This window comes from Dendrobates tinctorius, unplaced genomic scaffold, assembly GCF_039654945.1.
Source record: "Dendrobates tinctorius isolate UK_male_01 unplaced genomic scaffold, ASM3965494v1 ptg000022l, whole genome shotgun sequence".
NCBI lineage: Eukaryota > Metazoa > Chordata > Amphibia > Anura > Dendrobatidae > Dendrobates > Dendrobates tinctorius.
Window position 1 is genome coordinate 87,250,084 of NW_027361690.1, and position 288,358 is coordinate 87,538,441.

The 288,358-nt window shown below is 45.2% G+C and overlaps 1 protein-coding gene across 1 annotated transcript; it reads right to left on the reverse strand.

Annotated features, from left to right (window-relative positions):
* Positions 1–67,820: 67,820 nt before the first annotated feature.
* Positions 67,821–175,183, reverse strand: LOC141084265 (gonadotropin-releasing hormone II receptor-like). The gene is made up of 5 exons (XM_073568862.1): positions 175,072–175,183; positions 118,499–118,576; positions 114,055–114,567; positions 78,053–78,254; positions 67,821–72,628 (listed from the first exon to the last, which is right to left on the reverse strand). The coding sequence occupies exons 2-5, from the start codon at positions 118,499–118,501 to the stop codon at positions 72,225–72,227; spliced, it is 1,122 nt and encodes a 373-aa protein (XP_073424963.1). The 5' UTR covers positions 118,502–118,576; positions 175,072–175,183; the 3' UTR covers positions 67,821–72,224.
* Between the last annotated feature and the right edge of the window lie 113,175 nt (positions 175,184–288,358).

A 288,358-nucleotide genomic window follows, 5' to 3' on the forward strand; every position in this document is an offset into this window, starting at 1 on the left:
CCACAGCTTTGTCAGGCAGTAGACAAAATATGGAAAAGACGGTCCAGCTCAAAAGGGTAAAATCCAAAATATTTTATTTAGATATCCATAAAATAGGTATACAAAATATAAAAAATGTATATACCCGACCGGAAAACCGGAGGGAAGGTTGAGGAGACACTGTACGCGTTTCGAACGAAAAGTTCTTAAACTCAGTATAGCTCCAAGAGAAGGGGTGTGAGAATATAACTAGTACACACAGGTGGCACCAATTAACATGTGATGCACATTTAAAACCACCAAATAAAACAAACGCAATCAATAATGCAACATGAGTTCTTTCCGTAAATTCAATCCAGTGGGAACACATGCATCTAGAAGGAGAATCCATAAGGCTTCTTTATCCCGTAGTTGTTTTTCTCTATTTCCTCCACGAATGCGTCTCTTTACCTGTTCAATAGCAAAAACATTGAAAAACGACAAATCTCTATTGTGTGACATAATAAAGTGTTTGGAAGCATTAGATATGCTGCGCACCGTAGGGTTAATAATATCATAGATGTGTTCTCGGACACGTTCCTTTAATTTTCTGATGGTGGAACCTACATATTTTAGATTGCATTGTTTGCATTCTATAACATACACTACATGATCTGTGTTACAATTCAAATAATCATTAATACAAAAAACTTTATTAGTTAAACAGTTAGAAAAAGACAGCGTTTTAGTCGAGTGTTAACAGGTTTTACATGAAAAAAAAACGCATTTGAAAAAACCCTTGGCTGTCAGCCAATTTGTTTTAGTGCGCTTATTGGATCTGAGGAGACTAGGTGACAGAGAATTACCGAGTGTAGGAGCCCTTCTGGAAACAATTTGAATCCCATTTGCTAAAATTTTGTCCATAGTGTCATCACTTCTGAGTAAATTTAGATTGCGAGATACTATATCTGAAATGGACTTAAAAAAAAGTGCTGTAGGTAAGCACTAGAGTGGGGCTATTATTCTTAGACCTAAGGCCCCTTTACATTTAGCGATGCACCAGGGATCCCAACAAGCGATATGACCCGGTCAGGATCGCCGGTGCATCGCTAAATGATCGCTAGTGAGCTGCCACACAGGCAGACCTCACAGCGATGCAGCAGCGACGCAGCGCACGATACTCACCTTTCACACACAGCGATCCTGACGTCCTCCCGCCCGCCTCCACGCGTCGCTCGTCGTCACAGCAGGAAGCCCAGCAGGAAGCTGATGACGAGAAATGGAGCCGGACATTCTCGCGCGATCAGCGATGGACAGCGGGGGAGCCGGTCGGAGGTAAGTATCACACATAGTGATATCGATGGCGATATCGCTATAACGTCACAAAATCGGTGACGTTATAGCGATATCGCTAGCGATACCGCTATGTGTAAAACCCCCTCTAGAGTTAGATCCAGAGTCAGATCTGTTTCCTTCATTAGACAAAGATGCATCATGTGAACTTGGTTCAACAATTAAAAGGGAATCACGCGTTTTTTTTCCCACAATTTTATGCGCTCTATGAAGAGACCATTTGGGATAGTTGCGATTCCTCAGTCGTGAATGCAGACACTTTCCTGTTCATAGGAGAGAGAGTTACTGCAATTGCGTTTTGCTCGAATGAGCTCACCAACAGGGATTGATTTAATAGTGTGAACAGGGTGGAAACTGCATGCATGCAGAATGGTGTTTCCTGCAGTTTTTTATCGATAAGTAGAACTGGCAATAGTAAAAGAAGGTATTCCTACTAAACATAGATCCAAAAAATACATAGTTTTGCTGTCAGACGAAAGCGTAAATTTTAAATTGAAGGGATTAGAATTTAAATAATCCATGAAAAAATATATGTGATTCACGTCTCCCTTCCAGATTAACAGAAGATCATCTATTTGCAACAGAAGGGGAGAATTTCGCCCCCATGGAAACACCTGAATTCTGTAAAAAAAAATTTGTTGTTGAAAGAAAAATAATTGTGAGTAAGAAGAAAACTCAAAACCTGCAAAATAAAATCAGAAAAATCACTGATAAAATGACCATATTTCTGTAAGTGAAATTTAACAGCTGTTAAAGCCACATAATGAGGTATACTAGAATACAATGCAGTTACATCACACAGCAAAACTATGTGTTTTTTGGATCTATGTCACCTAGCCTCCTCAGATCCAAATTAAAGGAACGTGTCCGAGAACACATCTATGATGTTATTAACCCTACGGGTGCGCAGCATATCTAATGCTTCCAAACACTTTATTATGTCACACAATAGAGATTTGCCGTTTTTCAATGTTTTTGCTATTGAACAGGTAAAGAGACACATTCGTGGAGGAAATAGAGAAAAACAACTACGGGATAAAGAAGCCTTATGGATTCTTCTTCTAGATGCATGTGTTCCCACTGGATTGAATTTACGGAAAGAACTCATGTTGCATTATTGATTGTGTTTGTTTTATTTGGTGGTTTTAAATGTGCATCACATGTTAATTGGTGCCACCTGTGTGTACTAGTTATATTCCCACACCCCTTCCCTTGGAGCTATACTGAGTTTAAGAACTTTTCGTTCGAAATGCGTACAGTGTCTCCTCAACTTTCCCTCCGGTTTTCTGGTCGGGTATATAAATTTTTTGTATTTTGTATACCTATTTTATGGATATCTAAATAAAATATTTTGGATTTTACCCTTTTGAGCTGGACCGTCTTTTCCATAATTAGTTTATGGTGACAAGTAGGGAAAATAAATTCATTGTGGTACAATAAAGGATATTATTACTACTGTAATATAATTTACTTTTTAGGAAACTGTTTCCCATGGAGGGAACAAAAGGGAGGTCCTGTTACTGTGCAGGGCGGTACTATGTCGCTTTTTTTCTTCATCTGATGTAGTGTAGAAGTTGGGGAAAAAGTGGGAAATGTGCTATGGAAGCGATCAGCTATTGATGACTGTGTGTTATTTTTCGCAGAGACGAGTCCTGGCTGGAATAAGCGATGACGGTATGTGCTGGATGAAGAAGAAAAGTAAAGATGAAGGACTTCAACTACAGACATCACTGGTGAGTCAATGTATTACATGTACACACACACTATACACTATATACTTTGTACAGAGCTCCTGTGTATAATGTCACTGGTGATCACTGTAATACTGTGCACTATACATTATATACAGAGCTCCTATGTATAATGTTATTGGTGATCCCTGTATTACGTGATCTGTTCATGGTGTGGCGTGTTTGTTCCTTGTATGTGGTATTATTGGGTTACTATGTGGCCTGGTCATGGTGTGGTGGTATTTCTTCCATGTACAGTATGTGATATTATTGGTCTTGGTATAGGGGATTGTGTTGTGTATGGTGGTCATTTGTTCTCTCTGATATTAATTAGGAGAATATTCTTTATTTTCACTAGAGATTAAATACTAGGAATATAGCGGCAGAGATGCACTTACAAGGGTTCTTCTGTGAAGAAAAGTAATCACCACTCCACAGGATAAGTGATGACGTATTGATTGGTGGGGGTCTGTCTGCTTGGACCCTGTTGGCAGAATGTAGAACTTTTATCACCATGAGGGCTCATGCTCACTTTCGAGATACTCGCACGATTCTCATGCAAGTCTTTTTCATGAAAATCTGGCACAGCAGCCGGCCCTGGGACCAGAGCATGCAGCTACATGTATTTCTATGCAGCCGCACTCTCCAGTCCCAGTGCTGACGGCAGTGCCGGGTGTTCATGCGAGAGACTCGCACGAGAAACGTGCGAGTCTCTTGCAAGCGAGTATAAAAGAGATAAAAGTTCTACATTCTGCCAACTGGGTCCAAGCAGACAGACCCCCACCAATCAATACGTCATCACTTATCCTGTGGCAAGGTGATTACTTTTCTTGCAAGTGGTCTCTTAATTTTTGCCAGAGCTGTATTTGAATTTCATTGTTCATGTGAGCTACACATTACTGTCTGTTTCATTAGTCTGATAAGATTTGTTTTCTCTTTTCATAGTAACCAAAATGTGCATGGTGTTCAGTATAAGTATGTACAGTTAGGTCCATATATGTTTGGACAGAGACAACATTTTTCTAATTTTGGTTCTAGACATTACCACAATGAATTTTAAACAAAACAATTCAGATGCAGTTGAAGTTCAGACTTTCAGCTTTCATTTGAGGGTATCCACATTAAAATTGGATGAAGGGTTTAGGAGTTTCAGCTTCTTAACATGTGACACCCTGTTTTTAAAGGGACCAAAAGTAATGGGACAATTGACTCCAAGGCTATTTCATAGACAGGTGTGGGCAATCCCTTCGTTATATCATTCTCAATTAAGCAGATAAAAGGCCTGGAGTTGAATTGAGGTGTGGTGCTTGCATTTGGAAGGTTTTGCTGTGAAGGAATTATGCGGTCAAAGGAGCTCTCCATGCAGGTGAAACAAGCCATCTCCATTTCATCATCAGTGGAGAGCTATTACACCTCTGCTGCATCACACCATCTGCTGGTCCCCTTCTGACCAGAAACCACAGGTGGCGTCACAAACTTATCCAAACATAAACTTTATTCAGCATCAATCCACCTATTGTACATGGACACCCAGGGCCACGGACCGGGTCACGGCCACCGTGATACATCCCCTTTTAGACACCGGCCCGGTACCGAGTAAGAACCCCACCTGCCCTGGGGGTGATTTATTTTGGCGTCACAAACAGGATTGCGAAGCCCGGTGCCACTGGGTCCTGTGTGCCGAAGATTTGATTGATTTGTGGAATGAGAAACCTAAAATGTGCAAAGGAACAAGTTTATTGAATTGTGAATTGGACTGTGATTCTAACTGTAAAAATGGCCGCCATGGTGGTGAAGTGAGGTGTGCCATCGTGGGCAGCACCAAAGAAAGAGCGTGAAACGACATGAACCTCCCATGCCTGTACTTAGGTATGGCCGCAAAGGAAATAGACACCGCCCCCAGGGGGTGGACAGAAGCTCCGTGGCGGGAAAGGGAGCAAAGAAGAAGACACAGTACCAGGAGGCCATGATGGAGAGCAGCAGGAAGCCTGGGGAGCGAGGTGGAGAGATGTCAGCTTCTTCTGGCTCCATGGAATCAGGCTCCAGCCCCTCAGCATACCTCAACCTGCCACAGCTGGAGAAGGAAGTGGAAGAGCTGCACAGGAGATTACAGCAGAAGCAGGCTCTGCTAGAGTGAAAAAGACAGGCTGCCCAGGAGGAGTCTGCCATCTTGGTACCCTTACCATCAGTACCTCCAGCCAGTCCTCAGGTACCTTCACCGCCAGTACCACCCTGCATATCCCTGGTACCATTATCACCGGTAACCCTGCTCCACCAGTCTCCCCGTCACCGGAGGCTGAAGATAAGGATCACTGCAGCCCTGGAGGAGCAGGTATGTCCGCCGCCACTGGGACATGGGAGGCCCTGCTAAGCCCCATCGGAATGCCACCGACCCCGAAATCCGGTCAGGTCATCCTAGATGTAGCCTGAGACTGGAAGATGGTGCCCAGGGGGGTATCCTGGAACCTGCTCCCTTACCAAAGCCACCTACCACCGCGTGCAGCAGGCCAATGTTTCTCAGGGAAGAAGTGGATGGAGCTTATGTCAGAGGGTTCCCTTTGTCCACGGAGATCTGCCGCAGGCAGGTACTCCAGTTTGAACAGGAGTAGAGTGATCACCAAAGGCAGAAGCAGGCCCTGGCGGAGAGGGACCTCTTTCACAAAAAGCAAGTCTGGAGGGAGCAATTAAACAACCACGATCCAATGGGATTGGGCCAGGTCCTCTGTTTCAACATCGACCAGGGGTTTGGCTTCATTCAGGACTCCAGGAGGGGTCCTGATCTTTTTGCCAATCGGCGGAATGTCGAATCCCACTTAATCTATGGGCATTCAGAGCGTGACCTATTTGATGGTGCGTATGTCTCCTTCACCCGCCATCTTGGAGACAGGGGATGGTATGCCCTTCATGTCCATCAGATTCCTGCCAAATTGTTAGCCCAACTAGAACACCAAGGGGCGGAAGAACCAATACCAAAGCCAAGAATCTCATCTGCCCACCAGGGAGCACCAAAATCAGAAATCTCATCTGCCCACCAGGGAGCAACAACATCCACCCCAACAGAAGCTGCACTCATCAACCCAGCAATGGGAAAGGCACTTGAGCCAACAACAGCAGCAATGTCACCGGCTGCAATCCCACAAAAGGCTGCTACTGCAATACCAAAATCAGCAGCTTTTACAACAGCACAATTGAGTGAAGCCCTACAGCAAACAATCCTGGAAAATGCAAGTCTCCTGTACCCAATCAAGAAAACTACCCAAGTTCTACCCTGGAGGCGACCAAAGCCAGATGCTTCCAATCCTTAGGAAATTACATTAACCCCTTCATGACCCAGCCTATTTAGACCTGAATGACCTGGCCATTTTTTGCAATTCTGACCAGTGACCCTTTATGAGGTAATAACTCAGGAACGCTTCAACGGATCCTAGCGATTCTGAGACTGTTTTTTCATGACATATTGGGCTTCATGTTAGTGGTAAATTTAGGTCGATAATTTTTGCGTTTATTTGTGAAAAAATATGAAATTTGGTAAAAATTTAGAAAATTTCGCAATTTTCAAATTTTGAATTTTTATTCTGTTAAACCAGAGAGTTATGTGACACAAAGTGGTAACTAAATAACATTTCCCACAGACTACCCAGGAGAATCAGGTGTTTGAAGAGGGTAGTGTAGATGATGAAGTCCTTGACCCATCATGGCGTGAGGAACAGGAAGGTGGTGGGAGCAGCTCTGAGGAAGAGATTCCCCGAACGGCCAAAACAGGAGGGAGAGGGAGGAGGCAGACTCGGTTGCCTGTAGCCTCCACTTCGGCACCCATTAGGAGCATTCCTCTTCCAAAAGCCAAAACGGGCGCTCCCAGGACTTGCAGTGCGTGGTCCTTTTTTGACACAGTTGCAGATGACATTTGCTTTATCAAATGCAAGCTGTGTAATCAGAAAGTCAAAAGAGGGAAAAGTGTCAGCAACCTCAATACCACAAATATGTGGAAACATGTGCGGACCAAGCACGTGGTGGAGTTACAAAGACACAATGAAGACGTAGGCTAACCTACAGCATCACCTACCACCTCTTCAGCTCATGTTTTAGCCTCTTCCTCCAGCTCACACACAGCTGGTTCGGCTTCCTCACAGGATCTCCATGGAAGAACTTCTGGCACTGTTGTGCAGAGAACCAGTGTAATTCCACCCACAGCACCACGTTCCCTGTCATACTCTCACTCTCAGGCCACTCTACAGCCATCGGTAGCACAGGCATGGGAGAAAAGGCGGTCATACTCGGCAAACCATCCCCGAGCACAGGCTCTGAATGCTGGCATTGCAAAACTACTGTCCCTTGAAATGCTCTAATTCCGTAACTTCATGGCATTGGCAGTCCCACAATACAACGTGCCCAGCCACTTTTATTTCAGCAGGCAAGCCGTCCCTGCCCTGCAAAGCATGTGGAGGGAAAAATTAAACATGCGCTACTAAACGCCGTCAGTAGCAAGGTCCACCTGACCAACGATGCCTGGACCAGAAACCATGGACAGGGATGATACCTTTCCCTCACTGCCCATTGGGTCAATGTTGTGGAGCCAGGTACAGATCTTGAGAGTGGCGCTGTACGTGTTCTGCCAACTCCAAGGATTGCAGGAATCCAGTCTGTACACATTGACTCCTCCTCATATACCAGTTCCTCTGAATCAGCGCTGCAGGAGCCATCACGGTCTACCTCCACATGGACCCGTGAACGCTTACCTGTTACGACCGATATGAGCACAGCCATGCCCAAACGTCCACAGGCCATACTGAAATTAATTATTTGGGGAATCGAAGCCACACAGCGCAGGAGCTACACTATGTTTGTAGTATTAACCCTGGGCTCCTACACCACCAGTTGCTGCTCAGAAGTGACGTCTGCACAGTCAACATATTCTCCAGTGTTATTGGGGTTCAGTAATGTCAGCTGATCCCCAGCTGTGTGTCCGGCAATTTCTCCTGCTCTGTCCACACTCACACAACTACAGATTTTAAACTTGCTCCAATTAGGCCTCTGTCTCCACTCTGTTTGTAGTATTTACCCTGGCTTCCAGCACCGCCAGCTGGTTCCTGGCAGTGTCTTTGGCACGGGTACTCCCTCCTGCCCAGCCTGGTTCCAGCATGCCAGCTGTTTCCGGGTAGTGTCAACGTCACTTTGCCTCCAAAACTTTGTCCTGTCGTGTTGTGGTCGGGTTAGCCGACTCTATGGTGCCTGCAGTTTAGGTGCTTCCTATGTGGGCTGCAGGATCTGGCAATAAAGGCTGGTTCCGTAGTGCCAATAGGACAAGCACCCCCTGTATGACTGTGGGTTTCGGTAGCTGCGGCCGGCTTGCGGCCTTGCAACTTTGTTTTTCATGGGTAACTTCTGTACCCATCCAGGTTCCGGTACCATCAGCTGGTTCTCGGCAGTGCCTTTGGCTTAGGTGCCTCCTTCTCGGTATCCAAGTTCCAGCAATGTCTGCTGGCCCTTGGTAGTGCATTCTGGCACAGGTACCTCCTGCTTAGTTACCGGATTCCAGTACCATCAGCTGGTCCTCGGTAGTGCCATTGGCTCTTATTCCTTCTGCTGCCCCTCCAGGTTCCAGCACCGTCAGCTGGTCCACGGTAGTTCCATTGGCTCTTGTAGCTTCTGCTACCCATCCGGGTTCCAGTACCGTCAGCTGGTTCTTGGCAGTTCCTCAGCCTTCTTGTACCTTCTGCTACATTTCCAAGTTCAAGCTTTTTGAAATGGTTTTTGGTAACCACTCTGGATCTCCCTGACGACGACCCTGAAGACGACGACCCTGAAGACCACCCCGAAGAAGACAACCCTGAAGACGATGACCCTGAAGACGACTCTGAAGACCACCCCGAAGAAGATGACAACCCCAAAGACGACGACCCTGAAGACGACGACCCTGAAGACCACCCCAAAGAAGATCAAAAAGATGACCCTGAAGAAGATGACCAAGAGGACAAAGAACATGAAGACAACCACCAAGATACAGAATAACAAGAGACAGAAGACCAAGAAGCAGAAGACCAATAAGCAGGAGAGCAAAAAGCAGAAGAAAGCAAAGCAGAAGAACATTAAGCATAAGACTAAAAATCAGAGCAAAAGGTATTATCTAAATTATAAGCAGAAGAAGACTAAGCAGTGTATGGGGGTGAGTCTGTTCCTCCTCGTAGTGCCCCTGCTGCAGCAGGCCAAACTGAACGCAGACAAATCCTGTTGTAAATCTTTTGTGACAGACAGAAAGGAAGGTGTAATCTTCAAACTTTTATAGATAACAACTACAGGAATGCCTGTCACAAATAAGAATATGATGAGGAAGAATAGGAAGAAGATGAAGAAGTAGAATATGAAGAAGAATAATAGTTGAATAAGAAGAATATGAAGAATGTAAAAAAAAGAATAATAGGAAGAAGGTGAAGAAGAAGAAGATGAATAAGGTGAATAAGAAGTTGATGAAAAAGATGCTGCTCCTGCTGAGGATCATGAAGGAGGAAGTGTGGGAGAAGTAAAAAAGGTGAAGAGCATGGAAGTAGTGAAACATACATATCTGACAAAATATAAAAAAGGTTAACATAGTCAATATCTTTGTAACTCCGAACGTCTTAAAAAAAAAAATTAATTCCTGATATTACCTTTGATTGGGCTAAACCTCTATGCCTTTAATGTCTCCTCCACCTCCCCCAATACATTCTACATTATTCTTAGTTGTTTTCCTTCAGGTAGAATTAACCTACAAGGAAAGAAAGGGTTTATTTTAATTCCGATATTTCTGTCCCATTGAGTTGCATTGGTTTCTGGTATCGGAATCGGCGATATTTGATACTTTTTGGGTATTGGTCCGATCCAATCCGATCCGATATTTCCCGATATCGGAAAGTATCGCTCAACACTACCCGTGGAATGATGAAAGGATTGAATAAGTTGTTTATGTAGATAGAAGATTGAACACATTATACAGAAATAAACAAAAAGGATTATTTTGTGTTTTTTCATTCTTGTATGTAACATGAATATATGCAAGTTATAACAGACACTTTGTGCATGTATTGATAAATGCATAAAAAAAAAATTATCCAAGGAAAAATATGTAAAAATAAAAAATAATAAAAATGAAAATAAACATGAGAAAATGAATATAAATATAAAGGGATTAACCCACCGTGCCAATGAATGACACGGTAAAGTATGTGTGGGCAGAAATGCACGTGCACATGCACACACACATGCACAAAAAGCGTGTGCGTATGCAGGTACACACGCATATGCAACAATGAGCCCACCTGAAAGGAGGCCGAAATGTGAGATATGTGTGCAAAAATGCACGTGCGTGTGTGCACATGCACCCGCACATATATGATATACGCACACATCAACCCACACACATAAAAATAAGCCGAAAAGATTTTTGATATATAAACAAAAAGCAAAAATATAAAGTGCTGAAACTGCTCTGTTAAGCGATGCCTGGTCATACAAATGTCGGATGACCTAGATGAAAAATTTGAGAAGGGGTACAAAGAATCCCCCCCACACAGAGACATTGTGTGATGTAAGGTTCTCTGGCAAAAATATCATGCATCCAGAGATGCACAGGCCCAAAATAAAAATGTCCAAAGTATCCGAAAGAAACTGTAGATCCAATCTTCTATACGTTAGATAAAAACGAGGAGTCAAAGGAATTTTTTCTTCCAACCTTGAAAAAAGTCACATATTCCTATTGAGTAAGGACACATGAATCCAACAGGAACCTCCAAATAAGGGATAAAAGGATCTGTCCCCAATCCAATATAGAAGCCAATCCACGACACATAGATCCAACCAGAACCTCCAAGGAAGAGGACGAAGCCCATTCTCCATCCACTATAGACATCACTCAGAAGTATAGCGAGTTCAGACCCAGAAAGATTGTGCAATTCAACCTAGAAAGCCTGTGAACAAAAGATCTTCATTAATTCCAGTTGGTGCTGTGGAATGCAGTGAAAAAATCCACCGTGATTCTGCCTGTAATAATTTATTCTCAAGAGGTCCATCACTACCCGAGCAATACATTTGTTCAAGTCCCACAACTAAGGAATTAGAATATCTACCTCTATGGTACTTAAGAAAGTGTGAGGCCACCGAAGTTAGGGTCTTACCTTTCCCGGTGTCAACAGAAGCTGTGTTAATGGTGAAGAAATGTTTTTGAATCCTCCGGCGTAACTCCTGGGAGGTTTGACCAACATAAATCTGTGGACACGGGCAGACAATGGCATAGACAACATTGGTTGTTTTACAGTTAATATATGACTTAAGTTTGTGTTTCGTTTGATCAATGGGATTGCAAAAGGTATCACGCGTGGGATGCATGAATGGACAGATATTGCAATCCCCACACGGGAAAGAGCGCCTCAGAACTATACCCCTATTTAGTCTGGTAGTAGGTCTGGTATAATGACTCCTTGTGAGAATATCTCTTAAGTTAGGAGCTCTTTTTGCAGTGATCAATGGACGTTCACTGACCACCGAAGCCGTTTGCAAATCAGTGGTTAGAATGCCCAGTGTTTCGCCAAGATGTTCCTTACCTGCGACCAATGAGTATTAAAGCTGGTAATGAACTGCACATGATTATCCATAGATCTCTTTGTAGACGTCAGAAATGAAGTTTGAGAATGCAGATAAACTCTCTGATAAACCCGGGAGATACACTTATTGGGATAACTTCTCGTTTTAAATCTCTCAGTGAGATCACGTGCCTCCCTGCGAAAATCTTAATCACTGGTGCAGTTCCTTCTGACCCTTAAGAATTGCCCGATCGGGACCCCTTTCCTAATATGCGATGGATGAAAACTGCGAAATTCAAGCAAACTGTTTGGTGGCTGTGGGCTTGCGGTAAAGACAAGTAGACAGCACACCATTCTGGCACATAATTTTGAGGTCCAAGAAATTAACTGAAACAGATGAATAAGTGTGAGTTAAAAAAGATGTTCAAAAGGTTGTCGTTAAGAGACTTCAAGAAGGACAGGCATTCGTCTGGAGAACCAGACCAGATAAAAAATATGTTGTCTATGAATCTAGACCAATGACGTACCTTGTCCTTAAACCACTTGGAGGTGTAAACTACTGTAGCCTCCCACCATCCCAAAAAGAGATTCGCGAAAGATGGGACACATTTGAAGGTAATATGTCCTGCCAAATAAGAAAAAATTATGCTTAAGAGCAAACTCAAGAAGATCACAGATGAAGGAATCATGCATTCTGGCAGAATTTGACTGTTTGTCCAAAAAGAAAAGCACAGCCTGCATACCGATGTCGTGATTGATGTTCGAATAAAGAGACTCAACGTCACAAGTAACCATGATCTCATTCGAGGACAGAGTGATGCCCTGATGTAACATTATAAAATGTGATGAGTTCCTAATATATGAGGGCAACTGGAGCACCAGAGGCGGCAAAAAGAAATCAATGTGTGTACATGCTTTCTCACACAGGCTACCTATGCTGGAGACAATAGGTCTGCCCGGTGGTTTGACAAGATCTTTATGAACTTTAGGTAGCATGTAGAAGGTAGACATGGTAGGTTGTTCTAACAAAATGAAGTCATGCTCACCTGAATTGATAATGCCCAATTCAAGGGCCTTGTCAATTAGAGATCTCAATTTGGTGGCATACAGCCCAGTCGGGTTTGAAGGGAGCTTACGATAAAGGTTCTGATTGTCCAATTGTCTATGGGCTTCTTCTTGGCACAGATTGTGGGGCCATAAAACTATGTTGCCCCCTTTGTCGGCCTCCCTAATAATAAACTCCTTAGCAGATCTCAAATTGGCCAGGGCACGTTTGTCTGCCGATGGTAAATTGGAGGTAACAGGAATAGTCATTGGTAAAGCTTCAATATCCCGCTTAGTTATTTAAAAAAAAATTCTAACAGCAGGCACAAAAGAGAAAGGAGGTGAGATGCGAGATCTATTGCTCCGTGGAAACCTGGGCCTACCTGTAGTTGTCTCGCCCTCTTGCAGTAAATCCATCAAGTCCTGGAAGACTCTTTGATCCATTTGGTCAAGAAAAGAAGACATATTGGGTTTGTTATGAAGAACTTGAAGGATAATTTTCCTGCAGAATAAAAAAAGATCCTTGACCAGTGTGAACTTGTCCATACGTTGGACAGGTGAATGCGTTAAGCCCTTACTCAACACGGACATCTCAGTGGACATTAGAACATGATCAGATAAATTGATAATTTGGAAAGTTTCTGTTTTATTTGCCTGTAGTGTGAATTATATAAAAAATGCCTATTTTGAGTCCATATTGAAATTACTGTATATTGAAATATAGGAACCTGAAATCTTAGCATTTGAAGGCCTCATGTCTAGTTCTTGAAAACCAGGGTTTATGAGGTCAGACCCACAATGGCTATTGAGATGCAGCCTAAGGCTGGAGTCACACATAGCGACTCACCAGCGATCCTGACAACGATATCAATGTGTCAGGATTGCTGGTGAATTGCTATGTGATCGCTGGTGAGCTGTCAAACAGACAGCTTCACCAGCGATCAGCACAGCGATGCCCAGCGCCCGGCGTCGCTGTGCATGTTAGTAACCAGCGCGCTGATGCAGGAAGCTGGTAACTAACGTACACATCGGGTATCCAAGGGACATGCGTCCCTAGATACCCGATGTGTACGTTAGTTACCAGCTCCCTGCATCAGCGCGCTGGTAACTAACGTGCACATCGGGTATCTAAGGGACGCACGTCCCTTGGATACCCGATGTGTACATTAGTTACCAGCAGATCGCTTGTCCCCCGCCTGTCACACGCAGCGATGCGTGGTGGCCAGCGGGAGACCAGCGACCAAAAAAAAGTCCAGGGCTTTCCTGCAGCGATCAGCGATACCGGCAGGATCGCTGTTGTGTCACAAAAATTGTGACTCAGCAGTAGTGTTGAGCGATACCGTTCGATACCCAAAAATATCGTATCGGATGGTATCGCCCAATACGAAAAAAATATCGGGTATCGCCGTTTCCGATACCGGAAGTCCCATTCAAGTCAATGGGACTTCCGGTATCGGAATTTAAAAAAGCCCTTTATTTCCTTGTTGGCTAATTCTACATAATTGAAAACAAATAAGAATCATGTAGAATGTATTGTGGGAGGTGGAGGAGACATTAAAAGCATAGTGGTTTATTCAAATCACATGGCATAGCATTAATTCCAATTTTTTTTTTCAAGACGTTCGGAGTTAAAAAGATATTGACTATGTTAACCTTTTTTATATTTTGTCAGATATGTATGTTTCACAACTTCCATGCTCTTCACCTTCTTTTGTACTTCTCCCACACTATCTCCTTCATGATCCACAGCAGTAGCATTTTTTTCATCAACTTTTTCTTCACCTTATTCATCTTCTTCTTCTTCATCTTCTTCCCATTAATTTTTTTTTTCATTCTTCATATTCTTCTTATTCAGCTATTATTAATTTTAATATGCTATTTCTTCATCTTCTTCCTATTCTTCTTTGTCTTCATTTTCTTATGGTGACAGGCATTCCTGTAGTACTTATCTATAAAAGTTATAAGATTACACCTTACGTTCTGCCTGTCACTAAAGATTTACAACAGGATTTGTCCGCGTTCAGTTTGGCCTGCAGCAGCAGGCATTTTCCAGGGGCACCACGAGGAGGAACGGACTCACCCCCATTTACTGCTTAGTCTTCTTCTGCTTATAATTTTGATTTCTTCTATGCTGATTTTTAGTCTTATGCTTAATGTTCTTCTGCTTTCTGTTCTTCTGCTTTTGCTTCTTCTGCTTCTTGTTCTTCTGTCTTTTGTTCTGTATCTTGGTGATTGTCTTCATGTTCTTTGTCCTCTTGGTCTTATTATTTAGGGTCATATTTCTGGTCTTCTTTGGTGTGGTCTTCAGGGTCGTTGTCATCAGGGTCGTCGTCATGGAGATCAATAAGGATTACCAAAGACGATTTCAAAAAGCTTGATCTTGGAAATGTAGCAGAAGGTACAAGAAGGCTGAGAAACTGGCGAGAACCAGCAGACAGTGCTGGCACCTGGATGGGTAGCAGAAGGAACAAGAGCCAATGGCACTACCGAGGACCAACTGACGGTGCTGGACCACGGTTACTAAGCAGAAGGTACCTGTGCTAGAAAGCACTACCAAGGACCAGCTGACGGTGCTGGACTTCGGATACCGAGATGGAGGCACCTAGGCCAAAGGCTCTGGCGAGAACCAGCAGACAGTGCTGGAACCCAGGTGGGTAGCAGAAGGTACCCATTCAAAGCAAAGTAGCCAGGCCACAAGCCGGCCGCAGTTACCGAAACCCACAGTCCTACAGGGGGTCCATGTCCCATTGGCACTACGGATCCAGCCTTCAGTGCCAGTTCCCGCAGCCCACATAGGAGTCACCTAAACTGCAGGCACCGTAGAGTCAGCTAACCCGGCCGCAAGACGACAGGACAACGGATTGGTGGCATAGTGACCTTGACACTACCCGGAAACAGCAGGCGTGCTGAAAACAGGCTGGGCAACAGGGAGTACCCGTGCCAAAGACACTGCCGAGAACCAGCTGACGGTGCTGGAACCCAGATGGGTAGCAAAAGCTACAAGAGCCAATGGCACTACCGAGGAACAGCTGACAGTGCTGGACCACAGTTACTAGGCAGGAGGTACCTGTGCTAGAAAGCACTACCAAGGACCAGCTGATGGTGCTGGACTTCGGATACCGAGATGGAGGCACCTAGGCCAAAGGCTCTGGCGAGAACCAGCAGACAGTGCTGGAACCCGGGTGGGTAGCAGAAGGTACCCTTTCAAAGCAAAATAACCAGGCCGCAAGCCGGCTGCAGTTACTGAAACCCACAGTCCTACAGGGGGTCCATGTCCCATTGGCACTACGGATCCAGCCTTCAGTGCCAGTTCCCGCAGCCCACATAGGAGTCACCTAAACTGCAGGCACCGTAGAGTCGGCTAATCCGGCCGCAAGACGACAGGACAACGGATTGTTGGCATAGTGACCTTGACACTACCCGGAAACAGCTGGCGTGCTGGAACCAGGCTGGGCAACAAGGAGTACCCGTGCCAAAGACACTGCCGAGCACCAACTGGCATTGTTGGAGCCCAGGGACAATCAGGGTGCAGGCCGAGGCCTACTTGGTGCCAGTTTTTGATTGTTTGTAGGCTACAACAGACTGTCAACGTGCTCCAATTAGGCATCTGTCTCCACTCTGTTTCCAGGATTTCACGTGACCACCAACACCGCCAGTTTATGCGTACAGCAGCCGTCTACCCAATCCACACGTGTTCCTGGGTTACTGGGGTTCTGTAATGTTGGCAGAGCCCCTGATGTGTGTCTGCCACTGTCTCCTCGCTTGCAGTGGGAAGGTGGACAGCGCAGGAGACAGTGGTGAACACACATTGGGGGATCTGCTGACGTTACAGAACCCCAGGAACACGTGTGGAATGCGTGGACGGCAACTGTGAGCAGGAACTGGCGGTGTTGGAGGTCAGGGGAAATACTAGAGACAGAGTGGAGACTGAGGCCAAATAAGAGAATGTTTAAATCTGAAGTAGTTACAATTTGGAGGCAGCAGCAGTTTGCCCTCCACACAGCAGGGGATCAGCTGACGTTACCGACCCCCACTTTCACATGAACAAGTGTTTTTGTCTGTGTGGACAGCACTTCCGAGCACCAACTAGCATTGTTGGAGCCCAGGGACAATCAGGGTGCAGGCCGAGGCCTACTAGGAGCCAGGTGTAAAGCTGAGGTATTTTGACTTTGGAGAGAGCAGGACACTTTGGCCTCCACACAGCAGCGGATCAGCTGACGTTACTGACCCCCACTTTCACATGAACAAGTGTTTTTTTCTGTGTGGACAGCACTTCCGAGCACCAACTAGCGTTGTTGGAGCCCAGGGACAATCAGGGTGCAGGCCGAGGCCTACTTGGTGGCAGTTTTAGATTGTTTGTAGGCTACAACAGACTGTCAACGTGCTCCAATTAGGCATCTGTCTCCACTCTGTTTCCAGGATTTCACCTGACCACCAGCACCGCCAGTTTATGCGTACAGTAGCCGTCTGCCCAATCCACACGTGTTCCTGTGTTACTGGGGTTCTGTAATGTCAGCAGATCCCCTGATGTGTGTCTGCCACTGTCTCCTGCTCTGTCCACTTTCCCACCGCTTGCAGTGGGAAGGTGGACAGCGCAGGAGACAGTGGCGGACACACATTGGGGGATCTGCTCACGTAACAGAACACCAGGAACACAGGAACACGTGTGGAATGCGTGGACGGCAACTGTGAGCAGGAACTGGCGGTGTTGGAGGTCAGGGGAAATACTAGAGACAGAGTGGAGACAGAGGCCAAATCAGAGAATGTTTAAATCTGAAGTAGTTACAATTTGGAGGCAGCAGCAGTTTGCCCTCCACACAGCAGGGGATCAGCTGACGTTACCGAACCCCACTTACACATGAGCGAGTGTTTTGTCTGTGCGGACAGCACTTCTGAGCACCAACTGGCAGTGTCGGAGCCCAGGGAAAATCAGGTAGTAGGCCGAGGCCTACTTGGTGGCAGTTTGCGATTGTTTCTGGACTACTACTAACTGTCAACGTACTCCAATTAGGCCTCTGTCTTCATTCTGTTTCGAGTATTTCCTCTGGCTTCCAACCACAACAGTTGCTGCTCTGAAATGCGGTCTGCACAACCCACACTTGTTCCTGTGTTACTGGGGTTCTGTAACAGCAGCTTCTCCCTAGAGGTGAGTCAGGCAATGTCTCCTGCTCTGTCCACATTTCCACTACAAGTAGTGGGAATGTAGACAAAGCAGGAGACATTGCCGTGCTCACCTCTGGAGATGAGGAGATGTTACAGGACCCAGGTAACACAGGAACAAGTGTGGATTGTGCAGACGGCACTTGAGAGCAGAAACAGGCGGTGTTGTAGGCCGGAGGAAATACTCAAAACAGAGTGGAGACAGAGGGCAAATCAGAGAACATATTAAATCAGAGGTAGTCAGAAGTTGTAGGCAGCAGGAGAGTTTGCCGTACACACAGCAGGGGATCAGCTAACATTACCGAACCCCACTTACACATGAGCGAGTGTTTTGTCTGTGCGGACAGCACTTCTGAGCACCAACTGGCGGTGTCGGAGCCCAGGGAAAATCTGGTAGTAGGCCGAGGCCTACTTGGAGCCAGGTGTAAATCTGAGGTTGTTTGACTGTGGAGGGAGCAGGACACTTTGCCATACACACAGCAGGGGATCAGCTGACGTTACCGAACCCCACTTACACATGAGCGAGTGTTTTGTCTGTGCGGACAGCACTTCTGAGCACCAACTGGCGGTGTCGGAGCCCAGGGAAAATCTGGTAGTAGGTCGAGGCTTACTTGGAGCCAGGTGTAAATCTGAGGTTGTTTGACTGTGGAGGGAGCAGGACACTTTGCCATACACACAGCAGGGGATCAGCTGACGTTACCGAACCCCACTTACACATGAGCGAGTGTTTTGTCTGTGCGGACAGCACTTCTGAGCAACAACGGGCGTTGCTGTAGCCCAGGAAATAAAGTTCAGGTCATAGAAACATGAACACAACAGGAGACCTGGATCCTGTTGCCAGCCAATTATTTATTCTGGAAGAGGACTGGCAAATTCAGGTGAGATCCAGGCCTTGTTCATTTTCAGAAAAGTAAGCCGGTCAACATTATCGGCCGATAGTCGCGTGCGACAGTCTGTTACCACACCACCTGCAGCACTAAAGACACGTTCCGATAATACACTGGCAGCAGGGCAATCCAGCACCTCCAATGCATACTGGATAAGCTCTGGCCATGTATCCAGCTTAGAGACCCAATACTTCAACGGGGAAGAGCCATCTAGGAGTACACTAACAGGGCAAGACAAGTAGTCTGTCACCATCTGACGGAAACGTTGCCTCCTGCTGACTGGAGCCATCTGTGATGGTGTAGCCGTTTGTGGCGGTCCCACAAAACTTTTCCACATTTGGGCCATACTGGCCTTGCCTTGTCCTGCAGCACTGCCTCTGCTACCTCTTTGTGCAGAGCTTCCTCCACTGCTTCTACCCACATGGCTGCTTTGAAAAGCACTACCAGCAACACTTGCGGGGGGAATGTAGAACATGATGGCCTGCACAAGTGTTTCTTGGTACTCCCGCATTTTTCGCTCCTGGTTCAACTGTGGTATGAGGCTTTGTAAGTTGTCCCGGTAGCGAGGATCTTGGAGGGTGTACACCCAATAATCAGCCGTGTGGAGAATGTTGGCGATGCGGCGGTCATTTAACAAGCACTGCAGCATGAAATCAACCATGTGCTGCAGACTGCCAACTGGACCGGAAACGCTGTCCCCAGCTTGAGGCAGCATCTCTGCCTGCTCAGCATCACCCCACCCTCGCTGTACACACTGACTACTAGAGCCTTGTGTACCTCCCTCCTCTGGAGAGATGTGTTCCTCCTCCTCCATTGACTCGTCGTCATCCTCCTCACTAAGTGTCCCCTGCCTGGGCCTTTGTGTGGAAGCACGTTGCGCAGACTTGCCAGAAGCAGATGGCATTTCTGACTGCTCATCCTCGACCTCTTCAAAAACCTCCTCATTTAGTGCTTGTAAGGTTTTTTGAAGCAGACAGATGAGGGGGACAGTCATGCTGATTAGTGCATCATCTGCACTGGCCATCCGCGTGGAGTCATCAAAGGCACGCAAAACTTGGCAGATGTCCCTCATAGTGGCCCACTTAGTGGTGGTGAAGTGTGTCCGGCGCACAGTGCAACTTGTTTGCGCCTGATGCAGCTGGTACTCCATTGCTGCTGCCTGCTGCTCACACAACCGCTCCAACATATGTAACATTGAATTCCACCTGGTGGGGAGGTCACATATGATGCGATGTTCTGGCAGGCGGAATCGGCGTTGCAGAGATGCAATGCGCGATCTTGCCATGCTGGAACGCCGCAAGAGAGCACACTCTAGGCGAACCTTGTGCAGCAGTGCATCAAGATCTGGATAGTCCCTCAGAAAGCTCTGCACGACCAAATTGAGCACGTGTGCCAGACATGGTATGTGAGTGAGGTTGCCTAGGCCCAGAGCTGCCACTAGATTTCGGCCATTGTCACTCACTTCCAAACCTGGCTGGAGATTCGCTGGCACAAACCACACATCGCTCTCCTGCTTGATGGCATTCCAGAGCTCCTGTGCTGTGTGGCTCTGATTCCCCAAAGAAATTAATTTAAGGACGGTCTGTTGACGTTTGGCCACACCTGTGCTCATATCTGGCCTAACAGGCTCACGCAGGAGGAACTAGAGTAGGAGGAGGACTCAATATGTACAGACTGCATTCCTGCAATCCTTGGAGTTGGCAGAATACATACAGAACCACTCTCCAGATCTGTACCCGGCTCCACAACATTGACCCAATGGGCAGTGAGGGAAAGGTATCGTCCCTGTCCATGGCTACTGGTCCACGCATCGGTGGTCAGGTGGACCTTGCTACTGACGGCGTTTAGTAGCGCATTTTTAATTTTTCCCTCCACATGCTTTTGCAGGGCAGGGACGGCTTGCCTGCTGAAATAAAAGCGGCTGGGCACATTGTATTGTGGAACTGCCAATGACATAAAGTTCCGTAAGGTGTCAGTCTCCACCAGCCTGAATGACAGCATCTCAAGGGCCAGTAGTTTGGCAATGCCGGCATTCAGAGCCAGTGCTCGGGGATGGTTTGCCGAGTATGGCCGCTTTTTTTCCCATGCCTGTGCTACCGATTGCTGGTGAGTGGCCTGGGAGTGTGCTGATGGCTGCGAACGTGGTTCAGTGGGTGGAATTTCACTGGGTCTCTGGACAACAGTGGCAGTGGTTCTTCCATGGCGTTCCAGTGAGGAAGCCGAACCAGCTGTGTGTGAGCTGGAGGAAGAGGCCCCAACACGAGCTGAAGAGGTGGTAGGTGCTGCTGAAGGTTGGCCTACATCTTCAGTGTGTCTGTGTAACTCCACCTCATGCTTGGTACGCACATGTTTCCACATATTTGTGGTAATGAGGTTGCTCACATTTTTCCCTCGTTTCACTTTCTGATGACACAGCTTGCATTTGACAAAGCAAATGTCATCTGCAACTGTGTCAAAAAAGACCACGCACTGCAAGTCCTGGGAGCGCCCGTTTTGTGTTTTGGAAGAGGATTGCTTCTCACGGGTGCCAAAGTGGAGGCTACAGGCAACCAAGTCTGCCCCCGCCCTCTCCCTCCTCTTTTGGCCGTTCGGGGAATCTCTTCCTCGGAGCTGCTCCCACCACCTTCCTGTGGCTGACGCCATGATGGGTCAAGGACCTCATCATCTCCACTCCCCTCTTCAAGCACCGGCTGGTCCTGGGTTGTCTCGCCAGCACCGTACGCACCAGAAATTGGCAACTGAGTCTCATCATCATCAGATGAGCACTGAGGTGTGCTGACAATAGGCACTGGCCCACCCGCCTCTTCAGATTCAGAGGGACAAAGCAGTTGCGCATCACTGCATGCTCCCTCTTCTTCACGCTCTAGAATGCTGCTTGGCTGGCCACCTCTTTCCAAGCCAACAGATTCTGAGAACAGAAGTAAAGATTGAGATGGCTCCTGTCCAGGGCTCTCAGACTGCCTGGGCAATTTGGCAGGTGGTGAAGAGACAGATGGTTGCTCTTCAGTGCTCTGGCCTTGGGAGGATGCGGAAGTCATTGAAGTGGATGCGTTAGCTGCCATCCATCCGACAACGGATTCAATTTGTTCGTCATGCAGCAGTGGAGTACGGCGAGGTCCTACAAAGCTGCGCATGAAGGACTGTTGCCTGGTAAAAGTGGGGGATGCCGGGTCACTGGTGGCCGCAGCAGACACCGAATCCCCACGTCCTCTCCCTGCTGAATCCCCCCGTCCTCTCCCTGCTGAAACTCCATGACCACGTGCCTTACTCCCTGCCTTCTTCATCTTGGTAGACTGATAAAGATAGGCAGAAAAGTAAAAAAGGGGTGGCTTAGTGTTCTTATTCCTGAACACCTGCTAACCAGTATAAGAAACACTAATTTGGCTAAGAGTGTGTGTACTACACTTTAATATGATCTAATGTGGCCTAGACAACTGTAAAGTGGAGTGTTTGGTGAACTTTATTTCCTTTTTTTTTGGGGGGGGGGAAGAAAAGGATGTGACCAAAGTTTGAAAGCTATAGTATCACAAACTTTTTGGAGCGATTACAATGCAGGAAGCTAACCTACAATGCAATTGATGAGGCTCCAAAAAATAGGGTGATACTAGTCTGGCTGGCCCTGAAGGGCACAAGCCAGCAAAAAGGCTCCTCTATCTAATCCTATATAGTGTTTGCAACCAACCAATGACAATGGATGCGGTTGGAAGCACACTAATATAGGAGCAAAAACCTGGCTAAATTAGCTGCAAAAAAAGGACTATGTATGAGGCAGTGATGCACGCTGAGCAGACTACAGCTAGCGGTGGCTGTAGAACACACTGCAACGTGAGCTGCACTCACACACAGAGAGACCTATCAGACAGCCAAAAACAGTGCAGAGAAATGGGCTATAGCACTGAAAGGCTGCTGAAAGGCTCCGCTGTCCACTCCTTTAGTGTTTGCAACCAACGTATATGGATACGTATGGAAGCACACTATACAGGAGAAAAAAAAAGCAGCAATAACAGAAAAATGTGTATGAGGCAGAGACACACTCTGGGCGGCCTACAAGCAGACGTGCCTGCAGGACACACTACACAGCGTGGGTCTGCACTCACACAGCCCTTGCAGACAGCTATTAAAACAGCGCTGCTGGGCTACAAAAATGCTACAGTGGTGGATTATGTAGCCTGGGTAGAGCAATAGATATTTTTGATGATCGCTATTTCTAACTGTCCCTCACAGTCTTCAACAGCAGCCTGTCCCTAACTGAATTCACAGCAGAGTGATCAGAAATGGCGGCTGCAGCGGTTTTTATAGTGCATCATGACATCATTTCAGCAGCCAATCACAGCCATGCCAGTAGTTAACATGCCTACATGCCTAACAGAATGTGCCCACACTTCTGAGGATCCCCATTGGCTGAATCAAATCGAGCGGGCTCCTAGCATTATGGGAACTTCCGATTCCGGTATTCGATATGAAAAAAGTATCGGAACTCAGTATCGGAATTCCGATACAGCAAATATCGGCCGATACCCGATACTTGCGGTATCGGAATCCTCAACACTACTCAGCAGTGATCTCGCTAGCGAGATCGCTATGTGTGACGGGGCCTTTAGTGTTGAGTATACTAAAAGACAATGCTTGTTGAAACAGTATGTTTAATTTTCATTACTGGAAAGAATTAACCTTTGTGTACACTGTTGACTTACTTGAATTTTAAGAGCAGTGACTGGTGTGAGTATATTGACAAGGCATCACCTGATATTTGTGTCTTAAAGCATATGGGGGTTAAAAGTGGACCGGCATATAGACAATTGCACATTATTGTACATAAGGCCATAGAAATATGTTTGGGGAAGCCTAATGTAGAACCAGGAATATAGTTGGCGATCTGAAACCCATTATAGTGTATCCAATCTTAAAGATCTCTTTAACTGTAGTCTGAAATATATATATATATTTTGTGCTAGGGTTCTGATCATAGTATATTGTTGGAAAGAAACTTTGTCCTGGTTTATACCCCGGTGTATGATTTACTCTTATCATGTGTAAATATTAGGACAGGAGTAAATAGTCCGAAGAGGCAAGTCTTGTTTGATGTTATTTATTCATGATAGTTGGCCACTGTCATGTGATTGGAACATCAGACAACTAACTTGTGTATTTTCATGTTTGCACAATATTATATCGTAAACATATCCAAGTGGTGCCTTCTTTAAAGCCGTATCCAAACCTTATTGCTAAACAATTGGCAATACATTGCCACATCATACTCACGGTCACAAGAGGGCAAGGATTGTATCACTTGCGAGACTGCTTGCGTTAGTTGTACCGTGGGGTTCTGTAGCCCCTGTTCCTGGTTATCCAGGTGAATAATCCGGTGCCTCCTGCGTCCTCGCCTTGTCCTGGGTCTGACTCGCTTTCTGCTGAGGATAAAAAAATCACTTGAGGTGTGGCCTTCATTTGCCGGTGTGCCTTTGGTGTCTTTTGACCCTTGTTTATTTGGTCTCCTTCATGAGTTCCCATGATGTGACCAATTATAGACAGTTTTTTGGTCAAAATCTGTTTTGTCCCTAAGGAATTTGGACTTTTTCTTGTTCATAATTTCATTATCATATTTGTCTAGTAAATCCTTTAGTTTGGCTCTAAAGGGTTGAACCTGTGATACTTCATCCAAGTTATTCAGCTTATTCTCCAAACTTTTATTATTAGCTTTGACACTGGTCAAAAGTTCTCTATCATGTGTAATCAACATATTAATTAAGATTTGGGAACAGCGAAGTAAACCGTGTTCCCAGGTGGTGCTGAATGTCGGAGTTGGTTCCCACGCAGGAAAAATGGAAACTCTTAACCCCCTAGGAACCAAATTGAGTTTAAGATACTCTTCTAAACAGCGGATTCTCCATAGAAGCCCAATACCATGCTTCTGTGCTGTAATTAGATCCGTGGTCAGACAAGAAAAATCTGAATCATCAGGGCCTGTATCTAAGGCCTCAAAAAATGCCTGAGAGGCAGAGGCTCTCCAAGCTGCTTCCCGAGTGTCCCAGTCCATGGCCCCTATACACAACTAAACTGTGCACAATGTAATGTACAACAGCACAATTCAAGGTACACCTACAATAGGTGGCATGCTACCAAACAGAAAAGCACCAAAAAAAGGTGCTGGAGAAGACAGCAGAGTAAATGGTATAAATTGGTGCACTGCTAATACCTCAATAAATACAGGGCGGAGGTGCAAACCAGTGGTCTATGACATGAGCACAAAAAAAGAAAAAGCAGGCCACTGATAGGAACACACACTACCAATATATCATAAAAAGAGATGACTTTATTGATAACAACTGATTAAAAACATTAAAAAAACACACAGTGAAAACCGCATAGGTCCTGTGCACACCATAAGCATACCATAAGATGGTAAAAATAACAGCTCCATAGAAAAAAAGCCAAATGAACATCAAATACAATCATATAAATGGCAGTTCATGTAACTATGCAGAAGATTCCAAACAGACATAAATGGTCACTAAATAAAAAGCTGCAAAATAAATCCCCCATGGAAAGAGCGGACCACTATACCACATAAAACAATTAAGGCATGAATAAGCCTGGAAAAAAGGAATGCACACCATAGCATACTGAAATAAATATGCCAATGAAGCTGATATAACGGCCCAATATATCAATCTGTGAGAGTGCAAACGCACATGCAAATGGGCGACAGAAAATGCTAAGATGAAAGCATCCACACATGAAAAGGCACAAGGCCTAGCATGAGGGTGGCGGTCCCTTAGAATTTCAGAAAGAGTCCGTTTATATACAGTACATGCCGTAAATGGATCCAATTGGTGAGCACAGAGCGCAGAGGCGGAGACCCAACGCGTGTCGCCGTTACAAGGACAGCTTCGTCAAGGGAAGTGAGTATTGTTATCCACATAGCCTTTAAATACCTCAAATGTAAGTGGTAAACATCTACATGTGTGCAGGAATCCACTGGACCGGAAGCGGAAGTGACGGCTAATACAAAGTGCTGGCAGATGTCTCTGCCAGTACAAGCCCAGTGCGCACGCGCCGGTACAACCAGCGTGATGCACAGGACAAATGCAGGAAAAAAGGCCTATAGCGCATGCGCAGCTCCTGGGAGCATAAATAAGTATACAGCCATAAGAGCCCAATGTGAATGCACTCTAACAGGTGCGAATAGATGGAATAAAGCCTCAACAACAGGAATGTGGACAGACCAAGTGAGACACCAGAGATAATGCCCCATGGAATGATGAAAATATTAAATAAGTTGTTTACGTAGATAGAAGATTGAACACATTATACACAAATAAACAAAAAGGATTATTTTGTGTTTTTTCATTCTTGCATGTAACATGAACATTTCTAGGTTGAATTGCACCATCTTTCTGGGTCTGAACTCGATATACTTCTGAGTGATGTCTATAGTGGATGGAGAATGGGCTTCGTCCTCTTCCTTGGAGGTTCTGGTTGGATCTAGGTGTCGTAGATTGGCTTCCATAATGGATTGGGGACAGATCCTTTTATCCCTTATTTGGAGGTTCCTGTTGGATTCATGTGTCCTTACTCAATAGGAATATGTGACTTTTTTCAAGGTTGGAAGAAAAAATTCTTTTGACTCCTCGTTTTTATCTAACGTATAGAAGATTGGATCTACAGTTTCTTTCAGATACTTTGGACATTTTTGTTTTGGGCCTGTGCGTCTCTGGATGCATGATATTTTAGCCAGAGAACCTTACATCACACAATATCTCTGTGTGGGGGGGATTCTTTGTACCCCTTCTCAAATTTTTCATCTAGGTCATCCGACATTTGTATGACCAGGCATCTCTTAACAGAGCAGTTTCAGCACTTTATATTTTTGGTTTTTGTTTATATACCAAAGATCTTTTCGGCTTATTTTTATGTGTGTGGGTTGATGTGTGCGTATATCATATATGTGCGGGTGCATGTGCACACACGCACGCGCATTTTTGCACACATATCTCACATTTCGGCCTCCTTTCAGGTGGGCTCATTGTTGCATATGCGTGTGTACATGCATACACACGAGCTTTTCGTGCGTGTGTGTGTGCATGTGCATTTCTGCCCACACATACTTTACCGTGTCATTCATTGGCATGGTGGGTTAATCCCTTTATTTTTATATTCATTTTCTCATGTTTATTTTCATTTTTATTATTTTTTATTTTTACATATTTTTCCTTTGATAATTTTTTTTTTAATGCATTCAATACATGCACAAAGTGTCTGTTATAACTTGCATATATTCATGTTACATACAAGAATGAAAAAACACAAAATAATCCTTTTTGTTTATTTCTGTATAATGTGTTCAATCTTCTATCTACATAAACAACTTATTTAATCTTTTCATCATTCCATGGGGCATCATCTCTGGTGTCTCACTTGGTCTGTCCACATTCCCATTGTTGAGGCTTTATTCAATCCATTTGCACCTGTTAGAGTGCATTCACATTGGGCTCTTATGGCTGTATACATATTTTTGCTCCCGGGAGCTGCGCATGCGCTATAGGCCTTTTTTCCTGCATTTGTTCCCGTGCATCGTGCTGGTTGTACAGGCGCATGTGCACTGGGCTTGTACTGGCAGAGACGTCTGCCAGCAATTTGTATTAGCCGTCACTTCCGCTTCCGGTCCGGTGGATTCCTGCACACATGTAGATGATTACCACTTACATTTGAGGTATTTAATGGCTGTGTGGATAACAATACTCACTTCCCCTAATGAAGCCATACTTGTAACGGCGACACGCGTTGGGTCTCTGCCTCTGCGCCCTGTGCTCACCAATTGATCTCCCATGGTTCCATTTATGGCATGTATATAAACAGACTCTTTCTGAAATTCTAAGCGACCACCACCCTCATGCTAGGCCTTGTGCCTTTTCATGTGTGGATGCTTTCATCTTAGCATTTTCTGTCGGCCATTTGCATGTGCGTTTGCACTCTCACAGATTGATATATTGGGTCGTTATATCAGCTTCATTGGCATATTTATTTCAGTATGCTATGGTGTGCATTCCTTTTTTCCAGGCTGAGTCATGCCTTAATTGTTTTATGTGGTTTAGTGGTCCACTCTTTCCATGGGGGATTTATTATGCAGCTCTTTATTTAGTGACCATTTATGTCTGAAATCTTCTGCATAGTTACATGAATTGCCATTTATATGATTGTATTTGATGTTCACTTGGCTTTTTTTCTATGGAGCTGTTATTTTTACCATCTTTATAATGCTTATGGTGTGCACAGGACCTACGCGGTTTTCACTGTGTGTGTTTTTTTAATGTTTTTAATCATTTGTTATCAATAAAGTCATCTCTGTTTATGATATATTGGTGTTGTGCATTCCTATCAGTGACCTGCTTTTTCTTTTTTTGTGCTAACGGGGGGGTATGTGGCGCCCCTGAGGGTTCAGTCACCACAGAGGTACTGCACCTCCTCCTACTGCTTCCTCTTGCTCTCCAGCACCTTCCAGAGCCAGAGAGACAGGACGGGGGCTCACCTAATCCAGAGAGAGGACGGTACTGAGAGACGTGGGGAAGAAACACAGCACTGCCTGCGGCCACCTCTACCCCGTTCCATACCTCGGCTGTGGCCCTTCTGCTGAGACCTGTGGCCGCCTCTGCCTCACTCCATACCGTGGCTGCGGTCCTTCCACTGAGACCTGCGGCCGCCTCTGCCCCACTCCATACCATGGCTGTGGCCCATCCACTGAGACCCGCGGATGCCTCTTCCCCGCTCCATACCACGGCTATGGCCCATCTGCTGAGACCCGTGACCGAGTCTGCCCCGCTCCATACTGCGGCTGCAGCCCATCCACTGACATCTGCTGCTGCCACTGCCCTGCTGCTGACCGTGGCTGCGGTCTGTACGTCAAGGTCCGCGGCGGTCACTACCTCGCCTCCTAGAGGGGCAGCCCCAACATTGGGGGACTCTCCTGGGGTCTGCTGTGCCCCTCCTCGCCAGCTGGGCCCAGTGGCTGAGACGCCGAACGGACACCTCCCAGACAACAACTCTGCAGGATGTCAGAAAAGGATAAGTGACACTCCGTTGGTTGTTAATTATAGTTCCAGGACTCGTAGTCGGCCATTTAGCGGCCATATAGTTGCCGGCACTTGCCGAGTAGTCTGATATCAGGTTTTTTGTGTATTATTGTCTAGCTTCCCTGCGTGGAAAACTATTGTCAGCTTACTATTTATCCATATAATCCATGTATAAAGGTTGAATTTAAGCTTGCTCCGTCTCTGGCTCGTAACTGCATCCTGCGTACCTGCGAGTACCATACTACCATAGACAATATTGACCTGAAGGTACTGAGTTTTCTGTTGGAAATAACAACATTAAATGGGAGCCAATCGTAGGCCCTCAAAAGGTATTAATGCCTCATTTGCACATCAAACTAGGCTTCATGAAACAGTTTGTCACAGCTTTTGACAAGTCAAAAAATCAATGGCATTCAAGTATCTACAAAATCTCTTCCCAAAGCTTTCAGAAATAAAATTAAAGCTGGCTGTCAAGGTCACGTGTGTCAGGACGCAGATGATACCGCAAGGCGGACCCATAACACACGTGACCCTGGATACACCGCCTCCAGTGGGGCGCATTTAAATAATAAAACGTGCAGGTGGATACGCCGCCTCCACCTGGCGAATTTAGGTATTACACGTTATACAATAATCAAATAATAAAGGGGGAACCTGGGTAACTTTAACTATGGTGGGCCCTGCGATAGGGAATGGGGACATGGAGACCTCCTAAGCTCCCCTGAGCCAGTGTCCCTACACTCCTTACATTCCCTATACAGGCTCCGCACCTGTCGCCGCACGCGTACCTTAACGCCCTTGCTCACCCTGACCCTAAACCCTCACTAGGGAATGGGTCGGTGCGGAGACTAATCCCACCACTGCACTAATAACACACATGAGGAAAGAGACAATACAGGGGAAACACCACTTAGCTTTGCTCTGTTGCGTGCGCTCCTAGCAACAGAGCCCACCACCTGCGTGCGTCTTCTCCTCCACCCGGATCCATCACCATAACAGGATCCTTCACCTTAGTGCAGCCTTGGAGCGGAGTCCACCACCAGTTGCAGCTGCTTAGAACCAGAGTCCCAAGGATGAGTTCAGCTTCTGACCCGAAGTCGAGCATGCTTGAGTCCAGTTCAGCAGCCAAGTCCCACATGGTGAGTGCCACTCTCCATAGTCACCACTCCACCAGCCCATGCAGACACTTCCCGCTGACACCATCACTGCGACTCCACCACGCCATGCCAGCCCTTCGTCCAGACACCATAGCTGAAACACGTCCCCCCTGGCTAAGCTGCGCAGGACTCCTCACCAGCTCCATCCTTCCTCCAGGCTCTCCAACTCAGAGTGAACACAAACTCACAATATCACAGGCAGTGATTGCATCCCCTAGCACACCTTTATAGGGTGTCACACCTGATACATGATTAAGTGCACAAAAACCTAAAGTGCAATATCAAAACCACCACCGGGGACAGTCAAGACACCTTGGAACTTTCCAAAGTAAAAAAAAGTTCACCCAGTGCAATTTAACACTGTCAGATCATAACACTGGCATTTTCATTTACCCTCAAATCAAGAATGTTACAGTGTGTCAAGAGTTTCCCAATCTCCTCAAAGAAAGGAGTTTTTTTAAGTAATTACAGGCTCCCTTGGAAATCATAAAGCTGAAAACTGTGTTGCTTTGGTTGAGACTCTGGTGAAAAACTATAGCAAAAGATGCTGCAAGATGTTTCTAAAAGTACATATCTTTAATGCCCTTCTTGATAGAGCCAAACAGAGCATAGGTGCCTATTCAGAGGGGCAAGTGTAGGGGGTGGACTGACTCATGGACCTGTCTGAGATGGAAAGAACATGTAAAGGATGATGTGCACTATGCTTTATTTATGTGTATGGTTAACAGCTGGGAATTAGTGCAGGACAACGTTGTACCGGGTTTTGGCCACAAGATGGAGACAGAGAGCAGTGAGAAAAGGACTTAACAGCAGGCCTTAGGCTAGGGAAACTGCATAGTCATGGTGGGCGGAGTTATGGGACTGAGAAGGGGAATTCCAGAAAGAGGAGATATAAAGAAGGAAAGTCCCAGGGGGCAGGGCAGAGAGACACCCACGGGGAAGAAAGAAGTGAGAAGAGCACCGGAGAGGATGGAGAGAGGAGAAGCTCAGGAAGGACAGAGGAGAGCCAGAGACGGTTGCTCGGAGAGGGGGGTGGCCCTGAGGAGGCAGCCGCAGGAAAGGATGGCAGTGACTGACGGAAGGTTTGGGTACCGGACGGCTGGGACACCGAAGAGTGAGTAGGTGTACAGTGGGCAGACTTAGCCTGGGTGAAGCGCTGTGGCCGTGGGCCTAATGGCAGCCACGGTGAGAGAACCCGGAGGGTCTTCGCCAATCGAAGCAGAAGGAAGGTGACAGGTACCCAGGCCAGGGAGCAAAAGCTGGTGTGTCTGCTGTGGATGTCAAGAGGACACCGAATAAAGGTTGGACCTGATTGAACGGATTTCTGCCTCTGACTTCAGTCTGTTCCACGGCCGAAAGGGACCACCCCCCAGTTGGTACACGTACTACAATAGGAGAGCGCTTTCATCAAGATATCTTACATTTTGAACGTCGCTACCAGGGAAACTACAGTGGAAACATGATAGGGGACTGCATTTTGGGGATGAAAGTGTGAAAGTGATCTCACAAACCTTGCAAATCTAAACTAATCTAAAAGTAAACATTGCTATGTCCTTTTCATCAATTTCCAGAATGTTGATTAAAATATACTATTGGTTTGAAATTTATTGTATTTTGTTTTTATTATAAACTTAAACCGAAATATTTGCAATTTTCCTTAAAGCAAACCTGTCAGTAGTTTTGGCCGATTTTAAGATATGGCTACTGTCTTTAAGGGCTTATCTACAGCATTCAATATTGCTTTAGATAAGCCCCGATCTGACCTGAAAGATAAGAAAAATAACTTTTATTATACTCACCAAGGGGGGGCAGTCCAGTCTGATGGGTGTCGCAGGTCTGGGTTGGCAGCTCCCATCTTCTTGCAATGCCGCCCTCCTGTTGCTTCATGGCTCCCTGGCAACGCGCTCCTGCGCAGGCATATTTCTCTGCCCTGTTGAGGGCAGAGCAAAGTATTGCAGTGCGCAGGCATCCAGAAAAGCCAGAGAGGCCCAGCGCCTGCACACTGCATGAATTTGCTCTGCCCTCAACAGGGCAGATAAGTACGCCTGCACAGGATCGCGATGCCAGTGAGCATGTGAAGCAAGCAGGAGAGTGGCATTGCAAGAAGATGGGAGGTGCCGAACACGGACCTGGAACACCTATTGGACCGGACCGCCCCTCGGGTGAATCTAATAAAAGTTATATTTCTTCTCTTGCAGGTCAGATTGGGGGCTTATCTACAGCATTATAGAATGCTGTGTATAAGCCCTGAAAGGCAGTGGCCGCATCTTATATCGGCGAAACCTGGTGACAGGTTCTCTTTACAGAAAGTATTCTAATTTCAACTTTTCACTTCGCTATCCTGACCGCAAAATCAAAGTTTTTGCAGGCTAATACACTTTTTCCATGTTTTTAGAATATAATCAGTTAATAAATGACATTTTGTTCCCTGGGAGCAAAAATCATGTTACATAGTGCTATTATTCACAAAGCAAGTGCATAAAAATCATGGTGTGAGGATATATCCAGAACTAAAAGTGGTCGGAAAAGTATTAAGTCATATCATATAATTCCAATGTAACCAGTGCTGTGGGCATAAGTAAGAAAATAATTTGCAAAGAAAGCTTATTTCATACCATTCTTATGATTTACAATAAAAAAATTATATTGAAGTACCATTTTAGCCAGATTCAATTGTGAAAGTCTCCTGCTGAGATAACACTCAAAGCCATGCATGTTTCAGCTTAAGCCTTCATCTGGGGGCATTGAAATGTCAAAGGAGAAGTCCCATTATAAACCCTCAAATTAATAGGTCTATCAGGCATAAGTCACACCTGATTTTTCTGCGATGCAACAGAATTATCAAGGTGCACAGTTCATCCCAGTAATGCCTGATAAACACAAGATGACCATACTTCCTGATCATGTGATGAATCACTCCAACAGTAGTATAGATTCATAACCACACTAGTGCATCATAAGAGACACAAACTGGGATGGATCTACTAGGCAGATTCAGCGCTTGTGCACTGCTGACCAAGGCTGGGCATCATTGAGAGAGAAAACGGAAGAAGAAAAAAGAAAAAAGAAAGGAGAGTGTAAGAATATTGAAAATTGTGAATGTTCAGCCGCTAAAGAATTTTATAAACAAATTGTGGCAAAAATAATGGTAGAGCAGTAGGGTACAGTTTAGTCAATGGTCCTAGCAATCATCTCATCACTCAATATATATGATGTCCAATCATACGTGCTAACTGTTATATCTTCTGAGGAAGAAGAACTTCTGTCAGTTTCGTCGCCACACCATATAAAAAAAAGTTAAACAAACTAAAAGGTAGAAAAAGAATCAGATAAATGTTTATATAAAAATGGGGAAATAGATAGGGAAAGTGAACCTGCTGGAGGCAAAGTGGTCATAAGAAGGGAGCATTTCATTGAGTCTCTAAGGAAACAAAAGTTTCAAGGACCTATATCCACTTACTCTCGTATTATCCTAGTCTGCAGGGGATGTTGCCTTCACAAATTCGTGGATAAATTCAATTGATTCCCTACAATTGTTACAAGGATGGATTGCAAGAATTATTTTGTTTAAAATGTCTAATGATTGATCATAGTTCTGTCCATAACCAGCTCTCTGGTTTCACTACGACCTCCCTTTTAGTTAACCTTATATAAATCTTAATAGAGGAGCTACATGCATAGTAGATAGCTGAGCAAGTGAAGCATGTGAAAGTCTGCTTGGTGTAAATATCATATTGCCTGCAGAATGAGAGAACTACGTGGTTCACCCAATATTCTTGCAAGTCATGTATTTCCCCACACGGAGAGAACAAACCCAATTGGAACCATGTGTTTCATTATGAGCAATCAGCACAGTGATATTTTTCCAAAAGCAGGATCAGCTAGACAAATAGGCCAATACTTACTGAGGCAAACCACTCAATTTAGATTTTTGGGATCGTCTTGCTTCTCAAAGTGCACATCAGTAGAGCATACTCATTCAGAGGACTTGCCCGATTGCATTTGCTTAGGTCTATTGAGGAGGATGAGAGAAGGTTGCATTCAAGAATGAGTTGTAAAGGAGTGGAAAAGCTGTCAACACCCTTCCTGAAGATCTTATAGTAATATAATGTATTGCCATGTTTTATATATTGTTTTGTTTTGTTTGGTGGCCTGCAGCATTTAGCTAACCAGTGGACAGAATTAACTATTTAGGCCAGCCCATGGTGGGAGGAATTACATGGGCAAAAGGAACTCAGGTCCTGCTTGCCAGACAGTTAGTGAAAAGTACTGAACAGAGAAGAACCCATGGTTCAACAGACAAGCATGGAGTAAGGGTGTTGTGTGTGAAGAGAGGAGAACATACTCGGGTAGCAAGTTCTGAAGTGAACAAATGTCAAGTTGCTGAAGGATCATTTATCTCAGGAAATTGGGGGGGCCAAAAGCAAATGTTATCTATACTAGATAAGAAGTTGAGAAACTACAGTAGGTCTGAGCTGAAAAAATAAATTAATGTGTATGCAAAATGTAAATGCATATAAACACATGACTTTTACACAGAGAAAACCAAAAACAAAAAACAAATTTCCTAAAATAGAAAAGTAAAAAATAAATTGCATAAATTGCAAAAATTGTATGAGGGTAGTAATAATAAGGGTATTTAGTAAACGTAATTTTGATCAAAAGGATCAATAATTTTGATCAATAGGCCTGACAGGATGGATTTCCCAACTCAGAATCAGGGCGGTCACACCCCTATATGCACAGAATGCACATTGAACTAAATGAGAAACTAGTTGGGAAATCCATCCTCTCTGGCCTATGCTTTTACTGGTGGTTCAGTCCCTTGGTCCTTGTTCACATTTACGTCACTTGACAAGTGGTAAGCTTTTAAATACAAGAGTTAGGACTATCCCACAAAGGTTGCCTTGATGTGGAGGGATGGCTTGTACATTCTTTTGATCAAAATTATGTTTACTAAATACCCTTATTATTATTATTACTACCTTCATGCAATTTTTGCAATTTATTTTTTTTCTTTTTTATTTTAGGATATTTGTTTTTGGTTTTTGGTTTTCTCTAGATAAGAAGTTGGAATATAGCCAGACCTAAAGGTCATAGTGAAGACTGGCCAGGCTGGGACATATGTTCTCCTTAGAGGAATTGCAGCAAGTGTGAAAAGGTACAAAGATGCAGTGGCACATCAAGGGGAATGTGGCCCACATCAATTGAAAGTTGATAAAAGCGGTGGGGGTTTGTAGTGATATACAGTGGGTACAGAAAGGATTCAGACCCCTTTAAATTTTTCACTCTTTGTTTCATTGCATCCATTTGGTAAATTAAAAAATATTCTTTTTTTCTCACCAATGTACACTCTGCACTCCATATTGACTGAAAAAAAGCAGAAATTTAGACATTTTTGCAAATTTATTAAAAAAGAAAAACCAAAATATCACATGGTTGTAAGTATTCAGACCCTTTGCTCAGTATTGAGTAGAAACACTCTTTTGCGATAGTACAGTGATGAGTCTTCTTGGGAATGATGCAACAAGTTTTTCACACCTGGATTTGGGGATCCTCTGCCATTTTTCCTTGCAGATCCTCTCCAATTCTGTCAGGTTGGATGGTGAACGTTGGTGAATAGCCATTTTCAGGTCTCTCCAGAGATGCTCAATTGGGTTTAGGTCAGGGCTCTGGCTGGGCCAGTCAAGAATGGTCACAGAGTTCTTCCAAAGACACTCCTTTGTTATTTTAGCTGTGTGCTTAGGGTCATTGTCTTGTTGGAACGTGAACCTTCGACCATGTCTGAAATCCAGAGCACTCTGGAAGAGGTTTTCATCGAGGATATCTCTGTACTTAGCCGCATTCATGTTTCCTTCAATGGAAATCAGTTGTCCTGTCCCCACAGCTGAAAAACACCCCCTTAGCATAATGCTGCCACGACCATGTTTCACTGTTGGGATTGTATTGGGCAGGTGATGAGCAGTGCCTGGTTTTCCCCACACATACCGCTTAGAATTATCACCAAAAAAGTTCTATATTCGTCTCATCAGACCAGAGAATCTTATTTCTCATAGTCTGCGAGTCCTTCATGTGTTCTTTAGCAAACTCTATGCGGGCTTTTATATGTCTTGAACTGAGGAGAGGCTTCTGTCGGCTCACTCTGCCATAAAGGCAAGACTGGTGGAGGGCTGCATTGATAGTTCACTTTGTGGAACTTTCTCCCATCTCCCTACTGCATCTGTGGAGCTCAGCCACAGTGATCTTGGGGTTCTTCTTTATTTCTCTCACCAAGACTCTTCTCCCACAGTTGCTAAGCTTGGCTGGACGGCCAGATCTAGGAAGGTTTCTGGTGGTCCCAAAGTTCTTACATTTAAGTATTATGGAGGCCACTGTGCTCTTAGGAAGCTTGAGTACTGCAGAAATTCTTTTGTCACCTTGGTCAGACCTATGCCTTGCCACAATTCTGTCTCTGAGCTCCTTGGCCACTTCCTTTGACCTCATGATTCTCATTTGGTCTGACATGCACTGTGAGCTGTGAGGTCTTATATAGACAGGTGTGTGCCTTTACAAATCAAGCCCTATCACTTTAATTAAACACAGCTGGACTGTGGACTGGGGCATACATAGACAAGTACAATAAACATGAGCAATACAAGGCACACAAGTACAGAAAAAGAAAGGACCCTGCCCGTGAGGGCTCACAATCTACAGGGGATGGGTGAGGATACACTAGGAGAGGGTAGAGGTGGTCGTGCGGCGGTTCAGTAGACTGAGGATCACTACAGGTTGTAGGCTTTTTGGATGAGGTGGGTCTTCAGGTTCCTTTTCAAGGTTTCCGTGGTATGCTAACAAGCACTTTGTTTGATATTATCCCCTTTTTGCAACAGAATTGGTATTATTTCTATATAACTGCAAGGTGGGCCACAAGAATGATTTTTCGCTGGTGGGCACAAGGTACTCCAATCTGATGATGATTAGCCAGATCTGTGCCTTGCCACAATTCTGTCTCTGAGCTCCTTGGCCAGTTGCTTTTACCTCATGATTCTCATTTGGTCTGACACGCACAGTGAGCTGCGAGGTCTTATATAGACAGGTGTGTGCCTTTCCAAATCAAGTCCTATCAGTTTCATTAAACACAGCTGGACTCCAATAAAGGAGTAGAACCTTCTCAAGGAGGATCACAAGGAAATGGACAGCATGTGACTTAAATAATAGTGCCTGTGCTAAGGGTCTGAATACTTATGACCATGCAATATTTCTGTTTTACTTTTATAATAAATTTGCAAAAATTTCTACATTTCTGCTTTCTTCAGTCTATATGGGGTGCAGAGTCTACACTCATGAGAAAAAAATGAACTTTTTTGAATTTACCAAAAGGCTGCAATGAAACAAAGAGTGAAAAATTTAAAGGGGTTTGAATGCTTTCTGTACCCACTGTACCTCGACCTGTGCGGTCTTCACACTTGAAGATGGAAGCTACCATGATGATTTGCTTGTTTAGTGCAACATGTAGAAGAAGAAATGTACCATCACATGACACCATGAAGTTCCTGCTTCTGGATTGTGCAGAAGATGTGTTCTTCAAGTGTCATGGTGTCATAGCTGCTATCGGATGTATATAAGTTTCTTCAGATCTTAGCAAAGAAAAGTTTATTTTGCACTCTGGTGCACTCTGGTCACCCTCATTCAACTCTACTTCATTGAGATTTTGCCTGCCATGTGAAATGGCAGCATGTAGTCTGCAGTGGCATATCGCTAGAGTAATAACACACACCCAGCTCTCATTCCCATTTTTCTATAGTGTCTGGGGACATCAGTCTGCAACATATTGGAAGGATAATGTTTTATTGTGCTTTATTTTACATGCAAAATAAATATTTTTGTTTTCAAATATTTTTATTGTTTTTTTAGAAATAAACAGGGTAGGGAAAGGAAGGTAGGAAGGGAGTGGGGAATAAACAACCTTGTACAGGTAAGGAAAAAAAATTTAAAAACTAGAGAACCCACAAATAGGCATAGAATAACATATATCGAATAACAACATAAAAGAAAAAAAAAATCAACAATCCTTATTATGGGGTAACATTCTTGGAAGGAGATACAGCATCCCAGTACTAAAGTGCCCAGGTTTAAACTTCAAAATATAGTGCCTCTTGTTAAGTCTATTTGATATGAAATTTGTTGTTCCAGGTCTTCCATTTTTTTGAGTATTTGTGAATGTGATTGTTGTTAATCGCAAATCTGCGTTCTAAATCGCTGTGTTGGCCTATCTTGTCAAGTATGTCTGAAAACTTGGGAGCCTCTGCTTTCTTCCACCATTGTGCTAACATGGTCTTGGTCACTAAGAGGATGTGTATGATAATGTGTCTTACTGAATCATCAAATTGTTCCATGTCTAATGAAAGAAGTGCTCTTTCGGGTGTAATTGTGAAGTTCTTAGCAATGAGGTTAATGTGCTGTGTGACTTGAAGCCAGAGGTTTTTGATTTTTGAACAACCCCAGAAAATATGGTAGAGGTTCCCTTGGTGTCCACAATCTCTCCAGCACAAGGAAAATATCTCTGTGTTAAAATGCGATAACCGCGTCGGGGTATAGTACCACCTATTTAACAATTTGAAATAACTCTCATGAAGACCCATTGATATGTTGGAATTGTAAGTGTTTTGATGGCATCGTTCCAGTTCTCGAGACGGATATCAGCACCAAAATCGGACTCCCATCTCTTCATGTATATGTTTTTGTGGCCCGTTAGGTCTTTGACGACAGATCTATGCAAATTACGCAGACTCCAAAGGTTTTTATTTTTAAGGTTGCACAACAGTGAAGTTAGCATTTCATAATTCAAAGTCTTCCCTTTTATGAATTTCCAAATTCTGTCTTTCAACATGGCGTAAAAGACTAGCTCAGATGACGGTAAATTATATTTAACCCTGATCTCACCGAATTTCAGGAACTCCACTCCACTAAAAACATCCCCCACCCTTTTAATTCCAGATTTCCCCCAAACCTCCGGTATCGGGAGATCATCAATCAGTGGCAAAATAAATATTTTTTTAAATCATATTGGTATGTCAGACATATGTTCAGTTAGTTCTGATTTACCTTGCTGATGAAAATCTCCAGTTCACCTGGAGTCTTATGCCAGGTTGTGAAGACGTTTTCAATGCACTGTGTCCACAAAATGACACAGTCCATTGACGTATCCCTGTCTGGCATGGAGATGTCCTTCTCCCATACCCCTAAGAACTATTTAGCAGGTGACAGCCCACGACTGGATTTGTTACCTTGGTTTCACAACCTATTTATACCAACTTTGGATGTAATTCATTGTAGATGAATTTGTTTTGTCTCCTACTGTGATATATACCATCCTTTGTCCTGTTTAAAGCTGTGTTCTCAAATTTAAAAGTGGATAGAAAATAACTTTCCAATTACTGGAAATCTGACTACCATGGTCCCTACCAATCCCGAGAATTGAAACCCTGAAGGGTCCCAACTGAATGAATCGGACATCGATCATACACACTCATTCATTCTTAATGGTAGCGCCACAGATTCTTGGAGGCAGCACTCCACTGATCTTCTATGCTCTTATCATAATAAATGGGGAAGCAATGCACATAATCAACCTTTTCTTTATTTAACCAGGGCCCTTCAGAGCCCAGGTACTCTGGATTGGTGTGGGCCATGAGGATAAAATTCAAACTAGAAAACACCCCTTTAACTCATTTTTATTTTTTTATGTGAATATTGTCAAGAAAGATTTATATTTTTATTTCTACTTTGGTAGTCTTCCCAATTCTTTGTACAATTAATATCACTTAGATCAATGTATAGCTGAGTTTCCAACAGTTGTATGTGAAGAACTGGTTATATGTAAATGTAGCAACCAAGCATAATTTATGAATTAAAGGTACAGGAAAGATATATATCTTTGTACCGTGTCAGCCAGTAGATAGGAAAATATTTATATTTGAGAGACCTCAGTGGTTGATACCTTTTAATGGCTACCTGAAAAGATGGTAATAAATTGCAAGCTTTCGAGACTCGTCAGGTCTCTTCATCAGGCATAGACTAATGCAAAATCTGAAGAATCACATATTTATACACAACACAGCACACAAATAAGGCAATACATAAGACAAATTATGTGAAGCAGAACTATCCTTAGAGGGATAAACAGTGGTGACCCTAAATAATGGAACAGTTCATAGATAAGGAGTGTGAAGGTTTTATTATTCTCTGATTGGGGTCTGGTTCTGTGTTGTGATGCCCCTACAAAATCTGAGGAGTAAATTCCTTAATTGATGTAGAAAGACATAAATCCATTCGACACATTCATTCCTGCACTGAGTGTGTCAAAGGTTGTCATGATTTTATACTCCCAGATCCCTCTCTCTCTCTGAGATTTCAATTTACCTTTTAATACAAGTAATTTCATGTTCATGGTGCTGTGATCACAGCCCTGATAAGCGGCTGGGTCACAGGAGGCAGGAGCTGGCTGCTGCGGCAAAATCTTGTGCCCGCTGCTAAAGAGAAATTGAAAGGAGTGGGCGTGGAAAGGAGTGAATATTCATTTCTCTTTAATAGCGAGCACAGTGTTCACCACAGCAGCCGGCTTCTTGCAGCTGCCCGGCATTTGAGTGTGCCGGCTACTTAAATCAATGAATATTCACTGCATTCCAATCCCATAGGAATGCAATCAATATTCCTTCCCTTTAGTAGATGTACAAGTGTAAGCCCGGCAGCTGCAGGAATCCGGCTGTGCGGCTGACATTGTGTTCACTAAAGACCAATGAATACTCCCTGCGCTCCACGCACACAGTCCCGGCGTGGAGAACAGTGAGTATTTCGGCAGCTGTCCTCTGACGTTAATGCAATCCTCTGTTACAAGCATAAAGCAGCAGCTGACACTAGAGCTGGGCATGCAGAGAAGGTAAGAATGTTTTTTTTTTTCTTCTGGGGCCATGCATACCAGGATGAGAAAGGGGGCCAACCATACCAGGATAAGGATGGGGCTATGCATACCAGGATAAGGATGGGGGCATGCATACCAGGATGGAGCTGGGGTCCCTGCATACCAGAATAGGAATTGGAGCAGTGCACACCAGGGCAGAGATGGAGGCCCTGCATACCAGGATAAGGATGGGTCCCTGCATACCAGGATGGGGCAATCATACCAGGACAGAGATGTGGGTCCTGCATACCAGGATGGGGATGAGGGGGCATGCATACTAGGACAGAGATGGGGACCATGCATACCAGGGCAGAGATGGGGGCCCTGCATACAAAACAGAGAAGGGACCCTGCATACCAGGATGGGGATTGGGGCAATGCACACCAGGTTGGAGATGGAGGCCCTGCATACCAGGATAAGGATGGGTCCCTGCATACCAGGATGGGGATGGGGGCAATCATACCAGGACAGAGATGTGGGTCCTGCATACCAGGAGGGGGATGAGGGGGCATGCATACCAGGACAGAAATGGGGACCATGCATACCAGGACAGAGATGGGGTCCTGCATACCAGAATAGGGGATATGGAGTATAGAATGCACCACATTTTTTGCTTCAGTTTTTTTCTAATTTCCTCCTCTAAACCTGAGGTGCATCTTATGGTCCGGTGCATTTTATAGTCGTTATGTCTTTCTATATCAATTAAGGAATTTGCTCCTCAGACCTTGTGGGAGCATCACAACACAGAACCAGACCCCAATCAAAGGACAATAAAACTTTCACACTCCTTATCTATGAACAGTTCCATTATTTATGGCCACCACTGTTTATCCCTCTCCCATAATGATAGTTCTTCTTCACATCACTTGACTTATCTTTTGCATTATTTCTGTGCGGTGTTGGGTATAAATATGTGATTCTCCAGATTTTGTATTAGTCTATGCCTGATGAAGAGACCTGAGTAGTCTTGAAAGCTGCAATTTGTTACCATCTTTTCAGTTAGCCATTAATTAAAAGGTATCAACCACTGAGGACTCTGAAGTCTAAATATTTTTGAATTAAAGGTAAGGATTTTGCAAAGTTCCGGTGTGTATCTCCTACACCTGAGGAAGACAGACCATTCTGTTGAAACGCGTTGTGGATATGTAATAAAAAGAAGACCTTTAACTACTTTCTCCCTTCTTTGTGCTCCCTTTTGACCGGGTTTGTACTCAGAACTATCAGAATATATGACTTTTTCAGATACGGAAAGGTTTTCATAGCAAGTATACCAGTGGAGAATAATTAGATCATTTTTATATTATGACTATATTTCTGGTAATTTTTAGGTGTCGCCTCAGTTACATCACATGAGAATTTTAAACCTCCAGCCAAAGAGAATGCATTTAATTGAACACAGACAGACATGAATGCTATTTGGGAAAATGTAGTCTCATTTTAGCCTACGGTTGAGAAACTATTTTTGTAAGACAACTTCACAACAGATTATCAGGATAGGTGCTTGAATCCCTTGTGTGAATGTCTCTAATAGAAAGACAAATTCAAACTGAGAGCTAACACCTCCGCATTCATGTCTGTGCACTGTTTTGAAGTGAATTTGACCATGAAAAGAATATCAATTTACTTAAAACAATTTAACTTTGTCTAGCACTTGGAATCACAGAATGTTAGAGCTGGAAGGGGCCTCGATGGTCATTGTGTCCGACCCCCTTCTCAATGCAGCACAAGATTCACCATAACATCTAAGGCAAATGTCTGTCAAGCCTCTTTTTGAAGATTTCCATTGATTGAGAACTCACCACCTCTCCAGGCAGCCTGTTCCACTCATTGATCACCCTCACTGTCAAAACGCTTTTTTCTAATATGTAATCAGTATCTTCTCCCTTTCAGTTTCATTCTATTGCTTCTTGTGTCTCCATGTGCAAATGAGAATAAGGATGATCCATCTACACTGTGAATCCCTTCAGATACTTGCAGACATCTATTAAGTCTCCTCTTTGGCTTCTTTTTTGCAAGCTAAACATTCTAACTAGAGTTGAGCGAAACGGGTCGAACAATTTCAAAAGTCGCCGACTTTTGGCAAAGTCGGGTTTCATGAAACGAAACCCGACCCTAGGATGAGGTCGGCCACGAGGTCGGCGACTTACGCGCCAAAGTCGCGTTTCAAAAGTTTGTTTTGCGCTCTTTTTCAGCCAGTCAGGATCCACGGACACTGTGGGCAACGTGATGACATAGGCAGGGGTCACCACCATCTTTCAGAAGGGCATGCAAGTGATTGGCTTGCTTTGGTGGGCGTCACAGGGGGTATAAAAGGGCGTGCACGCCGACCGCCATCTTACTTCTGCCGATCTCAGTATAGGGAGAGGTTGCTGATTCTGTAGGGAGAGCGTTAGGCAGGGAAGAAGACAAAAAAACTGCTTCTGCTGCTAGCGATTTGGCCTGCACAACACACCAGTCACTGTGTGTGCAGTGCAAGGGGAGGCTATATAGTGGTGTATCAGTGGTGTTGGTTGTTGGGCTGCCTTCTAAGACTTCCTGACATTCCTGCATTGCTGTTTACCCACTGCTCTGCAAACTGCTTTTTTAAAAGCAATCCAATCTCCCTTATCCTCTAGTCACTTTGGTCACAGCTGTGCCATCGAGCCTGTGACATAGCGCTCAGATAACAGTGGGCCTCACACAATCCAAAAGTGTCCAGTGTCCAAAAGTGTGTGCAGAGATTCAAAATCTCCCTTATCCTCTAGTCACTTTGGTCACAACTGTGCCATCGAGCCTGTCACATAGCGCTCAGATATTCATTGGGCCTCACACAATCCAAAAGTGTCCAGTGTCCAAAAGTGTGTGCAGAGATTCAAAATCTCCCTTATCCTCTAGTCACTTTGGTCAAAGCTGTGCCATCGAGCCTGTCACATAGCGCTCAGATATTCATTGGGCCTCACACAATCCAAAAGTATCCAGTGTCCAAAAGTGTGTGCAGAGATTCAAAATCTCCCTTATCCTCTAGTCACTTTCGTCACAGCTGTGCCATCGAGCCTGTGACATAGCGCTCACATATTCATTGGGCCTCACACAATCCAAAAGTGTCCAGTGTCCAAAAGTGTGTGCAGAGATTCAAAATCTCCCTTATCCTCTAGTCACTTTGGTCACAGCTGTGCCATCGAGCCTGTCACATAGCGCTCAGATATTCATTGGGCCTCACACAATCCAAAAGTGTCCAGTGTCCAAAAGTGTGTGCAGAGATTCAAAATCTCCCTTATCCTCTAGTCACTTTGGTCACAGCTGTGCCATCGAGCCTGTCACATAGCGCTCAGATATTCATTGGGCCTCACACAATCCAAAAGTATCCAGTGTCCAAAAGTGTGTGCAGAGATTCAAAATCTCCCTTATCCTCTAGTCACTTTCGTCACAGCTGTGCCATCGAGCCTGTGACATAGCGCTCACATATTCATTGGGCCTCACACAATCCAAAAGTGTCCAGTGTCCAAAAGTGTGTGCAGAGATTCAAAATCTCCCTTATCCTCTAGTCACTTTGGTCACAGCTGTGCCATCGAGCCTGTCACATAGCGCTCAGATATTCATTGGGCCTCACACAATCCAAAAGTGTCCAGTGTCCAAAAGTGTGTGCAGAGATTCAAAATCTCCCTTATCCTCTAGTCACTTTGGTCACAGCTGTGCCATCGAGCCTGTGACATAGCGCTCAGATATCAGTGGGCCTCACACAATCCAAAAGTGTCCAGTGTCCAAAAGTGTGTGCAGAGATTCAAAATCTCCCTTATCCTCTAGTCACTTTGGTCACAGCTGTGCCATCGAGCCTGTCACATAGCGCTCAGATATCAGTGGGCCTCACACAATCCAAAAGTGTCCAGTGTCCAAAAGTGTGTGCAGAGATTCAAAATCTCCCTTATCCTCTAGTCACTTTGGTCACAGCTGTGCCATCGAGCCTGTGACATAGCGCTCAGATATCAGTGGGCCTCACACAATCCAAAAGTGTCCAGTGTCCAAAAGTGTGTGCAGAGATTCAAAATCTCCCTTATCCTCAAGTCACTTTGGTCACAGCTGTGCCATCGAGCCTGTCACATAGCGCTCAGATATCAGTGGGCCTCACACAATCCAAAAGTGTCCAGTGTCCAAAAGTGTGTGCAGAGATTCAAAATCTCCCTTATCCTCTAGTCACTTTGGTCACAGCTGTGCCATCGTGCCTGTCACATAGCGCTCAGATATTCATTGGGCCTCACACAATCCAAAAGTGTCCAGTGTCCAAAAGTGTGTGCAGAGATTCAAAATCTCCCTTATCCTCTAGTCACTTTGGTCACAGCTGTGCCATCGAGCCTGTGACATAGCGCTCAGATATTCATTGGGCCTCACACAATCCAAAAGTGTCCAGTGTCCAAAAGTGTGTGCAGAGATTCAAAATCTCCCTTATCCTCTAGTCACTTTGGTCACAGCTGTGCCATCGAGCCTGTGACATAGCGCTCAGATATTCATTGGGCCTCACACAATCCAAAAGTGTCCAGTGTCCAAAAGTGTGTGCAGAGATTCAAAATCTCCCTTATCCTCTAGTCACTTTGGTCACAGCTGTGCCATCGAGCCTGTGACATAGCGCTCAGATATCAGTGGGCCTCACACTATCCAAAAGTGTCCAGTGTCCAAAAGTGTGTGCAGAGATTCAAAATCTCCCTTATCCTCAAGTCACTTTGGTCACAGCTGTGCCATCGAGCCTGTCACATAGCGCTCAGATATCAGTGGGCCTCACACAATCCAAAAGTGTCCAGTGTCCAAAAGTGTGTGCAGAGATTCAAAATCTCCCTTATCCTCTAGTCACTTTGGTCACAGCTGTGCCATCGAGCCTGTCACATAGCGCTCAGATATTCATTGGGCCTCACACAATCCAAAAGTGTCCAGTGTCCAAAAGTGTGTGCAGAGATTCAAAATCTCCCTTATCCTCTAGTCACTTTGGTCACAGCTGTGCCATCGAGTCTGTCACATAGCGCTCAGATATTCATTGGGCCTCACACAATCCAAAAGTGTCCAGTGTCCAAAAGTGTGTGCAGAGATTCAAAATCTCCCTTATCCTCTAGTCACTTTGGTCACAGCTGTGCCATCGAGCCTGTCACATAGCGCTCAGATATTCATTGGGCCTCACACCATCCAAAAGTGTCCAATGTCCAAAAGTGTGTGCAGAGATTCAAAATCTCCCTTATCCTCTAGTCACTTTGGTCACAGCTGTGCCATCGAGCCTGTGACATAGCGCTCAGATATCAGTGGGCCTCACACAATCCAAAAGTGTCCAGTGTCCAAAAGTGTGTGCAGAGATTCAAAATCTCCCTTATCCTCTAGTCACTTTGGTCACCGCTGTGCCATCGAGCCTGTGACATAGCGCTCAGATATCAGTGGGCCTCACACAATCCAAAAGTGTCCAGTGTCCACAAGTGTGTGCAGAAATTCAAAATCTCCCCTGTCCTATAGACACCTTGTACCTTGTTTTACATTACTATATAGTTTGTTGGATTTTGTCTACATTTCTACCAAAAATGAGGAAGGCTGGTGGAAGAGGCCGTGGAATTGGGCGGGGGTTGGCAGCTGGTAATGATGGTGTTGGTGGTGGATCTGATGGTAGTGGCAAGAGCAAAATAGGACCGAATGCAGGAGGTGTTGAGCCTGCGTCATCGTCTGGCTACATAAGGCCTCGAACGCTTAGTTTTCTAGGAGTTGGCAAACCGCTTTTAAAGCCAGAGCATCAGGAAAAAGTTTTGTCTTACATTGCTGATTCAGCCTCCAGCTCTATCGCCTCCTCTTCTTCAGTTGTAAAAAGTAAAAGCACTGAGTCGTCATTGGAGGCTCATGTTCATGAACCACACCTTTCCTTGTGTCCTTCACCCCAACCAAGATTGAAGGATGACGCAGGCCATACTACTGATTACTCCATGGAGCTGTTTTCACATACCATGCCTGGATTATCAAGTCAAATGGTGAATTACCCAGGCCAAGATGAATCTGACATGGAGTGCACTGATGCACAGCCGCTGATGGATGATTCTGCTGGTACATTCACTCAGAGCACTACATTGTCCTCGCAGTGTACAGAGCCAGATTCTGACCCTGATGAGACTCAGGTGCCCCTTCCCGCACACTATACCACCATACACGGTGACACAGAGGAAGGTGCACATGACATAGAAGAGGAGGTGATGGATGACCCAGTTGTTGACCCAGATTGGCATCCATTGGGGGAAGAGGGTGCTGCTTCCAATAGCTCAGATGAGGAGCATCCACAGCAGACATCGACATCGCAACAGCTGTTAACTGGCAGGCCCGTAGCACTCCAAAGACAGGTTCCAAACATCAAAAGAGTTGCTGGACAGCTTGTCCAGAGGGTCAAAAGATCACAGCGTGCTAGGCCGCAAAATGTCTGCCAAAGTAGGAAGAGTGCAGTGTGGCACTTTTTTGAACAAAATCCTCATGATCAGGCCAAGGTTATCTGTAAGAAGTGCGCAAAGACCTTTAGCCGAGGGAAAAATCTGAAAAATTTGAATACCAGTTGCATGCTTAGACATTTAACCAGCATGCACTTGCAAGCGTGGACACAACACCAAACCTCAAGTGCCACATGTGCAACTGATCACAACGAAGGTAGTCAGCAACGCTACATTGTTTCCCCCACTGTAAGCCCACCGGTTAGCACAGCAGCAAATGTTGAGGTGTCGTTGCAAGGCCACAGCAGTCAGGGAATCCCACTGTTATATCAACGAAAGACTGATTCTAGGCCATCAGAAAGAACACCAACTCCATCACCATCATCAACCCTCTCTCAGTCCGCCCTGTCCACCGCTACTTCCACCATATGCAGCTCTCAAGAGCAGCTCACCCTCCCAGACACTATGAGTAGGTCAAGAAAGTACTCAGTCTCTCATCCGCGTACACTGGGTTTGAACTCCCACATTGCCAAACTAATCTCGTTTGAGATGATGCCCTTTCGGTTGGTGGAAAGCACAGCTTTCCGCGAACTCATGGCCTATGCAGTACCACGCTATGACCTACCCAGTCGCCACTTCTTCTCTCGCAAAGCCATCCCAGCCCTCCACCATCATGTGAAAGACCGCATTGTCCATGCACTCAAGCAGTCAGTGAGCGGAAAGGTGCACCTCACAACTGATGCATGGTCCAGTCGGCATGGCCAGGGCCGTTACGTGTCCATCACTGCGCACTGGGTTAATGTGGTGGATGCAGGGTCCACAGGGGACAGCGGTGGTGGGACAGTGCTGCCTAGCCCACGGTATAGGAAACAGTTGGCTGTAGGCGTTCGACCCTCCTCCTCCTCCTCCTCCAGAAGCGAAAGCTCGTCCACAGAGCGCAGTCGTACGAGCACTCCATCTGCAGCTGCCACTGTTGCACACGATGTGTCCCCCTATCGAGCAGCTAGTGGAAAGCGTCAGCAGGCTGTGTTGCAGATGATGTGTTTGGGCAACAGACACACCGCCGAGGTGCTGGCCGAGTACTTGAAGCGACAAACTGAGTCATGGCTGGGCAGTGTACATCTTGAGGCAGGCAAGGTAGTTAGTGATAACGGCCGTAATTTTGTGGCAGCCATAGCCCTTTCAAAACTCAGCCACATACCTTGCTTGGCTCACACCTTGAACCTGGTGGTGCAGTGCTTCCTCAAAAATTATCCGGAGTTAACAGCCCTGCTCCAGAAGGTGCGAAGACTGTGCGCGCACATCCGCCGGTCGCCTGTACACTCCGTTCGTATGCAGAAGCTGCAGCGATTGCTCCACCTTCCCAACCACCGCCTCATTATCGACATTGCAACAAGGTGGAACTCCACCCTGCACATGGTGGAGTGGCTGTGCGAGCAGAGGCAGGCCATAATGCATTTGTGGGAGGATACACGGCCAGGCACTTTGAGAGCAGACATGGAGTTGACAGGTGTGCAGTGGTCGATGCTGAAAGACCTCTGTAAAGTCCTTCAGTGTTTTGAGGAATGCACACGGCTGGTAAGCGCAGACGACGCCATCCTAAGCATGAGTATCCCACTTATGCGTCTGCTCATGCAAACTTTGACGCACCTTAAGGAGCAGGCGTCTGCAGCCTATGTTGATGAGGAGGAAGAGGAGGAGGAAATCCTTGATGACATTCAGCCATTATCTGCTCAGGGACCTCTCCTGGACGAGGTGGAGGAAGAAGAGGAGGAGGAGGATGATGATGGGGATGATTACTTAGGGGAGGAGGATGCATCTCGTAGGGCAAGTGAAAATGTTGGCGTGGCAAGGTCTGGTACAGGGTTTGTGCGTGACTGGAGGGATGTGGATTTGCCAGAAAGTGCTCCTCCACCCAGCACTCGCAGTGCATCATTGACACCGGGAACATTGGCCCACATGTCAGATTATGCCTTGCAGATCCTAAAAAGGGACCCCCACATTGCCAAAATGATGAACGATGACGACTACTGGTTGGCCAGCATCCTGGATCCACGCTATAAAGGCAAATTACAAAACATCATGCCACAGGAGAACCTTGACCTAATATTGGCTAATAAACAAGCAACTCTGGTAAATCGGTTGCTTGAGGCATTCCCAGCACACAGCAGCGGTGATGGTTCTCACACGAGCCGTACGGGCCGGGGGCAGCTTGGCAGAGGTGTTCGTGGTGCACACAGCAGAAGTGGCATTGGAGACAGGGGTTTCATGACAATGTTGTGGATAGTGTTGAGCATTACGATACCGCAAGTATTGGGTATCGGCCGATACTTGCTGTATCGGAATTCCGATACCGACTTCCGATATTTTTTCAATATCGGAAGTCGGCATCGGAATCGGAAGTTCAAAGTTGATTTACAGCCGAAATGACGTCATCATGATGCGCGGTGTGTGCACATCATGATGCGCCGTCATTTCGGGCCTTCCGGGGGTCTCTGCCGGCCTGCCGGGGGGCTGTGTGGACTGCCCGGGGTCTGTACCGGCCTGCCGGGGGGCTGTGCCGGCCTGCCGGTGGTCTGTGCACCCTGTGGGGGTCTGTACCGGCCTGCCGGGGGGCTGTGCCGGCCTGCCGGTGGTCTGTGCACCCTGTGGGGGTCTGTACCGGCCTGCCGGGGGGCTGTGCCGGCCTGCCGGGGGGCTGTGCTGATGTCCGGGGGTCTGTGCAAGCATCGTCCGATGGGACTACAAGTCCCATCTGGCGATGCCTGCTACCATGACAGTGATTGACACATTAGCCAATGATGGGACAGTAGTAGTCCCATCATCCGGCTAATGTGTTAAATGTTAAAAAAAATATATATATATATATACTACATACATACTACATGCATGCTACATGCATGCTACATACATACTACATGCTACATACATACTACATATATACTACATGCATGCTACATACATACTACATGCTACATACATACCACATATATACTACATACATACTACATGCATGCTACATACATACTACATGCTACATACATACTACATATATACTACATACATGTTACATACATACTGCATGCTACATACATACTACATACATACTACATACATACTACATACATGCTACATACATACTACATGCTACATACATACCACATATATACTATATACATACTACATGCATGCTACATACATACTACATGCTACATACATACCACATATATACTACATACATACTACATGCATGCTACATACAATACATACATAGACATACAGTACATATAACATAGAGTAACATACTTACCAATACTTGTCACATTGTTCCCCGAAGCCATTGTCTTTTACGGAATAAATATTAACATAACAAACCACAAAAATACTCACCCATGATCCGAAGCAGTCCACGAGTGTGTCCCACGACGATCTTGGGTAGACAACTGCAGCATCAACTGATGCTGCCGTTCTCTACGGGCTGCAGGAATCCAATGACGGAAGGTAGGTATCCTTCCGCACTGTATTCCTCCGCCACTTAAAAAAAAAAAAGTCCCTAGTCTCACTTTATGCCATTGCTGTGTGGGAATTTCCCACGCAGCAATGGCATAAAGTGAGACTAGGGACTTTTTTTTTTTAAGTGGCGGAGGAATACAGTGCGGAAGGATACCTACCTTCCGTCATTGGATTCCTGCAGCCCGTAGAGAACGGCAGCATCAGCTGATGCTGCAGTTCTCTACCCAAGATCGTCGTGGGACACACTCGTGGACTGCTTAGGATCATGGGTGAGTATTTTTGTGGTTTGTTATGTTAATATTTATTCCGTAAAAGACAATGGCTTCGGGGAACAATGTGACAAGTATTGGTAAGTATGTTACTCTATGTTATATGTACTGTATGTCTATGTATGTATTGTATGAATATATTGTATGTAGCATGCATGTAGTATGTATGTAGTATGTATGTAGTATGTATGTAGTATGTATGTATCATGTAGTATGTATGTAGCATGTATGTAGTATGTATGTAGCATGTAGTATGTATGTAGCATGCATGTAGTATGTATGTAGTATGTATGTAGCATGTAGTATGTATGTAGCATGCATGTAGTATATATGTAGTATGTATGTAGCATGTAGTATGTATGTAGCATGCATGTAGTATGTATGTAGCATGCATGTAGTATGTATGTAGCATGCATGCAGTATGTATGTAGTATATATGTAGCATGCATGTAGTATGTATGTAGTATGTATGTAGCATGTAGTATGTATGTAGCATGCATGTAGTATGTATGTAGCATGCATGTAGTATGTATGTAGTATGTATGTAGTATGTATGTAGCATGCATGTAGTATGTATGTAGCATGCATGTAGTATGTAGCATGTATGTAGTATGCATGTAGTATATATGTAGTATGTATGTTACATGTAGTATATATGTAGTATGCATGTTGCATGCATGTAGTATGTAGCATGTATGTAGTATGCATGTAGTATATATGTAGTATGTATGTTACATGTAGTATGCATGTTGCATGCATGTAGTATATATGTTGTATGTATGTTGCATGCATGTAGTATATATGTAGTATGTATGTTGCATGTAGTATATATGTAGTATGAATGTAGCATGTATGTAGTATGCATGTTGCATGTAGTATATATGTAGTATGTATGTTACATGTAGTATGCATGTTGTATGTATGTAGCATGTATGTAGCATGTAATTTTTTTTTTTTTTTTTTTACATTCAACACATAAGCCGGATGATGGGACTACTACTGTCCCATCATTGGCTAATGTGTCAATCACTGTCATGGTAGCAGGCATCGCCTGATGGGACTTGTAGTCCCATCGGACGATGCCTGCACAGCCCCCCGGAGCCTGCACAGCCCCCCGGCAGGCCGGCACAGCCCACCGGAGCCTGCACAGCCCCCCGGCAGGCCGGCACAGACCACCGGAGCCTGCACAGACCCCCTGGCAGGCTGGCACAGCCCCTCGAAAGGCCCGTACAGACCCCAGAGAGGCTGTACAAGGCAAAAACAGGGTTTTTCTTATTCCGATACCGGAAGTCCCATAGACTTAAATGGGACTTCCGGTATCGGAATCGGCGATACCGATACTTTTTTTTAAGATCGGCCGATCCATTCCGATCCGATACTTTGAAGTATCGGATGGTATCGCTCAACTCTAGTTGTGGACTGATTTTTCAAATACCGCTTACACAACTGGTAATACTGCATCGATGGAAAGTGACAGGAGACAGCAGTTGTCAACTATGGTTACAAACTACTTTTCCTCCCATATCGATGTTCTCCCACATAGGTCATTCCCCTTTGACTATTGGGCCGCTAAACTGGACACCTGGCCTGAATTGGCACAATATGCCTTACAGGAGCTCGCTTGCCCAGCTGCAAGTGTGCTATCGGAAAGAGTCTTCAGTGCAGCTGGATCAATCCTGACAGAAAAAAGGACCCGTCTGTCAACCCAAAATGTGGATGATCTAACCTTCATTAAAATGAACCATGCATGGGTTTCCAAGGATTTTGTCCCACCTTCCCCTGATGACACATAGGGTGACAGAAAAATGGCTTGCTTGGGTCCTCCTCTTCCTGGGACTTGAACAATTTCGCCTTTTGCATCAGCTGAATGTCGAACATCAACATATGCCACTTTCTAAAACTCCCTAACTGTGCTGCCCCCCCCCATGGCCGGGGTCACAACCTAGTGCACGAATCCGTGCGAGTGCCGTTGCCCTGGACAGGTGGGTAGGCCGACTCTTGGGCGCGGGCACTGGCACAGAGTCCCTCATAGTGCAATCAAGTGTCTCTGACGGTGGTGGTGCACACCCGCCGTCAGACACACCGCCGTACTATGAGGGGCCCAGTGCCAGTACCGACGCCCACGAGTGGGCCCCCCTTGCTTGGGCAGGGCCCAGCATTTGCAATCTTTACTTCTCTCTGCTCCTCCGCTGTGTAATCTGGGCCGTCAAATCCATACTGTTCCTGACACCATCTGAGCCTGCCTCCTGATGTATAGACATATATTTTTAATGTGTACGCTATCCATACATGTTATCTGGGGATACGGTACCCTTTCTAACCTTTGTGCAATCACGTGCAATCCATACTGGGCCTAACACCGTCTGAGCCTGCCTCCTGAGATATATATTTTGAATGTGTATGCTATCCATACATGTTATCTGGGGATACGGTACCCTTTCTAACCTTTGTGCAATCACGTGCAATCCATACTGGGCCTAACACCGTCTGAGCCTGCCTCCAGAGACATATATTTTGAATGTGTACGCTATCCATACATGTTATCTGGGGATACGGTACCCTTTCTAACCTTTGTGCAATCACGTGCAATCCATACTGGGCCTAACACCGTCTGAGCCTGCCTCCAGAGACATATATTTTGAATGTGTACGCTATCCATACATGTTATCTGGGGATACGGTACCCTTTCTAACCTTTGTGCAATCACGTGCAATCCATACTGGGCCTAACACCGTCTGAGCCTGCCTCCTGAGACATATATTTTGAATGTGTACGCTATCCATACATGTTATCCGGGGATACGGTACCCTTTCTAACCTTTGTGCAATCACGTGCAATCCATACTGGGCCTAACACCGTCTGAGCCTGCCTCCTGAGACATATATTTTGAATGTGTACGCTATCCATACATGTTATCCGGGGATACGGTACCCTTTCTAACCTTTGTGCAATCACGTGCAATCCATACTGGGCCTAACACCGTCTGAGCCTGCCTCCTGAGACATATATTTTGAATGTGTACGCTATCCATACATGTTATCCGGGGAAACGGTACCCTTTCTAACCTTTGTGCAATCACGTGCAATCCATACTGGGCCTAACACCGTCTGAGCCTGCCTCCTGATGTATAGACATATATTTTGAATGTGTACGCTATCCATACATGTTATCTGGGGATACGGTACCCTTTCTAACCTTTGTGCAATCACGTGCAATCCATACTGTGCCTAACACCGTCTGAGCCTGCCTCCTGATGTATAGACATATATTTTGAATGTGTACGCTATCCATACATGTTATCTGGGGATACGGTACCCTTTCTAACCTTTGTGCAATCACGTGCAATCCATACTGGGCCTAACACCGTCTGAGCCTGCCTCCTGAGACATATATTTTGAATGTGTACACTATCCATACATGTTATCTGGGGATACGGTACCCTTTCTAACCTTTGTGCAATCACGTGCAATCCATACTGGGCCTAACACCGTCTGAGCCTGCCTCCTGAGACATATATTTTGAATGTGTACACTATCCATACATGTTATCCGGGGATACGGTACCCTTTCTCACCTTTGTGCAATCACGTGTAATCCATACTGGGCGTGAGAACGGCTGGCGAGTTTTTCATTTTTTCAGGAATGACGGTTAGGCCTTATTCCGGAACTGCGGTTGACCTGCACTTACTGGGAAATCATTGTTCGCGGGTAATAATTGTAATCAGTGATCCCCATCACTAACGTTGTTCAGCGGGTTATCTGCACCTGTAAGCGACAAACGCTGGCCTTTTCAGTGTAGCGCACATGCAGCCACGGACATGTAAGGGCATGACACACCAGTTATTGGCCAATCTCATGTGCCAGAGCCTCACGTGTCCCTCTAGTAAGCCGGACTCGGACCGCGGGGCATGACGGAGTCTCGTTCGTTAACGGAATTAAGCTTGCAATGTGTGCATCTGTTCTGTAGCTGGCATGGTTGAGGTTTCCCAGGTGGAGTCGAATTTAACCGTAGGCTCCACTCCTGGTGGTGCCCTTCTGGACATTCCTTTAAGGTTCAGCTTTGCAACCATACTGCCCACGTAAAACAAACACTTTGCCTTCATGAACGCTGTTTGGAGGGTCATGACTCGTGGGAATATCGCCGCCCAATCAGTTAACCTGCTAGAGAGATCCTTCGTTGCTCCCAAGCATGACATCACACTCCCTAGGAAGAAGGTAATGCCACTGTGGCGACCGTACTCCTGGGGGCGACACAAGTGCACTGATGCCCAGCCACTGCTCAATGAATCTGCTGGTACATTGACCCAGACCACTACATTCCCCTCGCACGCTACCCGGCCTGAATCTGACCCTGATGAAACTCAGGTTACCCTTCCCATATACAGTTCCATCTTACACGGTGACAAAGAGGAAGCTGCAGATGAAAGTGCAGGTTCGGCCCACCCGCCATCAGACACACCACCGTACTATCAGGGGCCCTGTGCCAGTGCCGTCGCCAACGAGTGGGCCCCCCCTGCTTGCCCAGGATCACAGCACTTGCAAAGTTGAAATACTGTGCAGTGAGATGGAAGATGGGGACGACGAGGAGTCTAGACTAGTACAGGGATTCCCTAGCGAGGAGACTTATTTGATTGTTTTCAATGTTGGGACAGCAATTTTTGGGGAGCACTATACTCTGGAGAATGATAGATGGGGCCCACCATACACTGGAACATTCCAAAGGTGGACATCAGACACTGGAGCAGCATTTACAGGGCCCATTATACACTAGAGCATTAGAAATGGGGCCCATTATGTTTGGAGCATTATTTGGGCCCATAAGACAGTGGAGCTTCATCCATGGGGACCAACATATACTGTAGCATTATGTGGAGCTCATCATATACTGTTTCAAACATTATATGTGACCAATGATTCTGTATGGAGAAATAGATGGGCCTCGTCATGAGATGTAAAAAGTGAGGTATTTTTCATTGTACTATACCGCTATTTCTCTGCCGTATCGGAGCATGATGAGTTGTGGTATGTGTTAAAGGGGCGCTCTTTCGCCCAGGGCACATGAAAACCTGCAGCCAGCCCTCCCCCCCACAACTTTAGCCAAATAACCCCCATTTTTCAGTGCGTAACTTGTATTTTGAAGTTAATTAAGGTTGACAAGCTTAAGTAAGAAGAATTGATGCTTTTGGCATTCAAATGGGCACTGTAGGTGTGTTTCCTGTCCTCCTCTCACTGCCGACTTTTATTCCCCATTGACTTACATTGGGTTTCGTGTTTCGGGACGACCCCGACTTTTCCCTATAATCGGACGATCTTGCTTGACCCGACTTTTGGAAAAGTCGGGTTTCACGAAACGAAACGCGACCCTAAAAAACCAAAAGTCGCTCAACTCTAGTCACCACAGTGGCATTACCTTCCTCCTAGGGAGTGTGATGTCATGCTTGGAAGCAATGAAGGGTCTCTTTGTCAGTTAATCACAACACACAACACAGTTCTCATTCCAGGCCAGCAAAGGGAGCTCTGAACCAAAACTGGGGGAAGAGCTACTCTCTGGGGGCCAGGAAGGGGAAATTAGGAGTTTGTGTGAGGAGGGCAACATGTGGATGTGGAAGAAAGGAGCTGGAAGATTGAGCAGAGTTGAGTGCTCACTTCTAGCTATAGTGCATGATCTGAAGCCAAGGTTGTATGGATACTGATGTTCCTGCAGCAGAAACCGGAGGAATAGGAAGCTGTAAATGCTCTGTTCCCATATAAGACTCGGAGGCACAACAGCAACAGGTGAGCCAGAAGAAGAAGAAGGCTACAGCTGTCTGCCATACGAGGGAGTTCTAAATGAGAACAAGCAAGTGGAACATCAGTGTAACATAGTACTGCAGGTACCTAAGATAAGTGCTAGAAAGGAGACTACACAACCCATCTGATAGAGAGATTCCTAAGTTGCTTCCAGGCCAGCCAGCCTTTGTTCCATCTGTAATCTGGAATTCTGGACTGCATTTACCAAGCAAAGTAAAGGTAAAAGAAGCTGCACCCTATTGTGTCCTTGCCTTCTTCCTGCAAACTCTCCAGCACTGCTACATCTCTGTGCCAGACACTACACCCTCTTCCTCAACACCTATCCTCTTCACCTACTCTGCCCTGGGACTGCAGCCCTACCTGTGCAGGGCTACAACATCATTGCTGCACCACACTATCTGTCCCAGAGGATCTGTTTGCAGCGTTGGCTTAACCCCTTTATTGCCGAGCACCACAGGTGGCGTCACGTATCATCCACTCATAAACTTCAACCAGCCACGCTTTAACCCCTTTTTACATGGACACCCAGGGCCACGGACCGGGTCACCACTACTGTGACACTTCCTTCTGAGATACCGGTACCGAGTACCCCACAGCCCTGGAGGGCGATCCACCTCCCATGCAACATCTCACATCGTGGGATAAGGATAATTCTGAGAAACATCAGAAATCAGCCCAGAACTACACGGGAGGACCTAGTCAATGACCTGAAGAGAGCTGAGACCACAGTGTCAAACATTACTGTTAGTAACACACTACGTCGTCATGAATTAAAATCCTGCAGGGCACACAAGGTCCCCCTGCTCACACCAGCACATGTCCAAGCCCGTTTGAAGTTCACCAATGACCATCTGGATGATCTAAATATATCTTTTGGTATCAACTCCACTTGCTGTGTTTGAAGGAAGAAGGATGAGTATGACCCCAAGAACACTATCCCAACCATGAAGCATGGTGAGGGAAACATACTTTGGGGATGCTTTTCTGCAAAGGGGACAGTATGACTGCACCGTATTGAAGGAAGAATGGATGGGGTCATGCATAGCAAGATATTGACCAACAGTCTCCTTCCCTCAGTAAGAGAATTGAAGATGGATCATGGCTGGGTCTTCCAGCAATATAATGACCCAAAACACACAGCCAGGGCAACTAAAGAGTGGATGCTTTAGAAGCATTTCATGATCCTGGAGTAGCCTAGCCAATCTCCAAAACAGAACTCAATAGAAAATCTTTGGCGGGAGCTGAAATTCCATGCTGTCCAGTAACAGCCCCGATATCACTGGTGTGTCATGTCCTGATGTAACTCCTGGAGGATCTGGGATAATAAGATTACAACATTTATTAGATTGCAGGTCCTTTTTAGGATTCATTGGTCATTTACCTTGAATTGGAGTGGATTTACTTTTATTCAGTGCTGAAAGGTTTAAGGACCCTTTCTCTTCTGGCTGTGAACTTAGAGCTTGAGTACTCTGCTGCAGCACCTTGTGATCACTCCCTTGCACATATAAACCCACTGCTAGATTTGTTCCTTACTGGTTATAGTTCATTCTATACTGACCTCTTTGAAGGAGCCAGACTCTGGGTAAGCTGATGTGCCCATTACAGTTGCAGCAGTGAAGGTTCCTGTTGGAGAAGCTAATCAGTGTTATTTGTTGTGTGCTTTCTTAGTTTATGTCATACCTTCCTCATGTTGTGATTTTGTAGTAGTGGGACTATTGTCACATGATCACACATGGGAGGAAGGACCTGTCCATGGACGATAGGGCGTGCAGGGATCAGACTCAGGTTTATGTTAAGAGGTGTCCCATCTCCCTTCTCCCAATCGCCAGGGTTTCCTTGTACATCTTCCCTGTTGTTACACCGCATGTTGGGCATCCTCTCTCGCCCCAGCGTGACACCCAAAACCTGAAAGATCTGGAGAAGATCTGTAAGGAGGAGTGGGCCACAATCCCTGCAGCAGTGTGTGCAAACTTGGTCAAGAACTACAGGAAATGTCTGACCTCTGTAATTGCAAACAAAGGTTTCTATACCAAATAAATTGTTTTTCTATTATATGAAATACATATTTCATGCAATAAAATGCAAATTAATTATGTAACAATCATACAGTGTGATTTTCTGGATTTTTTATAAAGATTCTTTCTTTCACAGTTGAAGTGCACCTACAGTAAAAAATACAGACCTCTCCATTCTTTGTAGGTGGGAAAACTTTCAAAATCGACAATGAAATCAACACTTCACTGGATGGCAATGGGTAGTGAGAGTGTATCTGTTTGGTCAAAAATGTAAAACCAAATATAGAGGAAACTAACTCTGATTTCTGCTTTGTGGTCCATGCTCCTAACAATGTACAGAAACCCCACCAATAATAGACCACTGGTGGAGTAGCGATGGAGTGGTGAGGAATAGTATGATCTTATCATGATGAGTACACCCTTAAGGCTTGTACTGGCCCACAGGAGAACAGGAGAATCCTCCATTGGGCCCCTGTGCAAGAGTGGGCCACCACCCTCTTAAATGAGTCGTACTTGGCACTATATACTTGAATGACTATGTACAGGCAAAGGCGGCATTTTATTTGTTTTACAATCTACCCAGTTCATTGTTATATACATTTGTGATTGAGGATAATGTCACATTTGCATGTAGCTGAAAAGTGGGGCCCTAGAGTTGGTTACTGGTGGGCCCTCGGCACCCCAGTCCGACACTGGATACAAGGCATTTTATCCATTAGGATGCGCTAATAGACTCACCTGCTATGGAGTGCGCAATTCATAATGATGAATATTACAGGTTCATCAGCTGTATTAAAAGAATCCGGAGATGATAGAAATGGACGAATAGTCAACAAACTCAACGTGATCCCAGATGGCGGAGTCGAATGGGACTCAAGATTGAGATCGCTCCTGCGAGTGGCATCTCTCTGAAAACAGATGTTGTGCCATCTCTGTGCCATCACTAAAACTACGGAGGCTAAAGAAAACCAAAAAAGTGATTGGTAGGATATATATACTGTACATTGGTAGGAGCGTGGACCACTACGCGGTAGACAGTGTTAGTTCAGTATAAAACAAACTTGTGATTCTGGACCTAACATTTGTACCATCTGCTGATCTACTGAAGGCATCTGCTTGGTTCAGCTGAATCACTGAGGATCACTCTTTGGGTTGGTGCACACAACTATTTTCCCTCCATTTGAGAAAAATGGTCCTATTATTCTGATCAGACTCTGACGAAAAAAATCAGACATGTTCACAGCCCCACAGAATATCATGGTTATGAGTGACATCTGTGAAAACCACAAATAGCGCTCATCTAATATAATGGGTTTTGTGCACAAGCCTTTATACTCAGTTAGGGAGAACTTGTCATGTTGAATACATTGTCCACAGAAACAAGTTTCAAACATAGCGAGATCGCTAGCGATATCGCTAAAGTGTCACTGATTTTGTGACGCAATAGCGATCTCGCTAGCGATCTCGCTTTGTGTGACACGTACCTGCGACCGCCCCCCCCCGCTGGATATTGCTGATCGTGCGTGAAAGGCCTGGACCATTTTTCATCATTGGCGTCCTGCTGGCGCCGAATAGCGACGCATGGACGCAGGCGGAAGTCGCCAGAATCGCTGCTGTGTGACAGGTAAAAGCGACCCCCAATGGATCGCTGTATCGCTGCAGCGTCGCTGGAGAGATCTGCCTGTTTGGCAGCTCACTAGCGACCATTTAGCCATGCACCAGCGATCCTGACCAGGTCGTATTGTTGTCGGGATCACTGGTGCATCGCTAAATGTAACGGGACCTTTACAGAACTTGAGAAGCTGAGCAGATTCATAGATAGCTTTGTGTATAGTGATTCGATGATTTGGACCTCCAACTTGACACCTAAACATAGAAACAGTCTGGATTTAAAGTATAACCGTCCTTTTAATTTTTATTTCATAAATCAATAGTACACATGAAAATAAGCAATTTTGTAATACATATAATCTGAGATGCGCTTCTTTATCGGACAGAATTGATAAGCCATTAATTATAAAAATTCGCAATTCTGAAGTTAAATCCGTATTTAGTGAAGACTGAGATAGGAGATGGCAGCGGATACTGATAAGATTCTATCAAGATAGGAGAAAGAAGAGGCAGCAGCCCTGTCTCCAGCTTCTCCCTTTCTCTGACAAGATACAGTTAGGTCCATAAATATTTGGACAGAGACAACATTTTTCTAATTTTGGTTCTAGACATTACCACAATAAATTTTAAACAAAACAATTCAGATGCAGTTGAAGTTCAGACTTTCAGCTTTCATTTGAGGGTATCCACATTAAAATTGGATGAAGGGTTTAGGAGTTTCATGTGCCACCCTGTTTTTAAAGGGACCAAAAGTAATTGGACAGATTAAATAATTGTAAATAAAATGTTCATTCCTAGTACTTGGTTGAAAACCCTTTGTTGGCAATGACTGGCTGAAGTCTTGAACTCATGGACATCACCAGACGCTGTGTTTCCTTCTTTTTGATGCTCTACCAGGCCTTCACTGCGGTGGTTTTCAGTTGCTGTTTGTTTGTGGGCCTTTCTGTGTGAAGTTTAGTCTTTAACAAGTGAAATGCTCAATTGGGTTGAGATCAGGTGACTGACTTGGCCATTCAAGAATATTCCACTTCTTTGCTTTAATAAACTCCTGGGTTGCTTTGGCTTTATGTTTTGGGTCATTGTCCATCTGTAGTATGAAACGACGACCAATCAGTTTGGGTGCATTTGGCTGGATATGAGCACACAGTAAGGCTCTCAATACTTCAGATTTCATTCGGCTGCTTCTGTCCTGTGTCACATCATCAATAAACACTAGTGACCCAGTGCCACTGGCAGCCATGCATGCCCAAGCCATCACACTGCCTCCGCCGTGTTTTACAGATGATGTGGTATGCTTTGGATCATGAGCTGTACCATGCCGTCACCATACTTTTCTCTTTCCATCAATCTGGTAGAGGTTGATCTTGGTTTCATCTGTCCAAAGAATGTTCTTCCAGAACTGTGCTGGCTTTTTTTAGATGTTTTTTAGCAAAGTCCAGTCTAGCCTTTTTATTCTTGATACTTATGAGTGGCTTGCACCGTGCAGTGAACCCTCTGCATTTACTTTCATGCAGTCTTCTCTTTATGGTAGATTTGGATATTGACACGCCTACCTCCTGGAGAGTGTTGTTCACTTGGTTGGCTGTTGTGAAGGGGTTTCTCTTCACCATGGAGATTATTCTGCGATCCTCCACCACTGTTGTCTTCCGTGGGCGCCCAGGTCTTTTTGCATTGATGAGTTCACCAGTGCTTTCTTTCTTTCTTAGGATGTACCAAACTGTAGATTTTGCCACTCCTAATGTTGTAGCAATTTCTCGGTTGGGTTTTTTCTGTTTTTGCAGCTTAAGGTTGGCTTGTTTCACCTGCATGGAGAGCTCCTTTGACCGCATGTTTCATACACAGCAAAACCTTCCAAATGCAAGCACCACACATCAAATCAACTCCAGGCCTTGTCTAGAACCAAAATGTTGTCTCTGTCAAAGTGTAAATGGACCTAACTGTATATTACAAAGTTGCCTATTTTCCCGTGTACTATTGATTTATAAAATAAAAATTGAAATGACAGTTACGCTTTAAATGAATATAACAGTATTAATACCAGTTGTTTTTTCAAAAAACTATATACTAATGTGCGCATTTTCTATTACACACTGGCTGCAGATCTGGTACCATATTCATCCTAACAGGTTCTCTTTACATACAATATGTCACACCTGTCTGAATAAGACCTTAAAAGGGTTTTTCCATTTATCATTTTTAAATGCCCATCAAGTTAAAAATAATGAACTCAACATTACTCACCATTGTCTGCTCTAGCGAAACTTCTCCACCGCTGCGCTCCATGAATGATGCAGCAATCACTGTGTTCAGCGATTTGTGATGTCTACATTTGGCATCAATGTTAAGCCCAGGGATTGACTGCAGCAGTCACATGCTGAAGTCGTGACGCCACTGCTACAGCCCACCAACAAAGACTATAAGTAGCATCAGAGAAGAGTCACTGGTGTATGGGAATATATATAATGCTAAGTCTATTAATATTAACACATGCAAACCGATAAGTATTTTGAGATTTTAAATGGGAAAATCCCTTTAACCCCTTAACGACTGCTGATACGCCTTTTAACGGCGGTAATTAAGGGTACTTAAACCACAGCGCCGTTAATTCACGGCGCTGTGGAGTAAGTAAATAGCCCCCCCCAGTGTCAGATTTTTTCTGGGGTCTTGGCTGCCGGCGGTAGCCGAGACCCCAGAGAACATGAATCGGGTCGGTTGTTACTGACCCTGCTTTTGCGATCGCCATTATTAACCCTATAACGGCGATCGCAAAAAAAACAGCGATTTTGCATTTAATTTCTCTTTCCTCTGATGTGATTGCACATCAGAGGAGAGAGAAATAGGGTCCCCGATCCCCCCTATACCTCCCAGTGGTCCTGGATTCCCTCCCGGTGGTCCTCTGTCCCGCCGGTGTCCTCCGGTGGGCGCCGCCATCTTGGAGCCGGAAGAAAATGGCGGGCGCATGCGCAGTGCGCCCGCCATGAGTCTGCCAGCTGGCATATTCCATTCATTAATTTTAATCACTATGATAGACTATCATAGTGATCAAAATAAAAAAAATAGTAAATAAAGAAAATATTTTTTTTCATTTTTCCATTAGGGTTAGGGCTAGGGTTAGGGTTTGGGTTAGGGCTAGGGTTAGGGTTGGAATTAGGGTTAGGGCTAGGGTTAGGGCTAGAATTAGGGTTAGGGTTGGAATTAGGGTTAGGGTTGGAATTAGGGTTAGGGCAAGGGTTAGGGTTAGGGCTAGGGTTAGGGTTAGAATTAGAGTTAGGGCAAATTAGGATTAGGGTTAGAATTAGGATTAGGGTTGGGATTAGGGTTAGGGGTGTGTTGGGATTAGGGTTGGAGCAAGAATTGAGGAGTTTCCACTATATACCAACTTTGGGGGTCTAATTTCTCCTGTTACCCTTGGGAAAAATAAAAAAATTGGGGGCTAAAAAATAACTTGTGGAAAACAAAAAGACTTTTTTATTTTCCCGACTCTGCGTTTATAAATTTCTATGAAGCACTTGGGGGTTCAAAGTGCTCACTGTTGTGAGTTCATTTTCCCCTTCATTACTGAGGCCCGAGGAACTCCCTCTTCTGGTAAAAAAGGTAGTGAGCCTGATTGTCAAATACCTGAGGCAGATGATTGTGACTGGCTGAGTGGAGTTACGGACTGGATATAATGCTGCCGACGCCCTTCTGCCCTGCGGGTTATTTCTCTGTGGGATCCTTGGAGACCAGTCTGAATTCCTGCTCCTCCAAAGCTAAGTTTGCTGCTCGGCCTTTTGCTTTTTGCTTTGACTTTGTTTTTGCTTTGTTTTTCTGGATTTTTGCCATTCCCTGCTGGGGTGTGCTGAATTCATTTAGCTCTGTCTTCTGAAAATACCTGAGTGCTGATTCAGCTTTTGAAGCCTAGCTGCTTCAGGGCCTTTTTCATATCAGCTGGTTGGCTTATGTCTTTGATAGGGTTTTGGCAGATTGCAGACAGCAGCCTTCCTGTCCTTTCCTATCTAGGTAGTTTTGGGGCCCCGTCTTTGCTCAGTCTATCTTTCTGTCTGTGTTAGTATTTTCATCTTGCTTCACCGTCATTATATGTTGGGGGCTGCCTATTGCTTTGGGGTCTGCTCTGGGGCAGTTTAGATTTCCCCTTTCTTTCTTTAGGCCTATGTATTTCTCCGGCTGTGATCGAGGGGTCTAGGGCATCGTAGGAACCCCCCACGGCTACTGCTAGTTGTGTTGATAGGTTCAGGGGTCTGCAATCTGATAGTTGCCAACTTCTCTGGTTTTCTGGACTTAGCTTGTATTTCTGCTTTTGCCTCCTACGGTTACTCATTCATAACAGCTCACCACATATCTAGATAAGCTCCTTCGGGGCTCTAGTTTCCAAGATGGGGTCACTTGTGGGAGTTTATACTGTTTAAGCACATCAGGGGTTCTGCAAACGCAAAATGACGCCCACAGACCATTCCATCAAAGTCTGCATTCCAAAATGGCGCTCCTTCTCTTCCGAGCTCTCCCATGCACCCAAACAGTGGTTCCCCCCCACAAATGCGGTATCAGCGTACTCAGGACAAATTGCACAACAACTTTTGTGGTCCAATTTCACCTGTTACCCTTTGGAAAATAAAAAAGAGCTGGCTAAAAAATCATTTTTGAGGAAAAAAAATGATTTTTTATTTTCACGGCTCTGCGTTTATAAACTTCTGTGAAGCACTTGGGGGTTCAAAGTGCTCACCACATATCTAGATAAGCTCCTTCGGGGGTTTAGTTTCCAAGATGGGGTCACTTGTGGGGGTTTGTACTGTTTTGGCACATCAAGGGCTCTGCAAACACAACATGACGCCCGCAGACCATTCCATCAAAGTCTGAATTTCAAAATGGCGCTCCTTCCCTTCCAAGCTCTCCCATGCGCTCAAACAGTGGTTCCCCCCACATATGGGGTATCAGCGTACTCAGGACAAATTGCACAACAACGTTTGTGGTCCAATTTCTCCTGTTACCCTTAGAAAAATAAAAAATAATGGGCTAAAAATCATTTTTGATGAAAAAAATGATTATTAATTTTCACGGCTCTGTGTCTATAAACTTCTGTGAAGCACTTGGGAGTTCAAAGTGCTCACCACATATCTAGATAAGCTCCTTCGGGGGTTTAGTTTCCAAGATGGGGTCACTTGTGGGGGTTTGTACTGTTTTGGCACATCAAGGGCTCTGCAAACACAACATGACGCCCGCAGACCATTCCATCAAAGTCTGAATTCCAAAATGGCGCTCCTTCCCTTCCAAGCTCTCCCATGCGCTCAAACAGTGGTTCCCCCCACATATGGGGTATCAGCGTACTCAGGACAAATTGCACAACAATGTTTGTGGTCCAATTTCTCCTGTTACCCTTAGAAAAATAAAAAATAATGGGCTAAAAATCACTTTTGAGGAAAAAAAATGATTATTAATTTTCACGGCTCTGTGTCTATAAACTTCTGTGAAGCACTTGGAGTTCAAAGTGCTCACCACATATCTAGATAAGCTCCTTTGGGGGTTTAGTTTCCAAGATGGGGTCACTTGTGGGGGTTTGTACTGTTTAGGCACATCAGTGGCTCTGCAAACGCAACATGACGCCCGCAGACCATTCCATCAAAGTCTGCATTCCAAAATGGCGCTCTTTCCCTTCCGAGCTCTCCCATGTGCACAGACAGTGGTTCCCCCCACATATGGGGTATCAGCGTACTCAGGACAACTTGCACAGCAACTTTTGTGGTCCAATTTCTCCTGTTACCCTTGAGAAAATAAAACATAGCGGGCTAAATTATCATTTTTGAGGAAAAAAAAGTGATTATTTTATTTTCAGTGCTCTGCATTATAAACTTCTGTGAAGCACTTGGGGGTTCAAAGTGCTTACCACACATCTAGATAAGTTCCGTAAAGGGTCTAGTTTCCAAAATAGGGTCACTTGTGGGGGGTTTTCACTGTTTAGGCCCACCAGGGGCTCTCCAAAAGTGACATGGCGTCCAATCTCAATTCCAGCCAATTCTGCATTGAAAAAGTCAAACGGTACTCCTTCCCTTCTGAGCTCTGCCGTGCTCCCAAACAGTGGTTTACCCCCACATATGGGGTATGAGCGTACTCAGGACAAATTGCACAACAACTGTGGGGGTATGATTTCTCCTGTTACCCTTGTAAAAATAAAAATTTGGGGGCGAAAAATAATTTTTGTGGAAAAAAAATATTTTTTATTTTCACAGCTCTACGTTATAAACTTCTGTGAAGCACTTGAAGGTTCAAAGTGCTCACCACACATCTAGAAAAGTTCCTTAATGGGTCTAGCCTCCAAAATGTGGTCACTTGTTGGGGGTTTCCACTGTTTAGGAACATCAGGGGCTCTCCGAATGCAATATGGCATCCGATCTCAATTCCAGCCAATTCTGCATTGAAAAAGTCAAACGGCGCTCCCTCCCTTGCGAGCTCTGCCGTGCGCTGAAAAAGTGGTTTACCCCCACATTTTGGGTATCAGAGTATTCAGGAGAAATTGCAGAACAAATGTTGTGGTTCATTTTCTCTTTTAACACTTGTGAAAATAAAAAAAAATTGGTTCTGAAGTAAATTTTTTGCAAAAAAAAGTTAAATGTTAATTTTTTCCTTCCACATTGCTTTAGTTCCTGTGAAGCACGTAAAGGGTTAATAAACTTCTTGAACGTGGTATTGAGCACCATGAGGGGTCTAGTTTTTAGAATGGTGTCACTTTTGGGTATTTTCTGTCATGTACACCCCTCAAAATGACTTTAAATATGATGTGGTCCCTAAAAAAAATGGTTTTGTAAATTTTGCTGTGAAAATGAGAAAACACTAGTCAAATTTTAACCCTTATAACTTCTTAACAAAAAAAATTTTTGTTTCCAAAATTGTGCTGATGAAAAGTAGACATGTGGGAAATGTTATTTATTAAGAAATTTGTGTGATACATCTCTCTGATTTAAGGGCATAAAAATTAAAATTTTTAAAATTGCAAAATTTTCAAAATTTTCAACATATTTCCGTTCTTTTCATAAATAAACACAAGACATATCGAATAACTTTTACCACCAACATGAAGTACAATATGTCATAAAAAACAATCTCAGAATCAGCGGGATCCATTAACGCGTTCCAGAGTTATAACCTCATAAAGTGACAGTGGTGAGAATTGTAAAAATTGGCCTGATCATTAAGCTGCAAACTGGCTCGGTCACTAAGGGGTTAATGAGTTTTAGTGATGAGCAAGTATACTTGTTACTCGAGATTTCCCGAGCATGCTTGGGTGATTTCTGAGTATTTGGAAGTGCTCGGAGATTTCGTTTCTGTCGCCGTAGCTGCATTATTTGCGGCTGCTAGACAGCCTGAATAAATGTGAGGAATGCCTGTTTGTTAAGAAATCCCCACGTGTATTCAGGCTGTCTAGCAGCCGTAAAACATGCAGCTATAGCGACAGAAACTAAATCCCCGAGCACATCCAGATACTCGGAGATCACCCGAGCATGTTCGGGAAATCTCAAGTAACGAGTATACTCGCTCATTACTAATGAGTTTGATTCTGAATGGAAAACTCCTTTAATGTCTCTAATTATAACTGAAATACCGTATCAACTGCTTTCCATCAGAGTAATTTTAGGTCTTTGCGCTTCCAATTTTTGTTCCCCTTTTTGTAAGAACCATATCTTTTTAATTTTTTTATCATCATAGCTGTATGAAAGCTTATATTTTGTAGGATAAGCTGTAGTTTTGAATGGCACATTTATTTCCCAATTTTGCAATAGTTATATGAGCTTTGATTTTACTGCATTCATTGTTCAGTAAGAATGACCAGATAATATGATTCTTCAGGACCATACAATATTAATGATACCACAAGTTTTATTTTATTTACAGTGACTTGTGAAAGTATTCAGCTCCTTGGCTTTTTACCTTTGTTAAATTACAACTTGTGTGTAACTTTTTTGTAATGTGATTTGTGTGTGATGCATCAGCACTAAATAGCCTAAGTTGGTGAAGTGAAATGAGAAAAATACTGGCATAAATTACATTTCTGGGATCAAATAACTAAAAGTTGAGAAGAGTTATATGGTCTGTCAGTATATACACTTTACCTTTTCTGAAAGGCTACAGAGACTGTAACACCATTAAGCAAGAGGCACCACTAACCAAAAAACACCATGAAGACCAAGGAAATCTCCAAATAAGCCAGGGACAAAGTTGTTGTTGAATACAAGTCAGGGATGGGTTATAAAAAAAATCCCAATCTCTGATTCCCCAGAGCATCATCAAATCCATTATCATCAAATGGAAAGAATATCGTACCACAACAAACATACCAAGAGAAGACGGCCACCAAAACTCTCAGCCAGGGCAAGGAGGACATTAATTAGAGAGGCAGCACAGAGACCAAAGGTAACCCTGAAGAAGCTACAGAGTTGCAAAGTAGAGAATAGAGTGTCTGTCCATATGGCCACAATAAGCCATACACTCCCTAGAAATGACCTATATGGAAGAGTGGGCAGAAAATAGCCTTTACTTACTGTACACACAAAAATTGTAAGGCTCATTTTGAGTTTGCCAAAAGACATGTGGGAGACTCCCCAAATGTATGGAGGAAGGTGCTCTTATCAAATGAGACCAAAATTGAACTTTTTAGCCACAAAGGTAAACACTATGTCTAGCACCAAACCTACACAGCTCATCACCTCAAGAACAGCATTCCCACAGTAAAACATGGTGGTGGCAGCCTCATGCTGTGGGGATGTATTTTGGCAGTAGGGAAAGAGAAAATGGTCCAAGTCAAGGAGAAGATGGGTGGTGTGAAAATACAGGGATATTCTTGAGCAAAACCTTTTTCAGTCTGTCAGTGATCTTCCAACAAAACAATGACCCAAAGCGTACTACTAATGCAACACTTAAGTGGTTAAAGGGGAAATGTGTAAATATTTTCGAGTGGCCTAGCCAAAGCCCAGGCCTTAAAGGGGTTGTCCATTATTAGGACAACCCCTTCTTGATCAAAACGTTTGTCCCCGAAAAAATAATAAAGCCTATACTCACCTTCCCTGCCAGTGCCGTTCCTGCGGTGTTGGCACTCGCACTCTCTCGTGCAGTGTTGTGACACATGACTTCAGGGCTAATTCAGCACCGGCATCACTGTCCCCACTTTTGGACAAATCAAACATGAAAAGGAAGTCCAGGCTGCAGCTGATCTCCCACTTCCTCTTCATGTTCAATTTGTCCAAAGGCGGGGACAGTGACGCCAGCGTTGATTGGGCAGTAGAGTCATGTGTCACAACAGCAGCACGAAAGCCTCAGGACTGCAAGTGCTGACACCCCTGGAACAGCGCTAGCACCGGAGGTGAGTATAGGCTTCATTATTTTGTCGGGGTCAAGCGAGGGGTATGACAAGAAGTTGTTCAAGTAGTGGACAACTTCTTTAATCTAATTAAGAATCTGTGGTCAGATTTCAAGATTGCTGTTCACTAGAGGAAAACATTTAACTTGAAGGTGCTGGAACAGTTTTGCCTTGAGTAATGGGCAAAAATCCCAATGGCAGGATGTGAAAAGCTCATAGAGACTTATTCAAAGGGACTTGCAGTTGTAATTGCTGCAAAAGGAGGCTCTACAAAGTACTGACTTTAGGGGGGTGAATAGTTATGCACACTGAAGTTTTCTGCTATTTTGTCCTATTTGTTGTTTGCTTCACAACAAAAGGAAAACCAAATGTTCACAGATGTAGGCATGTTCTTTATATGAACTCATGCAAACCCTCAAAAAAACAGTGGCATTCCAGGTTGTGAGGTAGCAAAACATGAAAAATGCTAAGGGGGGGCGGTGCGGTGAATACTTTCCCAAGGCACTACAAATTGGGAAAAAAATTCTGAAGTTTGACTAAAAGAAAAAAAAGGGCTTATGTCACCATTTCTTAATTTTTCTATGGATGGTGCTCCATGGAGCTTGTTTCTTTTCTGACATTTTTATTCACATCATTTTGTAGTTCATATGATGTTTTGAGCACTTTTTATTGTGTATTTCAAGTTAGGCATGGTGTCTTAAAAAAATTGTAATTTTGGCATATTGATTTTTATTTCTCATTTTGGAGTTTACATTGCATTCATTTTATATTTTGAAATATTGGAATTTTACAGATTTGATGGCACCAAATATGCTTACATTTTCTTTTATTTTTTTAACGTAAAAGAAGAGAGATTTAGATTTTTTACATTTTTTATTTTTTAGACTTAAAAATTTATAATTTTTTACTTTATTTTGCTTGTTTTATAGTCTGCATTACAAATGTATTGCAGTGTATAGACAAAATTATATTCTCCTATGAAGCCCATCCACAGGCTGAACTTCACAGGAAGACAAATATGGCAGCTGTAACAGCCATAACCCTTCAATATGCTCCCGGATGCTATGACAACTCATTGGACCCCTTCAATTGCAGTGGACTGATGGGAACTGGTTCCTGCTCGCACTGGTGATCACATGTTTACAGCCCACTGTCAGTAACTGACAGGGGCATTTAAATGGTAAAACATCAGCAAGCAGAGTGACCTCTGGCTGCTGCTGTTACAGTATAATATTCATTGTATGACACAGCCACCATCTGCTGCTTATGATGTGGACCAGTACGTAATGTCGAGAAGGGGTTAGTGTCTCTTAATGAAAACCCCCTTTAATCTATTAAATACACAATTTTATTATCCAGTTTTATAAACATTGTTTTGCATTAGTGCAATGTCAACTTCCTAGCAGTTTCTGAGCACTTTTAGGAATTGAAAAAAAAAAAACCTCTGTAAGACCTCATTCATAGGTCCGTGTTTAAACACATATGTGAGAAAATGGTGCCGGCATCATCAGTGTTCTGGGTCAGTGTGTGGTTAAAGTACACTCACAGTATAATAAGCAGTGACTGCAACCTTTCCCTTCCCTGATGATTAGAAGTACATGGCTGCAGGGAGGATAGAAGTTAATTTTCTCTCTTTAGCTGCTCTCCTCAGCCAGGCATTATTTTAACGCTATTGATAGTACCTGCAGATTAACCCTATATCTATAGCTAAATGGTGTTTTTAGACATGACAAGTTCCCTTTAAATTAATCATGTAGTCAATAGATAAGATCGCCAGGTGGAAATATCATTCCCATAGTTGTGCATTTGGAGTGTATGTGTTGCTACCCATAAACATAATTTTGATTGGTTTGAAGTTGTTGTTTTACTGACTGTTGTGTTGTGCATTTATTATTTTATTTCTTTACAATATAGTTTGAGCATAATGTTGTTGAGCACAGTTAAGTTCAATCAGACCACCTGTTTGTAGTATCCCACAGCGTACGGCAAGTTTTCTTTTTATGTATAGAAAGAACAAAGCAAAGGTATTCTTATATGTACCAATGGTATGAGTAAAAGTGGAAGGGAAAGCTTGAAAGGTCAGAGGTATATATAGAAGCGCGTCTAGAAAAATGTTCTGCACCAGAATTATCTAAATTGATTCCAGTAATTAAACTAATGGGAGTCTCAGAGAGAAAGTCAAATAACAACCCAAAATGCAGCTTTCCACAGATGGTTCCATTTGGTATGTTTGTATTTCAAGCACATTTCTATTAAAGAGAGATGCAAAAATGTTTTACACATGAGATATGTAGGAGATGCAGGGGGCTTTTACATTTCGGAGAACAAAACATCTTTAAGTTACCCATCGGCTACCGACTGTGCTTTGTCTGCTGGATTTAATTTTGTATATGAACACCTTTAGAGACAGCAAGGTAGACTTCAAAATATCGACTGCAGGGTTGTTCCAGCAGATGTTGGGCCATCCATAGATGAGAAGTCTTTGATGGTCATCTCAGAGTCTGCTAGCTGCTTGCTGTTCTTTGCCCTTCTTGACAGCAGACCACCCACTCTTCTCAGCCAGTTGCGTACATCTTCTTTGAAGGATGGGGTGTATAATCCATATACAACAGGATCTGTGCATGTGTGAAGAAGGCCAAAAAGGAACAAGCTATGATGAACGTATTCAGGAGTTAAGTGGATCATTTCTGGATGGAACCAGTACCATATTCCTAATAGATAGTAAGGAGTCCAGCAGACCATGAATGAGACCACAATCACTAATGTCATCTTTAGTGTTTTCAGACGTGCTTTGGAGATTAGGTCATTTTTACTTCTTGCTAGCTCTGTGAATAAAAACACATGAATTATGAAGTGTTTGCAGGTCACCAGACAAATACATTTAACTAATATTCAAAGATGCTGAGATCCCACAGTGAATGATGTACAGCTAACGGTTAACAGCTTACAGTTGCTTAAACAAGAATCATATCCACACTGCATTAAAAATACAAAAGCAAGTGGCAAAATGGAAGAAAACATTGTAGTGATTAGTTATTACTTAGATGAAAATATCTATAACCCCTTAAGGATTGAGCCTATTTTGGCTAAAAGACGTCATGCTACTGCAGAGCAGTAGAGTGCAACCTCCACAAGGGGGTGCTGGTGGGGGAAAAGAGGTTGCATAAACAACACTGAGCAGCAGCACAAGTGCCACCAGGTGGCAAAAGAGTGATCAGACAAGCCGAGTCAGAAACAGCCAGGAGCAGAAGTACCAGAGTTCCAGCAGTACACGTGGTGAGAAACGAGCCAGGGTCAGCAACAGTGGGAAGCGGATAAGACAAATACAAAAGACAGAATCAGGTCCCAATCCTAGTCAAGTCAAAACCAGGGAGTCAACAAACTTACAGGGAAATACTGAGTCAGGATAGACAGAGGGAATTAACAGACACGGGGCAAGTCAAGGATCACAGCAGGACATATGTCGAAGGCAGAACTATAGCTGACAGTGCCTGCAGGATGCAGCGGAGCTAAATAGCAAACCTGAGACCAGACTGAGGCTGAGAAAATTTAACCCCTGTAATGACCAGACAGGGAACATGGAAAGACATGACTCAAAACCAGGTCTGGATCATGACAAAAGACAACTCGATTCTTTTAGTTCTTGCATCACTGCATTCAGCAAGCTCTAACTTTTGCATTTTTGTATCAATGTTAATGTTTAGGTTTTTAGGGATTTTGTTTGTTTTTGTGATAAGAGTTGTATTTCACAATGGGGCCAAATATTATTTATATACCAGTTACCATTCTGTTTAAACAATGTGCTACCTTTATTACATGTCTTGTAAACATTGCATTAATACAATTTACCGTATGTCTATTTTTGTTTAACATGTTTAGAAAAACCTTTTAGATAAAACTTTTTTTATTTTTAACATATATCTTTTTTTCAATAAACTTTTTAAACTTATAAAAATAAAATATTAAGTTTCACTAGAGAACCTCACAATGTGATCAGCAGGTTAGTTATATGAGGCTTTGAAATGTTCCATCTCCCTATCCATTTCCAGTTGATGTTGCTGTTTCAATTCACTGCAGCATTTAAGGGATTAAATACATAAGTGGGGACTAGAGTTATCTCTCACTCATCCAGGCATTTGCTGCTGTTTTGGGATTGGATTGAATTCTTGAAAACATTACAGGGGTTGCTCGGGCTCAAGTGATTATTCTGTAGTCACTCTATGACTGAAATGTGCACACTGCCAAGGTTTCCCAGTATCTCCCCAGTATTTCCTGTGTGTGTGGACCGTCACGGGACCACATGTATGCAATTTGCATACCTGCAGTCACATGCCAACTAGTCTCATCCTGCTTCTCTCAATTCTCTCTATTGAAAGAGGCTGTATGAGTCTTGTTGGTATGTGACCAAAAGTTTGCAAATCATATACTTGTGGTCACATGACATTGCACACTATCAAGTTCGCTTTTTTCTGTTACCCAAAATATTTTGAACTCTTTTTTTATATGGCAGATTCCAGTATTTTTCTTTTATTCCACATTGAAAACTACAAATGAGAGTGAAAAACTTATAGAGCAGTAAGGCAGAGCCAGCACACAATGTCGTCTATGGTATCTTCTCATGTTGGCCACAAATGGATCATCTTACATGGATGAGCCTACAAATAACTGTACCCCATTATCCCGAATTAGAAGAGACAATGACAAATAACACTTCTATATAGCTGCCTAAGTAACAATGCTACAATACAACCCTGCCACCACCATTCACTGCAAAATTAATACTCTCCACAGCCTCTTGTTTGTGCGGTAGATGGGACAAGTGTTAGGGTACCGTTACACCTAGCGATGCACCAGCGATCCCGACCAGCGATATGACGCGGTCAGTATCGCTGGTGCATCGCTAGGTGGTCGCTAGTGAGCTGCCACACAGGCAGATCTCACTAGCGACATCGCTGGGGACGGGGATCGCTACTTACCTGTCAGACGCGGCGATCCTGCATCCTCACGCCTGGCTCCACGCGTCGCTCGTCGGCGCCACAGGAAGCGCCGCAGGAAGTGACCGACGAGGAATGGTCCAGGAGCTTCTCGCGGGATCAGCGATAACCAGCGGGGAGCCGGTCGGAGGTAAGTATCACATGCAGCGATATCGCTAGCAATATCGCTGCAACGTCACAAAATCGGTGACTTTACAGCGATATTGCTAGCAATATCGCAGTGTGTAAAGGGGGCTTTAGATTCTGATTAGCTGGGAGAACTTTTTCACTCATTGAAGGAACTTGCCATGTTGAAAATGCTTCTCTATTTGATGACTGATTAAGGTCATTAGGAGAGGAGCAGATTTATGGACAGCTCTACAGTAGAGGATTAGGTTTACAGCACTTTATATTTCTATTTCTTTCATTGACACAAGTTTTATCTATTCGGAATTAGGGGTCTAGGTGGCATCTCATTCAGTAAGTTGCAGCTTTTCCACATTATAATGAGTATTTCCACAAACCTTTATATGTTTTGCTCGGCTCGGCCAGTCCACAGATTATAAAGCATTGTCAGTTTTTTTACTGGCTACTGAAACACCCGAGAATGGGGTTCCAAAACTCCAAAAATGTAAGGCTCTAAAACAGAGTAGAGGTGCGCATGTTCGGCCTCTTCTCTTTTATTGTCAAGGGGACAGCCTGAAATAGCTGAGTGGTGTGTAGATTGTAGACAATAAACGGAGCCGAGGTCGAGCATGCGTATTCATAGTTGTGGATCCCTGTGCAAGGGATTACTTGTAATTTTGGGAAAATCCTGGTATGTCTAGGCTGGGGGTGGTGGCCTGTCCATTAGGACGTTCTTGGAGCATAGCCAGTTAAGTTTTTAATACAAATTGCCCAAATCAAAATAATTCAGCTAAAGTAAGCCTTAATTCAAATATTTGCAGAGCAAAACAGAACATAAATTGTGGTGAATCTAGTAAACATGTAATGATAGTGTCTGGCTCTCCGTCCTGTCATTTATCGCTGTCCCAGTGGAACCACTCTCATTATTTATTGACAGCTAAAAGCTGTGGTTCTGAACTGAAGAAGAACTGTTAGAGAAATGGCTTGTTTAGGATTACTTAGCCGTGTGTTTCTCTTAACCCCCAAAGCTTCAGAATTGCACTGCATGAAAAATGTAATCATCGTCTGCATGTGATCCTTGACTTGGCTTTACTCTGGGAATCGGAAATGCATTTCTATGCATCCAAAGCTCCAGAGAGAAGACACTTTATAAGAATCCATTATCTCCCTTGTCATTTACTATAAAATACATGAGGTTTGCAGGCATCCTCTGAGCATGACATTAAAGCGGTGTCACACGGCCAATTAGCAGCCTGATGCCAACATGGCCACCCTGATGAGCCACGTAACGAGCCGGTTAAGAAGTAAGGACTTTCACGTTTATAATCCAAAACATTACCATTTCCATTTTTGGTACTGCTGCAATAAAACTTTCATGAAGCATTTTGTATTTCTATGTATTATTGTTCGCTTTTGCTCTCTGTACATATAAACATATTGTATTAAGAGAATGTCTAAGGGGAAACATTTTTCCTGGTGGAGAATGCCAACTCGGCATAAGGAGACATACAGGCCATGAAATGCTCTTCTGGGAATTTATATATGCAAATTGCCTCTTCAGAGAGGATGAGGACTAGAACTGTTGCGCCAAGTTGGGAATAGCAATCTTAAAAGTAAAAATTGACCCTTTATCGAGCCTTGCCATATGACTTAGAATAATAAGCTAAACCAGAGTATTAATTTACAAATACGTGTTTCAGAGTATGTTCCCTTATCAGTGCAAAAGAGGCAGTCTGGCTTGGCTAGGTGAGAGGCCTCTGACAGGGGCTCTAAGGGGGAGCGTTTCTCTGTGTGGAAAGTGCAGACCCATCATAAGCAGACTCTTAGGCCATGCCGTGCTGTCCTGGGAATTTAAATATGCAAATGTCTTCTTCAGAGAGGGAGAGGACTAGAACTGTAGTCCCACTAATTAGGGATAGTCATATTAAAAATCAATATTTAACAAGCCTTGCAACATGACTAACGATAAAAGCCAAATCAAAGGCTACATTTTTCAGACATTTGTTTTGGACTTATTTAAATTCCCGCATTGCATGGCCTATAAGTCACCTTACACCGGCTTGGCACTTTCCACAAGGAAAAACTTTCCTCCTTACACCCACTGTCAGAGGCCTCTCGTCTAGCCAGATCAGACATCCTGCTTGCACTGATGAGAGGCAAACATACTAAAACACAAATCCACAAATGGAATGGTTGGTTTGGCATTTTATGCAAAGTCAAGTGGCATGTCTCATTAACGGTTTAATACTGACTTTTAGGCTTGCTATCCCCATTAGGTGTTATTAGAGTTTTTTGTCCTCTCTCTCTCTCTGAAGAGGATATTTGCATATTAAAAGAGACTCTCATTGAGAAAAGTGAAACATAATGTCAGGGTCAAACTAATCAAATTACACCCTATTACATAATTAATTAACTGAGGGCCTGCTAGAGTCAGACTACTGCTTCTTCCCTTGCCTCCTGAAGAACTCAGACAGCCTGGATAGGTGAGAAGCACTACATATTTCAAGGGCAAGAGCCAATTTTCACAGTGTCCTTAACAGCTCAGCAGTCAAACGTTTCATCTTATGTGGCACCTGGACTGTGTGGCAAGAACCTTCACAGGACTCCTCTCTCCAAAGTGATGGCATTGTAACTGTATTGCTAGTAAGCAAGTGGTGAAAAACTGGCCCAAAAGTTCTTGAAAGATTGTAGAGGGGGAAACAAACCGCAGGCCTTTCTATCCACAATGTCATGCTCAAAACCATAATGGGGAGTTTATTTGGATCTTTACAATGTTGCCCCCCTTTCTGCATTACACTGGCTTTTCTACATAACTAAGGTTATATTTTGTGTAGATTTCTAAATTGAAACTCCTGCACCCCAGTCTAAATTAGGGACATGGCCTCCACTTACCATGTGCCATTAACAATACTGAATTTCTTTTAAGAAAGAGGAGCCCAGGTTCAAGTGTTACCCCATGACCTCTTTTATCCATGTGTTTCATCTTGGTCATGCAGGAGAAGGGGAGTTGTGTTATTTCCTTCTGAATGGGTCATAATCTTTACATAAGAATATCATTTATTTGGACCTTCAAACTTTCCACAGGAGATAATTTAGCAAAGACAGAAGAGTGGTGGCTGGGAGGTTTCCTGAAGTAATAATGAGTCTCACCTTTTTTGTGTTTCATCTGCTTTCCAATTTCCCAAAGGATACGAGTGTAACAAACAATCATGACACTCAGGGGTGTGATAAATAGGGTGCAAAATGTGAACATGTTGTATGCCGTTTCCTGCCAGCGGTGAGCAAAGCTCCCATGTGTGGCACACTGTGTAAAGTTGGCTCCGGGAACAGTTTGCAGTTGAAAGAGAAAAAGCTAAGGAGACAACAATAAACCATGATGAATACAAAATCTGTTACATCTGAAAATCAGTTCAAAATATGACATTTTTCAATATTATTTGATTTAAAGTAAATGCACTTACAAAGAATATTTCATTTTTTAACATATTTCAATATTTCATATTTATTTATTTATTTTTTCAGTGTATCATATTTTAGATTTTAATATTTTCCACATATTCAATATTTCACATTTTAGATGGTTAGTTTCACAAGGTTTGTACAGGCATATACAAATGGTTGAGGATAGAGGAAAAAGTGAAAAATCTTTTAGGAGAGTTCTTAAATTTGGACAATCCATATTTTTTAGAAGAGTGCACTCATTATCAATGGTTGTCCCACTCTTGGGACTCCCACTAATCATCTATAATCTGTGGAAGTTCCTGTCAAACAATATCTCTGCAGTGCCACTGCAAGGGAAGTGAAAGATTGAGGTATGTTCAGATTTTTACATGGATTTTTATGGCTGAAACATCCATGTCTAACAACCGCTTCTTAATAAAATACATGGTTTTTGTTTGGGGTTTTTGCAAGGACACAGTTGTTATGCTGTTTTGATGAGCTTTTTATTTTACACTTCTTTAATTATAATATGGGATGTTGAGTGTTTTTCGTGTTTCAAATCCTTGCCAAAAACTGCAAAAAAAAAAAAAAAATTCAATGGAAAATGTACCATGATGCTCCTTTTAACACGTGCAAGATAAAAATGCGACATCCGTTGTAGATACATTAAGGGTACCGTTACACTTAGCGATGCACCAGCGATCCCGACAACGATATGGATCGCTGGTGCATCGCTAAGTGGTCGCTAGTGAGCTGCCACACAGGCAGATCTCACCAGCGACATCGCTGGGGTCGGGGGTCGCTACTTACCTGTCAGACGCGGCGATCCTGACGTCCTCCCGCCCGCGTCCACGCGTCGCTCGTCGACCCCACAGGAAGCCCAGCAGGAAGTGACCGATGAGAAATGATCCAGGACCTTCTCGCGCGATCAGCGATAATCAGCGGGGGAGCCGGTCGGAGGTAAGTATCACATGTAGCGATATCGCTAGCAATATCGCTGCTACGTCACAAAATTGGTGACTTTACAGTGATATTGCTAGCGATATCGCAGTGTGTAACGGGGGCTTAACTCACTCAAATAAAGTAAAAAAGCTCCTTACAAGCAGATTTGAATTTTTTTAACGTGGATTTTAGGGAGGAATCCCTGCCAAAAAACAGGTCAAAGAGCTTTGTGAACTTAACCCTGACATGGAACCCATTTTCATCAATAGTACATCAATATGATCCATTTACAGACCCGTCCTCCAGGCTCTTTATAGCCAATTTACTCTCTGGTTACTAGAGTAGAATATTATACAGGGTACATTATTTTCCTAACTCCATCTTCTGTGATTGAAAATGTGTTTTCTAAACCAGACAACCCCTTCAATGTGTGAATGCCTAGTTTGTAATGATGATTAATTTATGCAATTTGCTGTTCGCTCTCTGGGGAAAACTATAATGGGGTTTTTCTTGTATTACAATGTTCTGGTATTTTTGTACTATTTATTTAAAGTAATTAAATTACATTTTCTCAGCTGATGCCTCGAGGCTTAAAACCATTAAGCATGTTGAATAATTAATACATTTGAAGAACAGCAGTGGTTCTAGCCAGCTTTTAACTGTGGTTTAGATAATATATTTAATACCAAAAACTTCATTTCCTTGACAAGAAAAACGGGGCAATGTGCTTAAGAGTCTGTTGTAGGGGAAAGGACTGTAAGGACACGGTTCCACTAAGAGGAGAACATTTATTGTCCAGAATCATTTGGAATTACTAGTTAAGATATTTTGGGATAGTTTTATTTTTAAATGCTATTAATCTTCTGTACTGAAAGCCGTTCTTATCTCTGTATATGGGATTGTGATGCCAATAATAGATATTGGTTAATTGAAGTGATCACAGCTTTTTTAAATAAAGGGAATCGGTCACCAGTTTTTTTTCCACCTAACCGGAGAGCAATATAATGTGCAGATAGAGACCCTAATTCCAGGGATGTGTCACTTACTGAGCAGCTTGCTGTTGTTTTTATAATCACCTGCTAATAAAACTGTGATTTTATCACTAGATGATTAGTAAACCTGCTGTCATGTATTCCTTAATATTCATCAACTCTGTATAACTCCACCCAAGCCACTGATTGGAAATTTTCTGTCTATGCACAGTGTACACAGAAAGCTGCCTCTCAGTGGTGTGGGTTGGGTTATACAGAGTTCAGCATTCAGAGAACTGAGAGATATGCATCAAATAAAACAGAGATTTTTTCAAAACTACAGCAAGCAGCCCAGTAAGTGATATGTTGCTAAAATCAGGGTCTGTGCCAGACATTTTGCTGACCTTAAATGGGGTAGTTAAAACCTGGTGACAGATTCCCTTTGAACCCCTTTCCCACCCGAGACGTATACATACATCCTCGTGACCTGGGTCTTATTGACCTGTGCCGTATGGGTATGACTTGGGGATGGTATGTGCACACACGCTGTGCGAGTGCAATTGTCGCCGGGTGTCAGCTGATTTTCACAGCTTACACCCGGCACCAAGTGTCAGGAGCGGTCCCGCACTGCTCCCAGCACTTTAACCCCCTAAATGTGGTGATCGAACTCGATCACAGCATTTTGGGAGCAGGCAGAGGGATGACGGTCCCTTTACCTTTGGATTGGAGACCGTATGGCGTCACACAGAGATCCCAGTCATTGAAATGGTGACTGAATGTTGGCATGATGACATCCCGATCACCAGAAACTTTATCTGTCTGAGCAGAGCTGACAGTTTGTATAACATAGGGATGGTTCTGCATCCCCATGCTAAACAAGTGATCAGCCTGCAAAAATGTTAATCCCATAGTGGGTCAAAGTAAAAAGATAACAAAAGTAGATTTTTTTTAAATAATTGTAAAAATATTTTTTAAAAAATCAAAAATAATAAAAAAATCAAAAGATATTGTATCTAGAAATAAATATTTGAATGAAAAAAAATAAAGCAATAAAAGTACAATATTTGGTATTGCTGCATCCGCAACGACCCAACCTAGAAAACTGTCCCACTAGTTAACACTTTTACTGAACACCATAAAAAAATAAATAAAAAGCAAGGCAAAAAACAATGCTTTATCATCATACTGCAAAACAAAAAATGGAATAACACACGAACAAAAAGGCGGATAAAAATAATCATGGTATCCCTAAAAATGTAATCTTGTCCTACAAAAAACAAGCTGCCATATACAGTTGTGGCCAAATGTATTGACACCCCTGCAATTCTGTCAGATAATACTCAGTTTCTTCCTGAAATTGATTGCAAACACAAATTCTTTGGTATTATTATCTTCATTTAATTTGTCTTAAAATAAAAAACACAAAAAGAATTGTCCTAAAGCCAAATTGGATATAATTCCACACCAAACATAAAAGAGAGGGTGGACAAAAGTATTGGCACTGTTCAAAAAATCATGTGATGCTTCTCTAATTTGTGTAATTAACAGCACCTGTAACTTACCTGTGGCACCTAAAGGCCCTTTTACATTTAGCGATGCACCAGCGATCCAACCAGCGATCCAACCCGGTCAGGATCGCTGGTGCATCGCTAAATGATCGCTAGTGAGCTTTCACACAGAAAGATCTCACAGCGATGCAGCAGCGACGCAGCGCGCGATACTCACCTTTCACACACAGCGATCCTGACATCCTCCCGCCTCCTCGCTCGTCGTCACAGCAGGAAGCCCCAGCAGGAAGCTGACGACGAGAAATGGAGCCGCCCAATCTCGCGCGATCAGCGATGGACAGTGGGGGAGCCGGTCGTTGGTAAGTATCACACATAGCGATATCACTAGCAATATCGCTATAACGTCACAAAACCGGTGACGTTTTAGCGATATTGCTAGCGATATCGCTTAGTGTAAAACCCCCTTAACAGGTGTTGGCAATAATTAAATCACACTTGCAGCCAGTTTGTCAGGAACACCGCACTGAACTTGCTCACTGAGCCAGTGCGCGTGTCCTGAGTAAAGCGAACAGTGCTCAAAGATACCTGTGGAGCGGGCAGCAGCCGAGTAGATGCGTACTTCAGAGCCGCAGGACCTGAAGCACGTGACTGCTAGGGGCGTGGCCTAAACTCCACAGAGCTAGGAGCTGCAAGATAACTCCTAGCAGGGTAACTGCGAGACAAAGTTACCAAGGGGCATAGACAGGGAGGATAGTCAAGATGTAGCCAGTGAGTCACACACAGAGATAGCTGCAAAGGTACAAGAGGGGCGAGCAGAGAGTAGTCAGGTCACAGGCAATGAGTCATACACAGAGATAATAACGCAGTACAAAATCAACAGGCAAACTCACAACGGGAAACAGAACTGGGTCAAAACCATATAAACAAGCTATAACAACAAACAGGCACACAGGGGTCAGCACACTAGGCCAAAGGCAAAAGTATAACTGGCAGGGATTGAAGCTTCCCAGGGGTTTAAGAAGCTCTCCCAGAACCAGAAAGAGGCCACAATCATTAACCCCAGGTGTGCAGGTCAAAACCTGCACCGAGCTCCAGACATTAACCCCAGGTGTGCAGCTCAAAAACCTGCACTGGGATCATGACACAGTTGACATTGATTAAAGTTGACTCAACTTCTGTCCTGTGTTCTTGTGTGTACCACATTGAGCATGGAGAAAAGAAAGAAGACCAAAGAACTGTCTGAGGACTTGAGAAACCAAATTGTGTGGGAGCATGAGCAATCTCAAGGCTACAAGTCCATCTCCAAAGACCTGAATGTTCCTGTGTCTACCGTGCGCAGTGTCATCAAGAAGTTTAAAGCCCATGGCACTGTGGCTAACCTCTCTAGATGTGGACGGAAAAGAAAAATTGACAAGAGATTTCAACGCAAGATTGTGCGGATGTTGGATAAAGAACCTTGACTAACATCCAAACAAGTTCAAGCTGCCCTGCAGTCCGAGGGTACAACAGTGTCAACTCATACTATCTGTCGGCGTCTGATTGAAAAGGGACTGTATGGTAGGAGACCCAGGAAGACCCCACTTCTTACCCTGAGACATAAAAAAGCCAGGCTGGAGTTTGTCAAAACTTACCTGAAAAAGCCTAAAACGTTTTGGAAGAATGTTCTCTGGTCAGATGAGACAAAGTAGAGCTTTTTGGGCAAAGGCATCAACATAGAGTTTACAGGAGAAAAAAAGAGGCATTCAACGAAAAGAACATGGTCCCTACAGTCAAACATGGCGGAGGTTCCCTGATGTTTTGGGGTTGCTTTGCTGCCTCTGGCACTGGACTGCTTGACTGTGTGCATGGCATTATGAAGTCAGAAGACTACCAACAAATTTTGCAGCATAATGTAGGGCCCAGTGTGAGAAAGCTGGGTCTCACTCAGAGGTCATGGGTCTTCCAGCAGGACAATGAACCAAAACACACTTCAAAAAGCACTAGAAAATGGTTTGAAAGAAAGCACTGGAGACTTCTGAAGTGGCCAGCAATGAGTCCAGACCTGAATCCCATAGAACACCTGTGGAGAGATCTAAAAATGGCAGTGTGGAGAAGGCACCCTTCAAATATCAGGGACCTGGAGCAGTTTGCCAAAGAAGAATGGTCTAAAATTCCAGCAGAGCATTGTAAGAAACTCATTGATGGTTACCGGAAGCGGTTGGTCGCAGTTATTTTGGCTAAAGGTTGTGCAACCAAGTATTAGGCTGAGGGTGCCAATACTTTTGTCTAGCCCATTTTAGGAGTTTTGTGTGAAATGATTAATGTTTTGCTTTTCGCTTCATTCTCTTTTGTGTTTTTTCATTTAAGACAAATTAAATGAAGATAATAATACCAAAGAATTTGTGTTTGCAATCATTTTCAGGAAGAAACTGAGTATTATCTGACAGAATTGCAGGGGTGTCAATACTTTTGGCCACAACTGTAGCTCCATCAGCAAAAAAAATAAAAAAGTTATAGCGCTCACAATAAAGGGATGCAAAAATAATTATTTTTTCTATAAAAGATTTTTTATTGCATAAAAGCACCATAAAAAAACCATAAAAAACTATATAAATGAGGTATCGCTGTAATCGCACTAATCCAAGGAATAAAACTGCCTTATCAATTTTACCACCCACGGAATGGCATAACCCCCCTCGCCCCAAAAAGAAAGAAATGATTGAATTGCTGTTTTTTGTTTTTCATTCTGCCTCCCAAAAATCAGAATAGAAAGCGATAAAAAAAGTCATGTGCCCTAAAATGGTACCAATAAAAACATCATCTCGTCCTGCGAAAAACAAGCCATAACATGACTGTGTCAGCCGAAATATGGAAAAATTATAGCTTTCAGAATGTGGTGATGCAAAAACTATTTTTTGTAATAAAAAGCATCTTTTAGTGTGTGACATCAGCCAAACATAAAAACCTGACATAAATCTGGCATCACTGTAATCACACCGACGCGAAGAATAAAGTTGTCTAATCACTTATACTGCACGAGGAACAGTGTAAAAAATAAATAAAACCAATTCTTCAACTACTGTTCATTTTTTTTTATTCTGCCTCCCAAACATTGCAGTAAGGCTTGGCGTACATTTATCCTGTGCTCTGTGTTGAGCGCTTGCACCAGGGTTTCTGTGTAAATCTCTGAAATACGTGATTCAGACGGAACCTATGGTGAAAATTCCTTATAATGAGGCGGATGGAGGCAATGTGGACGCCGTCTGAACTGCGATCCGGCGGTGTCTGTCTTTTTAGGATTGCATAAAAGTGCTGTTGGCCACAGTTTTGTGCACCGCTAAACAGAGGCCAGAGTTCAGAGTAACTGCTGCCTCATTATAGTGAATGGATCCCTCAGGAGTTTCATCTGAATCAAGTCACTCAGAGATTTAGATGGAAACCCCAAAGTAAGTGCTCAGCGTAGAGCACCAGATAAATGTGATCCCAAACATTATGTAAAATGTTCCCAATAAAAGCTTCAACTCAATCCACAAAAAAAGCAAGTCCTTACTCAGGTCAGTCATCTATTAACAGAAATATGGTGGGCTTCCACATAACTGGTAGTACAAAGGCTCTGGAAAAGTGAAATGGCTCCTCACCTGCCAAAAGAAATTTAGCAAATTCTGTGTTCCCAAATCCAAGTGCCCCCCTCCCTTCTGAGCCCCACAGTATGCCTAAACCACATATAGTGTCCACGTTTGGCATTTCTGAAGCAATGAGAGCACGCCTAACTTATGGGTGAATCTCCAGAAGCACGGGGAGGGCATAACACACTGGTGACTGAAATGTACTGGTCACTACAACATACTGGTTACTACGGCATACTGGTCACTACAGCAGCAGTCTGCAATTTTCACTTAGCAACATTCTGCTTGTTCGGTAAAATACCTATGGAGTCAAAATAAGCACTACACCACACCTGTAGATAAATTCCCAAAGGGGTATAATTTCCAAAATGGAGTCACTTGAGGGGGGATTCTGCTCTTCTGGCAATTAGGTTCTGTATATGGAATCCACAAACTGTTCTAGGAAAATCTGCGCTCCATGAGGCAAATAGCGCACCATTCCTCCCAAGACTCTCTGTATGGCTAAGTAGTACTGTACAGCCACATATGGAGTATTGCCACGTTCAATAGAAATTGTGGGACACATTTTGGTGACAATTTTACGCACTTTCTTATTTGAAAATCTGGGGCTAAAACTAAATTTTGATGATAAAAATGTAGTTATTTTTTCTTCACTGCTCAATTGTATAAGATTCTATCACACTCTTGTGTCAATATGATCACTGAACCCCTAGATGAATTAATTGAGAGGTGTAGTTTGTAAAATGCGGTCACTTGTCGGGGGTTCTGCTGTTCTGGCACCTCATGGGCTCTCCCAGTTGGTCTTGGTACCTGCAATCTATAACAGTAAAATCTGGCGCTCCTTGCCTTCTGAGCTTTGCACTGTGTCTGAAAAATATTTACCAATTGCATGTAGGGTATTGGTGCACTCAGGAAAAAATGGACCTCAGTTTGTTGTAAAAAATGTCATATTAGCCCTTAGAAAAACTAAAAACTTGGGGCTAAAACAACATTTTTGTGAGGAAAATGTGATTTTATTATTTTCGCAGCTCAACGTTATAAACTTCTGTGAAACACCTGGGAGTTTAGGGTGCTTACCATGCATCGAAATACATTCCCTGAGGGTTTTATTTTCCAAAATGGGGTCACTTGTGGGGGGTTTCCACTGTTTAGACACATCCAGGGCTCTCCAAATGAGAAATGACGTCTGCTAACGATTCCAGGAAATTTTACATTCAAAAAGTCAAATGACGCTCCTTCCGTTCCGAGTCCTGCCGTGCTCCCAAATAGTAGTTTTCTCCCTTATATGAGGTATTGGCGTACTCAGGAGAAATTGCACAACAAATTGTATGTTGCAGTTTCTCCTGTTACCCTTATGGAAATGCAATATTTTGTGCTGAAAACATATTTGTTGGGAAATTAAGACTTTTTTTTTACTTTTATGCCTTAACATTATAAACTTCTGTGAAGCACCTGAGGGTTCAATATTCTCACCACACATCTAGATCAGTTACCTGAGGGGACTAGTTTCCAAAATGGTGTCACTTGTGGGGGATTTTCACTGTTTAGGCACATAAGAGGCTCTCCAAACACTACATAGCATCCACCAATTGTTCCAGCAAATTTTGCATTCAAAAAGTCACAGTGGTTTTCTCCCTCATATGGGGTATCGGCAAGCTGAGGAGAAATTACACAACAATTTTTCGGGTCCACTTTCCCCTGTTACCCTTGTCAAAATAAAAAAAATTGTATCTGAAGTCAATTTTTTGTGATAAAAAGTTAAATATTAATTTTTCATTTTTTTTCCAAACTTCTTGAATGTGATTTTGAACACCTTGAGGGGTGTAGTTTTTAGAATGGTGTCACTTTTGGGTATATTCTTTCATCTAGACCCCTAAAAGTGACTTCAAATGTGAGGTGGTCCTTAAAAAAATGGTTTTGTAAATTTTTATTGGAAAAATGAAGAATTGCTGGTCAAATTTTAACCCCTATAACTTCCTAACAAAAAAAAAAATTTTGTTTAGAAAATTGTGCTGATGTAAAATAGACATGTGGGAAATGTTACTTCTTAAGTTTTTTGTGTGCCATATCTCTGTGATTTAAGGGCATGAAAATTAAAAGTTTGAAAATTGCAAAATTTTCCAAATTTTCGCCAAATTTCCATTTTTTCACAAATAAACGCAAGTCATACCGAAGAAATTTTACCACTATCATGAAGTACAATATGTGCCGAAAAAAAAAGCAATCTCAGAATCATTGGGATCTGTTGAAGCGTTCCACAGTTATAACCTAATAAAGTGACCGTGGCCAGAATTGCAAAAATTTGCCTGGTCATTAACGTACAAACCTCCCTCGGGGGTAAAGGAGTTAATAATTATTCTCACAATATTTCATATGCACGATTTGTATTGTTAGCCATGTTGTTACAAAATCCGTATGTAACTTCAAAATATTGAGAAATAATGGCAGACAAACTATTTTTCTTTAAATTGTTTTTCTTTATTTTTCAAACTGCTAAATTCTGAATATTAGATTTATAATGAATGAGGTTTGTATTTCCCTTTATTAACAAACAACTTCATAGAATGAACTTTTCTGTGATAAACATTGAACAATATTATGATTTATGTCTGTTGTAGATTGTTACTAGGCTTGGTGTATTGTATTAAAAGGGAACCAGTTTCCAAAACACTATTTACTTACAGATATGGTTTTAATCTGCCGGTAAATAGAGTTAAAATGTTGCCTGTCTGCCATACTGAAAGAACAGATACCTGGAAGAAATGAACTTTTAGTCATCTGTGTGCATGGGGTGATTGCAGTCATCACTCACTACGCTGTTAGAGGCGGCTGTGATCACATCTATGCAGGTCAATGACTGTAATCGTTACATGCATAACTTAATGAGTGAAAGAGAGCATCTCCCGGGAGAGCTATTTTTCTGCCGGTAGCCGTGCTTTCAGTAAAGTAGCCAGGTAGTATTTTAATGCTATTTACTTGAAAATTAAACTCATATCTGCTGATAAATAGCAATCTTGCACCTGACACTCCCTTTAATGCAGAACTGTAGCTAGTCTTTCCTTCACCACAGGCAAAATCGCTTGTTGGTGCCCCCCGCAGACTCCCAATCAATACCCGAGATAATTCCTGGGTTACCCACTCCTTACTATGTCACTGCTTAGTGGAGCACTGAGATATATCTTGCTTTATTTTTTTATTAGTTATATTTCTTTGTTGATGCTTTGTCTGTCACTGCCTATACACCATATTCTTGAATGAGAGATCATTTAAGACCAAGTATGATATTAACATAAGAATTGTAGGGATTCGACTCGCTCAGGTGCAGCGGGAGACAATCAAGAGACAGGTTCTTCCAAAGTTCATGAGGTTTATTTACGTCATAAGCCCACAAAGCAGCGTATCACCAAAAATAGCCTTTAGCTTAGGCAAAAAGAACACAAACGTCCGTGGCTTCAAACTCGGATGGGGAGTCTCAGCACACATGGGAGGCTTAGTCCTCCCCACCTACAACTGCCTGGTTCAGGAGCAGGCTACATTATAAGCATGTAGCCACACCAACGAACCCAGCAGCTGACTGGTCACGTGACTGTGACCTCACTACAGGTCCTTGCAAAACATTAGTAATATAGCAATATCTATTATGCCTTACATTAAGGAGGCAAGACCTCTCTGAGACACATATCTCCCATCGATTATACAACCCTTAGCCACGCCACACAGTATAACAGAAAAAAGTGAAAAAGCAGAAAAAACGCCACCAAACTGTCAACTGCAGTCTGAATCAGTCCTTAGCATAAAGCATACCACCTGATAGTGAGCTAGGTGATGCATGAAAAATGTGTTGAAGACCAAGTGCGTGCACCTTAACGACCGTCGATACGCCTTTTAACGGCGTCAATTAAGGGTACTTATGCCTCAGCGCCACTTTTTAACACCGCTGAGAAATAAGTGTATGGCGCCCCCACAGTCAGAATTTCTCTGGGGTCTTGGCTACAGGGGGTAGCTGAGACCCCAGTGAACATAATTTGGGTCGGTTTTTACCGACCCCGGTGTTGCGATCGCTATTATTAACGGCATGAAGCAGGGTCCAGCCATTCAGAAGGTATGCCTACAGAAAGGGGTGTATAACTCGAGTATGCAAGCCCACAGCGGGGAGAGACCGTTGGCACAGAGTGAAATGGAAGGAAAATATCCGCCCAGTAAAGTGTGGCCCAAGGAAATGGACAGAGACGACAGAGAAATGGGATAGTGAGACAGAGAGTGCTCCACCCATCGAAAAGGCGGGGCTATGACAAGCATCAAGAGTCAAAAGAGACGGCTTTATATGTGATTTGTAAGTCAAAAAGAGAGCAGCGGTGTGGAATAATGATAGAGTGGCAGATTTTGATGCCATACAGTGAGTTGTCCAAGGAGAAAGGTTCTTGGTGAGGGTTGCGCCAGCTAATGGAGATGGCGTACAAGGGGGTGAGGCTGGGCAGCCTGCTGGAGAAGAACAAGGTCGAGCAGAAGCCGACACCAAGGATGATGGCCTGGTTTGTGGCCCGTGGTAGGGCCAAACATCTGGAGATCCTATGGGTCCAGGTGCTGCGGGGTCCCCCTCCAACTCGAGAGGTTCATCCACCTAGCCCAGAGGTGAACCCTAACTCAAGGAGTGCACCTCTTACCACCCAGGCAAAGTGGATTGTGCGGGTGGCCCAGGTCAAGAAGGTAAGGCAGCAGTGGGTCCAGGCCCAGTTGAGCAGCCCTGATGAAGAGGAACTTGCCCCAACTGATGACACATGTGTTTTGCCAAGTATTCAAAGGGGTCAGATACGGCTTTAAAGAAAGGGATTAATTTTATTATAATAATTAAATGATTGATTACAGAAAATAGGAAATACTATGATATTGCGCACACTTTTGCATATTATACAGTAAGTCACAAAGGTAAAGTACTTACATTGCACACTACACAGGAAAAACTTCACCAGGAGTAGCTCATCATCTGTCCGGGAACATCAGCTGTGAGAAGCAGAACAGCGATGACAGAGAAATTCCTGGGATCCACACTGTGGTGTCACGGAGTCCCCTTTTTAGCCCACAGGTTAACAGGGCTTCTGCCTTAGCTTCCCCAACTTATATCTTGTTTAGAAACAAATGCTTGCGTAACCAAGTATTACACAAGCCCTAACAAGTTCTATTTGTCCGATATAGTATACCTCTGTTGGAGTGCCAACTCTTCTGTCGTCAATCAACATCTGACAAATACATCACCAGATAAAATATGCCAAAAGCTTTCCTGTTCCAAATGTTTTACCATACTATAAACATGACATTTCTCACTAAACTTGTATAACGAAACTATGTAGTAATTGGATGATACTATAAACATATGCTTTCCTATTTGAGATTAATAAAGGAACTATGCGGTCCAGGTGTTGGGAAAATTACAGACTAATATAAGCTGAACTGTTACTGTCTAATATCTTAAAGGTTCCTTAAAGACAGGCTACCAATATGGATTCCTGATGGCCATTAACATCTTTGCACTACACCCATGTCACCATAATGTACTATAACTACATGCAGGGTTTCGGTTTTGTCTTGGAAGAGAGGAGCAAGCACAAAGTCAATGTCAACGCTGACTCCCCCCGCCAGGTACCTAGCCTGCAAAAGGGCTGGTTTGCAATCACAGTTTCTAAGGTCAAAACAGAGGAAAGAGGATAGCTAGTGGCCATCTAGCCTCACCAAGAGGTGATGGCACTTAGGGTCATCATGCCCTCGAGGGCTAGAGTGAGGAATCACAGTAGGGAGACTGCATCGGGTCCTCAACCAAGGACAAGAGCATGGGACTGCCAGAGGCAGCAGCCATTCTGACTGGTATACATAGCCCAGGGAGGTCACTCTGCGGTCTATGTAAGGGGAGTGGAAGACAAAGAGACCTGGGTCTGAGCAATGCCTGCTGGGAACCGATTCTGAATGATATTCAAAGTCAAGAAAGAAAAAGGAGTCAGAAGTGTAATGGGCCATGTAGCACTGGTTGCCCAAAATCTGGAGGCAACAAAATCTCCAATTCGTTGAAGACTAGCAAGATTCGGGACTCACCCATGATAGTGTCCGTGAACGGCTGAAGTTGTTTCCCCCTTCCTAAACTTGTTGCGCCTTTTGCACATCCCCCTGATGGATTGCAGAGGCACTGCAGTCGCTGAACAGTCCTACACCCTCAGCACAAGACTGAACAATATCCAGTAAGGAGAAATGACTCTAATGGACTGTGTCCCCGTCCTACAGACTGACGGGACAATGGACTTTGCCCCACATGGACTGTGTCCTTGTCAGAGGACTATTGTTAGGGGAGGGGGAAGGATGGCCTGATGTCCCAACTGGGTTGAAGACAAAGGGACTGTGCCCATGGACTGTAAGGGCTTCTGTTTTGTTGGCCCGAGGGCCCCTTGTTATAGAGATCTTGAATTCTATGTTTCTGGGGTTGGTGGTGCAGCGAAGGATGTAGTGCTGGATGGAAGATATATTTCTCCCAGCAGGATAAAATTTGGCCGGGATTTTCCCTAAGGTTGAGGACCTGCAGTGATGTCACAATCATTTGATCAGCCCATGTGACATGTACCTCACCTGTGGGTCTGGTTATAGGCCTGAAGGGATGTTCCAGTATAAAGTATTACCCTTTGGTTTGCATGGCGCACCAGCGACGTTAATGGGTATTGTTCTCCGAACCTATCGCCGTTATGCCTCAGCCTATCTTGATTATATTGTTGTGTACAGTGCAGACTGGGAAAGTCACATAACAAAAGTACAGGCAGTGATAGATTATCTACAAAAGTAGGGCTAACCGCCAACCCAAAGAAGTGTTCCATAGGGTTCGAGGAAGCTTGGTACTTGGGTTATGTCATTGGGAGAGGAGTCCTCAAACCCCAAGTAAACAAAGTGGAGGCAATTCAGAACTGACCCTGTCCCCTCACAACAAAGCAGGTAAAAGCCCTTTTAGGTTTAGTGGGATATTACAGGTGATTTATTCCCAACTTTGCAACCCTGTCCTTTAACAGACTGCTTGAAAGAGAGGAAGTCTGTGATGGTCCACTGGAATGATCAGATAGAGGAGGCCTTTGTAAAGTTAAAATCGGTACTGTGTAGAACAACAGTTCTAGTTACACCCGATTTCAAAAGAGAGTTCATGGTGCAGAATGATGCCTCTGAGATATGTCTTGGTGCCGTGCTGTCTCAAGAGGTTAACGGGGAAGAGCATCCTGTTAGTTTCTTGAGCCGGAAGCTTGCACCTGCCGAAACCAGGTACAGTATTGTGGAGAGAGAGTGCCTGGCCATTAAGTGGGCATTTGAGTCTGTTCGCTATTATTTGCTGGGGAGAACATTTCGTTTGGTGACAGATCATTCCCCTCTTACGTGGATGAGTCAAGCTAAGGAGAGGGATGTGTGAGTCACCAGGTAGTTTCTGTCCCTGCAAAATGTCACATTTTCAGTAGAACATTGGGCAGGCAGACTACAGGGGAACGCAGATGTCCTGTCCAGAGTTCACTGTATGTCATGTGTCCACCCCCATAGGGTTGAACAAAGAGGGGAGGTATATGGTGAACCAAAGGGTGTAGTGCTGGATGGAAGATATATTTCTCCCAGCAGGATAAAATTTGGCCGGGATTTTCCCTAAGGTTGAGGACCTGCAGTGATGTCACGATCACGTGATCAGCCCATGTGATGTGTAGCTCACCTGTGGGTGTGGTTGTGGGCTAAGTAATGGAGATTGCTGTTTGGCACAGGGTGTATATGAAAGGTGTGAGGAGCTAGGCTGGAGATAGCCTGAACTTGTTCTGTCGGACCACACGTGCTGCAAAGGTTTTGCGACAAGATGCATACCAACTCTGGGAATGGCACCTGGCGGACAACGCTGACCAGGCAGCCGCTTGGTTAAGCCCGTCCCTTGCAAGGGTGAGTCTGAGACCAGTGGTTCTCCAAGATGGAGTATATTTGTCTTTTTTTCCTTACTTTCTGCTACCTACTATTTAAAGTGTCATTAAACCACTGAAGTTTGGACTGTAAGCCTGTGTCTTGCCTCATGACTGTGGCCCTGCCACTGCCAACCAGATCAAATCCCTACAGGTCCTTATGCAGTAGGATTGGGTCCATGTTGACCAAAAAGAGTGAAGGACACCACTTGCCCTCCAGAAGAGAGGTTACCATTCTTAGAGTTATGTACAATGACAAGCAGAAGGGTAACAATTAGTGATGAGCGAACATGCTCGCCACTACTCAGTACTCGCCTGAGTATCACTATACTCGTGGTACTCAGCGAGCACCGTGCATTTCCGGGATTATTTGGTGGGAGCTCTGGTCTCCTCCCTGCAATTTTGAGTGCGAATCAACATGCAGGGATTGTTTGCCATGCACTGTAATGCCACAGCCATCTTTGTTGTGGTATTAGAGCGATTGGCTGGCCGCACAGCATCATCAGGTCTATAAGAGACCTGACACCGCCCTGCTCATCACAGTCAGTTCCGGAATCAGACAGTGTAAGGAGAGCTGCTGCTGAGATAGGGACAGATTTGTGCTTTTATTAGTTAGTGTGGTTATACCATCATAGAATTCACAAATCCAGCTAAACCAACAGTCCTTCTAAGGACTAATTACTGGGTATATAGATTGCAGTGCTAGGTAGCCAGGGAGTGTTGTATGTGCATATATACACATCAATGCAAGGCATGCAGGCACTGTATGTGGGTATATAGATATCATTGCACACATCAAAAGGGTCCATTATTGTCTGCTGCTGCTGCCTACTACATATATACCTAGCTCCAGTAATCAGTGGCTAGGAATAATTTTTTTTTGCACCTCAATCCTGATTGTTTTATTCCAAAGCAATCCAGAGCCCTTTTTTTTCTCCATTTGCTTGTTGACACTGCAGGCTGTACAGCTAGATCCTTGTAATACTACAGTGTGAAAATCCAGCAATTTTAAATGCCTTTGCCCGTCCCAGGCATCACAACTGAGTGTGCAGAAAATTCTGGCATTTTTTGTGGTGGGGGAAGCCAGCACTGCTTAAGGTTAGAACGCATAAATTGAAGTGCATATGCACATAATATCCAGCTGTATTCAAAAATGAGATATTTGGCAAAAAAATTGATCAATTCAATTGAGCCACCCTGCCGCGCCAAGGCAATCTCATGTGGGGGGTCCTACTCTACATTTATAATAAATACTGTGCCATTACGGCCTCCTAAGAGCATGACGACATTAAGTGCAATCTGTACCTGAACATTGCTGGATCGCTCCCATGAAGCCAGATGAAGCAAGTGCAGATGAAGGCCAACCAGGTCTGAACACAGACATATCAGGATTGACCTCCACACATTGCCCAACCAGCAAACATAGATGAAGGGCGATGTTGGCCCAGACACAGGTGCACAATTAAATAAAGCTTGGGGCAGGGCGGGGCTGCCGTGTGTGTGCACAGCAGCCTTGATCCATCATAATGAACACAGAAAAATTTATAGCGGACATAGCCCAGCGTGCACGGCAGTAGTGGTGGTGAGCCACAAACCAACAACAAGAAAATAGGGGGGGAAGCCAGCACTGCTTAAGGTTAGAACGCATAAATTGAAGTGCATATGCACATAATATCCAGCTGTATTCAAAAATGAGATATTTGGCAAAAAAATTGATCAATTCAATTGAGCCACCCCGCCGCGCCAAGGCAATCTCATGTGGGGGGTCCTACTCTACATTTATAATAAATACTGTGCCATTACGGCCTCCTAAGAGCATGACCACATTAAGTGCAATCTGTACCTGAACATTGCTGGATCGCTCCCATGAAGCCAGATGAAGCAAGTGCAGATGAAGGCCAACCAGGTCTGAACACAGACATATCAGGATTGACCTCCACACATTGCCCAACCAGCAAACATAGATGAAGGGCGATGTTGGCCCAGACACAGGTGCACAATTAAATAAAGCTTGGGGCAGGGCGGGGCTGCCGTGTGTGTGCACAGCAGCCTAATCCATCATAATGAACACAGAAAAATTATTGGCTATGTCCGCTATAAATTTTTCTGTGTTCATTATGATGGATCTAGGCTGCTGTGCACACACACGGCAGCCCCGCCCTGCCCCAAGCTTTATTTAATTGTGCACCTGTGTCTGGGCCAACATCGCCCTTCATCTATGTTTGCTGGTTGGGCAATGTGTGGAGGTCAATCCTGATATGTCTGTGTTCAGACCTGGTTGGCCTTCATCTGCACTTGCTTCATCTGGCTTCATGGGAGCGATCCAGCAATGTTCAGGTACAGATTGCACTTGATGTGGTCATGCTCTTAGGAGGCCGAAATGGCACAGTATTTATTATAAATGTAGAGTAGGACCCCCCACATGAGATTGCCTTGGCGCGGCGGGGTGGCTCAATTGAATCGATCAATTTTTTTGCCAAATATCTCATTTTTGAATACAGCTGGATATTATGTGCATATGCACTTCAATTTATGCGTTCTAACCTTAAGCAGTGCTGGCTTCCCCCCCCTATTTTCTTGTTGTTGGTTTGTGGCTCACCACCACTGCTGCCGCGCACGCTTGGCTATGTCCGCTATAAATTTTTCTGTGTTCATTATGATGGATCTAGGCTGCTGTGCACACACACGGCAGCCCTGCCCTGCCCCAAGCTTTATTTAATTGTGCACCTTTGTCTGGGCCAATATCGCCCTTCATCTATGTTTGCTGGTTGGGCAATGTGTGGAGGTCAATCCTGATATGTCTGTGTTCAGACCTGGTTGGCCTTCATCTGCACTTGCTTCATCTGGCTTCATGGGAGCGATCCAGCAATGTTCAGGTACAGATTGCACTTGATGCGGTCATGCTCTTAGGAGACCGAAATGGCACAGTATTTATTATAAATGTAGAGTAGGACCCCCCACATGAGATTGCCTTGGCGCGGCGGGGTGGCTCAATTGAATTGATCAATTTTTTTGCCAAATATCTCATTTTTGAATACAGCTGGATATTATGTGCATATGCACTTCAATTTATGCGTTCTAACCTTAAGCAGTGCTGGCTTCCCCCCCTATTTTCTCATTTTTTGTGGTACTTAGTATTTTTTGGAATGTGCTATACAATTTTTTTACTCCATTTTTCTGCCAAAAATTTTTTAGCTGTCAAAAAAATATTAAAACAATGAAAACATATACACAGAGGCGCAAAGCGGTAAATCCCGATACCTACAGCTGCAAATATGGACAAAACCACCTCCTTTGTCCTATAACAAGGATCAATTAATATGTAATAACTATTTGCGCTAGCAGGGTAAACCAGGGAAAAAAGATGCACATAAGAGTATGTTTATATACTAAATACACCCTCCCCTTCTTATAAGAAGAAAAGTGCCATCCAGCAGTAGTTGGAGAAAGTAGCAATAAAATTAGTCTCAAAACATACAGAGCGGTACCTGCATTCCAATAGTGTCCTAATGCAGAGGCAACAGTTCAGACGTGACGTCACGCAAGGTCCTCCGTGCTCCGTTACGTTGCTGGCTTTGTACCTACACACGTCGCTTTTTGTGCCGTTTACCAGCGGCTGCCACGCGGTTAGGTGGACGTCTGTCACCGGCCGTGACAGCGTCCAGTACTCACGGTTTTAACCTGTGCCTCCAGGACTTGAAAGTCGGCACTTTCATCGTTTTTCTTTCGTCTGAACTGTGGCCTATACACGGTGAACTGTGCTCCGAGGATTTGGAATCCGGCTTCCTTACAACTGTTGCCGTCTGAACTGTTGCCTCTGCATTAGGACACTATTGGAATGCAGGTACCGCTCTGTATGTTTTGAGACTAATTTTATTGCTACTTTCTCCAACTACTGCTGGATGGCACTTTTCTTCTTATAAGAAGGGGAGGGTGTATTTAGTATATAAACATACTCTTATGTGCATCTTTTTCCCCTGGTTTACCCTGCTAGCGCAAATAGTTATTACATATAAAAAAATATTTATCTGCCAAAAAAATATTAAGCTGGCGAAAAAATATTTATCTGCCAAATTTTTTTTAGCTACAGTTCATATATTTAACACTGTGTTTTGTCCTCCACACGCAGGGCATATCATTGTGCTAAATATTTTACAATTTTAGTCCTCCAAAGATTTTTTTTTCAGTGTCATAGCCTACTTATTGACACAATTTTTGTGCCCCCCCCCAAAAAAAAACAGGCCACATATTGAAGAGTCTGGTATCTCAGTCACACGCCACATCTGTCTGTGGCCTACATATTGTGCCATTTCAGGGCTACATTCCACTGTATTTGCTGTCTGTGAACCTATTTCTATACACTATTTTGTGGTACAAATTGTAAAAATACAGGCCACATAGTGAAGAGTCTGGTATCTCAGTCAAATGCCAGATCGATCTGTAGGCAACAAATTGTAGCATTTCAGGCCTCCATTCTCCTTTTTCGCTTTTGTGGTGCCCCTGAGGTTCAGTCTGGCAGAAGGTCAGGTGGGTAAGAAGTAACTCAGATAGGAGGGAGGATCACTGGAAGAAGGGATGGAGGAAGGAGTGCTGCAGCTGCCTCAGTGACCTGAGCCAGCTGGCACGCAAAAGGAACAGAAGGAGAAAGACGTAGAACTGCAACCTAAGCTTCCATAAGAGAGAGAAGGAACAGTGCGGAATGAAGGAGTAGGAGAACAGAGAGGAGTTGTGGGTTGGAAGAGGAACCCTGCCTATAGGTTCTCAGCACAAGGCCAGGGCCTAGTCCTTGAGGTTGTATGGACACTTATGGTTCTGCTGCAGACACCGGTGGAGTAGTTGGCTGTAAATGCACTACTCCCATCTAAGACTTGGGGCACAACAGCAACTGAATAGAGAGCCTGGACTCCGGAGAAGGGAGTCCCCGAGAGAGGCTACAGCTGTCTGTCATACAAGTAGAGTTGTTAGGAACATCTGACAGGAGGAACTTCAGAGTACCACGGTACTGGAGCTCTTCACACTAAAAGACGCAATAGAGGAGTCGTTCAGTAGAGGTACATGTTGGCAGAGTGTTGGAGAGGAGAATCCTGACTTGCCCGTGAGGTTGATTGAGTCTCTGCCCTGGAGGACACGGCATGGAGGCAGGCACCAGTGTGTACCAAGGACTGTGAGTAAAGCTTTGGAACTGCAAGCCCTGGTGTCTTCCATTCATTTGTGCGCTAACACCGTCAGCACCGCTACTTCTGGGTACCAACATTCCTCACACCATCTGCGCCTATTCTCATCTATTGCAACTACACTGCCCTGGGGTTACAGCTTCACCTGTGGGGAGCTACACCATCTATGCTGCAACACACCATAAGCCCCAGAGGATCTGCACACAGCGTTGGCTTAACATCTTGCTTGCCAAACACCACTGGTGGCGTCACGAACTATTCCATTCCATTAACTACAAACCACCATTGATTTGGGCGCACAGGGCCACGGACCGGGCCACAGCAGCCGTGACATATCCCACTGACACCGGTCCGGTACCGAGTACCCCACAAGCCTGGGAGGGCGACCCGCTTTGTCTTACCCTAGTTATTGATACCATTTTGATAACCAAAAATAAAATTTTACCTACAGTACAGATATTTTAAAGTGTGTTTTTCCTGCACATGGATGACATACAAGTTCGCTACCAATTCAGCCATTTGTAGTGAAAATGGAAAATATACAAGTCCATTTAAAATGGGCAAGGTGCGTGGCAAGGGATGGGGTAGTGGACGTGATGGTGATGGTGCATGCAGAGGCCGAGGGCAAGCTGAAATTGTGCTACAACAAACACCTTCAAGCATGACCTTAATGTCCGAATTCATAGGGGACCGCAGAACAGCACTATTGAAGCCAGAGCAGTGTCAAAAGTTTGTTGGTTGGATTGCGGATAATGTTTCCACTCACTTTTCCACCACCAACAGCACCCTGTCTTACACACGGTCAAGTCTGAGTATCCGTGAGTCTGGACCACATAGTCCTCACCCTGATCCTCCTTCCTCCCGCCATGCTGAGTGCCTGGAGACAACTGATCCTACACTTGGACACTCTGAAGAGCTGTTCAGTTTTCCATTTATAGATTCCGGCCTCTCGCCCGGTGGAGTTGAAGTGCGGCAAGATGAGATCGCATGTAGCGATGCCCAAATATTTGAGCAGCCACAGTCACACAAAGGCAGCAGTGGGAACATGTCACAAGAGGTGGACAATGATAAGACACAATTGCCAGCAAGTCAGGAGGAGGATAAGGGTGCTGAAGTGGAATCCGAGGTGGTGGATAATATAGTAACTGGCCCAACCTGGCAGGAGGACATGAAGAGCGAGGACAGCAGCACATAGGGGGAGGGAGGCATAGCACCCCAACAGGCAGGAAGAAGCAGTGTGTTGGCCGCAGACAGAAGGCGGGCAACCGTTCCTCGTAACACCAGCACGACGGAAGTTGGCAGTACAACTGTTAGGTCTTTCTGAGTCTGCTTGTTTTTTAAAGACTCTGCCAATAACAACAAATAGGCCATTTGCACCATCTGCCATGCCCACATCTGCAGGGGTAGCAAAACTAAGAGCCTGACCACCACCAGCATGATTAGGCACATGGAAGCAAAGCACCCAACTTTGTGGACTGAACCTCAGGCTCCAGGAACAGTGTCTGTGGGTGAAAACACTGCTTCTTCCTCTGTTGTGCGTACAAGCCAATCCCCTCCACGGTGCATGCAAAGATGCCTCCTGTCTTGCACCTGTCATTGCCCACACTCAACTACCACCATCATCAAGCATGTCTACATCCTTATCACTGTGAAAAGAAAAGGGGGAGACAGGGCGCTTCCAATGCGTAGGTCTGTATGGAAAGTAGATGAGTGCACAGCAAGTGTTAGGCTCACCTGATAGGGTTGTGAGAGTCACAACACCTATAATCGCATAAAACAGCTGCAGCAGTCTGCACGAGGTCCAAGGACTTGGTACAAAGAGAAGGCTGGTAGTGCAATAAGAGACTGCGCTGCTGTGGTAGAGTTCAAGGTATCTTTATTGCCTTGACTTAATCAACGCGAGCTAATGACCCGCACTTACTGGGAATTCCTCGTTCACGGGGAAGAATTGCAATCCCCGATCCCCATCACGAACGGGGTTCAGCAGGTTACCCGCACCTGTCGGCGAAGGACTGATTGTGAGGAATATTAAAAAGCCATTTTTTGTAGTGTCCACTCTTAAAATGTACATAACTATTAGAATCCACCTCTTTAAAAAATGTTTTACTGCAAATCTTGGAATCCCTGATGAAAAATGTGATGTCTAAAAAATCCATGGACTGATTATTAACATGTGGGGTAAAAGTCAAGCCCCATGGATTATTCTGGATGGAACAAATAAGAGCACCCACATCTAAAACGTCATTGTCCCAGATTAAGAACAGGTCATCAATGTATCTTCTGTATAAAATGATGCCTTTATTAAAAGTCTCATTGGTGATAAAATTTTGTTCAAAGACCCCCATAAAAAGATTTGCATACGTAGGTGCTACTCGTGATCCCATAGCGGTCCCACGTGTCTGGTGATAAAATTCCCCCAGAAAAGTAAAAAAGTTATTATGCAAAATAAAATCCATCCCTTTGTAGATAAAAACTTTTTGTGCAACAGATAAACGAATGTCTGATAAAAGGAACCTGTTAAAACATTCAAGACCCAACTCATGTTCAATGTTTGTATATAAAGCAGATACATCAAATGAAATAAAATAATAAGAGTCTTTCCATAACACATCATGAACCAGATTAATCAATTCAGTGGAGTCCTTCAGGTGGCTGGGTAACAAGAGAACATGATGTTGCATTATTCGGTCAATAAAAAAGGACAAGTTACTTGTAAGGGACCCTATGCCAGAAATTATGGGTCTACCTGGGGGGTTGGTTGTAGATTTATGTATTTTAGGAAGATGATAAATGAAGGGAGTGGATGGATTTTTATTGACCAGAAATTTCTTGTCTTGATCATTGATGGTTCCTTCAGTAAAAGCTTCATTGATTAAAAGGTTATAAGCAATGGTGGCAGAAGGGATGGGATTGTGGGGGAGTTTTTCATAAAAATTGGTGTCAGATAAAATCCTGTAGGATTCCTGTACATAGTCTTTCCTGTCCTGTATTACAATACCACCGCCTTTATCAGCAGATTTGATGATAATATTGCAGTTTTTCTCAAGCTTAGTCAATGCTGCCTGCTCCCTATTAGTAAGATTTTTGTTGATAGAGGTATGCTCCTTATCTAGATCTTTCAACTGGTCTAGAAGTAGATCAGAGAGAGTTTCTAGATGGTGGCCTTTACTTTCCACAGGGTAAAAGGTGGATTTGCCTTTCACATCCAAGTGAAAGGAGGAATCAGTAGAATTGACCCCATTAGTGGGAGGAAGAGATTTTTTTATCTCAAAGTGTCTGAGGAGTGTGATTTTACTGATAAATCTTTGGGTGTCCAAAAACAAATCAAATCCATCACTCCTGGACGTGGGGCAAAAAGACAAACCTTTATTCAGTAGACTGATTTCTTCAGAGGAAAGAACATGGGAGGAAAGGTTGAAGATATTAGATTTAGATTGTGTTAATGATCGTTTTTGCCTTTTTTTCTCAATTCCCTTTCCTCTGCATCCTCTAAAGGATTTTTTCGTTTTTGTTGGACCTTTTGAAAAAAATGGGTTATGTTGTTCTTTTTAGGTATTTTCTGTGCAGGATTCAGTGCTGCAGGTAAAAAAGAGACAGCAACTGAAGATCCTGCAGTGGAGTTGTCTATTACAATTTTTTCAGGAATGGTAGAAGGTAAGGTCTCATCAGTGGGATGGATAGTGAGATCCAAGAGGTCTGGAGTGTCAGGAGAAACTTCAGGTTCCTGACAATCAAGGACTGTTAGAGCAGATGTGGTAGGGGTAGGAGAGGAACAGGGAGAATTAAAGAAGGGGAGTGGGAAGGAAGCAGATTTCCTTCTATCATTGATAAGGTTCACCACTTCAGTAGTGCTGGTTAGATCCATAGTTGGGAAAAAAAACATTATTAGAGGCAGTTTCTTGAAAGGAACTAATATTTGCACTCATTAATTCAGATAGAGTGGGTTTGGATTTGGGAGCAGGTTTGGCATTTTGATTTAGTAGTGCAGCGGGTTCTCTGGATCTGTTCCTATGCTGAGGAACATTCCTCCCTCTGTTACTATAAGTAAATACCCTCCCAGAACCTCTATCAGAGGGTCCCCTGTGTGAGGTGGGGTAGGAGTTTGGTTTTCTAAGCTGTCTTGGAGCTTGGGGGATGGTAGGGGAATCCCTATCATCCTCAGGATCTTCAGGTGGGGAGCAGGGATCCTCCCTGTCCCTATTGAGTTTTTTAGATTTCTTCAAAATAAGTTCATGTTCTAGTTTTAGAGCAGATGTAGAGATGCTAGAGTTGATCTTCCTGAATAAGGGATGACTGTCAAAATTCTGGAGTTGAGAATCTATTTCCAAAACATTCTGGGCAGCAGCCTCAGCTAAGAGAGCTCTTTTTTTGCATAAGCAGGCTAAAAGTCTCTGCATACAGTCTTTTTGTATGTACTGAAAATTCAGGATCTTTTGGGAAAGGGGTCTGCAAAGAAATCCTTAAACCCTGAGGGCATAATTGTTCCTCTAGGTATATATTGAGAAACCTAGCATGTAAGCAATGTACAATTTCGTCCTTGATATGGTTCTCAAGGGTATGGAACAGACCTTTCATTGTCTCCGTTTCTTCCTCTGTATAAGAACAGAAAATGGGATCCTCATGGCTGGATGATGCTGGAATTTGGCCGACGGTATGAAGAATCAATCTCTCCCGAGATAATAATCTGTGTTGGAAGTAATCCATGATGGACAAACGCCTGGAGCTGCACCTGTAAGTGGATCACCAACTGCTGTACCCCCGCCAAGGGGTCCGAGTGAGCTGTGAAAAGAAAAGGGGGAGACAGGGCGCTTCCAATGCGTAGGTCTGTATGGAAAGTAGATGAGTGCACAGCAAGTGTTAGGCTCACCTGATAGGGTTGTGAGAGTCACAACACCTATAATCGCATAAAACAGCTGCAGCAGTCTGCACGAGGTCCAAGGACTTGGTACAAAGAGAAGGCTGGTAGTGCAATAAGAGACTGCGCTGCAGTGGTAAAGTTCAAGGTATCTTTATTGCCTATATGGCAACAAAGATACCTTGAACTCTACCACAGCAGCGCAGTCTCTTATTGCACTACCAGCCTTCTCTTTTTACATCCTTATCACAGCACAGCCTTCAGTTGTCCATACACCAGTCATTGGAATGCAAGCGTAAGTATGCAGCCAACGCCCCACAGGCCACAGTACTAAATTCACACATTTCTCATCTGGGTCGCCCGCCAGGGTCGTGGGGTACTCGGAGCCGGGCCCTTTGATTTCAATGGGAGATGTCACGTAGCGGTGACCCGGTCCGTGGCCCTGGGCATCCATGTAAAAGGAATAGTGTGGCAGATGATTAAAGTTTATAAGTGGATGATTCGTGACGCCACCTGTGGTGTTCGGCAATGAAGATGTTAAGCCGACGCTGCAGACAGATCCTCTGGGACAGATCGTGTGGTGCAGCAATGATGTTGTGGCCCTCCACAGGTAGGGCCGTAGTCCCAGGGCAGTGTAGATGAAGAGCTAGTGAGGAGAGCGTAATGGTGCAGTGTTAAGCACAGAGATGTAGCAGTGCTGGTTGGCGCAGGAATAAGCGGAGGAAACCAGGGCATGTAGTTCCAAAGCTTTACTCACAGTCTGTTGTGCATATAGGTGCCCGCCTCGGTGCTGTGCCCTCAGCCAACCTCCAGGCAAGATGAAGTACTCCGTTCCAACACTCCACCAACATATGCCTTCTCTGAACGTCTCCTTTCTAGCACTTGTAATGAAGTACTTGTTGTTGTGTGTTAAACCCAAGTTCCTCCTTTAAGATGTTCCTTTGAACTCTACTTGTACGGCAGACAGCTGTAGCCTGCTTCGGGGACTCCTTACTACCATGTCCCGGCTCACTCACATTGCTGTTGTGCCCCCAAGTCTTGTGTGGGAATAAAGTGGTGACAACTTCTATTCCTCCTGTGTCTGCTGCAGGACCATCAGTATCCATACAACCTCAGGGACCGGACCCCGGCCATACGCTTAGAACTTGAGGAAGGGCCCTGCTCTGACCCTAGTCCTTAGTTCTCTTCTTCTCCTCACGTTCCGTACAAATCTTTCTTCCTTATGGAGAATCAGGCTTTCTATATCTCTTTCCAGTGCCAGCAGCTCCAGGTCACAGGAGACTGCTGCAGCACCTCCCTCCATCCATCCCACTCAAGGGATCTTCTCTCACCGACTGACCTAGTTCTAATATTCTCCCGCTCACTTGTGCAACTAAGCTCCACCCACCTCCCAGCACTCTTCTTGTTCCAAGCAGGGAGCCACCAAAGGTGCTTTGCTACACTACTATGTTGTGTGGGATGCAGGTCTTGGAGTGTGGTCAGGTGTCTCCACCTTACATGGATGGTGGGGCACCACACCTCAGGAGGAGGTGCAGCACCTCTGTGGCGACTGAACCCTCAGGGGTGCCACACGTCTGCTTGTGGTTGAAATGTTGCCTTTTAGGTTTGTGAAAATGGAAGCTTTCCACAACCTGATGGTGGCGGCCGTCCCAAGGTACTCGGTATGCAGCTGCCACTTTTTCTCCCGGTGTGCCGTCCCGGCATTACAAAAGCACGTGTGCCTCAACATTACCCGTGCCCTGAACAATGCTGTTACTGGGAAAGTCCACCTAACCATGGACATGTGAGCAAGTCCTTGTGGGACGCTGCATCTCGCTGACAGCACACTGGGTTAACATAGTGGAAGCCGGGACCCACACGGATCTTGGAATGGAAAACATCCTCCTGATGCCAAGGATTGCGGGCCCTTTGTCAGTCAGGGTTGCCCCCACAGTCTACAGCTCCTGCACCTCCTCCTCTTTAGCCTCCATCTCCAAAATGAGCACATCAATCACAAGCTGGAAGCATTGCAGCACTGCCTCAGCCCAGCGTCAACAGGCTGTACTGAAGCTAATATGCTTAGGTGACAAACCGTACAATGCTGAATAGTTGTGGACAGCTTGGAAAGAGCAGGCAGAAGTGTGGCTGACACCGCTGAGCCTACAGCCAGGACTGGTCATGTGTGACAATGGCCGAAATCTGGTCGCGGCTCTGAGGCGAGGCAAGCTCACACACATACTATGCTTGGCCCATGTGCTTAACATTGTTGTTCAACATTTTCTCAAAAGCTACCCAGAGCTGGCAGACCTGCTTGTGAAAGTACGCCGCCTGTGTGCCCATTTTCGAAAGTCAGCTTATACTTGTAGGACAATACGTTTTTTACATGCGTTTTTTCAGGCTACACATAGAAGCCTTAGGAGAAAAAAGCACCAAGCCCACATAGGTCAGAATAGTCTTTAGACACACAAGAGATGCAGGTTTTATGAAATCACATCCAATTTGCTTGGACAATTAAATGCAGCAGAAGTTCTGTGCAAAAAAAGGAGCAGAAAAAATACAGCATTTACGCTACGCATGAACACCATCCAGATATCCAAGCAAAGTGCATGCGATTTCATGAAAACGTTGCCTACTATACATCTAAGGCTGGAGTCACACTAGACGTAGAAAAAAATTGGTCCGTTTTTCATGGACGAGAATCGCACAATTGTTTCATGAACAGTGATCCATATGTCATCCGTGTGCAATACAAGGATTCGATTTCCTCGCATCAAAGTATCCGTTTGACATCCGTATAGCATCCATACGCCGAGATTTTCTCACCAGCTGGCAAAATGGACATAGAATAGGGCCATAGCCTTAAATATTTGTGAAAACATATAGTATATACAGTCTATATATAAATATATATATATATATATATATGTCAGTGAGACATATATATACAGTATATATATATACTAGATGGTGGCCCGATTCTAACGCATCAGGTATTCTAGAATATGTATGTAGTTTATTTATGAGGATTTAATAATAATGCAATAATGTACCCCCCAATCCTGATATGCATGGTACCCCTCACCCCCCTATCCTGGTATGCATGATCCCCTCACCCCCAGTTCTGATATGTATGGTCCCCCTCACCCTCCAATCCTGGAATGCATGGTCCTCTCACCCCCCAATCCTGGTATGCATGGTCCTCTCACCCCCCTTTCCTGGTATGCATGGTCCCCTCACCCCCCTTTTCTGGTATGCATGGTCCCCCTCACCCCCCTTTCCTGGTATGCATGGTCCCGTCACCCCCTTTGCTGGTATGTTTGTTCACCCTCACCTCCCTTTCCTGGTATGCATGGTCACCCTCACCCCCCCTTTCCTGGTATGCATGGTCTCGTCACTTCCCTTTCCTGGTATACATGGTCCTCTCACCTCCCAATCCTGGTATGCATGGTCCCCCTCACCCCCCTTTCCTGGTATGCATGGTCCTCTCACCCCCCTATCCTGGTATGCATGGTCCCCTCACCCCCCTTTCCTAGTATGCATGGTCCCATCACCCCCCTATCCTGGTATGCATGGTCCCCTCACCCCCCTTTCCTAGTATGCATGGTCCCATCACCCCCCTTTCCTGGTAAGCATGGTACCCCTCACCCCCCTATCCTGGGATGCATGGTCCCCTCACCCCTTTTTCCTGGTATGCATGGTCCCGTCACCCCCCTTTCCTGGTATGCATGGTCCCCTCACCTCCCCTTTACTGGTATGCATAGTCCCTCACCCCCCTTTGCTGGTATGCATGGTCCCCCATCACCCCCCTTTCCTGGTATGCATGGTCCCCCTCACCCCCCTTTCCTGGTATGCATGGTCCCCCATTACCCCCCTTTCCTGGTATGCATGGTTCCCCCTCACCCCCCTATCCTGGCATGCGTGGTTACCCTCACCCCCCTTTCCTGTTATACATAGAATCATAGAATCATCGAATCGTAGAGTTGGAAGGGACCTCCTGGGCCATCTGGTCCAACCCCCTGCTCAAAGCAGGATTCGCTAAATCATCCCAGTCAGATGTCTGTCCAGCCTCTGTTTGAAGACTTCCATTGAAGGAGAACTCACCACTTCTCGTGGCAGCCTGTTCCACTCATTGATCACTCTAACTGTCAAAAAGTTTTTTCTAATATCTAATCTGTGTCTCCTCCCATTCAGTTTCATCCCATTGCTTCTAGTCTTTCCTTGTGCAAATGAGAATAAAGTTGATCCTTCTACAATGTGGCAGCCCTTTAGATATTTGTAGACAGCTGTTAAGTCTCCTCTCATTCTTCTCTTTTTCAAACTAAACATTCCCAAATCCTGCAACCTTTCCTCATAAGACAGGGTTTGCAGACCGGTCACCATTCTGGTCGCTCTTTTCTGAACTTGCTCCAGTTTGTTGATGTCTTTTTTAAAATGTGGTGCCCAAAACTGGACACAAAATTCCAGATGAGGTCTGACCAAAGAGGAGTAGAGGGAAATAATGACTTCACGTGATCTAGACTGTATGCTTCTGTTAATACATCCTAGAATTGCATTTGCCTTTTTTGCTGCTGCATCACACTGTTGACTCATATTCAGTCTGTGATCTATTAGTATACCCAAGTCTTTTTCACATGTGCTGTCACTTAGCCCTATTCCTCCCATTCTATATATGCTTTTTACATTTTTATTGCCAGATGTAGTACTTTGCATTTCTCCCTGTTAAAAACCATTCTGTTAGTTGCTGCCCACTTCTCCAGTTTATTTAAATCTTTTTGAATCCTCTCTCTCTCTTCTCTAGTATTAGCTATCCCTCCTAGCTTTGTGTCATCAGCAAATTTAATCAGTTTACCCTCAATTCCTTCATCTAAATTGTTGATAAAGATGTTGAACAATACAGGGCCCAGGACAGAGCCCTGTGGTACCCCACTTGAGACATTCTTCCAACTGGATGTGCAGCCATTTACGACCACTCTTTGGGTCCGATCACTAAGCCAGTTATGAATCCACCTAACAGTTGCCTTGTCCATTCCATACTTAATCATTTTTTCAATAAGGATTGTATGAGAGACTTTGTCAAATGCTTTGCTGAAGTCAAGATATACTATATCTACAGCATTTCCTTGATCCACCCAATCAGTGATACCGTCATAGAAGGAAATTAAGTTAGTCTGACATGACTTATTAGTTACAAACCCATGCTGACTCTGTTTAATCACTTCATTCTTATCCAGGTATTGACATACATGTTGTTTAACCCCCTATCCTGTTATACATGGTCCCATCACCCCCCAATCCTGGTATGCATGGTCCCATCACCCCCCTATCCTGGTATGCATGGTCCCATCACCCCCCAATCCTGGTATGCATGGTCCTCTCACCCCCCCTATCCTGGTATGCATGATCCCCTTACCCCACTATCTTGGTATACATAGTAACATAGTAACATAGTTAGTAAGGCCGAAAAAACACATTAGTCCATCCAGTTCAGCCTATAAAATTCTGTCAGAATAAATCCCCAGATCTTTGTCCTTCTAAAGAACCTAACAATAACTGTAAGATACAATATCGTTATGCTCCAGGAATACATCCAGGCCTCTCTTGAACCCTTCAACTGAGTTCGCCATCACCGCCTCCTCAGGCAGGGAATTCCAGATTCTCACTGCCCTAACAGTAAAGAATCCTCTTCTATGTTGGTGGAAAAACCTTTTCTCCTCCAGACGCAGAGAATGCCCCCTTGTGACCGTCACCTTCCTTGGTATAAACAGATCCTCAGAGAGATATTTGTATTGTCCCCTTATATACTTATACATGGTTATTAGATCGCCCCTCAGTCGTCTTTTTTTTAGACTAAATAATCCTAATTTTTCTAATCTCTCTGGGTATTGTAGTTCCCCCATCCCCTTTATTAATTTTGTTGCCCTCCTTTGTACCCGCTCTAGTTCCATTATATCCTTCCTGAGCACCGGTGCCCAAAACTGTACACAGTACTCCATGTGCGGTCTAACCAGAGATTGGTACAGAGGCTGTATAATGCTCTCATCATGTGTATCCAGACCTCTTTTAATGCACCCCATGATCCTGTTTGCCTTGGCAGCCGCTGCCTGGCACTGGCTGCTCCAGGTAAGTTTATCATTAGCTGGGATCCCCAAGTCCTTCTCCATGTCAGATTTACCCAGTGGTTTACCATTCAGTGTGTAATGGTGATATTGATTCCTTCTTCCCATGTGTATAACCTTACATTTATCATTGTTAAACTGCATCTGCCACCTTTCGGCCCAAGTTCCCAACTTATCCAGATCCATCTGTACAGAATGCGATCTTCTCTTGTATTGACTGCTTTACATAGTTTTGTATCATCTGCAAATATCGATATTTTACTGTGCAAACCTTCTACCAGATCGTTAATAATGGTGAAGAGAATAGGTCCCAACACCGACCACTGCGGTACCCCACCGGTCACAGTGGCCCAGTTGGAGAATATACCATTTATAACCACCCTCTGCTTTCTATCACTAAGCCAGTTACTTACCCATTTACACACATTTTCCCCCAGACCCAGCATTCTCATTTTGTGTACCAACCTCTTCTGTGGCACGGTATCAAACGCTTTGGAAAAATGAAGATATACCACATCCAATGACTCACCTTGGTCCAGTCTATAGCTTACCTCTTCATAAAAACTGATTAGATTGGTTTGACATGGTCCCCTCACCCCCTATCCTGGTATGCATGGTTACCCTAGCCCCCCTTTCCTGGTATGCATGGTCCCCCTCACCCCTCATTCCTGGTATGAATGGTCCTGTCACCCTCCTTTCCTGGTATGCATGGTCCTCTCACCCCTAGGAAACTTGACAGATACAAAAAAAAACATTTACGTATACTCAACCATCTTTCCTGTGGTCCAGCACTGTCCCATTCTGCAGGAGGCTGGGGGAGGAGTGTGGCACTGGCGCCGAAGTATGCACATGCCCATACCGCGCTGTCCGGTGCCATTTTCTTGGAGACACACTGCAAAAGTGTGATTCTCATGTGCACTCCTGCCCCGGCATCTTCCGGTCCCAGTAAGGCTTAGCGCGAAGGACCGAAGATGACATCACTCTCGCGAGAGCGCAACGTCATCAGCGGTCTTTGGCACAAAGCATTACTGGGACCGCGATGCCGGGCGAGTGGTTAGAGAAGGGAAAGAGTCCGGGGGGCCGTCTGAAGGTGAGTATATCACTATTTTTTACTTTAGTTCTATTTTTTACAGATTTATGGTACCCAGGGTTCGGAGGAGTCTCCTCTCCTCCGGACCCTGGCTACCATCTGCACATTAGGCCGCGACCAATCAGCAACGCGGGATTTCCGTTACAGACAGAAAGACAGACATACAGAATTAGACAATTATATATATATATAGATATACTATGTATAAATATATATATATATATATATATATTTATATTTCATAGAGATATAGATGGCAGAATAGCCGATAATTCAATTGTCGGCTTCTATAAAATCATTTCCGAACCTGACAGGATCTGAGACATGGTTTACATATAGTAAACTGTTGCATATCTGTTATTTTTTTATATGTCCCTCACTAATAATGTTAGTAGTGCATGTGTGTTAAAATTTGGAGCTGTAGGTGTTAAATTAAAGGATTAATTCACGGAAAAAACTGGCATGGGCTCATGCACAATTTTCTCCACCAGAGAGGGCAAGCAGGTGACTGAGGGCAGAAATTATTAGCCTAGAGAGAGACCATTGTTTTTGACCCCCCCTGGCTAAAAAAATCTGCCCCCAGCCACCCCAGAAATGGCGCATCTGTAAGATTCCGGCACTTACCCGCTCTCTTTCCATTGCCCTGTAGCGGTGGCATATGGGGTAATAAGGGGTTAATGTCACCTTGCTATCACCTTGACATTAAGCCTGGTTAATAATGGAGAGGTGTCAATAAGACACATATCCATTATTAATCCTCTAGTCTGAAAGGGTTAAAAAAACACACACATTAAGAAAAAAGACTTTTAATGAAATAAACACACATTTTTTTCCATCTTTATTTCACTCCCAATCCATTCAAAGCCATCGTTCTCCTGTAAAAAAATCCAAAATAAAAAAGCAACATTATCCCATACCTGTCCGCCATACAGTCAAGTCCCACGCTGCAATTTATCTGAAGGGGTTAAATAGTTTACAACTGGGACCAGTGCTAATGCGACCGGCCCGCCTGTAAACAACAGAGGAATGACAGAGAAACTGCCTGTACAGCCTCCCCGGCTGACCGGCGATGAACTGATTAGCACGGGAATGTTTCTGAACTTTTTCCCACGCTGTCAGTTCACCACTGGTCAGGCGAAGAGTCAGCGCAGCCTAAGTGACGTCAATGGTAGTCACTGAGGCTGCGCAGACTCCCCCGCTTGACCCCCGGTGAACTGACAGCGTGGGAAAGTATTCAGAAACTTTCCCACGCTATTCAGTTTATCTCTGGTCAAGCAGGGAGGCTGCGTAGGCAGCTTCTCAGTCATTTCTTTGTGGTTTACAGCCGGGCCAGTCGTAATTTCAGAGCTTACAATGCACCTTTAAGTATAGCAAATTCTCCCATACTTATCAGTGCAGGCAGTGGCTCATAGCCTTAATTACTGCCTAATATTATGCAAATTCTAAGCTTGGTGACATAAGATCTGAATAAAAGAAAATAATTGTTTGTTGAATTGAATGCAAGTGTATGCGGAACAGAAAACTTCAGCCCCTGCCCCCCCCCCGAGGAGGAGGAGGTATGGAGCAATGAAGATAGCAGGAGAGATAACATTGCATATAAAGTGAGTGGAAGTCAGGGACACAGCCCTGACCTCTTGGGACTGCGGGACAGCTCCCTCATATTGGGAAATTCCCGCTGGATCTGGTATGTTTGGAAGTTATGGATCATATATATTATGAAATGAGCACAAAGTTGGGTACCTATCAATAAATTTACACTAAGAAGACATGTAAGACATAATTATGATTTTCGAACCTTTGCATTATTAACTTTTGTTAATTGACGTTCTGTACACTGAAATTAAACATATGCTGTAGTAACATAATTAGGGTTGCCAACTAGTGATGAGCGAGTATACTCGTTGCTTGGGCTTTCTCGAGCATGCTCGGGTGGTCTCCGAGTATTTTGGCGTGCTCTGAGATTTAGTTTTCCTCATCTTATCTGCATGATTTGCGACTTGTTGACAGGCTGTGAACATGTGTGGAATGCCAGTTTGCTAGGGAATCCCCACATGTATTCAGCCTGTCTACAAGTCGCAAATCATGCAGATTAGACGATGAAAACTAAATCTACGAGCACGCCAAAATACTCGGAGGACACCTGAGCATGCTCGGGAAAACCCGAGCAACGAGTACACTCGCTCATCACTATTGCCAACTTTTTTTTTTTTTTTTAAATATAGCTTGAAAAATTTTAGGGACTGTGGTTTAACACAGTGTACGGTTTCTTTAAGGTATTCCAGATCTCATCATTGCCTTGTCATGAAATGCACATTGAGTCACTGACAATACAAGTTCCAGCATAGTCTAGAAGTAAATAATTGCATGTAACCATGCTGCAGAACAATCAGACATTGTATTAAAACCCCAAAGAAAATGACTCACGGAATAAGTGACCATATCTCTTGAAACAACTGACAGATTTATTCCCAGTGACTTAGCATGTCAGACCCAAAATGACTCAAACATGCGTTCACTAAAAGTCAACAATAGAGATGAACACATCTGACAAAATTTAAATTGGCCAAATCACATGAATTTTACAGGGAATTTCAATTAATAGCGAACTGAATGCCACCTCACTGCCTATCCCATGATCACTGCATCTCGCTTTTCGGTCTTCTACGCTTCTTTTATACCCTTCGGCTGACATTCCCCGTATCTTCAATCCAGGAGGGATCTTCCAAGTCCACTATGCCTCAAAGGTCACAGTGCAACATGCAGTCACATGGGTGCCATGAGTTGTAATTCATGACACTACGACATGCCCTGCAACGTCTCTGCGTGGTGACCTCTGAGGATTAGCCAAGCCACAAGAAACCAGAGAAAATAGGCACAGTGGCCAAAAAGGGATAAGTAGAGGACCGGTTTGTGGGACAAATGAGCAATGAGGTAAGTATTATTTTTTTTAACCATTTGCATGGCCCTCTGGGATTCAACAGATGACCATTTTGCTGAATTCGCGTGGTCTGAATTGCAAAAAAACTATATTCTGAAAATTATTGATTTTTTTAAAAACTTAAGTAGAATATAATTTTGCTTGATAAATTTGCTCATCTCTAAAGTGTCACTGTCATGACTGTATGTTTTACTTTATCCTGCTCAAAGACCTTTGCTGGTACTGACCTTCTGATATGATTGCTAGTTGAGGTTTACTGGTTGGGTGGCAGTCTTAAGGGCTAATTCACATGACATCATAGTGGCTGCATTTTACCACCTGTATTATGTCCTCAAATCTCTGTCTGGCTGTAGGTCTTATGATCAGAGCAAATATGATCATGTACTGTATGTTTCAGTTACTTACCCAAACTGCTGTAGCAGTAAAAGCAAGAAAAAACATCAGCTATATGGTTGTATGAATTAGTCTTAAATGTGACACGTATCGTGAATCTTCACTAAATTGAAAACGTCTGTGAGTGTAAATATCAATTTAAAATAACAACAGGAACCATAATTAAAGAAAATCATTTTCATCTTTACCTGTGGTGATGCCAGGAGAAGGCTGCCGATCCAAGCAATCCATAGCATGATCCGGTTGCGTTGCCCGGCACTTGTAAAGCTTAGTGGGTACAGAATAGCCCAGTGGCGGTCGAGGCTGATCACTACAAGCACTAAAGCAGCAGAATACATAGCAAATAGCTTCCCAAAGTTAAGTATCTTGCAGGAAAGTTCATCTGCGTACCATTGCACCATCACATTCCACATTGCATCCAATGGCATAACCAAAAAGGTAACCAGCAGGTCAGCCACAGAGAGGCTGAGAATAAGGATTCGGAGATGAGACTTGCATCGTTTCCCACTAATGCTGCACAGTACAGCCACATTACTACATGATGCAATGAGGAAAAAGCAACAGGTAATGCCCACACGCACTTTTGCAGCTGCTGTAAATGTAGGTTCTCTCCAGGGGCTTGGAAACCCCAGTGCTGAGGCGTTGGCATCAGATAAGACCAGATGGCTTTGATTCACAATAGTTGGCAGCATAGCCATGGTCTAAAACAAACATATGCAAAAAGCTGGATTAGTAAGGAATAAAGAATATTAATATCATGGTGCATACTAGTAATAATCCTTTTTACGTTCTAGATTTTTATACAAAATAGCTAAATTCTTAAGGTCAATGTTGGACTTGTATTATATACCAATATGTCACGCTGCCCACACAAAGGCGTCTGGTTTCAGGATCTATACTCAATTACTGCATTGATAGATCCAGCTCTTCGGACCTTCAGAGGGTCTTAGGGTACCGTCACATTTAGCGATGCACCAGCAATCCTGACAACGATACGACCCGGTCAGGATCGCTGGTGCATTGCTAAATGGTCGCTAGTGAGTTGCCAAACAGGCAGATCCCACCAGCGACATAGCAGCGGTCGGCGGTTGTTACTTACCTGTCAGATGCGGCGATGAAGACGTCCTCCCGCCCGCATCTACGCGTTGCTCGTCGGCGCCAGCAGGAAGCCCAGCAGGAAGCAGCCGACGAGAAATGGCCCAGGATGTTCTCGCGCGATCAGCGATAACCAGCAGGGGGAGCAGGTCGGAGGGAGGTATCACACATAGTGATATCGCTAGCAATATCGCTGCTGCGTCACAAAATCGGTGACGCTTAAACGATATCGCTAGCGATATCGCTTAGTGTGACGGGCCCTTTACGCTGACTTACTAAGATAAGCTACTATGTCAATATGATTTTGGTGATGATCCTTATCGCTGGGAATCTGCGTGTGTATCTGTGAAATCTCTTCCCAAGTGATGGGTGATTTAGCAAGTGAGTCAAGGATAATAATTAATGGACAAGCCATCCTGCTAAGGCTAAGTTGACTCATGTTTCAGAAGTTTCTGTGAAAATACTGTACCTATCAATATGGTTTGTAAACATTCATGCATCTGCTGCAGAATCATTCACATTAAGATAGATGGAACGGATTTTTAAAAATAGAAATTTGTGCAGCAAATATGCTACATTAAGTTATACCTTTAGGCACCATTCATACATTATGGTGGCACTTTTTTATGAACAGCTTTCGACTCAATCTCAAGCCATGGCGACTTGATGTATGAATGATCTGTTGGAAGATCGATCATGTGCAAGCCTAGATAGGTCCACCAGGGTCTTCTCTGCCATAATCTTGACAGTATCAATTGATCGGGTTGCTGGACTTCCTCTTCACCTTGTTCCTTATAGTCTTCCGACCATGATTTCCATCTCCAGTGTTTGCTGTTTTTGTATGATGTGTCCAAAGTAGGCTAGTCGCCGCTTGGTGATCCTTGCTTCAAGTGACATGTTTGGTTTGATTTGTTCCAAAATTGATTTATTTGTTCTTCTTGCCATCCATGGTATTGATAACATCCTTCTCCAGCACCACAATGAGTCGATTATTATTCTGTCTTGTTTCTTTATCGTCTAGGTTTCACAACCGTATATTAACACTGAAAAAGATCAAACTTTGTAGGAGCCGTGTCTTCGTCGCCAGTGAAATGTTCCTCAGAGGCATTACAGCAACATATTCTATAAGCCACTATGCAGTGTTTCTGGGACCCCAAAGTAGAGAATAGCTACAAACACACTCCTTCACATGGAGCTTGGTCCAAGCCCTGCTATGTTGGATTTGTATATAGGGTATAGGCCCCATGCAGTTCCATATTGGCAACAGTCTAAATTTGCAGGGACAATACTGAGTCATACCTCAAAATGGGCAGGTTTTATGCAAAGCTTGTTATTTTGGGGCATTTTCAGATTTGTAGAGGTTTGGGCTTAAATATCCCGATTTTACAGATTTAAATGTTAAGTATGCACTTCTATTGGTGCCCAAGTAAAGCTCAGTGCTAAACAAATCCATAATAAAGCCTTGTGAATGAGCCATTAATGCTCTATCATTATATTGCTTACATTACATATTACTATTAAAAATTCCATCATTTAAAAAATAAATTTGAGTTTGTCGTTTTTTTTTTCATTTTTTTCTTGCAAGATAATATTTAATGGGGTTTTATCCACTTTTCCACTTTGAAGCAAATAAAGCCTCCAGGAGTGAAATAAAGTTTTCAGGAATGCAGTACATTAACACTAAGGGTTTGTTCATACGTTGTGTTTTTGTAGCGTTTCTTTGGTGTCTTTTTTTCAGGTGGTAACCAAGCTGCATTTTATAGTGCCAGCAAAAGCTATGAGATTTTAGAAATTGTATTTGAGCAGGGTTGGACTGGCCTACCAGAGAACCGGAGAATCCTCCGGTGGGCCCTGGCTTCTCCTTCAGGAGAGATCATAGTCCAAACCTTGCAGTTGATATGGGGCTCTCCAATGGGGAAGAAAGGTGAGCCCTCAGAATCAAATTCTCCGGTGTGCCCAATGTTCTTCAGTCTGACACTGCATTTGAGCATTGCAGCGTTCTTGAAAATCTGCGCCATGTCAATTCTTTCAGCGTTTATGCAGTGTTTTTAACTCATTAAAAGCAATGACAAACTGCAAAAACGCTGAAAGAACGCAGCATAAATTTTGTACTTCGTTTTTTAGCTGTGTTTTTCATGAATAAAACAAACTTTATTAACATGTACTGTAGACAAATCACACATTTAATCCACAACAAAAACACAGCAAACAACTACATTTTATAGGCAAAAATGCAAGGAATGAACATACCCTAAGGCCTGTGCTTAAGATACACCAGCAATATTTGTTCTATGGGGTCTAATCTTTAAGATTCCTGCAGATCAGCACAGCACCTTTGTTGTTCACATACTGTGAGTGACTTTGTCTGATATTTGTCCTATTAGTTAAAATAGAAATTAAAGGGTCTTGCTAAAGGTACTGTCACACTTAGCGATGTACCAGCGATCCCGACCAGAGATATGACGCGGTCAGGATCGCTGGTACATCGCTAAGTGGTCGCTAGTGAGCTGCCACACAGGCAGATCTCACTAGCGACATCGCTGGGGACGGGGGTCGCTACTTACCTGTCACACCAGGCGATCCTGCGTCCTCCCGCCCGGCTCCACGCGTTGCTCGTCGTCACAGCAGGAAGCGCCGCAGGAAGCTGACGGCGAGAAACAGTCCTGGACGTTCTTGCGCGATCAGCGATAACCAGGGGGGAGCCGGTCGGAGGTAAGTATCAGACACAGAGATATCGCTAGCAATATCGCTATAACGTCACTAGTTATAGCGATATTGCTAGCGATATCTCTTAGTGTGACATGCCCTTAAGGTGTTAAAAAGTTTGGCTAAAAGGTAGGAATGGTATGATCTATAGAAAAAACACCTATACTCACTTGTTAAATCTTCTGTCACTCTAGTCATACTTATCCAGTGCTCCCTTTGATCTTCGTTTTTTGGGCTATAGCAACAGAAATATGTCTACCCTCGTGACTGCTGCAGCCAATCACTGGCCTCAGCGGTATAAGACATGAAAACACTGAGATCAGTGCTTGTCTACAGTGGTCACATGGGTAGATGGAGCATCATCACTGCAGCCATGTAAAATGATGTGAAACATGGCACACAAGAGTGCCGGTACTGAAAAACCAGGTGATTTTTTAGAACCTCAGAAACCCCATTAAAAACTAGAAAGCCCCATTATTATCACATTAACAGAAATAGCACGTGCTTCTATTTCTAACTCTGGAATCACATGATGAACATTACAATCGATTTCTAGATGTAAAATGCATGTAAAATGCTCTCCAGGGATCATTAGTGTCATTTGTGTGTTAAGTGCGGTGTCTGTATTGTGTGATACCTGGTTTATAGCACTTATCACAGAGGGTAGTGACTCATCTGGGCCTCCGGAGACCCTTCTGTCAGAATATTAACCTTAATATTTATGACATTCATGACGATATAATGCTGAGCAGAGCTGTTTTTAAACTGATTCTGAGATCATAAAAGCTAAATGAGGGGAATCTGTCTCTGGTATAAAGTAAGCCGTCTCACCATATTAATTGAGCCTCCTCTCCAGACATGTGATCTATGTCCACATTTTTGTCATCAAAATCGTATCTCCTGAAGTTCCTGCAAAAAAACACAAGCGAGTAGAGTTAAGGTTCATTTACAGTGGCCAATAATCTGTCAGATTCTGACAGCAACAACCAATGGCGGATCTTAATAGGGGCGGATGGGGCGGTCGCCCCGGGCCCAAGGTTTTTTGGGGGGGCTTCACAGGATGAAGGAGGGATGAGTGGGGGCTTCACATGATGAAGGGGGGTGAGTGGGGCTGCACATGATGAAGGGGGGTGAGTGGGGCTGCATATGATGAAGGGGGGTGAGTGGGGCTGCACATGATGAAGTGGGGGATAAGTGGGGCTGCACATGATGAAGTGGGGGATAAGGGGGACTGCACATGATGAATTAAGGGGTAAGTGGGACTGCACATGATGAATTAAGGGGTAAGTGGGACTGCACATGATGAATTAAGGGGTAAGTGGGACTGCACATGATGAATTAAGGGGTAAGTGGGACTGCACATGATGAATTAAGGGGTAAGTGGGACTGAACATGATGAATTGGGGGTAAGAGGGACTGCACATGATGAATTGGGGGTAAGGGGGACTGCACATGATGAATTGGGGGTAAGGGGGACTGCACATGATGAATTGGGGGTAAGGGGCACTGCACATGAAGTGGGGGTAAGGGGAACTGCACATGATGTGTGGGTAAAATTAACTGCACATGATGATGGGGGAGTGGGGCTGCACATGAAGTTGGGGGGGAAGGGGACTGCACATGATGAAATGGAAGGGGGGATAAGGGGCTGCAAATGATGAAGCGGCACTGCAGATGAAGGGAGTGGGTGATAGGGGACTGCAATGGATGAAGTAAGGGGACTTCAAATTAAAGTGGGGACATTAAAGTGGATCCCCTATGGCCAGGATCACGTTGGGCGATTTTGTGCGTATTGGCCGTAGGCCTACAGCTTATGTGCAACGTCTTTTTAGGCCATGTCCACACGTGGTGGAATGGTGGCGGGTTTTCCATATGGACCCGCAGCAAACCAAGTGCTGCAGTCCGTACGGCTGTCAATTCCCGCACGGGGACCGCAGCGCTCAGGTGGGAAGGGGGGTACAGGGGCCCAGGTTTTATGAACTGCCCCAGGCCCATAGTCCACTTAATCCGCCACTGGCAACAACACAGCGCTAACCATAATTGTGTAGCGTGAATGGATTGGTAGACTGAATGATGTGTCCAAATTGCACATGAATAGTGTTGAGCATTCCGATACCGCAAGTATCGGGTATCGGCCGATATTAGCGGTATCGGAATTCCGATACTTAATTCCGATACTTTTTTCATATCGGATTCCGGGATCGGAATCGGAATAGGAAGTTCCCATCATGCTATGAGCCTGCTTGCTTTGATTAAGCCAATGGGAATCCTCCGAAGTGTGGGCACATCCTGTTAGGCATGTAGGCATGTTAACTATTGGCATGGCTGTGATTGGCTGCCGAAATGATGTCATGATGCACTATAAAAGCCACCGCAGCCGCCATTTCTGGTCACTCTGCTGTGAATTCAGTTAGGGACAGGCTGCTGTAGAAGACTGTGAGGGACAGTTAGAAATAGCGATTCCACCAAACATCTAGTGCTTTACCCAGGCTACATAAACCACCACTGTAGCCTTCTTTGCCCTAGCAGCAGTGTTCACAGCTGTCTGCAAGGGCTGTGTGAGTGCAGCTCACGCTGTGGAGTGGGTCCTGCAGCCACGTCAGGCTGTAGGCCACCCAGTGTGATCACTGCTGCCTCATACATCTTTTATTTTTTGAGCTGCATTTTTTAAATAATTTCAATCTAGTGTGCTTCCATCCGTATCCATATACGTTGGTTGCAAACACTAGTAGTAGACAGCGGAGCCTTTCTGCAGCCTTTCAGTGCTAGTGTCCACTTTGCTGCACTGTTCACGGCTGTCTGAGAGGTCTCTGACTGTGTGTGAGTGCAGCTCACGCTGAGTAGTGTGTCCTGCAGCTACGTCTGGCTGTAGGACGCTCAGCGTGCGTCACTGCCTCACACATATTTTTATTTGAGTGCAGCTCATTTTTTCTTCTATTAGTGTGCATCCATCCGTCTCCATCTACGGTGGTTGCAAACACTATATAGGAGTACACAGCGGAGCCTTTCTGCAGCCTGTCAGTGCCAGTGCCCACTTAGCTGCACTGTTGATGGCTGTCTGAGAGGTCTCTGACTGTGTGTGAGTGCAGCTCACGCTGAGTAGAGTGTCCTGCAGCTACGTCTGGTTGTAGGACGCTCAACGTGCGTCACTGCCTCACACATATTTGTCTTTGAGTGCAGCACATTTTTTCTTCTCCTATTAGTGTGCATCCATCCGTATCCATCAACATTGGTTGGTTGCAAACACTATATAGGAGTAGATAGAGGAGCCTTTTTTTCTGGCTTGTGCCCTGCCGGCGCAGCCAGATTAGTATTACCCAATTTTTTGGGAGCCTCATCTTTTGCATTGTAGGTTACCTGCCTGCATTGTAATAGCTCCAAAAAGTTGGTGATACTATCAGTTTCAATTCTTTGTTCTCATACTTTGAGTTTGTTTCAAACAAAGAAACCACATAAAAAGTTCACCAAACACTACATTTTGAACTTGTGTAGGCCACATCAGCTCCTATTAAAGTCTAGTCCACACACACACACTTCATAAAATTAGTGTTTCTTGTACCTGTAACCAGCTGTTCAGGAATAAGCACACTAAGGCCCCCCTTTGTACTTTTTTGCCTATCTTAAGCAGTCTTGCAAGATGAAGAAGGCAGGGAGTAAGGCGCGGGGGCGTGGGCGTGGGCGTGGAGTTTCAGCAGGGAGAGGACGTGGGGATTCTGCAGGGAGAGGACGTGGGGATTCTACAGGTAGAGGACGTGGGGATTCTGGGCCTGCTGCGGGCACCAGTGGATCAGCATCCCCCAGTTTTAGCAGGCAACAGTCCTTTATGCGCAGCTTTGTAGGACCTCAACGTACCCCACTGCTGCGGGAGGAACAAATTGAAGCCGTTGTCGGATGGATGGCAGCTAACGCATCGACTTCAATTACTTCCGCATCCTCTCAGGGTCAGAGCACCGAAGAGCAACCATCTGTCTCTTCACCACCTGCCAAAGTGCCCAGGCAGTCAGAGAGACATGGACAGGAGCCATCACAGTCTCTACTTCTGTTCTCGGAATCTGTTGGCTTGGAAAGAGGGGGCCAGCCAAGCAGCATTCCTGAATGTGAAGAAGAGGGAGTATGCAGTGATGCGCAACTTCTTTGTCCCTCTGAATCTGAAGAGGCGAGTGGGCCAGTGCCTATGGTCAGCACACCTCAGTACGCATCAGATGATGACGAGACTCAGTTGCCACTTTCTGGTGCGTACGGTGCTGGCAAGACAACCCCGGAGAAGCAGCTGTTTGAAGAGGGGAGGGAAGATGATGAGGTCCTTGACCCATCATGGCGTGAGCAACAGGAAGGTGGTGGGAGCAGCTCGGAGGAAGAGATTCCCCTACCGGCCAAAACAGGAGGCAGAGGGAGGGGGAAGACTTGGTTGCCTGTACCCTCCACTTCGGCACCCGTTAGGAGCATTCCTCCTTCCAAAGGCAAACCGGGCGCTCACAAGAGTTGCAGTGCGTGGTCCTTTTTTGACACAGTTGCAGATGACATTTGCTTTGTCAAATGCAAGCTGTGTCATCAGAGAGTCAAAAGAGGGAGAAATGTCAGCAACCTCAATACCACAAATATGTGGAAACATGTGCGCACCAAGCACGAGTTGGAGTTGCAGAGACACCCTGAAGACGTAGGCCAACGTACAGCACCACCTACCACCTCTTCAGTTCGTGTTGGGCCCTCTTCCTCCAGCTCACACACTGCTGGTTCGGCTTCCTCACAGGATCGCCAAGGAAGAACCTCTGCCACTGTTGTCCGGAGACCCTGTCAGATTCCACCCATAACAGCACGTTCCCATCCATCACAGCCATCGGTAGCACAGGCATGGGATAAAAGGCGCCCTTACTCGGCAAACCATCCCCGAGCACAGTCTCTGAATGCTGGCATTGCCAAACTTCTGGCAGTTGAAATGCTGTCATTCAGGCTGGTGGACACTGACACCTTCCGGGACTTAATGGCATTGGCAGTCCCCCAATACAACGTGCCCAGCCGCTTTTATTTCAGCAGGCGAGCCGTCCCTGCCCTGCAGAAACATGTTGAGGGCAAAATAAAACATGCGCTACTAAACGCCGTTAGTAGCAAGGTCCACCTGACCACCGATGCGTGGACCAGTAACCATGGACAGGGACGATACCTTTCCCTCACTGCCCACTGGGTCAATGTTGTGGAGCCGGGTACGGATCTGGAGAGTGGCGCTGTACGTGTTCTTCCAACGCCACGGATTGCAGGACTCCAGTCTGTACACATAGACTCCTCCTCCTACTCAAGTTCCTCAGAAACAGCAGAGCAGGAGCCTGTTACGACCGATATGAGCACAGCCGTGGCCAAACGTCAACAGGCTGTACTCAAATTAATTTCTTTGGGGAATCGAAGCCACACAGCGCAGGAGCTCTGGAATGCTATCAAGCTGGAGAGCGATGTGTGGTTTGGGCCAGCGAATCTCCAGTCGGGCTTGGTAGTGTGTGACAATGGCCGAAATCTGGTGGCAGCTCTTGGCCTAGGCAACCTCACACACATCCCATGTCTGGCACATGTTCTTAACTTGGTCGTGCAGAGCTTTCTGAGGGACTATCCGGATCTTGATGCACTGTTGCACAAGGTCCGCATAGAGTGCGCTCACTTGCGACGTTCCAGCACGGCAAGATCGCGCCTCGCTGCTCTGCAGCGACGATTTGGCCTTCCGGAACATCGCATCATATGTGACCTACCCACCCGGTGGAATTCAACGTTACATATGTTGGAGCGGTTGTGTGAGCAGCAGGCAGCAGTCATGGAGTACCAGCTGCATCAGGCGCAAGCAAGTCGCACTGTGCGCCGTTCACACTTCAGCACCATTGAGTGGGCCTCTATGAAGGACATCTGCCTCGTTTTGCGTGCCTTCGATGAATCCACGCGGATGGCGAGTGCAGATGATGCACTAGTCAGCATGACTGTCCCCCTTATCTGCCTGCTTCAACAAACACTGCAAGCACTAAGGGATGAGGTTTCAGAAGAGGTGGAGGATGAGGAGTCCCAAATGCCATCTGCTTCTGGACAGTCTGCGCTACGTGTTTCCTCACAAAGGCCTAGGCAGGGGACACTTTGTGAGGAGGATGAGGAGGAGTCGATGGAGGAGGAAGACATCTCTCCAGAGGAGGGAGGTACACAAACCTCTACTCAGTATGTACAGCGAGGGTGGGGTGATGCAGAGCAGGTCGAGGTCACGCCTCAAACAGGGGACAGCGGTTCTTTGGCAGTTGGGAGTCTGCAGCACATGGTTGATTTCATGCTGCAGTGCCTGAGAAACGACCGCCGCATCGCCCACATTCTCGTCTCGGCTGATTATTGGGTGTACACCCTCCTAGATCCTCGCTACCGGGACAGCGTACAAAGGCTCATACCAACGTTGAACCGGGAGCGTAAAATGCGGGAGTACGAAGAGTCACTGGTGCAGTCCATAATGTTTTCCATTCCACCCGACAGCATTGTTGCTAGTGCTTTACAAAGCAGCTCAGTGCGTCGAGGCAGTGGAGGAAACTCTGCACAAAGAGGGAGCAGAGGCAGTGCCGCAGCACAAGGCAAGACCACTATGGCCCAAATGTGGCAAAGTTTTGTGTGTCCACCACAATTGTCTACACCATCAGCGACGCCTCGAGTCAGCAGGAGGCAACGCTTCCGTCAGATGGTGTCAGACTACATGTCTTGCCCTGTCGCTGTACTCCCAGATGGCTCTTCCCCCTTCAAGTTTTGGGTCTCTAAGCTGGATACATGGCCAGAGCTTAGCCAGTATGCATTGGAGGTGCTGGCTTGCCCTGCTGCCAGTGTATTATCGGAACGTGTCTTTAGTGCCGCAGGTGGTGTACTAACAGACCGTCGCACGCGACTATCTTCTGATAATGTTGACCGGCTGACTTTTCTGAAAATGAACAAGGCCTGGATCTCCAAAGACTTTGCCATTCCTCTTACAGACTAAATTAGTGGTTGGCAACTGTATCCAGGTCTGCTGGTGTGTTCATTTTTCTACCACCTGAACTATAATCCCTGTGCTTCAACACAGCCAGTTGTCGCTCAGATGTGTCGTCTGCACAGAGAAACACACTAGCTCCTGTGTTACTGGGGTTCAGTAATGCCAGCTGATCCCCTGCTGTGTGGACGGCAGAGTCACCAGCTCCATCAACATTCAAACCACTACTGATTTTTAACCGTGCCCAACTTAGGTCTCTGGCTCCACTGTCTCTACTATTTCCCCTGACCTCCAACCCCGCCATCTACATCTCTGAAGTGGCGTCAGCACAATCTACACTTGTTCCTGTGTTCCTGTGGCTCAGTCCCATCAGTTTATCCCCTGATGTGTGTCCGGCAAGGTCTCCTGCTCTGTCCACATTCCCATAACCAGTAGTGGGAATGAGGACAGAGCTGGCGAACTTGCCGGACAAACATCAGGGGATCAACTGATGGGACTGAGCACCAGTAACACAGGAACAAGTGTAGATTGTGCTGACGCCACTTCAGAGATGTAGCTGGCGGGGTTGGAGGCCAGGGTAAATAGTAGAGACAGTGGAGCCAGAGGCCTAAGTGGAGCATGGTTAGAATCAGTAGTAGTCCACAACCTCCATAAAAACCGATGCCCATTGGCCTCTGCATGCGGCATGCGTAATCCTGGGCTCCAACAGCGTCAGTTGGTGTTCAGAAGTGTCGTCTCCACAGAGCCAAACACATTCGTTCAAGTGTTAGTGGGGTTCAGCACTGTCAGCTGTTCCCCTGCTGTGGAGATGGCAAGTCTCCTGCTGCCTTCACCTGCCAAAATCCAGTAGGCTCCAGCCTGCTCCTCGCCTAATCCTGGGCTCCAACAGCGTCAGTTGGTGTTCAGAAGTGTCGTCTCCACAGAGCCAAACACATTCGTTCAAGTGTTAGTGGGGTTCAGCACTGTCAGCTGTTCCCCTGCTGTGGAGATGGCAAGTCTCCTGCTGCATTCACCTGCCAAAATCAAGTAGGCCCCAGCCTGCTCCTCGCCTAATCCTGGGCTCCAACAACGTCAGTTGGTGTTCAGAAGTGTCGTCTCCACAGAGCCAAACACATTCGTTCAAGTGTTAGTGGGGTTCAGCACTGTCAGCTGTTCCCCTGCTGTGGAGATGGCAAGTCTCCTGCTGCATTCACCTGCCAAAATCCAGTAGGCCCCAGCCTGCTCCTCGCCTAATCCTGGGCTCCAACAACGTCAGTTGGTGTTCAGAAGTGTCGTCTCCACAGAGCCAAACACATTCGTTCAAGTGTTAGTGGGGTTCAGCACTGTCAGCTGTTCCCCTGCTGTGGAGATGGCAAGTCTCCTGCTGCATTCACCTGCCAAAATCAAGTAGGCCCCAGCCTGCTCCTCGCCTAATCCTGAGCTCCAACAACGTCAGTTGGTGTTCAGAAGTGTCGTCTCCACAGAGCCAAACACATTCGTTCAAGTGTTAGTGGGGTTCAGCACTGCCAGCTGTTCCCCTGCTGTGGAGATGGCAAGTCTCCTGCTGCATTCACCTGCCAAAATCAAGTAGGCCCCAGCCTGCTCCTCGCCTAATCCTGGGCTCCAACAACGTCAGTTGGTGTTCAGAAGTGTCGTCTCCACAGAGCCAAACACATTCGTTCAAGTGTTAGTGGGGTTCAGCACTGCCAGCTGTTCCCCTGCTGTGGAGATGGCAAGTCTCCTGCTGCATTCACCTGCCAAAATCAAGTAGGCCCCAGCCTGCTCCTCGCCTAATCCTGGGCTCCAACAACGTCAGTTGGTGTTCAGAAGTGTCGTCTCCACAGAGCCAAACACATTCGTTCAAGTGTTAGTGGGGTTCAGCACTGTCAGCTGTTCCCCTGCTGTGGAGATGGCAAGTCTCCTGCTGCATTCACCTGCCAAAATCAAGTAGGCCCCAGCCTGCTCCTCACCTAATCCTGGGCTCCAACAACGTCAGTTGGTGTTCAGAAGTGTCGTCTCCACAGAGCCAAACACATTCGTTCAAGTGTTAGTGGGGTTCAGCACTGTCAGCTGTTCCCCTGCTGTGGAGATGGCAAGTCTCCTGCTGCATTCACCTGCCAAAATCAAGTAGGCCCCAGCCTGCTCCTCGCCTAATCCTGGGCTCCAACAACGTCAGTTGGTGTTCAGAAGTGTCGTCTCCACAGAGCCAAACACATTCGTTCAAGTGTTAGTGGGGTTCAGCACTGTCAGCTGTTCCCCTGCTGTGGAGATGGCAAGTCTCCTGCTGCATTCACCTGCCAAAATCAAGTAGGCCCCAGCCTGCTCCTCGCCTAATCCTGGGCTCCAACAACGTCAGTTGGTGTTCAGAAGTGTCGTCTCCACAGAGCCAAACACATTCGTTCAAGTGTTAGTGGGGTTCAGCACTGTCAGCTGTTCCCCTGCTGTGGAGATGGCAAGTCTCCTGCTGCATTCACCTGCCAAAATCAAGTAGGCCCCAGCCTGCTCCTCGCCTAATCCTGGGCTCCAACAACGTCAGTTGGTGTTCAGAAGTGTCGTCTCCACAGAGCCAAACACATTCATTCAAGTGTTAGTGGGGTTCAGCACTGTCAGCTGTTCCCCTGCTGTGGAGATGGCAAGTCTCCTGCTGCATTCACCTGCCAAAATCAAGTAGGCCCCAGCCTGCTCCTCGCCTAATCCTGGGCTCCAACAACGTCAGTTGGTGTTCAGAAGTGTCGTCTCCACAGAGCCAAACACATTCGTTCAAGTGTTAGTGGGGTTCAGCACTGTCAGCTGTTCCCCTGCTGTGGAGATGGCAAGTCTCCTGCTGCATTCACCTGCCAAAATCAAGTAGGCCCCAGCCTGCTCCTCACCTAATCCTGGGCTCCAACAACGTCAGTTGGTGTTCAGAAGTGTCGTCTCCACAGAGCCAAACACATTCGTTCAAGTGTTAGTGGGGTTCAGCACTGCCAGCTGTTCCCCTGCTGTGGAGATGGCAGTCTCTCCTGCTGTCTCCGCATTACAAAGACAGTAGGCCTCTGCCTACACCCTCCTATTTCCTGGGCTTCAACACAGCCAGTTGTAGCTCGGAAGTGCCGTCCACACGGAAAGAGACACTTGCTCCCGTGTCTCAGTGGGGTTCAGTAACGTCAGCTGATCCCCTGCTTTGTGGATGGCAGTCTCTCCTGCTGTCACCTCTTTCAAAATACAGTAGGCCTCTGCCTACACCCTCCTATTTCCTGGGCTTCAACACAGCCAGTTGTAGTTCGGAAGTGCCGTCCACACGGAAAGAGACACTTGCTCCCGTGTCTCAGTGGGGTTCAGTAACGTCAGCTGATCCCCTGCTGTGTGGATGGCAGTCTCTCCTGCTGTCACCTCTTTCAAAATACAGTAGGCCTCTGCCTACACCCTCCTATTTCCTGGGCTTCAACACAGCCAGTTGTAGTTCGGAAGTGCCGTCCACACGGAAAGAGACACTTGCTCCCGTGTCTCAGTGGGGTTCAGTAACGTCAGCTGATCCCCTGCTGTGTGGATGGCAGTCTCTCCTGCTGTCACCTCTTTCAAAATACAGTAGGCCTCTGCCTACACCCTCCTATTTCCTGGGCTTCAACACAGCCAGTTGTAGTTCGGAAGTGCCGTCCACACGGAAAGAGACACTTGCTCCCGTGTCTCAGTGGGGTTCAGTAACGTCAGCTGATCCCCTGCTGTGTGGATGGCAGTCTCTCCTGCTGTCACCTCATTCAAAATACAGTAGGCCTCTGCCTATACCATCCTATTTCCTGGGCTTCAACACAGCCAGTTGTAGTTCGGAAGTGCCGTCCACACGGAAAGAGACACTTGCTCCCGTGTCTCAGTGGGGTTCAGTAACGTCAGCTGATCCCCTGCTGTGTGGATGGCAGTCTCTCCTGCTGTCACCTCTTTCAAAATACAGTAGGCCTCTGCCTACACCCTCCTATTTCCTGGGCTTCAACACAGCCAGTTGTAGTTCGGAAGTGCCGTCCACACGGAAAGAGACACTTGCTCCCGTGTCTCAGTGGGGTTCAGTAACGTCAGCTGATCCCCTGCTGTGTGGATGGCAGTCTCTCCTGCTGTCACCTCATTCAAAATACAGTAGGCCTCTGCCTACACCATCCTATTTCCTGGGCTTCAACACAGCCAGTTGTAGTTCGGAAGTGCCGTCCACACGGAAAGAGACACTTGCTCCCGTGTCTCAGTGGGGTTCAGTAACGTCAGCTGATCCCCTGCTGTGTGGATGGCAGTCTCTCCTGCTGTCACCTCATTCAAAATACAGTAGGCCTCTGCCTACACCATCCTATTTCCTGGGCTTCAACACAGCCAGTTGTAGTTCGGAAGTGCCGTCCACACGGAAAGAGACACTTGCTCCCGTGTCTCAGTGGGGTTCAGTAACGTCAGCTGATCCCCTGCTGTGTGGATGGCAGTCTCTCCTGCTGTCACCTCTTTCAAAATACAGTAGGCCTCTGCCTACACCCTCCTATTTCCTGGGCTTCAACACAGCCAGTTGTAGTTCGGAAGTGCCGTCCACACGGAAAGAGACACTTGCTCCCGTGTCTCAGTGGGGTTCAGTAACGTCAGCTGATCCCCTGCTTTGTGGATGGCAGTCTCTCCTGCTGTCACCTCTTTCAAAATACAGTAGGCCTCTGCCTACACCCTCCTATTTCCTGGGCTTCAACACAGCCAGTTGTAGTTCGGAAGTGCCGTCCACACGGAAAGAGACACTTGCTCCCGTGTCTCAGTGGGGTTCAGTAACGTCAGCTGATCCCCTGCTGTGTGGATGGCAGTCTCTCCTGCTGTCACCTCTTTCAAAATACAGTAGGCCTCTGCCTACACCCTCCTATTTCCTGGGCTTCAACACAGCCAGTTGTAGTTCGGAAGTGCCGTCCACACGGAAAGAGACACTTGCTCCCGTGTCTCAGTGGGGTTCAGTAACGTCAGCTGATCCCCTGCTGTGTGGATGGCAGTCTCTCCTGCTGTCACCTCATTCAAAATACAGTAGGCCTCTGCCTACACCCTCCTATTTCCTGGGCTTCAACACAGCCAGTTGTAGTTCGGAAGTGCCGTCCACACGGAAAGAGACACTTGCTCCCGTGTCTCAGTGGGGTTCAGTAACGTCAGCTGATCCCCTGCTGTGTGGATGGCAGTCTCTCCTGCTGTCACCTCTTTCAAAATACAGTAGGCCTCTGCCTACACCCTCCTATTTCCTGGGCTTCAACACAGCCAGTTGTAGTTCGGAAGTGCCGTCCACACGGAAAGAGACACTTGCTCCCGTGTCTCAGTGGGGTTCAGTAACGTCAGCTGATCCCCTGCTGTGTGGATGGCAGTCTCTCCTGCTGTCACCTCATTCAAAATAGAGTAGGCCTCTGCCTACACCATCCTATTTCCTGGGCTTCAACACAGCCAGTTGTAGTTCGGAAGTGCCGTCCACACGGAAAGAGACACTTGCTCCCGTGTCTCAGTGGGGTTCAGTAACGTCAGCTGATCCCCTGCTGTGTGGATGGCAGTCTCTCCTGCTGTCACCTCTTTCAAAATACAGTAGGCCTCTGCCTACACCCTCCTATTTCCTGGGCTTCAACACAGCCAGTTGTAGTTCGGAAGTGCCGTCCACACGGAAAGAGACACTTGCTCCCGTGTCTCAGTGGGGTTCAGTAACGTCAGCTGATCCCCTGCTTTGTGGATGGCAGTCTCTCCTGCTGTCACCTCTTTCAAAATACAGTAGGCCTCTGCCTACACCCTCCTATTTCCTGGGCTTCAACACAGCCAGTTGTAGTTCGGAAGTGCCGTCCACACGGAAAGAGACACTTGCTCCCGTGTCTCAGTGGGGTTCAGTAACGTCAGCTGATCCCCTGCTGTGTAGATGGCAAAGTCTCCTGCTGCCTACACAGTCATACCACTACTGATTTTTAACCGTGCTCCAATTAGGCCTGTGGCTCCACTGTCTCTCGTATTTCCCCTGTCCTCCAACCCCGCCAGTTACAGCTCCGAAGTGGCGTCTGCACAATCCACACTTGTTCCTGTGTTACAGGTGTTCAGTCCGGTCAGTTAATCCCCTGATGTGTGTCCGGCAATGTCGCCTGCTCTGTCCACATTCCCATTATGGGAATGTGGACAGAGCAGGCAACATTGCCGGACACACATCAGGGGATTAACTGACCGGATTGAACACCTGTAACACAGGAACAAGTGTGGATTGTGCAGACGCCACTTCGGAGCTGTAACTGGCGGGGTTGGAGGACAGGGGAAATACGAAAATCAGTGAAGCCACAGGCCTAAGTGGAGCTTGGTTCAAATTAGTAGTCTACAACCGATCTTAAAATTTCTTCAATGCAGCCTCAGCCTGCTCCGTGCTTGTCCCTGGGCTTCAACACAGCCAGTTGTTGCTCGGAAGTGCCGTCTTCACAGAGTAAAACACTAGCTCCTGTGTTTGTGGGGTTCAGTAACGTCAGCTGTTCCCCTGCTGTTTTGATGGCAATCTGTCCTGCTGCCTCCCAATTGACAGCACATCAGGCCTCAGCCTGCTAAGTGCTTGTCCTGGGCTCCAACATCGCCAGTTGCTGCTCATAACTGACTTTGGCACGGGTACTCCCTCCTGCCCAGCTTGGTTCCAGCCCTGCCTGCTGTTTCCGGGAAGTGTCAATGTCAGTTTGCCACCCCAAGTTGCCATGTCGTGTTGCGGTTGGGTTAGCCGAGGCTAGGGTGCCAGCAGTTTAGGTGCTTCCTATGTGGACTGCGGGTTCTGGTAAGAAAGGCTTGTTCCATAGTGCCAGTAGGACAAGCACCCCCTGTAGGACTGTGTGATTCGGTAACTGCGGCCAGCTTGCGGCATGCCAACTTTGCTTTTCAGGGGTAACTTCTGATACCCCTCCGTGTTCCAGCACCGTCAGCTGGTTCTCGTCAGAGCCTTTGGCCTAGGTGCCTCCATCTCGGTATCCGAGTTCCGGCAACGTCTGCTGGTCCTTGGTAGTGCTTTGTAGCACAGGTACCTCCTGCTTAGTAACCGTGTTCCAGCACCGTCAGCTGGTCCTCGGTTGTGCCATTGGCTCTTATTCCTTCTGCTGCCCCTCCGGGTGCCAGCACTGTCAGCTGGTCCTCGCTATTTCCATTTGCTCTTGCAGCTTATGCTACCCCTCCGGGTTCCTGCACCGTCAGCTGGTTCTCGGCAGAGCCTTTGGCCTAGGTGCCTCCATCTCGGTATCCGAGTTCCGGCAACGTCTGCTGGTCCTTGGTAGTGCTTTGTAGCACAGGTACCTCCTGCTTAGTAACCGGGTTCCAGCACCGTCAGCTGGTCCTTGGTTGTGCCATTGGCTCTTATTCCTTCTGCTGCCCCTCCGGGTGCCAGCACTGTCAGCTGGTCCTCGCTATTTCCATTTGCTCTTGCAGCTTATGCTACCCCTCCGGGTTCCAGCACCGTCAGCTGGTTCTCGTCAGAGCCTTTGGCCTAGGTGCCTCCATCTCGGTATCCGAGTTCCGGCAACGTCTGCTGGTCCTTGGTAGTGCTTTGTAGCACAGGTACCTCCTGCTTAGTAACCGTGTTCCAGCACCGTCAGCTGGTCCTCGGTTGTGCCATTGGCTCTTATTCCTTCTGCTGCCCCTCCGGGTGCCAGCACTGTCAGCTGGTCCTCGCTATTTCCATTTGCTCTTGCAGCTTATGCTACCCCTCCGGGTTCCTGCACCGTCAGCTGGTTCTCGGCAGAGCCTTTGGCCTAGGTGCCTCCATCTCGGTATCCGAGTTCCGGCAACGTCTGCTGGTCCTTGGTAGTGCTTTGTAGCACAGGTACCTCCTGCTTAGTAACCGGGTTCCAGCACCGTCAGCTGGTCCTTGGTTGTGCCATTGGCTCTTATTCCTTCTGCTGCCCCTCCGGGTGCCAGCACTGTCAGCTGGTCCTCGCTATTTCCATTTGCTCTTGCAGCTTATGCTACCCCTCCGGGTTCCAGCACCGTCAGCTGGTTCTCGTCAGAGCCTTTGGCCTAGGTGCCTCCATCTCGGTATCCGAGTTCCGGCAACGTCTGCTGGTCCTTGGTAGTGCTTTGTAGCACAGGTACCTCCTGCTTAGTAACCGGGTTCCAGCACCGTCAGCTGGTCCTCGGTAGTGCCATTGGCTCTTGTTCCTTCTGCTGCCCCTCCCGGTGCCAGTACCGTCAGCTGGTTCAAGAGGACAAAGAACAGGAAGACAACCACCAAGATGCAGAACAACAAGAGAGAGAAGACCAAGAAGCATAAAAAAAACAAAGCAGAAGAACATTAAGCATAAGACTAATACTCTGAGCAAATGATATTATCTTATTTATAAGCAGAAGAAGACTAAGCAGTGTATGGGGGTGAGTCCGTTCCTCCTCGTGATGCCCCTGGAAAAGGCCTGCTGCTGCAGGCCAAACTGAACGCGGACAAATCCTGTTGTAAATCTTTTGTGACAGGCAGAACGGAAGGTGTAAACTTCTAACTTTTCCAGATAACAACTACAGGAATGCCTGACACAAACAAGAATATGATGAAGAAGAATAGGAAGAAGATGAAGAAGTTGAATATGTAGAATAATAATTGTTGAATAAGAAGAATATGAAGAATGTAAGAAAAGGAAGAAGAAGAAGAAGAATGTAAAAAAAGGAAGTAGAAGAATTTAAAAAAGGAAGAAGAAGAATGTAAAAAAAGGAATAAGAAGAAGAATGTAAAAAAAGGAAGAAGAAGAATGTAAAAAAAGGAAGTAGAAGAATGTAAAAAAAGGAGGAAGAAGAAGAAGAATGTAAAAAAAGGAATAAGAAGAAGAAGAAGGTAAAAAAAAGGAAGAAGAATAAGAAAGAAGAAGAAAGAAGAAGAAGACATACATGTCTGGCAAAATATAAATGAGGCTAACATAGTCAATATCTTTGTAACTCCTAACATCTTTAAAAAAAAAGTTTAATTCCTGCTATTCCATTTGATTGGGCTAAACCTCTATGGCTTTAATGTCTCCTCCACCTCCCACAATACATTCTACATTATTCTTAGTTGTTTTTCTTCATGTAGAATTAACCTACAAGGAAAGAAAGGTTTTTTTTTAATTCCGATATTTTGGCCCCATTGACTTGCATTGGTTCCCGGTATCGGAATCGGCGATACCGATACTTTTTTTTAAGATCGGCCGATCCATTCCGATCCGATATTTTCAAGTATCGGCTGGTATCGCTCAACTCTACACATGAAATCATTTAGGTGGCTGAAAAAATTCTCGTTCTTCTGTTGAAGATTGCATAATGTAAGTGGAGATTATTCACTCCTGTAAGGATTGTACTGGAAAAAAAGGAGGAGGGCCCATTTCATTAACACTTCTCGTCCTGTATAAATCCTTGTCTGACATCGTCGGTCGTGGTTTGGTTGGTCTGACATGGCTGGTCATGAGTTACGATTAAATTGGTCATTGTTTAAACAACTATTCGCCTGTAAAAAAGGACACTTTTTGTGATTCTTTTCAGAAAACTGAAATGTTGGGCTTTAAACATATTTTTATTTCTCATTGTTTTCTATAGATCTCTTCAGGGGCTGACTCTGACAACTTGGGGCCCCTGTGCAAGAAATGTGTTTGTGCCCCCCTCCTTTTATATCTATCTATCTATCTATCTATCTATCTATATTACAAAGTCTCCTCTAGAGTTGAGCGACTTTTGGTTTTTTAGGGTCGCGTTTCGTTTCGTGAACCCCGACTTTTCCAAAAGTCGGGTCGAGCAAGATCGTCCGATTATAGGGAAAAGTCGGGGTCGTCCCGAAACACGAAACCCAATGTAAGTCAATGGGGAATAAAAGTCGGCAGTGAGAGGAGGACAGGAAACACACCAACAGTGCCCATTTGAATGCCAAAAGCATCAATTCTTCTTACTTAAGCTTGTCAACCTTAATTAACTTCATAATACAAGTTACTCACTGAAAAATGGGGGTTATTTGGCTACAGACTGTGGGGGGGGGAGGGCTGGCTCCAGGTTTTCATGTGCCCTGGGCGAAAGAGTGCCCCGTTAACACATACCACAACTCATCATGCTCCGATACGGCAGAGAAATAGCGGTATAGTACAATGAAAAATACCTCACTTTTTACATCTCATGACGAGGCCCATCTATTTCTCCATACAGAATCATTGGTCCCATATAATGTTTGAAACAGTATATGATGAGCTCCACATAATGCTACAGTATATGTTGGTCCCCATGGATGAAGCTCTACTGTCTTATGGGCCCAAAAAATGCTCCAAACATAATGGGCCCCATTTCTAATGCTCTAGTGTATAATGGGCCCTGTAAATGCTGCTCCAGTGTCTGATGTCCACCTTTGGAATGTTCCAGTGTATGGTGGGCCCCATCTATCATTCTCAGACGGTGTTAGGCCCAGTATGGATTGCACGTGATTGCACAAAGGTGAGAAAGGGTACCGTATCCCCAGATAACATGTATGGATAGTGTACACATTCAAAATATATGTCTATACATCAGGAGGCAGGCTCAGACGGTGTTAGGCCCAGTATGGATTGCACGTGATTGCACAAAGGTTAGAAAGGGTACCGTATCCCCGGATAACATGTATGGATAGCGTACACATTCAAAATATATGTCTCAGGAGGCAGGCTCAGACGGTGTTAGGCCCAGTATGGATTGCACGTGATTGCACAAAGGTTAGAAATGGTACCGTATCCCCGGATAACATGTATGGATAGCGTACACATTCAAAATATATGTCTCAGGAGGCAGGCTCAGACGGTGTTAGGCCCAGTATGGATTGCACGTGATTGCACAAAGGTTAGAAAGGGTACCGTATCCCCGGATAACATGTATGGATAGCGTACACATTCAAAATATATGTCTCAGGAGGCAGGCTCAGACGGTGTTAGGCCCAGTATGGATTGCACGTGATTGCACAAAGGTTAGAAAGGGTACCGTATCCCCGGATAACATGTATGGATAGCGTACACATTCAAAATATATGTCTCAGGAGGCAGGCTCAGACGGTGTTAGGCCCAGTATGGATTGCATGTGATTGCACAAAGGTTAGAAAGGGTACAGTATCCCCGGATAACATGTATGGCTAGCGTACACATTCAAAATATATGTCTCAGGAGGCAGGCTCAGACGGTGTTAGGCCCAGTATGGATTGCACGTGATTGCACAAAGTTTAGAAAGGGTACCGTATCCCCAGAAAACATGTATGGATAGCGTACACATTCAAAATATATGTCTCAGGAGGCAGGCTCAGACGGTGTTAGGCCCAGTATGGATTGCACGTGATTGCACAAAGGTTAGAAAGGGTACCGTATCCCCGGATAACATATATGGATAGCGTACACATTCAAAATATATGTCTCAGGAGGCAGGCTCAGACGGTGTTAGGCCCAGTATGGATTGCACGTGATTGCACAAAGGTTAGAAAGGGTACCGTATCCCCGGATAACATGTATGGATAGCGTACACATTCAAAATATATGTCTCAGGAGGCAGGCTCAGACGGTGTTAGGCCCAGTATGGATTGCACGTGATTGCACAAAGGTTAGAAAGGGTACCGTATCCCCGGATAACATGTATGGATAGCGTACACATTCAAAATATATGTCTCAGGAGGCAGGCTCAGACGGTGTTAGGCCCAGTATGGATTGCACGTGATTCCACAAAGGTTAGAAATGGCACCGTATCCCCAGATAACATGTATGGATAGCGTACACATTCAAAATATATGTCTCAGGAGGCAGGCTCAGACGGTGTTAGGCCCAGTTTGGATTGCACGTGATTGCACAAAGGTTAGAAAGGGTACCGTATCCCCAGATAACATGTATGGATAGCGTACACATTCAAAATATATGTCTCAGGAGGCAGGCTCAGACGGTGTTAGGCCCAGTATGGATTGCACGTGATTGCACAAAGGTTAGAAAGGGTACCGTATCCCCGGATAACATGTATGGATAGCGTACACATTCAAAATATATGTCTCAGGAGGCAGGCTCAGACGGTGTTAGGCCCAGTATGGATTGCACGTGATTGCACAAAGGTTAGAAAGGGTACCGTATCCCCGGATAACATGTATGGATAGCGTACACATTCAAAATATATGTCTCAGGAGGCAGGCTCAGACGGTGTTAGGCCCAGTATGGATTGCACGTGATTGCACAAAGGTTAGAAAGGGTACCGTATCCCCGGATAACATGTATGGATAGCGTACACATTCAAAATATATGTCTCAGGAGGCAGGCTCAGACGGTGTTAGGCCCAGTATGGATTGCACGTGATTCCACAAAGGTTAGAAATGGCACCGTATCCCCAGATAACATGTATGGATAGCGTACACATTCAAAATATATGTCTCAGGAGGCAGGCTCAGACGGTGTTAGGCCCAGTTTGGATTGCACGTGATTGCACAAAGGTTAGAAAGGGTACCGTATCCCCAGATAACATGTATGGATAGCGTACACATTCAAAATATATGTCTCAGGAGGCAGGCTCAGACGGTGTTAGGCCCAGTATGGATTGCACGTGATTGCACAAAGGTTAGAAAGGGTACCGTATCCCCGGATAACATGTATGGATAGCGTACACATTCAAAATATATGTCTCAGGAGGCAGGCTCAGACGGTGTTAGGCCCAGTATGGATTGCACGTGCTTGCACAAAGGTTAGAAAGGGTACCGTATCCCCAGATAACATGTATGGATAGCGTACACATTCAAAATATATGTCTCAGGAGGCAGGCTCAGACGGTGTTAGGCCCAGTATGGATTGCACGTGATTGCACAAAGGTTAGAAAGGGTACTGTATCCCCAGATAACATGTATGGATAGCGTACACATTCAAAATATATGTCTCAGGAGGCAGGCTCAGACGGTGTTAGGCCCATTATGGATTGCACGTGATTGCACAAAGGTTAGAAAGGGTACCGTATCCCCGGATAACATGTATGGATAGCGTACACATTCAAAATATATGTCTCAGGAGGCAGGCTCAGACGGTGTTAGGCCCAGTATGGATTGCACGTGATTGCACAAAGGTTAGAAAGGGTACCGTATCCCCGGATAACATGTATGGATAGCGTACACATTCAAAATATATGTCTCAGGAGGCAGGCTCAGACGGTGTTAGGCCCAGTATGGATTGCACGTGATTGCACAAAGGTTAGAAAGGGTACCGTATCCCCGGATAACATGTATGGATAGCGTACACATTCAAAATATATGTCTCAGGAGGCAGGCTCAGACGGTGTTAGGCCCAGTATGGATTGCACGTGATTGCACAAAGGTTAGAAAGGGTACCGTATCCCCGGATAACATGTATGGATAGCGTACACATTCAAAATATATGTCTCAGGAGGCAGGCTCAGACGGTGTTAGGCCCAGTATGGATTGCACGTGATTGCACAAAGGTTAGAAAGGGTACCGTATCCCCAGATAACATGTATGGATAGCGTACACATTCAAAATATATGTCTCAGGAGGCAGGCTCAGACGGTGTTAGGCCCAGTATGGATTGCACGTGATTGCACAAAGGTTAGAAAGGGTACCGTATCCCCGGATAATATGTATGGATAGCGTACACATTCAAAATATATGTCTATACATCAGGAGGCAGGCTCAGACGGTGTTAGGCACAGTATGGATTTGACGGCCCAGATTACACAGCGGAGGAGCAGGGAGAGGTAAAGATTGCAAATGCTGGGGCCCTGCCCAAGCAAGGGGGGCCCACTCGTGGGCGTCGGTACTGGCACTGGGCCCCTCATAGTACAGCGGTGTGTCTGACGGCGGGTGTGCACCACCGCCGTCAGAGACACTTGATTGCACTATGAGGGACCCAGTGCCAGTGCCCGCGCCCAAGAGTCGGCCTACCCACCTGTCCAGGGCAACGGCACTCGCACGGTGTCGTGCGCTAGGTGGTGACCCCGGCCATGGGGGGGGAGGCAGCACAGTTAGGGAGTTTTAGAAAGTGGCATATGTTGATGTTGGACATTCAGCTGATGCAAAAGGCGAAATAGGTGAAGTACCAGGAAGAGGTGGACCAAAGCAAGCCATTTTTCTGTCACCCTATGTGTCATCAGGGGAAGGTGGGACAAAATCCTTGGAAACCCATGCGTGGTTCATTTTAATGAAGGTTAGATCATCCACATTTTGGGTTGACAGACGGGTCCTTTTTTCTGTCAGGATTGATTCAGCTGCACTGAAGACTCTTTCCGATAGCACACTTGCAGCTGGGCAAGCGAGCTCCTGTAAGGCATATTGGGCCAATTCAGTCCAGGTGTCCAGTTTAGCGGCCCAATAGTCAAAGGGGAATGACCTGTGTGGGAGAACATCGATATGGGAGGAAAAGTAGTTTGTAACCATAGTTGACAACTGCTGTCTCCTGTCACTTTCCATCGATGCAGTATTACCAGTTGTGTGAGCGGTATTTGAAAAATCAGTCCACAACATTGTCATGAAACCCCTGTCTCCAACGCCACTTATGCTGTGTGCACCACGAACACCTCTGCCAAGCTGCCCCCGGCCCGTACGGCTCGTGTGAGAACCATCACCGCTGCTGTGTGCTGGGAATGCCTCAAGCAACCGATTTACCAGAGTTGCTTGTTTATTAGCCAATATTAGGTCAAGGTTCTCCTGTGGAATGATGTTTTGTAATTTGCCTTTATAGCGTGGATCCAGGATGCTGGCCAACCAGTAGTCGTTATCGTTCATCATTTTGGCAATGCGGGGGTCCCTTTTTAGGATCCGCAAGGCATAATCTGACATGTGGGCCAATGTTCCCGGTGTCAATGATGCACTGTGAGTGCTGGGTGGAGGAGCACTTTCTGGCAAATCCACATCCCTCCAGTCACGCACAAAACCTGTACCAGACCTTGCCATGCCAACATTTTCACTTGCCCCACGAGATCCATCCTCCTCCCCTAAGTAATCATCCCCATCATCATCCTCCTCCTCCTCTTCTTCCTCCACCTCGTCCAGAAGAGGTCCCTGAGCAGACAATGGCTGAATGTCATCAAGGATTCCCTCCTCCTCTTCCTCCTCATCAACATTGGCTGCAGACGCCTGCTCCTTAGGGTGCGTCAAAGTTTGCATGAGCAGACGCATAAGTGGGATGCTCATGCTTAGGATGGCGTCGTCTGCGCTTACCAGCCGTGTGCATTCCTCAAAACACTGAAGGACTTTACAAAGGTCTTTCAGCTTCGACCACTGCACACCTGTCAACTCCATGTCTGCTCTCAAAGTGCCTGGCCGTGTATCCTCCCACAAATGCATTATGGCCTGCCTCTGCTCGCACAGCCGCTCCACCATGTGCAGGGTGGAGTTCCACCTTGTTGCAATGTCGATAATGAGGCGGTGGTTGGGAAGGTGGAGCAATCGCTGCTGCTTCTGCATACGAACGGAGTGTACAGGCGACCGGCGGATGTGCGCGCACAGTCTTCGCACCTTCTGGAGCAGGGCTGTTAACTCCGGATAATTTTTGAGGAAGCACTGCACCACCAGGTTCAAGGTGTGAGCCAAGCAAGGTATGTGGCTGAGTCTTGAAAGGGCTATGGCTGCCACAAAATTACGGCCGTTATCACTAACTACCTTGCCTGCCTCAAGATGTACACTGCCCAGCCATGACTCAGTTTGTCGCTTCAAGTACTCGGCCAGCACCTCGGCGGTGTGTCTGTCGCCCAAACACATCATCTGCAACACAGCCTGCTGACGCTTTCCACTAGCTGCTCGATAGGGGGACACATCGTGTGCAACAGTGGCAGCTGCAGATGGAGTGCTCGTACGACTGCGCTCTGTGGACGAGCTTTCGCTTCTGGAGGAGGAGGGTCGAACGCCTACAGCCAACTGTTTCCTATACCATGGGCTAGGCAGCACTGTGCCACCACCGCTGTCCCCTGTGGACCCTGCATCCACCACATTAACCCAGTGCGCAGTGATGGACACGTAACGGCCCTGGCCATGCCGACTGGACCATGCATCAGTTGTGAGGTGCACCTTTCCGCTCACTGACTGCTTGAGTGCATGGACAATGCGGTCTTTCACATGATGGTGGAGGGCTGGGATGGCTTTGCGAGAGAAGAATTGGCGACTGGGTAGGTCATAGCGTGGTACTGCATAGGCCATGAGTTCGCGGAAAGCTGTGCTTTCCACCAACCGAAAGGGCATCATCTCAAACGAGATTAGTTTGGCAATGTGGGCGTTCAAACCCAGTGTACGCGGATGAGAGACTGAGTACTTTCTTGACCTACTCATAGTGTCTGGGAGGGTGAGCTGGACTTGAGAGCTGCATATGGTGGAAGTAGCGGTGGACAGGGCGGACTGAGAGAGGGTTGATGATGGTGATGGAGTTGGTGTTCTTTCTGATGGCCTAGAATCAGTCTTTCGTTGATATAACAGTGGGATTCCCTGACTGCTGTGGTCTTGCAACGACACCTCAACATTTGCTGCTGTGCTAACCGGTGGGCTTACAGTGGGGGAAACAATGTAGCGTTGCTGACTACCTTCGTTGTGATCAGTTGCACATGTGGCACTTGAGGTTTGGTGTTGTGTCCACGCTTGCAAGTGCATGCTGGTTAAATGTCTAAGCATGCAACTGGTATTCAAATTTTTCAGATTTTTCCCTTGGCTAAAGGTCTTTGCGCACTTCTTACAGATAACCTTGGCCTGATCATGAGGATTTTGTTCAAAAAAGTGCCACACTGCACTCTTCCTACTTTGGCAGACATTTTGCGGCCTAGCACGCTGTGATCTTTTGACCCTCTGGACAAGCTGTCCAGCAACTCTTTTGATGTTTGGAACCTGTCTTTGGAGTGCTCCGGGCCTGCCAGATAACAGCTGTTGCGATGTCGATGTCTGCTGTGGATGCTCCTCATCTGAGCTATTGGAAGCAGCACCCTCTTCCCCCAATGGATGCCAATCTGGGTCAACAACTGGGTCATCCATCACCTCCTCTTCTATGTCATGTGCACCTTCCTCTGTGTCACCGTGTATGGTGGTATAGTGTGCGGGAAGGGGCACCTGAGTCTCATCAGGGTCAGAATCTGGCTCTGTACACTGCGAAGACAATGTAGTGCTCTGAGTGAATGTACCAGCAGAATCATCCATCAGCGGCTGTGCATCAGTGCACTCCATGTCAGATTCATCTTGGCCTGGGTAATTCACCATTTGACTTGATAATCCAGGCATGGTATGTGAAAACAGATCCATGGAGTAATCAGTAGTATGGCCTGCGTCATCCTTCAATCTTGGTTGGGGTGAAGGACACAAGGAAAGGTGTGGTTCATGAACATGAGCCTCCAATGACGACTCATGCTTTTACTTTTTACAACTGAAGAAGAGGAGGCGATAGAGCTGGAGGCTGAGTCAGCAATGTAAGACAAAACGTTTTCCTGATGCTCTGGCTTTAAAAGCGGTTTGCCAACTCCTAGAAAACTAAGCGTACGAGGCCTTATGTAGCCAGACGATGACGCAGGGTCAGCACCTCCTGCATTCGGTCCTATTTTGCTCTTGCCACTACCATCAGATCCACCACCAACACCATCATTACCAGCTGCCAACCCCCGCCCAATTCCACAGCCTCTTCCACCAGCCTTCCTCATTTTTGGTAGAAATGTAGACAAAATCCAACAAACTATATAGTAATGTAAAACAAGGTACAAGGTGTCTATAGGACAGGGGAGATTTTGAATTTCTGCAGACACTTGTGGACACTGGACACTTTTGGATTGTGTGAGGCCCACTGATATCTGAGCGCTATGTGACATGCTCGATGGCACAGCTGTGACCAAAGTGACTAGAGGATAAGGGAGATTTTGAATCTCTGCACATACTTTTGGACACTGGACACTTTTGGATTGTGTGAGGCCCACTGATATCTGAGCGCTATGTGACAGGCTCGATGGCACAGCTGTGACCAAAGTGACTAGAGGATAAGGGAGATTTTGAATCTCTGCACACACTTTTGGACACTGGACACTTTTGGATTGTGTGAGGCCCACTGATATCTGAGCGCTATGTGACAGGCTCGATGGCACAGCTGTGACCAAAGTGACTAGAGGATAAGGGAGATTTTGAATCTCTGCACACATTTTTGGACACTGGATGGACACTTTTGGATTGTGTGAGGCCCACTGATATCTGAGCGCTATGTGACATGCTCGATGGCACAGCTGTGACCAAAGTGACTAGAGGATAAGGGAGATTTTGAATCTCTGCACATACTTTTGGACACTGGACACTTTTGGATTGTGTGAGGCCCACTGATATCTGAGCGCTATGTGACAGGCTCGATGGCACAGCTGTGACCAAAGTGACTAGAGGATAAGGGAGATTTTGAATCTCTGCACACACTTTTGGACACTGGACACTTTTGGATTGTGTGAGGCCCACTGATATCTGAGCGCTATGTGACAGGCTCGATGGCACAGCTGTGACCAAAGTGACTAGAGGATAAGGGAGATTTTGAATCTCTGCACACACTTTTGGACACTGGATGGACACTTTTGGATTGTGTGAGGCACACTGATATCTGAGCGCTATGTGACAGGCTCGATGGCACAGCTGTGACCAAAGTGACTAGAGGATAAGGGAGATTTTGAATCTCTGCACACACTTTTGGACACTGGATGGACACTTTTGGATTGTGTGAGGCCCACTGATATCTGAGCGCTATGTGACAGGCTCGATGGCACAGCTGTGACCAAAGTGACTAGAGGATAAGGGAGATTTTGAATCTCTGCACACACTTTTGGACACTGGACACTTTTGGATTGTGTGAGGCCCACTGATATCTGAGCGCTATGTGACAGGCTCGATGGCACAGCTGTGACCAAAGTGACTAGAGGATAAGGGAGATTTTGAATCTCTGCACACACTTTTGGACACTGGATGGACACTTTTGGATTGTGTGAGGCCCACTGATATCTGAGCGCTATGTGACAGGCTTGATGGCACAGCTGTGACCAAAGTGACTAGAGGATAAGGGAGATTTTGAATCTCTGCACACACTTTTGGACACTGGACACTTTTGGACTGTGTGAGGCCCACTGATATCTGAGCGCTATGTGACAGGCTCGATGGCACAGCTGTGACCAAAGTGACTAGAGGATAAGGGAGATTTTGAATCTCTGCACACACTTTTGGACACTGGACACTTTTGGATTGTGTGAGGCCCACTGATATCTGAGCGCTATGTGACAGGCTCGATGGCACAGCTGTGACCAAAGTGACTAGAGGATAAGGGAGATTTTGAATCTCTGCACACACTTTTGGACACTGGACACTTTTGGATTGTGTGAGGCCCACTGATATCTGAGCGCTATGTGACAGGCTCGATGGCACAGCTGTGACCAAAGTGACTAGAGGATAAGGGAGATTTTGAATCTCTGCACACACTTTTGGACACTGGATGGACACTTTTGGATTGTGTGAGGCCCACTGATATCTGAGCGCTATGTGACAGGCTCGATGGCACAGCTGTGACCAAAGTGACTAGAGGATAAGGGAGATTTTGAATCTCTGCACACACTTTTGGACACTGGATGGACACTTTTGGATTGTGTGAGGCCCACTGATATCTGAGCGCTATGTGACAGGCTCGATGGCACAGCTGTGACCAAAGTGACTAGAGGATAAGGGAGATTTTGAATCTCTGCACACACTTTTGGACACTGGACACTTTTGGATTGTGTGAGGCCCACTGATATCTGAGCGCTATGTGACAGGCTCGATGGCACAGCTGTGACCAAAGTGACTAGAGGATAAGGGAGATTTTGAATCTCTGCACACACTTTTGGACACTGGATGGACACTTTTGGATTGTGTGAGGCCCACTGATATCTGAGCGCTATGTGACAGGCTCGATGGCACAGCTGTGACCAAAGTGACTAGAGGATAAGGGAGATTTTGAATCTCTGCACACACTTTTGGACACTGGACACTTTTGGATTGTGTGAGGCCCACTGATATCTGAGCGCTATGTGACAGGCTCGATGGCACAGCTGTGACCAAAGTGACTAGAGGATAAGGGAGATTTTGAATCTCTGCACAGACTTTTGGACACTGGACACTTTTGGATTGTGTGAGGCCCACTGATATCTGAGCGCTATGTGACAGGCTCGATGGCACAGCTGTGACCAAAGTGACTAGAGGATAAGGGAGATTTTAAATCTCTGTACACACTTTTGGACACTGGATGGACACTTTTGGATTGTGTGAGGCCCACTGATATCTGAGCGCTATGTGACAGGCTCGATGGCACAGCTGTGACCAAAGTGACTAGAGGATAAGGGAGATTTTGAATCTCTGCACACACTTTTGGACACTGGACACTTTTGGATTGTGTGAGGCCCACTGATATCTGAGCGCTATGTGACAGGCTCGATGGCACAGCTGTGACCAAAGTGACTAGAGGATAAGGGAGATTTTGAATCTCTGCACACACTTTTGGACACTGGATGGACACTTTTGGATTGTGTGAGGCCCACTGATATCTGAGCGCTATGTGACAGGAATGTCAGGAAGCCTTAGAAGGCAGCCCAACAACCAACACCACTGATACACCACTATATAGCCTCCCCTTGCACTGCACACACAGTGACTGGTGTGTTGTGCAGGCCAAATTGCTAGCAGCAGAAGCAGTTTTTTTTTCTTCTCAGCAGGACAAAAAAAAAAAATTGGGATTGCTTTTAAAAAAGCAGTTTGCGGAGCAGTGGATAACAGCAATGCAGGAATGTCAGGAAGCCTTAGAAGGCAGCCCAACAACCAACACCACTGATACACCACTATATAGCCTCCCCTTGCACTGCACACACAGTGACTGGTGTGTTGTGCAGGCCAAATCGCTAGCAGCAGAAGCAGTTTTTTTGTCTTCTTCCCTGCCTAACGCTCTCCCTACAGAATCAGCAGCAACCTCTCCCTATACTAAGATCGGCAGAAGTAAGATGGCGGTCGGCGTGCACGCCCTTTTATACCCCCTGTGACGCCCACCAAAGCAAGCCAATCACTTGCATGCCCTTCTGAAAGATGGTGGTGACCCGTGCCTATGTCATCACGTTGCCCACAGTGTCCGTGGATCCTGATTGGCTGAAAAAGAGTGCAAAACAAACTTTTGAAACGCGACTTTGGCGCGTAAGTCGCCGACCTCGTGGCCGACCTCATCCTAGGGTCGGGTTTCGTTTCATGAAACCCGACTTTGCCAAAAGTCGGCGACTTTTGAATTTTTTCGACCCGTTTCGCTCAACTCTAGTCTCCTCTCATTATGTATTTTGCCATCCATTATTAAACAATGTCCTAGCAGTGTCCTAGCTTGCTATACACAGCACCGTGCCTTATATATGGGATTCTTATGTTATTTTTGTCATTTTTAATGATCTATTCTTTATTACATACCGTCCTCTCTTGTTAGATATAAACTGAAATGACGGCTGATGTAGCATGGGAAAGCTTCTTTTCTGCTTGAGGAGCTGATGGACTGGTCTTCTGGTCAGATGCTGCTCTATCAGAAGTAATTTTTTTTTAACTATAACAAGAGGACTCTATGTAACAAAGAGAGGGTGATGGGAAGGGAACACCAAAAATAACGAGAATACGCTATGTAAGGGATCGTGCTATATATAACAAGACATGATACTATGTAATAATGGGACAATGTAAGGGGGTGAAGCACCAAAGGAGCCGAGGAGGAGTTGCCTTCTTAGCTCCGTGCCCGGAACCATCAGGCAGGGCGTTAGGTTCCCCTGGGGATGCTTTAGGGGACTGGACGCATAACAGGAACAGGAAGAGGTCAGGACTAGGAGCGGGAGTATTGGCGGGCTTTCGGCAGAGCAACACAGAGAGGAGAAGTGAGAGGACGCTGACGCAGGAGGGGAGAGGAGACTGGTACAGCGGCTGGAGACTGAGAGACCGCGAACACAGGCAATGGGCAGTGATTACGTGAAACCTGTTACTGCACTGTCAGGAAGGCTGTTGACTCCCTTCCTTGAGGAGACCTTGTCCCACAGACAGACCGCATATCTCGATAAGACGCTCCCTGGAAGGGAGACCGGAATATCTGCTGAGACGCTCCCCTGTGACCAAGGGGCGTTCAGTAATGAGCCACTGACCGGCAAAGAGAGACTGTGTGAGACAGAGCCCCTGACCTCAGGGGGAAAATACCGTTGTCGTAGCAGAGGCAAGGACCTTGAGCACAGGGGGATAGCGCCATCCTCATACCCCTTGGGCTCCCACGTATACCCCCATACTACAGCTGGACTATATCAAGGACCCCAGAGATGGATGATATCAAGCATCGCTGGTGCCTCGGTGCCAGCGTGGGACAAGAAGTGATCCCTCCAATCAAGGTTCCCGAGAACTGATAAGTTTTGCCTCATAAGAGAATAACTTTTCTACTGTTTGTACTCCTTATACTTCTCCTGCTGTCGATATAACCCGTTCACAGTATTTTCTCTGTTATACTGTACATTGTACCAGTATTATCCCCTGTAAATAAACCTCCCCTTTCACTGTTGGTCTGCCTGTTCCATGGTGATATATACCTCTCCTGCATGTTAGTACAACAGCACTGTACATAACAGAGGAGGCTACATAATAAGGGACTGCTCTATCCATAACTAAAGAGGGTGATGCATAATAAGGGATGCCCATTCCTGGGATAATGTCTCCCAACCTGACCTCCTTCTTGGTATAATGTCCCCCATCCTGGTCCCCTTCTTGATATAATGTATCTTATCCTAGACCCCTTTTTGGGATAATGTGCCAGCACCTGGTCCCCTTCCAGGTAAAATGGAATATTATGGAACCAACGGCTCAATGCAGTATGCACAAAACCATCTCAGACAGGAGTCTGTCCAGCCTCTGATTGAAGACTTCTATTGAAGGAGAATTCACCACCTCTTGTGGCAGCCTGTTCCACTCATTGATCACCTACACTGTCAAAAAGCGTTTTCTATTATCTAATCTGTATTGTCTCCCTTTCAGTTTCATTCCATTGCTTCTCGTGTTACCATGTGCAAATCAGAATAAGGATGATCCCACTACACTGTGACAACCTGTTGGCAGCTAATCATTCATGATACTTTCCAAGCATGTGACAACAGAGCTTCTTTATTCAATAACAATCAGGAACAATACTGTATATAATAAACTTAATAGATCAGGAATAAATCATTTGTGTGTCTCTATTTGTGCAGCATCTACAGCAGGCTGCTTCTCTCATACACAGACACAGGAAATACAGGAAATGCAGTCACATGCTCTCCCTGTGTGAGCCTCTGGGAGTTTTTTTAAATTTCATAAACAGCATACAAAATCTAGCAACTAAACATTCATAGACAGGAATGGAGTTGTTGCACCAAACATATTCCAACACAACCCTTCAGATATTTGTAGACAGCTATTAAGTCTCCCCTTAGCCTTCTTTTTTGGAAGTGAAACATTCCCAGATCCTTTAACTGTTCCTCATAGGACATAATTTGCAGTCCGCTCACCATCCTGGCAGCTCTTCTCTGAACTTGCTCCAGTTTTTCAATAGAATATATTTCTGACAGATTTCTTTACAGTGTTAAAGTGATTGCCTGGCCTTGGGGTACAAGTCACTCTATGTGACTACAAACTTGTGAATCCTCACAGTGTGTGCCCTGCGCACTGTGAGAAATCTCTGGTGCTGGCATGAGGAGCAAGAGGTCATGTGGCCGCAAGTATATGATTTGCATACTTCTGGCTACATTGTGACTAGACGTTTATGGCCTGCTCTGCTCTACTCAATACACTTGTATGCATGTTTAGTTGCCCATGACTGCATGTACGGTATGTAAATCATATACTTGCAGTCACACACCCGCTGTTCATGGCTCCAGCACTGAAGAATCCTCACAATGACTAGTGCAAACGTTGTGAGCAGGGCCGCCATCAGGGCATAATTGCCCTGACTGGCGTATGGGGCCCGGCGGGCAGAGGGGGTCCGCATCAGGCCCGGTCCCTTCTCTGCTAACCGACAGGTAAACCGGGCCCTGGCTAGTGGCGCTGTGGGTGGCAGCTAAACGCTATTGACATGCGGGCCCGGCGCAGATCTCCTGTGTATAATGCCACTTATGGTGATAGTACTATGTTTTTTTATTAATGATCAGTATTGTAGTATTCAGTCACCATGTGGTGGTAATATGTGGTCTGGGCATGGTGCGGTGGTATTTGTCCCTTGTGTGTGCTATTATTTGGTCACTTTGGTAGTAATATGTGGTCTGGTCATGGTGCGGTGGTATTTGTCCCTTGTATGTGATATTATTCTGCCACTCTGGTGGTAATATGTGGTCTGATCATGGTGTAGCGGTATTTGTTCCTTGTATGTGATATTATTGGTCATTTTAAAAATTGAAAAATAAATAAAAATATACCTAAAGTGCATTGCATATTTTAATAAATATTTAGTAGGTTACAGTAGAGTAGGGCCTGGCCAAAAGTGTCTACCCTGTTATGGTGGCGGCTTAAAAAAATCTTTTGTCCAAAGCAAAAGCTGCCGACTATATGTGTGATCTGGTGATGGGAACTGTTAATGTGTGATAGGTGTGAAGTGGAGTTTTTCCAAGAGAGAGCGATGGGACTGTGGACAGTTTGAGGGGTAGAGCCTGGGCGGAGTCTCAAGGGGGCCCCGAAAATTTTGCCAGTATGGGGCCCCGAAATTCCTAGTGGCAGCCCTGGTTGTAAGAATTTGTGTGTCTGCAGTCACATATGGTGACTGTAAACTTGTACCCTAAGGACGGACAAACCCTTTCATTAAAAATGTCCTGGTGTTTTGGGCCTTGAGTTCCAATGCAGATCTACCTGTTTTTATGATAACAGACTACAAAAAACCCTACATAGCCTAATCTTGCAGCCATACTCTCTTCCATCTCTCTCGTATGCCCTGCTAACATATATCTTAGCAGAAATTATGGGACATATGAAAGGGAACAGACCACTTGTTTGTGTTTGCCCCGATTTTGCAGTGATTAGGTTAAGAAGGTAGTGAAATGATTATTTCGATAACGTTATTAGCATTCTTCTGGTAATGATTGAATTGACAATTATCTCTATATTTTTATTTGAATAAAAATACAATTTCTATGACACACTCTGCAATTATGTTCCAACAGCTAGAACATCAGTGTTCAGATTTACTGGAATTAAGGTTCCATCACTGAGGGCTATTCAGGCCTTGGAAAAGTGATGGAAACCTTTATGTAACCCAATGAGGCTTATAGCAGAAGTGTGATCAAAGCCTAATTAAGCTCAAGCACTTCTGTCCATAAAATCGCTGCTAATGGAGGGGCATGGGACTAGACAAGTCCATCAGCCTTCTCCAATTGTAAAACACCTCCAGAGAAAGCTGCTTTTCTAAGGGAAGAAGATGATGACCTGGTCTGGTCACATTCTCCTCCAACAGCAGACATTATATGGACAAAGTGCAGAAAGCTGCGCTAAAAAAAGAAAATATCCAAACCGTTTAATGAATGATCAGGTTTTTTGAAACCTGTTATCCTAGAGTTTAGTGTACTGCGCAACTACAGTACCTACAGAGCTTTAACGGGGATGTGAATCCTAGGTACATTGCTCCCTGGGAAATACGAATATGCAAATAAAGTCCGTTGACTGGTCTCCCTGAGGTCAGTGATTGTTTCATGATGTTGGTCTACTAAGCATTGCTCCCACCTAGCCAGAATCCTACTCCACACTGATGAGGGGCAACACCCCGAAACAGCTGTCTGCGGATGGATACCTGGCCTGGTAATAGTACGCACATGTCGGATTCCCCGGAGCCCGCACCTTTCCGGTCGCATGACAGCTGATCTATACAGCTGACATGTAACCGCAACACTGCGCTTCGCCCATCGGTGACCCCGTCACATGATCTAGGGTCACTGATGGGTCAGCATGACAATCAGAGGTCTTCAGCAGACCTCTGTGGTTGTCACTGCCAGATTGCTATGAGCACCACCCCGTAGTCGGCGCTCATAGAAAGTGAGCATTTCTGCTACACACAGGCGATCTGATCATCACCAGAGGCTGTCAAAGTACTGCAGCCTCTATTCTTTTCTCCCATGGAGACTACTGAAGCATGCAAAAAGTAAAAAAAAAAGTTTTAAAAAATATTATAAAGATAAAAAAGTATAAAAGTTGAAATAAAAAAATCAAATATACACATATTTGGTATTGCCGTGTTGAGAATTACCCAATCTATCAATATAAAAAAAGAATTAACCCAATCGCTGAACGGCGTAATGAGAAAAGAATTCAAAAGAATTAAGTTTTTTTTGGTCCCATTACATTGCAATAAAATGCAATAAGGGGTGACCAAAATTGTATCAATAAAAACATCAGCTCAGCATGCAAAAAATAAGCCCTAACCCCGCCCCAGATCAAAAAAAATGGAAACGCTACAGGTCTCGGAAAATGGTGTCATTTTTTTTAACAAATTTTGGATTTTTTTCACCAATTAAATAAAAAATAACCTACACATGTTTGGTGTCTGTGACCTCATAATGACCTGGAGAATCATAATGACAGGTCAGTTTTTGCATTTAGTGAACATGGTAAAAAAACAAAGAGAACAGAAGTGGAATTGCACTTTTTTTTGCAATTTCACCGCACTTGGAATTTTTTTCCCATTTTTCAGAACACAAGATGTTAAAACCAATAGATTCCTTCAAAAGTATAACTTGTCCCAGAAAAAAAAAAAAGCCCTCACGCGGCAATATTGACAAAACAAAAGAGTTATGGCTCTGGGAAGAAGAGGAGCAAAAAATGAAAACACAAAAACGGAAAATGGTCAAGGGGTTAGGGGGTTAAACTGGTTTGTGTTGCTTTTTTATTCTGAGTTGGTCACCCCAGTTCTGTGAGGAGATATAAAAACAGCGATTCTGTTGGCAGAGACTGCTGTTATCTTAAATAGACTCTGTTCTGCTGGTTTGAACTCCAGTTTGGACAGAACCAAAGCCCCAGGCCAGCGTGCAGTACAAGAAATTGGGAAGAAGTGCCTGACAGGAAGGGATTGGTTTGGTGGCCATCTTGAGAAAGCTTGGTGCGATTTTGAAGGAGGAGGACATATGACCTCTCCATCAAGCACCATACGAGAAAGTGAAATCCCCAGGATCCGACATCCTTAACACACCCAGAGGGCCTTCCAGCAAGTTAACTGTGGTACCACACAATGGTTAGAAACACTGTCATTCCTTGTTCAAACATTCGTCGTCCAGGCGGGCTTCTCTCTACAACGACAGAGCGACCAGACACAGGTCGATAAATCCTGAGCTCAGGCCCACCGCGAGGATTACGGTAGGCGTGTGCACGCACCCACAGTTAGTTTGGCACCAAACTCAGACTGGCAGACACAGGCACCTGAATGCCCAGACGCAGCTTGCTGAACCACTAGAGACTTACAGATACTACAGCATTAAAGGGGATCTACCGAAGTATACAGAGGTGATCTGAGGAGCGCCACATTGCACCTATATGGTCCTTAAAGTGAACACAGCTGTATATAATACCATAACTGGGTTCTACCTAGTGGGTTTAAAGTAATTTTATTAAGTTTGGAAGCTGCTTTGCTCTATCACCAATAAGCCTTCTTTTGCAATCATTTGATTGCTCCAGTTTTCCAGGCAAATGCTCGGTAGCCGCACAATTACGTAAATTATTGTAATGTAGTCAACATTTACGTGCCTACTGAGAGACACAGCACAGTGGTCTCATTCAGTTCTGACTGGGTGTGTTTGAATTAATCTTTCACATTTTGTTGGTTGGTAGAAGTGCACTCAGTCTCAGTTTAACTCCTTCATGACCCAGCCTATTTTGACCTTAATGACCAGGCCATTTTTTGCAATTCTGACCAGTGTCCCTTTTTGAGGTAAGAACTCAGGAAAGCTTCAATGGATCCTAGCAATTCTGAGAATGTTTTTTCGTGACATATTGGGCTTAATGTTAGTGGTAAATTTAGGTCAATAATTTTTGTGTTTATTTGTGAAAAAAAATGGAAATTTGGCGAAAATGTTGAAAATTTCGCAATTTTCAAATTTTAAATTTTTATTCTGTTAAACCAAAGAGTAATATGACACAAAATAGTTAATAAATAATATTTCCCACACGTCTACTTTACATCAGCACAATGTTGGAAACTAGAGTTGAGCGACTTTTGGTTTTTTAGGGTCGCGTTTCGTTTCGTGAAACCCGACTTTTCCAAAAGTCGGGTCGAGCAAGATCGTCCGATTATAGGGAAAAGTCGGGGTCGTCCCGAAACACGAAACCCAATGTAAGTCAATGGGGAATAAAAGTCGGCAGTGAGAGGAGGACAGGAAACACACCTACAGTGTCCATTTGAATGCCAAAAGCATCAATTCTTCTTACTTAAGCTTGTCAACCTTAATTAACTTCATAATACAAGTTACGCACTGAAAAATGGGGGTTATTTGGCTACAGACTGTGGGGGGGAGGGCTGGCTCCAGGTTTTCATGTGCCCTGGGCAAAAGAGCGCCCCTTTAACACATACCACAACTCATCATGCTCCGATACGGCAGAGAAATAGCGGTATAGTACAATGAAAAATACCTCACTTTTTACATCTCATGACGAGGCCCATCTATTTCTCCATACAGAATCATTGGTCCCATATAATGTTTGAAACAGTATATGATGAGCTCCACATAATGCTACAGTATATGTTGGTCCCCATGGATGAAGCTCTACTGTCTTATGGGCCCAAATAATGCTCCAAACATAATGGGCCCCATTTCTAATGCTCTAGTGTATAATGGGCCCTGTAAATGCTGCTCCAGTGTCTGATGTCCACCTTTGGAATGTTCCAGTGTATGGTGGGCCCCATCTATCATTCTCAGACGGTGTTAGGCCCAGTATGGATTGCACGTGATTGCACAAAGGTTAGAAAGGGTACCGTATCCCCAGATAACATGTATGGATAGCGTACACATTCAAAATATATGTCTCAGGAGGCAGGCTCAGACGGTGTTAGGCCCAGTATGGATTGCACGTGATTGCACAAAGGTTAGAAAGGGTACCGTATCCCCAGATAACATGTATGGATAGCGTACACATTCAAAATATAAGTCTCAGGAGGCAGGCTCAGACGGTGTTAGGCCCAGTATGGATTGCACGTGATTGCACAAAGGTTAGAAAGGGTACCGTATCCCCAGACAACATGTATGGATAGCGTACACATTCAAAATATATGTCTCAGGAGGCAGGCTCAGACGGTGTTAGGCCCAGTATGGATTGCACGTGATTGCACAAAGGTTAGAAAGGGTACCGTATCCCCGGATAACATGTATGGATAGCGTACACATTCAAAATATATGCCTCAGGAGGCAGGCTCAGATGGTGTTAGGCCCAGTATGGATTGCACGTGATTGCACAAAGGTTAGAAAGGGTACCGTATCCCCGGATAACATGTATGGATAGCGTACACATTCAAAATATATGTCTCAGGAGGCAGGCTCAGACGGTGTTAGGCCCAGTATGGATTGCACGTGATTGCACAAAGGTTAGAAAGGGTACCGTATCCCCAGATAACATGTATGGATAGCGTACACATTCAAAATATATGTCTCAGGAGGCAGGCTCAGACGGTGTTAGGCCCAGTATGGATTGCACGTGATTGCACAAAGGTTAGAAATGGTACCGTATCCCCAGATAACATGTATGGATAGCGTACACATTCAAAATATATGTCTCAGGAGGCAGGCTCAGACGGTGTTAGGCCCAGTATGGATTGCACGTGATTACACAAAGGTTAGAAAGGGTACCGTATCCCCAGATAACATGTATGGATAGCGTACACATTCAAAATATATGTCTCAGGAGGCAGGCTCAGACGGTGTTAGGCCCAGTATGGATTGCACGTGATTGCACAAAGGTTAGAAAGGGTACCGTATCCCCAGATAACATGTATGGATAGCGTACACATTCAAAATATATGTCTCAGGAGGCAGGCTCAGACGGTGTTAGGCCCAGTATGGATTGCACGTGATTGCACAAAGGTTAGAAAGGGTACTGTATCCCCAGATAACATGTATGGATAGCGTACACATTCAAAATATATGTCTCAGGAGGCAGGCTCAGACGGTGTTAGGCCCATTATGGATTGCACGTGATTGCACAAAGGTTAGAAAGGGTACCGTATCCCCGGATAACATGTATGGATAGCGTACACATTCAAAATATATGTCTCAGGAGGCAGGCTCAGACGGTGTTAGGCCCAGTATGGATTGCACGTGATTGCACAAAGGTTAGAAAGGGTACCGTATCCCCGGATAACATGTATGGATAGCGTACACATTCAAAATATATGTCTCAGGAGGCAGGCTCAGACGGTGTTAGGCCCAGTATGGATTGCACGTGATTGCACAAAGGTTAGAAAGGGTACCGTATCCCCGGATAACATGTATGGATAGCGTACACATTCAAAATATATGTCTCAGGAGGCAGGCTCAGACGGTGTTAGGCCCAGTATGGATTGCACGTGATTGCACAAAGGTTAGAAAGGGTACCGTATCCCCAGATAACATGTATGGATAGCGTACACATTCAAAATATATGTCTCAGGAGGCAGGCTCAGACGGTGTTAGGCCCAGTATGGATTGCACGTGATTGCACAAAGGTTAGAAAGGGTACCGTATCCCCAGATAACATATATGGATAGCGTACACATTCAAAATATATGTCTCAGGAGGCAGGCTCAGACGGTGTTAGGCCCAGTATGGATTGCACGTGATTGCACAAAGGTTAGAAAGGGTACCGTATCCCCGGATAAAATGTATGGATAGCGTACACATTCAAAATATATGTCTCAGGAGGCAGGCTCAGACGGTGTTAGGCCCAGTATGGATTGCACGTGATTGCACAAAGGTTAGAAAGGGTACCGTATCCCCGGATAACATGTATGGATAGCGTACACATTCAAAATATATGTCTATACATCAGAAGGCAGGCTCAGATGGTGTCAGGCACAGTATGGATTTGACAGCCCAGATTACACAGCGGAGGAGCAGGGAGAGGTAAAGATTACAAATGCTGGGGCCCTGCCCAAGCAAGGGGGGCCCACTCGTGGGCGTCGGTACTGGCACTGGGCCCCTCATAGTACAGCGGTGTGTCTCTGACGGCGGGTGTGCACCAACACCGTCAGAGACACTTGATTGCACTATGAGGGACCCTGTGCCAGTGCCCGCGCCCAAGAGTCGGCCTACCCACCTGTCCAGGGCAACGGCACTCGCACGGTGTCATGCGCTAGGTGGTGACCCCGGCCATGGGGGGGAGGCAGCACAGTTAGGGAGTTTTAGAAAGTGGCATATGTTGATGTTGGACATTCAGCTGATGCAAAAGGCGAAATAGGTGAAGTACCAGGAAGAGGTGGACCAAAGCAAGCCATTTTTCTGTCACCCTATGTGTCATCAGGGGAAGGTGGGACAAAATCCTTGGAAACCCATGCGTGGTTCATTTTAATGAAGGTTAGATCATCCACATTTTGGGTTGACAGACGGGTCCTTTTTTCTGTCAGGATTGATCCAGCTGCACTGAAGACTCTTTCCGATAGCACACTTGCAGCTGGGCAAGCGAGCTCCTGTAAGGCATATTGGGCCAATTCAGGCCAGGTGTCCAGTTTAGCGGCCCAATAGTCAAAGGGGAATGACCTGTGTGGGAGAACATCGATATGGGAGGAAAAGTAGTTTGTAACCATAGTTGACAACTGCTGTCTCCTGTCACTTTCCATCGATGCAGTATTACCAGTTGTTTGAGCGGTATTTGAAAAATCAGTCCACAACATTGTCATGAAACCCCTGTCTCCAACGCCACTTCTGCTGTGTGCACCACGAACACCTCTGCCAAGCTGCCCCCGGCCCGTACGGCTCGTGTGAGAACCATCACCGCTGCTGTGTGCTGGGAATGCCTCAAGCAACCGATTTACCAGAGTTGCTTGTTTATTAGCCAATATTAGGTCAAGGTTCTCCTGTGGCATGATGTTTTGTAATTTGCCTTTATAGCGTGGATCCAGGATGCTGGCCAACCAGTAGTCGTCATCGTTCATCATTTTGGCAATGCGGGGGTCCCTTTTTAGGATCCGCAAGGCATAATCTGACATGTGGGCCAATGTTCCCGGTGTCAATGATGCACTGCGAGTGCTGGGTGGAGTAGTTTCTGGCAAATCCACATCCCTCCAGTCACGCACAAACCGTGTACCAGACCTTGCCACGCCAACATTTTCACTTGCCCCACGAGATGCATCCTCCTCCCCTAAGTAATCATCCCCATCATCCTCCTCCTCCTCCTCTTCTTCCTCCACTTCGTCCAGGAGAGGTCCCTGAGCAGACAATGGCTGAATGTCATCAAGGATTCCCTCCTCCTCTTCCTCCTCATCAACATTGGCTGCAGACGCCTGCTCCTTAAGGTGCATCAAAGTTTGCATGAGCAGACGCATAAGTGGGATGCTCATGCTTAGGATGGCGTCGTCTGCGCTTACCAGCCGTGTGCATTCCTCAAAACACTGAAGGACTTTACAAAGGTCTTTCAGCTTCGACCACTGCACGCCTGTCAACTCCATGTCTGCTCTCAAAGTGCCTGGCCGTGTATCCTCCCACAAATGCATTATGGCCTGCCTCTGCTCGCACAGCCGCTCCACCATGTGCAGGGTGGAGTTCCACCTTGTTGCAATGTCGATAATGAGGCGGTGGTTGGGAAGGTGGAGCAATCGCTGCAGCTTCTGCATACGAACGGAGTGTACAGGCGACCGGCGGATGTGCGCGCACAGTCTTCGCACCTTCTGGAGCAGGGCTGTTAACTCCGGATAATTTTTGAGGAAGCACTGCACCACCAGGTTCAAGGTGTGAGCCAAGCAAGGTATGTGGCTGAGTTTTGAAAGGGCTATGGCTGCCACAAAATTACGACCGTTATCACTAACTACCTTGCCTGCCTCAAGATGTACACTGCCCAGCCATGACTCAGTTTGTCGCTTCAAGTACTCGGCCAGCACCTCGGCGGTGTGTCTGTCGCCCAAACACATCATCTGCAACACAGCCTGCTGACGCTTTCCACTAGCTGCTCGATAGGGGGACACATCGTGTGCAACAGTGGCAGCTGCAGATGGAGTGCTCGTACGACTGCGCTCTGTGGACGAGCTTTCGCTTCTGGAGGAGGAGGAGGGTCGAACGCCTACAGCCAACTGTTTCCTATACCGTGGGCTAGACAGCACTGTCCCACCACCGCTGTCCCCTGTGGACCCTGCATCCACCACATTAACCCAGTGCGCAGTGATGGACACGTAACGGCCCTGGCCATGCCGACTGGACCATGCATCAGTTGTGAGGTGCACCTTTCCGCTCACTGACTGCTTGAGTGCATGGACAATGCGGTCTTTCACATGATGGTGGAGGGCTGGGATGGCTTTGCGAGAGAAGAAGTGGCGACTGGGTAGGTCATAGCGTGGTACTGCATAGGCCATGAGTTCGCGGAAAGCTGTGCTTTCCACCAACCGAAAGGGTATCATCTCAAACGAGATTAGTTTGGCAATGTGGGCGTTCAAACCCAGTGTACGCGGATGAGAGACTGAGTACTTTCTTGACCTACTCATAGTGTCTGGGAGGGTGAGCTGGACTTGAGAGCTGCATATGGTGGAAGTAGCGGTGGACAGGGTGGACTGAGAGAGGGTTGATGATGGTGATGGAGTTGGTGTTCTTTCTGATGGCCTAGAATCAGTCTTTCGTTGATATAACAGTGGGATTCCCGACTGCTGTGGTCTTGCAACGACACCTCAACATTTGCTGCTGTGCTAACCGGTGGGCTTACAGTGGGGGAAACAATGTAGCGTTGCTGACTACCTTCGTTGTGATCAGTTGCACATGTGGCACTTGAGGTTTGGTGTTGTGTCCACGCTTGCAAGTGCATACTGGTTAAATGTCTAAGCATGCAACTGGTATTCAAATTTTTCAGATTTTTCCCTCGGCAAAAGGTCTTTGCGCACTTCTTACAGATAACCTTGGCCTGATCATGAGGATTTTGTTCAAAAAAGTGCCACACTGCACTCTTCCTACTTTGGCAGACATTTTGCGGCCTAGCACGCTGTGATCTTTTGACCCTCTGGACAAGCTGTCCAGCAACTCTTTTGATGTTTGGAACCTGTCTTTGGAGTGCTCCGGGCCTGCCAGATAACAGCTGTTGCGATGTCGATGTCTGCTGTGGATGCTCCTCATCTGAGCTATTGGAAGCAGCACCCTCTTCCCCCAATGGATGCCAATCTGGGTCAACAACTGGGTCATCCATCACCTCCTCTTCTATGTCATGTGCACCTTCCTCTGAGTCACCGTGTATGGTGGTATAGTGTGCGGGAAGGGGCACCTGAGTCTCATCAGGGTCAGAATCTGGCTCTGTACACTGCGAGGACAATGTAGTGCTCTGAGTGAATGTACCAGCAGAATCATCCATCAGCGGCTGTGCATCAGTGCACTCCATGTCAGATTCATCTTGGCCTGGGTAATTCACCATTTGACTTGATAATCCAGGCATGGTATGTGAAAACAGCTCCATGGAGTAATCAGTATTATGGCCTGCGTCATCCTTCAATCTTGGTTGGGGTGAAGGACACAAGGAAAGGTGTGGTTCATGAACATGAGCCTCAAATGACGACTCAGTGCTTTTACTTTTTACAACTGAAGAAGAGGAGGCGATAGAGCTGGAGGCTGAGTCAGCAATGTAAGACAAAACTTTTTCCTGATGCTCTGGCTTTAAAAGCGGTTTGCCAACTCCTAGAAAACTAAGCGTTCAAGGCCTTATGTAGCCAGACGATGACGCAGGGTCAGCACCTCCTGCATTCGGTCCCATTTTGCTCTTGCCACTACCATCAGATCCACCACCAACACCATCATTACCAGCTGCCAACCCCCGCCCAATTCCACGGCCTCTTCCACCAGCCTTCCTCATTTTTGGTAGAAATGTAGACAAAATCCAACAAACTATATAGTAATGTAAAACAAGGTACAAGGTGTCTATAGGGCAGGGGAGATTTTGAATTTCTGCAGACACTTGTGGACACTGGATGGACACTTTTGGATTGTGTGAGGCCCACTGATATCTGAGCGCTATGTGACAGGCTCGATGGCACAACTGTGACAAAAGTGACTAGAGGATAAGGGAGATTTTGAATCTCTGCACACACTTTTGGACACTGGACACTTTTGGATTGTGTGAGGCCCACTGATATCTGAGCGCTATGTGACAGGCTCGATGGCACAGCTGTGACCAAAGTGACTAGAGGATAAGGGAGATTTTGAATCTCTGCACACACTTTTGGACACTGGATGGACACTTTTGGATTGTGTGAGGCCCACTTATATCTGAGCGCTATGTGACAGGCTCGATGGCACAGCTGTGACCAAAGTGACTAGAGGATAAGGGAGATTTTGAATCTCTGCACACACTTTTGGACACTGGATGGACACTTTTGGATTGTGTGAGGCCCACTGATATCTGAGCGCTATGTGACAGGCTCGATGGCACAGCTGTGACCAAAGTGACTAGAGGATAAGGGAGATTTTGAATCTCTGCACACACTTTTGGACACTGGATGGACACTTTTGGATTGTGTGAGGCCCACTGATATCTGAGCGCTGTGTGACAGGCTCAATGGCACAGCTGTGACCAAAGTGACTAGAGGATAAGGGAGATTTTGAATCTCTGCACACACTTTTGGACACTGGACACTTTTGGATTGTGTGAGGCCCAATGAATATCTGAGCGCTATGTGACAGGCTCGATGGCACAGCTGTGACAAAAGTGACTAGAGGATAAGGGAGATTTTGAATCTCTGCACACACTTTTGGACACTGGATGGACACTTTTGGATTGTGTGAGGCCCACTGATATCTGAGCGCTATGTGACAGGCTTGATGGCACAGCTGTGACCAAAGTGACTAGAGGATAAGGGAGATTTTGAATCTCTGCACACACTTTTGGACACTGGATGGACACTTTTGGATTGTGTGAGGCCCAATGAATATCTGAGCGCTATGTGACAGGCTCGATGGCACAGCTGTGACAAAAGTGACTAGAGGATAAGGGAGATTTTGAATCTCTGCACACACTTTTGGACACTGGATGGACACTTTTGGATTGTGTGAGGCCCACTGATATCTGAGCGCTATGTGACAGGCTTGATGGCACAGCTGTGACCAAAGTGACTAGAGGATAAGGGAGATTTTGAATCTCTGCACACACTTTTGGACACTGGACACTTTTGGATTGTGTGAGGCCCAATGAATATCTGAGCGCTATGTGACAGGCTCGATGGCACAGCTGTGACAAAAGTGACTAGAGGATAAGGGAGATTTTGAATCTCTGCACACACTTTTGGACACTGGATGGACACTTTTGGATTGTGTGAGGCCCACTGATATCTGAGCGCTATGTGACAGGCTCGATGGCACAGCTGTGACCAAAGTGACTAGAGGATAAGGGAGATTTTGAATCTCTGCACACACTTTTGGACACTGGATGGACACTTTTGGATTGTGTGAGGCCCACTGATATCTGAGCGCTGTGTGACAGGCTCAATGGCACAGCTGTGACCAAAGTGACTAGAGGATAAGGGAGATTTTGAATCTCTGCACACACTTTTGGACACTGGACACTTTTGGATTGTGTGAGGCCCAATGAATATCTGAGCGCTATGTGACAGGCTCGATGGCACAGCTGTGACAAAAGTGACTAGAGGATAAGGGAGATTTTGAATCTCTGCACACACTTTTGGACACTGGATGGACACTTTTGGATTGTGTGAGGCCCACTGATATCTGAGCGCTATGTGACAGGCTTGATGGCACAGCTGTGACCAAAGTGACTAGAGGATAAGGGAGATTTTGAATCTCTGCACACACTTTTGGACACTGGATGGACACTTTTGGATTGTGTGAGGCCCAATGAATATCTGAGCGCTATGTGACAGGCTCGATGGCACAGCTGTGACAAAAGTGACTAGAGGATAAGGGAGATTTTGAATCTCTGCACACACTTTTGGACACTGGATGGACACTTTTGGATTGTGTGAGGCCCACTGATATCTGAGCGCTATGTGACAGGCTTGATGGCACAGCTGTGACCAAAGTGACTAGAGGATAAGGGAGATTTTGAATCTCTGCACACACTTTTGGACACTGGACACTTTTCGATTGTGTGAGGCCCAATGAATATCTGAGCGCTATGTGACAGGCTCGATGGCACAGCTGTGACAAAAGTGACTAGAGGATAAGGGAGATTTTGAATATCTGCACACACTTTTGGACACTGGATGGACACTTTTGGATTGTGTGAGGCCCACTGATATCTGAGCGCTATGTGACAGGCTCGATGGCACAGCTGTGACCAAAGTGACTAGAGGATAAGGGAGATTTTGAATCTCTGCACACACTTTTGGACACTGGATGGACACTTTTGGATTGTGTGAGGTCGATATCTGAGCGCTATGTGACAGGCTCGATGGCACAGCTGTGACCAAAGTGACTAGAGGATAAGGGAGATTTTGAATCTCTGCACACACTTTTGGACACTGGACACTTTTGGATTGTGTGAGGCCCAATGAATATCTGAGCGCTATGTGACAGGCTCGATGGCACAGCTGTGACAAAAGTGACTAGAGGATAAGGGAGATTTTGAATCTCTGCACACACTTTTGGACACTGGATGGACACTTTTAGATTGTGTGAGGCCCACTGATATCTGAGCGCTATGTGACAGGCTCGATGGCACAGCTGTGACCAAAGTGACTAGAGGATAAGGGAGATATTGAATCTCTGCACACACTTTTGGACACTGGATGGACACTTTTGGATTGTGTGAGGCCCACTGATATCTGAGCGCTTTGTGACAGACTCGATGGCACAGCTGTGACCAAAGTGACTAGAGGATAAGGGAGATTTTGAATCTCTGCACACACTTTTGGACACTGGACACTTTTGGATTGTGTGAGGCCCCCTGATATCTGAGCGCTATGTGACAGGCTCGATGGCACAGCTGTGACCAAAGTGACTAGAGGATAAGGGAGATTTTGAATCTCTGCACACACTTTTGGACACTGGATGGACACTTTTGCATTGTGTGAGGCCCAATGAATATCTGAGTGCTATGTGACAGGCTCGATGGCACAGCTGTGACAAAAGTGACTAGAGGATAAGGGAGATTGGATTGCTTTCAAAAAAGCAGTTTGCGGAGCAGTGGGTAAACAGCAATGCAGGAATGTCAGGAAGCCTTAGAAGGCAGCCCAACAACCAACACCACTGATACACCACTATATAGCCTCCCCTTGCCCTGCACACACAGTGACTGGTGTGTTGTGCAGGCCAAATTGCTAGCAGCAGAAGCAGTTTTTTTGTCTTCTCAGCAGGACAAAAAAAAAAATTGGGATTGCTTTTAAAAAAGCAGTTTGCGGAGCAGTGGGTAAACAGCAATGCAGGAATGTCAGGAAGCCTTAGAAGGCAGCCCAACAACCAACACCACTGATACCCCACTATATAGCCTCCCCTTGCACTGCACACACAGTGACTGGTGTGTTGTGCAGGCCAAATCGCTAGCAGCAGAAGCAGTTTTTTTGTCTTCGTCCCTGCCTAACGCTCTCCCTACAGAATCAGCAGCAACCTCTCCCTATACTAAGATCGGCAGAAGTAAGATGGCGGTCGGCGTGCACGCCCTTTTATACCCCCTGTGACGCCACCAAAGCAAGCCAATCACTTGCATGCCCTTCTGAAAGATGGTGGTGACCCGTGCCTATGTCATCACGTTGCCCACAGTGTCCGTGGATCCTGATTGGCTGAAAAAGAGCGCAAAACAAACTTTTGAAACGCGACTTTGGCGCGTAAGTCGCCGACCTCGTGGCCGACCTCATCCTAGGGTCGGGTTTCGTTTCATGAAACCCGACTTTGCCAAAAGTCGGCGACTTTTGAAATTTTTCGACCCGTTTTGCTCAACTCTATTGGAAACAATATTTTTTTTTGTTAGGAAGTTATAAGGGTTAAAAATTGACCAGCGATTTCTCATTTTCACAACAAAATTTACAAAACCATTTTTCTTAGGGACCACCTCACTTTGAGGTGTCTATATGGCAGAAAATACCCAAAGGTGACACCATTCTAAAAACTGCACCCCTCAAGCTACTGAAAACTACATTCAAGAAGATTATCAACCCTTCAGGTTCTTCACAGGAACTAAAGCAACGTGGAAGGAAAAAATGTACATTTTAATTTTTCCAACAAAAATTTCTTTTAGCATCAATTTTTTCATTTTCACATGGGCAACAGGAAAAAATGGATCCTAAAATTTGTTGGGCAATTTCTCCTGAGTACACCGATACCTCATATGTGGTCATAAACCACTGTTTGGGCGCATGGCAGGGCTCAGAAGGGAAAGAGCACCATTTGACTTTTTGAATGGAAAATATGCTGGAATATTTAGCGGTTGCCATGTCAGGTTTGTAGAGCCCCTGTGTGCCTAAACATTGGAGTTCCCCCACAAGTGACCCCTTTTGGAAACTAGACCCCCCAAGGAACTTATATAGATGCATAGTGAGCACTTTGAACCCCCAGGTGCTTCACAAATTGACCCGTAAAAAAAAGTACTTTTTTTTCACAAAAATGTTCTTTTAGCCTCAGTTTTTTCATTTTCACATGGGCAACAGGATAAAATGGATCCTAAAATTTGTTGGGCAATTTCTCCTGAGTACACTGATACCTCATATGTGGTCATAAACCACTGTTTGGGCTCATGACAGGGCTCAGAAGGGAAAGAGCGCCATTTGACTTTTTGAATGGAAAATATGCTGGAATGTTTAGCGGTTGCCATGTCGCGTTTGTAGAGCCTCTGTGTGCCTAAACATTGGAGCTCCCCCACAAGTGACCCGTTTTGGAAACTAGACTCCCCAAGGAACTTATATAGATGCATAGTGAGCACTTTGAACCCCCAGGTGCTTCACAAATTGACCCGTAAAAAAAAGTACTTTTTTTCACAAAAATGTTCTTTTAGCCTCAGTTTTTTCATTTTCACATGGGCAACAGGATAAAATGGATCCTAAAATTTGTTGGGCAATTTCTCCTGAGTACACCGATACCTCATATGTGGTCATAAACCACTGTTTGGGTGCACGGCAGAGCCCGGAAGGGAAGTAGTGCCATTTGACATTTTGAATGGAAAATTAGCTCCAATCGTTAGTGGACACCATGTCGTGTATGGAGAGCCCCTGTGTGCATAAACATTGGAGCTCCCCCACAAATGACCCCATTTTGGAAACTAAACCCTCCAGGGAACTTATCTAGATGTGTGGTGAGCACTCTGAGCCCCCAAGTGCTTCACAGAAGTTTATAACGCAGAGCCAAGAAAATAAAAAATCATTTTTTTCCACAAAAATCATTTTTTAGCCCCTAATTTTTTATTAGGATAAATTGGACCCCAAAAGTTGTTGTCCAGTTTGTGTATATGGGGGGACCACTGTTTGGGCACATGTCGGGGCTTGGAAGGGAAGTAGTGAGTAGTGATGTTTTGAAATGCCGACTTGATGGAATGGTCAGCGGGCGTCATGTTACCTTTGCAGAGCCCCTGATGTGCCTAAACAGTGGAAACTCCCCACATGCTGAGCCCCCAAATGCTTCACAGAAGTTTATAACGCAGAGACGTGAAAATAAAAAATCATTTTTTTTCCACAAAAATCATTTTTTAGCCTCCAAATTTTTATTTTCCCAAAAGTTGTTGTCCTGTTTGTCCTGAGTATGCTGATACCCCATATGTTGATGTAAACCACTGTTTGGGCACACATCGGGGCCCAGAAGGGTGAGAGCGCCATTTGACTTTTTGAACGCAAAATTGGCTGGAATCAATGGTGACGCCATGTTGTGTTTGGAGACCCCCTGATGTGCCTAAATAGTGGAAACCCCTCAATTCTAGCTCAACCTGAACCCCAACACACCCTTAACCACAACCCTAACCCCAACACACCCCTAACCATAATCCTAACCACAAGCCACACCCCAACACACCCCTAACCCTAATCTTAACCCTAATTCCAACCCTAACCCTTATTCCAACCCTAACCCTACTTCTAACCCTAACCCTAATGGAAAAATAAAAATAAATATATTTTCTTTATTTTATTATTTCTGCCTACCTACGGGGATGATAAAGGATGGGTTTATTTACTTTTTTTTATTTTGATCACTGTGATAGGGTTTATCACAGTCATCAAAATGTACCTGGAATGAATGAATGAATCTGCCAGCCGGCAGATTCGATGGGCGCACTGCGCATGCGCCCGCCATTTTGGGAGATGGCAGTGCCCATGGATGAAGATTGGAGGGACTCCAGGAGGTACCGGGACTCGGGAGGTAATGGGGGAAGGGAGGGTGATCGGAAGGTGGGGGGAGCAGAGGGCAGGGGATGGGCAGCAAATACTGACGGCGGCGGCAGATCGCAGCCATCAGTCAGTGGCGGGACATATCACCCCGTCAGTCGGTGGAGGGTCACATAGCGGTCTCCAGTCATGGCCAATGATACTGCAGCATCAGCCATGGCTGGATTGTAATATTTCACCAAGTTTCATTGGTGAAATATTACAATCGCTCTGATTGGCTGTTTCACTTTCAACAGCCAATCAGAGCGATTGTAGCCACGGGGGGGCAAAGCCACCCCCCGGGGTGAAGCACAGGTCCTCCTGTACCTGCGGGTCGGGTGACCTTTCAATGACCCCGGTCACCGAACCCGCAGAAACGCGATCAATTCATGACGCCACATAGACGTCATAGGTCGGATTGGCACCGACTTTCATGACACCTACGTGGCGTCAACAGTCGGGAAGGGGTTAAGGCCACCTGCACACATTCAGTATTTGGTGAGTTTTTTACCCCAGTATTTGTAAGCCAAAACCAGAAGTGGGTGAAAAATGCAGAAGGGGTGCAAATTTAAAAATTGGTCCAATTTTGATGCAGGAGAGTCGGGCGAGTTTAATGCAATTGACATGCAAGTGTCATGCATTTTTTATGCGAGTACAATCCGAATGCAGTGTGATTGCTATCAGACTGCAATGCGATTTTAGCATGAGCTTTTATATAGAGAAATGTTCTAAGTCATTTACACATCGTTTTAAAATGAAATTAAATTTTCTTCACAACATATATATACACTCACTGGCCACTTTATTAGGTACACCATGCTAGTAAGGGGTTGGACCCCCTTTTGCCTTCAGAACTGCCTCAATTCTTCGTGGCAGAGATTCAACAAGGTGCTGGAAGCATTCCTCAGAGATTTTGGACCATATTGACATGATGGCATCACACAGTTGGCGCAGATTTGTCGGCTGCACATCCCTGATGCGAATCTCCCGTTCCACCACATCCCAAAGATGCTCTATTGGATTGAGATCTGGTGACTGAGGAGGCCATTTGAGTACAGTAAACTCATTGTCATGTTCAAGAAACCAATCTGAGATGATTCAAGCTTTATGACATGGCGCATTATCCTGCTGAAAGTAGCCATCAGATGTTGGGTACATTGTGGTCATAAAGGGATGGACATGGTCAGCAACAATACTCAGGTAGGCTGTGGCGTTGCAACGATGCTCAATTGGTACCAAGGGGCCCAAAGAGTGCCCAGAAAAAATTCCCCACACCATGACACCACCACCACCAGCCTGAACCGTTGATACAAGGCAGGATGGATCCATGCTTTCATGTTGTTTACGCCAAATTCTGACCCTACCATCCGAATGTCGCAGCAGAAATCGAGACTCATCAGACCAGGCAACGTTTTTCCAATCTTCTACTGTCCAATTTCGATGAGCTTGTGCAAATTGTAGCCTCAGTTTCCTGTTCTTAGCTGAGAGGAGTGGTACCCAGTGTGGTCTTCTGCTGCTGTAGCCCATCTGCCTCAAAGTTCGACGCACTGTGCGTTCAGAGATGCTCTTCTGCCTACCTTGGTTGTAACGGGTGGCAATTTGAGTCACTGTTGCCTTTCTATCAGCTCGAACCAGTCTGCCCATTCTCCTCTGACCTCTGGCATCAACATGGCATTTCCGGCCACAGAACTGCCGCTCACTGGATTTTTTTTCTTTTTCGGACCATTCTCTGTAAACCCTAGAGATGGTTGTGCGTGAAAATCCCAGTAGATCAGCAGTTTCTGAAATTCTCAGACCAGCCCTTCTGGCACCAACAATCAGGCCACGTTCAAAGGCACTCAAATCACCTTTCTTCCCCATACTGAAGCTCGGTTTGAACTGCAGGAGATTGTCTTGACCATGTCTACATGCCTAAATGCACTGAGTTGCCGCCATGTGATTGGCTGATTAGAAATTAAGTCTTAACACACAGTTGGACAGGTGTACCTAATAAAGTGGCCAGTGAGTGTATATATATACAGTGGGGTAAAAAAGTATTTAGTCAGTCAGCAATAGTGCAAGTTCCACCACTTAAAAAGATGAGAGGCGTCTGTAATTTACATCATAGGTAGACCTCAACTATGGGAGACAAACTGAGAAAAAAAAATCCAGAAAATCACATTGTCTGTTTTTTTTTCCTTTTATTTGCATATTATGGTGGAAAATAAGTATTTGGTCAGAAACAAAATTTCATCTCAATACTTTGTGATATATCCTTTGTTGGCAATGACAGAGGTCAAACGTTTTCTGTAAGTCTTCACAAGGTTGCCACACACTGTTGTTGGTATGTTGGCCCATTCCTCCATGCAGATCTCCTCTAGAGCAGTGATGTTTTTGGCTTTTCGCTTGGCAACATGGACTTTCAACTCCCTCCAAAGGTTTTCTATAGGGTTGAGATCTGGAGACTGGCTAGGCCACTCCAGGACCTTGAAATGCTTCTTACGAAGCCACTCCTTCGTTGCCTTGGCGGTGTGCTTTGGATCATTGTCATGTTGAAAGACCCAGCCACGTTTCATATTCAATGCCCTTGCTGATGGAAGGAGGTTTGCACTCAAAATCTCACAATACATGGCCCCATTCATTCTTTCATGTACCCGGATCAGTCGTCCTGGCCCCTTTGCAGAGAAACAGCCCCAAAGCATGATGTTTCCACCACCATGCTTTACAGTAGGTATGGTGTTTGATGGATGCAACTCAGTATTCTTTTTCCTCCAAACACGACAAGTTGTGTTTCTACCAAACAGTTCCAGTTTGGTTTCATCAGACCATAGGACATTCTCCCAAAACTCCTCTGGATCATCCAAATGCTCTCTAGCAAACTTCAGACGGGCCCGGACATGTACAGGCTTAAGCAGTGGGACACGTCTGGCACTACAGGATCTGAGTCCATGGTGGCGTAGTGTGTTACTTATGGTAGGCCTTGTTACATTGGTCCCAGCTCTCTGCAGTTCATTCACTAGGTCCCCCCGCGTGGTTCTGGGATTTTTGCTCACCGTTCTTGTGATCACTCTGACCCCACGGGGTGGGATTTTGCGTGGAGCACCAGATCGAGGGAGATTATCAGTGGTCTTGTATGTCTTCCATTTTCTAATTATTGCTCCCACAGTTGATTTCTTCACTCCAAGCTGGTTGGCTATTGCAGATTCAGTCTTCCCAGCCTGGTGCAGGGCTACAATTTTGTTTCTGGTGTCCTTTGACAGCTCTTTGGTCTTCACCATAGTGGAGTTTGGAGTCAGACTGTTTGAGGGTGTGCACAGGTGTCTTTTTATACTGATAACAAGTTTAAACAGGTGCCATTACTACAGGTAATGAGTGGAGGAAAGAGGAGACTCTTAAAGAAGAAGTTACAGGTCTGTGAGAGCCAGAAATCTTGATTGCTTGTTTTTGACCAAATACTTATTTTCCACCATAATATACAAATAAAAGGAAAAAAAACAGACAATGTGATTTTCTGGATTTTTTTTTCTCAGTTTGTCTCCCATAGTTGAGGTCTACCTATGATGTAAATTACAGACGCCTCTCATCTTTTTAAGTGGTGGAACTTGCACTATTGCTGACTGACTAAATACTTTTTTGCCCCACTGTATATATATATATATTCAGGGGTTGGACAAAATAATGGAAACACCTGGAAACATCAACAAAAGTTATTTTAATATGGTGTAGGTCCACCTTTTGCGGTGATTACAGCCTCAATTCTCCGAGGTATAGATTCATTCAAGGTGTGAATTGTTTCCAAAGGAATTTTAGCCCATTCTTCAGTTAAAACACCCTCCAGTTCTTTGAGCGACGATGGCGGCGGAAATCGATGTCTAACTTGAATCTCTAAAATCGACCATAAATGCTCAATAATGTTGAGGTCTGGGGATTGCGGGGGCCAGATGAGATGCTCAACTTCATTACAATGTTCCTCGTGCCATGTTTTAACGATTCTAGCTGTATGAATTGGTGCATTATCATCCTGAAAGACGGCATTCCCCTATGGGAACAGTGCTTGAACCATAGGATGCACTTGGTCGCCCAAAATGCCTAAATAATCTCGGCTGTTAATTCTTCCATGAAGGGATATCATTGGCCCGGCGGACCTTCACGAAATAGCACCCCAGATCATCACAGAACCTCCGCCATGTTTTACGGTTGGGAGAAGGCAGTCTGGATGGAATGCTTCTTTCTGCTGTCTCCAAACGTACACTCGGCCGAAGGTCGGAAATACGGTAAACGATGATTCATCTGAGAATATCACATGTTTCCACTGCTCGAGGGACCAATTTTGGAGGTTTCTACACCACTCTAAACGCTTGGAAACATTTGTCATTGAGAGCAGCGGTATATTGCAGCTCTTCCGTGGAATCCAGATTTGTGCAGCTCCCGATGAACAGTTTTCGTGGAAACTGGGTTCTGTAGGTGTTCATTGAGCTCAGCAGTGCTTTTCAGAGCCGCGGTCTTGCGATCCTCTCTCACAATTCTCTTTTAGAGTCCGACGGTCTCTCTCAGCCATCTTCAACTTTCGGCCTGACCTGTGCTTGGCTGCGGACGTTTTTCCTTCTCTTTCAAACGCAGTCATTACTTTGGAGACAGTACCTCTTGACACGCCAAGCATTCGGGCACTTTCTGTTACACTAGCGCCTGCCATATGAGCACCAACAATTTGACCTTTTTGAAAATCCGAGAGGTCTGCCATTGGTATCAGGTTCTCATCAATGTTCTTACAATTCTGCAAAACAAACAGTTAATTTACATACACATATCGCATAACACAAATAATCAACTACAAAACATTACCATATGTTACGGTTTGCATGTTTATAACATGTTAGAAGATTATGATGCCAAAACGTTAGGTGTTTCCATTATTTTCTCCAACCCCTGTATATATATATATATATATATATATATATATACACACACAGTATTTTAGATAGATAAATAGAGAGATTAAAAGCCGGCAAATGATCTGCCGGGTACAGTATAGAATAGAATAGTTTATAATAGGATAAAACAGATATATACACATAGAATAGGTGTGTATATACAGTACATATATATATATACATATATATACAGTATGTCAGTGACACACACATATATATATATATTCCATAGAGATATAGATAGAAGAATAGCCATTAATTCATTTGTCGGCTTCTGTAAAATCAATGCAGGAGCCATCAGGATAGGAGACATGGTTTACATACAGTAAACACATGCATAATAGTTTGATATATAGATGTCAGAAACAAATATAATTAGTATTGTATATGTGCAAATTATGGGGTGTGTATTTAATAAACAAATCTTTTTGGGGGAAAAAATGGCGTGGGCTCCCGCACAATTTTCCAAGCCAGAGAGGGAAAGCCAGTGATTGGGGGCAGATCTTAATAGCCTAGAGAGGGACCATGGTTATTGGCCCCTCCCTGGCTACAAACATCTGCCCCAAGCAATCCCAGATATGGCGCATCTCTAAGATGCGCCATGTCACGTCTCCATCAGATTTGGGGCCTGCTGTTCTGGTCACAGCCACTAGGAGGCGCCGGACCGCCACTTCGCCGTCAGACTCGGGGACGGCTGTTCCTGCCTCGGCCACTGGGAGGCGCCGTGGTTCTATTACGTCGCCGTCAGACTCAGGGCCTATGGTCCCAACTTTTGCCACTAGGAGGCGCCGGTCTGTCACGTCACCGTTGGATTCGAGGCCTGCTGTTCCGGTCACGGCCACTAGGAGGCGCCGGACCGCCACTTCACTGTCAGACTCGGGGACGGCTGTTCCTGCCTCGGCCACTGGGAGGCGCCGTGGTCCACCCGTGAGTTATGGTGGTGACAGAGAAGTGGCTCCTGCGCAGGCATCTGGTGGGCGCAGGCTCCGCCTCTCTGTCAGTCATCAGGGGGTTACTGCATCACCGTCTGGCCTGGTCCTGGGGGCGGGCCTAATGACATCACCAGTCCAGGAACCTGTGAGGGATGACCTGATCCCTCAAATACCTTGGGACTGGTCTTGCAAGCCGCCGGATATATTCTTGGTTCCCCTGTGTGTTACTTAGTGATTGATTTCTGTTTGACTCTGACCTCAGCCTGGATTTCTGACCCCTCTTTTGCCTGACGATTCTGTACTTCTGCTACTCTCCTGGTTTGTGACCTTGGCCTGGATATTCTGACTCTGCTACTTCCTAATGGTTCTGTACCTCTGCCGCCCTCCTGGTTTTTGACTCTGACCTTGGCCTGAATTTGACTCTTCTATTGCCTGCCGTTTTTGTACTTCACTCTGACGACCGTCCTGCTCTGGCCGCTGCTCATATTCAGACAGCTACCTCCTGGGCTCTGTTGTAAATCCAGATCCCTGTATAGGGGTAAAGGGTATCAGTGTTTCTCGGGGTGTAGCCTGGCTGCAGCCCAGAACCGCAGACGGACGTTACATGCCAATTCCGGCACTTAAGCCCCTGTCTCACATAGCAAGATCGCTAGCGAGATCGCTGAAGCGTCACCGATTTTGTGACGCAACAGCGACCTCGCCAGCAATCTCATTACATGTGACACGCAGCGGTGACTGGCCTCCTGCTGGATATCGCTGATCATGCTCGAATGTCCTGGGCCATTTTTTCATCGTCGGTGTCCAGCTGGTCAGAGCGCATCGCTGTGTTTGACTCCGACGAGCGACCTCGTTGGCGACGCAGAACTCAGGGACGAAGGCAGAAAAGCTGCTGTGTGACAAGGTCCTAACGACCGCCGAGGTTGTTATATGGATCGCCGGATTGTTGCTGTGTCGCTGAAGAGATCTGCCTGTTTGGCAGCTTACGAGCGACCATTTAGCGATGCACCAGTGATCCTTACCAGATCGTATCATTGTCAGGATCGCTGGTGCATCGCTAAGTGAAACGGGACCCTTACCCTCTCTCTTCCCACTTACCTTTAGTGGTGGCATATGGGGTAATAGTTGTGGGTTGATGCCACCTTTGTATTGTAAAGTGACATCAAGCCCAGCTTAGTAATTGAGAGGTGTCAATAAGTCACCTATCCATTACTAATCCTAGAGTTGTTTAGTGGTTAACACACTAACACACAGCCAGAATAAAGTCTTTTAATGAAATAAAACAATAAACAAAGTTTGCCATGTTTACTGTTCTGCTAGTCCATGCAACACCCTCGCTTTCCTGTAATTAAGAAAAAAAATAATAAACAAACAATATACCATACCTGTCTGGCGTTCAGTCCCACGCCGTAATCCATATCTGGGGAATATACAGTTTACAACCAGAAGCTGTGCTAAATCCGACTGTAAACTACTGCTAAATGAATGAGAAGCTGCCGGCGATTGCTTCAGTGACTAGCGGTGACATCACTGATGCTGCGCTGCCTCACAGCATGACCCACGGTGAACTCTTGAGCATAGGAAAATGCCAGGTGTTTGAGTAACGTGTTTGAGTCCCCACACCCTCATGTCTTGCTGCTGTTAGACAGCAACAAGACATGCGGGGATTGCCTGATATACCTGGGAAATCACCGCATGTTTTTTGGCTGTCTCAGCTGCGAAACATGAGGGCGTGGGGACTGTTGAACATGTAAATCGATCTCCCGCGATACTAGCTGCATACCCGAGCATCCTAGGCAAACTCCAGTACTGAGCACTTGCGCTCATCACTCATTTTTATAATGCTGCATGAGAAAGTGCATTTTGAAATGAATTCCACACCTACAAGGTCGCTTGCAATGGTTTTCATGGGTAGAGGTTGATTTTTTTCACTGAAAAATGTTCTGTATTTTACAATTTTTGATTTCGGAATAACACAGGATTAATAAGTAGGCACGGTGCCATGCAGAGTTCCTCTTCTCTGGTAAGCGTTATGGGTTGTCTGAGCATAGAGAACACTTTTACTTTCCTTGTGTCAGCTGCTCATATCATTTCCGTTTAGTCTTTACGAATTGTTCACCATTGTGACACATTACTGGGACCCTGATTTAACGTTAAACATCTATTCCAATATAAAGAAAAAAAAGACTTTCAGTCTAACCCATAAAACATCCAAATCCCTGACTGCTGGGGATCAGGTGGTGGTGCAATGCCAGCGAACAATGGGGTGAGCTCACTGCAACAACCCTTGGGTTGCAATCCCATAGAGATCCCTTTAATCCCTAGTCCAAATAGATGTGTTGGAAATGATCCATAAATATTTTAATAAGATGTCAGTGGAGAGTTAACTGCAGAACCCTGAGACGCCTTTCTATCCCTAACTTCTGTCGGTGAGTTGGAAATAAATTGCCCCACAATTCCTGCAAAATAAGGAGATTAAGGTGTCACAGATCTGTTAGGAAGAATTATTTCAGCCTTTTTTCCTGCTGGGTATAGGAGGGGGGATTAATGAATTTCTACAGAGCTATCGTGTCTGTCTCTTGTCACATTCTGCTTGTAAGTAAAACACTGTACATCGATTTGTATCAGATGTTCTCAATGACGTCTTAATTTCAATTCTGAACTCTGTACATACACGCCAGTCAGGGTACAGACTTTGATGAAGGATAAATTAATATGTATGATTGAAAGGGAATAAATAAAATGCAGAACAATTAATTCATCCGGCATTTAGTTGCTTCTTAGGAATGAAAAGGTCATAAAACGCAAGATTCTTAAGAGATTTCGCTTCTTTAAATCATATCTGGTTGACAGAGATATACAGAACATTAGTCAATAGAAAAAATCCAAAGTAATATTGCATCAAACACATATTGACTATATGCGTCTCATTCTATGTGTTAAATCCTAAAGGTCGATGGTGTTATTTTAATAATATCCATGTAGAAAAACTATAAAATATAAATTCCCTCTTCTGCTGTGCACACATATATGGCAATATGCTATTTGGAATATTGAATGTAAATATATACTATCTATATATATATATATATATATATAGATAGTATATATTTACATTCAATATTCCAAATAGCATATTGCCATATGGCATATGGCAGAGACAGAAAATTATGTAACATATCAAATATGCAATATACTTAACAGAAATGCTATGTAACTATGACTGTTACATTGATAATGAAGGGTATCATTAGGCACTTACCAGATTCTGCGCTCTTGTCCTAGGACTATTCCATTTCTGTAGAAACTTCCAACTTGTGCTTGTTCTGCGCTGGTACCCAGGTTTGAGTCTTTACATCCTCTCTGTTCACACAACTATATCCCTACTGATGCTTCATAGAGGCAGCTAAGCGATGAGCAGTGGATATTGTGGGAGGGGAGACAGTGCATAAAGCCTGTACCAGGTGATCCATGGAAGAGATCCTAGCACAGTAATGTACCACGGGATGCACAGACGTCTCTATAATGCCCCATACATGTTTTAGTAAAATGCAAGGGATCAGACAATATGAACATTAGAGATGCTGATGTATGCATTTATTCATGTACTAATATATGCCATTTGTTTGTGAAATGTAAAATTAAGAATGAATGCTTCCAAATTTTTTGTTACCAAAAGGCAGATGGAAGTGAAGGGTTGTTTTTTTTCTCACCAGCATAAATGATAGAAATTGCAAAGTGCTTATAAAACAAGCAACTTTACAGTTTACCTCTTATTAAAAGAACAAAATGGAGGAATTTTTCATCCTATTGTGTTCTGCTCATTGCCAAGGTTACCAGCTTTTTTTTTTAATACAGGGGCGCACTGTAGGTTACATTTTTTAATTCAGGGTGCACATCATGGTCATTTTTTTATTCAAAGGACATAGTGTAGGCATTTTTTTTACAGGGGCATAGTGTGCAACCGTATAATAATTAAAATTAAGGGAGCACAGAGTAGAAATGTGCTTCTTACGTACGTAGCCAAATACAGCTGCATGGCAAACTCTGGAGAGATATGTCATGTCTGCAGTAAAGGGAATAGAACAAAGGAGGGTATGGGAGAGTTTAGAACAGATAAAGGAGAATTGTTCTGTGTGAGACAGAGAGAACAGCAGGAGCAAGTGTGGCAGAGCTTCACAGAAATGGCAAGGCTCGTTAAAAGGTCGATATTGACTTTTAAGATTGCTGCTTCCAATAGGTGGCACCAGAGTTAATTTCCCTGAAGAATATTGCATGGCTTTATAAGCCTCCATACCCTGGCATATCAGGTATGTCACTCTCCATAAGAAGAAATGTTACCCCTTAGGGCTCATACCCATATGTGTGAAAAAGGATGTTCCAATATCAGGACCGAAAAAACGGACAAGTGTCATGCGAGTGTCATGAGAGTACAAACCGATTTTTCACACCTAGCATCTGATTTACATCCGAATGCAGTGATATTGCTATCCGTTTGCAATTGCTAGCAATATCCCAAAAGTAATAGGAATGAAAAAATAACTTTAAACCATGCCAAAGCAGAGGGATACAGTGAGTGTTATGTTGCCTCTATCCTTAAAATTTCTAAGACGGCAGTCCATTACAACAAGGTCGAACAGCAGGCATTGGGGACAACAAAGCTACTGACCAGCAGAGGGCAAAAACAACTCTCCACTGACTGGGATGACTGTCATCTTATTCAAATGTCATTCAGAAACCGCAGGATGACATCAGGTGACCTATAAAAGGAATGGCAAATAGCAGCTGGGGTGAAGTGCATGGTAAGAATAGTTCGTGACAGGTTCCTAGTAGCAGGGCTCAAGTCAAGTAAAGCTTGAAAAAAAGGCTTTCATCAATGAAAAGCAAAGGAGAGCCAGGCTGAAGTTTGTCAAAGAACATAAGGATTGGACCATAGAGGACTGGAGTAACTTAATCTTCTCTGATGAGTCTAATTTTCAGCTTTGCCCAGCACCTGATCGTCTAAAGGTTAGACGGAGACTTGGAGAGGCGTACAAGCCTCAGTGTCTTGCATCCACTGTGAAATTTGGTGGCCGATCTGTGATGATCTGGGGATGCTTCAGCAAGGCTGGAATTGGGCAGGTTAATCTTTGCGAAGGATGTATAAATCAAGCTGCATGCAAGGTTATCCTGGAAAAACAGTTGATTCCTTCTGCTCAGGCAATGTTCCCCAACTCTGAGAACTGTTTTTTCCAGCAGAACAATGCTCCATGCCACACAGCTAGGTCAATCAATGTGTGGATGAAGGACCACCACATCAAATCCCTGTCATGGCCAGCCCAGTCTCCAGACCTGAACCTCATTGAAAACTTCTGGAATGTAATGAAGTGGAAGATGGATAGTCACAAGCCATCAAACAAAGAAGAACTGCTTACACTTTTGTACCAGGAGTGGCAAAAGGTCACCCAAAAGCTGTATGAAATTCAGGTGGAAAGCATGCCAAGACGCATGAAAGCTGTGATAACAAATCATGGTTATGCCACAAAATATTGATTTCTGAACTCTTCCAGAGTTAAAACATTAGTATTGTTGTTTCTAAATGATTATGAACATGTTTTCTTAGCATTATTTGAGGTCTGCAAGCACTGCATTTTTTTTGTTATTTTGGCCATTTCTATTTTTCTGAAAATAAATACAAAATTTAGTGCTTGGAAATATGAACACATGCTGTAAGTATTTTATAGAATAAAATAGCAATGTACAATTTACTCAAAAATATAACAATAAAGAGAAAAATCAGATAAACTGAAACTTGCATTGGTCTCTTTTTTTGCCAGAGCTGTACATCCAGCACCTGTATGTTCTATGTGTTGTTATGCTGTATCTGTATTATAATGTAATGTATTGTGTTGTTTCCCCTTTAAATGTATTAAAGTTAGGGCAAGAAGTGGTTAATGTGAGGGGTGGGTCAGCAGCAGCAGAGAGATGAATCTGCTGTTTCCCTCCAGTTCTGCTTGGATCCTTCACAGGTACAGACCTGTCAGACAGACCGGGCACTGCCAGACCCCGCTGCAAAAGAAGAAAAGAAGCCAAGATGGTGGATGTTGCTGAGTAACAAATGGTACTGACTGCTATGGAGAAGATTTCCGCCTTTCGTGGGTGCCATACATAGAATGTGGTGCCGAAAGAGAGAAGGCCGCACCCCGCTGTGAAAGATGTCCACCTTAAATGGGTGTGGACGAAGGAGGAGCTGCCACCCTTACAGCCTGAACAGGAGAAATGGGTGGCCTATAAAGAGAGCACGGCACTCAGGAATAGTTTGGTTGTTGGTGCTCAAGTCGGGTATCCAACCCATCAATCAAAAATGACAAAAACCTTGGCACTCAATATGTGAAATATTCAGACACAAATTTTGTGCATCCAGACAGAAAGGTTTAAATGTTTTCAGTCCAGCATAGGACCTTAATCAGAAAACTCTCGTTTACTGAAATATACATACAAAATAAGAACAAAAACAAGGCGTTAATTGCTGTCCGCATCATCACTGAAATACATACTAACAAAAGACATGACAAAAATATGTGTTCCAACTTCATCAAAAATTCAAAGGAGAGAGAGACTGCTAGTAGAGGTACTATCCAAGGGTGCTTTGCCGAGTCAGGCGATGGTAACTCCAAAGGTGCTGTGCTGGTCGTTAAGGAAGAGGGACCCTATAAGTAAGTATTGTTGAGCATAGAAGGAACTACAACAGATAATTAATCGTGATAGTATGGTGCGCCCTTGTGCTTTGAAGGATACAGGTATAGCGATATCTCATACATGTGCAATCTAGTGCTTCCAAGATGGCTAAGAATAAAAGTCACACCAATACCTGAAATAAATAAATCCTTGCATTGGTAGCCAAAAGAAGGGCAAAGTAGAGAGTCTAAAAGCAAAATGGAGATTCTAATTAAATAATGCAATAGATGTGACACAATGTATATGGCAGTCATATAGCAGCACAGAACCAACTATGTGTGGTCATGTAGACTGAAAAACTAAGATGGAATACCTGGATGGCCAGTGAAAATGTTAAATGGCTGGTGTCTGGAAAGCGTATGTGGACTGTGCCGTCCAAAATTAGAACAGGCAGCTGTAAAATAAATGGCCTATCAAACAGTGAAATACAAGAGGGAGGCAGGGAATAGGGAGCTGTCCCGTAGGTCCTCGTCATCGGCTTCAGCAGCAAAGGCCCCAGCGCTTCCTCAGGTCATGCCTACTCTGGCTGACACCTGTGGCGAAGGTGTGGCAGAACCTCGTGCAGATGTAGAGGAGCCTTATGTGCCTATGGAAGTCAAGTGGAAACACTAAGTGATCCAGGAAAAAAGGCGGCTGGAGCGCTGCATCTGCGAGGAACTACAGCGCCCGGGCGGGGGAACAGCAGTAGGCCGGATGACCCGAGGCCTTGTCAGGTACCTTGATCTGCACAGGGGCCATGGCTTCATGTAGGAGTTGAAAACTTGGGGCCAAGGCCTATTTGAATTCCAGGTCCCTCATGTTCCGCAGTCCTCTCCGACAAGGGGACTACGTAGATTTTTTCAAAGAACAAGGACCCCGAGGGCCCTACGCTGTGGCCATAACAATTGCCTCTGACTTTGAAGCCAGTGCACCGCAGGGGACCCCGCAGGTGGAACGGTCAGCTGCTGCGGTCACAGTTGCCCCGGCCGCACAGGAGCAAGTAGTGCCTCGAAGCAGTGAGGTGGCCGCAGAGGTATTCACAGAGTCAGAGGCTCAAGGAGCTGCAGGAGCACCACTGGAGGGAGTGCGGAGCTGGAAGAATAGTGGGGACTCCTCCTCCTCCAGTGGATCCTCGTCCAATATGTACATGGTAGTGCAGGGTCCCCATGCAGCCCACTATGCGACACAGTGGCCGTGTCCAGAGTGATGCGGTCCCTTTAAGGAAGTGATGTTAATAGGTGCCTGTTGCACTCCAGCTGTTCTAAGGGAATGTACTGTTTCCCCAAGAGGGCAGTTAGCCCTGCATAGCGCATGAAGGACAATGGTGTCTGATATGGCCCAATGTTAATGGCCGCAATTGTTCGTTTCCCCCTCCTCCCAGTTTTGTTTGCACCTGTTGGTACCTCCCTTACTGGATCACGGGACCAACACCCCATGGGGGTTAATGACGGTGGACGCCGGATGTGGCTGCTGGACTGCCTGCTCATGAACTTTATCCCCATATGTACTCTTGGACTGGCACCATGTTTAAAAACAGCCCACTACTGTCAAAAAGGGCCCGTGATCCACTGAAAGGAGAGAGGGGGAGACTGTCACCAGAAGGTCCAGGGTCACGTGGACCCCTGATGTCCATTCCTTATTACCTGTTTTCAATAAAAGTTATGCTTTCCCTGTTGGAACACAGCTACATCTCAGGAATTTTAATAACCTGGACTGCTGTGACAAAAGGATGGAAGGTAACTTCCTTTAGGGGAAAAGCCTAATCCATCTCATATCACATGTATAAGGGGCTAGCGTGTATACAGACTGTGTTTAGTGGGTGAGCTTGGTCAGGACTATCACCCCGGTGCCCCTTGTCTTACAATATTTTGGAGGGGTACACTGTGTCATGATCCATGCGGGATCTGGACGGATAAAAGCACAGGTAATCTTTTCTTTTCCTCAGCTGTGCTTAAGTGTGGTTTTTGCCCCTGGTGGCCATTAGGATTATTGCACTGTGGTGTCCTTTGTTCTAAGTTTGCCCCCGGTGGTGGTGAGCATCATTGCACTCTGTTTCTTTAGCTAAGTGCACATGTTTATAATGCAGGTGTGATTGTTGGTTCTGCTATAAAAGAGTCACAGGTGTTGCAATCAGAGTTGGTGATAGTATTCATTTCAACCATCCTTGGTGGAGGAAGGAGCTGGAGAACGTTCCTTGCAGCACTGTCTTAGCCCTGGTGTGGAAGGAGTCATTGGAGATTTCCTTGTAGCTCTGACAGAGTTTGGTGGCAGCATTTCAGGAGAGCTGCATTCTGGTGGTGGACTCTGTTGCCAGGAGCAAGGGCAACAGAGTAATAATAGTAAATTTGATTTCTATAGCGCCGACACATTCCGCAGCACTTTACATTTCGGAGGGGATTTTGTTGTGAACTAATTTTCTGGTTTACCTCTGGCTTCCAGTGAGGGTGGTGGAGATGGCTGTGTTGACAGAGGAGTCGTGAGTTCTCCATCCGGGCTCCCTCTGGTGGTGACAGCAGGTAATGAAGCTGATCTAAATTGCAGAGGCCTGCCACCTGAGGAGGAGGACTGTGAGTGGACATCAGGAGTCTCTGACTGGATTTAAGACAGCCGACTTCCTAATTTTGTGCTGGTGAGTTTCTCCAGCCCTGAGGTTCTGGTTTCCAGTTCTGTTCCTGCCTTCTCAAGATAAGTGTGCTCTGCTATTTTTCACATGAGATTTCGTCTGGTTTACTCAGTTTTTGTGGTCAGCCAGCCCCTGCTGGGGCTGTGCTGAATTTCCATTCTTATGTCTCTGTTTATGCCAGTTTGCTGATCAGATTGGTCTCTTTTTGCTCTGTTTTCAGAGTGCTGATATAGGGAATTGAAGTCTAGCGACATTAAGGTTTTTGTTATCAGAAAGTGTTGGACATTTTTTGGCAGGGTTTTGTGCGTGATTGCAGACAGCATCTTTCCTGTCCTTTCTAGTTAGTGTGGGCCCCATCGTTTGCTCAGCCTATTTTTCTATCTGTGTTTGTGTTTTCATCGTGTCTCACCGTCAATACATGTTCGGGGGCTGTCTATTGCTTTGGGGTCTGCTCTGAGGCAGTTTAGATTTCCCCTGTTCTTGCTTTAGGCTTATTTAGTTCTCCGGCTGTGACGAGGCATCTAGGATCATCGTAGGTATGCTCCACGGCTACTGCTAGTTGTGTGGATAGGATCAGGGGTCTGCAATCCCCTTAGTTACCAACCTCTCTGGTTTTCTGGGACTTAGCTTGTTTTTGTTTTTCCTCTTCGGTGACTCATTCATAACAGGATTTGTACAGACAATAGACATTACAGCATAACAATAATCACATAGATTATAACAAATACCAAGAGGAATGAGGGCCCTGCTTGCAAGCTTACAGTCTATGAGGAAAGAGGTAGACATGAAAGGTGGGTGGTAACAGTTGCCCTGATTGTATGGACCAGACATAATGTTAAGTGTGTAACAGTACAGACACAGAGGGCTAAAGGATGCATAAAGCATGTGGGAACATGATGCGGAGAACCTGGTTATGGTAAAACTTTTGGCTGTGCCACACAGGGATAGATTAGGTTAATGTGTTGAGGCGATAGGCCAGTCTGAATAAATGCATTTTCAGGGCACGCTTAAAATTGTGGGGATTGGGGACTAATCGTATTGACCTGGGAAGTGCATTCCAAAGAATTGGCGCAGCACGTGTAAAGTCTTGGAGACGGGAGTGGGAGGTTCTGATTATTGAGGATGCTAACCTCAGGTCATCAGCAGAACGGAGGGCGCGGGTAGGGTGGTATACTGAAACAAGGGAGGAGATGTAGGGTGGTGCTGAGCCATGGAGGGCTTTGTGGGTGAGGGTAATATGTTTATACTGAATTCAGGAGTGAATGGGTAGCCAGTGTAATGACTGGCACAAGGTAGAGGCATCGGTGTAACGATTGGTGAGGAATATGATCCTGGCTGCAGCATTCAAGACATATTGGAGAGGGGAGAGATTGGTAAGAGGGAGACCGATTAGAAGAGAGTTACAATAGTCGAGACAAGAATGAATAAGAGAAACAGTAAGAGTTTTTGCAGTCAAAAGTAAGAAAAGGTTGAATTCTAGAAATGTTTTTGAGGTGCAAATGACAAGAGCGAGCCAGTGATCGCATGTGGGGGGCAAAGGAAAGCTCGGAATCAAGTATGACCCCAAGACAGCGGACTTGTTACTGGGGAGTAATAGTGGAGCCACACACAGAAATGGCAATGTCAGGTATAGGTACATTAGTAGAGGGAGGAAACACAGGGAGTTCAGTCTTTGACAGGTTCAGTTTCAGATATAGTGAGGACATGATGTTAGACACAGCGTTTAGACAATCACCGGTGTTTTCTAGAAAGGCTGGCGTGATATCAGGAGAAGAAGCGTATAATTGGGTGTCATCAGCATAGAGATGATACTGGAAACCAAATCTACTGATTGTTTGACCAATAGGGGCAGTGTACAAGGAGAAGAGGAGGGGGCCTAGAACCGATCATGGAGGAACCCCAACAGTAAGGGGAAGGTGAGAGGAGGAGGAACCGGCAAAAGATACAGTAAAGGAGCGGTCAGAGAGATAGGAGAACCAGGAGAGAACGGTGTCCTTGAGGCCAATGGAACGGAGCATAGTGAGGAGGAGCTGATGATCCACAGTGTCGAATGCTGCAGAGAGATCCAAGAGAATTAGCATGGAGTAATTACCATTTGATTTAGCTGTTAGTAGATCATTAGAGACTTTAGTGAGGGCAGTTGCAGTAGAATGTAATGAGCGGAAACCGGATTGGAGAGGGTCGAGAAGAGAGTTATCAGAGAGATAGCGGATAAGAGTGGACCAAGCATTCCAGGAGTTTAGAGATGAAGGGAAGATTAGAGACAGGTCTATAGTTAGCGGCACAGTTTTGGTCGAGGGATGGTTTTTTAAGTAGTTGATGTATGATGGCATGCTTAGATGAGGTTGGAAAGATACCAGAAGAGAGAGAGAGGTTAAATATTTTAGTTAGGAGAGAGGTGACAGCAGGGGAAAGGGACTGGAGCAGATGTGACGGAAATGGGTCACTGATGCAAGTGGTTGGGTGAGAAGATGCAAGGAGCCTGCTTACTTCTTCTTCTGTGACTGGTTCAAAATCAGAGAGTGAGCTAGATGCAGTGAGGGAGGGGACAGTGCATGGTATGAGGTGATTGGGAGATAATTTCCTGTCGAATCTGGTCAATTTTTTCTTTGAAGTAATTGGCCAGATCGTCAGCTCGGAGCTCCGTGGTTGGGGCCTGTACTCTTGGGTTGAGTAGAGAATGAAAAGTGTCAAAGAGACGTTTCAGGTTATTGGACAGTGAGGTGGTGAGGGTGTTGAAATAGGTTTGTTTGGAGAGGTGAATCGCAGTGTTGTATGTTCTAAGCATAAACTTATAATGGATGAAATCTTCGTGTATATTGGATTTTCTCCACAGACGTTCGGCGCACCTGGAGCACCGCTGCAGGAAACGTGTTTGCAGGGTTTGCCAGGGTTGTGGTGTTCTATTTATAGCGGGTGCAATTTCATCCAGGGCACTTTGAAGACTTTCATTGTAATGCTTCAGGGCAGAATCACATGAGAGGGAGGAGATAGGGGCCAATGAAAACTGCAAGTTCTTCATAAGTTTCTGGGTGTTAATGGCCTGTATGTTTCTTTAAGTATGGACAGTGGGGGTGACCTGAGTAGCCTGGCAGTTCTTGATAGAGAATGAAAGAAGATTGTGGTCAGAGAGCGGGAGAGGGGAGTTTGCAAAATCATGCACTGCACAAAGCCGAGAGAAGACCAAGTCAAGGGAGTTTCCGTCTTCATGCGTTGGAGGATTAGTAAGCTGCCAAACGAGGAAGTTAGGGATAAAAGGTGAGTAGCAGATGGGGAGAGGGGAAGAGCAATGGGGATGTTGAAATCTCCCCTGATGAGGGTAGGGATGTCACAGGAGAGAAAATGTGGAAGCCAAGTGGCAAAATAATCCAGGAACTGATGGGAGGGGCTGGGAGGACGATACACCACCACCACTCGCATGGAGAAGGGGGAGTAGAATCTGACAGCATGTACCTCAAAAGAAGGGAAGACTATTGAGGGTAGTTGAGGGATGACCTGAAAGGTACATTTTGGTGATAGGAGCAGACCAACGCCTCCATCTGCTCTATTGTCTGATCTTGGGGTATGAGAGAAGTGTAGTCCCCTGTATGAAAGAGCAGCAGCAGCGGTAGTGCCTGACTGCTGGATCCAGGTTTCAGTAAGAGCCAGGAGGTTAAGAGAATTAGAAAGGAAAAAGTCATGAAAGAAGGAGAGTTTGTTACAAACTGAACTAGAATTCCAAAGTGCACAATTAAGAGAGACACCTGGCATGCAGGGAATATTAATAAGATTAGAGGGGTTTCTGAGTGTAGCAGTTGGGGGGTTTGACTTTCTATAACATGGGGGACCAGGGTTGGGAGCAATGTCTCCTGCGACTAGGAGAAGGAGGATAGAAAGAGTGAGCAGATGGTTAAGTGATTTGTGAGAGCGTCTTTTATGTTGATTGGTGGGACTGACTGGATCTGTGCAATTTAACAATGTGAAAAGAGCATAAGTGCTATACATAGGAGAGGAAAGAAGCAAGGGGCCGATATGGATGGAGAGTAGAGAGTTAATGCCAGGGCGGTGGATGTGTGAATTCAGCGGCCAGGATATAAATTACAAAAATGCATATGGTATATATTTGTTGTATTCCAAATGTACAGGGAGTAGATGTATATAAATGTCTTACCTGTCTCCTGCCCTGTCTAACTTCCATGTTATAACTGCCAGTACTTTGATACATGTACTTCGATTACATGTGCATAAATGCCCCCTGCATAAATGCCTTCACCAAGCTATGTCTGAATATATAGGAGGCTAAGGATTGTTTACCACTGTACTAATACACACGAAGGAAAAACATAAACAGGGAAACACCACTAGAGTAAAGCTAAGTGGTGTTTCTCTGTTTGTGTTTTTCCTTCGTGTGTATTAGTACAGCAGTGGGGCCAGTGCCTGCGCCACCCAGCTCCCTAGCAAGGGATAGGTGTAGGGTGTGCTATGGCGACAGGTATCCTGAGCGTCGCTCGGTGCGGAACCGGCATAGGGAACGTTAGGAGCGTTAGGGACACTGACTCATGGGAGTGAAGGAGGTCTCCACATCCCCTTTCCCTATCGCAGGGCCCACCGTTGTAACTGTTTTCCCTTCCACTTGTCTTGTTGTTTTAGTAACCGGCCTGCGGGCCGTGTCACACAGGACTGTATCACGTGCCGCGTCTTGTTGTTTACAGTTACCGACCTGCGGGTCGCGTCACATAGGACGGGTCCACGTGACATTATCACCAACCGACAACTATTTTTTCTGCTGAGCCATGGACCCAGTTCAGACCTTTGCCCAAATGCTGCAGACCCTTACTAATGAGATTAGGGAGCTGCGCAGTGAGTTGGTGCAGCAACTGCAGCAGTTGGTGGGCTTTGGGGGCTTGGTTCAGAGACAGGCTCAGCCAGAACCCAAGATATCCCTCCCTGACAGATTTTCTGGAGGGAGAGATCAAATCTTGGTGTTACAGCAAGCCTGTGAATTATATTTCAGGCTGCGCCCTCGTTCATCAGGGAGTGAAGAGCAATGGGTGGGAATCATTATTTCCCTTCTTAAAAGGGATTCCCAATCCTGGGCCTTCTCCCTACCGGACAATTCTCCATCTTTAGAGTCCATGGACGAGTTTTTTGCGGCTTTGGCGCTTGTGTATGGGGATCCTGAAGGCGTCACCCTGGCGGAATCCCGAATCTGTAGGTGTTAACAGGGAGCCCGGGTTGCTGAGGAGTACTGCTCAGAGTTTAGGAGATGGGCCACTAACACTCAGTGGAATGACCCTGCACTTAGGAGTCAATTTGTGCAGGGTTTGCCTCCAAAGTTGCAGGATACTCTGGTGCAGTACGCCGCCCTCAGGTCGCTGGAGGCCACCATGTCCCTTGCTATCCGGGTGGATAGACGCTTTAGGGAAAGACATATACAAAAAGTGCCCCCTGATGTCCTCGCTAGGGAGGAGGACCCACCAGTGCGGATGGAGGAACCCAGACAGCCCGGTGTTGATACAAAAAAGGGGGTGTCTGCAGCTCGTGGTGGTGGCGGGTTATGCTTTTTCTGTGGGAAGCCTGGCCATTTTATGAGAGCCTGCCCAGTTCATGCCAAGTCTCCTGATGAACCCATGCAAGTAGGAGGAGCTAGTTTGTATTCGGAGCTGCCTACGGTTCGGGGAGTGATGTCGGCATGTTTGTACTGTGGGCAGACTGGTCATGTCTTGAAGGCTTGCCCATTGCTCACCCAATTATCTGTGCCATTTGATTTGTGAAGCCGCATTCCCCTAGTCGCTTGGAGGGAGGCAACCAGGGAGTATACATTTCCTCCATTTTGCCCTCCCAAGGTACCATGTCAGCAGAGGTCTTGGCTGGCGGGCTACCGGAGGTGTTACCGGTGCTTGTGGACAGCGGAGCAGGAGTCAGTCTGGTGGATGCTCGCTTTGTCCAGACTCATGGTCTGAGGTGTAGGACGCTAACCCAACCTATAAGCATCCAGGCCATAAATTCTGTTCCACTGAGCCAGGGGAGCTTGACCAAAGTCATAGAAAATATCCATCTGTGTATAGGACATCATGAGGAGTCCTTATCGTGCTACGTCTTGGAGGGAATGCCAGTACCTATTGTTTTAGGCCTCCCTTGGCTGAAAAGACACAACCCGGTAATAGATTGGCGGGCGAGGGAAGTGGTCGGCTGGGGGCACTCGTGTAAGGGCTGCTGCCTAGGAACTACTGTCTCTGCCGTTTCTCTTCCACGAACCCCTTCCTCTCCGGTGAGAGCAGCAGATGTGCTGCAGGAGAGTAGGGGCAAGTCTCAACCCTCGCCATTGGCCAACCCTGGGAGGCGCAGTCCTCGTGGTGGAAGGGGTTGGAGGGTGGTGTACCCCTTGGTGAAGTGCGGGGGTGTGAGTGTGGTGACACAGGGGGACGCCTCTGTTGTCAATCCCAGAAAGAGTTCTCCAAGTGGTGACAAACGAACGAGTGGCATTAAACGTTCAGGTCCGGACCTGTCACAGCATGTATGGGTGACCACCAAAAAACATCCAGTGGAAGTGTGTTGTGGAGTGTTACCAGCTTATACCAAACATACACATACAAAACCCGTTGCCCAGGTCAGCGCTTCGGAGATGTGTGTTGCCTCCAGAACATACGATGTCAATACCAGCGGGCTCGTTTGTCATCAACCTGACATGCAGGTAGTTGCTGGGGTGAACTCTGGGTCTCGGCGTCCCTGCTGTAGGAGGTTCCCTTATGGGGATCAGTCTTGAGGGTCCAGAGGCCCCTCATTAAGGGGAGGGTACTGTCATGATCCTTGCGGGATCAGGACAGATAAAAGCACAGGTAACCTTTTTTTTTTTTTCCTAAGCTGTGCTTAAGTGTGGTTTTTGCCCCCGGTTGCCATTAGGATTATTGCACTGTGGTGTCCTTTGTTCTAAGTTTGCCCGGTGGTGGTGGTAAGCGTCATTGCACTCTGTTTCTTTAGTTAAGTGCACATGTTTATAATGCAGGTGTGATTTCTGGCTCTGCTATAAAAGAGTCACAGGTGTTGCAATCAGCATTGGTGATAATATTCATTTCAACCATCCTTGGTGGAGGAAGGAGCTGGAGAACGTTCCTTGCAGCACTGTCTTAGCCCTGGTGTGGAAGGAGTCATAGGGGATTTAATTGTAGCTCTGACAGAGCTTGGTGGCAGCGTTTCAGGAGAGTTGCATTCTGGTGGTGGACTCTGTTGCCAGGAGCAAGTGCAACAGAGTAAAGCTAAGTGGTGTTTCCCTGTTTGTCTTTTTCCTTCGTGTGTATTAGTACAGCAGTGGGGCCAGTGCCTGCGCCACCTAGCACCCTAGCAAGGGATAGGTGTAGGGTGTGCTAGGGCGACAGGTATCCTGAGCGGCGCCCGATGCGGAACCGGCATAGGGAACATTAGGAGCGTTAGGGACACTGACTCAGGGAAGTGCAGGAGGTCTCCACGTCCCCTTTCTCTATTGCAGGGCCCACCATTGTAACTGTTTTCCCTTCCCCTTGTCTTGATGTTTTAGTTACCGGCCTGCGGGCCGTGTCACACAGGACTGTATCACGTTCCGCGTCTTGTTGTTTACCGTTACCGGCCTGCGGGTCACGTCACACAGGATGGGTCCACGTGACACACTGTGGCAAGATATTTTGGAGAGGTTCATTGTGGGGGATATTATGGAGTGGAGCAGTATGAGGGGATATTGTGGAGAGAGGCAATGTGGGTGGATATTATAGAGAGAAGTAGTGTGGGGGGATATTATGGAGAGGGGCAGTGGAGTTGACATTTTTCAGAGGAGCAGTGTGGGGGTATATTTTGGACAAGGGCAGTGTATGAGTGGGATGTTTTGTGCAGGGAACACAGTGAGGGGCAATTATTTATTCAGGGGCACAGCATGAGAGATATTATTTATGGAGCATTATAATGATACTTTTATTTTTAAGGGTTTTGTGTCAGGAAATGCTGCTGAAGATGGTGAAGAGGGAAGTCTTCAGACACATTGTGGGCATGAAATCTCTGCATGGTGTCTGTGCTACATGGAGAAAAAAAGGGATGGGAACAACTTCAATCAGAGAAGATGACACCTGTAAGACATCTGGGTTTAAATGTTTATTTGGGCTACTGATAACATTTTATCAGTACTGTGGTTCCTGTATGGTATGCAGTCTGATGATTAATAAAGAAAACTTGGCACTCAACTTCTAGAATATTTTTTGGGATTTTTTAATGCAGCCAGAAAATAATAGACGTTTCGGCCTCACTGGCCTTCGTCAGTAACAGACTGCAGTTTAGTAGTTAATCGCATTCAGTGCGATAATAGAAGTGACACCATAGTCACTTTAAATGTGCCTGGTCATGCACTAGGCGCTGGGCATGGAGCCTGAATCAAATAGTACCTGGGTGGGTGGGGGCCCCATGCCATGCAGACATCAGCGACCCAGAATCCACTGTTGGTCAGCTGTGTTCCTGTGTTGTGTGCTAAAGCTAAGTAGTTGAAGTTTGGAGTTGTTGTGTTCTGTAGTTTGCTGTTGTACACGTGTGTTTATCTCCAGTTCCCTGTTCCCATTTGTTTTATTCCTCCCTGTCCCTATCCTCCTCCCTATTGTCGGTTAGTGCTTTTCTATGATAGAGGTTTTCTGTTATCACTATTTTGTCTTTGTGTCTGGTTTACCTTTCATATCTGTCCCATACCTCATGGGGTAGGAGAGGGGATAGATTGGCATTTTTACAGGAATATAGTAAGGTCGGAGACTCGGGCCTCTCTAACATTAATAGTACCCCCAGGACAGGGACAGCTAGAATCCCAGCTGCAGGAACAGTTTGAGCCCCCTCTTCCTTACTGAAGACCGTCACAGATTGACACTTAGTGATTTATTCATGTACGGACTGTTGTTCTGGAGCTGCACTCATGTACTGATGGTGGTTCTGGGGCTGCATTCATCTACTAATAGTGGTTATCGGGCTGCATTGTTGTACTAATGGTTGTTCTAATGCTATTCATTTAGTGAAAGTGGTTATGGCGCTGCATTCATGTACTGATGGTGGTTCTGGTGCTGGCTATGGCATTGCATCATATGCTTACAATGGTTCTGACACTGCACTCATGTACTGATAGTGGTTATGGTGCTACATTCTTGTACTGATGGTGGTTCTGATGCAACATTCATGTAGTGATAGTGGTTATGGTGCTCCATTCATGTACTGCTGATGATTTTGGTGCTGCATTCATGTACTGTTTGTGGTACTGATGCTGCACTCATGTACTAACAGTGGTTCTGTCACTGCATTCATGTATTGACGTTGGCACTGATAATGTAGCAATCCATAATGTGCTTCATGTTACAACTAAAATATCCTCAAAACTTGTTGTGCTCCAAAAACTTAGTTAATTTGGATGTTTTTACACTAATTTTTTTTGGAGCAGAAACTCTCCAAGTCCTTCTCATATACTCAAAACTTGCTTCTTATGATGTTTTAATGTACTGACCTTGGTTTTGCTGAATTATTCATGTCTGTACCCCTTTAATTTTTTTTGCAGCCCTTTGGATTGGTTCAGTATGGCAATGTGGCCCTTGGGCTAAAAAATGTTGTGCACTCCTGCAGTATACCTTCACATATAAAAGTACATAAAGCAGCACACCAAATGTACTTTTCAAATAAAATTCTTTAAATTGTACATACAAAAGTACATGTAGAGAAGGCAAATAGTAAAGGACCCACAACATGCACTAAACTCTTCCCCAATATATGCAAATGTTTCTTCTGGAAAATTTGTCTGATCAGTACTATAGCCATTGTTTAAAGCGTTAAGATGGAGTAGCTTTCTGGTGGAAAGGACTGAGACTTAAGGCCCCGTCTCACATAGCGAGATAGCTATAGAGATCGCTAATGCATCACTGATTTTGTGACGCAACGCCTGCGATCTCGCTACATGTGACACAAAGCGGCGACCGGCCCCCTGCTGGTTATTGCTGATCGTACTCAAATGTCCTGGGCCATTTTTTCATCATCTGCTTCTTGCTGTCCAGCATGCATCGCTGTGTTTGATGCCGAAGAGCGACCTCATTGGCGATGCAGAACTCAGGGACACAGGCTGGAATCGTTCAGAATAGCTGCTGTGTGACAAGGTCCCAACGACCACCGAGATCGTTATATGGATTGCTGGATCATTGCTGCGTCATTGAAGAGATCTGCCTGTTTGACATCTTACTAGCGATCATTTAGCAACGCACCAGCGATCCTTACAGGTCGTATCGTCGGGATCGTTGGTGCATCGCTATGTGAAACGGGACCCTAAGACGCCTTTCTGATGTTGTCCTTTTTCTGGATATAAATGGTGATGTAAGCTGCTAAGGAACTTCCATCATAATGTCCTAGTACACATGTCCTAGTACACACACTTGTGCCCTTCTAAATACTCCCACTCCTCCATTGAAAAAAAGACTATGAATCCTGATTCCTTTTAAGAACCTCTCCAGTCAATCTCAATGATCTTGTAGCCAAATTGTAGGATGTTCTTGTAATTGATTTCCTCATACATCAGGGAGTGAGGTGGAGATCCTGTGATCGGATTCAGGATTCTTTTTCACTACTGTGTAATACTTTCCAGCAAATTGGAAGAGGATTTTGAGAGTGAAATGTAATACGCTGTCTGCCATCTTGTCCCTGTACATATCCATCGATGATAGGACAGTCAGGAACATTCTGGTGTATACAGTAGTGTGCAAAATTTTTAGGTAAATGTTAAATAAAGTAGCAAAGTAAGAATACTTTCAAAAACAGAAGTGTTAATAGTTTATTTTTATCATTTCAGAAAATAAAAAGTGAATGAAAAAGGAGAAATGTAAATCAAATCAATATTTGGGATTTTGTATCATTATACTGAGTACTAGAAAGTCCAATTATGCCAAACAGGATTATAGTGAGGTGTATGAGTGACCAATTGCACCAAAGAAGTAATAATGATCATACACCATGGAAAAACGGATCGAAGCAACAAGATGCAAGATATATATATTGCATCAGCAAAGTCTCTCCCAGGCAAAGTTTTCAAAGTAGACTGGGGTTTCAAGGTTTGATGTTTAGCTCTCTGTAGATGCAGTGGTCAGACAAAGAAACTTAGTGTGGTTGACGAAAGACACATCTGCTTACTTTCCTTCAAAATTGGAAGTTTTCCAGGTGTGCCATCAGCTCAGAACTGGCAGCAACCATTAGGACCCACCTGCGCCCACCTACTGTTCAAAGAAGTTTGACCAGAAGTGATCTTTATGGAATATTTCTGTCCAATATCTGACATATCTCCTATATGGACAGAAGGCCAAGGAACTAAACTATGCATGAAAAAATAAAAACTGGGGTGCAGAAAATGACAGCAGGTGCTGTGGGCTGATGAGTAAAGTGTCAAATATTTGGCTGTGACAGAAGGCATTTTGGTCACAAATGGATGGAGAGTGGTACACTAATGAGTGACTGCAGGCAACAGTGAAGCATGGTGGAGGTTCCTTGCAAGTTAGGGGCTGCATATCAGCAAATTGATTTGGGGATTTGGCAGAATTAATAGTGTACTCAATGCTGAGAAATAGAGGCAGATACATATCCGATCATTCAATATAATAAGGGGATGCGTCTGATTGGCTCCAAATTTATTCTGCACCATGGCAATGACCCCAAATATGAAGCCAATGTCATTAAGAACTATCTTCAGCGTAAAGAAGAATAGGGAGTTCTGGAAGTGATAATATGATTACAGTAGAACCCTGATTTCAACATCGAGCCTGTCTAGGACAACATGAAGAGAAAGAAGAATTTTCTGCAAATCTATATTGATATCCATCGGGTTTCACCAAAGTGTCTGTCATTGTGATATTTAACCCCTTTCTGCCATTAGACGTACTATCCCGTCCATGTGCCCTGGGACTTAATTCCCAAGGACGGGATAGTACGTCTAATGCGATCAGCGGCGCCCAAGTGGTGAGCGCCGCTGATCGCGGCCGGGTGTCAGCTGATTATCACAGCTGACACCCGGCACAATGTGTCAGGGGCGGTCACGGACCGCCCCCGACACGTTGACCCTTTGTACACCGCGATCAAACACGATCGCGGTGTACCGGGAGTTAAAGAGAAGCTTCGGCAGGGAGGGCGGCTCCCTCCGTGCTTCCCTGAGCCCCCCACGGCAGCGCAATGTGCAGCGCTGCTGTGGGGGACTCTTTCCTTCGGGGGCCTGTAGGGAGCTGACTTCCTCACTGCCTGCAAAGCGCAGGCATGAGGAAGTCTGCAGAACTGCCTGTGACAGATTGCTGATCTGTCACAGTGATCTGTGATGTGACAGATCAGCGATCTGTCACAGGACAGTGATGTCCCACCTGGGACTATGTAATAAAGTAAAAAAAAAATAAAAAAAGTGTAAAAATAATTTTAAAAAAATCGCTAAATAAATTAGTAAAAAAAAAAAAAAAATATTCCCCAATAAATTCATTTTTTGAAAATAAAAAAAAAAAAAATAATAAAAGTACACATATTTGGTATCGCTGCATCCGTAGCGACCCGCCCTATAAAACTGTCCCATTAGTTAACCCCTTTAGCGAACCCCTTAAAAAATAAAAATAAAAAACGAAGCAAAAAAATAATGATTTATTATCATACCACCGAACAAAAAGTGCAATAACGCGCGATCAAAAAGATGCATATAAATATCCATGGTACCGCTGAAAACGTCATCTTGTCCCACAAAAAAGAGCCGCCAAACAGCATCATCCGCAAAAAAATAAAAAAGTTATAGCTCGCAGAATAAAGCGATGCAAAAATAATTATTTTTTATATAAAATTGTTTTCATTGCAAAAAACCGACAAAACATAAAAAAACGACCTAAATGAGGTATCGCTGTAACCGTACCGACGCGAAGAATAAAACCGTTTTATCAATTTTACCGCACGCGGAATGGTGTAAACGCAACCCCCAAAAGAAATTCATGAAACGCTGGCTTTTGTTCATTCTGCGTCCCAAAAATCGAATAAAAAGCGATCAAAAAATGTCACGTGCCCAAAAATGGTACCGATAAAAACGTCAACTCATCCCGCAAAGAATAAGACCTCACATGACTCGGTGGGTCAAAATACGGAAAAATTATAGCTCTCAATATGTGGTGATGCAAAAACTATTTTTACAATAAAAAGCGTCTTTTAGCGTGCGACAGCCGCCAAACATAAAAACCGCCATAAATAGTAAATCAAACCCCCCGTTATCACCCCCTTAGTTAGGGAAAAATAATAAAATTTAAAAAAAGTATTTATTTCCATTTTCCCATTAGGGTTAGGGTTAGGGTTAGGACTAGGGTTAGGGCTAGGGTTAGGGCTAGGGTTAGGGCTCAGATTAGGGTTAGGGGTGTGTTGGGGTTAGGGTTGGAGTTATAATTGGGGGGTTTCCACTGTTTGGGCACATCAGGTGCTCTCCAAATGCAACATGGTGTCTGATCTCAATTCCAGCCAATTCTGCGTTGAAAAAGTCAAATGGTGCTCCTTCCCTTCCAAGCTCTGCCATGCGCCCAAACAGTGTTTTACCCCCACATATAGGGTATCAGCATACTCAGGACAAATTGCAAAACAACTTTTGGGGTCCAATTTCTCCTGTTACCCTTAGGAAAATAAAAAATTGGGGGCAAAAATATCATTTTTGTGGAAAAAAATGATTTTTTTATTTTCACGCCCAGGCATTATAAACTTCTGTGAAGCACTTGGGGGTTCAAAGTGCTCACCACACATCTAGATAAGTTCCGTGGGGGGTCTAGTTTCCAAAATGGGGTCACTTGTGGGGAGTTTCAATAGTTTAGGTACATCAGGGTCTCTACAAACGCACATGACACCTGCAGACCAATCCATCAAAGTCTGCATTCCAAAACATCACTACTTCCCTTCCGAGCCCCGACGTGTGCCCATACAGTAGTTTTCTCCCACATATGAGGTATCAGCGTACTCAGGACAAATTGGACAACAACTTTTGGGGTCCAATTTCTCCTGTTACCCTTGGGAAAATAAAAAAATTGGAGACTAATTGATTATGTTTGTGGAAAAAATACGATTTTTTTATTTTCATGCCTGGGCATTATATACTTCTGTGAAGCCCTTGGGGGTTCAAAGTTCTCACCACACATCTAGATAAGTTCCTTAGGGGGTCTAGTTTCCAAAATGGGGTCATTTGTGGGGGGGTTTCCACTGTTTAGGTACATTAGGGGCTCTCCAAAGGCAACATGACACCCGCAGACCATTCCATCAAAGTTTGCATTCCAAAACGTCAATACTTCCCTTCCGAGCCCCGACGTGTGCCCATACAGTAGTTTTCTCCCACATATGGGGTGTCAGCATACTCAGGACAAATTGGAAAACAACTTTTGGGGTCCAATTTATCCTGTTACCCTTGGGAAAATAAAAAAATGGGTACTAAAAGATGATGTTTGTGGAAAAAATACGATATTTTTATTTTCACGCCCGGTCGTTATAAACTTCTGTGAAGCACTGGGGGGTTCAAAGTGCTCACCACACATCTAGAAAAGTTCCTTAGGGGGTCTAGTTTCCAAAATGGGGTCACTTGTGGGGGGTTTCCACTGTTTAGGTACATCAGGGGCTCTCCAAAAGCAACATGACACCCGCAGACCATTCCATCAAAGTCTGCATTCCAAAACGTCACTACTTCCCTTCCGAGCCCCTACGTGTGTCCATACAGTAGTTTTCTCCCACATATGAGGTATCAGCATACTCAGGACAAATTGGACCACAACTTTTGTGGTCCAATTTCTCCTTGTACCCTTGGTAAAATGAAAAAAATTGGTGACTAAAAGATCATGTTTGTGGAAAAAATACGATTTTTGTATTTTCTCGCACGGGCGTTATAAACTTCTGTGAAGCACTGGGGGGTTCAAAGTGCTCGCCACACATCTAGATAAGTTCCTTGGGGGGTCTAGTTTCCAAAATGGTGTCATTTATGGGGGGTTTCTACTGTTTTGGTACATCAGGGGCTTTCCAAACGCGACATGGTGTCCGATCTCAATTCCAGCCAAAAACGTCAAATGGCGCTGCTTCCCTTCCGAGCTCTGCCATGCGCCTAAATAGTGGTTTACCCCCACATGTGGGGTATCAGCGCACTCAGGACAAATTGCACAATATCTTTTAGGGTCCTGTTACCCTTGGAAAAATAAGAATTGAGGGTGAAAAGATCATTTTTGTGGAATAAAATATGAATTTTTAATTGTACGGCTGTATGTTATAAACTTCTGTGAAGCCCTTGTGGGTTCAAAGTTCTCACCACACAACTAGATAAGTTCCTTGGGGGGTCTAGTTTCCAAAATGGTGTCATTTGTGGGGGGTTTCTACTGTTTTGGTACATCGGGGCTTTCCAAACGCAACATGGTGTCCGATCTCAATTCCAGCCAAAAACGTCAAATGGCGCTGCTTCCCTTCCGAGCTCTGCCATGCGCCCAAATAGTCATTTACACCCACATATGGGGTATCAGTGTACTCAGGACAAATTGCACAATAACTTTTAGGGACCTATTACCCTTGGAAAAATAAAAATTGGGGGTGATAAGATCATTTTTGTGGAAAAAATATGATTTTTTAATTGTACCTCTGTACGTTATAAACTTCTGTGAAGCCCTTGTGGGTTCAAAGTTCTCACCACATATCTAGATAAGTTCCTTGGGGGGTCTAGTTTCCAAAATGGGGTCACTTGGGGGGGTTTCCACTGTTTAGATACATCAGGGGCTCTTCAAACACGACATGGCGCCGATCTGAATTCCAGCCAATTTTGCATTGAAAAAGTCAAATGGCGCTCTTTCCCTGCTGAGGTCTGCCATGCGCCGAAACAGTGGTTCCCCCCCACATATCAGGTATCGGCGTACTAAGGACAAATTGCACAATAACTTTTGCAGTCCAATTTCTCCTGTTACCCTTGGTAAATTAAAAAAAATTGAACCTGAAGTATTTTTTTAGTGAAAAAAAGTTAAATGTTCATTTTTTTTTAAAATATTCAAAAAATTCCTGTGACGCACCTAAAGGGTTAATAAACTTCTTGAATGTGGTTTTGAGCACCTTAAGGGGTGCAGTTTTTAGAATGGTGTCACTTTTGGGTATTTTCTATCATATAGACCCCTCAAAGTGGCTTCAAATGTGATGTGGTCCGTAAAAATAAAATGGTGTTGCAAAAATGAGAAATCGCTGGTCAACTTTTAACCCTTATAACTTCCTAACAAAAAAAAATTTTGGTTTCAAAATTGTGCTGATGTAAAGTAAACATGTGGGAAATGTTACTTATTCAGTTTTTTGTGTGCTATATCTCTGTGATTTAAGGGCATAAAAATTCAAAGTTGGAAATTTGTGAAATTTTCAAAATTTTCGCCAAATTTCCCTTTTTTCACAAATAAACGCAAGTTATTTGAATGAAATTTTACCACTAACATGAAGTACAATATGTCACGAGAAAACAATGTCAGAATCACCGGTATCCATGGAAGCGTTTCAGAGTTATTACCTTATAAAGGGACAGTGGTCAGAATTGTAAAAATTGGCCTGGTCATTAACGTGCAAACCACCCTTGGGGCTTAAGGGGTTAAAATAGTGATTTGTCGCTCAGATTTTTTTTGCATGAAAAATTATTATTTTGTGATAAAAGCTTCACATCAATCGTATTTCAATGCATCAGTTTATCAGTTTATTGCTGATTTGCATATTCACCATGGATCTTATTTGTTGCCTTGTGAAGTGTGAAATCAACTGCAGATATCCTCAAAAAATCATCATGTCCCTAAAATACACTCTGATTTTTTTCTTGATACAGAATGAAATATTCTAAAGCCGTTCTCTTTTTAGAGTGCATTGTGCCTTTATCATTTCTTTCTAAGCTTTTTAGCCATTCATTCTATTTCAAGACATGGTTGTGTATTGTTGCTGCCCTGGCATAGAAGGTAGCTCCACAAAACATTCTGTCCTGAATATAAATTTTAGTTTACTGCTTCACAGTCATCTCAAGATTAGGTACGTAACGTTACCATCAAGAAAAGAAAAACTTTGATTGCATATTTTGTATAGAGAACCGATTAAAGAAAGTGCAAGGTATAGAGATTAGGGCTTATCCCAATAGCTATAGCACTTACCAAATAGTTGCATCGGGAATCCAGATACTTGGAGCTCTCCCGATAATCAGCTGTTCGGCTCCGCAACTGCATGTGTAGTGGCTGTCAGGACAGTCAGGACTCTTGTCTCTCAGGACAAAGATTACATCTTAATTGTGATGCAATCCAATTTGAATGCAGCCATGGGAAAAACAAGCAAGAGTACTGATAAATACTGATAAGCCTGTTCCCAACATCTCCACTGGTGATAAGATTTGGGTTTCCACCAAAAACATCCAATTAAACACTTGTGCAAGAATCTTAAGGCCCCATCTCACGCAGCGAGATCGCAGCGAGATCGCTAATGCGTCACCGATTTTGTGATGCAACAGCGATCTCGCCTGCGATCTCGCTACATGTGGCACATAGTGGCGACTGACCCCCCCCCCCCCCCCCGCTGGATAGCGCTGATCGTGCTCGAATGTCCTGGGTCATTTTTTCATTGTCGGCGATGCAGAACTCAGGAACACAGGCTGGAATCGTTCAGAATAGCTGCTGTGTGACAACGCACCAGCGATCCTTACCAGATCGTATCGTTGTCGGGATCGCTAGTGCGTCGTTAAAGAGATCTGCCTGCTTGACATCTTACTAGCAATCAGTTAGCGATGCACTAGCGATCCCTACCAGGTCGTATCGTTGTTGGGATCACTGGTATGTCGCTATGTGAAACAGGACCCTTACTCCTAAATTCATTCATCTATTGAAAACTGACTGAGCAATACAGAGCAAATCAATCCTGTCATTTACTGTTTCAGTCTAACATCAACGTAAAGTATTCCTAATGCAAGGACATATGAACTATGCCCTTCCTACAGCCTTTGGTCCTCAACAAATTCTGTTCTATTGGAAGACAACTGTTACTTTCACCACTCATCTTAACATGGAGTATGAGAATAATAAAATTCTGAACTGTAAGAATTGTTGAAAAACGAGGAAGGACATGGTTAAATGTTAATCCCGCAGGGTTTTATTGTAGGTACCTGCCTATCTATGTTTAGAGCCATGTCTTGAATTCATTTTGTGTCATTCTGCTGGGAAATGATGAGCAGAGTGCAGTGTGTTGGAGCTGGTGAGTGATCAGCAAATCTGAGCTATATCTGGGAGGAAGGAAATACCTCTGGTGTTTGCAGTTTCAGCTAGAAGCTGAGGGAGAGAAGACTAATCTGTTTGGTGATCCTACACTGTCATATATACAGTTGTGCTCAAAAGTTTACATACCTCTGCAGAATTTTTGCTTTCTTGGCCTTTTTTTCAGAGAATATGAATGATAACATCAAAACTTTTTCTCCACTCATGGTTAGTGGTTGGGTGAAGCCATTTAGTGTCAAACTGTTTTCTCTTTTTAAATTATAATGACAACCCAAAACATCCAAATGACTCTGATCAAAAGTTTACATACCCAATTTCTTAATACTGTGTATTGCCCCTCTAACATCAGTGACAGCTTTAAGTCTTTTGTGGTTGTTGTGGATGAGGTTCTTTATTTTCTGAGATGGTAAAGCTGCTCACTTTTCTTGGCAAAAAGCCTCCAGTTCCTGTAAATTCCTGGGCTGTCTAGCATGAACTGCGCTCTTGACATCTCCCCAGAGTGGCTCAATCATATTGAGGTCAGGAGACTAAGATGGCCACTCCATAACCTTCACTTTGTTCTGCTGTAGCCAATGACAGGTTGACTTGTGTTTTGGATCGTTGTCATGTTGGAGCATCAAAGTACATCCCATGCGCAGCTTCTGGGCTGATGATTGCAAATTTGTCTCCAGTATTTGCTGATAACGTGCTGAATTAATCTTTCCTTCAACTTTGACCAAGTTTCCTGTGCCTTTGTAGCTCACACATCCCCAAAACATCAGCGAACCATCTACGTGCTTTACAGTAGAAAAGGTGTTCCTTTCATCATAGGCCTTGTTGACCTCTCTCCAAATGTAGCGTTTATGGTTGTTGTCAAAAGTTCAATTTTTGTCTCATCATTCCAAATTACCTTGTTCCAGAAATTTTGAGGCTTGTCTCTGTGCTGTTTGTGTATTGTAGGAGAGATACTTTGTGGCATTTGTGCAGTAATGGCTTTCTTCTGGTGACTCGATCATGCAGCTCATTTTTCTTCAAGTACTTCCTTATTGTGCATCTTGAAACAGCCACATTGCTAGTTTTCAGAGAGTCCAGTATTTCAGCTGATGTTATTTGTGGGTTTTTCTTTGCATTCCAAACAATTTTCCCGGCAGTTGTGGGTGAAATTTTGGTTGGTCTACCTGACAGTGGTTTTGTTTTTACAGAGATTTTCCATTAATCACAGTTTGAACACTGCTGACTGGCATTATCATAGTAACATAGTAACATAGTTTTGAAGGCTGAAGGAAGACCTGCCTATTTTTAGTGCAGCTGTTCTGCATTGTTGATCCTGGGGAAGGCAAAAAACCCACAGAGTAGAAGCCAATTTTCTCCATAGGGAAAAAAATTCCTTCCCCTAAGCTGGGTCAACCATCTACCTATAATATTCTGTTATTCGTAACCTTCTATACTGTTACTCACAAGAAAAGCATCCTGTTAGCGTGGGTAGTCTGGAGCCGGAAACTCCAGGAGTGGACCCTCTGGACCGTGGCACCGAGGGGCCCCGGGCGAGCTGCCAGGTGGAACCGGCCCCTTTACAGGGACCGTTAGGAGCAGGCCCAGGGGTTCGAGATTGGCGGCTCAGGATGGACCTGAGTAGGACTGTGGGACAGAAGTATAGATGACAGAACAGGAACACTGGAGGCAGGACTGGAGTAGGATGGCAGGACTGGAGTAGGATGGAACAGGAATACTGGAGGCAGGACTGGAGTAGGACGGCCGGACTGGAGTAGGATGGAACAGGAACACTGGAGGCATGACTGGAGTAGGACGGCAGGACTGGAGTAGGATGGAACAGGAACACTGGAGGCAGGACTGGAGTAGGACGGCAGGACTGGAGCAGGATGGAACAGGAACACTGGAGGCAGGACTGGAGTAGGATGCTGCGGAGAGCAGGCAAGAACGGAACTGCAGGAGCCAAGAGCACACGATGCAGCGAGGCCAGTGTGCTAGGAAACACAACAATCAGGCACCTCCCACAGGGGGAAGCGGCCTGATATGCTCCTGTCTGGTTTGCCATTGGTCAGGGAGGTGCTACCGGGTCAGGGCATAGCCGGAGCACAAGAAGCAGGAGGGAGGCGTGGCCGCGGCCTATGGCGCATGCGCATTGCATGCAGGTACGCCGCCGGCCGCGCACCTGCCAGAGGCGACCTCCGTGGATGTCGGGCAGCGGGAGGATGTGGCGTGGGAGTGATGGCCGGGTGAGTACGCAGGGATGGCGTAACACATCCATTCCTTTCTTAAATTCATTCAGTGAGTTGGCCATCACCACTTCCTCAGGAAGAGAATTCCAGAGCCACACTGCTCTTACCGTGAAGAACCCTCTTCTATGCTGGTGCAGAAATTGTCTTTCCTCCAAGCGAAGAGAATGCCCCCTTGTTCTTGTCACAGTCCTTGGTGCAAACAGTTCATTGGAGAGATCTCTGTATTGCCCTCTGATATACTTGTACATATATATTAAGTCTCCCCTAAGTCTTCTCTTTTCTAGAGTAAATAGACCTAATTTTGATAACCTTTCTGGGTATTGTAGTGAACCAACTTCATTTATCATTTTAGTAGCCCGCCTTTGAACCCTTTCAAGTTCAGTAATGTCTTTCTTGAGCACCGGCATCCAAAATTGCACACAATACTCCAAGTGTGGTCTGACAGGTGATTTGTACAGAGGGAGAATTATGTTTTCATCTCGTGTCCCCAGACCTCTTCCAATGCATCCCATGACCCTATTTGCTTTGGTGGCAGCTGCCTGACACTGGGCAAATTCCTTGGATATCTTTTTGTATCCCTTTCCTGTTTTATACAGTTCAACTACCTTTTCCTGTAGATCCATTGACAATTCTTTTGCTTTCCCCATGACTCACAACACAATCCAGAAATGTCAGTGGCTGGATGAAATATGCAAGAGTCTGTCTGAATCCAAGAAACTCACTCAGCTTGTATGCACACACACTGATCACAAGCAAGCAGATCTCAGGTGACAATGTTACCTTTAGTAGCCAGTCAATCTCATTTGTGTCAACTTCTGTGCATGTTATCAGGCCAATATCAAAAGGGTATGTAAACTTTTGATTAGGGTCATTTGGATGTTTTGTGTTGTCATTATGCTTAAAAAAGAGAAAACACAGCGTAGTAGTAAAAGTGTGGTAAGTGCGATTGATGGAAGAATGTTGGAATCCAAGGGATAATTTTTCTCTTTGTGAAAAGTGACATGGCAAGCCTAAAATGCCAATTGAGATTCTGTTTTGGCATATATGTTGCTATGTGGCAAGGCTCGTTAAAGGATCGATATTGACTTTTAGGATTGCTACTTCCAATAGGAGGCCTGAGAGTTCAAGTCCTCTTCCTCCCTGAAAAGTAATTTGCATATGGAATAATACAGAAAGAAGGTAAAGTGAGAACCTCTGGATGTAAGTATATTGTTTGTAAGAGCGGTTTCATTGTGCTTTCTGAGGAAAAGCTTTGACTGTCGTTATATTGGGAATGTGGGACTCTTGGTGTAAAGTAAAAGGGGTCTCGCACAATGTGGCTCTTGACTATCTATCAACGCTGAATGTGGTTCTGAAGGTAAGAAAAGTTGGGGTCCACTGAGAATTCATTTTGCGAGGTGAGCCAATAAAAATGACATGTTCATAGCAAGTGACAGCTTCTATTTGAAAATATATGGTAAATTGAAAGCAGCACTTAGAACGGTTGCTATGGCAATACAAATGAAAGTTATTAATACCTAGATGGACTGCATAATGGTGGAAATACAACAATACAGGCCTTACTTGAAGATCCTGGGCCCCCTTCATCCATAATATGCTACTTATAGTAGTGGTGTCCTTTTAGAGGGGCAGAAGGACATAGTCACATTGCAGTTTCTTTTTCCTTTGCCAGATATAACAAGATTATGGTAATTGAACTTTTTAACCCCTTAACATCCAATGACGGACAGAGTCCGTCATTAGATGCCTCCCCCTGTTTGGTGCGGGCTCCGGCGATGAGCCCCCACTTTTTCCAGCACATGACAGCTGATATAACTCTGACAGCGACATTTAACATGCACACGCAGGAAGCGCGTCATTACCTCCTCCCATCGGCGCCCGTGTCACATGACCGCAGGTCGCCGATGGGTTGGCATAACAACCCGAGGTCTGCAGGAGCCCCCTGTGGTTGTCATTGCTGAGTCGCCATGAGCGCCATTCAGCGGTCGGCACTCATAGCAAGTGAGCATATCTGCTACATAGAGGAGGACTGCAGCCCTGCTCTATGTAGCACAAGCGATCGGATGATCGCAGCTTCTAGTCTCCCATAGGGACTATTGAAGCGAGTAAAAAGTTAAAAAAAAGTTTTAAAAAATATAAAAAAATAAAAAAAATAAAGGTTCAAATCACCCCCTTCAAAATAAAACAATAAAAAAATCAAATATATACATATTTGGTATTGCCGCGTTCAGAGTCGCCCGATCTATCAGTTTATAAAAATAATTAATCCAATCAGTAAACCGAGTAGCGAGAAAAAAAATCAAAAAGCCAGAATTACGTTTTTTTGGTAGCTGCAACATTGCAATAAAATGCAGTAACGGGTGATCAAAAGATCACATACAAACCAAAATAGTATCAGTAAAAACATTAGATCGGCGCACAAAAAATAAGCCCTCACCCAGCCCCAGATCCCGAAAAATGGAGACGCTAAGGGTCTTGGAATATGGCAACTTTTTTTAATTTTTTTTTTACAAACTTAGGAATTTTTTTCAATACTTAAATAAAAAAGAACCTAGACATGTTTGGTGTATTTGAACTCGTAATGACCTGGAGAGTCATAATGGCAGGTCAGTTTTAGCATTTAGTGAACATGGTAAAAAAAAATCCAAAAAACAATTGTGGAATTGCACATTTTTTGCAATTTCACCGCATTTGGAATTTTTTCCCGTTTTCCAGTACATGATATGGTAAAATTAATAATGCCATTCAAAAGCACAACTCGTCCCGCAAAAAATCAAGCCCTTACATGGCCATATTGACGGAAAAATAAAAAGTTATGGCTGTGGGAAGAAGGGGAGCAAAAAATGGAAACCCAAAAACGGAAATACCAACGGTCCTTCAAAAAGGCATTCCTTCACCTAATTTTTTTGTATTCATTCTATGTGTCTGCAAATTTCTAAATCCTGACAGCATGCAATATACTAAATTAATAAGACTGAATTATTGCAGGAGGAATAGCGTTTCCATATTCCCTTGATTTTGTGTACTTTAAGTATATTGGCAGTCTGTATTCGGTAACGATCATGTCATCTATTAGGCAATAACTATTTATTCAGTTACCTACAACAAACTAGAGCTTTATTTTTAAGCTTTCCTTTTTGTATAATTTTAAGAAAATATCCTTTTGTATATTACATTTAAAAGTATTTATTTATTCAACTTTTATTTTCTTTTTATTCTTATGCCTAGACACTGCATGTAAAGTAAATGTAGAAATGAGTTAGAGATGGTGCACATGGATTACTGAGAAATTGGACAGCAGTATTAGCCCCACTGCTCATTAAGGAAAGCCTGAAGGGGTTATAGCTGTATCTGTCAGATGAACAGGGCACCTAAAGTCATTCTTACATCTATCAGAGCACAATACAATGAGTCACCGCTAAGATCTGAAACCAGTTGATGTGTATACTTAAAGAGATTTTCAAGATACATGTCATCAGAGAGAGGGCTGCTAATCAATTTTTATATTATCAGCTGTTATCTGTCCGTGTTACTTGGCCTCACAGAGACGAAACAAAAAAAATGTACATTACCAGCCAATATTGACCTTGTTTTAAGAAGCTTCACACAGCAGCGGTAATCATGTCTTGTACTTATACAGGAGGCAACAATGAAGAGGCTCGGCACAAATGTCTAAACTGTCATCGATCTTTAGACCATAAGGTAATAATGACCCTTATAATACAGATTGATGCATTCAAATACAATATCTTGGTCAATGAAGTCTTGGTGGCATGGAGGCAGAACAACTCCTGTCAGTTTTTTCTGCTTCTGAGAATCTTTGATTGATTAACCTTAACAGTTCTAATGTTCCAAACAATGTGGTTATTATGTTCAGGGAATTACACCAACCTATCAAAGGACATATTTGCTACATGAGTTAAAACATACCATCCAACAGTGCTGTGAAAAGGTGTTTGCCACCTTCTCAATTCCTTTAATTTTTGCTTATTGATCATGGTGAATGATTGAGATCATCAAGCTACTTTTAATATTAGACAAGCCAAGTAAACCCCAAAATACTGTTGTTAAATGATGATTTTATTTCATTTAGTCAAGGAAAAATTATGTTCTGCCCACTTGGCCCTGTATAAAAAAAAGTATTTGAAACCTTTAATTTCCCACTTGCTACTAAATCAACCAGTTAACAAATTCAAATAACAATTAGGTTCAATTTCACTAGCCATACCAAGTCATAATTACTTCCAGACCTGTTGAATCTAAACAGCAAAGTGAACTGATTAGTAGGTCTCAAAAAACGGTACATGATGCCACATCCTAAAGGGATTGAAATACAGATGCCATATAAAGTAACTGAACCTTAAATAAGGTAATAAGGCCAAGGATAATCTCTGGCACTAGAATGAACTAAAGCAGGGGTCCTCAAACTTTTTAAACAGGGGGCCAGATCACGGTCTCTCGGACCATTGGTGGGCCGGAATATAGTTTAAAAAAAATTAGCACCAAATTCATATGCACACTGCACATATCTTATTTAGAAATCATAAAACAAAATAGGAACAAATACAATATTAAAAATGAAGAAGTAAAGTTAAATCATCAAACTTACCGATTCTTTTGGGTTCTTCGAATATCTACACTTCGAGTCAATTTTTTCTCTTTCTTGATATCATTGTTTCCTAGGGATTCAAAATTGCTATTAGTAAAATACCAACATATATACAGCGCTACAAAAACAATATACCAGCAATAAAATTGCCCATACAGAGACATACAGACTGCACTGCCCATCAATGCAGCCTGATCAGTGCCCATCAAAGCAGCCTGATCAGTGCCCATCAATGCAGCCTGATCAGTGCCCATCAATGCAGCCTGATCAGTGCCCATATTGGTGGAACTCCACTTTTACCTCAGGCTCAGACTAGTGTGGTGCAAGAATCCCCAACAGGCAGCATTGGTCCCTAAAAGGCAGGTAAATGTCCCCAGTAAGCAGCACAGGTCCCAAATAGGTAGCATAGGTCCCCAATAGGCAGGAACAGGTCCCCAATAGGCAGGAACAGGTCCCTAATAAGCAGATAAATGTCCCCAGTAGGCAGCACAGGTCCCCAATAGGCAGGAAAATGTCCCCAACAGGTAGCACAGGTCCTCAAGAGGTAGCACAGGTCCCCAATAGGCAGGTACAGGTCCCCAATAGGCAGGTACAGGTCCCCAATAGGCAGGAAAATGTCCCCAACAGGTAGCACAGGTCCTCAAAAGGTAGCACAGGTCCCCAATAGGCAGGTACAGGTCCCCAATAGGCAGGTACAGGTCCCCAACAGGTAGCACAGGTCCTCAAAAGGTAGCACAGGTCCCCAATAGGCAGGTACAGGTCCCCAATAGGCAGCACAGTTCCCCAATAGGCAGGTACAGGTCCCCAATAGGCAGGTACAGGTCCCCAATAGGCAGCACAGGTCCCCAATACGTAGCACAGGTCCCTAGTAGGCAGGTAAACATCCCCATTTTGCAGCACAGGTCCCCAATAGGACCCGGAGTTAAAAAAAAAAAAAAAAAACAGTTCTCACCTATGTCACCCGCTGTTCTGAAGAGGCGCCCGCTCGTCTCAGTCTTCTTCCGGCACAGGCGGTGTGACGTCATTAGGCCGCGCAGCCGGCGTGATGACAATCACGTCGTCTGTGTGGTCTCTGCTTGAGGGCTTCACAACGCCTTTCCTCGGCGCCTCGTCCCGCCCGCGAGTTTGCACTCTAGTTCTTTAGTGGGCGTGTCAGGGGGGTGGCAGTGTTTGTGAGCTGCAGCGCTGATTGGTTCATCACGGCTGCAGCGCTGATTGGTTCACCACAGCAGTGAGGGCGGTGCAATCAGTGCGGTTAATGTCAGCCTGGCCAGGGGCCGGGTATAAGTCCTTCGCGGGCCGCATGTGGCCCGCGGGCCGTAGTTTGAGGACCCCTGAACTAAAGTGAGAAACGTCACCTACAAATGGAGAAAATGTGAAGCAGTGGAAATTTTTTTCAAGAATGGGTAAGCTACCAAACGTTTTGCTAAAAGCACATCAATGACTCAGTCTGTAGACTACAAAGCAAAGCAGATGAACATTTAAAGAAATTGCAGATACAAAAATGATATCCATTGGAGAGTTGCAAAGTGAAGTATTTTGGAATAATATTTTGTGCATAAGTCAAAGGCATAACCTTTTGGAAGACAAAAATCCCCTTTACATCTGGCATAAAGCTAATAGTTCATTTCACCATAAGAATTTGACGCTAGTCACTTCTCATGGCCAAGCGGTGAGTCAGAATGGTCAAGGAGTCCAAGGTCAGAATCCAGGAGGGTACGTCATAAACAGAAGGAAGAGACAAAGGCTTTGTCAGGTAGCGTTCTGAGGTCAGAGTACAGAGGATAACGGATCAGAGCTGAAGGGATTAAACAGTCGGCTGGTCAGAACAAAGTCCAAGGTCAGGCAACAATAGATCAAGCATACAGAACTCAAGGCACCGGGAGCACAAACCTCACTTGCTGAATGTACGTCTGACAGAATTCTGGGAGAAACAGCTCAGTTAAGTAGCATGGCAATCACCTGGGATAATGAACACTTGGAGACAGCTTATGCCTCCCAGTTTCAGATTGGATAGTCAAGCTGTCAATCAACACACTGATAGCTCAGCATGCCCCTGTACCAGATTGGATGGCCAAAGTGTCAATGAAAGCACTGACAGCTTCAATACGCCCATGTACTGGATTGGACGGCTGAGCTGTCAGTAACTGCATCCCAGACACACTGGGGGTGGGACCATGACAAAGAACATCATAATTAAAGTCAAATATTCAAACATGGTGGATACTGTAATCGTGTAGAGAAGCTTTTCTTCTATATAACCAGGACAACTTGTCATAATTGATAGAACCATGAATTTTAATCAGAAAGTCCTGAAGAATGTCTGTTTGTCAGTTTGTGACCTTAAGTGCAGTTGGGTAATGCAGCAGAACAAAGGAACCACATAAGAAAGACCACCTCTAAATGTCTAAAAAAAAGCAACTAAATTAAGAGTGGTTAAGCCTTGACTTGAATCCTTGAATCCAATCTGTATTAAGAAAAAAATAAATGGAAATCTTGCAATTTTCACACAGGACACTGGGGCTATTCTAGACTCATTCTTCCTCATAAATCGACCTGTACATTACCTAGAGACTAAGGCCCCTGTCACACATAGCGACGCACCAGTGATCCCGACAGCGATATGACCTTGTCAGGATCGCTGGTGTGTCGCTACATGATCGCTGGTGAGCTGCCAAACAGGCAGCTCTCACAAGTGATCAGGACCAGCGGCCATGCGGGTAACAAGCACGCGCATTGCTTAGTTACCCGCTGTGTACCTTAGATACCAGCGTGCTGGCACTGGGAGCTGGTATCCAAGGTAAACAGCGGGTTTCTAAGCACCGCGGTGCTTAGAAACCCGCTGTTTACCTCGGATACCAGCTCCCAGCACCAGCACGCTGGTATCTAAGGTACACAGCGAGTAAATAAGTGACGCCTGCACTTAGTTACCCGCGGTATACCTTGGTTACCAGCTCCAGCTTGCTGATCGATGGTCTCCCGCCTACCACACGCAATGATGCATGCTGGCATCAACCAATGATCAAAAAAATGTACAGGGCTTTTGAGCACAATCAGCGATACCCGGCAGGGGGCCGGTCACTGATACATGTCACACACAGCGATTTCGCTGGCGAGATCACTGTTGCGTCACAAAACTTGTGACTCAGCAGCGATCTCAATAGCGATCTCGCTGTATGTGATGGGGGCTTAACTCTGACCCTATCTTTTCTAATGAAACATTTAGCAACCATGTACAAAACGTCATTGTTATGGGAAGTGAAGCATGATCACCTGTGATATCACCAATAAAGATTGGGGGATCCTGTGTTATCAGCTGTTTATAGAGGTGTTATCTGTCACTATAATCCTGCCTGTGATGAAAATGAGTCTGCTGAAAACAAATAGGAAGTATCAATATAAAATAGCCCTAGTAGAAAATAGGAAAACTGCAAGATTTTTTAATATTTTTTTCTCTAAATAAAAAAAGAGAGTGTGATATGAAAAAGAAACACTGGCAATCATGTTAAGAAAAATAACACAAAAATCTGATTTAAGTATTAGGTCATTTTCTGATGAAAAATTCCAGCTAAATGGACATTTCATGCTCGAAAACCTCCAATGTAGACAAATTACAAAAATTCTGTACAATTAATTGGGCCAAAATTCCTCCACAGTGAAATAAACGAGTCATTGCATATTATCACAAATGTTGAATGAATTTTAAATGCTGAAAAAGCAGTGACCTGTCAGTCATAGACAAGGGTAGCATGCTCAATCTGATAGGAGTAGACCAGGTGCAATGTCCAGACCCGATGCATTTGCGCCTCATTAGCTTGAAATTTATACCGCTGATTACAAATGAACAACAAAACGGATTTCTTCAAAAAAAGGTATCATTTTTATCAGCTTCAACGCACCAACACAGTCATTTCTTTAATAAAGAGTCAAAAAGCCTGCTGTCCTCTTTAAACAGTAACTGGCACCTGATAATGGTACCATATACTAAATTCAGGTGCCAGGTGGTAAGCACATACATTGCGTTACTTGACAGAAGTACTTTTATGCCTGACTTTACACCCTACAATATGAACTGAGGACTAAGTAAAATCCCACCGATTTTGCCAGGAATGAGTAATATAAATAATCATCTAATTCTGTCTGTATGTCTGTAACGGAAATCCCGCGTCGCTGATTGGTCGCGCCCGACCAGCCACGACCAATCAGCGACAGACGCAGTCTGGCCGAGAATTGGCGTGGCATTCGAATGGCGCACGCCACCGCTACCACAGGGAGATCTGCGGCGCTAGCCGCTGATCTCCCGACGGTTGCCGCAGGTCATCTCCTGCCGCATGGAAGTCAGTGGCAACGCAGCCGGGAGATGACCGGCGCAGCACTCAATGTGCGGATGGTGCCCAGGGTCCGGAGAAGAGGAGACTCTCCTCCAGGCCCTTGGTACCATAAACCTGTAAAAAATAGAATTAAAATAAAAAAATAGTGTTATGCTCACCTTCCGAAGGCCCCCCAGACTTTTTCCCTCCTCTCACCACACTCCCAGCATCTTCCGGTCCCAGTAATGCTTTGCGCGAAAGACCGCTGATGACGTCACGCTCTCGTGAGAGTGAAGTCATCTCTGGTCCTTCGCGCTAGGCATTACTGGGACCGGAAGATGCCGGGAGTGTGGAGAGGAGATCGGAGACCGTTGGAAGGTAAGAATAACCTTTTTTTAAATTTTTTTTATTATTTTTTTACATTCTATTATTTCATGATTATCTTCTAAATATTTAAAATCCAACAACACAAAGTTTTTTTACTCAGTTGTGAGGGAAAACGTGTCAATCAAACAGGGAAATTAATTGAGAGTACTTCAAAGACTTAAGGTGCTGTCACACTTAGCGATATCGCTAGCAATATCGCTATAACTTGTGACGTTATAGCGATATTGCTAGCGATATCGCTGTGTGTGATACTTACCTATGACCCGCTCCCCCGCTGGTTATCGCTGATCACGCGAGAACGTCCTGGACCGTTTCTCATCGTCAGCTTCCTGCGGCGCTTCCTGTGGAGAGACGAGCGATGAGCGTGGAGCTGGGCGGGAGGACGTCAGGATCGCCTAGTGTGACAGGTAAGTAGCGACCCCCGACCGATACGATGTCGCTGGTGAGATCTGCCTGTGTGGCAGCTCACTAGCGACCACTTAGCAGTGCACCAGCGATCCTGATCCAGCCCTGAACTATAGTTTTCCACAATGAGATTATTGCTAGAAAATCCAAAAAAATTCAGCCTCCTCGTGGTTTTTACATGGTTTCACATTTTGACAGGTTCATGAATGTTCAGAAATAGTACACTTAGTGATATCTGTGAATAATGCCATCAACATTTACTATACACGTTAGTTATAATTGCTAATCTTTTTAGATTTAAAGGGTAGATAAACAGAATTTTCTGTCTGAAATATCCAGGAATGTTCAGTCAACTACTGTAACTGGCTACTGTGTTGACCTACCTTAGTTATTTATTAGTTGAGTAGGCATTTCTTGCTATTTTCATTGTGCCGAGATTGGACCAGGAAGTAGAGATCGGCGAGGACTGAGAATGGGAGATGTTGAGGATTGGCGAGTATAACTTCTTTTATTTATATTTTTTTCTCCATTCAAAGCCCTTTTAAAAATCATTTTTACACTGGACAACCCCTTTAAAGTTGCAAGTGGGTGGTCCTATCAGGGACTGACAGCTCTGTTTGTATCAGTGTGCATATAGAGATAGCTTTCAGTCACTGACGGACGGACACCGCCCACTGGACCGAAAAACTGAGAAAAAACAGATATTTGAACAATTAAATCTCTGGTTATGCTTAATCTTTTCTCACGAAGCTGTGTATCAATCTACTCCTCTCCTGCTGCTCTATATCATGGTGCCTGCAGACTGGACTGCATTTTCATGATGACAGCATCCCTTTAAATACATTATGCATGTATGGGCAATGAACACATGAACATCCACACTGCTCTGCTCTTGTTTTATCTCATTCTCAGATCATAATTGCAGTAAATCAAATTTCCAGACTAATTTATTAAAACCGATACTGGGAACTGACAATACGCAACCATAGCAGGGAGTTTGTTTGCTTACAATGATGCTTCTTCCGCTAATAACCTATAACTCTGGTAGAGAAGTTCTTCCCTTTTATAGTTAACAGTGGTTTCCTATGTTTTTTACAGATCGTAGAACAGGGGTCCCCAACCTATGGATCAAGTGCCACGTGTGGCTCATCAGCCCATTATTTTTGGCTCATCGCTTTCTGTCAACTTGATATATCAGCCCAAGTCTAGTCAACAGTTATGAAGTGAAGGTCTCCAGGTGCTGACTTATAGGAGTAGCCCAGCAGAGAAGAGTAGATCTGGAAGTTCAAATAAGAGATAAATATATGGTAAGCTTGACATAAGATGATACTGCCAGGTAGAGAGGTGATTAAGTTGGTTGCTATAGAGTGTTGAGTGTGCTTGATGAGAAAATACAGAATGGGGGTAAAGGTGGAACCCATGGGTGTAAGTATACTGCCTGTAAGGGAGGGGGACACAAGGTGCTCTCGGTGAGGAAGCTTTGGCTGTCATCACACCGGTAATGGGGAGCTCTGAGTTATACTAAGGTAGGGGAAGGGATGCCTGATGTGGCTCGTGACCATCTCTCATAGCTGAATGTGGCTCTCAAGTTAATACAGGTTGGGGACCACTGCCTAGTAGAACACTCTACCACTTACTGGTGTGCTACAGTGCGTTAGTGGCACATAAAATGATTGCATAGTAAATGTCCTATTATAGACTCTCACTTTATAATGTGTGAGAGCTGGCAGCAGGATGTTCTGCTGCTGCAACTTGTCAAGTCAGATAATGTAAGGATCTCTGGAGCTTTCGCAAAACAAATTCACGCATTGTGGCTTTGTAAAGGTTTGGAGAGTGGCTGACTCCCCCTTTGAAGGTATGTTATTAATAATTTCATGTTAAATTTTATGAGCTGTAGTGTTTTATTGTGTAAATGTGACTGTTATACAGTTGTCTGGGCAGGAAGGAGTTACAACTAATTAGCTCATGCAGATCAGAGGAGTCTTGGGAGTAAAAAGTAGATGCTTTTTAGTGTGTTGTTTTTAGCCCGCAAGGAGCTGGGATGAACAAAGCCACATAACAGTGTGCATGTGTTAGGGAGGATGTGTCCACTGATTATGATACATGGCTGTGAATCTGGAGTACAGCTGAAAGGACCTCAGGACAAAGATATGTGAAAGAAGAGAAGTGAGCAACTCTAAAAAGGCAGGTGTGGGTTTATGAGACAGCAAAGGTGATAGGGACAGAGGTCACGTGTCAGTCGGACTTGGTGCTTAGAGGAAAAAAACTGGATACTAATTGTTAGAGTAGAGAGGATAATGTGGCACCTCTTTGGAAACCCCTACTGTTTAAATTTATGAAAATGTACTGTGTTGTATATGTTCTCTTCTGGGAGGCTGCAGTTCCTGGTAGTCAGGAGTGACAGGGTTAACTGCCGGGCCGGCACACAGTTGGTGAGGACTAAGGCCAGGTTCACATAGTGTTAATGCAGTCCGTTCAACGCATAGTGTTGATGGACTGCGTTAACGCTACTCCCCTAACGCGATTGGGTTATGCGATCGCACTAGCGTGGATGTTTCATATGCGACAGCAGTGACGGATCCTCGGACGCTGCAGCCCGCGTCCGTGGGTCCGTCACAGAAAGACGGCACATCGCTAACGCATGCCGAATCTGTAGTTTTAAATACTTACCAAATACATAGTGGGAACTTAGGCTACATTCACACATCCATGTAACTCATCCAAGTACTATCCAATTTTTTTTCCTCAGACAGCACTTTGACCCATAGAGTAGAATGGATCTTTTCACACATAACTATAAATTTGAATTTTAAAACCATAGATTTGATAGTGAGATCCATGACACTCTGAAAAGGTCCTATTCTGATTTGATTTGTGGATCAGAAGGGGATCCGTCATACACCGATGCAGATCGGAAGGTTCCCATATGCTTCCATTTTGCATCATGGATTTGTTGCTTAGTGTTAAACTTGAATGAAAAGGTGACTTTCCAAAGGATTTATTTTTATTAGCTTGGAAGCAAGTACATCTCTAAACACAAAGAAATAAATGGCATACAACTAGGATGACACCTGAGAATAATGATCCATTCCATTGTAACACTCAAATGGATGTGTGAATATAGCCTTAGACTCTGAACCAAACCTGTTGATATTGGTGAGCACAGCTGACGTTAGTCTAGTGAGTATAGGTGACCTTAAAGGGGTTATCCAGGACTATATGATTTTTTTTACTATGGGCCTAAGAAATAACAGGTAGGTAGTTGGTAACCTGCCTGTTCTACCCAGCTCCTATCTCTGCTGGCACAAAGCTGTCACAGACCTCTTTTGCCAGCAATTCTGTGGCTTCTGCTGAGATCATGTTGACAGATCAAAGGTTTCTCTTACACTCTGCTCTATTGATTGGGTGTGATCTGTCAATGTCATGGTGGTTGATAATCAGCTCCCTACTGCCTAACTGCGGGGAGCCGACTGTCAATCAGCATGATGTTAGCAGTCATGCCCAGTCAAGAAAGCAACCTGGAGGAGCTGCTCTGTTGATGTGGAGCAGTTCCATAGATGGGGCGTGATCTGTCAATGTCATGATGATTGACAATCAGCTCCCTGCTGCCTAACTACGGGAATCCAGCTGTCAATCAGCATGATTTCAGCTGTCATACCCAGTCAACAACGCAGCCCGAAAGAGCTGCTTTGTTGATGTGGAGCAGCTGATTCTCTGGCAGGAGCAGTTAGTGACTGCTCTGAGGCGGCGTTGAATAGAACAGGCAGGTAGATAGAAATTACCTGCCTGTTAGTTTTTAGGCTAATAGTCAAAAAAATAAATATAGTACTGGATAACCCCTATGACTAATATTTAAAGGTATGTGCACTTTTAGTCTGACTACCAGTAGATGGCGTGACCACTTAAAGTGCCTAGAGCAGCGTTAATGCAAAATACGGGCCTGGGGTCAGCATGGAGGACTTACTTTGTATTTAAATATGTTAAACTAAAAAAACTTATTTAGATAATAGGTTAGATTTTGATAAAAATTCTCTTTGAAAGGAGTCAACCACTCAGGCTTTTGTATGTATTTGGTATTTTTTGAGCTTCAGTGGCAGATGAATTGTTATAGAAGTGTTCGTTAAGGACACTTATGGACACGTTTTCGTAGAGGCATTATCCCCTTTGTTCTGCCGATTGGTCAAGGATCGATCATAATTACTGAAACACCTTCAAGCATAAATTTTGGATCCAGTTGTAGGTTTGAAATGAAAAGTTTGAAACAGTGTGCTGTAGAAAGAGCATATCTTCATTGTGTGTGTCTAGCTACAGGGAAAAATACACGTGACTTGACCATGCATGTAATGTTGGGAACACCTGATCATGTAGTGTCTGCATCTGACCAGCATCAAGAGAACTGCAATCAAATGACATTTTAGTATTTTTAGACTATGACTCATCTGATGTATTCATTAGTTTCCAGAGAGCCTGATCACTGATATTAGCTCTGATGAGCATTGTCAGACTTTTGTTTAACTCCAATTGAAGTAATGGTTGCACTAACGGCTAATTTTGTCTTATTACTTCAGGAAAACTTGAATTAAAGATTCTGTGAAAAGGTCAAGAGTCAAGACTTTTATAGGCGTAATGATGCTGCAATTTATACTCAGTTGCTTTTTCTAAGAAAATGCTGAAAATGGTGTTCACAAACATATCAACCTTTTCAGGAGCAGAAAAAAAATCTGCAGTATAAATTTACATGTTTTAAGCGGATATACAGTGGACACGAAAATTTTTTCACTCTTTGTTTCATTGCAGCCATTTGGTAAATTCAAAAAAGTTCATTTTTTTCTCATTAATATACAGTCTGCATCCAACCGTAGCTGAAAAAAACAGAAATGTAGAAATTTTTGCAAACTTCTTAAAAAAGAAAAACTGAAATATCAAATGGTCATAAGTATTCAGACCCTCTGCTCAGTATTGAGTAGAAGCATCCTTTTGAGCTAGTACAGCCAAGAGTCTTTTTGGGAATGATGCAACAAGTTTTTCACACCTGGATTTGGGGATCCTCTGCCATTCTTCCTTGCAGATCCTCTTCAGTTCCATCAGGTTGAATGGTGAATGTTGGTGGACAGCCATTTTCAGGTCTCTCCAGAGATGCTCAATTGGGTTTAGGTCAGGGCTCTGGCTGGGCCAGTCAAGTATGGTCACAGAGTTGTTCGGAAGCCACTCATTTGTTATTTTAGCTGTGTGCTTAGGGTCATTGTCTTGTTAGAAGGTGAACCTTCGGACAAGTCTGAGGTCCAGAGAACTCTGAAAGAGGTTTTCATCCAGGATATCTCTGTACTTGGCTGCATTCATGTTTCCTTCAATTGCAACTAGTCATCCTGTCTCTGCAGCTGAAAAACACCCCCATAGCATGATGCTGCCATCACCATGTTTCAAGGTTGGGATTGTATTGGGCAGGTGATGAGCAGTGCCTGGTTTTCTCCACACATACCGCTTAGAATTAACACCAAAAACTACTATATTCGTCTCATCAGACCAGAGAATCTTATTTCTCATAGTCTGGGAGTCCTTCATGTGTTTTTAACAAACTCTATGTGGGCTTTCATATGTCTGGCACTGAGGAGAGACTTCCATCGGGCAACTCTGTCATAATGTCCCGACTGGTGGAGGGCTGCAGTGATAGTTGACTTTGTGGAACATTCTCCAGCCTCCCTACTGCATCAGTAGAGCTCTGCCACAGTGATCTTGGGGTTCTTCTTTACCTCTCTCACCAAGGCTCTTCTCCCACAGTTGCTCAGATTAGCTGGATGGCCAGGTCTAAAAGACTTCTGGTGGTCCCAAACTTCTTCCATTTAAGAATTATGGAGGCCACTGTGCTCTTAGGAACCTTGAGTACTGCATAAATTCTTTGCCTTGCCACAAATCTGTCTCTGAGCTCCTTGGTCAGTTCCTTTGACCTCCTGATTCTCACTTGGTCTGAAATGCACTGTGAGCTGTGAGGTCTTATATAGACAGGTGTGTGCCTTTACAAATCAAGTCCTATCATTTTAAATAAACATAGCTAGAATCCAATAAAGGAGTAGAACCATCTCAAGGAGGATCACAAGTGAATGGACAGCATGTGACTTAACTATGAGTGTCTGAGCAAAGGGTCTGAATACTTATGACCATGTGATATTTTAGTTTTTCTTTTATAATAAATTTGCAAAAAAATTTAAATTTCTGCTTTTTTAAGTGAAGATGGGGTGCAGAGTGTACATTAATGAGAAAAAAATGAACATTTTTGAATTTACCAAATGGCTGCAATGAAACAAACAGTGAAAAATTTAAAGGGGTCTGAATACTTTCTGTACCCACTGTACCATGCTTACTCATAGCTAAACTGAAATTGGAACTTAACCATGAGTAAGAGTGGTCTGACCACTTGAAATGTGTTGATTTTACTTATATTTCACCACTTTTTGGGGTGTCCTGTGCTTTTTGTAGACTAATTAAATTGAGAACCTATGGAATGTAATCAAGAGGATGATGGATTGTCACAAGCCATCAAATAAAGAACTGCTTAAATTTTTGCGCCAGCAGAAGTGTGAAAGACTGGTGGAAAGCATGCCAAGACGCATGAAAGCTGTTTTAAAAAATCATGGTTACTCCACAAAATATTGATTTCTGAACTCTTCCTCGGTTAAAACATTAGTATTGTTTCTAAATTATTATGAACTTGTTTTCTTTGCATTATTTGAGGTCTGAAAACACTTTTTTTTTTACCATTTTTCTTTGTCAGAAAAAAAAGTCCAAAATGTATTGCTCTGAAATTCAGAGACATGTTGTCAGAAGTTTATAGACTAAATGAATAATTTACATTTTACTCGAAAATATACCAATAAAGAGAAAAATCAGACAAACTGAACATTTGAAAGTGGTCTCTTAATTTTTGCCAGAGCTGTATATATACACTATATACAGCTCTGGCAAAAATTATAGGTATATTTTTGAGTAAAATGTAAATTGCTCTTTTATTCTATAAACTACTGACAACATGTCTTCGAATTTTCAAGCATTACATTTTGTATTCATTTTCAGAAAATGAGAAATGGTTAAAATAACAAAAAAAATGCAGTGCTTGCAGACCTCAAATAATGCTAAGAAGACAAGTTCATAATCATTTAGAAACAACAATACTAATGTTTTAGCTCAGGAAGAGCTCAGAAATCAATATTTTGTGGAATAAACATGATTTTTAGTCACAGCTTTCATGCATCTTGGCATGCTTTCCACCAGTCTTTCACACTGCTTTTGGGTGACCTTATGCCAAAAATGTAAGCAGTTCTTCTTTGTTTGATGGCTTGTGACTATCCATCTTCCTCTTGATTACATTCCAGAGGTTTTCAATGGGGTTCAGGTTTGGAGACTGGCTGACCAGGACAGGGATTTGATGTGGTGGTCCTTCATCCACATAATGATTGACCTAGCTGTATGGCATGGCGCATTGTCCTGCTGGAAAAAACAGTCCTCAGAGTTGGGAAACATTGCCTGAGCAGAAGGAATCAACTGTTTTTCCAGGATAATCTTGTATGAAGCTTGATTCATACGTCCTTCGCAAAGATTAACCTGCCCAATTCCAGCCTTGCTTAAGCATCCCCAGATCATCACCGATCCTCCACCAAATTTCATAGTGGGTGCAAGACTCTGTGGCTTGTACGCCTCTCCTGGTCTCTGTCTAACCATTATATGACCAGGTGTTGGGCAAAGCTGCAAATTAGACTCATCAGAGAAGATTACCTTACTCCAGTCCTCTATGGTCCAATCCTTATGGTCTTTGGCAAACGTCAGCCTGGCTCTCCTTTCCTTCTCATTGATGAAAGCTTTATTCTAGCTTTATATGACTTGAGCCCTGCCTCTAGGAGCCTGTTACGAACTGTTCTTACCGTGCACTTCACCCCAGCTGCCATTTGCCATTCCTTTTGTTGGTCACTTGATGTCATCCTGTGGTTTCTGAGTGACATTCGAATAAGACGATAGTCATCCCGGTCAATGGAGAGTCGTTTTTGCCCTCTACCGGTCTGTAGCTTTGTTGTCCCCAATGTTTGCTGCTTGACCTTGCAGTAATGGACTGCCATCTTAGAAATTTTAAGGATAATAATAATAATAATAAATTTTATTTCTATAGCGCTGACTTATTCAGCAGCACTTTACATTTCAGAGGGGAATGGTACAGACGATAGACATTACAGCCTAACAATAATCACATAGATCATAACAGATACCAAGAGGAATGAGGGCCCTGCTCGCAAGCTTACAATCTATGAGGGAAAAAGGGGAGACACGAAAGGTGGGTGGTAACAATTGCCCTGATTGGATGGAGGCAACATGACGCTCACTGTATCCCTCTGCTAGTAAAGCCAGAATTGAGCCCTTCTTTTCCTCACTCAAGACTATTCTTTTCAACTCCTTTGGCATGGTTAAATGTTATTTTTTCATTCCTATTACTTTTGGGATATTGCTAGCACTTGTTTTTCCATCCAGCTTGTCCTATTGCAAGAGGATTGTGAACACCACAGCAGGGTTTTTTATACTTTCCTTCGTTAAATAAGATTTGGTTCAGGTGATCACCTAAAAGAACATTAAATCAGAGAAAAGTGAACTGCATCATAAAGGTGAAATAAAGGACATTTGAGAAATTCTTCAAACTTGAGTGTCGCAAAGCTCTTTGCTGTTGAACTTCTGTATATACAGTACGGATCAAAAGTTTGGACACACCTTCTCATTCAAAGAGTTTTCTTTATTTTCATGACTATGAAAATTGAAGATTCACTCTGATGGCATCAAAACTATGAATTAACATATGTGGAATTATATAATTAACAAAAAAGTGTGAAACAACTGAAAATACTGTATGTCTTATATTCTAGGTTCTTCAAAGTAGCCACCTTTTGCTTTGATTGCTGCTTTGCACACTCTTGGCATTCTCTTGATGAGCTTCAAGAGGTAGTCACTGGAAATGGTTTTCACTTCACAGGTGTGCCCTGTCAGGTTTAATAAGTGGGGTTTCTTGCCTTATAAATGGGTTTGGGACCATCAGTTGTGTTGTGCAGAAGTTTGGTGGATACACAGCTGATAGTCCTACTGAATAGACTGTTAGAATTTGTATTATGGCAAGAAAAAAACAGCTAAGTAAAGAAAAACGAGTGGCAAAAACCATCAAGCGCTACAAAGGAACTGGCTCACATGAGGACCGCCCCAGGAAAGGAAGACCAAGAGTCACCTCTGCTGCGGAGGATAAGTTCATCCGAGTCACCAGCCTCAGAAATCGCAAGTTAACAGCAGCTCAGATTAGAGACCAGGTCAATGCCATACAGAGTTCTAGCAGCAGACACATCTCTACAACAACTGTTAAGAGGAGACTTTGTGTAGCAGGCCTTCATGGTAAAATAGCTGCTAGGAAACCACTGCTAAGGACAGGCAACAAGCAGAAGAGACTTGTTTGGGTTAAGGAATGGACATTAGACCAGTGGAAATCTGGGCTTTGGTCTGATGAGTCCAAATTTGAGATCTTTGGTTCCAACCACCGTATCTTTGTGCAACGCAGAAAAGGTGAACGGATGGACTCTACATGCCTGGTTCCCTCCGGGAAACATGGAGGAGGATGTGTGATGGTGTGGGGGTGCTTTGCAGGTGACACTGTTGGGGATTTATTAAAAACTGAAGGCATACTGAACCAGCATGGCTACCACAGCATCTTGCAGCAGCATGCTATTCCATCTGGCTTGCGTTTAGTTGGACCATCATTTATTTTTCAACAGGACAATGACTCCAAACACACCTCCAGGCTGTGTAAGGGCTATTTGAACAAGAAGGAGAGTGATGGGGTGCTACGCCAGATGACCTGACCTCCACAGTCACGAGACCTGAACCTAATCGAGATGGTTTGGGGTGAGCTGGACCGCAGAGTGAAGGCAAAAGGGCCAACAAGTGCTAAGCATCTCTGGGAACTCCTTCAAGACTGTTGGAAGACCATTTCCGGTGACTACCTCTTGAAGCTCATCAAGAGAATGCCAAGAGTGTGCAAAGCAGTAATGAAAGCAAAAGGTGGCTACTTTGAAGAACCTAGAATATAAGACATACAGTATTTTCAGTTGTTTCACTCTTTTTTGTTAATTATATAATTCCACATGTGTTAATTCATAGTTTTGAAAATAAAGAAAACTCTTTGAATGAGAAGGTGTGTCCAAACTTTTGGTCTGTAGTGTATATATATATATATATATATATATATACATACAGTATATATATATTGAAAATCAAGTATCAGAAGACAGCAATGATAATAGATGTGGCAGTTCCAAGTGACAGCAACATCAGAAAGAAGTAATATTAGACGCTGGAGAAATACCAGGGACTCAAAGAAGAACTGGAGACAAGGTGGAAGGTGAAGGCAACAGTGATTCCAGTGGTGATAGGAACACTTGGAGCAGTGACCCCTAAGTTGGGAAAATGGCTACAACAGATCCCAGGAGCAACATCTGAGATCTTTGTCCAGAAAAGCGCAATGCTGGGAACAACTAAAATCCTGTGGAGAACCCTCAAACACCCAGGCCTCTGGTAGAGGACCTGAGAATGAGAAAGGACAAAAAAGACCACCCCCATTGGGGGTGAAAAGGAAGTTTTTTTTTATGTGTGGAACTGGTCGCTTCATTAATATGTGCTTTGAAATAAATTGACATGCTTTCGATTTAAAACCCAAAGAAAGGACCGATTTCCATGCAGATTTCTTCCAAAATATATGCACTTTTTGGTCTCAATTTATCAAAGTATTTATGCCAAAAAACATCAAAGACGGAGTGTGGATGTGCTGCACTACTGGTGACGAAATTCAAAGATAAATATGTAAGAGAATTAGTTGCTGTTATTTTCAACGCATTTCCAAGTCGAAGTTACCTCTTCCTCAGGAGAAGCACAGAAATAAATCATGAACGCAGGCATAAAACGCATTATTATTTTCAATATTTTTCACAGCTTTTACTCCAGTTTCAGGCACTTCTGCCAAAATAGGTGAAGCTGTGGAGGAACCAGGAAGGACAGAGGCTACATCACCGGTCAAATTTATCAAAATTGTTAGCATTTCTTATTCTAGGGCCTCCAGTCCCTGAGTAACATTTCTAGCAATACACACGGAGGCACACACCACTGGTAAAATCTTATTACTACTCATCCCTCAAAAAGATAGGCATACCAAATGCTAATGTTAAAGGGAATCTGTCACCCCATTTTAGCCCTATCAGCTGCCAGCACCGCCATCAGGGGCTTATCTACAGCATTCTGTAATGCTGTAGATAAGCCCCCGATGTAACCTGAAAGATAAGAAAAACGAGTTATATTATACTCACCCAGGGGCGGTCCGGGTCCGGTTTTGGTCCAATCGGTGTCACAGTCTGGTCCGATGCCTCCCATCTTCTAATGATGAGGTCCTCTTCTTTGCTTCTCATCACGGCTCCTGCGCAGGCACACTCTGCTCTGCTCTGTTGAGGGCAGAGCAGAGTACTGCAGTGCGCAGGTGTCGGGAAAGGTCAGAGAGGTCCGGCGTCTGCGCACTGCAGTACTCTGCTCTGCCTTCAATAAGGCAGAGCAGTGCGCCTGCGCCGGAGCGATGACAGGAAGGAAAGAAGAGGAAGGCATCGTATGAAGATGGGAGGTGCCGGACCGGACTGCGACACCCATCAGACCAAGACCAGACCCGGACCACCCCCCGGCGAGTGTAATATAACTTGTTTTTCTTCTCTTTCAGGTTACATCGGGGGCTTATCTACAGCATTACAGAATGCTGTAGATAAGCCCCTGATGGCAGTGCCAGCAGCTGATACTCGAAAAAATAGGTGACAGATTCCCTTTAATGAATCAGGGCCTTGTATATAAGATTTGGTAAATTCAATTCCACTTAGCAGGTATGGTGATACATTGTGGATTTTCCTTGTGAAAATCTGCAGCATATTCACCTCATGTGAACATACTCTTAAAGAGACTCCTAGGATATGTTCCCACATAGTGAATATTCTGTGGATTTACTCCACAGATTTGTAGTGAAATATTCTGCAGTGTTACAGTAGCAGCATACTAAATTAAATTTTGGCAAATTGCATTTACAAACTGCCTAAAAGTACAGTGTTTAAATTGACCTACTTTGTGTAGTTTCCATCTGCCGCTTGTGAATTTATGTTGCAGATTTTTACTGTAGCTTTCACCCTTTTTCAATGGTAACTTTTCTTTGTAAAATAGGAAGAGAACATACAGCAGATGAAACAAGTCACCAATTTTTTAAGTAAACATATTTCTAAAGTGCTATTGACATGAAATCCTCAACAGATGTCGGTAACAACCCATCCAATACACACTGACAAAGAAATCAAACCATAGATGTCCATAAATTATGTGTAATAATGATAACGCAGACACAGGAAAAAAGTATTGAATGCGCTTACTGAAATTTATTTGATTCTTTATACAAATCATCTGTTAGTGATGACAGCTTCAAGACTCCTCTTGTATGGAGAAACTGCATCACTCAGGTATGATTTTGGAACATTCTTCAACAGAAACACTCATTAAATCCAGTAGGGTTCCTTCTATGAATTTTTAGCTTTACTTATTTCCATATATTTTCTAATGGATTCAGGTCAGGTGATTGCCTGGACCATTATAGCAGCTTTATTTTCTGTTTCTGGAACCAATTGAGAGTTTCCTTGGCTGTGTGTTTGGCATCATTGTCTTGCTGAAATGTCCACCCTCATTTCATCTTTATTATTCAGTTTTATCGCAGCAGAATTTTATTAAGAATATCTCAACACATTTATCCATTCATCCTCCCTTGAATTACATGACATTTGCCAGTACTGTATGCTGAAAAAGGCTCCACATCATGATATTTCCACCTCCAAACTTCACTGTTAGTATGTTTTTTTATGGTGATATGTAGTACCTTTTGGCCTCTAAACATGATATGTATAAGAGTTCAATTTTCGTCTCATCTAACCAGACTATATTCTCCTAGTATTTCACATGCTTGTCTAAATGTTGTTGAGCAAACATTGAAAGCGCTTAAACATGCTTTTAGTTCAGCAATGGAGTCTTGCGTGGTGAGCGTGCATACAGGCCATGGAGGTTGAGTGAATTACATGATGGTCCTTGTTTTGTGGCAACTATTTTAATAATTCTTTTAAATCCTCTGTCTGAACTTGCTTCTGTTTGTTGATGTCATTTTTTAAAATGTGGTTCCCCAAACTGACACAGTATTCCAGATGAGGTCTGACCAAAAATGAGTAGACGGCAATAAGGACTTCACGTGATCTAGACTGTATGCTTCTGTTAATACATCCTAGAATTGTATTTGCCTTTTTTGCTGCTGCAGCACACTGTTGACTCATTTTCAGTCTGTGATCTATTAGTATACCCGTCTTTTTCACATGTGCTGTTGCTTTGCCTTATTCCTTCCTTTCTATATATGATTTTTTCAGTTTATTGCCCAGATGTAGTACTTTCAATTTTTCCCTTTTAAAATCCATTCTGTTAGTTGCTGCCCACAGTTCCAGTTTATTTATATCTTTTTGAATCCTCTCTCTCTCTTCTCTAGTATTAGCTATCCCTCCTAGCTTTGTGTCATCAGCTAAATTAATCAGTTTACCCTCAATTTCTTCATCTAAATCATTGATAAAGATGTTGAACAATACAGGACCCAGGACAGAGCCCTATGGTACCCCACTTGAGACCTTCTTCCAACTGGATTTGCAGCCATTTACAACCACTCTTTGGGTCCGATCACTAAGCCAGTTATGAATCCACCTAACAGTTGCCTTCTCCATTCCATACTTAGTCATTTTTTCAATAAGGATTGTGTGAGATTCTTTGTCAAATACTTTGCAGAAGTCAAGATATACTATATCTACAACATGTCCATGATCCACCCAGTCAGTGATTCTGTCATAGAAGGAAATTAAGTTAACTTATTAACTACAACCCATGCTGACTCTGGTTAATCACTTCATTCTTATCCAGGTACTTACATACATGTTGTTTAATAATTTGTTCAAAGATCTTTCCTGGTATAGAAATCAGACATACTGACCTGTAGTTCCCTGGGTCCACCTTCTTCCCCTTTTTGAAGATAGGGACAACATTTGCTTTTCTCCAGTCTCCTGGGACTTCTCCTGTTCTCCAAGAATTTTTAAAGATTATGGAGAGTGGTTCAAAAATTTCTTCTGCTATCTCCTTCAGTACTCTGGGGTGTAATTCATCTGGACCTGGAGACATGAATTTGTTTATGTTAGCTAAGTGTTTCCTCACTATCTTTCTGTTTATAGATATCCTGGATTCTTATATTCCTTTAATAGGACAGTGAAGATCAGTTGATGTTACATTTCCTTTCTGAGAGAAGACAGATGCAAAATAGGAATTTAAAAGTTCGGCCTTCTCAACATCCTTTCTTACTATTTCAATGCCTATACCATAGGTAATCAACAATCAACCTGAAACTCTAATGGCCCATGGCTTAGGACCTGAGGCAGTAGTAAGGGAGAAATGGTTTCAGAAACCACATTTCTTTAAAAAATACCTTTAAAAAAGTTATGGATTTTAAATTATGCAGGTAACGTTAGAAAGCAACAGGATTAATGACTGCTTTAATTTGTTATGGACCAATAAACTGTGGTTCTTACTTCATTGAGGGTACTTTAAGTTTAATGTTTTTAGTAGACAACCACACCAGATCACCCACACACAGGTCTGGACCAGGCACATTTTTACAATCAGCTATTAAAATTTGGAACTCATGTCTTGCAAATGTCACTGAACAGACTCCCACATCGATGATAATGAAGAATCAAACTAATCCTCCCCAGGTACCCCCCCTGATAAGTTACCTTTCTGCAATGTATAGAACTGAAGATGCGAACCATAAAAACATAAAAGGGTGATACCCCAGTAGATTCATGACAATGGTTATTAATGGCTAATTCAGCAAGATTAAAACAAGAGGATCATTCTTACTTGTTTTGTATCTGAAAATTATGTAAATACTGCTACAGACTCTGATTAGACTGAAGGTGAAAAGCCGAATAATGGAGTAGCTTAATCCCTAACCAAGAACAAAGGGCTCTCCAGAATTTAGCAATAAACCATGTACCTCTGTCAATATTAGATGGAACACATTGGAGTATCACAATCTCCCGAACAAACACCTGAGCCAAAGTCTTCGCTTTTGGTAAGGACTAGAGATGAGTGAATATTTCAGTATTTGGTTGGGTTCATGATTGCCGAATTTGCAATATTCTCCAATTTAATCATCGATTTAATCACTGGATATAGCCGAACATACACATCCCAAAAGCCAGTGTTTCCCACACTGTGTAACAGCGTGGGAAACACTGTTTTAGTGCTTCTGATTGGAGGTAATATTTCCGCCGATAGATCATTACCGCCGTCAGAGCCCTGCTAGGTCATGCTGTCAGATGTCGGCGCATCCCTGCAGAGATGCGGTGACCAGCGTTAAAAAGCTTACCACAGGTCAGCAGGTGCCGGCTGATGAGATGCTACTTCTCCCATCAGCCTGCATTTGCTGTCATTGATACCAGTGACAGAAGGTGCCGCTGATGGGAGTAGTCTCTCATAAGCCAGCACCTGTCAGAGCGCTGTGGGGTCACACTGTCAGATGTCAGCGTGACCCTGCAGAGATACTGTGACCCACAGTGGTGACACGCGGTAACATGGTTACTGCAGGTCATCAGGCACCAACTGATGAGAGTAAACAAAAAACACAAATATCCTGAACTAAAAAGTAAAAAGTATACTGCAAATAATGCATAAAGGTAATAATAATAATGAGGGTATTTAGTAAACATAATTTTGATCAAAATAATGTACAAGCCATCCCGCCACGTCACGGCAACCCTTGTGGGACAGTCCCTACTCTAGTATTTAAAACCTTTTCACTTGCCAAGTGGCGTGAATGTGAATAAGGGTCGAGCGGCTGAACCACTAGTAACAGCTTAGGCCAGACTGGATGGCTTTCTCAGCTCAGAAAGAGGGCGGTCACACCCATATATACACGGAATGCACAATGAAATGAATAAAAAACGAATCTGAACTGAGAAAAGTAAGTTAATGTGTATGCACAATGTAAGTGCATATTAACACATGACCATTAACCAGAGTAAACAAAAAACAAAAAACACAAATATCCTGAACTAAAAAGTAAAAAGTATACTGCAAATAATGCATAAAGGTAATAATAATAATAATAAGGGTATTTAGTAAACATAATTTTGATCAAAATAATGTACAAGCCATCCCGCCACGTCACGGCAGCCCTTGTGGGACAGTCCCTACTCTAGTATTTAAAACCTTTTCACTTGCCAAGTGGCGTGAATGTGAATAAGGGTCGAGCGGCTGAACCACTAGTAACAGCTTAGGCCAGACTGGATGGCTTTCCCAGCTCAGAAAGAGGGCGGTCACACCCATATATGCATCGTCAAAAGGACGCATGCGCCGCCAAACGCAGACTGTGCGCAGACTGCGCACGGCCTGCGCCCTCTGTGATGAAGATAGGGGACGCACGACGCATGCAACGTCATGCGCCCGGAGGCGGAGATACCGGTGGAGGCGGGGCAGGGGGTGGGGCTTAGCGGCGGCCGTGCGCAGGCCGTCGCTGCGCTCCAAAACGCTAGTGTGAAACTAGCCTTAATGAGTCAGTCACCAGTTCATGCATCCATCACCATACACACACAGAATAATATGCTACACTAGCGCATGGTGGAACGGCCATGCGCACTTTTTATAGCGCACGGGACCTTCCGGAAATCTCCAGGAGTCCAGGAAGAGCCAATAGGATCCAGAGCGGGACCTGAGCACCTGACTGCCGAAGTCCAATAGGAGCTCGTCCCGTGAGCATGCCCAATAGATGGAATAAAGGACTTAGCCTCTGGAGACAGTTGTTGTGAGACAATCTCCTCCGCAGTCCCTTCTGCTGCAGCAGATGGGCAAGAGACTGCAGCATGTGATAATCTGGGTTTCTGTATAGACGTGTCAGAAACCAGATTCCTAACATTACCCCCCCTCCTAGGGCCCCCCCTCTCTGAACCTTCCGATCCATCACCCTGTGCCTAGCGGTGGCACAGGGCTCAAACTCGCCTGTAGACGAGCTTGGTGTCCTGGTAGGTGACATGGTAAACCGGGACACATGGAAGGTACCAGCGGAGGCAAGGTCTCCCGATTTCAGGAGGGAAATCTGGGAAATGGCAGGAGCGGGAGTGGCCGTGGCACACTGCCGTGTATCGACGGTCGTCGCCCCACTCCGCCTAGAGAGGCTATGCCGAGCACAAGAGGTACATGCCTGAATGAACCTCTTAACATCCCAAGCCCTATTAGGCCACCAATATGCTCCGGCCAAGAGCTTCGAGACCTGCATGTAGCCTCGGTGGTGAGACGCATTGGACGCATGCGCCCAAGCGAGTACCTGAGCCCTAAGATGAGGAGGGACAAAGGTCTCGACAACCGACTCAGACTCAGACCATTGCGGGGAGCTGGCTTCCGGAGAAACCGCACATAAGAGGTGACAACCGCAAACAGATTCCTGGTCTGAGTCCGTATTAAGATCGGTACGAGACACCTCCATGGGTTGAGGAGGTAGGACCTCTGGCTCAGGTGGCTCCAGCGGCTCAAAAAATTTGGGGAGCGGAGTACCCTTCCATTTTGAGTGAGCACGCTCTAAGCCGCGCTCCGAAAAACGGAGGTCAATGCACGAGTAGATGGAAATCAACTCTTCCAAGGTCATAGGAATCTCTCTGATAGAAAGAGCGTCTTTAACATGCTCTGCTAACCCTTTCCAAAAGACAGGGATAAGGGCGCTATCAGTCCACTCCAACTCGGACGCCAGTGTGCAAAAACGTACGGCATACAGGCTCACCGAGAGAGATCCCTGAGTGAGTGCGAGTAGCTGCAGGGAGGTGTCGTGCATGACCCGTGGGCCGAGGAAAACCTGCTTGATGGCCATCAGCAGGTGCGCTGCGATTCGTATATCGGGATCAACACGCTCCCATAATGGTGTAGCCCATTCCAGGGCCTTGCCCAACAGTGGGGATATTATGAATGCCACCTTGGCCCGTTCCGTAGGGAATTGTGCAGCCAGCAGCTCCAGATGGATCGAGCACTGGCTGATAAAACCCATACAGGAGGCGCCATTCCCAGAAAAGTTATTGGGCAACGGGAGGCGGGTAACTGTCGGCGCAAGGGTGGACATGGACAAACGCGCTACTGCATCCGTTAACGCCTGGACAGCAGCATCAGTGGCTTGAGCAGCAGAGAGAGACTTCTCAAGAGTGGCCACCCGGTCGCCAAGCTGCTTAATGCACTGCAGGAGCTGCTGCTGTTCTGCCATCACTAGCCAGACCCTGGCGCTTGTGTAATGTTAGGAGTGGCGGAAGTCACTAAGTAAAAATTATAAATAAAGTGCCTTCGCCACCCGGGGTCCACCGTGCAGCAGATGGTAAGACCGCTGCTAGGAGGTGGCAGAATATGAGGCGGTAGAGTGCACGGAGTTATTACGTCACCCTGGTGCACTGGGCAAGCTCAGTTAAACTCACAGAGCTGCCAGCATAAACAGAAATAGAAAAGCGTTGAGTCTGTTTAACTCACAGGGACTCAGCGACACAGACGCGGTAATTGGTCACAGGAGAGGTGAAAGCTGACGGCACCAACTCCGTCTAGACCTACCGTATACGTCTGTGGCAGAGACGTCGCAAACGCGGATGTACACTGTGCTGCAACCGCAGCGCGGCAGGAACGCAGCCGCAAAGAGGACGCTGCTATCAGGCCAGTGCAATACTGATGCTAAGCTGCTGTGGCAGGGATGCAATGGCGCGCTGGCGCTGTAACTGACTAGACCGACACTCTGTCACCATTCGTATTAACCAAGGGAAGGGGTTTCTTAATGAGTCAGTCACCAGTCCATGCATCCATCACCATACACACACAGCATAATATGCTACACTAGCGCATGGCGGAACGGCCATGCGCACTTTTTATAGCGCACGGGACCTTCCGGAAATCTCCAGGAGTCTAGGATTAGCCAATAGGATCCAGAGCGGGACCTGAGCACCTGACTCCCGAAGTCCAATAGGAGCTCGTCCCGTGAGCATGCCCAATAGATGGAATAAAGGATTTAGCCTCTGGAGACAGTTGTTGTGAGACAATCTCCTCCGCAATCCCTTCTGCTGCATCAGATGGGCAATAGACTGCAGCATTTGAGAATCTGGGTTTCTGTATAGACGTGTCAGAAACCAGATTCCTAACAGTTCTAATCAGCTGCCGGCAATACACTGACAGGAGCTTCATCGCTCCCACAGTGCAAAGCGCTGAGCTGCTGTGAAAGAGGTCACACAAGTTCATGATGAACTCCGGTGAACTTTTTCATGCAGCAGTGGTGCCATAAGTGAGATCACTAGAGCTGATCAGCTGATGAACTTCGGTGAACTCTCTCACGGCAGTTCAGTGCTATACACTGCAGGAGCAATTACCTCCTGTGTCAGTGTATAGCCAGCTGTCTTTGAGAGCAGTCATCAAGATCGTTGTGGGACATTATGGATTATTATCTTCTCGGCGCACAGGTGAGGAATATTGTGGTTTATTTTATTTTTGTTGCAGGAGACGGCGTCAGTGGATTAGGCGTTTGGCAAGTATGGTTTCATTTAGATTCAATAAAGGAGGCTGTGTCATTATTTCAAATAAAGGACTTTATTTTGGGTGTGTGTTTTTTATAATATCACCATGGGGTTAGTAATAGGGGCATATTTTATACTCCTTTCCATTACTAACCTATTTTCTTGATGTCACCTGACAATACAAAGGCAACATTACCTATCCCAACCATAACCCCAATTGCCACTGCAACAGAGCAAGTGGGAAGAGCGAGGCTAAGCGCCAGATTTGACGCATCTTACAGATGCTCCTTTTCTGGGTTGGCTGAGAGCTGATGTTTTTAGTCTGGGAGGGGGCCAATATTCATGGCTTTAAGTAGGCTATTAATAACTCATAGAATAGTGACTATGAATAATTAGTCAACATAGTCAAGTAGGCTATTAATATCAGCCTGCAGCTGTCTGCCTAGTCTTTGCTTGTTAGATTTTATAGAGGGACCCTATGTCAATTTTTTTCTGGGCTCCCCTTGTAAACTAACCAGTAAAGGCTAAGCAAACAGCTGTGAGCTGATATTAATAGCCTGGGAACATTTACGACTATTGGCTCCCTTCTAAAATATTAACATCAGCCCTCAGCCGTCGGTTTTTCCTCTGCTGGTTATGCAAATTACGTGGGAGCCCATCAAATTGTTATTTAATTTTTTTTGTAAAAATTAACAGTTGCTGCTTGTTTACAGCCCATGTAAGTTCATTCTGTTAATGCTCCTTCATAGCCTGGCTACAGTGTGGGTATGTGTTTGTGTTTACCTACTGGTTTAATAATGAGGGTGTCTGGTTGACACCTTTTCATTACTAAACCTAGGGCTTGGTGTCAATGACAGCTGCTGACACCAAGTTCTAATCCCATTACTCTGATGCTACTGCATCAGAATGAAAAAGAAGGTGTTGAACCAAGAAATTTAATCAGAAATCTTTTATTTAAATATCTTTATTTAGCTCATTTTGCTGTACAAAAACGCATACAAAACTACAACAAAAATGCGGCAAAACACTTGTTTTTTCTGCAGCATTTTTGCTGCCAAAAGATGCAGAAATCTTGTTGAAATTTCTGCAAGCAAATATGTAATGTACGCAGATACCCTAAGGCTGGAGTCACACTAGCAATTTTAAAATCAGTCCGATTTTGTTCCTGCAAAGTTGGACAAGTGTTATGTGTTTTTAATGCATCTACATTCTGATTTTTAACACAAAATATGATGTAGGGTCCTTCTATAATTAATAACCAGCAAAGGCTTGGCAGACGGCTGTGGGCTGATATTAAGAGCCTAGGAAGGGACCATGAATACTGGCCCCCCCGCCAGGCTAAAAACATCATGTCTCAGCCATCCCTGAAAAGGCACATCTGTAAGATGTGCCAATTCTGGCACTTTGCCTTGCTCTTCGCACTTGCTCTGTAGCAGTGGGAAGTGGGGTGATAGTTGGTGGAGTTGATGTCACCTATGTATTGTCAGGTGTCATCAAGCCCTGAGGTTAGTAATGGAGAAGCATCTATAAGACGCCCCCATTACTAACCCCATAGTCATATTGTATAAAAAACTCAAACCCAGAATAAAGTTCTTTAATTGAAAGAATGACACAGACTCCTTTAATAAATCATAATTAAACCATACTTACGACATCGCCTATTCCTCATATGCCATTGTCTCCTGCAAGAGAATTAAAATAAAAAACAATTCCTCACCTTTCCGTTGAGAAGATAATAATCCACTTGTTCCGCGATGGGTCTAGCTATGCTACATCTAGATGGCAGGCTGCATAGTTTCATGATGCGACCATACAGCCTGCCATCCAGCACAGACACTGCCCAGTGACTTGTGGTAGACTAATAGGACCTGTCTGATTTCACAGAGAGCATGAGAAAGTTCTCACGCTCCCGTTGCCTTCAGAAAGGTCCTGGGAGTTCATAGCCAATGGATTCACTTCACCTATCTGACGATAGCGCGAGCGCCGTTACAAATTTTTCCACGGCGCTCATGCTAACATCAAAACAATACCGAAGATGTCAGTGTCCGTGTGTGCAATACGTGTGACACACGTGTGGCAACCATGTGCGCCTGTGTGTCGCATCAGTACCACTCGGCGGGCACCAGGGAAGCAGCAGTACAGTAAATGATGTTCCCCAGTGCCAGGGTGCTAAAGACGATTCTCATAATTCTCCTCTGCTTTGCTAGTGATCAGCACGAGCAGTGATCCCCTGCTTTGCTAGTGATCAGCACGAGCAGGGGAGAATGATGAGACTTTTGGGACTTTTACTTCCATCAGTCTACACCTGCTTGCGCCAAGAACAGTGAAAGTAGGTGCGGCTGATGGGAGTATTCATCAGTCGGCTCCTGTGCTATGAATAAATAAACAAATGAAAAAGAATTGTTAGGCATCAGGTTTCTGCGCCTGCTCTGCAGGAATCCAGAGCCTCACATTCTGCGGTCTCCTGCTGTCTTTCTACTGCAGAGGAGATTACTTTGCAGCAGACCGTTCCAGAGACTAAGTCCCTCTGTATTCCTACTGGGCTTGCTCGTGAGACGATCTCCCATTGGAGATCGGGAGTCATGTGTCCAGGTCCTGTTCCAGATCTCATTGGTCCATCTCGGAGATCTGGAAGGTCCCGCACGGCTATAAAAAGCGCGCATGGCCGTTCCGCCATGCGCTAGTATAGACTATACTGCTATGTGTGAATGGTGACGGATATATGATTCTGGTGACTGACTTATTATGAAACCCCTTCCCTCTGATATTACGCATGTGGTTAGGGAATTAGTTCAGTAGTCTGCGCCAGTCTGTGGCAAGCCTTAGGCCACTGTGCACACCGCACCTCTGCGCTAGCGTCCGACATAGTGCCTGCTTTGTAGCTGTGTCATCCAGCAGCACTGTCCTGCGCCGCGCTCAGTTACAGCCCTTCTTGGCGATCGCAATAGCGACGCCGCACACACGGTAGGTCTAGATGGACGCAGCCCCTCTGTCTTAGTTCCTGCTCCTGTGACCTTATACTGTGTGTGCATTTACCTGAGGCCTGTGACTCTAACAGGCTCAGCCTTTTTGTATGTTTTTGTTACGGCGCCTCTGTGTGTGAACAGAGCTCGCTCTGCGCACTTCGGGTGAAGTTGAACCCGTTCACATTATATCGCCATATTGCTCGTCTGCCATTACTCAGCAGCTGTTGTGACACCTACTGCACGGTGGACCCCGAGCGGCGAACGCACTTTATTATTATTTTTATTTAGTGCATTCCGCCATTCCTAACATTATACTAGCACCAGGGTCTGGCTAGTGATGGCAGATCAGCAGCAACTCCTTCAGTGCATTCGCCAGCTGGGCTGGTTGGCTACTCTTGAGAGTGTTATCGCAGCGGTGAAGTCTTCGGAGGCTGCTGTACAGGAGATTGCAGAGGCGGTTTCACGTATGTCCACGTCCTCCCACGTGCTGACAGTTACCCGTCTCCCGTTGCCCGATAAATTTTCTTGCGATGGCGCCTCCTGTAAGGGTTTTGTCAGCCAGTACTCTATCCAGCTGGAGTTACTGGCTGCGCGATTCCCTACGGAACGGGCCAAGGTGGGATTTATTGTTTCCCTTCTGTCGGGCAAGGCGTTGGAGTGGGCTACGCCACTTTGGGAGCGTGGTGACCCAGAGGTTCGGACCGCTGCTCAGTTTTTAACAACTATTAAGCAGGTCTTCCTGGGACCACAGGTCACACATGACACCTCTCTACAGTTACTGGCTTTGACTCGAGGATCCCTCTTGGTTAGCCAGTATGCCGTTTGTTTTCGGACACTGGCTTCCGAGCTGGAGTGGTCTGACAAAGCCCTCATCCCTGTGTTTTGGAGCTGTTTAGCTGAGCATGTTAAGGATGCTCTTTCTACCAGAGAGGTTCCTGCTAGTCTGGAGGAGCTGATTGCCATTGCCACCCGTATTGATCTCCGTTTTTCGGAGCGCGGACTGGAGCGTGCTTAATCCAGACGGAAGGTTACTCTGGCTCCCAACCTCTTTGAACCTCTGGAATCACCCGAGCCAGAGTGTTCACTCCCAGAGCCCATGGAGGTGTCTCGCGCCAGTCTTGATGCGCGTTCGACACTAAGTTCCTCTTGCGGCTGCCACTGTCAGCACTCTGTTCACCAGGATAATGGGGCCCCACAATGGCCAAACTCTGTGCTGCCGGGCAAGACCTTTGTTCCCCCTCACCTTCGGCCGAAGGTCCTCACATGGGCACACACGTCCAGGGCGGGTGGTCACTGTGGCTACATGCAGACCACAAAACTCCTGGCAGGGTCATATTGGTGGCCGCACAGGGCTCTGGACATTAAAAAATATATTCAGGCATGCGCCTCGTGTGCTCGGTAAGCTTCCTTAAACAGAGAGTGGAAACGTCCGCCAACACACCGCGGCGTCCCACTTCAACTTGTGCTCCGGGCGGTTTTGCCGCTCCCGTTGTCTCCCACGTGTTCCTTCTTAAACCTGGCGATCTTGCCGCCTCTGATACCTTCCACATGTCCCGATTTTCCGTGTCACCTACTAGGACATCAGACTTGCCTTCGGACGAGTTTGAGGCCTATGCCTCTGATGGGCACAGGGTGGTGGATTGGAAGGCTCAGAGAGGAGGGGGCTCTAGGAGGGGGGGTAATGTTAGGCGTCAGGTTTCTGCGTCTGCTCTGCAGGAATCCAGAGCCTCACATTCTGTGGTCTCCTGCTGTCTTTCTACTGCAGAGGAGATTACTTTGCAGCAGACCGTTCCAGAGACGAAGACCCTCTGTATTCCTACTGGGCATGCTCATGAGACGATCTCCCATTGGAGATCGGGAGTCATGTGCCCAGGTCCTGTTCCAGATCTCATTGGCTATGAAAAGCGTACATGGCCGTTCCGCCATGCGCTAGTATAGACTATACTGCTATGTGTGAATGGTGACGGATGTATGATTCTGGTGACTAACTTATTATGAAACCCCTTCCCTCTGATATTATGCATGTGGTTAGGGAATTAGTTCAGTAGTCTGCGCCAGTCTGTGGCAAGCCTTAGGCCACTGTGCACACCGCAACTCTGCGCTAGCGTCCGACATAGCGCCTGCTTTGTAGCTGTGTCATCCAGCGGCAGTGTCCTGCGCCGTGCTGCAGTTGCAGCCCTTCTTGGCGTTCGCAGTAGCGACGCCGCACACACGGTAGGTCTAGATGGACGCAGCCCCTCTGTCTTAGTTCCTACTCCTGTGACCTTATACCGTGTGTGCATTTACCTGAGGCCTGTGACTCTAAGAGGCTCAGCCTTTTTGTATGTTTTTGTTGCGGCGCCTCTGTGTGTGAACAGAGCCCGCTCTGCGCACTTCGGGTGAAGTTGAACCCATGCGCATTATATCGCCATATTGCTCGTCTGCCATTACTCAGCAGCGGTTGTAACACCTACTGCACGGTGGACCCCGAGCGGTGAACGCACTTTATTATTATTTTTATTTAGTGCGTTCCGCCGTTCCTAACATTAATAGCGTGGGTTTCCCTGGATTTTTGATAACCAGCCAGGCAAAACTCACAGCTGCGGACTGCAACCCTCAGCTGTCAGTTTCAGATAGGCTCGTTATCAAGAATAGCGGGGTCCCCAAGCCGTATTTTTAATTATTTAAATAAGTAATTAATAAAACCGTGTGGGTTCCCCCCATTTTTGATAACCAGCCTGGCTCAAACTGACACCTGTGGACTGGTATTCTCTGGCTGGTAAGGGGCTGGTATAGGTCCCTCTAGCCTATAAAATGGCTGCCTGAAGCTGCCCAAAGAAGGCGCATCTATCAGATGCGCCAATTTTGGTGATTTGCCTGGTTCTTTCCACTTGCCCTGTAGCGGTGGCAAGTGGGGTTCATATTTGTGGGTTTGATGTCACCTTTGCATATAAAACTGAACACACTTTTCCTTTTTTTATTTAAAAATAACAAACAGTTATATTCACCTAACGACAAATTCCACTGAATCCCTTGTCTTCTGTAATAAAACAAAAATAAAAAACTACCAACTGGTAACCTGGACATGTTCACCTCTCCAGGTCAATATGGAGAAACTATTGCTGGCATTACCAGCACAGCAGAGCCAGATTAGTAGAGAAAGAGCAGGTACCACTGGTTCTCCCACAGAATGTGACCATAGGCAATCAAGAAGCTCAGTCCATCAAAGACTTAACTTTCTAACTTGCCTAGGAGCTGCAGCTCTTAAAGTTGACATCCAAGATACTCTGCGCTGGCCATAGCTATCCATGGAGTCACAAACAGGAGTGTATGAATCTGTGGAATTCACAGACCCTGATGCTGCCACGACAGTTGGTGATGATTGAGAACACCTCCTCGTGATAGTGTCATTTCTCATCATTACACATAACTTAATTTATGGACATCTATGGTTTGATTTCTTGGGCTTGTTTTTATGTAGACTTCCATAGAGTGGGTGGGAGGGTGTCCATCTTATCTCCACCCACAGAGCTGGCACTGAGGTGTGATGTCGCAGTCATGTGTTCAGTCACATGGGAGTAGAGTCACATGGTCTGGGGCTTAAATTGCTTGACTCAAGAGGCAGCCTTTGTTCAGCAAGACTGGAGAGGGGACTCTCCAGTGGTTTGTGTCCTGAGGAGGAAAGATTGAACCTGTGCTGCTACAGAGCGGGCTGCTACCCGCAAACATATGGACTCTGTTGCAGGATATTGTTTTCTTTGTTGTTTTCCTGTTTTTGCCTAAAGGGCTGTGTTTATTTTCCCTTCTTGTTGGTTTATGCTGCTACTTAATAAACCAACTGAAGATTTAAAGAGACAGTGTTTCAGTTTTTCTACATCCGTGTACCGCCGAGTAAGTTGAACTACCACAATGTATATACTGATATTCTGATCCTTACATTATTATGATATTCTATTTGTTATAATAATAATCTTTATTTATATAGCGCCAACATGTTTCGCAGCGCTTTACAGCCTAACAGTTTCAAACATAAGTCATAAGTAACAAAGTTAACAATCCAATAATTAAAGCAAAATAAAATGACTCTGCTCATGAGAGCTTACAATCTACAATGAGGTGGGGGCGATACAAAGTACAGGTGTGTATTTACAATGATGCATTTACAATGATGGTCCAGCCATCTTGAGGGAGTGAGGGATGGATGGAGATAGTGAATGGGCTACACATGCACACTTACACATAGAATGACTGTGATTAGTGAACGTGATAGGCCGCTCTGAACAAATGTGTTTTGAGGGAGCGCCTGAAACTATGCAAATTGTGGATAGTCCTAATTTCTTGGGGTAGAGCATTCCAGAGGATTGGCGCAGCGCGAGAGAAGTCTTGGAGTCGGGAGTGGGAGGTACGGATTAGTGCAGAGATTAGTCAAAAGTCATTTGCAGAGCGCAGCGGTTGGATAGGCCGATAGACAGAAATGACGGAGGAGATGTAGGGGGGTGCCGCACTGTGGAGAGCTTTGTGGGTGAGAGCAAGTACTTTGAATTGGATCCTATAATGAATGGGTAGCCAATGTAAGGACTGGCGAAGAGCGGACGTGTCCGAGTACCGATAAGCCAGATGGACGATCCTGGCCGCTGCATTAAGTGTGGCCTGGAGCGTGGATAGTCAAGTAACAGGGAGGCCAATTAATAGAGCGTTTCAGTAATCCAGGCGGGAGTGGATCAATGCTACAGTGAGGGTTTTTGTTGTTTACATGGTGAGAAACGGGCGGATTCTAGAGATGTTCTTTAGGTGTAAGCGGCAAGAGCAGGCAAGAGATTGTATATGGGATGTGAAGGAGAGATTGGTGTCAAACATAACACCCAGACAGCGCGCCTACTGCCAGGGTGTTATTGTGGTGCCACCCACGGAGAGGGAAATGTCAGATTTAGGGAGGTTAGTAGATGGCGGGAGCAGAAGTTCAGTTTTGGAGAGGTTGCGTTTCAGATAGAGAGCGGACATGATGTTGGAGACTTCGGACATACAGTCACTGGTGTTCTTTAGTACAGCGGGGGTAAGGTCAGGGAATGACATATACAGTTGTGGCCAAAAGTATTGACACCCCTGCAATTTTGTCAGATAATACTCAGTTTATTTCTGAAGATAAGATAAGATAAGATAAGATAATCCTTTAATCGTCCCACCATGGGGAAATTCAGAATAATTCAAAATGATTGCAAACACAAATTCTTTGGTATTATTATCTTCATTTAATTTGTCTTAAATGAAAAAACACAAAAAGAATTGTCCTAAAGCCAAATTGGATATAATTCCACACCAAACATAAAAAAGAGGGTGGAAAAATCATGTGATGCTTCTCTAATTTGTGTCATTAACATCACCTGTAACTTACCTGTGGCACCTAACAGGTGTTGGCAATAACTAAATCACACTTGCAGCCAGTTGACATGGATTAAAGTTGACTTAACCTCTGTCCTGTGTCCTTGTGTGTACCACATTGAGCATGGAGAAAAGAAAGAAGACCAAAGAACTGTCTGAGGACTTGAGAAACCAAATTGTGAGGAAGCATGAGCAATCTCAAGGCTACAAGTCTATCTCCAAAGACCTGAATGTTCCTGTGTCTACCGTGCGCAGTGTCATCAAGAAGTTTAAAGCTCATGGCACTGTGGCTAACCTCCCTAGATGTGGACGGAAAAGAAAAATTGACAAGTGATATCAACGCAAGATTGTGCGGATGTTGGATAAAGAACCTCGACTAACATCCAAACAAGTTCAAGCTGCCCTGCAGTCCGAGGGTACAACAGTGTCAACCCGTACTATCCATCGGCATCTGAATGAAAAGGGACTGAATGGTAGGAGACCCAGGAAGACTCCACTTCTTACTCCGAGACATAAAAAAGCCAGGCAGGAGTTTGCCAAAACTTACCTGAAAAAGCCTAAAACGTTTTGGAAGAATGTTCTCTGGTCAGATGAGACAAAAGTAGAGCTTTTTGGGCAAAGGCATCAACATAGAGTTTACAGGAGAAAAAAAGAGGCATTCAAAGAAAAGAACACGGTCCCTACAGTAAAACATGGCGGAGGTTCCCTGATGTTTTGGGGTTGCTTTGCTGCCTCTGGCACTGGACTGCTTGACCGTGTGCATGGCATTATGAAGTCTGAAGACTACCAACAAATTTTGCAGCATAATGTAGGGCTCAGTGTGAGAAAGCTGGGTCTCCCTCAAAGGTCATGAGTCTTCCAGCAGGACAATGACCCAAAACAAACTTCAAAAATGGTTTGAGAGAAAGCACTGGAGACTTCTAAGGTGGCCAGCAATGAGTCAAGACCTGAATCCCATAGAACACCTGTGGAGAGATCTAAAAATGGCAGTTTGGAGAAGGCACCCTTCTAATATCAGGGACCTGGAGCAGTTTGCCAAAGAAGAATGGTCTAAAATTCCAGCAGAGCATTGTAAGAAACTCATTGATGGTTACCGGAAGCGGTTGGTCGCAGTTATTTTGTCTAAAGGTTGTGCAACCAAGCATTAGGCTGAGGGTGCGAATACTTTTGTCTGGTCCATTTTTGGAGTTTTGTGTGAAATGATCAATGTTTTGCTTTTTGCTTCATTCTCTTTTGTGATTTTTCATTTAAGACAAATTAAATGAAGATAATAATACCAAAGAATTTGTGTTTGCAAACATTTTCAAGAAGAAACTGAGTATTATCTGACAGAATTGCAGGGGTGTCAATACTTTTGGCTACAACTGTATAGTTGTGTGTCATCAGCATAAAGATGGTACTGAAAGCCAAATCTGCTGATGGTCTGTCCAATTGGGGCCATGTAGAGAGAGAAGAGAAGGGGGCCAAGGATTGAGTCCTGAGGTACCCCGACAGCGAGAGGAAGAGGAGATGATGTGGAGCCAGAGAACAAAACACTGAAGGAGCAGTCAGAAAGACAGGAGGAGACCCAGGAGAGAGCATTGTCCTTAATGCCTAGTGACTGGAGCCTAGAGAGTAGAAGATGGTGGTCAACAGTGTCAAAAGCTGCAGATAGGTCAAGAATAGTGTTGAGCATTCCGATACTGCAAATATCGGGTATCGGACGATATTCGCGGTATCGGAATTCCGATACTGAGTTCCAATACTTTCTGCATATCGAATACCGGAATCGGAAGTTCCCATAATGCTATGAGCCAGTTTGATTTGATTTAGCCAATGAGGAATCCTAAGAAGTGTGGGCACATCCTGTTAGGCATGTAGGCATGTTAACTAATGGCATGGCTGTGATTGGCTACTGAAATGATGTCATGATGCACTATAAAAGCCACCGCCGCCATTTTGGGTTCACTCTGCTGTGAATTCAGTTAGGGACAGGACGCTGCTGTTCAGACTCTGAGGGACAGTTAGAGATAGCGATTTTCTATATAGTGCTTTACCCAGGCTACTTTATCAATCGCTGTAGCTTTCTTTTGCCTTGCAGCGCTGTTCACAGCTGTCCGCAAGGTCTGTGTGTGTGAGTGCAGCTCACGTTGTAGTGTGTTCTGCACCACCTCTGGTTGTAGTCCGCTCATCGTGCGTCACTGCCTCATACATTGTCCTTTTTTGCTGTAGTGCTGCTTATTTTTCCTGAATTTCTCCTATTAGTGTGCTTCCATCCGTATCCCGCTAGATTGATTGCAAACACTATATAGGAGTAGATAGAGGAGCCTTTCTGCTGGCTTGTGCCCTGCAGCCCCAGCCAGATTAGTATTAGCCTATTTTTTGTAGCCTCCTCTATTGCATTGTAGGTTACCTTCCTGCATTGTAATAGCTACAAAAAGTTTGTGATACTATCGCTTTTACATCTCTGGTCACATCCTTTTTTTTTGTGAAAAACAGCACGTAAAAAAGTTCACCAAACACTCCACTTTACAGTTGTGTAGGCCACATTAGCTCATATTAAAGTGTAGTCCACACTTTATAAAATTAGTGTTTCTTATACCTGTTAGCAGCTGTTCAGGAATAAGCACACTAAGCCCTTAGTACTTTTCTGCCTATCTTTATCTGTCTACCAAGATGAAGAAGGCAGGGAGTAAGGCATGTGGTCGTGGGCGTGGAGTTTCAGCAGGGAGAGGACGTGGGAATTCTGTGCCCGCTGCGGGCACCAGTGACTAAGCATCCCCCAGTTTTCCCAGGGAACAGTCCTTTATGGGCAGCTTTGTAGGAGCTCGCCGTACCCCACTGCTGCGGGAGGAACATATTGAAGCCGTAGTCGGATGGATGGCAGCTAGCGCATTGACTTCAATTACTTCCACATCCTCTCAGGTCCAGAGCACTGAAGAGCAACCATCTGTCTCTTCACCACCTGCGAAATTGCCCAGGCAGTCAGAGAGCCCTGGACAGGAGCCATCTCTACTTCTGTTCTCTGAATCTCTTGGCTTGGAAAGAGGGAGCCAGCCAAGTAGCATTCTAGAATGTGAAGAAGAGGGAGTATGCAGTGATGCGCAACAGCTTTGTCTCTCTGAATCTGAAGAGGCGGGTGGGCCAGTGCCTATGGTCAGCACACCTCAGTACACATCTGATGATGAGACTCAGGTGCCACTTTCTGGTGCGTACTGTACTGGCAAGACTACCTAGGAGAAGCAGGTGTTTGAAGAGGGTAGTGTAGATGATGAGGTCCTTGACCCATCATGGCGTGAGGAACAGGAAGGTGGTGGGAGCAGCTCTGAGGAAGAGATTCCCAGAAGGGTCAAAACAGGAGGGAGAGGGAGGGGGCAGACTCGGTTGCCTGTATCCTCCACTTCGGCACCCATTAGGAGCATTCCTCTTCCAAAAGCCAAAACGGGCGCTCCCAGGACTTGCAGTGCATGGTCCTTTTTTGACACAGTTGCAGATGACATTTGCTTTGTCAAATGCAAGCTGTGTAATCAGAAAGTCAAAAGAGGGAAAAGTGTCAGCAACCTCAATACCACAAATATATGGAAACATGTGTGGACCAAGCACGTGGTGGAGTTGCAAAGACACATTGAAGATATAGGCCAACCTACAGCACCACCTACCACCTCTTCAGCTCGTGTTGTAGCCTCTTCCTCCAGCTCACACACAGCTGGTTCAGCTTCCTCACATGATTGCCATGGAAGAACCTCTGGCACTGTTGTACAGAGACCCAGTGTAATTCCACAGGCATGGGAGAAAAGGCTGCCATACTCGGCAAAACATCCCCAAGCACAGGCTCTGAATGCTGGCATTGCAAAACTACTGTCCCTTGAAATGCTCTCATTCAGGCTGGTGGAGACTGACACCTTCCGTAACTTCATGGCATTGGCAGTCCCACAATACAACGTGCTCTGCCGCTTTTATTTCAGCAGGCAAGCTGTCCCTGCCCTGCAAAAGCATGTGGAGGGAAAAATTAAACATGCGCTATTAGACGCCGTCAGTAGCAAGGTCCACCTGACCACCGATGCCTGGACCAGTAACCATGGACAGGGACGATACCTTTCCCTCACTGCCCATTGCGTAAATGTTGTGGAGCTGGGTACAGATCTTGAGAGTGGCGCTGTACGTGTTCTGCCAACTTCAAGGATTGCAGGAATCCAGTCTGTACACATTGACTCCTCCTCATACTCCAGTTCCTCTGAATCAGCGCTGCAGGAGCCATCACGGTCTACCTCCACATGGACCCGTGAATGCTTACCTGTTACGACCGATACGAGCACAGCCATGGCCAAACGTCAACAGGCTGTACTGAAATTAATTTATTTGGGGAATCGAAGCCACACAGCGCAGGAGCTCTGGAATGCCATCAAGCAGGAGAGCGACGTGTGGTTTGTGCCAGCGAATCTCCAGCCAGGCTTGGTAATGTGTGACAGTGGCCGAAATCTGGTGGCAGTTCTGGGCCTAGGCAACCTCACTCACATCCCATGTCTGGCACATGTGCTCAACTTGGTTGTGCAGAGTTTTTTGAGGGACTATCCGGATCTTGATGCACTGCTGCACAAGGTCCGCATAGAGTGCGCTCACTTGCAGCGTTCCAGAATGGCAAGATCGTGCATTGCAGCTCTGCAGCGCCGATTCCGCCTTCCGGAACATCGCATCATATGTGACCTACCCACCAGGTGGAATTCAATGTTACATATGTTGGAGCGGTTGTGTGAGCAGCAGGCAGCAGTAATGGAGTACCAGCTGCATCAGGCGCAAACAAGTCGCACTGCGCGCCGTTCACACTTCACCACCACTGAGTGGGCCTCTAAGAAGGACATCTGCCACGTTTTGCGTGCCTTCGATTATTCCACGCAGATGGCGAGTGCAGATGATGCAATAGTCAGCATGACTGTCCCCCTTATCTGCCTGCTTGAAAAAACACTGCAAGCACTAAGGGAGGAGGTTGTGGAAGAGGTGGAGGATGAGGAGTCACAAATGCCATCTGCTTCTGGACAGTCTGCGCAATGTGGTTCCTCACAAAGGCCTAGGCAGGTGACATTTTGTGAGGAGGATGAGGAGGAGTCAATGTTCAATGGAGGAGGAAGACATCTCTCCAGAGGAGGGAGGTACCCAATGCTCTAGTAGTCAGTATGTAGAGCGAGGGTGGGGTGATGCAGAGCAGGCAGAGATGACGCCTCAAGCAGGGGACAGCGTTTCTTGGCCACTTGGGAGTCTGCAGAACATGGTTGATTTCATGCTGCAGTGCCTGAAAAACGACCGCTGCATCGCCCACATTCTCAACACGGTTGATTATTGGGTGTACACCCTCCTAGATCCTCGCTACTGGGACAACTTACAAAGCCTCATAACACCATTGAACCGGGAGTGTAAAATGCGGGAGTACCAAGACACACTGGTGCATTCCATCATGTTCTCCATTCCACCCGAGAGCAGTGCTGCTAGTGCTTTACAAAGCAGCTCTGTGCGTCGAGGCAGTGGAGGAAGCTCTGCACAAAGAGGGAGCAGAAGCAACGCCTCAGCACAAGGCAAGACCAGTATGGCCCAAATGTGGAAAAGTTTTGTGTCCCCGCCACAAATGTCTACACCATCACAGACCGCTCCAGTTAGCAGGAGGCAACGTTTCCGTCAGATGGTGACAGACTACATGTCTTGCCCTCTCAGTGTACTCCCAGACGGCTCTTTCCCCTTCAAGATTTGGGTCTCTAAGCTGGATACATGGCCAGAGCTTAGCCACTATGCATTGGAGGTGCTGGCTTGACCTGCTGCTAGTGTATTATCGGAACGCATCTTTAGTGCCGCAGATGGTGTACTAACAGACCGTCGCACGCGACTATCCTCCGATAACATTGACCGGCTTACTTTTCTGAAAATGAACAAGGCCTGGATCTCGCAGGAATTTGCCAGTCCTCTTCTAGATTAAATAATTGGTTGGCAACAGTATCCAGGTCTCCTGTTGTGTTCATGTTTCTACCACCTGAACTGTAATCCCTGGGTTCCAAAACCGCCAGTTGCTGCTCAGAAGTGCCATCTGCACAGAGAAATACACTAGCTCCTGTGTTAGTGGGGTTCAGTAATGCCAGCTGCTCCCCTGCTGTGTGTCTGGCAATGTCTCCTGCTCCGTCCACATTCACACAACATCAGATATTAAACTTGCTCCAATTAAGCCTCAGCCTACACCCTGATTGACCCTGGGCTCCAACACTGCTAGTTGCTGCTCAGAAGTGCTGTCTGCACAGAGAAAAACACTAGCTCCTGTGTTAGTGGGGTTCAGTAATGTCAGCTGCTCCCCTGCTGTGTGTCCGGCAATGTCTCCTGCTCTGTCCACATTCACACTACTACTGATTTTATACTTGCTCCAATTAGGCCTCTGGCTCCTCTCTGTCTCTAGTATTTAACCTGGGCTCTAACACCGCCAGTTGCTGCTCAGAAGTGCCGTCTGCACAATCAACATTTGCTCCTGTGTTAGTGGGGTTCAGTAACGTCAGCTGAACCCCGGCTGTGTGTCCGGCAATTTCTCCTGCTCTGTCCACATTTCCACTGTAGTAGTGGGAATGTGAACAAAGCAGGAGAAATTGCCGGACAAACAGCAGGGGATCAGCTGACTTTACTGAACCCCAATAACACAGGAAAAAGTGTTGACTGTGCAGACAGCACTTCTGAGCAGCAACTGGCAGTGTTGGAGCCCAGGGTAAATACTAGAAACAGAGAGGAGCCAGAGGCCTAATTGGAGCAAGTATAAAATCAGTAGTAGTCTACAACAGATATTAATCTTGATCCAATTAGGCCTCTGGCTCCACTATGTTTGTAGTATTAACCCTGGGCTCCAACACCGCCAGTTGCTGCTCAGAAGTGCCGTATGCACAGTCAACATATGCTCCAGTGTTATTGGGGTTCAGTAATGTCAGCTGATCCCCAGCTGTGTGTCCGGCAATTTCTCCTGCTCTGTCCACACTCACACAACTACAGATTTTAAACTTGCTCCAATTAGGCCTCTGTCTCCACTCTGTTTGTAGTATTTACCCTGGGTTCCAGCACCGCCAGCTGGCTCCCGGCAGTATCTTTGGCATGGGTACTCCCTCCTGCCCAGCCTGGTTCCAGCACGCCAGCTGTTTCCGGGTAGTGTCAACGTCACTTTGCCTCCAAAACTTTGTCCTGTCATGTTGCGGTCGGGTTAGCCGACTCTATGGTGCCTGCAGTTTAGGTGCTTCCTATGTGGGCTGCGGGATCTGGCAATAAAGGCTGGTTCCGTAGTGCCAATAGGACAAGCACCCCCTGTAGGACTGTGGGTTTTGGTAACTGCGGCCGGCTCACGGCCTTGCAACTTTGTTTTTCATGGGTACCTTCTGCTACCCATCCGGGTTCCAGTACCGTCAGCTGGTTCTCGGCAGTGCCTTTAGCTTAGGTGCTTCCTTCTCGGTATCCGAGTGCCAGCAACGTCTGCTGGCCCTTGGTAGTGCTTTCTGGCACAGGTACCTCCTGCTTAGTAACCGGGTTCCAGTACCATCAGCTGGTCCTCGATAGTGCCATTGGCTCTTGTTCCTTCTGCTGCCCCTCCGGGTTCCAGCACCGTCAGCTGGTCCTCGGTAGTTCCATTGGCTCTTGTAGCTTCTGCTACCCATCTGGGTTCCAGTACTGTCAGCTGGTTCTCGGCAGTGCCTTTGGCTTAGGTGCCCCCTTCTCGGTATCTGAGTTCCAGCAAGCACCCCCTGCAGGACTGTGGGTTTCGGTAACTGCGACCGGCTCGCAGCCTTGCAACTTTGTTTTTCATGGGCACCTTCTGCTACCCATCCGGGTTTCAGTACCGTCAGCTGGTTCTTGGCAGTGCCTTTGGCTTAGGTGCCTCCTTTTCGGTATCCGAGTTTCAGCAATGTCTGCTGGTCCTTGGTAGTGCTTTCTAGCACAGGTACCTCCTGCTTAGTAACCGGGTTCCAGTACCATCAGCTGGTCCTCGGTAGTGCCATTGGCTCTTATTCCTTCTGCTACCCATCTGGGCTCCAGTACCGTCAGCTGGTTCTCGGCAGTTCCTCAGCCTTCTTGTACCTTCTGCTACATTTCCAAGTTCAAGCTTTTTGAAATGGTTTTTGGTAATCACTCTGGATCTCCCTGACGACGACGACCTGAAGACGACGACCCTGAAGACCACCCCGAAGAAGACGACGACCCCGAAGACGATGACCCTGAAGACGACGACCCTGAAGACCACCCCGAAGAAGACGACGACCCCAAAGACGACGACCCTGAAGATGACAACCCTGAAGACCACCCCAAAGAAGACCAAAAAGATGACCCTGAAGAAGATGACCAAGGGGACAAAGAAGATGAAGACAACCACCAAGATACAGAAAAACAAGAGACAGAAGACCAAAAAGCAGAAGACAAAGAAGCAGAACAAAAAGCAGAAGAGCATTAAGCATAAGACTAAAAATCAGAGCCAAAGATATTATCTAAATTATAAGCAGAAGAAGACTAAGCAGTGTATGGGGGTGAGTCCGTTCCTCCTCATGGTGCCCCTGGAAAATGCCTGCTGCTGCAGGCCAAACTGAACGCGGACAAATCCTGTTGTAAATCTTTTGTGACAGGCAGAACGGAAGGTGTAATCTTCAAACTTTTATAGATAACAACTACAGGAATGCCTGTCACAAATAAGAATATGATGAAGAAGAAGAATAGGAAGAAGATGAAGAAGTAGAATATGAAGAATAATAGTTGAATAAGAAGAATTTGAAGAATGTAAAAAAAAGAATAATAGGAAGAAGGTGAAGAAGAAGAAGATGAATAAGGTGAAGAAGAAGTTGATGAAAAAGATGCTGCTGCTGCTAAGGATCATGAAAAAGAAAGTGTGGGAGAAGTAAAAAAGAAGGTGAAGAGCATGGAAGTAGTGAAACATACATATCTGACAAAATATAAAAAAGGTTAACATAGTCAATATTTTTGTAACTCCGAACGTCTTAAAAAAAAAATTAATTCCTGCTATTACATTTGACTGGGCTAAACCTCTATGCCTTTAATGTCTCCTCCACCTCCCCTAATACATTCTACATTATTCTTAGTTGTTTTCCTTCATGTAGAATTAACCTACAAGGAAAGGAAGGGTTTATTTTAATTCCGATATTTCTGTCCCATTGAGTTGCATTGGTTTCCGGTATCGGAATCGGCGATATCCGATACTTTTTGGGTATCGGTCCGATCCAATCCGATATTTCCCAATATCGGAAGGTACCGCTCAACACTAGTCAAGAAGAATGAGCAGAGAGTGGTCACCGTTACGTTTTGCTGTCAGAAGATCATTGGTCACTTTGATGATTGCAGTTTCAGTCGAATGTAGGGGGCAGAAGCGGGCTGTGAAGGGTCTAGGAGGGAGTGAATGGAGAGGTAACTGGTAAGGTGGGAGTAAACTAGGCACTCCAAAAATATAGAGATGAAGGGGAGATTGGAGACTGGTCTGTAGTTGTTTGTGCAGGATTGGTCGAGAGTGGGTTTCTTTAGTAATGGAGTAACAATGGCGTGTTTGCAGGAGGATGGGAAAATGCCAGCAGAGAGGGAGAGATTAAAGATTGCAGTTAGGTGAGTTGTGATGACTGGAAAGAGAGCCTGGAGGAGATGTGAGGGAATGGGGTCAGTAGTGAATGTGGTCGGACGAGAGGAATAGAGGAGTCTGGAGACTTCTTCTGTGATGGGATCAAATGTGGAAAGTGAGCCAGGGGAGATGCAGGAAGGGATGGGAGTCACAGCACTTGGTGGTTGGGAACAGATTTCCTGACGGATATTATCTATTTCTTCTGTAAAGTGGGAGGACAGGTCGTCAGCACAAATGTCTGTGAAAGGGGCTTGTGCTTTTGGCCTGAGGAGCGAGTGAAAAGTGTCAAAACGTTTCTTGGGGCTGTTGGCTAGTGAGGAGATCAGGGTGGTGAAGTAGGTCTGTTTGGTGAGGTGAAGGGCAGCTTTATAGGTTCTTAACATAAAATTGAAGTGGATGAAGTTTTCTGGTGTGCGGGTTTTTCTCCATAGGCGTTCAGCACTCCTAGAGCATCACTGGAGAAGTTGAGTTTGCAATGTGAGCCAGGGCTGTTTTACTCTGTGCTTGGAGGTTCTGAGGGTGAGGGGAGCTACTTGGTTAAGGGTGCTTCTAAGAGTGTCGTTGTAGTGACGAACAGCCAGATCAGGACAGGAAAAAGAGGAGATTGGGGACAGTGATGAGTGTAGAGAGTCTGAAAGTGTCTGAGGGTTAATGGCTTGTATATTTCTGACTGGGTGGTAGGTAGGAATGAGCTGGGGTGGGTGAGGATTTGTGAGCGTGAAGGAGAGAATGTTGTGGTCAGAGAGTGGAGGTGGTGTGTTATTTAGGTGGGAGATTGAACAGAGCCGGACAAAGATCAGATCAAAGGCGTTACCGTCCTTGTGAGTCTCAGAGGTTGAAAACTGCAAGAGGCCTAGAGAGGTGGTTAGTGATAGAAACTGGGATGCAGATGTGGAAGTAGGGCTGTTAATGGGGATGTTGAAGTCTCCCAGGATAAGAGTTGGTAGTTCTGAGGACATGAAGTGCAGCAGCCAGGCTGAAAAGTGGTCAAGGAAGTGGGTGGCTGAGTCTGGCGGCCGGTATATGACCGCTACTCTGAGGGAGAGGGGACGGAAGAGCCTGATGGTGTGGACCTCAAAAGAAGGGAATGAGTGTGATGGAACTGGGGGGATGACCTGGAAAGTGCATTGTGGGGACAGAAGTATGCCGACTCCACCACCATGTCTGTTTGTGGGTCTCGGGGAATGACAGAATTGTAAGCCACCATAGGAAATGGCAGGAGAGACAGTGTCAGAATCCTGAATCCAGGTTTCAGTGAGGGCCAACAGATTAAGAGAGTTGTTCAGAAAGTAGTTGTGTAGGAAAGGAAGTTTGTTACAAACAGACCGTGGATTCCAGAGGGTACAATTAAAAGATGGAGATGAGGGAGTGAAAGTAATATTAATAAGATTATTATGGTTTTGATATGAGGTAGGGTAGGGGTTGAAGTTGGGGGATGGTGGACCAGGGTTGGGGGAGATGTCACCTGAAATCAGTAGGAGTAGGAAGATAAAGAGCAAATAGTTGTTGGAATTGTAAGTAGTTTTTTTCTGCAATGTGTTTGGGCAAGATGGGCTGAGGTTTTTCAGGAAGGTGAGAAGTGCATGGGAGCTGTACATGGGAGAGGGAAGTATAGAGGGGCTGATGTGTATGAGTCGTGATGGAGGAGGGATGGGGCGGTGAATGTGGATGGCAAGGGAGCACAGGAGGATAGAAATAAAGCATATGGTTAAAGGGGAAAGCAAAGTGTGGGTTACCTGATTCCTGCCCTGATTAACTGCCATGGATAACTGCAGTTTTCTTGATGCTTACTGCCATGGAAAACTGCAGTTTTCTTGATGCTTAGCTTCTGTGATGCTTTGCTTATGGGATGTGTCACTTACTGCAGCCGCAGGCGCGGCCCAGCAGGCGCCTCCACACTGACGGCGAGGGGGCGGGCATCCCCCGGGGACGCAATATGGACCCTCTATACCACAGAGGGGACCCGGGCCTACCCGAACTAGGGAAGGGCAGCGACCGGGATACTGTGGCATAGAGGGTCCATATTGCAACCCCGGGGGATGCCCGCTCCCTCGCCGTCGGCATGGAGGCGCCTGCTGGGCCACGCCTGCGGCTGCAGTCGTGACAGAAGCTCTGGCCTTGGACTCAGCTGAGCATGTATGGACGGTAGGACTTTTTCCGAGCCCTGCTTGGCTAGCGGATGAAATGGCTCGGATTCCAGCTGGTGGTGGACTAGGTTGCTCAACCCTGCGCTTGGTAAGCATTTTGGATTTCTGGAGCAATGAACTCTGCTGCTTGTGAACTGGGACTTACCGCCTATCCCAAGAAAAGTTTCTGTGTATTTTTTTTGGGGGGGACTTCAGAAGAGGGGGCTTTAGGAGGGGATAATGTCACGCCGTTCTGTTTGTATTTGATTGTCGGTGTGACAATGCATGTTTTTTGCTTTAACCCCCTACTCCTTTCCCCCTAATTGAGCTGGGATACTGCTGGCTTACCTGTGTGGATCCTGCTCAGTTCCCTGCTCTGCTGCATAGCTGCACTTGTGGTGTTAGGTCTTTGCTCTGCTGCTTGACCATTCACATGTGTGGTCCCTGGTCGCCGCTGTGGAAGCTGTCCACGGGTTGTGAGGTCATTTGCAGCTGGTGCATGACTTTCCATGTGTGTCCAGGCTTGCAGACAATGCCAGGTGCTCTAGGCTGCAGTTCCTGCACTGATTGTGCTGCAATGGTTTCTGTGTTCTTAGGTCATGCGCAGCCACACCTTCCCTGCTTTTATCAGGGTTAGTGTGTGTACTTGAAATGCTGTCCCCAGCCAATTGCTGAGGGGCAGCTCCTTTATAAACTTACCTGCCCTATGGGCGGGGCCAGAGCTACTCACAAAGCTCCTGAACCTTGCCATGTGTGTCTCGTGTCTGTGTCCCTGGACCTCGTCTGTCTGTTTTGGTACTAAATTCCCTGCCTTTATTCCTGCTTTGTCCTGTTCCCTCGCCCTGCCCCGGAGGCGGTATATCCGGGTCTGAATCCCTGATCCTGTACCTAACCCCGTCTAAATTCGCCCTGGCCTGGAGGCGGTGCATCCAGGCTTGAATCCTTGATCCTGTACCTATCCCTTACCTGACTATGTTTGAACTGTCTGCTGTGTTATGTTCCTGGAATCCCTCTGTGTTTGGAGCCCAGCACCCAGTGACTCTGAGACTTTTGCCACCAGTGTTTCTGCTGAGCATCTATTATGCTGTGCTCTGATTACCATGTGGTGCTAGCTCCATGCAGGCCCAGCAATCCTGCGGTGTTAGTAACATCACGCTTGAGTTCCTTCCTAGGTCCGATGCCTGGAGCCTGACGACTGCAGTTTGGAACCTGATGACCGCTGCCTGGAGCCTGGAGCTGGATGACTGCAGTGGTGCCTGTAGGTCGTGTTGGATGTCCGGAACCAAACGACTCCCGTCTGATGTCTGCCGGTGACTCTGATGTCCTGTGGGTGACCCTGATGTCCTGCCTGCGTCTTTATGACCATGTGTATCCTGTTGTCCTGATTACCTTGTGTGTCCTGATGTCCTGATGACCTCGTGTGTCCTGATGTCCTGATGACCTCGTGTGTCCTGATGACCTGTGTACCCTGATGTCCTGATGACCTCGTGTGTCCTGATGTCCTGATGACCCTGTGTGTCCTGATGTCATGCCTGTGTCCCGATGTCCCGCTTATGAGTGCCTCGGTGATCCGATGGTGCCTTGGGGTCCACTGGGTGGTACCCTTTCTGGGAGGTGTGGAATCGGGAGCCTGGTTTAGCCCTGTTTTGTCTATGTACTGTGACTTTACTTTAAGTAACCTACTTTTATTATACCTGAAGTTGTGCGGTGTCATCAAGTCCTACGTGTCCTTGTCCACATGCTCAGCTGCCACAGTATCCCGGTCGCTGCCCTTCCCTAGTTCGGGTAGGCCCAGTTCCCCTCTGTGGTATAGAGGGTCCATATTGCGTCCCTGGGGGATGCCCGCCACCTCGCCGTCGGCGGGGAGGCACCTGCTGGGCCGCGCCTGCGGCTGCAGTCGTGACAGGATGCTTGCGTGCTGCACCCCACACTGCGTCTGCACCCCACACTGCGTGCTTCCCCTTAGGAACTACTAAATATATAGGCCACACTACAGGGTCAGGAGAGAGGGATTGTGGAAGCTGGTTTGGGATAATTTGGCAGCTGGGGCCAGCACACCAGGGGGTGGTTAGATGATCAAAGGCACGAGACCAGGCTGCATCTTTTTGCTATAGCACCTTCCACCTGATAAGATCCAGAGTGGCCCCAGTCACGGATATAAAGCAGTAAGTATTAAATACAGTGCAACAAATGAATTATACCAAAGCTTTAGCAGGCACATTAAAATATGTCGCAAAAATGGTAAAGCAGCAAAAGACAGACAGCAAGCAGAAGTATGGACTTGTACCATTTGGCTATATTGCAGCAGAAATGACAGCCAGCAGAGGTGGGGAGTTGAACCATTCAGGCTGCTTGCTATAACAGTGAATGGAGTGAATACATGCCGGGTGGATCAGTTCAGAAGTTGAATGATTTGATTACCTGTGTGAAGAGAGAAGATGAATGTTAATTCCTTGCCATGGATAACTGCAGTTTTCTTGATGCTTAGCTTCTGGGATGCTTTGCTTATGGGATGCTTGCGAGCTGCACCCCACACTACGTCTGCACTCCACACTGCATCATTATATATATTTTTTAAAATTTTTATGTGCAAATTTTGGCTGTTCATGATTTTTCCAACATATCACAGGAGTTCCCTGTGTTTTGCCTGCTTTTGTCTACTAATAACTCATTTCATTGTATATGTTCAATGTGTACATAAAACGCCTGGATTGGAGATTCAATAATTTGATTTTTCAAGAAAGGCAGGAATGACCATTATTGAGGATCATTATTGTGCTTTTCTAGGCTTCCAAGCATTTTATCTTTAGAAGAGCTACACTTGGCCATCCATCTTATTGTGTAAGGTTGTGGTAAATCGCTCTCCTGCTTTGTTCACTTCCAATTATTTGGGGGTATATCTGGTTTGTTCAGTGCAAACATTTTTTGTGTACATTGTTGCAAACATAACTACAAAGGGAATCTGTGTAAATAGAAGTTACATTACCTGCTCAATGAAGCAAATGAACCACTTGATATATGGCCTGCTTACAATTAGTTCATATTTATCACTCCAGGAATGGCAAAATCAGCCAAGCAATGGCCAATATAAATAACTAAACATTATAAACCCACTATTACCCCTTTTTGTACTATATATATTTATGTGCTGTACTATAAATATAAATATATATATATGTATATATATATACTGTATATACACAGTACATAGTGCTTAGATGTGGATGTTTGGATCATTGTCATGTTGGAAAAGTTCACATGTACCAAGGGCATGGAGTGATGGGAGCATCTTCCTTTTCAACATTAGAGCAGTGCATTTGTGAATTCATGATACCATCAATAAAATGTAACTCCCTGACACCAGCACCACTCATGCAGCCCAACATAAAGACACTGCCACCATCATCTTTCATTGTAGGCACCATGCATTTAGAAAAATGAGTTTAGAAAAATGCAGGGTACCTACAGCGAAACATGGTGGTGGCAGTGTCCTTAAATGTTCTTCTACCATAATTAAAGCTTTTAGCTGAAACGCGTTGGTTGTTTGGCATGGAGATGCAAAATGTTACCTATTGTGGAGAATGAAATTGTCTCTTTAATACTTTACATTTATTATTATTCAGTTATTTTCACATCAGAAATTTTTTCTCAAATCACGGACGTGTCAATGAGGCCTTAAAGTGAATCTGTTGCCAGGGTTTTGCTATCTAAGCTGAGAATAGTATGACATAGAAATAGAGACTCTGATTCCAGTGATGTGTCACTTACTGAGCTGAATGTTGTAGTTTCAATAAAATCTGTGTTTTAATAGCATAATAATCTTTATTTATATAGTGCCAACATATTCCACAGTGCTTTACAGTTTTTGCTAATGACCAGGCCAAATTTTACAATTCTGACCAGCGTGACTTTATGAGGTAATAACTCTGGAACGCTTCAACGGATTCCTGTGATTCTGAGAATGTTTTTTCGTGAAACATTGTACTTCATGATAGTGGTAAAATTTCTTAGATATGGTTTGCATTTATTTGCTAAAAAAAAAGAAATTTGGCGAAAAGGTACTCAACATAATAAAATCACATTTTCCCCACAAAAATGTTATTTTAGCCCCACATTTTTCATTTTCATAAAGGTATCAGGAGAAATTGCACCATACAATTTGTTGTGAAATTTCTCCTGAGTATGCCGATACCCAATATGTAAGAAAACAATTGTTTGGGCGCATGGCAGGGCTTGCAAGGGAAGGAGTGCCATTTGACTTTTTGAATGTAAAATTTCCTGGATTATTGCCGGACGTTATGTCCCATTTGGAGAGCACCTGATGTGCCTAAACAGTGGAAATCCCACCTTAAATTACCCCATTTTGGAAACTAGCCCCCTCAAGGAATGTGTTTAGATGTGTGATGAGCACCTTGAACCCCCAGGTGCTTCAAAGAAGTTTATGACGTTGAGCCATGAAAATAATAAAATCACATTTTCCCCACAAAAATGTTATTTTAGCCCCAAATTTTGCATTTTCATTAACTGTGGCCGACAACACTTTTATGCAATCCTAAAAAGATGGACACCTACAGATCACAGGTCATACGGCATCCACAGTGCCTCCATTTGCCTCATTATAGGGAATCTTCTGTTGAGGCTTCCGTCTGAATCACATATTTCAGAGATTTACATGGAAACCCCTGTGTAAGCGCTCACTGCAGCACGCAGGACAAATGTGCACCAAGCCTTACTGCGATCTTTGGAAGGCAGAATAAAAAAATTATCAGCAGGTGAAGAATTGGTTTTATTTGTTTTTTACACCATTCCTTGTGCGATATAAGTGATTACGTGATTTTATTCTTCAGGTCGGTGCGATTACAGCAATACCAGATTTAAATCGTGTTTTTACGTTTGGCTGCTGTCACACACTAAAGGACACTTTTTATTACAAAAACTAGTTTTTTGCATCACCATGTTTTGAGAGCTATAATTTTTCCTCATTTTGGCCCACACAGTCATGTGCGGGCCTGCTTTTTGAGGGATGAATTGGCATTTTTATCGGTACCATTTTCAGACACGTGACATTTTTTGATCGCTTTCTATTCTGATTTTGGGAGACAGAATGAACAAAAACCAAAAAAACAGCAGGACAAGATGACGTTTTCAGTGGTATCAAGTTTATTTACACTACCGTTAAAAAAGTTTGGGGTCACCACGACAATTTTGTGTTTTCCATGAATACTCATACTTTTATTAATCAAATGAGTTGCCAAATGAATTTAAAATCTAGTCCAGACATTGACAAGGTTGAAAAAAAGATTTTTATTTGAAATAATAATTTTCGCCTTCAAACTTTGCTTTCGTCAAAGAATGCTCCCTTTGCAGCAATTACAGCATTGCAGACCTTTGGCATTCTAGCAGTTAATTTGCTGAGGTAATCTGGAGAAATTTCACCCCATGCTTCCTGAAGCCCCTCCCACAAGTTGGTTTGGCTTGATGAGCACTTTTTGCGTACCATACGGTCAAGCTGCTCCCACAACAGCTCAATGGGGTTGAGATCTCCTGACTGCCCTGACCACTCCATTACAGATGGAATACCAGCTGCCTGCTTCTTCCCTAAATAGTTCTTACATAATTTGGAGGTGTGCTTTCGGTCATTGTCCTGCTGTAGGATGAAATTGTCTCCAATCAAGCGTTGTCCACAGGGTATGGCATGGCATTGCAAAATAGAGTGATAGCCTTCCTTATTCAAAATCCCTTTTACCGTGTTCAAGTCTCCCTTTTTGCCAGCGCCAAATCAACCCCTGACCATCACATTACCTGTACCATGCTTGACAGATGGCGTCAGGTACTCTTCCAGCATCTTTTCAGTTTTTCTGCGTCTCACAAATGTTCTTCTGTGTGATCCAAACTCCTCAAACTTGGATTCATCTGTCCATAACATTTTTTTTCAATCTTCCAATGTCTGTGTTCTTTTGCCCATATTAATCTTTTCCTTTTAATAGCCAGTCTCAGATATGGCTTTTTCTTTATCACTCTGCCCTGAATGCCAGCATCCCAGAGTCGCCTCTTCACTGGCGTTTTGCGTGTGCTATTTAATGAAGATGCCAGTTTAGGACCTGTGAGGCATCGATTTCTCAAACTGCAGACTCTAATGTACTTGTCTTGTTGCTCAGTTGTGCAGCAGGGCCTCCCATTTCTCTTTCTACTCTGGTTAGAGCCTGTTTGTGCTCTCCTCTGAAAGGAGTAGTACACACCGTTGTAGGAAATCTTCTGTTTCTTGGCAATTTCTCGCAAGGAATACCCTTTATTTCTAAGAACAAGAATAGACTGTCGAGTTTCACATGAAAATTCTTTTTTTCTGGCCATTTTGAGAGTTTAATGGAACCAACAAATGTAATGCTCCAGATTCTCAACTAGCTCAAAGGAAGGTCAGGCTTATAGCTTCTCTAATCAGCCAAACTGTTTTCAGCTGTGCTAACATACTTGCTCAAGGGTTTTCAAGGGTATTTTAACCATAAATTAGCCTTCTTACACAGTTAGCAAGCACAAAGTACCATACGAACACTGGAGTGATGGCTGTTGGAAATTGGCCTCTATACCCCTATGAAGATATTGCACTACAAACCAGACATTTGCAGCCAGAATAGTCATTTACCACATTAACAATGTATAGAGTGCATTTCTGAATCATTTAATGTTAGCTTCATTGGAAAAAACTGTGCTTTTCTTTCAAAAATAAGGAAATTTCTAAGTGACCCTAAACTTTTGAACGGTAGTGTATATGCGCCTTTTTGATCGCCTTTTGGTTCTGCGGTATGATGATAAAACATTGCGTTTTGACTTGTTTTTTTTATTTTTTTATGATGTTCACTACAGGAGTTAACTAGTGGGACAATTTTATAGGTCATTTTGTTCCGGATGTGGTGATACTAAATATGTGTAATTTTATTGTTTATATTTATTTCAAACAAATATTTTTTTACATGGGTATAATATCTTTAGATTTTTTTATTTTTACAATTATTTTAGAAAAGTTTTTTTTTAACTTTTTTTAATCTTTTTTTTTTACTTTGTCCCACTATGGGACTATCATTGTTTGCAGGCTTTTCGCTTGTATAGCATGGAGATGCAGCAGCATCCCTATGCTATGCAAACTGTCAGTGCTGCACTGACAAAGTAAGTTGCTGATCATGCTCTGAGCATAATCTAGCAACTTTAATAGATCTGGTGATCCAGATGTCATCATGACGACATTGGGCCATCATGGCAACAATCGGGACCCCATAATGATGCAGCGGGGTCTCCAATCCATGGGCAGATGGTCTGTCTTCCCTCTGACTACTCTCGGAATGCTGTGATCGAGTTTGATGGCAGCATTTAGGGGGCTAATTACTGGGATTGGTGCGGGACCGCTCCTGGCATTTAGTGCCAGGTGTCAGCTGTCAGAATCAGCTTACACCGGATGGTGATCGCACGTGCACAACCTGTGCGAGCGCACAATCGCCTGGACAGAATAATCAGTCTCGCGTCAATAAGTACCAAGTTGCAGGGATGTATTATGGATGACGTCGGAAAGGGGTTAAATTCAAACAACTTCTGTTCACATACCTTATTAGGTCACATGAACATCTTAGCGGTCACACGTCACATGTCAGTCTCTGCTCTGTCTACTACTTCTGAAAAGACAAGTGAAACTAATCACTGGTAAGAATATGTCTTACATTGTCCAGCAAAGAACTTTGATCATCATTAAATGGACAGCACAGCAACATAAGCTCTAATAATTTTCACGTAAAAGTGCCCTTTCAAAAATGATACCATGGCACTTGACTTTTTTTCCTAATTACTTTGCACCTTTTTAAATGTCATGATCATTTTTAAAAGTCAACTGAAGCGCTGTCTTCACTACAAACTTCCTATGAGACACAAACTTTCAGAAAGCTTGTTGTGTTGTTATTTAAACACTTGGTGCAAAGCATGAGAACTGATTTAATTGTATGAGTGGCCTTTAACTGGAATCTGAGGGGTAACGTTTCTTCTTGTGGAGAGTGACATGCCTGACACTGCAGGGTAAGGAGACTTATAAACAGTGCAATTCTCCTCTAGGAAATTAAATATATAAAATGTTTCTAAAGAGAGGAAGAGGACTTGAACACTAGTGCTAATGCCACTCTCCACAAGGAGAAACATTACCCATCAGACCCAAGTCAGAGGCCTCTCATGCAGCCAAATTAGATCTTATGATTTGCACTGAGTAGGCGAAAACCCTGAAACACATGTCTGTAAATTGAGATTCTAGTTTGGCATTTATCTAAGTCATGTGGCAAGGCTGATTTAATGGTCAATATTGGCTTTTTGGATTGCCACTTCCAATAGGTGGCATTAGAGGGCAAGTCCTATCCTCTCCAAAGAGACAATTTGCATATAGAATAGGGCAGGACAGAGATGTCAAACTCAAATACACAGAGGGCCAAAATGAATAACTTGGACAAAGTCACGGGCCAACCTTGATATTCATTAAAAAATGTCTACAATTGAGGAAGTTTTTCCTGATCATCAAATATAATGATGAACAAAGTACATTTCAATTAATAGATCATAAAATAAAATTAGCACATAATACAGTATAATAGGCCCAACATAGACCTCCAGATAGTATAATGGGCTGCACATAGTTCTCTTGACAATATAATGGGTCCTACATAGTCCATTATACAATATAATGAGCCCCACATAGTCCTCCACACAGTATATCAGGTCCCATATAATCCATAACCTCCATACAGTATAATAGGCCCCACATAATCCTCCATAAAGTATAATGGCACCATATAGTCCTCGGCGTCATTGCAGGTAAAATATATTCACCCCGAGGGCCAGAGTTTGATGTATGTGGAATAGTGACACGCCAAGTACCAAGTGCTGAAATAACTTTCTAAAAGTTTGTGTCTTATAGGAAGTTTGCTGTGAAGCCAGCCCTTCTGTTGAAATAAGACTGATGTGTTATGATTTTCTAGGATTGCTTTCTTTAAATAAACCACAAATTGAAGAATCATGAGAGTCAGGTTCCATTTCTTTGATTACTTCTTAAATTGTAATATCGGGATAAACAAGAACAGTAGATTAGAAATCATCTGTAATTATATCTCATTGTTATTGAGGAATAGAATTGTATACACATTTGCATTTATCATTTTTACAAAAGAGAAATCATACTGAGTTTCACTTTTAATCTTGATTCTTAGGTACTAATGACCATCAGAATCTGTAATTATTGTCAACATATGTCCTAGGGGTTCTGGAAAGCTAGTTGCCTGCTGCCACTAACGGCATAGTGTGTTTTGCCAGTGCTCACAGCAAGGCAAGTATTTTGCACACAGTAACCCATCAACTATCCCTTACACTTGTCCGATAAAACCTTACCCCCCAACAGGGCCAGCATCACCACCCAAGTTCTGGGGCTCTGAGCAAGTGAGTTGGCCCATTCACCATCAAGGACACCAGTTCGCTATGGAGCCCGTGAGTCAGGGGCTGTTCCTCTGCAGCTCCAATGTCTTCTGTGGCTTCTGACCCTGTGATCTCACAGGGCAGAGGGCACAATGACGTCACTAGAGTGCATTCTCTGCTCTGAGCAGTCACAGTGCAGAGATCAGGAAGACAGCGACACTGAGGAGTCTGGACCTGTGGTAAGCAATGTGAGGTGAGTATTTGATTTTTTTATGTATGGGGCAATACATGGGGCCCATTCTGTATGGAGCATTATATGGGGCCCATTGTTCTATATGGAATATATGGGGCCCATTATTCTTTATGGAGCATTAAATAGGGTCCATTAATCTGTATGGCACATTATATGGGGTCAATTATTCTGTATGGATCATTATATGGGGTCTGTTATTCTGCATGGAGCATTATATGGTGTCCATTATTCTGTATGAAGCATTATATGAGGCCAATTATAGTGTATGGAGCATTATACGAGGTTGATTATTCTGTATCGAGCATTATATGGGGCTCATTATTCTGTATAGATCATTATATGGGACCCATTCTGTAGGAAGCATTATATGGGACCCATTATTCTGTATGGAGCATTATTTGGGGCCCATTATACTGTATGGAGCATTATATGGGGCTTATTATTCTGTTTTGAGCATTATATGGGGCCCATTCTATATGGAGCATTATAGGGGTATATTATTCTGTATGGAGCATTATATGGTGTCCATTATTCTGTATGAAGCATTATATGAGGCCAATTATAGTGTATGGAGCATTATATGACTTTGATTATTCTGTATCGAGCATTATATGGGGCTCATTATTCTGTATCGATCATTATATGGGACCCATTCTGTAGGAAGCATTATATGGGACCCATTATTCTGTATGGAGCATTATTTGGGGCCCATTATACTGTATGGGGCATTATATGGGGCTTATTATTCTGTTTTGAGCATTATATGGGGCCCATTCTATATGGAGCATTATAGGGGTATATTATTCTGTATGGAGCATTATATGGTGTCTATTATTCTGTTTGGTAGCTTTATATGAGGCCACTTATACTGTATAAAGCATTATATGGGGTTGTCTATTATGTATGGAGCATTATATGGGGTCCATAATTCTTTATGGAGTACTATATGGAGTCCATTATTCTGTTTGGAGCATTATATAAGGCCCATTACTCTGTATGGAGCATTATGAGGCCCAATATTCTGTATGGAGCTTTATATGAGCCCCATTATTCTGTATGGAACACTATATGAGGCCTATTATTCTGTATGAAGGCATATATGGGGCCCATTATTCTGTATAAAGCATTATATAGTGCTCATTATACTGTATGGAGGACTATGTCATGCCCATAATACTGTATAGATGACTATGTTGTGCCTGTAATACTGTATGGAAGACTATGTGGTGCCCATAATTCTGTATTGTGGACTATGGAGTGCCCATAATACGGTATAGACTATGTGGTGCCCATAATACTGTATGGAGGACTATACTTTCTGGTCTAAAATGAAAACTTTTGAATTCCCCCCAGGCCACACACTGTACGCTGGTAGGAATTGCTGGTTTCTGAGTTATTGTAGAATTTACAATAGATATCACTAGATAATGTAAGAAGTATCATATATACTCGTGTATAGCTGAGTTTTTCAGCACATTTTTTTGTGCTGAAAATGCCCCCCTCAGCTTATACACAAGTCATTGACCCAGAAGCCGGTGGGGAAGTGGCGGAGCAGAAGGTCACAGGAGGCAGGAGCCGGCGGCTGTAACTATGCCCGCTGCGAAAGAGAAATCAATGTCCACTGTGCTGGCAATGAATATTTATTTCACTTATAGCACCCACAGTCACAGCCACAGCCGCCGGCTTCCAACTCCTGCTTACCTTCCCTGCTCACCCTCACAGCATCTTACTGTTCCAGCTTCCAGCAGCTCCTGCGCTGCTGGGCATTCATGAGTCCAAGCTGAGTGGAGAGAGGTGAAAATTGATTACCTTAAGGAGCAGGGACACCTGATCGCTCAGCTGCAGGAACTGCTGGAAGCCGGAACAACAAGATGCTGTGAGGGCGCGGAGGGAATGTAAGTAGGAGGTGTTTTGTTTTCTATGCTTTTCTCATGGGGGGCATGCATACAAGGATAGGGATAAGGTACCATGTATATAAGGATAGGGATGAGGAGACATGCATACCTGGACAGGGATGAAGAGCCATGCAGACAACATCAAGGATAAGGAGCCATGCATACAGGGACAGAGATGAGGAGCCATGCATACCAGCACAGGGATGAGGAGCCATGCAGACAAGGATAGGGATGAGGAACCATGCATACCAAAATAGGGATTAGGGGGCAATGCATACCCAGCTTATACTCGAGTCAATACATTTTCCCAGTTTTTCATGGCAAAATTAGGTGACTCGGGTTATACTCGGGTTGGCTTACACTCAAGTATATACGGTAAGTGAAATCTTTGGCATTTTACTATGTCTATGTGGCACCCCAGGAGTTCGGTTGCCAAAGTGGCCTTGCCTCCCTCCAGGGAGGAGTGATGTCATGCCTGGAAGCAAAGAAGGAATCTCCTTACCTGGTAGTTCCAGCATACAACACAGTTCCCTCTCCTGGCCAGCAGAGGAAGCTCTAAACCCAACTTCAGGGGAGGTGCTCTCTCTGGTCAGGAGGAGGAAGCTAGTGAAGGAATTAGTGCCTGAACAAGGTTGAAACAGGAGGTGTGGAGAGGAGCTGGCAGACAGGACCTATAGCTGAGCTCACCCCCAGGCTTGAGCACCAGAGACTGGGCCCCAGAGCCCAAGGCTGTGTGGGTACTAAACCCCCAGCATCAGAATATGGAGGACAGAAGACCGCAGATCCTCTGTCCCCAACTGATACTCAATGACACAGCAGCAGATGTGAGCCGGAGATGCCAAATAGGAGCGATCCCGAAGCAGGCTACAGTTGCCTGTCATGCGAGTGGAGTTCTACCTAAGTAGCAGACAGAGAGAGGAACTTGAATAGAGTTTACAGCAGCAAGTACCTCAGAGAATAGCACTAGAAAGGAGGCCTCACAACCCACCTAAATAAGGAGATCCCCAAGTTGCTTACAGGCTGACCGACTCCAGAACCATCTGTAACCTAAGCCCCAGACTGTACCTGCACAGCTCAGTAAAAGGTAAAGGAAACTGCACTCTGTTGTGTGTTCTCTATCTTTCCTGTGTCACCTGCCCTGCACCACATTCACCTCCAACATTATCTTTAATATCCTAACTGCCCTGGGACATAGCTCTGCCTGTGGAGAGATGAACCAACTCTGCTGCATCAACAACTGTCCCAGTGGACTGAATCTGCAAACACTTTATCTTTCCCTTTTTCACTATTCCCTTTTATTGGACGCCCAGGGCCACGGATCGGGTCACCGCTGCCGTGACACTGCCCCTTTAAGAAGCGGCCCAGTACCAAGTCTCCCCACTGCCCTGGCGGGCGCTCTATCTATAGTTCTCTACCACATCTGTGCATCATGAATCGTGGCATCTGTTAAAGTGGTCCACTGAGACTCTTTCACCCAGGGCCCACGAAAACATGGAGCCGGCTCTGCTTCCCAATAACATTTATTGTAATTTTAGGAAAATACTGGCATAATAATAATTTTCAATTTGACTTCCTAGTTTTTTTCTGCTTTTTGTTGAAATTGCATTTAAAAAATAAAAAGTTATTAAGTATTAAGTTTTTATATTTTTTACTACAATTTTAAGTAATTATGTTACTGCCCAACCCTATTCCTAGCCACAAAACTAACTCTATCCTTGTGCCTCCCCTAAGCTCTAACCCTAAGCCTATCCCTAGTCCTAAGCCTAACTATATACTAAGCCCTAGCTTAAAGGTTCACCCTAGTCCTAAATGTAACCTAGAAAAGTCCTAAATCTAATCTAGGAAAAAGTGTAAAAACATAAAAGCAGCTCTTAATGGTGATGCAAAATGCATGATTCAATACTGTCTTCATTCATTAACAACTCATATTTTGTCTTATCACTCACTGCTTATGCTTAGTGTAACAGTTGTGATGAGTTTGCCAGGCTACTGAGCTCTGCATATGCATCAACCAATATGACAAAATTTATTTCATTACAGTTGTGCTGAAAAGTTCACATACCCCGGCAGAATTTTAGCTTTCTTTGCCTTTTCTCAAAGAATATGAATAATATCACCAAAACTTTTTCTCCAATCATGGTCAGTGGTTGGATGAAGCCATTTATTGTCAAACTACTGTGTCTCTCTTTTTAAATCGTAATGACAACCCAAAACATATGAATGACCCTGATCAAAGGTTTACATACCCAATTTCTTAATATGGTGTATTGCCCCCTCTAACATTAATATCAGTTTGAAGTCTTTTGTTGTAGTTGTGGATGAGGTTCTTTATTTTCTCAGATTGTAAAGCTGCCCACTATCTCCCCAGAGTGGCTCAATGATATTGAGGTCAGGACACTGAGATGGCCACTCCAGCACCTTCACTTTGTTCTGCTGTAGCAAATGACAGGTCGACTTGGCCTTGAGTTTTGGATCGTTGTCCAAGTATGTCCCATGCGCAGTTTCCGGGCTGATGATTGCAAATTTGCCTGCTGTAATTGCTGATAACATGCTGCATTCATCATTCCGTCAACTTTGACCAAATTTCCTGTGCCTTTGAAGCTCACACATTTTCAAAACATCAGCGATCCTCCTGCGTGCTTTACAGTAGGAACGGTGTTCCTTTCATCATAGGCCTTGTTGACCTCTCTCCAAATGCAACGTTTTTGGTTATGGCCAAAATGTTCAATTTTGGTCTCATCACTCCAAATTACCTTGTTCCAAAAGTTTTGAGGCTTGTCTCTGTGCTGTTTTGCATATTGTAGGCAAGATACTTTGTGGAATTTGCACAGTAATGGCTTTCTTCTGGTGGCTTGACCATGCAGCCCATTTTTCTTCAAGTGCCTCCTTATTGAGCATCTTGAAACAGCCACACTGCTAGTTTTCAGAGAGTCCAGTATTTCAGCTGATGTTATTTGTGGGTTTTACTTTAAATCCTGAACAATTTTCGTGTTAGTTGTGGACAAAATTTTTGTTGGTCTACCTGACCGCGGTTTTGTTTTTAAAGAGCCTCTGATTTTCCATTTGTTAATCACAGTTTAAACTCTGCTGACTGGCATTATCTATTCCTTGGATATCTTTTTGTATCCCTTTCCTGTTTTATACAGTTCAACTACCTTTTCCTGTATATCCATTGACAATTCTTGTGCTTTCCCCATGACTCACAATCCAGAAATGTCAGTGGCTGTATGAAAGATGAAAGAGTCTATCTGCATCCCAGAAACTCACTAAGCTTTTATGCACACAATGATTATAAGCAAATAGGTCACAGGTGAGGATGTAAAGCCCCCGTTACACATAGCGATATCGTTAGCAATATCGCTGTAACGTCTCCGATTTTGTGACGTAGCAGCGTTATTGCTAGCGATATCGCTATGTCTGATACTTACCTCCGACCGGCTCCCCCGCTGCTCATCGCTGATTGCACGAGAACGTCCTGGACCATTTCTCGTCGGGCGCTTCCTGCTGCGCTTCCTGTGGCGCCGACGAGCAACGCGTGGACGCGGGCGGGAGGACGTCAGGATCGCCGCGTCTGACAGGTAAGTAGCGACCCCCGACCCCTGCGATGTCGCCGGTGAGAACTGCCTGTGTGGCAGCTCACTAGCGACCACTTAGCGATGCACCAGCGAGCCATATTGTTGTCAGGATCGCTGGTGCATCGCTAAGTGTACCCTTACCTTTAGTAGCCAGTCAAACCCATTTATGCCAACTTTTGTGCATGTTATCAGGACAAAATCACCAGGGTATGTAAACTTTTGATCAGGTTCATTTGGATGTTTTGGGTTGTCATTATGATTTAAAAAGAGAAAACACAGTAGTTTAACAGTAGGTCCAGAGATGTAGATCTGTGTGTCATCAGCATAGAGGGGATACTGAAAGCTGCGAGATTCTATCATCTGTCCAGGGCCAAAGGTGTCAATGGAGAAGAGCAGGGGCCCTAGGACTGAACCTTGCGGAACTCCGACAGATAGGGGGCGAGGTGAGGAGGTGGCGTGCGAGTGGGAGAATGTCCGTTTCTGTTAGGTATGATGCGATCCACGATTGGGCCAAGTCAGTGATGCCAAGAGATGAGAGGGTCGGTAGTAAAAGGGAATGGTCCACTGCAGAGGTGTAGCTAGGGTTTCGGTTCAGGGGGGGCAAAACTTCTGAGTGGGCCCCTAACTAGGTAACTGTGATTACAACTCGGGGACGCACCCTAATAGTGGATGTAGGAGATGACTGCGCTGTTACTGAAAATAATCCCTATATATAGACCAACATGGATATTACCGCAATATGGTCAGTGGTAAATACCAGTCCTGCAAAACATATGTGATTACTGCACAGGTATAGTTGGTGTCTTACCGCTGACGTTCTTTCTGATGGAATCGTTCACTTTTCATGTCTTTTCCATCTGGCCCAGAACGACATGACAACTCCTCCAGCCACGACTCTGCTACAGAGAATACAATGACACGTTTCACTTCTCATATTCCAGCTCCATCACCATCTATCCCCAACCTGCGAAAAAAACCCTCATCATGCTGATACTCCAATACTGAGCCGCTGCTGCTGTATGTGTCCCTATTACTGCACTTGATACCCCAATACTGAGCCTCTGCTGCCGTATGTGTCCCTATTACTGCAACTGATACCCCAATACTGAGCTGTTGCTGCCATATGTGTCCCTATTACTGCACCTGATACCCCAATGCTGAGCCACTGCTGCCGTATGTGTCCCTATTACTGCACCTGATACCCCCTGTACACACACGGCTCTGCTCCACACCCCATATACACACACGGCTGAGCTCCGTACACCTTGTACACACGCTGCTCTGTTCCATACACCTTGTACACATGCGGCTCTGTTCCGCACACCTTGTACACACGCGCCTCTGCTCCCTACACCCCGTACACACGCGGCTCTGCTCCGTACATGCTGTACACATGCGGCTCCGCTCCGTACACCTTATACACACACGGCTCCGCTCTGTACACCCCGTACACACGCGGCTCCGCACCATACACCTCGTACACATACGGCTCCAATCCGTACACATTGCACACACGGCTCCACTCAGTACACCCCGCACACACACGGCTCTGCTCCGTACACCCTGTACACACGGCTCTGCTCTGTACACCCCGTACACACACGGCGCTGCTCTGTACACCCCGACCCGTACACACTTGGCTCTGCTCCGTACACAAACGGCTTCGCTCACCCCATACACAAGCGGCTCCGCTCCTCTGTACACCTCATACATGCATATCTCTGCTCCGTACACCTTCTACACACACGGCTCCGCTCTGTACACCTCATACACACACAGCTCTGCTACATCCACCCTCCTGAGCCCACACAGAAACTTACTTCACCTCATCCAGCACCATGACAACCAGCACAGCAGAGCCCTGCAGCAGTTGAAGCCCCTCCCCTGACCTCATCACAGGTCCTGTGCGCACAGAATGGCCCAGGACGTGAGGACGACATTGCTGGCTGTGAGGTGGGGGGCGCACTGCTGGCACCGGGGCCCCCCACCGCCTTCTCAGGGGCCCATAGCGGCTGGGCGGCAGAGTAGGGAGATCGATTCTCCCTGCTCTGCCGCAGAACGTAACTCTATCGGCGTGCTGTGCACGCCGATACAGTTACAGTAGCGTAGCTCTGGTGGGCCCCTTCAGAGCTCGGGGCCCGGGGCGACCGCCCCCTCTGCCCCCCGGTAGCTACGCTACTGGTCCACTGTGTCAAAGGCAGAGGACAGGTCCAGGAGGAGTAGGACAGAGTAGTGTTGCTCGGCTTCCATTAGAATTGGAAATAAAGAACAAAAACAACGAATTCTAAATGGAGAGGAGAGGAGGATTTGCATTGAATGTTAGGAAAACGTATATCTCCACAGAGCTTGAAGCTTCGGAGAATGGTTGCTCTGCAGGAACTGGCTAAGAATACAAGGAGAGAAGAACAGAAAGGACACTATTGTATGTATTTACTATAGGCCACCTGAACAGACTGAAGATATGGTGATCACGGGAGATTTTAACTATCCAGATATTTGTTGTGACGCTCTCTCATGCAAAAGTAATGGGTCCAGAAAATTCTCATCTTCTCTTGCTGAAAACTTTATCTTTAAAGAGGTAGAAGAGAGAAAAGAGAATCTGCAATCTTTGACCTAATTCATACCAACAGGAGGAAATGGTTGACAAAGAAAAAGTGTCTGGAAATTTAGGAGGCAGCAATCATACTATCCTCGAATTTTGGATTACAAGAGGAGGAAAACCAGCAACGACTCAGACTTTAAGGTTGGACTTCAGAAAGGCAGATTTTAATGGACTCTGAAAGATGGTAGAAAAGGCCTAATTGTTGGATATTCTAAACGACAGAAATGTCCAAGCAGAAAGGGAGATTTTGCTAAATGAAATTCTCACTGCCCAATCAGTAACAATCCCAAAAAGAATGAAGAATTGGAAGCATTTAATTAGACCAGGATGGATACACACAGAACTTAAACACTTGACAAAGAGAAAAAAAGAAATGTATATTAAAGGGAATCTGTCACCTCATTTTTGGCCAATAAGATGCGGCCACCGCCATCAGGGGATTTTCTACATCATTCTATAATGCTGCAGATAAGCCCCCAATGTAACCTGAAAGAGAAGAAAAACGAGTTAGATTATACTCACCGGGGGCGCGGTCCGGTGCGGTGGGTGTCACAGTCCGGTTCGGCGCCTCCCATCTACTAGCGATGACGTCTTCCTCCTTACGTCTGCCGCAGCTCCTGCTGTGCCGCAGCACAGGGCAGGTAAAGTACGCCTTTGCAGGAGCCACAGCAGAAGTAAGAAGGAGGACGTCATCGCTAGAAGATGGGAGGCACCGGACCGCGACACCCATTGGACCGAACCCCCGGTGAGTATAATCTAACTCGTTTTTCTTATCTTTCAGGTTAAATCGGGGGCTTATCTACAGCATTACAGAATGCTGTAGATAAGCCCCTGATGGCGGTGGCCGCAGCTTATAGGCCAAAAAATGAGGTGACAGATTCCCTTTAAATAGAAAGAGGGGGCATATCTAAAGAAGATTATAGTGATGTTTGCAGGGAATGCAGGGCAAGTGTTAGAAGAGCTAAAGCCAGTGAGACTTTCAAGGAAGACCAAAAGAAATAAAATAGTATTTTGGGGGTATGCCAAAAGCAAAAAAAGTCAAAGATTCTATAGGATTTTTACAAGACGAGAGGGGTGAAGTGGTCAAAAATGATGTTGAGACTGCTAAACTTTTAAATTCCTATTTTGCATCTGTGTTCTCTAAGAAAGCAATTGTAACATCAACTGATCATCATGGTAGAATTGAAGGAATAAAAGAATCCACACTATCTATAAACAAAGAGCTGGTGAAGGGACAGAATCTTTGAAAAATCCTGGAGAATACAGGAAGTCCCAGAAGACTGGAGAAGAGCAAATGTTGTCCCTATCTTCAAAATAGTAAACAAGATGGAGCCTGGAAATTACAGGCCAGTAAACCTTACTTCTATACCAGGAAATATCTATGAACAAACTATTAAACAGCATATATGTAAGTACTTATGTAAAAATACAGTAATTAACCAGAGCCAGTATAGGTTTGTAGCAAACAAGTCATGCCAGACTAATCTAATTTCCTTTTATGATGGAATCACTGACTGGGTGGATCAGGGAAATATGGCAAATATAGTATATCTCAAATTCAGCAAAGCATTTGAGGGTGGTGCAGTGGCCCAGTGGTTAGTATTGCAGCCTTGCAGAGAAGGGGTCCTGGGTTCAAATCCCACCAAGGACAACATCTGCAAGCAGTTTGTACTGTATGTTCTCCAGTTTCCTCCTACATTCCAAAGACATACTGATAAGGAACTAAGATTGTGAGCCCCATTGGGGACAGTGCCAATAATGTCTGTAAAGCGCTGTGGAATTAATGGCACTATATAAATGAGTAAAATAAATAAAGTATCTCATACTATCCTTATTGAAAAAAATGACCAAGTATGAGATTGACAAGGCAACGGCTAGGTGGATTCATAACTTGCTCAGTGTTCTTACTCATAGAGTGATAATAAATGGTGTTTCAAGTAGGGTACCACAAGGCTCTGTCTTGGCCCCAGTGTTGTTCAACATTTTTGTAAATGATCTAGATAAGGGAACTGAAGGTAAACTAATCAAATCAAAGCTTGTAGGGATGGCGAACACTAGAGAAGAAAAAGAAAGGATTCAGAAGGGTCTACAGTAAATAAGTTTGAACAATGGGCAGCGACTAATAAAATAGTATTTAACACGGAAAAAGGTAAGATTCCGCACCTGGGCAACAAAAATTAAAATTTCTTCTACTGAATGGGAGGATTAAAACTAAGTAACATCACATGTGAAAAAGACTTGGGTATACTAATAGATCACAGACTGCGCATGAATTAACAGTGTGATGCAGCAGAAAAAAAGGCAAACACAGTTCTAGGATGTAATAAGAGAAGCATAGAGTCTAGACCACATGAAATAATTATCCCCCTCTACTCATCCTTGGTCAAGCCTAATCTGGACTATTGTGTCCAATTCTGGGCACCACATTTTAAAAAATACATTGAAAAACTGGAGCAAGTTCAGAGAAGACCAACCAGAATGGTGAGACGAAAGCCCAACAAGGAACAGTTAGAATTAGAGTTGAGCGACTTTTGGTTTTTTAGGGTCGCGTTTCGTTTCGTGAAACCCGACTTTTCCAAAAGTCGGGTCGAGCAAGATCGTCCGATTATAGGGAAAAGTCGGGGTCGTCCCGAAACACGAAACCCAATGTAAGTCAATGGGGAATAAAAGTCGGCAGTGAGAGGAGGACAGGAAACACACCTACAGTGCCCATTTGAATGCCAAAAGCATCAATTCTTCTTACTTAAGCTTGTCAACCTTAATTAACTTCATAATACAAGTTACGCACTGAAAAATGGGGGTTATTTGGCTAAAGTTGTGGGGGGGAGGGCTGGCTGCAGGTTTTCATGTGCCCTGGGCGAAAGAGCGCCCCTTTAACACATACCACAACTCATCATGCTCCGATACGGCAGAGAAATAGCGGTATAGTACAATGAAAAATACCTCACTTTTTACATCTCATGACGAGGCCCATCTATTTCTCCATACAGAATCATTGGTCCCATATAATGTTTGAAACAGTATATGATGAGCTCCACATAATGCTACAGTATATGTTGGTCCCCATGGATGAAGCTACACTGTCTTATGGGCCCAAATAATGCTCCAAACATAATGGGCCCCATTTCTAATGCTCTAGTGTATAATGGGCCCTGTAAATGCTGCTCCAGTGTCTGATGTCCACCTTTGGAATGTTCCAGTGTATGGTGGGCCCCATCTATCATTCTCCAGAGTATAGTGCTCCCCAAAAATTGCTGTCCCAACATTGAAAACAATCAAATAAGTGTCCTCGCTAGGGAATCCCTGTACTAGTCTAGACTCCTCGTCGTCCCCATCTTCCATCTCACTGCACAGTATTTCAACTTTGCAAGTGCTGTGATCCTGGGCAAGCAGGGGGGGCCCACTCGTTGGCGACGGCACTGGCACAGGGCCCCTGATAGTACGGTGGTGTGTCTGATGGCGGGTGGGCCGAACCTGCACTTTCATCTGCAGCTTCCTCTTTGTCACCGTGTAAGATGGAACTGTATATGTTCATCAGGGTCAGATTCAGGCCGGGTAGCGTGCGAGGGGAATGTATTGGTCTGGGTCAATGAACCAGCAGATTCATCGAGCAGTGGCTGGGCATCAGTGCACTTGTGTCGCCCCCAGGAGTACGGTCGCCACAGTGGCATTACCTTCTTCCTAGGGAGTGTGATGTCATGCTTGGGAGCAACGAAGGATCTCTCTAGCAGGTTAACTGATTGGGCGGCGTTATTCCCACGAGTCATGACCCTCCAAACAGCGTTCATGAAGGCAAAGTGTTTGTTTTACGTGGGCAGTATGGTTGCAAAGCTGAACCTTAAAGGAATGTCCAGAAGGGCACCACCAGGAGTGGAGCCTACGGTTAAATTCGACTCCACCTGGGAAACCTCAACCATGCCAGCTACAGAACAGATGCACACATTGCAAGCTTAATTCCGTTAACGAACGAGACTCCGTCATGCCCCGCGGTCCGAGTCCGGCTTACTAGAGGGACACGTGAGGCTCTGGCACATGAGATTGGCCAATAACTGGTGTGTCATGCCCTTACATGTCCGTGGCTGCATGTGCGCTACACTGAAAAGGCCAGCGTTTGTCGCTTACAGGTGCAGATAACCCGCTGAACAACGTTAGTGATGGGGATCACTGATTACAATTATTACCCGCGAACAATGATTTCCCAGTAAGTGCAGGTCAACCGCAGTTCCGGAATTAGGCCTAACCGTCATTCCTGAAAAAATGAAAAACTTACGTGTGCAAACCACAGGTGCTGTAGCTTGCTTAACAGCTCGCCAGCCGTTCTCACGCCCAGTATGGATTACACGTGATTGCACAAAGGTGAGAAAGGGTACCGTATCCCCGGATAGCATGTATGGATAGCGTACACATTCAAAATATATGTCTCAGGAGGCAGGCTCAGACGGTCTTAGGCCCAGTATGGATTGCACGTGATTGCACAAAGGTTAGAAAGGGTACCGTATCCCCAGATAACATGTATGGATAGCGTACACATTCAAAATATATGTCTCAGGAGGCAGACTCAGACGGTGTTAGGCCCAGTATAGATGGCACGTGATTGCACAAAGGTTAGAAAGGGTACCGTATCCCCGGATAACATGTATGGATAGCGTACACATTCAAAATATATGTCTATACATCAGGAGGCAGGCTCAGATGGTGTTAGGCCCAGTATGGATTGCACGTGATTGCACAAAGGTTAGAAAGGGTACCGTATCCCCGGATAACATGTATGGATAGCGTACACATTCAAAATATATGCCTCAGGAGGCAGGCTCAGATGGTGTTAGACCCAGTATGGATTGCACGTGATTGCACAAAGGTTAGAAAGGGTACCGTATCCCCAGATAACATGTATGGATAGCGTACACATTCAAAATATATGTCTCAGGAGGCAGGCTCAGACGGTGTTAGGCCCAGTATGGATTGCACGTGATTGCACAAAGGTTAGAAAGGGTACCGTATCCCCAGATAACATGTATGGATAGCGTACACATTCAAAATATATGTCTCAGGAGGCAGGCTCAGACGGTGTTAGGCCCAGTATGGATTGCACGTGATTGCACAAAGGTTAGAAAGGGTACCGTATCCCCGGATAACATGTATGGATAGTGCACACATTCAAAATATATGTCTCAGGAGGCAGGCTCAGACGGTGTTAGGCCCAGTATGGATTGCACGTGATTGCACAAAGGTTAGAAAGGGTACTGTATCCCCGGATAACATGTATGGATAGCGTACACATTCAAAATATATGTCTCAGGAGGCAGGCTCAGACGGTGTTAGGCCCAGTATGGATTGCACGTGATTGCACAAAGGTTAGAAAGGGTACCGTATCCCCAGATAACATGTATGGATAGCGTACACATTCAAAATATATGTCTCAGGAGGCAGGCTCAGACGGTGTTAGGCCCAGTATGGATTGCACGTGATTGCACAAAGGTTAGAAAGGGTACCGTATCCCCAGATAACATGTATGGATAGCGTACACATTCAAAATATATGTCTATACATCAGGAGGCAGGCTCAGACGGTGTTAGGCCCAGTATGGATTGCACGTGATTGCACAAAGGTTAGAAAGGGTACCGTATCCCAGGATAACATGTATGGATAGCGTACACATTCAAAATATATGTCTGTACATCAGGAGGCAGGCTCAGACGGTGTCAGGCACAGTATGGATTTGACGGCCCAGATTACACAGCGGAGGAGCAGGGAGAGGTAAAGATTGCAAATGCTGGGGCCCTGCCCAAGCAAGGGGGCCCACTCGTGGGCGTCGGTACTGGCACTGGGCCCCTCATAGTACGGCGGTGTGTCTGACGGCGGGTGTGCACCACCACCGTCAGAGACACTTGATTGCACTATGAGGGACTCTGTGCCAGTGCCCGCGCCCAAGAGTTGGCCTACCCACCTGTCCAGGGCAACGGCACTCGCACGGATCCGTGCACTAGGTTGTGACCCCGGCCATGGGGGGGGAGGCAGCACAGTTAGGGAGTTTTAGAAAGTGGCATATGTTGATGTTCGACATTCAGCTGATGCAAAAGGCGAAATTGTTCAAGTCCCAGGAAGAGGAGGACCCAAGCAAGCCATTTTTCTGTCACCCTATGTGTCATCAGGGGAAGGTGGGACAAAATCCTTGGAAACCCATGCATGGTTCATTTTAATGAAGGTTAGATCATCCACATTTTGGGTTGACAGACGGGTGCTTTTTTCTGTCAGGATTGATCCAGCTGCACTGAAGACTCTTTCCGATAGCACACTTGCAGCTGGGCAAGCGAGCTCCTGTAAGGCATATTGGGCCAATTCAGGCCAGGTGTCCAGTTTAGCGGCCCAATAGTCAAAGGGGAATGACCTGTGTGGGAGAACATCGATATGGGAGGAAAAGTAGTTTGTAACCATAGTTGACAACTGCTGTCTCCTGTCACTTTCCATCGATGCAGTATTACCAGTTGTGTGAGCGGTATTTGAAAAATCAGTCCACAACATTGTCATGAAACCCCTGTCTCCAACGCCACTTCTGCTGTGTGCACCACGAACACCTCTGCCAAGCTGCCCCCGGCCCGTACGGCTCGTGTGAGAACCATCACCGCTGCTGTGTGCTGGGAATGCCTCAAGCAACCGATTTACCAGAGTTGCTTGTTTATTAGCCAATATTAGGTCAAGGTTCTCCTGTGGCATGATGTTTTGTAATTTGCCTTTATAGCGTGGATCCAGGATGCTGGCCAACCAGTAGTCGTCATCGTTCATCATTTTGGCAATGCGGGGGTCCCTTTTTAGGATCTGCAAGGCATAATCTGACATGTGGGCCAATGTTCCCGGTGTCAATGATGCACTGCGAGTGCTGGGTGGAGGAGCACTTTCTGGCAAATCCAAATCCCTCCAGTCACGCACAAACCCTGTACCAGACCTTGCCACGCCAACATTTTCACTTGCCCCACGAGATGCATCCTCCTCCCCTAAGTAATCATCCCCATCATCATCCTCCTCCTCCTCTTCTTCCTCCACCTCGTCCAGGAGAGGTCCCTGAGCAGACAATGGCTGAATGTCATCAAGGATTCCCTCCTCCTCTTCCTCCTCATCAACATTGGCTGCAGACGCCTGCTCCTTAAGGTGCGTCAAAGTTTGCATGAGCAGACGCATAAGTGGGATGCTCATGCTTAGGATGGCGTCGTCTGCGCTTACCAGCCGTGTGCATTCCTCAAAACACTGGAGGACTTTACAGAGGTCTTTCAGCTTCGACCACTGCACACCTGTCAACTCCATGTCTGCTCTCAAAGTGCCTGGCCGTGTATCCTCCCACAAATGCATTATGGCCTGCCTCTGCTCGCACAGCCGCTCCACCATGTGCAGGGTGGAGTTCCACCTTGTTGCAATGTCGATAATGAGGCGGTGGTTGGGAAGGTGGAGCAATCGCTGCAGCTTCTGCATACGAACGGAGTGTACAGGCGACCGGCGGATGTGCGCGCACAGTCTTCGCTCCTTCTGGAGCAGGGCTGTTAACTCCGGATAATTTTTGAGGAAGCACTGCACCACCAGGTTCAAGGTGTGAGCCAAGCAAGGTATGTGGCTGAGTTTTGAAAGGGCTATGGCTGCTACAAAATTACGGCCGTTATCACTAACTACCTTGCCTGCCTCAAGATGTACACTGCCCAGCCATGACTCAGTTTGTCGCTTCAAGTACTCGGCCAGCACCTCGGCGGTGTGTCTGTTGCCCAAACACATCATCTGCAACACAGCCTGCTGACGCTTTCCACTAGCTGCTCGATAGGGGGACACATCATGTGCGCAGTGATGGACACATAACGGCCCTGGCCATACCGACTGGACCATGCATCAGTTGTGAGGTGCACCTTTCCGCTCACTGACTGCTTGAGTGCATGGACAATGCGGTCTTTCACATGATGGTGGAGGGCTGGGATGGCTTTGCGAGAGAAGAAGTGGCGACTGGGTAGGTCATAGCGTGGTACTGCATAGGCCATGAGTTCGCGGAAAGCTGTGCTTTCCACCAACCGAAAGGGCATCATCTCAAACGAGATTAGTTTGGCAATGTGGGCGTTCAAACCCAGTGTACGCGGATGAGAGACTGAGTACTTTCTTGACCTACTCATAGTGTCTGGGAGGGTGAGCTGGACTTGAGAGCTGCATATGGTGGAAGTAGCGGTGGACAGGGCGGACTGAGAGAGGGTTGATGATGGTGATGGAGTTGGTGTTCTTTCTGATGGCCTAGAATCAGTCTTTCGTTGATATAACAGTGGGATTCCCTGACTGCTGTAGCCTTGCAACGACACCTCAACATTTGCTGCTGTGCTAACCGGTGGGCTTACAGTGGTGGAAACAATGTAGCGTTGCTGACTACCTTCGTTGTGATCAGTTGCACATGTGGCACTTGAGGTTTGGTGTTGTGTCCACGCTTGCAAGTGCATGCTGGTTAAATATCTAAGCATGCAACTGGTATTCAAATTTTTCAGATTTTTCCCTCGGCTAAAGGTCTTTGCGCACTTCTTACAGATAACCTTGGCCTGATCATGAGGATTTTGTTCAAAAAAGTGCCACACTGCACTCTTCCTACTTTGGCAGACATTTTGCGGCCTAGCACGCTGTGATCTTTTGACCCTCTGGACAAGCTGTCCAGCAACTCTTTTGATGTTTGGAACCTGTCTTTGGAGTGCTACGGGCCTGCCAGATAGCAGCTGTTGCGATGTCGATGTCTGCTGTGGATGTTCCTCATCTGAGCTATTGGAAGCAGCACCCTCTTCCCCCAATGGATGCCAATCTGGGTCAACAACTGGGTCATCCATCACCTCCTCTTCTATGTCATGTGCACCTTCCTCTGTGTCACCGTGTATGGTGGTATAGTGTGCGGGAAGGGGCACCTGAGTCTCATCAGGGTCAGAATCTGGCTCTGTACACTGCGAGGACAATGTAGTGCTCTGAGTGAATGTACCAGCAGAATCATCCATCAGCGGCTGTGCATCAGTGCACTCCATGTCAGATTCATCTTGGCCTGGGTAATTCACCATTTGACTTGATAATCCAGGCATGGTATGTGAAAACAGCTCCATGGAGTAATCAGTAGTATGGCCTGCGTTATCCTTCAATCTTGGTTGGGGTGAAGGACACAAGGAAAGGTGTGGTTCATGAACATGAGCCTCCAATGACGACTCAGTGCTTTTACTTTTTACAACTGAAGAAGAGGAGGCGATAGAGCTGGAGGCTGAGTCAGCAATGTAAGACAAAACTTTTTCCTGATGCTCTGGCTTTAAAAGCGGTTTGCCAACTCCTAGAAAACTAAGAGTTCGAGGCCTTATGTAGCCAGACGATGACGCAGGCTCAACACCTCCTGCATTCGGTCCTATTTTGCTCTTGCCACTACCATCAGATCCACCACCAACACCATCATTACCAGCTGCCAACCCCCGCCCAATTCCACGGCCTCTTCCACCAGCCTTCCTCATTTTTGGTAGAAATGTAGACAAAATCCAACAAACTATATAGTAATGTAAAACAAGGTACAAGGTGTCTATAGGACAGGGGAGATTTTGAATTTATGCAGACACTTGTGGACACTGGACACTTTTGGATTGTGTGAGGCCCACTGATATCTGAGCGCTATGTGACAGGCTCGATGGCACAGCTGTGACCAAAGTGACTAGAGGATAAGGGAGATTTTGAATCTCTGCACACACTTTTGGACACTGGACACTTTTGGATTGTGTGAGGCCCACTGATATCTGAGCGCTATGTGACAGGCTCGATGGCACAGCTGTGACCAAAGTGACTAGAGGATAAGGGAGATTTTGAATCTCTGCACACACTTTTGGACACTGGACACTTTTGGATTGTGTGAGGCCCAATGAATATCTGAGCGCTATGTGACAGGCTCGATGGCACAGCTGTGACCAAAGTGACTAGAGGATAAGGGAGATTTTGAATCTCTGCACACACTTTTGGACACTGGACACTTTTGGATTGTGTGAGGCCCAATGAATATCTGAGCGCTATGTGACAGGCTCGATGCCACAGCTGTGACCAAAGTGACTAGAGGATAAGGGAGATTTTGAATCTCTGCACACACTTTTGGACACTGGACACTTTTGGATTGTGTGAGGCCCAATGAATATCTGAGCGCTATGTGACAGGCTCGATGGCACAGCTGTGACTAGAGTTGAGCGACTTTTGTTTTTTTAGGGTCGCGTTTCGTTTCGTGAAACCCGACTTTTCCAAAAGTCGGGTCGAGCAAGATCGTCCGATTATAGGGAAAAGTCGGGGTCGTCCCGAAACACGAAACCCAATGTAAGTCAATGGGGAATAAAAGTCGACAGTGAGAGGAGGACAGGAAACACACCTACAGTGCCCATTTGAATGCCAAAAGCATCAATTCTTCTTACTTAAGCTTGTCAACCTTAATTAACTTCATAATACAAGTTACGCACTGAAAAATGGGGGTTATTTGGCTAAAGTTGTGGGGGGGGAGGGCTGGCTGCAGGTTTTCATGTGCCCTGGGCGAAAGAGCGCCCCTTTAACACATACCACAACTCATCATGCTCCGATACGGCAGATAAATAGCGGTATAGTACAATGAAAAATACCTCACGTTTTACATCTCATGACGAGGCCCATCTATTTCTCCATACAGAATCATTGGTCCCATATAATGTTTGAAACAGTATATGATGAGCTCCACATAATGCTACAGTATATGTTGGTCCCCATGGATGAAGCTCCACTGTCTTATGGGCCCAAATAATGCTCCAAACATAATGGGCCCCATTTCTAATGCTCTAGTGTATAATGGGCCCTGTAAATGCTGCTCCAGTGTCTGATGTCCACCTTTGGAATGTTCCAGTGTATGGTGGGCCCCATCTATCATTCTCCAGAGTATAGTGCTCCCCAAAAATTGCTGTCCCAACATTGAAAACAATCAAATAAGTCTCCTCGCTAGGGAATCCCTGTACTTGTCTGGACAGGTGCTGTAGCTTGCTTAACAGCTCGCCAGCCGTTCTCACGCCCAGTATGGATTGCACGTGATTGCACAAAGGTTAGAAAGGGTACCGTATCCCTGGATAACATGTATGGATAGCATACACATTCAAAATATATGTCTCAGGAGGCAGGCTCAGACGGTGTCAGGCCCAGTATGGATTGCACGTGATTGCACAAAGGTTAGAAAGGGTACCGTATCCCTGGATAACATGTATGGATAGCGTACACATTCAAAATATATGTCTCAGGAGGCAGGCTCAGACGGTGTCAGGCACAGTATGGATTGCACGTGATTGCACAAAGGTTAGAAAGGGTACCGTATCCCCGGATAACATGTATGGATAGCGTACACATTCAAAATATATGTCTCAGGAGGCAGGCTCAGACGGTGTTAGGCCCAGTATGGATTGCACGTGATTGCACAAAGGTTAGAAAGGGTACCGTATCCCTGGATAACATGTATGGATAGCGTACACATTCAAAATATATGTCTCAGGAGGCAGGCTCAGACGGTGTCAGGCCCAGTATGGATTGCATGTGATTGCACAAAGGTTAGAAAGGGTACCGTATCCCTGGATAACATGTATGGATAGCGTACACATTCAAAATATATGTCTCAGGAGGCAGGCTCAGATGGTGTCAGGCACAGTATGGATTGCACGTGATTGCACAAAGGTTAGAAAGGGTACCGTATCCACGGATAACATGTATGGATAGCGTACACATTCAAAATATATGTCTCAGGAGGCAGGCTCAGACGGTGTCAGGCACAGTATGGATTTGACGGCCCAGATTACACAGCGGAGGAGCAGGGAGAGGTAAAGATTGCAAATGCTGGGGCCCTGCCCAAGCAAGGGGGGCCCACTCGTGGGCGTCGGTACTGGCACTGGGCCCCTCATAGTACAGCGGTGTGTCTGACAGCGGGTGTGCACCACCGCCGTCAGAGACACTTGATTGCACTATGAGGGACCCTGTGCCAGTGCCCGCGCCCAAGAGTCGGCCTACCCACCTGTCCAGGGCAACGGCACTCGCACGGTGTCGTGCGGTAGGTGGTGACCCCGGCCATGGGGGGGGAGGCAGCACAGTTAGGGAGTTTTAGAAAGTGGCATATGTTGATGTTGGACATTCAGCTGATGCAAAAGGCGAAATAGGTGAAGTACCAGGAAGAGGTGGACCAAAGCAAGCCATTTTTCTGTCACCCTATGTGTCATCAGTGGAAGGTGGGACAAAATCCTTGGAAACCCATGCGTGGTTCATTTTAAAGAAGGTTAGATCATCCACATTTTGGGTTGACAGACGGGTCCTTTTTTCTGTCAGGATTGATCCAGCTGCACTGAAGACTCTTTCCGATAGCACACTTGCAGCTGGGCAAGCGAGCTCCTGTAAGGCATATTGGGCCAATTCAGGCCAGGTGTCCAGTTTAGCGGCCCAATAGTCAAAGGGGAATGACCTGTGTGGGAGAACATCGATATGGGAGGAAAAGTAGTTTGTAACCATAGTTGACAACTGCTGTCTCCTGTCACTTTCCATCGATGCAGTATTACCAGTTGTGTGAGCGGTATTTGAAAAATCAGTCCACAACATTGTCATGAAACCCCTGTCTCCAACGCCACTTCTGCTGTGTGCACCACGAACACCTCTGCCAAGCTGCCCCCGGCCCGTACGGCTCGTGTGAGAACCATCACCGCTGCTGTGTGCTGGGAATGCCTCAAGCAACCGATTTACCAGAGTTGCTTGTTTATTAGCCAATATTAGGTCAAGGTTCTCCTGTGGCATGATGTTTTGTAATTTGCCTTTATAGCGTGGATCCAAGATGCTGGCCAACCAGTAGTCGTCATCGTTCATCATTTTGGCAATGCGGGGGTCCCTTTTTAGGATCCGCAAGGCATAATCTGACATGTGGGCCAATGTTCCCGGTGTCAATGATGCACTGCGAGTGCTGGGTGGAGGAGCACTTTCTGGCAAATCCACATCCCTCCAGTCACGCACAAACCCTGTACCAGACCTTGCCACGCCAACATTTTCACTTGCCCCACGAGATGCATCCTCCTCCCCTAAGTAATCATCCCCATCATCCTCCTCCTTCTCCTCTTCTTCCTCCACCTCGTCCAGGAGAGGTCCCTGAGCAGACAATGGCTGAATGTCATCAAGGATTCCCTCCTCCTCTTCCTCCTCATCAACATTGGCTGCAGACGCCTGCTCCTTAAGGTGCGTCAAAGTTTGCATGAGCAGACGCATAAGTGGGATGCTCATGCTTAGGATGGCGTCGTCTGCGCTTACCAGCCGTGTGCATTCCTCAAAACACTGAAGGACTTTACAAAGGTCTTTCAGCTTCGACCACTGCACGCCTGTCAACTCCATGTCTGCTCTCAAAGTGCCTGGCCGTGTATCCTCCCACAAATGCATTATGGCCTGCCTCTGCTCGCACAGCCGCTCCACCATGTGCAGGGTGGAGTTCCACCTTGTTGCAATGTCGATAATGAGGCGGTGGTTGGGAAGGTGGAGCAATCGCTGCAGCTTCTGCATACGAACGGAGTGTACAGGCGACCAGCGGATGTGCGCGCACAGTCTTCGCACCTTCTGGAGCAGGGCTGTTAACTCCGGATAATTTTTGAGGAAGCACTGCACCACCAGGTTCAAGGTGTGAGCCAAGCAAGGTATGTGGCTGAGTTTTGAAAGGGCTATGGCTGCCACAAAATTACGGCCGTTATCACTAACTACCTTGCCTGCCTCAAGATGTACACTGCCCAGCCATGACTCAGTTTGTCGCTTCAAGTACTCGGCCAGCACCTCGGCGGTGTGTCTGTCGCCCAAACACATCATCTGCAACACAGCCTGCTGACGCTTTCCACTAGCTGCTCGATAGGGGGACACATCGTGTGCAACAGTGGCAGCTGCAGATGGAGTGCTCGTACGACTGCGCTCTGTGGACGAGCTTTCGCTTCTGGAGGAGGAGGAGGGTCGAACGCCTACAGCCAACTGTTTCCTATACCGTGGGCTAGACAGCACTGTCCCACCACCGCTGTCCCCTGTGGACCCTGCATCCACCACATTAACCCAGTGCGCAGTGATGGACACGTAACGGCCCTGGCCATGCCGACTGGACCATGCATCAGTTGTGAGGTGCACCTTTCCGCTCACTGACTGCTTGAGTGCATGGACAATGCGGTCTTTCACATGATGGTGGAGGGCTGGGATGGCTTTGCGAGAGAAGAAGTGGCGACTGGGTAGGTCATAGCGTGGTACTGCATAAGCCATGAGTTCGCGGAAAGCTGTGCTTTCCACCAACCGAAAGGGTATCATCTCAAACGAGATTAGTTTGGCAATGTGGGCGTTCAAACCCAGTGTACGCGGATGAGAGACTGAGTACTTTCTTGACCTACTCATAGTGTCTGGGAGGGTGAGCTGGACTTGAGAGCTGCATATGGTGGAAGTAGCGGTGGACAGGGTGGACTGAGAGAGGGTTGATGATGGTGATGGAGTTGGTGTTCTTTCTGATGGCCTAGAATCAGTCTTTCGTTGATATAACAGTGGGATTCCCGACTGCTGTGGTCTTGCAACGACACCTCAACATTTGCTGCTGTGCTAACCGGTGGGCTTACAGTGGGGGAAACAATGTAGCGTTGCTGACTACCTTCGTTGTGATCAGTTGCACATGTGGCACTTGAGGTTTGGTGTTGTGTCCACGCTTGCAAGTGCATGCTGGTTAAATGTCTAAGCATGCAACTGGTATTCAAATTTTTCAGATTTTTCCCTCGGCTAAAGGTCTTTGCGCACTTCTTACAGATAACCTTGGCCTGATCATGAGGATTTTGTTCAAAAAAGTGCCACACTGCACTCTTCCTACTTTGGCAGACATTTTGCGGCCTAGCACGCTGTGATCTTTTGACCCTCTGGACAAGCTGTCCAGCAACTCTTTTGATGTTTGGAACCTGTCTTTGGAGTGCTACGGGCCTGCCAGATAACAGCTGTTGCGATGTCGATGTCTGCTGTGGATGCTCCTCATCTGAGCTATTGGAAGCAGCACCCTCTTCCCCCAATGGATGCCAATCTGGGTCAACAACTGGGTCATCCATCACCTCCTCTTCTATGTCATGTGCACCTTTCTCTGTGTCACCGTGTATGGTGGTATAGTGTGCGGGAAGGGGCACCTGAGTCTCATCAGGGTCAAAATCTGGCTCTGTACACTGCGAGGACAATGTAGTGCTCTGAGTGAATGTACCAGCTGAATCATCCATCAGCGGCTGTGCATCAGTGCACTCCATGTCAGATTCATCTTGGCCTGGGTAATTCATCATTTCACTTGATAATCCAGGCATGGTATGTGAAAACAGCTCCATGGAGTAATCAGTAGTATGGCCTGCGTCATCCTTCAATCTTGGTTGGGGTGAAGGACACAAGGAAAGGTGTGGTTCATGAACATGAGCCTCCAATGAAGACTCAGTGCTTTTACTTTTTACAACTGAAGAAGAGGAGGCGATAGAGCTGGAGGCTGAGTCAGCAATGTAAGACAAAACTTTTTCCTGATGCTCTGCCTTTAAAAGCGGTTTGCCAACTCCTAGAAAACTAAGCGTTCGAGGCCTTATGTAGCCAGACGATGACGCAGGGTCAGCACCTCCTGCATTCGGTCCTATTTTGCTCTTGCCACTACCATCAGATCCACCACCAACACCATCATTACCAGGTGCCAACCCCCGCCCAATTCCACGGCCTCTTCCACCAGCCTTCCTCATTTTTGGTAGAAATGTAGACAAAATCCAACAAACTATATAGTAATGTAAAACAAGGTACAAGGTGTCTATAGGACAGGGGAGATTTAGAATTTCTGCACACACTTGTGGACAGTGGACACTTGTGGATTGTGTGAGGCCCACTGATATCTGAGCGCTATGTGACAGGCTCGATGGCACAGCTGCCTGTGACCAAAGTGACGAGAGGATAATGGAGATTTTGAATCTCTGCGCACACTTTTGGACACTGGACACTTGTGGATTGTGTGAGGCCCACTGATATCTGAGCGCTATGTGACAGGCTCGATGGCACAGCTGCCTGTGACCAAAGTGACGAGAGGATAATGGAGATTTTGAATCTCTGCGCACACTTTTGGACACTGGACACTTGTGGATTGTGAGGCCCACTGATATCTGAGCGCTATGTGACACGCTCGATGGCACAGCTGCCTGTGACCAAAGTGACGAGAGGATAATGGAGATTTTGAATCTCTGCGCACACTTTTGGACACTGGACACTTGTGGATTGTGTGAGGCCCACTGATATCTGAGCGCTATGTGACACGCTCGATGGCACAGCTGCCTGTGACCAAAGTGACGAGAGGATAATGGAGATTTTGAATCTCTGCGCACACTTTTGGACACTGGACACTTGTGGATTGTGTGAGGCCCACTGATATCTGAGCGCTATGTGACAGGCTCGATGGCACAGCTGTGACAAAAGTGACTAGAGGATAAGGGAGATTGGATTGCTTTTAAAAAAGCAGTTTGCGGAGCAGTGGGTAAACAGCAATGCCAGCGTGTCAGGAAGCCTTAAAAGGCAGCCCAACAACCAACACCACTGATACACCACAATATAGCCTCCCCTTGCACTGCACACACAGTGACTTGTGTGTTGTGCAGGCCAAATCGCTAGCAGCAGAAGCAGTTTTTTTGTCTTCTTCCCTGCCTAACGCTCTCCCTACAGAATCAGCAGCAACCTCTCCCTATACTAAGATCGGCAGAAGTAAGATGGCGGTCGGTGTGCACGCCCTTTTATACCCCCTGTGACGCCCACCAAAGCAAGCCAATCACTTGCATGCCCTTCTGAAAGATGGTGGTGACCCGTGCCTAGGTCATCACGTTGCCCACAGTGTCCGTGGATCCTGATTGGCTGAAAAAGAGCGCAAAACAAACTTTTGAAACGCGACTTTGGCGTGTAAGTCGCCGACCTCGTGGCCGACCTCATCCTAGGGTCGGGTTTCGTTTCATGAAACCCGACTTTGCCAAAAGTCGGCGACTTTTGAATTTTTTCGACCCGTTTCGCTCAACTCTAGCTGTGACCAAAGTGACTAGAGGATAAGGGAGATTTTGAATCTCTGCACACACTTTTGGACACTGGACACTTTTGGATTGTGTGAGGCCCACTGATATCTGAGCGCTATGTGACAGGCTCGATGGCACAGCTGTGACCAAAGTGACTAGAGGATAAGGGAGATTTTGAATCTCTGCACACACTTTTGGACACTGGACACTTTTGGATTGTGTGAGGCCCACTGATATCTGAGCGCTATGTGACAGGCTCGATGGCACAGCTGTGACAAAAGTGACTAGAGGATAAGGGAGATTGGATTGCTTTTAAAAAAGCAGTTTGCGGAGCAGTGGGTAAACAGCAATGCCAGCGTGTCAGGAAGCCTTAAAAGGCAGCCCAACAACCAACACCACTGATACACCACAATATAGCCTCCCCTTGCACTGCACACACAGTGACTTGTGTGTTGTGCAGGCCAAATCGCTAGCAGCAGAAGCAGTTTTTTTGTCTTCTTCCCTGCCTAACGCTCTCCCTACAGAATCAGCAGCAACCTCTCCCTATACTAAGATCGGCAGAAGTAAGATGGCGGTCGGTGTGCACGCCCTTTTATACCCCCTGTGACGCCCACCAAAGCAAGCCAATCACTTGCATGCCCTTCTGAAAGATGGTGGTGACCCGTGCCTAGGTCATCACGTTGCCCACAGTGTCCGTGGATCCTGATTGGCTGAAAAAGAGCGCAAAACAAACTTTTGAAACGCGACTTTGGCGTGTAAGTCGCCGACCTCGTGGCCGACCTCATCCTAGGGTCGGGTTTCGTTTCATGAAACCCGACTTTGCCAAAAGTCGGCGACTTTTGAATTTTTTCGACCCGTTTCGCTCAACTCTAGCTGTGACCAAAGTGACTAGAGGATAAGGGAGATTTTGAATCTCTGCACACACTTTTGGACACTGGACACTTTTGGATTGTGTGAGGCCCACTGATATCTGAGCGCTATGTGACAGGCTCGATGGCACAGCTGTGACCAAAGTGACTAGAGGATAAGGGAGATTTTGAATCTCTGCACACACTTTTGGACACTGGACACTTTTGGATTGTGTGAGGCCCACTGATATCTGAGCGCTATGTCACAGGCTCGATGGCACAGCTGTGACCAAAGTGACTAGAGGATAAGGGAGATTTTGAATCTCTGCACACACTTTTGGACACTGGACACTTTTGGATTGTGTGAGGCCCAATGAATATCTGAGCGCTATGTGACAGGCTCGATGGCACAGCTGTGACCAAAGTGACTAGAGGATAAGGGAGATTTTGAATCTCTGCACACACTTTTGGACACTGGACACTTTTGGATTGTGTGAGGCCCACTGATATCTGAGCGCTATGTCACAGGCTCGATGGCACAGCTGTGAACAAAGTGACTAGAGGATAAGGGAGATTTTGAATCTCTGCACACACTTTTGGACACTGGACACTTTTGGATTGTGTGAGGCCCAATGAATATCTGAGCGCTATGTCACAGGCTCGATGGCACAGCTGTGACCAAAGTGACTAGAGGATAAGGGAGATTTTGAATCTCTGCACACACTTTTGGACACTGGACACTTTTGGATTGTGTGAGGCCCAATGAATATCTGAGCGCTATGTGACAGGCTCGATGGCACAGCTGTGACCAAAGTGACTAGAGGATAAGGGAGATTTTGAATCTCTGCACACACTTTTGGACACTGGACACTTTTGGATTGTGTGAGGCCCAATGAATATCTGAGCGCTATGTGACAGGCTCGATGGCACAGCTGTGACCAAAGTGACTAGAGGATAAGGGAGATTTTGAATCTCTTCACACACTTTTGGACACTGGACACTTTTGGATTGTGTGAGGCCCAATGAATATCTGAGCGCTATGTGACAGGCTCGATGGCACAGCTGTGACCAAAGTGACTAGAGGATAAGGGAGATTTTGAATCTCTGCACACACTTTTGGACACTGGACACTTTTGGATTGTGTGAGGCCCACTGATATCTGAGCGCTATGTCACAGGCTCGATGGCACAGCTGTGACAAAAGTGACTAGAGGATAAGGGAGATTGGATTGCTTTTAAAAAAGCAGTTTGCTGAGCAGTGGGTAAACAGCAATGCAGGAATGTCAGGAAGCCTTAGAAGGCAGCCCAACAACCAACACCACTGATACACCACTATATAGCCTCCCCTTGCACTGCACACACAGTGACTGGTGTGTTGTGCAGGCCAAATCGCTAGCAGCAGAAGCAGTTTTTTTGTCTTCTTCCCTGCCTAACGCTCTCCCTACAGAATCAGCAACCTCTCCCTATACTGAGATCGGCAGAAGTAAGATGGCGGTCGGTGTGCACGCCCTTTTATACCCCCTGTGGCACCCACCAAAGCAAGCCAATCACTTGCATGCCCTTCTGAAAGATGGTGGTGACCCCTGCCTATGTCATCACGTTGCCCACAGTGTCCGTGGATCCTGATTGGCTGAAAAAGAGCGCAAAACAAACTTTTGAAACGCGACTTT

Excerpts from the sequence above, each read along its gene's own strand:
- LOC141084265 (XM_073568862.1), bottom strand. Across the intron at positions 78,255-114,054 it reads TTCTCCTGGCATCACCACAG|CTTTTTCTCTTTCAACTGCA; the intron begins GTAAAGATGAAA and ends TTGTCTCCTTAG. Across the intron at positions 72,629-78,052 it reads GCAGATGAAACACAAAAAAG|AGCTAGCAAGAAGTAAAAAT; the intron begins GTGAGACTCATT and ends TTTTATTCACAG.